Source organism: Microtus oregoni, unplaced genomic scaffold (genome assembly GCF_018167655.1).
Source record: "Microtus oregoni isolate MIOR12 unplaced genomic scaffold, Mior012 000022F_ref0000154, whole genome shotgun sequence".
Taxonomy (NCBI): Eukaryota; Metazoa; Chordata; class Mammalia; order Rodentia; family Cricetidae; genus Microtus; species Microtus oregoni.
Window position 1 is genome coordinate 12,146,811 of NW_024543081.1, and position 284,774 is coordinate 12,431,584.

Here is a 284,774-nt window from a genome sequence, read left to right on the forward strand (position 1 = left end):
CGATTGTGAGATCCTGCTTCAAAATCCTGAAACCCAAGCCTCAAATTGAAACCCAGTGCACTGAACAAGAATGAAAGGAAGAGGACTGGAATATCCAGGTCAGCCTCCTTGGGGTGAGTTACTTACCCGGTTAGGATACTGTGTGACTCTATGAAGAACAGAGACCTAGCTCCCCACGGTGTCGCAAACTCAGTAACTTGCATGGCAGGAGCTGCTTCATATTAAGAGGGCAGTGCTTGTGAGTTCGAGGCCATCCTGGTCTACAAGTGCCAGGACAGGCTCCAAAGCTACACAAGAGAAACAGTGCTTCTGGAGGCCTTGGGAATTCTGCCCACTTGGAATTTTTCATTTGCCCTTAGAAAGTGACACTTTTGTGATTGTCCTGGTGAAAGCACACCCAGGAATGCAGCTGTTTTCTTTACAGCCTGCACTAGAGCAAGAAAAGCCCCCTGGAGGTAGACACAGCTTTGTATGCTAGTCACTGTGGAGATCTCAGTCCACAGGAGCTTTAGTCTAGAGCTGTCCTGGCTAGACAAGGCACCTCACCAAAAATAAGGCAGAACGTGCTACTCTGGAGAGGATGGGTGGGCACCGGAGGAGGAAACTAGAACCTGAAGGTTGGTTTGGTGACGGAAATGATGCTGGCCAAGACCCACCCCCAAGCCAGACTGAGGCCACAGAGAATTAGTTCCCCACGACCAGGGCACAGCCAGGGGAGCTTCTGATGAACACACAGGGACTCTAGCTGGTGGCTCAGGCCAAGCACACACTACTTTCTTTGCACCCCACATTAAAAACTTGTCGCCAGGGATGGTGCAAATGAGAGACTTCCCTGGGCTACAGCAAAACTTCCGGAAATGCCCAGAATGATAAAGCCCAACATCCTCTGCTAGATTCTTAAGGTTCAATCATGTTGATGTAGCCTGCATCTCCAGGAAGGCAATCCCAACCCCAAAGCTCTGCTTCCACCCACATTCCAGTTCTGAAGGGGCAGGTGAGGCATTCATGGAAAGCTTGGGGGCAATTACTAAAGCGATCCTAACAGCACTCTCGGGGAAGTCATGCAGTTCTTATGTGACACATGGCTTTGTGCAGGCTGGTTTGAGACTCTTTCTCCAGCCCAAGCCAGCCTTGTAAACCATTAGGATTGCCACCAAGCAGACTTTGAAGCTGTCTTCTTCAAGAAGGGTTGGGCCACCACCCCACCCCACCCTGCTCTTGGAGACAGTAAGCCATGGCAAAATGAGGCCTTCATCTTCCAGCACTGATGCAAACTAACGGAAGCCAGGAAGCTCCAGAAACTGCTGGTCCTGGTCTCCCTCTCCCAGGGGCTGCTGGGAGAAGGAAGACCTACAGATAACAATGGAAGCAGAGGACGAAGGAAAGAAACCAAACACTTATTATTCTTTATTCTATCTGCCTCAGAGAGCAGGAATCACAGACACGCTGCCCTGCTGGGTGGAACACACACGGGCACCAAGACGACTCATTTAAGTTTCTTCCTCTGAAAGAAAAAAACGTTAAGAGAAGTGAGCCCCACCATGTGATGCAGTGTCCTTCCCACTGGACCTCTGAGGAACCTGAGTGTTAAAGGCATCCTTTTTGCTGAGCCCTCCTGATCATTCTAGGGTCGAGCAATGTTCTGTAGCCACCAGTGAGGCTTTGCAGTCATGTAACTGACCCACGGCCTGCCTCTCCACAGCTGCCCAGGGCCTCCTCCAGATGTTCTCCTCAATCTCCTTTGGTGACTGGGAGTATCAACCCACATGAAGTGCCAGAAAACTCTCAATGTGCTGCCAAGGTGAAATTGGCACTAGCTTGGCTCCCTCACCAACCCTCAGATGACCCAGGCTTCAAAGGCCTGCTCTGCCCACCTTCTTCTTCCTCCTCTTCCTCTTCCTCATCTTCTTCGTCCTCCTCAGAGCTGAAGGTGCCATCAGGCAAGCTGTAGACTCGGATGACCTGCTTGTTGGGGTCCTTGAGGATGAGGTACTTGCCCTCCTCCAGCTTCATGCAGATGTCAATGACGCAGCGTAGGATGCCCCAGGCGTTCTCTACGCTCAGGTTGATCTGGCTGGCAAACTCATTGGGCTTAAACTGCTGGGTGCCCAGGATGACATGGCGTGAGGAGTCTTTTACATGGTACCGGGACACATACCTGTGGGAGAGGAGGATGGGTGCTCACACTGGGCAGAACAGAGATGGCAATGCCTGGGGTAAAGTGTCAGTACCATGTTAATGCCAGGCCTGCTGCTTTTCCCAGTGAGCAGCCTTTGCCCCAGCACTGGCACAAGAGTCTCACCCGAGCTTCAAGTACTCAGATCCGGCCAGCAGAGCACAGCAGGTCCAGCGGGCCAACTTGTAACTGTTGTTCTTCAGCTCAGTGGCGATGACAGCTCCGCGCTGAGAGTCCAACTTCTGCCGCCAGTCAACGCCATTACAATGCTGCAGAAGGAAAGCTGGTTATTGGGTGAGGGGACACCCCCACACCAGGCCCCAGGGCCTCCTCTGGAAGACAGGGACCCACTAGGGAGCAAAGAATAAGCCTGAGTTAGAAGTAGACTGATTATCATTCAAGAGAGAAATCTTTGTGTGTAGCCACTCAACCAGAGGGTGATGACAGACATGGTAAACCACAGTGACAAGGGGCTTCACACTGTGTCACGGTGAACATGCAGAGAAGGGAGGGTGGGATCGGAGGGGCAAGTAAGTGGGAGAGCCTCTGGTGGGGCTGAGGGCAGGAGCCCAGCACCTGATGCTTAATATGTGAAGATATCCAGATGTGGGGAGTGGGGCAGTCCAAGGTCATAGGGCAGGGAGGTTCCCATTAAACTTTCTTGGTCCATTCCAAGATTAGTATCTGACAGATTCTGTGTTTCCCTTGAAATTTGAAAACGTGAGCTGTAGAGATGGCTCAGCATTAAGAGCACTGCCTGCTGTAGATGTTCTGAGTTCTATTATTACCAGCAACCACATGGTGGCTCACAACCTTCTGTAATGAGATCTGGCGCCCTCTTCAGGCTTGCAGGTATACATGCAGGCATAGCACTATACATAATAAATTTATAAATCTTTAAAAAAACAAACAAAAACTTGGAAACATTGCTATAGCCCTGAGAGAGCTCAATGACACTGAAGAGCCCTGGGGAACAAAGAGTGCCTTAGAAGATTCCCGAATGGAGTAAGATAATGGACTCTGGGGGAAGGAGTATCTGAGCGCTGACAAGGAACCTCTCAGCTCTACACTACAAGGACTTCTGAACACCCAGAGTGAGCTTCAGGCAGACATTCTTCTGGAACACTCAGTTCTAGGGACGTCACTGCCACCAATGACCCCTGAACAGAGAATGAATCTACAACCTGCTGGATGTCTGCCTACAAACTCCAGTTGTAGGTGAGGTTCTTCCCATGTGTTTGGACATGGGGGATTTACCCTAAGGCTCTACTGGGGTAAGTGTCACTTGTGAGCAGGGCAGGGATGTTTCAGAACAGTACAAACACGAGGAAAGACAGATGCCACAGTAGAAGTCTAGGAGAAGGCCACTGGCCCCAGAAGAGAATGGCTCTCAGAGTCACATTTTGATGGCAGCTAATCATCACAGGCTGGCTCAACCCCAGAGTTGTCCTTACCAGTATTCTCCTGTACAGAAGCAACAGCCCTGCCCTTCACTCAACAGAGGGCCACACATAAAGGCAGGGAGAAAGAATGACGCCTGACCTGACTGTCCTGGTGGACAATGCAGAGAGGAAAGAGTGTGTGCACTAACGTTTTGTCCAGCTCCAGCTCTTAGAGCAGAGGTTCTCAATCTTCCTAATGCTGTGACCCTTAAATACAGTTCCTCATGCTGTGATGACCCCAACCACAAAATTACTACTTCACTACTATCATGAATTGTTATGCAGATACCTGATATATGACACCCCCCCCCCCAGGTGTCATGAGGCACAGGTTGAGAACTGCCATCTTTTGAGGTAAGCAGTGACAGAGCTGGACAAAGGGATCACAGGATGGCAGTGAGGCTGAGTATAGAGAGAGGTCAGAGAGAGAGTGACTGGGCTTCCCAAGACAAGGTCAAGATGCACAGAGAGCAGGAGCCGATGGGTGGCCAGAATGAACAGACAAAAGTACCCGAAGACAGAAGGTGTGAGAAGCAGAAACCTTCTTAGACTGTTCTCTCTGTTGGCAGGGACTTAATGGGGATGAAGAAACTCAAGATATCCCTGTGCCCCCCACCCCTCCAATAGCTCTGTGAACACTTAAAGGATGGTCAGCTTACTCCAGCCAACCCCACTACAGACAGGGAACAGCTGTGATGTGCCTCACCCTGGAGTCCCACTCATTGAGAGTCTTGATGTTGATGAAGGACACTTCCCCATTGGCTCCAGTCATGACGCCATCATGTTCACAGCGGACGATAAGGTCGATGTCCTCTCCAAGTTTCCACCTGCGGTAACTACAAAAAAACCAAGATTCGTTCTCTTTTAAGATCTGCTGCTTTGGGCTGGAGAGATGGCTCAGTGGTTAAGAGCATCGCCTGCTCTTCCAAAGGTTCTGAGTTCAATTCCCAGCAACCACATGGTGGCTTACAACCATCTGTAAAGAGGTCTGGTGCCCTCTTCTGGCCTGCAGGCATACACACAACAGAATATTGTATACATAATAAATAAATAAATAAATATTTAAAAAAAAAAAAAAAAGATCTGCTGCTTTGGATGGACCACCCCAGATAGCACAGGCCAGGTCTGTGCTCCAATGTGGCCATACCCCCATCAGAGCTGACATACCGGTAAGCAACGGAGGCGATCTCATTCTTATCCATGTCGTCCTCCACAAATGGGTTTGGGTTGGGGAAATTGTATCTTTCTCTCCCCTGCGGAAGTGACAAAGCTTTCAGGAGACATGTTGATTTCAAGTCAGCAGACCCAGCACTGCTTTATGTCCTTCAGAGTCCGGGCTCACTTTTACTAAGGACTAAGCCCAGCACATCCCACTGAGTGCGCTTCCCCGCCCCCTCCTTCTTCATCACAGGCAGGTGGCTAACAGGACGGTAATGCCCTTCCTACTTCCTCCTTCATCACAGTAAAAGGTGGACAACTGGTTCAATATCACATTCTCAAGGCAAAAATGGCATTTTAGTCAAAGGCATTTCCACAGCTCACCTGTGTGAGACAAGCATTATTAATATTGTAACTTTGTAGGAAGAAAATATGCATAAGCACATAGACCTGTTAGTGGTTTGGGTGCTCTGCTACCAGGAGAGGCCATGCCTGGCCAGCCTCACACCACAGTCTACTGCAAAGTAAAGGCTCAGTAGCAGCCTCCTAAACCACCTAAACTAGCAAGCTGGGGCCACTGGCTTCTGTGTGCTCACCATTCTCAGGCATTGCTGGGAGAAGTTGTGGTTGATGTAGGTGGCCTCCATGGCCAGGTTGCGGGGTGAGTTGAAGGAATTGCCTTCATCTTGAGGGGGTTCATTGGCTGTCTCACTCACAGTCAGGAGGTCTGTAAAATCCCAAGCATGGATGGTCACCTGTTCACGCAGCTAAGAGTTACTGGCAGTGTGCAAAGAGCATGGGGAGATGTAGAGACCTGGATCACAGGAGCCCATCTGCAAAGAACTGTGTTCTGCTGATAGGGGTCTCTCCCTTCCCAGTGTATGTGTGGCATGTGCGGGAAGGGAGGGTGGCTCTTGAATAACCTTCCATCCGACCTAACACCACCAGTCACAGTAGTAAGAAAGCCATTCCTTCTCATTCTTTCTGGATTCCTCAAGAGATGTGTCTGTTGGCATTTTAACAAACGAGGCTCAAGACTCAAACAGAATCAGATGGCTTTGTTTCCATATTGTCAGTTTGAGAGTGATTCATTAATGGTGTGTGTGTATATATATGTGTGTGTATGTCACAAATATATGCTTACATACTTTCTTTATAGCATATAAATGCAGAAGTGAAAAAAAAAAAAGCCAGGAAAGTTCTATGCAAGTGAACAGCCACAGCGGCCATGTGAGGACTCAGACAGTCGAAGCCCACGGAGCACTGAGCTGAAGTGGTCTCTTTCCTGGACTCCAGGAGCATGGGAAGGACTGACACACAACCCATCCTCAGGACTAAGCAATTATAAGGGACCAATAATACCCATGCCCCTGAGCTGCTCTCCAGACAGGCTGCTCACCGAAATCAGAGTTGTCCCTCTTGTCAAAGAAGAGTTTAGACCCAACTCTCTGCACAACAATGTCCCAGGAGTACACAGAGCGGGTGCAGCTCATCAGCGTGGCCAGGATGGCGTCAGTGGCAAACACATTGCCCTGCGTTTTTGCCAGCTGCAAGGAGGGAGAGAGACAGAGAGTGAAGTGAGGACGCTGAGGTCACAAGGAAGGGAAAAGACTCCCTAGTCACCCAAGAAGGCTGCAGCAAACTGGCGGCATGGCTGCTCAGGCACTGTGGTGGGCTGTGGTGGGAGCACACACCATGCTCTGCTCACTACCAGCTTCCAGGTGAGAAAGCTAAGGCTCCAGTGTAATAAAGAGTACCTGGTAGAGCTGGGGTCAGAACATGCCTCTGCTCAACACAGTTAAGTCTACCCAGCAACAAGCCTCCCCTCCCACCAAATTCTAAGTCAGCTCCAGAATGACCTTGTCTAAGGGCCGGACTGTGAACATACAGTCAGTTATATTTGTAAGGTCTTCACCAGTTAACCCACCACGTTTGGGGTGGGGATGGAGATTGTGCCTATCAATACGTGCACCTCTCTCTGTCAGGTTCCCGAACAACGGTGTGACACCTGCTTATACAGTAGTAGCCAGTGTCTTAGGGGTTTGAGAAGGAAGACTGCTATGTCACATCATTCATTTTGAAGCAGCCATGAGTTTTGGTATCCACGGGGTTGTCCTGAATCACGTTCTGTGACTACCGAGGGACACCTGCTTATCTCACAGACTGTTCTTTCTGGGGTCTCAGCAACATTCCTAAAAGTGGGCAGAGGGTGCACACCTTCCGGATGACAGGGTCATCTGTGGTGGTGACGGTGTGGAAGATGCGCTTGATGCTCCGCAGAGGCTTCTCACTCCGCGTGGTGATGCGGTCAAAGGCTTTGTCATAGTACTCCAGCGCGCCACAGCACTCTCTGAGGGAAGAGGGAAAATTGGAGATCTTCCCCATTCCTCTTTTATGTTGTAGAATCAGAAATCCTATCTGCAGGGCACAGTCGTGCACACCTGTAATCTGAGCATTAGGGAGGCAGAGGCAGGAGGATGGCAAGTTTGTGTTAAGACTCAGTTACTCATGAGTGCCCTGTCTTAGAAAGAAACGTCACCCAGAAGTCTACCATGTATGAAAGAGATGGAAGTACTCTTGGAAAGGAGGCAGATTGTCAATGGCAGCGCTTCCCGTCCTCCTAGCTCCCTAGGAGAAGCACACCTTTCCTAGCTACCCTCCTCTGGGAAGGTGCCTGTTAGTGGACCTCCTGCCTGAAGCTCTGGCTCCCCACCGCCTTAGCTCCATGCCTCTGCACAAAATGGAGTCTCCTGGATATCTGTCATGCTTCTTCTGCCCAAAGAGCTTAGAGACTAGCCTGTGCAGATACCAAGAGTCAAGAGAAACTGGGACTTTTAATAAACTTCATGCGTGTTTTTGTGGGCCTTGATTTTTCAAAAACACACCCACTAGTCTTATGTAGATCTGGAGCTGCTAGGGCTTAAGGAGACATCAATTCCAGCTGATCCATATGCGTGAATGTGGGGGGGCGACAGTGAAGAAGCTACTCACATGTCTTGAGGCTCGGACACTTCCAAGTAGCGCATCTTCATCAGCTGAGGGAAGTCCATCTCCTCTTTCACCTCCCAGTCACTGCGAACTTCAACTGAAGAGTCTCGGGGTTTCTGGAGAGAAAACAAAGGGAAAGACATTCATACCCAACACAAGAAGCAAGAGAGGTCAACAAAGGAAGAGCAATGATTGACTGAGGCAGGGTTTCTCTCTGTAACAGCTCTGGCTGTCCTGGAACTAGCTCTGTATCGGGCTGGCCTTGAACTCATAGAGATCCACCTGCCTCTGCCTCCTGAGAGTGCTGGAATTAAAGGTGTGCACTACCACTGCCCGGTGGAAGGGCTTTTATTTAATCATTACGGTCCTGGCTGGGGTTTTTCTGGTTGTTGTTTTGAGAGGCAGGGTTTCTCTGCGTAGTCTTGGCTGTCCTGGAACTCATTCTGTAGACCAGGCTGGCCTCAAATTCAGAGATTTGCTTGCCTCTGCCTCCTGAGTGCTGGGATTAAAGGCGTGTGTAGTCCTGGCTGTTTTTTTTTTTTTTTTTTTTTTTTAAGACGGTATCTGTGAGTGTGGAAGCTCACTGAAGGGATCAGGACTCAACATGGACTTCTCAGGGTATCAACTACATATTTCAGATACAAGTACCAAATCCACCAAAGTAATAACTTCCATAATTTTAACATCATTTCTCCCCTTGCAACACTGGGGACTGAACCCAAATTTTTGTGAATGCAAGGCAGCCACTTCACTGCTGGGCTATACTCCTAGCCCGGCCTCCACTGTTGCTCATGTCTCCTCATCTCCTACAAAGGTGGTAATGTTATTCCTAATGGTGCCAAAGTGGAACAGCGAGTGGCTGACAGAAATGTGGCAATCCACACAAAGAAATGCTATGTGGCAATAAGGAATAGATACAGTCAGTTCTCCATATCTGCAGGTTTTATACCCATGGGTTCTATATCCCAGAGTCACGTGTGAACTGAAAACATTCCAAACATGCTCAGCATGCTTAAAGTCCCAACTACTGGGCAGTTGAGGCAGGAGGATCACTTGAGATCAAAAGATTTCAACTGGTACAAATAACTCAGAGGTGAGTTAAAGTCCACGAGAGGATGCACATAAGATATATGCATTGCTACAACATTTTATGCAAGAGGAAGTCAACATCCACAAATCTTGGTCTCTTTGAGGGTGCCTGGAATCCTAAACAGATGCAAAGGAAAAATGAAAAGACTGTACAGCAGGGGACAGATGTTAAAAATGCCACACTAAATAAAAGGCACAGATTTTGATTCCATTTACATGAAATACACAGATCAGAGAAAAGAGAGCAAAAAGCAGTGCTGGCGGGGACTGGGGAGGACGGGACATGCCTAAGGGCACAAAGACTCTTTGTAAGAGTGATGCAGGTCTAAAGCTGCCAGGAGAAACTGAGTACACTAGGGACCTCGCAACTACACCGCATGACTTTTGTTTCTAAGGATAAGAAGAAAAAGAAACCCACCCAAGTCCCAACAGAATTCTGGCACAAACACACTACCTGTGACTTCTGGTCCCACTTCTGCCGCACTCCAAATTGCTTCTGGAATTTTTTCTGCAAGCGAATTCGTTCTCTGAAAAGACAAACAGAATGCCATGCTTTCAACAGCTTCTTCTGGCTGAATCGCTGTGTCCTTCCTGGCTGCTACCAGGATTGAAAATGGTGGCTTAGAGACAAAGAGATCGTGTTGGTGCACACTGGGGATGAGAGCAGGGGCACAGTACACCCCCTCCCCCAGCAACTGTAGGGGCGCATTTAGCCCAGTTATTGGCAATCCTGGCTAGGGTGTGGTGACTGCTGTGCTCAGCCCCAAGAACCCACAGGACACTGTGCGTGTACACGGTGCTGCCTGGAACTAGGCACCCAGAACCTACAGAGGCCAGAGTCACTTCAATTCTACCTGTTGTTTGTTTTAGCATAAATGTCTACCTCAGTCACCTCCCGCCTGCCTGCCATGACCCTGCCTTGGACAGCAACAGGCTAAGAGGTTTTGGTTTCTTTTTCCAATAGTGAAAGACAGCCAATCCCTGCCCAGGCTCTGTAATTTTTGAATACAACCCATTTGGGAACACAACTTTATCCTGGTAGGAAGGGCTGCTCACCTCTCTTTCTGCTTGGCACTCTTGGGCAGTGTCTGTAGATTGAACTGTACCATGTTCCGGCGGTCTTTGTCTCTGCGGAGGTTCCGCTGGGGAGCAGGAAGAGACCCATATTAACCTCTTAGAGTCATAGCTTATTAATATCTTGAGAGCAAGTTTGGTGTGTGAAGTCCCATGTTCCACGTCTCTATAACATCTACAGTATTTGCATTAGCTTGAACTCATTTCCAGCAATGTGGGTTTACTTGTTTTCCTACAGTTGCTAAGTTTGCATCTTTATGTAGCACCCAACCAAACCATCTAATTAACAAAGCCTGCATGCTGCAATTAAGCAAGGAAATAGGTTCCCAGCATGGCTGTGTGATGTCTGACCCACTGTAAGCAGAAATCTAAATTCCTTCAACATATCCTTGGACAACTCATCCTGATACAATTGGTCACTATACTGCCACTTGGGCTAGGCCAGAGGCCTGCAAGCCTTTCCTGTCTCATTGGTATTCCCAAGATAAGGTTGCTGAACAGCAGAAATTCTCACAGTAGGAGATCCAAGGTGCTCAGGCCTGTGGCCTACCTGTGCGAATCGCATCCGGTTCCGTTGGTAGGCAGTCTTCTGTGTGCGTGCCGTGTCCACCAGCTGGAAGCTTGTCTCGTCCTCCTCATGGAAATATGCATACTGACTCCCCCCACCAAACTGAGAGGAGTACTTGTCTGCAGGTAAAGGTGACAGCGTGTGCTTAGTGCTCCCTACAGACCGCTCATGTGCATGACAGTCCTGAGCCTGCTCTCAGAAGTGTGGTTTTGGGACCCGTAGCACTGGTCAGGCGCTTGTGAGGTGTGCAGACTCACGGGCCCTGCCCAGACCTGACAGATGAGAACCTGTATTTAAATACAATCCCAGGTGATTCATACACACATTTAAGTTTTAAGAGCTTGAGTCTAAAGAAGTTACCAAGAGAGCCCAAGATCTCAAGCTGACCCAGTTCACCTCTGCCTGGTCATGTAAGACTCTGAGCTGCACCATTTCCATCACCCAGAGCCATGGACACTGCCATCGACCATGATATATTTTCTTTCTGACCTCATCCACCTTAACTTAGTATTCCAGGCTGCCACTCCCAACCATCTAACTGGCCCCATGAAAAGCTCGTTCCTTTACCAAAACCTTAAAATCAGGGCCCAAAACCTAGAGTCCACTGAATGATTGCTTCAGGAAGTCCCAAGCAATAGAATGCAAATGGCAGGGCTGGAGAGATGGCTCAGTGGTTAAGAGCATTGCCTGCTCTTCCAAAGGTCCTGAGTTCAATTCCCAGCAACCACATGGTGGCTCACAACCATCTGTAATGAGGTCTGGTGCCCTCTTCTGGCCTGCAGACATACACGCAGACAGAATATGTATACATAATAAATAAATTAAAAAAAAAAAAAGAATGCAAATGGCAGCACACTTAACATATTTTTAGAGGAGTCTGGTTTGTCACCCCACAATAATTTTAACAATTTACTTTCAGGGACTATTTCCAAAACCATGGTTAATGCACACACTCCAGAATATATCCCCAATAACTACCATCACCATTAGCATTTCTGTGCCTTTCTAAAAAGCTTTCGTGTGCAGCTTACTGAACAAAGCAACAATCTTCCCAAGGCCTAGATGTGGGTAGCCCACTGAGGAACACTTACTTGTGTACCTCTTGTCCTGGTATGTGGCCCCTGTCCAGTCGGCAACCTGTGCAATAAAAGAAAAGGAAGAGAACAGGTCAGGTGAGCAGGCTTCTGCTGAGCCACAGACCCCAGATAGTAAGGGAGACTGAGGGAAAAAGGCATCAGCACTGCCTCAGACTCACTCTGGAGTCGAGGCCTTCCTTAGCCAGTGTCCCCAAAGGAAGCACAGCCACAAAGAGAGTAAAAAGGAAATGGGAGCTCTGGAGCAGCTGTCCCAGCTGAAGGGACCCAATACCTTCCCCAGCCGATCTCCTTTGCTGAAGGGCTGATAGGGCATATCCCGAAACTGCTCAGGAACGGCACAGGGACCCCAGCCTGAGGGGTTGTCCTGGATCACAGGAGTCATGAATTTCGCCATCTTCTAAAACCTTAAAAAACAAGCACCGTGAGCAGCTTTACGAAGAAAGGCCACCAAGTCCCAAACATCCTACCTGCCACTGGAGCTGCGTCACAGAGGTACACATGAAGCAGAGTCCTGGGCTCTGGAGCAGCAGGGACAGGGTTTTCTTGTAAACTGACCTAAGAACACTTAAAACTCAGAACATTCCCGACACCAGTGACATTTCATGTCGCATTAATTCCTGGACATGCTCTTTTTTGGCGAATATCATTGAAATGACGCCGAGCCTTATACTCGATGGGATGTCACATCTTTTTTCTCAGTATAACATAAGATATAGGTGTCTTAGATTCATGACATATGGTAAAAGTTCCCTCAAACACCTTCACCGAAGCACTCAACTTCTCTTAAGTCCAGGCTCTAAAGTAAAGGGCAGTCTGTATCATAGGACCATTGCCATTGTATTAGTGACCATGCCACACAGTTACTAGTCAGACACACAAATACACTGACCAGCAGAGAAGGTAAAGGTGGAGCCAAAGAGGAAGGAGAGAGCTGACTCCTCCCAAATGTGCTCCTCTGAATGCCAAGGTATGCATGTGCCTGCACACACACACACACACACACACATACACACACACTCTCTCACTCTCTCTCTCACACACACACAGCAACAAAATTAAAAAAAAAAAAAAAAGGACTAAAACCACCGAATCTCGAGCCCCTTGAGTAGACCCGGAATTTGACTTTCCTTTCTGTTTCTTCCCATTTTCCACCAGCACAAACCCTGTACCATGTGTGCAGACAGTCAGGAGCAGTGCTAGGTGATGGAGTTCACCATAAACTTCAGAGCAAAACCAGCAGGGCAAGGGCCGGTGGGATGAATGCAAAATTTGCCAAGGGTCAATTGCAAACACGAGTACCAGGGCACCATTCTCGCTTCTTACAGCACGCAAGCTCATTAAACCCTTCTAACCACCCCGTGGGGCCAAGCCAGCTCTGTCCCCACTTTCTGGGTAAAGATAGAAAGGTACAGTGAAATAAACGCTGTAATGCTGGATGATTCAAAATTGGAACCCAGGCAGTGTAGCTTTGGAATCTCAGTCTGTAGAATGCAACAGGTCATTTTAGAAAAGTAAAAACCAATAGCTATATAATTCAGGGGTTTTCTGGACACTTCCCACCAAAAACCAAACCAAACCAAACAAACCATACATGGATCACCCACAAGAACTGTCTGACATAGCCAGGCAGTGGTGGTGCACGCCTTTAACCCTAGCACTCGGGAGGCAGAGGCAGGCGGACCTCTGTGAGTTCCAGGCCAGCCTAGTTTACAGAGTGAGTTCCAGGACAGCCAGGGCTACACAGAGAAACCCTGTCTTGGGGGAGGAAAGAAAAAGAACTGTAACAATGTCCAGAGAGGTTAGTAATCTCTTCCCCTTGCTCTGCTTCAGGGAAGCTCAAGATATTTAGGTGACAGCAACAAGGAATAAACTCGGGGGTGTCATTCCCATATGTGAACTTATGCTAAGCTGTAGGAAGAGGACATGGGGAAGGGGGGCGGCTTTCTAACTGTTCACATGAAATAAGAGCCCCCAGCATGTGTCGGTTCTGTGCTCCCTCATACCGCCACTTGGAGAAACACAGATGGCTCTTACTTAAGTAGTCCATCTTCCCGTCATCTCTAAACAGTTTCCAGGGCTGTCTGCCTCAGCCCGGCCCTCTTTAGGCTATGCTGTCGTCAGGTGACAGCCTGACAGTCGGATGCTCTAAGCCATACCCACAATACTGTCTCAAAAGCAACTGGAAGTTTTAGTTGTCACAAGTTCAAGGCTTGACATGCATCGTCTCCCTGGACGGGCAGGGACTTGGAGTCCTCTGGCTTCTGCACATGTGAACCACAAAGTAATTGGAACGGGAAAACTGGAACGAGGTAACAGCTGTATTGGCCACAGCACGGTGCGGATCACCGTGGACATTACAGACGGAGCCATGAGCTAACTCCAGGTTCCGTTTCAGACCGGGTTGTGAGCCTACTCCTCTCAGTCGTCCATGTCGGAGCAGAAAAAAAAATCGTTTAACTCCCCACGGCTCTGGGCCGATCACCGGCTGAGGGAGCCCACACCGCGTCCGCTGTCCTACACTAACGGGGTCGCGTCCGGGACCACCCCAGACCGGTTCCCGCCCCGCCCAGCGGAGGGGCAGCGACGGCAGGAGAGGTCGTAAAGGCAGGCTCTTCCGGGAGGCCCCCCAGAGCCTGGCCTAGGCCAGGCTGGCCCGCGAGGTCCGCGGAGCTCTACGAAACAAGGCGCTCACCTGCAATGGGCTCTGCGGGCCCGGATGGCGACAGATGGCACGGGAAGAGACTCCGAGATCCTCGGGACTCGGAGGAACCAAGACAGGAGGCCAGTGGCGCGCGCAGGGGCCGGCGCCGTAAAGCGCGACCAGTGCGGTCGTAAACGGCTCCACCACTTCCTTCTTAGCGGAAAAACGTCGAGCCGTAAAGCGAAGACCCAACCGGAAGTGTGTCACGGTTCTTCGCTTAATTTCCTTGTCATCCTCTGAGATGCCCGACACGGAGTGCGGGTGATTACGTCAGCGGCATCTGGGGACGCCCAGAACGACTCAGAACTGAAACGTGGCCGCGCGCCGTGCGAGAGGAAGCTGGGGCAGGGAGCCGGAGTCAGCCCCGCGGTGTCCCACAATGCTTCGCGGAGTCTCGCCCTTTTGCCTCCCACAATACCTCGCGGCTCCCGCCGGCTCCGGTCTGGTTGTTGGTCGGGTTGGACTTGACCAGGAGGGCGGCCCAGCGCGTTATCTGTGCTGTTTTCCTGTGGCACCAACCCCGGGTGAGGGGCGGCAAGTGACCGGCGTGGTCCAGGCTCCCAGAATTTCTGGGTGGCCGCCAGAGCTCAGACCTCCGTTGCACAGATCTCAAACCTCATTATTCAACGGAGATTTCTGGTTGCTAATTAAAAGTAAAACAAAAGCAGGTTTAGGTTTTCCCACTTCCGTAAATTGATATTCGAGCCGGGACTATCCAAACTGCAGCCCAGGAGTCTGCGTTTTAATTGATAATTACGATTCAGAGGGCGCGACTCAGTGCGTCCTCTTGGCTTCTGCCCTGTGCAGCTGTAGAGTGCTAGGCAATTACGAAACCTGAACAGAGACACAAAGGATGAGCTTTTAGTTAAAGCCGGTCCGTCTGCCTAGCTGTCCAGGTTTCCTTTTAGCTTCCCAGCAGATCTCCTTTATTAGAGACCACATCTGTTCTTAGACACATGTGTCCAGGTTCATCCATGTCTGGCTGTACAGTCTTCGCATCTTAGGGCCTGTTTTCCTTTTATGTAAACTGAAAATGGTAGCTAATAAGACAAAATAAATAGTTGTCTGAAGTCCGTTCCACTTTCTAGTCATACCGTGGACGCTACTTGGATGAACTGGGTCAGGTGATTTGTCCTCTAAATGTGCTGAAAATGAGCATGTTGGGGAGGGGACCCATTTCCTTAAATTACCAATGAGTTTCTCTTCCAGTTTTCCCAATTTTTTATTCCCGGGATTTGGTGAATCCTGCTGGGTCCTTTTGTTTTCCCACCGTTCGTGACTAGCCTGTCTATTCTAATTTCAGCCACATCTTTTGTGCTAACTCCCCTCATTGTACCATCTCCCCTCATAGCTTGATCTGTTCATTCCCTGCCCGCCAGTGGATTGCTCCTCAACATGGTCAAAGGTTTTCCCACACAGCTAGCACCTTTCTGGGGAAGCATACCATAAAGTAGACTACCTTCCCGTGGCCTGACATTCTGGCTGCCTTCTCACTTGGTTGTCTACTGTTCTGTACCCACTCTGCTCTGGCCACCATGGCCTTCTCTCATTTCCCTCTCAGCAGGTTCTACACTTGCTGTTCTTTCTGCCCTGAAGGGTCACTGTCACTGCCTTGGGCCTGTCCTGTGTCTATGTCTTTAAGAGGTGGTTCCTGGCCAGGAGTGGTAGCATATCCTGGGACCCCTCTACTAAAATGGAGGCAGGAGGATCATGATGCCAGAGAGGAGCTGGTGAAGCTGGAGAGGGTTCTGAGAAAAGGCACTTGCTTTGAAAACTGATGCATCTCACCGACAATAAAACCTTTTGAAAAAATTTGAAACGGGGTCTCACTAAATTCCCTGGGCTGACCTTGAACTCCCTGCACCTGAGAACCTGAGGCAGGATTGTTGCAAATCTGATGCCTGCCTGGACTCTATAGCAAGCCCCCAAATCAATAGAAAATTGATATGTGCCCTAAGATATAAGGAGACATGTATATTCTGGCCCAGATGTTCTGCTCTCCAGATGGAGGATGTGGAGGTTCCTGCCTCCTCAGCTTACCCTGGAGCATGTTCTCTTACAAGTGGCCCTGCCTCCCCCTCCAGACTCTGTGGCTGCAGTTTTGTATCCCTCTTGTGCAGTGGCACTGTTTTACAGTGTGCCCAAGAAGTGCTTTGTAGACCTAAGACCTTTAGAACTGCTTTTAGAGACAGGAAGTAAGACAAAACAAATAAGCCCCCACGTTCTTCGCTGGGGGTGTGGTTCTGTTGGTAGAGAGCTTGCTTGTCATGCTCAAGGCCCTGGGTTCAATCCCCAGTTCTGTGTAAGCCAGGCACGTAGGCACATACCTGTAATCTCAGCATCTGGGGAAGTAGGAGGACCAGATGACTAAGGTCTCAGAAAAAAAAAAAAAAAACAAAAAAAGCCCAAGATCAAGTAATTTTCAGCCTGAAGTTCAAGGCCAAATTGGACTATATGAGACCCAGTCTCAAAATGAAGTTTGCATTTTTTTTTAAGACAGTTTCTCTGTGCTGTCCTGGAACTCACTTTGTAGAACAGGATGGCATCGAACTCAGAGATCTGAGTGCCTCTGAGTGCTGGGAGTAAAGACATGTGTCACCATTACCCTGCCCAAAGTTTACATTCTTGTCAGAAAGTGTGAAGTTGGGAACTGGAGCCTTTTTCTCTAAGGATTTTCACAGTCTCTAGTTTGGAAAGGCACAGAGTCTCCTTGGATAATTGAGTATGGCCCATAATGGCTAAGGATAGCACAGTGATTTATGTGACAAAGTCCCACATTTTCAATTCTCAAGATTACAGTATTTATTTATTTATTTTAGGCAGAGTCTCCATGTATCTCTGGCTAGCCCAGAATTTGCTATGTAGACCAATATAGTCTCCTACTCACAGAGATCCACCTGCCTCAGCCTCCCCAGTGCTGGCTTCAAAGGCGTGTGCCGCCACATCCAGCATTGATTACAGTATTTTAATATAAATTTTACTCATGACCAAAAGAAGTTTAGAGAGGGGCATTAACCCAAGTTCACATGGCTGGCGAGAGACCTCCACCTACTCCATCAGGGTTTCTTCCAGCAACTGAGAGGTGTGTGCTCCATCCCCTTGGGGTGTTCCGCTTGATGTGAGAGGGCGGCTGAGGTAGAAGGAAAGGTGTCTCCTAAGAAGGGACATTTGGGGCTGGTGAGATGGCTCAGCAGTTGGAGCCCTGGCTTGGTTCCTAGTGTCTGCATGGTGGCTCACAACCATCTGTAACACTAGTTCTAGGGATCCAATGCTCTTTCTGGTTTTTGTAGGTACCAGACATGCAAGTGGAGCATGGACACATTTGACCAAGAGCTGAACACAGGCAAGCAAGGTGGGTACCTTCTCTCGACACTCTCATCTCCATGGGTCTTGTCTTTTTGACTTTTGTATTATGTGGTGGTTTGAAAGAAAATGATCCCCAAAGGGAGTGGCGCTATTAAGAGGTGTGGTCTTGTTGGAGAAAATGTGTCGCCGTGGAGGCGGCTTTAAGGTCTCATATATGCTCTCCTATATGTCCCCACAAGTCACATCTGGGAGCAAGAGGCCCCATCCTGTGCCACACTGTTCTGATAAAACATCTGTCTAGATAAGATAAGTGCGTGTTCTAGTGAACCTACAGTCCTTCAGGAGAGATATACCGTTTACTGAGTGCTGCTGTGCCAGGCGAGGTGCTACGTGCTTTCTACAAGTGAGAGTGATGCTTTTTAAATGACAGTTCTATAAGAAGGGCAAGTTTCCTATTAGTGTTAGGGGAAGGAGGCTCTGGGTATTTGGGTAGATGGCTCACAGAGCAGAGGTGGGATTAGATGGCAGTTTTTTTGTTTTGTTTTTTTGAGATAGTGTTTCTCTGTGTAGCCTTGGCTGTCTTGGAACTCACTCTATAGACCAGGCTGGCCTCAAACTCACAGAGATCCGCCTGCCTTTGCCTCCCAAGTGCTGGAATTAAAAGCATGTGCCACCATGCCCATATTAGATGGTAGTTTTATGGACTCTAAGGCTCCCCTACCAGGTGGTTTGGTGGAGGATGCCATCCCTGGGTGGCATTGTTCTCTTGTCTGTGTCTTCTGTCTCTCCCTCTCACATACACACACTTTATTGTGAGTGTCTGCAGCAATTCCAGTGTTTTTCTATGGGCTAGGCTCAGGTACTGCAATTCAAAGGGAAGAGGACTCTGGGTTTATGTGCGAGTGTTCTGTTGGTCATGCATGTGTGGTGGTGAGTGGAAGAAGACCTTTTTTTTATTTTTTGGTTTTTCAAGACAGGGTTTCTCTGTGGCTTTTGGAGCCTGTCCTGGAACTAGTTCTGTAGACCTGGCTGGTCTCGAACTCACAGAGATCCGCCTGCCTCTGCCTCCCGAGTGCTGGGATTAAAGGCGTGCGCCACCATCGCCCGGCTAAGAAGACCTTTTTTTAGAGACTGAGTCAACTCTTATAGTTCAGTGCTGTGAGGTAATGCTCTTGTACACTGTAAAGTTTTGTCACTCATACTGATTTAATAAAACACTGATTGGCCAGTAGCTAGGCAGGAAGTATAAGCATGGTGACCAGACTAGGAGAATTCTGGGAAGAGGAAAGGCAGAGATGCAGTTGTAAGCCAGAGGCAGAGGAAGCAAGATAGGATGCTTTACTGAGAAAAGGTACTAAGCCATGTGGCTAAACATAGAGAAGAATTATGGCTTGATTTAAGTTATAAGAGCTAGTTAGTAATAAGCCTGAGCAACAGGCAAAACAGTTATAACAGCTTCTGTGTGTTTATTTGGGACTGAATGGCTGTGGGACCAGACAGGACCCAAACTTCCATCTACAGTCCAGGCTGGCCTTGAACTTGTAACTTTCTTGCCTCAGACTTCAGAGTCTGGAGGTGACAGATGTGAGCAGTCATGTCTGGCTTTTGCTTTGAAATTTTTATTTAAACTTTATGAGTGCATATTGCTTGCCTAATTGTGTTTTCTATTATGGCATTTCTACACATGCACACAAGCATGCATGGATCATATTCATTCCCATTGCCCTTTCTCATCACCCTCTTCCCTTTTGCCCCCTCCTGCCTCACACCCAGAGTTCAAGGAATCAGAGCTCATTTTTGGAATAGCAGAATGCTGAAAGACATCTGAGGTTGCATGGTGGAGACTGGGTGATACATTTTCCAGCTCTGAAGTTGCCAGTACCTACAGGAGTGATCTATGAGGGAGCCTAGGCTCCCCATGTGGACTCACCACATAGGCAGACCCGAGAACATCAACATTTTGGACTCTGTGTTCAAGGTGTGTCTTGTATTCTATCATTCTGGGTTGTGAGGGGAATGGCTTAGCCTGATGACAAGTGACCATGTAATTTATCACCCAAATTAGAACGTGTTGAGGAGAGAAAGAGATCCCTATGAATAACTGACTTGGAAAAAAGATGTTAGTGGTCAGGTGTGGTATGGAGAGTGCTGTTTTCTGAGTGTCAGAGCAGTTGTGACTCCTTGCAAGGGACCCCTGATATCCTGCCCGTTAACTGTGGAGGAGGAGGTTGGGAGGTCATTGGACCTTCTTCACCTGGGAGTCCAGCTGCTCTCTCTTATACCTGGACAGTAGGTGACTTGGGTGACATGGACTTGGGTGATGCTAGATGATATAGATGCTAGATGGAGTGGGCCCCGTCTGTGCAGCTATAGGGAAGTTGTCCTCCCTGTTGGTGGGGTTGCCACTTTGGGGTTGCCCATGCTTCTGTAAGTAGCCTGATTGCCATGCTCTGTAAGTAAGCCCACTAAACTTAGTGGGTCCTCATGGTGGGGGCTTGATGGTTTATACTCTGTTATTGAGGCATTATAAGAAGATGATGGATCTTTGTGTATGTCTTCCCATGGAAGATATTCTCATGACACGTGGTCACCCTATGCTCTTCTGTGTGTTGTGTGTGAGTGTGTAAACCTGAACCATCTTCCAGAGGCTCATGTCTTGGATGCTTTCTTCAACTGGTGAACCTTTAGGAGGTGGGATCTGATTGGGAGATGTTGGTCACAGAGGGTGGACCTTTGAAGATCATATCCTCCCCTATCTCTGGCTGGCTGCTCTGCCTCCTGGTCTGCCATCATGTGGATAGACACTGACCCACCCTCCTGTCTTCACGTGAGGATGAGGCTGTTCCATCAAACCTCCTAACCAGACCCCAGATAAGCCCTTCTTTTCATTGTTTCTTTGAGGATTTTGGTCACAGAATGGAGACAGTTACACATGCAACATACCATTCCAAAATCTAACCACAAAACAGCAGCAAGCCCATCCTGGTCTTTCAATTCCTGTGGGTTGGGATCTGGGGAAGGCTGACTGGTAGGCTCTGGCCTAGGGTCTCTGGGGTCTGGGGAAGGCTGACTAGTAGGATCTGGCCTGGGGTCTCTGGAGTCTGGGGAAGGCTGACTGGTAGGGTCTGGCTGGGGTCTCTGGTGCTGTGGGTTAGATTTGGGGTAGCTGGCAGATGAGCAGGTAGCTTGTATCTTCTCTAGAGAAATTGTGTATTATGGTTCCTGCTGGTCGTCAATTTGACAGGGTCTAGGATCTCAGGGTGCTCTGGGTGTATCTGTGGGGAGTTACTAGATTGGGGTAACTGAGATGGGAAGACACACTCTACTGTGCATGGCGCCTCCGTTAGGCTGGAGGCCTAGTGTCAATACAAAGGAGAAAGTGAGCTGAATGTCACCATTTATCTCTCAGACTCCTGCCACCATGACCCTCCCCACCCCACGGTGGCCTGTAACCAGGAACTGTGGACCAAACCCAAACCCTTCCTTCCTTAAGTCACCTTTGTTAGGTATTTCATTATAGCAATGAGAAAAGTAACACAGTGTGAATGGAGGTGACCCCCAGTAGCAGGACTATAGGAGGGGACAGTCATGGAGCCAGTGCCATTATCTAGGATGTGGGCTTTGATGGCTCTAGCATCACTGTTTTCTGGGTAGGGCTGTGCCTCTGCAGGGTTTGAGGGCACATGCTGGTCTGTAGACAACCGTTTCCTAGGCTAAGCTAGCACTCTCTGACCCCGCTACCCCAACAGGCTTGTGAGTCTGGGGAACCTCCTAGCACTTCCATGGTTCTTGTCGGGGTGAGTGTCTCGGGTGGCCAACAGATGTTCTGTGTATGTGCCAGCCTTCTATGCTTGTCTCAAATGCAGACAGACACCAGGCTCTACAACAGAGTCACCAACGTGCTGTGGGACTGTTGATGTGGGCAATCCCACTTCCAGTGAGCCACCCCGCATCTCCCCTTCACGTCTTAAAACCACAGGGCCATTTTTCAAAGAACAAACTGAGACTCAGAGAGGACGTCCTTGCTCAAGGCCAGCTAGTCAGAGTCCAGCAGGGACAGGCGCCAGGCATGCTAGGACTGCGGCTGTTACTCCTCTGCAGTGTTTAAGTTCCCAGATTCTGAAGCTCGGCATTCTTTACAAGGCTGGGCAAGCATTTGGCTGCCGCCCTGAGGTGAAGTGAACAGTGGTTAGCATCCTTGTCAAAGCCCAGTGCAAATGTTTATATAGTTTGCTGAAGACAAGACCCAAGGCTTACGGAGTTCTGCATGGTGCTCACTGAGCATTCCCCTGTGGTGTGGTCAGCCCACTGGAAAATGTTTACTCTCCGAAGAACTGAGCCCTCTAGGACTGACTATAAGACTCATTTGGTTAAAATGTTTGCTGCCAAGCCTGATGCCCTGAGTTTGATCCCCAGAATCCACATGGTAGAAGAAGAGATCTGAATCCTGACAAGTTGTCCTCTAACCTCCACATCTATACTGTGCGTGCGCGCGCACACACCCCACCCCCAAGAATGAATTTAAATCTTTAAAGAAAATTGGGCCCCAAGGACTTCAGTTGAGCAACTCTGACCCCTCCTCCTTCAGCACACTTCTGTCCCTCTGAGGCAAAGTTCAGTACACTGTCCTTTCAGATGCTGAAGACTCGGTTGAGGACACAGTGCCCAGGCAGACACTCCAGAGAGCTGCTGTGTTTAGCCTTTCTGTGGGAGGATGCATCCACGCTAGGGGAAGCTTCCAGCTCAACAGCCCACCTCAGTTTCAAGGGGGGGGGGCTCTGAATGCCACAGCAAAACTACCCAAGTAGCCGAGCCGAAAGGGTTCAAGTCTGGGAGCACGCTCCTTGTCCTCAGAAGAAAGGGAGGCCATCGGCTGTTTGCGCCGGTGATGGGTATTGAAAGTTATTTTTTATTTCAGCTGGATGTACACTCACCCATCACAGGACCGTGCTCAGAATAGAGAGACACCTGTTGAGCCATCCTCCCCATTTCCTGCCTTGTGGGCATTTCTCCAAGTGCTGAGCCATCCACTTCTCTGCTATGCCCAAGATATATCAGGATGTGCAGCCCTGACAACAGGGGACAAAATAGAACCCCTTTTCTTTCAGAACCATTTAGCTAGTTTATAGAGAGTTTGTTTCAGTGGAATGGCAATAACCAGGCCTCCCCGTGGCTCCTTCCTCCACTCCATATTTTTTGCTGTTGGAAACAGGGTTCAGGGTCCTGAGTCCAAAGGCAAACCATTGTTGGCTTTATTTGGGTTGGGTTTGGTTGAGAGGGGTCCTTCCCTGAGTGCAGCCCTGCTTTGAGGAGCACCGTGCTGGTCTTATGTCTGCTGTGGAACCTGGTTCCCACTGTCCTGACCGGTGTGTGCAGAACCTTTTCATTGGGGCCAGGTGACCACAAGGCCTTGTTTAAGGGTCTTCTCAGGCAGTGCAGGTGGATGCCTGACACGTCAGACTGACTTTGACTCAGTTTCCCGTAGACATATGACCTTGGGCAGATGGCATGTTCCTCAGAATCTTGTCTGTAGAACACATGAAATCACAGTTCTTCTTGCTTAGGGAGGGGTGGAGAATCGCTTCAGACGATGGTTACTACTCAAGATGGTGCTTGGTAAGCACTGAGTTCAGTTTGATGGGCTGACAGGAGCCTGAGCAGAGCTTTGCCCGGAGCTGAATTCTAAAAGCAGTCACTGGTCATCCGTGACTGGCATCTTAGTTCAAGCTTCCGAGCAGCCCAGAGTCTATGAAGGAGACGTGGTTATGCTGGGGATGTAATACTCACAAGGTATTTCATGAAACATGTCTTAAATTTTTTTGTTTGTTTATTTTGTGGTACAGGAGATTGAACCCAGGGTCTCATGCATGGGAGGCAAGTGCTCTACTGCCAAGCCATGTTCCCAGCTATGAAATATACGTTGAATTTGCATTTAAATTATGTAATTCTGAATCAGAAAGCCAGTAGGGTCTCTCTCTCTTTCTCTCTCTCCCTCCCTCTTTCCCTCCATCTCTCTCTCTCTCTCTCTCTCTCTCTCTCTCTCTCTCACACACACACACACACACACACACACACACACACACACATCACACCCTGTTTTGGAGACAGGGTCTCTCCATAGCCCTGGATGTCTTGGAACTCACGCTCAGGGAGGGACCCCTGTCAATCCAATACCAATTGGCCTTGTCTCACAGAGATCCACGTGCCTCTGCCTCATTAGTGCTGGGACTAAAAGAGTGTGCCACCGTGCCCGATAGGGATTCCCTTAAGACCTGGCCAGACTTCTCTGCTCTTCCTGACATCCGAAGAGGACTTGTCTCCTCAGCCTGGGGCTTACAAATTTGCTGCAGTCCCCACCCCTGCCATCACTCCAGGGCCAGTCTTTCTCATATCCCTGCATGCTCTCCCCGGGCCCTCTGGGGGATTAGTAGATAAATTGCAGTGCTGTGCTGTGGGTGCCGTGAGAGAGATGGTAACTCAGCCAGGGCGGTCAGGAAAAGCTCCTCAAGGGAGAAAAGCCACAGCTGCTGCTCCACAAAACCTGCAGATGTGGCTGAATACCCTCCTCTCTATGGCTCAAGGAGAGGGACCAAGGACACAAAGTCAGAGATGGACAGATCTCTGCGTGGAGAGCTGAGGCCGGTGGCTTGCTTGTGGCTGCACAACCTTCTGTGCACAGGCTAGTGCGGTCTAGGGGACTGGACTTGAGGCTTGTGCCTGTCAGTCACTTGCAGCGTGACCTCTGGTTTGTCATTTCCTCTCCTTGAACTGGTGTCTTCCTGTGCCACTAGGTCTTGGGATTCAATGGTCGGCTAGGACAAGGGCCAAATACCGAGAAAGTGGCCTAGGGTCACTATGACAGTTGGAAAGGATCCACCTTCTCTAGCAGACTTGACACCATCTGTTTAACAGAGGCCTTGAAAGGGTCCCATCTGCACATCTGCCTGCCTGACTGGTCCCTCTTTGGGCACACATGGCCTTTTGTTAGGCTTGGGCCTTTGAAAGCATGTTTGATCCTCTGAGCTTGGCTGTGAGTAGGGCTCTGGGTGCAGAGGCCAAGGGCTCCTTCTTGTAGGAGGTGCCAAGGTCAAAAGCTGTGCTGGGAGAGATGGGAAGAAGCAAGGCTCTGTGCACAAGGGAAGTGAAACTGTGGGACTCTCTGGTTTGTGTATTCAGATAGGATCTCACTATGTAGTTCATACCAGCTTTGAGCTTGAATTGATCCTCCTGTCTCAACCTCGCACGTGTCAGGCACGTTCTATGTGCGTCATGCTCCCGTCAAGTCCCTCTTCAGTGGGGCTTGAAGTAAGAGCTGGAGGCCAAGTGCAGTGATGCCCACTTATAATTCTGGCACTTGGGGGGTGGGCACGGATGCAGGGGGATCAGAAGATCAAGATAATCACATACTGAGTTCAAGGCCAGCCTGGGTTAAATGAGACCCTGTCTCAAAAAGAAAACAAACAAAACAACAAAAATCAAGAGTCAAGTATCGTGGTATTCAAGGTCACACAGTGTCCAAGTGCCAGAGACAAGTTCAAGTCTTCTTAGGTGGAGAATGAGCAGCACTTTCTGCAGTGTCTGGCAAGACCTGAGCATGTGGTTGGGCTGCCCCAGGGTGCTGATTTCTCCCTAAACTAAGTAGAGAAATGGCTTCAATATTGTTTCAAACTCCACGACACCTGCTTATAACCAGATAAAAACCATCTCTATGGTGTCAGACTGGCTTTTCTTTGTATTTGTTCCAATGGAACCTCGGTAGCCTCCTCCCCACTTGCTACCTCAGCGCTGACCATCAGAAGGTCCTTGTATTCTGCACTGTGGCCACAGGATGGTGCTGCTGCTCAAGTCAGGAAAACAGCCAGCTCCAGGGCTGCAATTCAGTGCATCAGATCCCCTTTCAAAGTGAGTCACTGGCTGTTTATGACTGCTGTGTTAACACATATAAATAATCTCAGTATGAGCAATAGCATTAGCATCGATACAGGGCCTCTTGCTTTATCAGCTTGCCTGCTTAGCTGGTCCCATCTGCCATGTAGTCCGAGTCTATTAGACTCGGCTCTTTTCACTGACTGCTCTTTGAGGAGGAAACTGAGGCCCAGAGAGGTGACAGGATAGCTCAGAGAGGAGGGCACATGGTCCTCAGCAGATGAATCAGGCTGGCAGAGTGCTTCCACACCTCTGCCCATGTATGCCTCAGGACACGGGACAAGGACTGTCCCCACTCTGAATCCAGTTCATGGTCAAGGGCTTTGGAGGACCTCTGTGGCTGGGGTGGGAAGGTTTGGGCTCCCTGCCAGGTGCTCAGCCTCTCTGAGCTGCAGTGTGGTGTGTAGGTGCAGCCGCTGCCAGCCTGGAAGGCTCTTTGGGTGCGCTGGCTGGGACGTAGCCTCTGGGCTGCAGCTGGTGGAAGAGACTGCAGAGAGGAGGTCATTCTGTTCTCCATGTGGCATTTATAGGGCACCGGTGACTCACCGGAATTTGGTCCCTGAAGGGTGCCAGTGGCGAAGTGGCCAGAAATGAATGAATGAATCATTCACTCACTCATTCATTCATTCATTCATTCATGCAACCAGCATTCTTTCAGGGCCTGCTCCATACTATAAACAGTAGGAAAACAGTAGTCTAAACAGAGCCCAGTGCTCTGTAGTTTCCTGGACAAAGGGCAAGTAGCTGACAGTACAGTTTGGGACAAACTTCTCACAAGCTGGTCTAAGTCCCTGAGCAGGAGGAGACCCTACAGAGAAATGGTGAGGCAAGTTCGCAAGCCCTCAAGTGAAGAAAGGCGCCTGAGGGTGGTAGAGAGGAAAGCGTGTGTGTTCAGGAAAGAGCTGTCAGAGCGTGTCCATCACCCATCTGAGGGCCAGTAAGCAGATGCTGATCCCACCTCCCCTTTATTGATTGGCCAGATGATAGATAATGATAGATAGATGATAGATAGATGTTGGGGATGGAGCCTAACAGATGGAAAATGTTAGGCAAGGGCTCTGCCATTTACCTATCTACCTGTTCCTTTTTTCTTCTTTGGTTTTATTTTTCTGGTGTGTGTGTGTGTCTGTGTCCCTGGGTATGTCCACCCTGTCCCCCTCCCCTCACACTAGGACCCTTCCTTGTGTTTTCTTCTAGCAGTTTTCCTGGGAGAAGAGCAGGAGGTAACAGGAGAGCAGTGTGTTGAGTCCGGACAAGCCTTGGGGAAGAGCCTGGAGGATTTCCACCTTGGCTTTTTAGAGAGTGTTATTGCAAAATTCTGGTTGGAGCGTGCCTAGGAGCGAGGTGGGGTCGGGGTAAGGGTTGGCTGTGCATGTTTGGAGATCCATATGCGTGCATTTGATAGTAGGCTGGCACCGGTGGCTGACAGGGTAGAGATGTGGGAATGGATGCTGATGGGGCCTGGTGATACTGAGTGGGGACGAGACAGAGATGAGGCCTCTGTGGAGTTCCCAGGCCAGCTGGGTGTGTTGTGGGTCTAACAGGGACACCTGGAACAGTTGTAGTCCGGGGGCTATATTCTGGAGCTCTGAGCTCAGGAGCCAGGAGGACTGCCTTAAAGCATGATGGGAAGTCTTTGCAGGTCATTTCCCCCTCCAGGCTTCTGTGTAGGTCAGGGCCGTGCAGAAGCCTGTGGCCCTTCTCCTGTACCATGCATAGTGGTGGGGACTGGGGGCTGAGGGACAGAACAGGGGAACTTGGGATATAGAATTGTGAGCTGGAAAGGGCTGCAGTCAAGGACTGCTTTCTACAGACTTCCCGGGCTCCCCAAGCACCACACACACACACCACACATCCAAACACACACAACACATCTAAACACACATGTACACACAATATCACATGTTGTGTGCTGCCACAACCACAATGTAACGTGTTTTATTTCACTTGATTCTCACCTCTCTTTTTGATAAAATTGCTTTCCCAATGTTCCCCTGTCTTTCTGACACACGGGGGATGTGGCCCATCACTTGCCCAATGGTTCTCTGGTCTCCAGTGAGTCCTAGGTTTTATCCATGAGCAATACAGCTTGTGGGCCCATCTGGTGGCAGAAGAGAAGGATGCCAGGGTGGAAGAAAAACCCTGATCTAGGCAGTCCCTGGGGTCCAGTGACCTTGAGCCAGTCCCTTTGCTTACCTTGGGTATGGAGGCATAGAAGACCCGTTAAGTCCTTTCTGGAAAGATCTGAGGCTGAGAAGATGATATGGGTGGGCTGTAGCCCGGTTGGTAACATGGTTGTCTAATGTGCAAATGGCCATCCCCTGCAGCACATAAAGCTGAGTGTGCAGGTGTAACCTGTAACCGCAACACTCTGCAACGGAAGGCAGAACTGTTGGCTTAAAGCCGTCTCTGATACTGGGGGACTCTGAGTAAATTGTTTAACATCTCTGAGCCCTAGCTCACCATCTACCAGAGGGGGGAGCACAGCCCCTTAAGGGATGTTCATGAGGAATTAGGCAGGCAGGAGCTCAGAGGGCGTAGCTTCGCTGCTCTGGCTCAGTTACCTGCCTCAACACAAAGAAGTGAGGCCCAGGTTACTGGATGGTTAGGAGTGGGATGAGGAAAAGATTGGGAAGCAGAAGATCAAGGATAAACAAAAGAGATGGAATTAAGTCAAAATGGTGATTTAAACCAGCAGCTCTGGCTTCTGGGCATGTGTGTGTGTGTGTGGTGTGTGTGTGTGTGTGCAAGGTCCTCCTGGGTTAGAGAGTTGTGGACCTGAGACCAGAGAGACAGGTGCCATGCAGACAACCCTGTGAGGTCTCTGCGTCAGTCAGGAGGTCGGCTCTTTCATCCAGCGAACTTTTGGAGAGGATGTCCTTGCTGAGCACTGTGATGACACCACAAGGCAAATGGGACAGAGCTCTGGACCCAAGGAACACCAGTTCCAGGCAAGGAGCTGATCCTCAAGTCCCTCCCTTCTGCATCCACCGGCTCTTGGTATTGATCCTCTGGGGTTGGAGCTGGCTGGAGCGGCAGGAGGAGGATGCCGCAGTGCTATTAGTGCGAAGACACGCTGTAATCTGTCAGTGTCTCCCTGAGCACAGCTGGCTGGGGAGCCGTCCTGCTGTTAACCCATCTTGTCCCTCAGCTTCCGACTGAGCATACAACAGGAAGCACCCCTCGCTGCCTTTCTCCAGAGGGGCTGTGAGTACATCTCCCAGTCACAAGCCCTGGTTTCCAAATGTCTCAGGCCGTCTTGCCTCTGTACCTGCAGTCACCAAATTCCATACCAAATGTGGCCACACCAAATATGCCCTCAGACATCTGTGTGTCCATCTGTTTCTCTCACAGTCTCTCATGTTCTGTCTATCTATCTATCCATCCATCTATCCATCCATCCATTCATCCATCCTGCAATTAAACATTGTTTGATTAGACTCAATACAGTTCAGCCCAACTAATTCATTTTGCCTTTATTGACTTCTTAAGATTAGTGACTTTGCCATGCGCTGAGCAGGGGCCAATGGTCAGAGACCGCGCCATCCTTCATGGCCATCTCTGACTGTCACCCTGCTAACCCATTTGCTGGTCCCTTTAGCAGAAGTCATTGGTTCTAAAGGACTCTCCTGTGGAAGATTTGTTGGCCTTCGTGAGCCCCAGAGGAGATAACTGAGGCAGGAGAGGGGCCAGCCAGGAGCACAGGAGTTGGGCTCCAGGCAGGGAAGGGCTGTGGGCTGAGATCAAGCAGAGATGAGCGGGCATGACTTGAGAGATGAAGGCAAGCGAAGGGGCAAGGAGACCACTCCTGGAGATGTGTGGTCTCCTGTGGTCCACGAAGGCTGGTGTCCTGTGAAGATGTAATCTCCAGAGACACTGACCTGCCTGGTTTATTATTACAGAGCCACCACTCTCTTGCTGTATGACCTGGACATGTAGCCTAGCCTCTCTGAACTCCATTTTAAAAATGGGAGCAATATTAAGAGCTATTGTGTAACATTGCTATTAGGACAAACACTGGCTGTGGTGAAATCTGTGCCTGGCACAGGGGGCAGTGCAGCAGTCTTATGCTATCCTCCTTCCCTCACTCCTGCTCACCCTCCCTCCCTCTTCCCCCATAGGGTCTTATATGAAAATAAACTTGAACGTCTGGTTATTGGTATCACAGATATGTGGTATCATGTCCTGTTTATACAGTCCAGGGCCTCATGCATGTTGGGTAAGGTCTCTACATACTGAGCCATGTTCCCAGTGCCAAGCACTGAGGTGGCAACTTTCTTTCCCTTTTGGTGTCCCCTCTAAGCATCTCAGCTCCTAATGTTCTGTGAGGATTGTTAAACCACGGGAAAGGAAGGCTCAGAGAGGCTGTCCTGTGAGGACATCACACAGGGTGTGTGCGCTCTCTTCCTCTGTCTTCCTCACTCTCTCTCTGTATGTGTTTGTGTGTTAGATCACAGACAGACATTTTTTCTCCACTTCCCACTCTTTTCTGCATTTTCAAAAGCCAAGAAATTGCTGCTTCTCAAGGACTCAGATCTCTGAGATGCAAAGACTCTGAGGTGTCCACCCCAATGGCTGTCTGGGGCCCTCTTTGACTTCCTTTGTTTTGTTTTTTGTTACTGTGAATAGTTTCCTCTTGACTTTTATATAAACGGTTGTGTGTGTGTGGGGGGTGTGTGTTATTTTCTGTGTTTTCTCTCTTTACCAGAAAGCTCAACCAAACCTCTGAAATGTCAACTTTGACAGCGAATGCTTCAGAGTCGTAGTGCTTCTTCCCTGCTCGTCTCTCATATTAGGAAGCGTGTACCCTTTGTCATGTTGCTTCCTTTCTCCTTCTCTACGGCTTGTTTTCTACCTTATGATTTATGTGTCTTTTGCTGTGAGCTGTTCTACCCACAGCAGAGAGAAGCGAGCAGAGGTTGAATTGAAGATGGACGATTATAAATCACAAGGAAATACTTTAAATGAAACTGTGAGCTGCAGGGATGGGATGTGAGCATGTCTGCCCCTCTCTCTCATCATCTGGCTTTGCCTATGGCTTGGTGAGTTTGCATAGAAGCTGCGTGGTGTTTTTCTCTGTTGTGGTGTGAGCAATGGCTCTCTGAGCCACCATCTGGGTGCTTGGAATTGAACTCAGGACCTCTGGAAGAGCAGCCAGTGCTCTTAACCATTGAGCCATCTCTTCAGCCCGAGCAATGGCTCTTTTAAGTTTAGCTCTATTATTTACTTATTGTGCATGAATATGTGTGTGTGGTATATGTGTATGGCATATATGCATGTGTGTGAGGGATGGTGCGCACTCTTGTGCATGCAAGGAGGTCAGAGGAGGGCTTCGGGTGTCCCGCTCTTTTGCTCTCTGCCTCATTTCCTAGAGACAGGATCTCTCACCAAACCTGGAGCTAGACTGGCCACCCACAAACCTCAAGCAATCCTCTTGTCTCGACATCCCTGCCAGTGATAGGGTTTATAGGTGCATGGGAGGTTCTTGACTCGACACCCCTCCCAGTGATAGGGTTTTTAGGTGCGTGGGCGGTCACCTCATGTGGGTACTGGGGATGGAACTCTGGGCCTCTGTGAGAGCAGTGCCCTTAGCGGTTGAACCACTTCTCTTGTCCTTTCACCCAGGCTTTTGTGTGGATGCTGAGGTTTCAGGTCCTAATGCTTGCACAGCTATCACTCTTACTGCCCATGCCCTCTTCTGCCTTGAGCCCTCCATGCCACCCACACCCTGCTTTGATCTGGATTGTCTTCCTTCAACTCCCATTGGGTGGCCAGAGGTTTAGAGCACACCACAGTTTCTCCCCAACCCCACTGACTGCTCTGCCTATGGCGCTGTGGCGATGACCCTTTGAAGCTGCTGCTCACTCTCTCTGTGTCTCACATTCAGGCGGCTCCTCCCATCCAAAGAAGGGTTCTTTTTCTCACTCTCATGGAGCCAGGCCAGGCAGCAACATACTCTTAATCCCCCTGCTTCGGCTTCCTGAGTGCTGGGATTGCACATGCATGCCACCATGTTGTTTGAATATGGAGCGGCTGGGTCTGAACTTTGACAAAGGTTCTAGAATCACCTTTAACCATCCTGTCACTGGGCCTCTTTAGCCTCAGTTTTTGTCTCTGTAGAGGGGGCACTAATGTCCACTTCCCGGAACTATGGCAATAGATAGTTTGACAATGCTTGGCCTGTTCTAGCTTCCCAAGAAATCCCAGTTTACTAAGACAAAACAGGCAACAGGGCTGGACATGGGGTCACATGATTGCAATCTCAACATGTGGGAAAGCAAGGCAGGTCCAAAGTCAGTCTGAGCTACATAGGAAGATCCTGTTGTGTTAAAAATAAAACCAGAACAAACCAAACATGGGCTGAGAACATAGTGCTTGCCTAGCATGTATGAGGCTCTGGGTTTGATCTGCAACACCGACATGAAAAAAAGAGGTAGAACAACGGGGCGGGGAGGGGGAGCTTTGGAGGCTGCACTGCTAGGGCACCAGGGAGCTGCTGAATGCCTTTGGGTGAGAGAGAAACTATGGTTTAATTCAAGTCCTACCCTGTTCACTCCCTCCTGATCACCACTTCCGTCTGCCCAGTACTGCTGTGTGTATCACACCCTCATGCCCATCTCTCAACTCCAGTGCTAGTCACTGGAGACTCCAGTGTGTCGGGCAGGATAGCTGATCTTGGTTGTCCACTTGACTGCATCTGGAATCAACTAAGAAATCCGCTGCCGGTCCATCTCTGAGGGGTTTTCTCTGTAGGGTTATTTGAGTAGAGAGACCCACCCTAAATGCAGCAGCCCAGATACAGGAGGGAAGCAGCTTTGTTTTTTTCTCCTTGCCTTTGCATTTTGCTGTGAGTTTGAATTTCTTTATGGTGTCACAGCTGCCTCCACCACTGCTCTACATCTGTTTGCTGAGACCAGAACCAGCTTCCTCCCACTTCTATTATGGGCTGAATGAGAAGTGGGTTTCGTTTTGTTTTTAGACAGAGTCTCAATGTATAGCTCTGACTGGAACCAGAACTGTCTTAGCAGACCAGGCTGACCTTGAAGCCACAGAGCTCCGCCTGCCTCTGCCCCTGGAGTGCTGGGATTAAAGGCATATGTGTCCTAATACCCAGCCCAGTATAGACTGAAGACCAGCAGCTCTCCAGGAATTCTCCAAGCCTTCGTCATCAGCTTGGGACTACTGAGGCACCAAGCCTCGTGAACTGGTCTTTTACTGGCTTCTCAGCCTTTCCGGTGTGAAGATAGTCATTGTTGAACTACATAGACTGTGCCGTGTAAGCTGGTCTAATAAATCCTCTTTCGATGTGTGTTACTGTATCTGTTCTGTCCTTCTGGGTAATACTGGGTAACACAGGAGAGGGAGGCTGAGAAAGAGGAGGAATGACACATAGACACACACACACACACACACACACAGAGACAGATAGGGACAGACAGACAGAGAGAGAGAGAGAGAGAGGAGAAACTAAGAGACAGGTTCCAGCCATCTACCTTCATGCTGCGCATCTCTGTCCTGACAGATTTTAGGAGCACTACACACATAGACATGTACCTTTGATGCAAAGTGTGTGTGTGTCTGTCTGTCTGTCTTGTGATCCTGACCTCTGTGACATAGTGAGGTCTCTATGCCTGCTCCCACACATCAGTGTATAGGTGACCTGGGCCACAGAGATGAGGAGCACAGGGAATCATGAGTAGGGGCCAGGCACACCCTCTGTCTCATACCAGTCTTCCCTCCTCCCCTTGCCACAGCAAGTTTCTGCTATTATGGGAGCAAGATCAAGTCTTGCAGACTGAGCAAACATGCTTCTATGAATGGGTCAAATTCCGGAAGTGTGTGTTTGTGTGTGTAGGTGTAGGATGTACATGCGCAGTTTATACATGGATGCACATACATGAACACATGCTTTGGGGTATAGTTGTGTCTCTAAGGTATATACACCTGAGCCCATATGCAAACATACCCCTATGGATTTTGGCAGTGATATTTAGTTAAATGTTTAGCAACTGGTTTTTCATTAAAAAAAATCTCTACTCCCTGGCCTTTGTTTATGGTGTGAACATTTCCACAGGGGCCCACATTAAGCTGCCAAGGGGGTGTGGCACCTTCTGAGGGGGAAGGAGATGCACGTTTGGACTGCAGGAGCTGCGTAAGTCTGCTGAATACCCGAGGACTGGATTTGCATCTGTGACTGCCAGTGGTAGGCAGGGCCAAATCCTGTCTGTGACTGGCAGAGAGAAGTCTGCATGCTGGCCAGGAGATGCAGAACCTCTGTGCTAGTGGAGCAGGAGGGAGGGGGCTGGGCACCAGCCAGCTTTTTACCTGTCTCTTGGAAGCTGCTCCAAATGGATGCTCCTTGTTAGGCTGGCCTTGATGCTCTTTGAGACAGCACACTCTGCCCTACTGTATGGATGCACTCAGAGATGCTGTCTGGTAGCTGGAAGGGTGCAGCAAAGGAACCAGTCCGGTGTGGAGATGAAGGAGGAGGGAGGTGTCCCTCAGACCTCTTTTCCATGGGATAGTGGGTAGGTTGAGGAGACAAGAAGCTGGGGCCCTTGGCTGATAAAAGCCAGTTTGCTAGAATATGACTTTCTCTCTCGGGCCTCCAATGGGGGCTTCATCAACAAGAGACAAGTTTTCCCAGAAATTTCTATAGCTCTTGACTGGATCTACTGGATCCAGAGTCCTGAGGCTGGGTTTGTAGTGTTGGGATCTCTGTTCAAAAGCCATAGGGAGGCTGGGGATATAGTTTGCATCAGTAGAGCACCTGATTAGCATACATGAAGCCCCTGCACCAGCTTGCAAACCACACAAACGTGGTGGTATACTTGGGAGGTAGGCAGAAAGATCAAAAGTTCAAGATGATCCTTGGTTACATAGGGTGTTCAAGGCCAGCCTGGGCTGCAGGAGAATCTGTCTTACAAAACAGGAAAATCTGTCTTATAAAACAAACAAGCAAACAAACAAACAAGAAAACATAGGCTCAGCTACCACTAGCTAGTCAGGGGCCCTTCTGGGGCCTTGGCTGGCCCTCAGGGTCTTTGCGTTAGCCCTGTCTAGAGCAGAAGAGGACAAACTTCTGGCCAAGGAGATGCTCTTGCCCGGAGGCCCCACCATGTTGTAGGATCCTCTTTGGAGTCTAGTTCTCTGAATTGCTGACTGAAAGATCCTGTAGAACCAGCTTCCATCTGTGCTCCAAAAGGTGAGCTTTCAGAAGTGGCTGTTCTGAGGAGGTCATGTGTGTGTCCCACAGTGAGAGGTTTCCTGCTTCTGTTGAGTGGAGATGGGAGCTGGAGGGAGGGGAAGACTGGGGGTGGAGAAGCCATGGTCAGGACTACGTTGGCTGCTATTGAGGTACAGGACCTGGCAGGGTAAGACTTCTCCCAGTGAACCTTACCACAAAGTTGTATGGTCAGGACGGGAGAGGACATGTTACCAGGTTCTCAGTTTGATTTGTAGCTGTTGGCATTTGGTTTATAATCCCTGAGCCGCTTTCGGTGAGCTTGCCTTGGGGTCCCATGCTCATTTAGGGTGAACCCCAAAGAGCCTGGAATTTATGGGGGTGGGGCTTGACAGTATATCCCCTATGGGCTAAATTGAGCAGGCCATTCTGAATGGTGGATCTTCCCATGGACCTTTCTGGGCCTCTCAATGTGGGACCTTGCTCTTCTTGGGTTGGTGTGGCTCTCACTTCATCCTTTTCCTCACCAGTCCCGGGAGCAGGAGCGGGATGCTGGCTCAGCTCCCTCCTCTAACACTGGACCATAGTTTGCTTCACAAAGGCCTCCTGGTGGTCTCAGCCACGGCTATTCACTATTTCGCTATGTGTCAGCACTGGGACCATAGCAGCTGGAGCCCAATAGTCCCCAGAGCTGGGTGACAGACTGTGGCTTGTTTACAGTGACTTCTTTCCCCTTTCCCTGCTTTGTCTTAGCTTTCTAAAGGCAAATATTAAAATAACCTGGTAGGGCTTGAGAGATGGCTCAGTGGGTGAAACCCTGGCCGTGCAAACATGAAGACCTGAGTTTGAATCCCCAGAACCATGTAAAAACTGGGCTTATGGTGTGTCTGTGCCTCCTTCCAATAATACTAATAAAACAGGCCAGCAAATGCCACCCATTTTAACAAAGGAGTGTTCATGTGTCTGTGGTGATAATGGCTGTCAGTGAGTGAGGTAGCTGGAGCTCCAGCCGGCAAGCTAATGACTCCACTATAAACCAGCTCGGCTCTGTTTTCCGCTGCACAGCCATCTACCCTCTAGGTCAAGGGCAACAGATTCAGAAAGGTGACAGGCAGGTGGGTCAAACTGGTGGTCAGGTTGGGAGGTGGCTTAGTTGCTAGAGTGCTTGCTGGCATGCATGGGGCAATGCGTTTGGTCCCCAGCAGTGGGCAAAAGGGATATGGTTAAAGAATGCCCCCAAACTTCAGATGTGCACCAGATGAGTGTTTTTGGTTTGCTTTCTAAGTCTTGATTTGATATGACACTCTTGCTTTCCTCTAAACCTGTCTAGCATCACAGATTTTGATGTTAGAGGTGTTCCCAATGAAACAGATTCTATTCACATGTAGAGGTGTTAAAGGCCCTCCTTCCGTGAGCAGACCAGCCAGGGCTAAATGCTGGCTTTGGCCTTCACCAGCTGCCCTTTGGGGCCTCTTTCCAAGGTCAAGATCAAACCTTCTTATCTCTTCCACTTTGTCAAGTGAGAGTCTCCTATAAGACCCTCCCCATTCTTGTGGCAGCTCCTGGCGCCCTCTGAAGATTCTAGCCTGTAGGAAGCCTTCAGAGCCCAGCATCCTGTCTGTCTATTGCTCAGACAAGGAAAGGGGCAGTGGGCTAGTGAGTGGGGGGCTGGCTTGTTGAGAGGGGAGAGAGCTCAAGGATGGTATAAGCTCTGCTTTCAAAAATGGGGGCGCAGTCATGTGAGGAGGGACCAGAGTTGCTGGAGCGTGAAGGGAAAGGACGGACAGTGACAGCAGGGACTTGCCAGAGAGCTGCTTGGCACTGGCCTCCGCCACCTTTTGAAGGGGCAAGCTCCCGGTCACAGGAGGCCTGAAATTGTCACGAAGGAATGCTGACGAGAGGGATTCCTGACTTTTCCTGACTTTGGAAGTTGGGACGCTTTACTGCATGTCGTCCGTGTCTACTTTTGCTCAACTCTGAGAGTTCTCTGCAACTCTGAGAACCTGCTTTAAATGGGATGCCAGAGTTGGGAAAGCAATGAAAGGAATTCATGGAAGTGAGGACCAAGCTATAAAAAAAAAATCTTTATTTCATGTACCAGGATTTTGTTTTTTTGTCGTTTTGTTTTGTTTTTAGGTTTCTTCTTTTTAAAATTTTTTTCTGTTAACAGTCTGGAAAAAAAAAAGGACCCACCAAGAAAATAAAATGGAAATTGGTTTCTTGAATTGACCAGAGCTGGGTATGAGCTGTCAGTCATCACGGGAAGCATTGCCCCTTCCCTCCAGGCCCTCTAGCCCTTTCTTGGTCAGTCATGCTGATATTACCTCTCACCCACAAGTCCTTGGGTGGCCTGACCCCAGGTCTCACTGCCTGGGAAGAAGTTTGATTGCTGCTCAAATACTTGGCCAGAGCTCAGGGAGCTGGGACCACAGTTCCTCCGCAGAGAGGAGCAAACGTGTATGGCCCTTTCCTGTGTCTCTAGGCCTTGATCTGGGGTGGTCTGGATCAGCTGGGTCTTGGGCAGGGCTGAGCGAGGAAGGATAAGGTACTATTTTTGCCCAGTTTGGAAGGTGTTCTGACCTCCCTGCATATTAACTAGCCTGCAGATCTGAGCCATGGGGCCAAAGGCCTTCCCTGAATCTGGACTGGACTAGCAGATAATCTGCCTTGTGCGGACCTGGGAGGAGAATGTTCCTCTTCCAGACACAAGACAGGAAGCCATAGAAGCCTTCCTCAGCATGCCTCCCAATTCCAGAGAGTTTCAGCAGAGAACACTCAGAGCAGGCTGCTGCCAGCATAGCAAAGCCAAGCAGGAGTCTGGTTGATGCGAGAGGAGCAGAGCTCACACTCGGGGTAGGTGGTAGCCTCTCCCCTAGGCTACTAGGAAATGGTTAGCCTGTTCTCGTTGTCCTGGCCCTTACCTCTTTGGGGAAGGAGAAGGGGAAACCTGAGTGCTCCCCCAATTCACTCTGGGGTGCAAGCTGACATTTGCCTGGGAGAGTGTCCTGCAAGCAATTTCCACACAGGGAGATCTTTTACCCCAGAAGACCTGCTTTTCCACTGACCCCAAAGACAGCAGGGGACCCGTCTTTCAAAGAAGCCTCCCCACTCATTATGACTGGGGTTATAGCATTCAAAAAGGGAAGGTAAATGAGTTTTGGGGACAGTGTGTCTCCCTGTCTTCATGGCAGGATAGTTGCTCCCATAACATACATCAATTTTTGCTTTGACACTGGATGTGGGGTTGGGGGCTGGGGAACACAGTGAGGAGGCACATGGTGTGTGTGTGTGTGTGTGTGTGTGTGTGTGTGAGAGAGAGAGAGAGAGAGAGAGAGAGAGAGAGAGAGATTGATTTAGGAATGCTCTCAATGTCATCAGAACTGCATTGATTGCTCCTGGCCATTTTCCACTGGATTGGGCTGGTGGCAGATCTTAAAAGTCACATGCAAATTAAGAATGGACCTTTGGAGTTAAAGCCAGTCTGTCCATGAATTGACAGTGAGACACCAAGGCCCAGAGAGGCCACACAGCAATGAAGTCTAGAATACAGATGGGAGCCCTTCCAGGTACGAGAATGTGGGTGCTCATGTGTTCGAGTGTGTTCACGTGTATGCAAGGTATAGTGGGGGGCACACAGGAGCACAAAGGCCAGTGATGGAGTTGTTGGGCTGGTTTCCATGGCTTTGGAGGGCATAGGTCAGCTGCCTCCAGCCACACCCCCGGCTGTGTGTTGGATGGGAAGAGTTGTCGTGGGAACACGAGTGGTGGCTGCAGCACTGAGCCTAGGGGACAGGGGTTGTGGGTGTGACTGTGGGTGGGATGGGGGCAGGTGTGCCTCCCCTCTCCGTCAGCAGCACCTCCCTGCAGGCAAGAAGAGACCTCTTCTGTAGTCCCCAGGAAGATGGTAGGCCCTTTCTCCCTTCTCTCTGGCTCTGTGCCCGGCTCACATTTCTCCCAATGGGTTTTATTTGTTTGTTTTTAATGGATTTCTATATTTGTTTTCTGTTTTGACTTTACAAGTTCCCTGCTAAATTTTAAGTCCCCCTCCCCATCCCGATTTTTGTTTTCACAGTTTAAAGCTGGAAAAGAATTAAAAGAAAAAAATACTACTTGATTTTTCTTGCAAGTAAATTCACTTATTATATATTTACATTTATTTATAGTCTGTGGTTTTTTTATTAAAAAAAATCACCACTTGTTTTCCTTTTTCTTTTGTAAAAAGAAACCTTTTTGCAATGTCGTTGTTGGACTCACTGAGTCCCCAGAGGGGCATCAGTGAGTCCACAGACCCCCAAAGGGTCAAAGAGCTCCCTTTCCAGGGGGCTGGGGGCCTGTGAGTGTGGGGGTCCACCATCGCCCCAGGGTCATCTAGTGGCCCTGAGGTGAGGGGTGAGGAGGGACGGCTGCTCTATATCCCCTGGGGGTGGGTGTCTCCTGCCTCCAAGGACAGGAGCTCAGGTTACTGACCCCCCAAAAGCTCCCCCTGAGGATCCCAGGGATCTGGCTTCTCTGTGAGCCGCCAGCAGTCATCCCTTCTCCTTCCCTTTCCCCAAGGCCTAGGAAGTCATCACAGTGGGTTAAGGACCATTAAGGACTGGGAACCTGGGGCTGGGTGGCCCCAAGTGCACCACCTCCAGGCACCTAACGGACAGGGGCGGACCAAGGGCTTGGGTCACCTGGAGGCCTGCAACTGTCCCATTGATGCTGAGTAGAGCTGGCTGCAGAGCCATTGAACTTCCCCAGCATCCCAGGGCCCAGCCAGGGATCCAGGGGCTTGGCAGTGACCATTGCTCCCCTGGCCCCGGGGGCCCTGAGTCTCTACCCTTACTCTCCCCGGGAGGCAGGGCCCTCTGGGGTTAAAGGGAAAAGAATGTGGTTTTATTTTAAAACTCTCCCTGCAGTTAAAACAAAACAGAAACAAAAACAAAGGCAACATAAACCCTAATAAATACTCTCTTGCTTTCTTCATTTTTTTTTGTTTTTTTGTCTTTTTTTTCTTTACATTATCTTGGTTCCCTTTTATTTTTCATTTAAATTGGTTTTTATTAAATGTTAAAATAATGGTACATGGGAAATCATGCATTTTCTTTTAGATTTATTTTCTATTTTAATTTTATCCCTCTTGCTTTGTTTAAAGTTTGTCTTCCCTCGGTTATATTTTTCCCGCATAGCCTGTGGTTTTGATTTTGTTCCTCTTGTATTTTGTTCTTTTTTTTAAAATTTACTTGCTATGTTTTTCTCTTTTTTTGTTGTTTTTTTGTTTTTTGTTTGTTTGCTTGTTTGTTTGTTTGCTTTTTTGCGTGTGGAAGGTTTCCCCGTGGCTGCTGCGGCCCCTCCCCCGCCCGCGGGCCAAGCCTCCCAGGTCCCCCGGTTCCACGGTCTTCATACGGGTGTGGTCCGGCGGTTGGCTGTGTTGGCGTGGAGAGAGTCCTTGCTGTCCTTCTGGATACAGTTGTGGACCTGGAGAAAGCTGTTATCCCTGTCCGAGTTGTAGGTGGCGGTGGGCGTGGTGGCAGCCTTCAGGGGGTCCCTACTGAGGGTATACATGGAGATCTCCGTGGACGGCAGGGTGTTGAAGCCCTTCACGCCCACGGGCGAGGCGTCCCTGGAGTGAGAGGGCTCGGTGGAGCGCGAGCTGGAGCGGCTGCGGCGCTGGTAGCGGTAGCGGTAGCTGGGGATGCGGGTGATGGCGGAGGCCTGGAGGTAGTCGGTGGCGCGGGCCGTGGCCCGCAGCTGTTTGTGGCGGTCGATAAACATGTGCACGGCCAGCACCCCGACCATCTCGGCGATGATGAAGGACAGGGCCCCGAAGTAGAAGGACCAGCCGTAGGAGTAGCTGTTCTTTTTTGAGTCACTCTTGGAGGGGTCTCCAGCATTGGCTGATATATACACGATGATCCCGATGATGTTACTCAGACCTGCGGGGGGGGGGGGGGGGGGGGGGAAGTGGTCAGAAAGGAGAGATGCTAGGGGGATGAGAGGCAAGGGCAGGGCTTGATCTTTCGTTTCTATGAATACGATGAACCTGAGGAGGGTAGACCTGGAAGCTCCCTATTACGATTTTGAGTTTTAAACTTTGTTTCTTTCTTTATCTGGGTATGAGTGGACCATGACCTGGGTGTGGAGGTCAGATACCTTTTGGGAGTTGGTTCTCTCCTACTATTGAGTTGAGTCCCAGGAATGAAACTCATGTCATAAGGCTTGGTGGAATGCTTCTTTCCCCACTGAGCCATCTTGCTGGCCCCGCCTCAATATCTCATCATGCTGACTGTTCATAAAGCCCAGAGGGGAGGGACCAGTGTTGGCAAATATGGGCAGGCAGAGGGATCTTATGAAGCATGAGGTAGTGGCAGCAATTTATACAGTTAGCTGAGTACTCACAACGGCTTTCCCTATCCAGTGCTCCGCAAACAGGCTGCAGATGGGGACATAGGGTATGGGGGGGGGTGTTAAACACCTTGCTCAGTCCACAACTGGAATGGCAAGGGGGGCCGAAGTCTTTAGACACAGTGGCCACAGTCTGAGTTTTCCAATCAGCAAACTGGGGCTAAGGCAAGACCTTACTCCTACAAGACCCCGGAGAGGACTGGATGAAGGAACACAGGTGAATATTCTTGAAAGAGAATGACCCGGGACAAGGTCAGCACTCTTAGGGGCCAGGCAGATTTATTAAATGGTGTATGATACAATTTTTGTTGTTCCTTGGACATCTGAAGTCCTTGTGATAGGTCATGTGACATCATGGAACAGCTAAGATGTGGGGCCTGCCTGCTCCACTGGCTGGGACGGTGTAGGGCAGTCTTCCTTGGCTTCCATTGTGCAGCTGGGCATCATGCAGGATAGAATGGGAAAGGGTGGGTCCCTTGGTACTTCTTCCTCTGCCTCTTCCTCAGTTTGCTTGTGCTGGGAGGTCAGAGGGCAAAAGAAGCGGGCCTGATGTTACCAGGGTGTCAGCCTTTTCCTCAAGCGGTCGGAGGAAGATAGGACATTGGGCATAGAGACGGGGGTCTGTGCACTCGAGTCCTAGCTCATTGCCCTGGGACACAGCCTGTAGCCCGAGCAGGAGATACCATACCCCCATCCTCTCAGTGCACGTCCCTGCCTTACCTGCAGACACGAAGAAGATGCCAGCGCTCAGGATGATGTTGTGGCGTGTCTTGTAAAACTCGCTTGCTGCGATGCAGAGGCCACCCATGAAGAGCAGGATCACACTCAGGATCGGGAAGATACTCGAGGCCCTGACGGCCCCTGCAGAACACAGAGCACAGAGGCTCAGTGAGGGGGAAGGGATGGAGATGGAAGGATGCAGGGAAGCTGGGTGGGGGGACCAGCACACAGGGTGCAGGGCTTCACGAATGTAGCCCTGGTGTCCAGGTGGCTTAGCAGCATGAGGAAGGGAAGGAAGTGGGGGGTCCCTGCCCAGCTCAAAGTCCCCTAAGAGCTCTCCATGACTTTAGGACCAGACTCCAGAACCCTGCCAGATAGACAGGGCCTTGTGTCACTCGGCCTTCACCAGGTCCAGCATCCTGCCTCTTGGCCTCCATGTTTTTTTGCCCTGGCAAGTCGGCCTCCTGGGATGTATCATCTCATGCCATACTTAGCTTCCTTACTAGCATGTCTTTCCTGTTCTTTCTCTCAGCAAACTTCTACTCATTTCTCAAAAACCCAGTTCAAAGTCTCCTCCTCCGTATCACCTTCTTTCTATAAAAACCATTAGTTCCCTCCTCCATGGTGCTTGGAGGTACTTGAGGCTATTAGGAGGCAGGTGGAGACACGGGGCTTGGACTGGAATCTGGCTGTAGCATTTATTAGCTATCTAAGTTTGGGGATGCCATCTTTGAGGTGTCCACACCTCAGTAAGACAGGAATGGTCTGTCTCCAAGGAGCGTTGTGAAGGTTAAATGAGTCACTTTGGGTACTGGATTTATAAAATACGTCCACATATGTCATAGTCAGTGCTTGCTTGTATGTAGATTTTCATCATAAGTCATAGAGCTCAAAGGGCTGTCTATGCCTCTTTTTATAGCTTCCTTCTTCATTTGCTCTTTTCAGAGACACAGGAGACCCCCAGTGCGTACCCGTGGAGTGAACAAAGTGGTTCAGAAAGGGTAGCAGGCAGGCTCATTGCAAAGAGATAGTGGAAAAGAGATACTCAGGGCCTTGGGATGAGGGAGCAAGGAAGGCTTTAGACGCTTAGACTTTCTGAGGATACTTAGAAAGGCTATAGAGGGGAGGGTAGCTGCAGGGCAGCGAGAGGGCATGGACACACAGGGGAGTGCAGCTGGGTGTGTCTGTTTAGGGGCGTCAGCATTTAAGGAATGCCAGTCAGCAGAGGCTCCTTGGGTCCCTGTAAAACCATACTCCTTATCCAGGGCCAACTGCATAGCAAGTGACATCATGACCCAGTTGATGCCAGGTTCCTGGAGCTGTGACCAGGCAGGGGATGGAACTGAAGGTCGGGGGGCCTGCTTAGATGTTATGGTTGCCTCTGTGGCTACCTCCCCCTGGGTGCTGTAGATTAAACCCAAGGTCCCCCATATCCTAAGAAAGTACCCTACCACTGATCCGCACCCTCAGCTCTCCTTTTACCTTTCTAGACAGGGTCTAAATTGTCCGGGTTGTCCTTGAACTCCCTCTGTAGTCCACTGAAGTTAGGATCTGTCTGCCTCAGCTTTCTGAGTGCTAGGACGAGAAATCTCTATCACCATGGCCTGGTGCCTCTATGGCTCCCTCAGTGGCTTCTAGTCAAGTTGGGGCTTGTAATTCATGGGTCCTTTGAGCCAAACCCAGGGACTGGTTATGATATAGTTTGGGGATGAAGATGCCAGGTATGTCTTTATCTTTGATCTTTTGTGTGGCCAAAGGCTGAGGATCTGTGAGAGAAAATCCCCTCTCTCTCAATCTCTCTTTCTCCCTCCCTTCCCCCCTCTCTCTTTCTGTCTGTCTTTCTTTCTTGACAAGTTCTCACTATGTAGCCCTGGCTGGTCTTGAACCAGGGATCCTCTCACCTCAAGTGCAGGGATTATAGGTATGCATTGCCATGCTAGCTAGGGAACAGCTCCTCTTCCTGTTCTTTCTTCAAATTCCCAGAGATCTGCCTGCTTCTGCAGTACTGATGATATTAAAGGGACAGATCTGGACTTCTAAACAGAATTTTAGGGAGTTCCTTGTAACCCCACCCCTTACCTATGATAGCGTCTAGATGCTCACTACTGCTCTTTGGTGAGTAGACAGTTTTATGGTGGGAGCAGAGGACCTGATGGCATGCAGAGTTCTATATCCAGGCAGGTCCCAGATGGAGGTTGGGCCAGAGGCTTACTCTGAAGTCTTAGCACCCTGCAGGAGGGCTGCTTTCCTCCCCAGGCCTTTGGGAGATGTGTTCTCTTGTAAACTAATTCTTAGAAAATACATTGTTTCTAACTGGACCCCAACCCAAGCCCTCATGTGCATAAACATGGAGACAGGCAGACACACACGCACATGTGCGCACATAGTTCATAGCTTCCTTAATTCCCATCAGTACTAGCACATAGGGGTGGTGAGTGCTCCCTGACAGCCTGAAGAAGCGAGATGCTCCTTTGTGCTGGATCTTAACACACTTACAATGTTGCTGTAATTTAGAGAGGAGAAAACTGAATTCAGAAAGATGGGGCAACTTGTTTAAAGCTACCTAGCTAGTGAGCAACCAACCTTCCTTCCTTCCTTCCTTCCTTCCTTCCTTCCTTCCTTCTTTTCCCAAGATAGGGTTTCTCTGTATGACTGTCCTGGCTGCCCTGAAACACTCTGTAGACCAGGCTGACCTTGAGCTCACAGAGATTCCCCTGCCTCTGCTGGGATTAAAGGAGTGGCTCACCACTGCCCCAGTGAGCAGGGTTTCTAATCTGGAACAGCACCAGGGCTCTCCCAGGAGTTTAGGAGGGAGCTGGGAGGTGGGAGGAGCTGGACTCTGGTTCCATCTGCACTGTGGACTGTTACATAGATGATTCTGCCTTTTCCCTATGGACACAGCGGGAGGACTCTGTCCACCTTCTCTGAGGATGTGGCTCTCTGCCCGCAGCATGCCTGTGTTCATCAGAGGAGACTGCCCTAATGCAAAGGGACTCAAGACAATCAGATACCCAGCTCTCCTCTTCTGCTGTGAGAATTTTGTGCCTTTCAGTGTCTGCCTTTAAAAAAAATTTATTATATATATATATATTTTATTATATATTTTTAAAAATACCAATCCAAATTCCCACTCCTTTCCCTCCCCCCATTCCCTTCACACACTCTCCCAATATGAACAAAGAGGTCAAGACCATGATGGGTTCATCCACTGAAACAGTCTACCTGAGCTAATGGGAGCTCACCAACTTCAGCTGGACTGGGAAGGAACAAGCACAGGACCAAACTAGTCTCTCTGAATGTGGCTGACAGGGTCTGCCTTTTAAAAGCTCACACCAGCCGGAAGGCAGTGGGATTCACACCAGCCTTGGTGGGATTCTGTCTGGTGGCTGTGGCTGGGTCCTTCTAATTGACAGTGCACACTGCACTGGGACAGGGATGGCTGTCTGAGATGGAGGGTTCTTTGCTCTTGCCTGGTGGGAGTGCCACCCCTGTGCCTGGTTCCTGGGTGTATGAAAACAAGCCTTGCCCTATCTTTATGGAACTATGTCCTGGTGAGGGACATACAAGTCATCAGACAGCAACAGAGCCAGGATGAAGTGTTCTGACTGAAAGTCCCTGTGGGGTATGTGTGTGCTGGGCTCTGAGAACTGAGAGTGGGGGCATTGTAGGTCAGGGTAAGGAGTGTGCCTTAGTTTTCAGGGCATGGGGACACACTGGGAAACTAATAGGGAGGGCTGGAGAAGCAAAGTCAAGAGTGACTTAGAGCCTAGAGGAAGGCTGCTGGCCATGGCAGTGGGACTTGCTCCAGTGTGGGCACACTCCTGGATCTGGGCAGAGGGGGGCAGGACTGAGAGACTCTTGGGAAGTGGCTAGAAGTGGTGAAAGACAATGCTTTCCTGTGGGTTCAGCCTTGTGGGCTGGCTGGAAAAATACACATGGAGGCAAGGAGAGAACAAACTTTGTAGAGACAGACCAGGCCAGGCCAGAGGGTGAGGAGGGGAGGAGGAGGGGAGGAAGGAAGAGGAGGAAAGGAGGAGAGGGAAGAGGGAGAACTCCAGGTTCAGACATCCCTAGTCTGAGGTTTTCCAGGACTATATCTGTGTACTGTGGACCAGGCAGCTGCCTCCCAGGAGATATGTGTGTTAGGTTGTTTATGTGGGATCCATAGACACAGATGAGATCTCCCTGCCCTTAGCCCTAAGGCCTGAGGATTGGGGTCCCCAGCATGTGGTGACTGCCCAGAGAAGATGAAAATCCAAACAGGTTTTCTCCCAAGCTGCAGTGACCAGAAGAAATGAAGGGGTTTTTGTAAGTGAAGTGTTTGTGTATGGGGCACTTTATGGTTCTATTTCCTTGCCTTCTCCCCTCCCCGGCTTTTGACAGGGTCTTTATAGCTTAGCCTGGCCAGAACGAGTTGTATAGCCCAGGCTGGCCTCAGTCTTCTGGGTGTTGGGATTATAGGCGCACACTGCCATAATCAAGCTCAACTCCTATTTTCTGTGTTGGTGGCAGAAGTGACAAATATCCTAAGCACTGGGGAAGAACCATGCTTAGGAAGTGGCCTCTTGCCTCTGCCAAGGGTGGGAGTAGGGGTAAGTTGGGTTGGATGGTTGGGGAATAGGGACACTGAATCAACATTCTCTGTTGGTCCTCTTTGCCAGATTCTCTTGGTAGATCATGTTTGTGATCTCGGGCCTCAGGGAATCAACTCCTAAGGCCATCACACTGTGAAATTGCTCTTCGGGGTGGGCTCATCCGGTGGACAGCAGCACACAGAGGCCATGCTGTTCCTTTTCTCCATCTGGCAGAGTGGGCGGGTGGCGCTTGGTGACCGGGAGTGGGGTTGGGGAGTGGCGTTAGAAGATCCGGCCTGCTGCTGGCTCTTCTGTTTGTCTTTCTTTTTTCTGGCCTCAGGTCTGCACTCTGTGGGCGCTGCACTAGTGGACCCATCAGGCCCCCCTCGTTGTGACTATCCTGTGTCCCTGGGATCCTTCCTCTAGGATTTTAACCATTTTAACCATTGACCTGTCTTGTACCCTAGTAGTCACCATGGCTAGCACACTGAGGGTAACTCCCCAGTTTCTGCACAGTGTTGAACTCTGTGAATGTTAGCCCACTGGGACTTGATCCATTTTAATGGGATTGGGTGTTAGATATGCTAGACTGAAAGAACATTTTAGACTCTTGTTTCCTGCCTGAACCCCCTGTTGGTTCCAATTGATTGGTGTAGCAAACCAGCCAATTGGAACAAAAATGAAACTAAATGTGAATAGAAGGTGTGTGAGTGTACTTGTGTGTGTGTGTTGGCAAGAGGTGTAGAGAGATTGGCAGGGAGAGAGGAAGGGCATGAGGGGGGGGAGAGAGAGAGGGAGGAAGAGAGAGAGCGCGCTTAGGTGCAGGCGCAGGCTGCCTCACTGACTATGTGGTCTCTGCCTGGCTTTCCCATCTATATGACGGGGAAGCAGCCATAGCTACCCTCAGGGTGGCTGTGAAGATGAATCAGGTTACTGTCAGGTTGGGGACCCAGTTGAGTGCTCAGCACCCATTTGTTCTCTGTGATGCCTCATGGAAGATGTGCTGAGGCTACTTGGGGGGAGCATTGGCTGTGTTGGGAGATAGCTGTATGAGCATCTCTGCTGGTCATGCTGTCTGGCCCTGTGTCTCAGTTTCCCCTGCTCTCTGTGTAGAGATCAGGAAGGAGTACAGCCAGCTTCTCAACTGCTGTGGGGAGGAGCCTGGGCAAAATGTTCAGGGCCGCCGGGCGGTGGTGGCGCACGCCTTTAATCCCAGCACTCGGGAGGCAGAGGCAGGCGGATCTCTGTGAGTTCGAGACCAGCCTGGTCTACAGAGCTAGTTCCAGGACAGGCTCCAAAGCCACAGAGAAACCCTGTCTCGAAAAACCAAAAAAAAAAAAAAAAAAAAAAAAAAAAAAAAAATGTTCAGGGCCTGTCCCCACTGGGTCAGGAGATGTGACTGTTATGACAACAGAGTGGGTGTGGCTATTGTTTCTCTTAGGCTTTAAAAATAATAAAAGATCTATATTATCTATCTTCTTTCTATCCATCCATTCACCCATCTACTTAGACATCTATCTATCTATCTATCTATCTATCTATCTATCTATCTATCTATGGTGTAGGGGTGGGGAGAGCCTGTGTGAATTGTGGTCTATGAGTGGAGGTCAGAAAACAAGTCGTGGGAGTCTCCTTCCATGTGGTTCCCAGGCATTGAACTTGGGCTGTCAGTTTTGGCGACAGGCTGCAGGATGCTGCTGGCTCTCTCTTGGGATTTAGGTTCCTGAGATGGGTGTTGGTTAAGTGCAGGCTGTGATTCAGCAGCCACTAAACCAAGGAGCACTGAAATGAGCGTGAGGGCCGAGTGGAACTGGCCTGGGCCAGGGCAGGGACGCTGGTGCTGCCCTGCACTGTTTGGCTGCTAGCCAGGCCCTGGACAGACTTCCTTGCTGTAGGACTTGACAACTCCCTGACTGCTCTGACTTCTGGGGGAAGGTCCCTGTCCCTTAGTCCCTGCTGAAGGCTTGGGCAAGGAATTTGTGGTGGAGATTGCACCTGGATCCTGGTCCCAGAAAGGTCCTGAACAGCATCTCTTTTTCTGGGTCTCAGTTTCCCCCATATCTGTGAAATGGAGGCACGGGGCCGGTGGCCCTCCTGGAGGCCTGAATTCAAGAGCTTTGAGTACGTTCTTTCCCTCCAAAACCTGTAGGGGGCAAACCTCAACTCAGGGACTCCCTCATGTGTTCCCCATGGTGGCTGGGGAGTGTGAACTAAGCACTCCTTTTTCACTGGAGGTTCAGAGAGATTGAGGACTTGCTTAAGGCTGCAGCTCGCAGCTCTTATAGACTATTATTTTAAGGTGTGTTGCTTTTGTCTGTGCTGCATTTGTTTAACTCCGTGAAGCTGTGATTCTTTGCCTGTCTAAAACACCTGACGGTCTAATAAACACTCAATAGCAAGGCAGGGGAAGGGATAGGTGGGGCTGGCAGGCAGAGAGAATAAATAGAATGGGAAATCTGGAAGAGAAGAAGGAGCAAGAGGCTGGGAGGTGGTGCACACCTTTCATCCTAGCACTTGGGAGGCAGAGGCAGGCGGATCTCTGTGAGTTCGAGGCCAGCCTGGTTTACAAGAGCTAGTTCAGGACAGGCTCCAAAAAGCTACAGAGAAACCTTGTCTCAAAAAACAAACAAAAAAGAAGGAGCAAAAGAACAAGGAGAGGAAGGAAATCAGGGGCCACCCAGTCACCCAGCCAGCCACGAAGTAAGAGTGAAAGTCAGATATACAAAAGTAAGAAAAGGAAAAAGCCCAGAGGAAAAAGGTAGTTGGGATAATTTAAGAAAAGCTGGCAAGTTTCTCAGGAGATCTTGTCTATTTCCCCTTCCCAGGGGGATCCTTGTATGTTTCTCTTAAGGTTCTCCTTGTTACCTTGCTTCTCTGGGGTCGTGGACTGTAGGTTGGTTGTCCTTTGCTTTACGTCTAATATCCACTTATGAGTGAGTACATATCATGTTTGTCTTTCTGGGTCTGGGTTACCTCACTCAGGGGGTGGGGGGTAGAAGGAAGAGTGGCAGGAAGGGGGAGGGGAGAAAAGGAGGGGGGAGAATAACATGAGGGAATGGGATGGTTGAGATGGGGAAGGATAGAGAGGAAGAGCAAGAAAAGATATATCTTGATTGAGGGAGCCATTATGGGGCTAGTGAGAAACCTGGCACTAGGGAAATTCCCAGGAATCCACAAGGATGACCCCAGCTAAGACCCCAAACAACAGTGGAGAGGGTGCCTGAACTGGCCTTCCCCTGTAGTCAGGTTGATGACCACCTTAATTATCATCACAGAATCTTTTTTTTAAAATATTTATTTATTTATTTTATATACAACATTCTTTCCATGTATGCTTGCATGCCAGAAGAGGGCACCAAATCTCATTATAGATGGCTGTGAGCCACCATGTGGTTGTTGGGAATTGAACTCAGGACCTCTGGAAGAGCAGTCAGTTCTCTTAATCTCTGAGCCATTTCTCCAACCTCATCACAGAATCTTTGTCTAGCAACTGATGGAAGCAGATGCAGAGATTCACATCAAAGCACTGGGCTGAGCTCCCAAAGTCCAGTGAAAGAGAGGGAGGAGCAATAATATGAGCAAAGGGGTCAAGACCATGATGGGGATACCCACTGAAACAGCTTACTTGAGCTAATGGGAGCTCACTGACTCCAGAATGACAGCAGGGGAACCAGCGCAGGACCAAACTAGGCCCTCAGAATGCGGGTGACAGTTGTATGGCTGGGGCAGTCTGGGTCACTGGGAGTGGGACCAAAATTTATCCCTGCTGCTTGAACTGGCGTTTTGGAGCCCATTCTCTTTGAAGGGATACCTTGCTCAGCCTAGATATAGTGGGGAGGGCCTTGGACCTGCCGTAAAGTAATGTTCTAGACTTTGTTGACTCCCCATGGGAAGCCTTACGCTTACACTCTCTGAGGAGTGGATGGAGGGTGGGGTGGGGGGAAGGTGGAGAGAGCAGGAGGAGGGGAGGGAGTGGGAACTGGGATTGGTATGTAAAATGAGAAAAGATTGCTTTAAAAAATTAATTAATTAATTAATTAAAAAAAGAAAAGCTGGCAAGAAACAAGCCACACTAAGGCAGGGTATTTACAAGAAAGTATAAGCTTCTGTGTGATTTATTTGGGAGCTGGGTGGCGGGCCCCTTGAAGAACAAAAGATCAAAAGAGCAAAGAGCCCCAAATAATAAAAAGAATAGAAGTTAAAAAAAAAAAACCCTACACACAGCCATCTGGAATTTAGGCCCTTTTGTTCCAATTCCCAACTTAGACCTTGGCACCTCATTTTCCTGTTTACTGCAAGCTCAGCGTCCTAGGAAACCCTTGAATGCCTGGTAGGGTAAGTGGAGGTAGGGACAGAAGGAAGGAAGGGCGGGGACATCCTCCAAGGTGGGAGGGTGACCTTGTGTGGCCTGAAACCTAGTTTCATCTCTGCCCTCATTACAGACAAGCAGTCCCTGGGCCTGAGCTGAGAGCGTCTGTGAGCTGGATGGGGTAGGAGGACACTATGTGTAGCTCTCCCTCTTGGGGTCCCCAAGTTCTTCACATTCCAGCAAGGAGAAGAATCTTAACTGAAACCAAGACCAGGACCTGGGTGGTAGCTCAGAGGTAGAGAGCTTGTCTAGTGCACGTTTGATTCCCAGTGCCATAGAGCAAAGAGGAAAATGGAAAAAACAAAACAAAGACCAAATAGGATTGTAGCCTGTTCCCACCCTAGAGGAGAGCAGCATCACTTACCCTTTATCCCAGGTGGGGCTCTCATGGCCTATCGCCTTCCAGCTGGCTTCTCCTCCCCTGGCTGAGCCCAGCACACTCAGGAGTCAGCCAGGCCTTGAGTCTGAGCATCCAACCATGTTCTCTGTTTCAAATCCTCACACACAAGGTGGGTAGTGTCCTCCCTCAGCGTAAAACTGATGCTGTCTCTGAGCCTGCCAGTGTCAGAGATGCCTGCCGTGGCTGCTCTTGGACCAGAGATGCCCCCCACCTCCAGCAGTGTGTGTGTGTGTGTGTGTGTGTGTGTCTGTCTGTCTGCAATGGCTCCAGCTCCCCTAGGTCTCTTCTCAAAGGCTGCTTTTGGCTTGAGAAACCCACGGGAAAGGGAAGAAGGGAAGCTCTGTTCCCATCCCAGCCCCTCCTCGGCACACCGTGGTCATCACACACACCGCCACACTAAACAACCACACTGGCTAATGCCTTCTGAGTGCTTCCTGTGCTCCTGCTGCACAGAAGCGATGTCTTAAGCCAGCTCACTCCATCCTCAGCACAACCTTGAGAGAGAACATGGAAGACGAGGCCAGGGAGGCAGCTGAAGAGGCTGTTGGATTTGAACCTCCGCAGCCATCTCTCTCCTGATGGCCCAGCTCAGTGTGTTACTTTATCCTCCCTGTCAGTATCCTTCCTACCTAGTGGGATGACTATCCTTGAGGAGGGCCTGCTGCTTCAGTTGCCTTCTGAGCTGAGGTGAGGGGCCTATAACTCAGGTGTGACTCTGTATGTTGAGCAGAGGTGGTAGGTAGCCGTGTCTGGATTCCTCAGCTCCTGCTCCCTCACCCCCTTCTTGTGGTCCGTGTGTGTGAGGTACCCAGCTCTGCTGTGTATGAGAAAGTATGTGCAGGCATGTCTGTCTGTCTGTCTGTCTGTCTGTCTCTGTATGTTTGTGTATGTGTGAGATCTAGCATATTAATCCTGGCCCTTCCCCTCAAGTTCTAGCTCCAGATGCTGTTGAGTAGGGGACCTAATCCTACCTGTTGGTCCCGTGCTATGAAAGTCTACAATATTATAGATTTCGGTGTCTGACATACAGTAGATGCTTAAAATTTGATTGTGGACAGGGACTTATTGCACTGATTCTTTTTCCCTCACCCCAAGCCACATGGGGGAGACTAAAACCACAATTTTCCATCTTATGGACATAGCAGGTGTACCCTAGCACACAGAGATCTGCCCCGACACAGAAAGATGTGCAGATACCTACCTACCTACCTACCTACCTACATACAGACACTTAGATGTGTGGACACCGAGGTGCCAGACACAGAACACGGCACAGATGTAGACTCTAGCAGAGACATATGTTGGCATTCACAGGGGGGTGGTGGCCACTAGCCAACACCTCCTTTTCCTTACTCAGACTAAAGAAGAGGCAGGGGCCACCAGGACAGGCACATCCACAGGACAGTTCTGGGTAGAACAGTGTGACCTCTCATCTCTAGTGGGGGCAGTGGTAGGCGAGGAGAGTCCCAGACCATCCCACTTAGCAAAGGTATTGGGAACGAGGAGTGGGGTGAGGGGTCCCACATTACTGGGGCCCTGGACTCTGACCCAGGATTGATGGTGGGCCAGATACCAAGACCGTACATGCATGCATCCATCCATCTCTCCCCTTATGGAGACCCTTCCATGCACTAGGCCCTCAGGAAGGCTGGATCGTGGCCTGTGAGCAAGTGCACCCCGTTTCTCCTGCTGACCAGGAGCCGAGCTTTAGACTCCTGTCCAGTCACCCTCTTTTAGAACCCCCTGTACTCCTCCTCTGTCCCAAGTCACCCTGGGTGAGCAAGGAGGGCAGAGGTGGCACCCTGGCTCCTTCTGCTTTGCTTGCTCTGTTTTGTTCTTCAGATTATTGCTCACACTCCCCACGAGTGCTGTTAGCCCCACCCTGACCCTGGCAGCAGGGCTTGATTCCCTGTGTCGCAGCACACACAGCACAGCAGTCTAACATGCTTTGCGATGAACTTGCTAATTTCGTTGATTGCAAATCTTAGGCACCTGAGGCCAGGCCTCCGCGGCTGTCAGCTTTCACATCCTTAGCACCTGGAGGAGGGTCTAGCCTACAGGAAGGAGGCAGCTGCTGGAGGATTGGAAGGCTGTGAGGCGTTCACACTTGGAAGGGAAGGAGGAAGATACACTTGTCTCTAGGGTGACGGCTTTGGAGGCTTAAGGCCCCAGGAAGAAGGAGGCACAGGTTTGGCAGGGCTAAGTTCATCCTGTCATGGTTCATCTTACCATGGTCTTGGGCTTGGGAAGAGCCTAAAGGTCAGAGACAAAAGGGCCAGGCAGAGCCACACTTCGCCCCCACTTCTGCTCATATCTCTGTTTTCTTTGGAGTGAGTTCAGAACACTGAAAATGGGCTCAGCTGCCACTGTGTGGATTGGGCAGAGATGCTGGGGGAAAGCCCTCTTTGCTGGCTCTGCCCCTTTCCTCATGCCTCTATCATTTTAGTGAAACCTGAAAAGCCTGGGCACGGCACTTGGCCGAGAGGGAACCTCATACCCACCTGAAGGCTAGGTCCTCTTAGAAGCCTTCCCTAGTCACACTGTATGGAAACACCCACCTCCCCCACACTCTGGCTCTGGCTCCTCGGTGCTGTAGTCCTCATGCCCTCAGGGATCTTATGCTTGCTTCTCTCCTCAGTGTCTCCTTTCATCAGGGCCAGGGTTTGCTCTGCAGTGTTCTCTCTGGCATCCCAGCCCTTAGCATAGTGCCTGGACACAGCGAGGCTCTGTGAAGCTATGCTGACTGAATGCCTGGATGGAAGAAGCTCATAGCTTTGTTTTCTTTTTTCCTTTCCTTTTCCTTCCTTCCTTCCTTCCTTCTTATCTTTGGAGGAGGTGGAGCCAGAGCTAGGCTGGCCTTGAACTTGTGATTTTCCTTCCTTCACCTCCTGAGAGCTGGGATTACAGATGTGTACCACCACTCCTGGATCTTTATAGAGTTTCGTTTGTTTGTTTGTTGTTTTTTGTTTTAGAAAAATATGCATGATCTCTGTTCAAATTATATTTCAAACCTGAAGTCAGAAACAAAATGAGGAGGCCTGGGTGAGGACAGAGAAATAGATGTTTCAGTGTAGTCCCTGACCCTCACTATGTTGCTATTTGGTAGGTAATATCCTATTTTTATAGCTAGGTGACTTTGGTCAGAGAGGCGAAGGTACTGGCTAGGTCAGCGCTGAGCTGGTACTTGAACTGGGTGCCAGACCAGGCCTTGAGCAGCTTGGCCCTCACCTCTCTTGAGCATGGAGCCCCAAGGAGCCCCCTTGGTGGCTCCTGTGACCTAGGACTTGTCTGGCTGGCTAGGCTCAAACTCTACTCTGCTCACACTTGTATATCTTCAGAGCTTGCCTCATTTTTGAGAAGAATGCTTCAGCCGGCCCTGGACTGGGTGGGTGCGGGGAGCCGGAGCCAGCACAGGTCTGACCCTGCCTGAGTGGTATCATGGTCAGTGTTGTCAACTTGATGGAGGTGAGTCTCTGAGTATGCCTGTCTGGGTCATCTTGATTTTATTGAGGTGCAAAGACCTGCCCACGATGGGTGGCACCATTCCCTGGCTGGGATCCTGAATTGTGTAAGTGGAGAAGGGGAGCTGAGTGGCAGCCTGCGCTGTCACTCTCACTCTCTGCTCTGGATGTGACAGGGCCAGCGGCTTCAAGTTCCTGCTGCCTGACTCTCCTGCCACGATGGGCTGTCTTCTTCAACCGTGAGCCAGCATAAGCCCTTTCTCCCTTGCGGTGCTCCTGTTAGGTATTTTACCACAGCAACAGGAACAGTAAGACAGGCAGGCTGCATGTGATCTTGTAACCACTGGGGCACTCACTACCTTTCTGAAACCCACCTTGCATGGCCACTGTCCCCTCAAGTCCAGAGGTCTAATGGCAGAGCTGCCTTCAGGGGGAAGTCTCTGGTGTCTCCATTGGTTGAACCCTTTCCCTGCCTTTCACTCTGTCCCATTCAGAGTTCTCCATTTGGGGCTCAGTGTCAAGCGGTCTATCAGCTGCCTGGCCTTCAGCCACCCCTGTCTCTGGCTGCCCCAGCTTTGTTGGCTTCACCTTGTTTCACCTCTCTCTGGTCTGCACCGTGTCTGCCTCTCAAAGCTGGAACTGGCCTCGCTGCCTCCATTACTGCCTTTAGTCCCCTGCCCATGATGGCCAGCTGCCCTTTCCAGACCAGGCCCCATCTCACTCAGAAGGACACTTACCCTCTCCCCAGATCTACAAGGCTGGGACCCTTCTGTGTCTCTGCCATCTTAGGCTGCAGGCGGGACTCTAGCTAGGCTGACCTTGTTGTGTTGACCAAAGATGGGCGCTGTTCTTGCTCCAAAGCCTTTGCTTAGTGGTTCCCTTCACTAGGTTGTCTCCTCCCGAGAAATCCTCTCACTGTTTTCCCTTCCCTCACTGAGAAAGGATGTCTTGGTCCCTCATCTAGGTGACACCCTTCTCCTGTCTTTCCCCATCACACTCCGTTTTTTGAGGCCATCTCAGGCAGGGCTCTTGCTCATTCCTTCTTGCCTCCACTAGGGCACAGCCTTCCCAAAGGCCCCGTAGTCAGGCACACCCTGAGTACTGACAATAGTACCTACCCGCAGTCTGGCACACCAGTGGGCGCTTAGTAAATACGTCATAGTGGATGAATGATCCTTTTAGAACCGAAATTTACACTTTGGTACCATCTTTAGGAAACACTTGGGAACACCTTTTTTGACGAACATTCCAGGGAGAGCAGGCTCCCTCGACTCCCCAGGCTGCCTTCTACTTCTGTATGAGACGTACACTTTAGGTTCCTAGTCTTTCCCTAGGTAGCTAGCCCTCAGGGCTAATTCTTTCTCTCTCCCAGCTTCTCAAGGGAGAGGCGTAGCCGTGTGAACTAAGGTGGTGGGTTTAACTAACCTGGGCTCTGGACTGACTCAGGCTCTACCTACCTCCAGGTAAGCCCCACCTACCTAAGCAATTCTAATAGAAGGCCCGGCTGCTTGCTTTATCCCTGAAGATATTTCACCATGACTTTCTCCACACCCATTCACCTATCCGGTCACTTCTTTGGTCTGTCAGGAAAGCACATCACCAGACCCCGTCTCCCTGTCAGGCGCTGTACTGGATGGGGGTGAAAACATGCCTGGGGCAGAGACTAGGAAGCTTCTATCTTGCCAAGATATTGGGTGCAAACCAGCAAAATTGCAGTGTGGGGTGATAAAGCATGAGATGGGGATACAGTCAGGGGTGAGGGGGGCCCAAGAGGGGCTTTTGAACCAGAAAAGATGTATAAGGGCAAGGTCGCTTCTAGAGAAGTCATCCCTGCCTCCCATTTCTTACGGCTCCACATAACAACAGGAGCAGTGACTTCGACCTTCCCCCAAACCAAACTGTCTCGCTCAGACTACCCCATTACACAGCTCAGGGCCAGCACACCCTAGGCTGGCTGCTGCAAGCTTTTGGGAATGGACCTTCATGGGAAGTGCCACTAAGAATCCTGTGTCAATTTTTCCTTAACAAGTGACATCCAATAAAAATTAGGCATAAGTGGCTCTTGCCTGTAATCCCAGCACTGGGGAGGGGGAAGAAAGGGAATTGGAAGTTTAAGGTCATTCCTGGCTCTATAGTAACTTTAAGGTCATTCCTGGCTCTATGGTAACTTTAAGGTCATCTTTGGCTCTATGGTAACTTTAAGGTCATTCCTGGCTCTATGGTAACTTTAAGGTCATCTTTGGCTCTATGGTAACTTTAAGGTCATCTTTGGCTCTATAGTAACTTTAAGGTCATTCCTGGCTCTATGGTAACTTTAAGGTCATTCCTGGCTCTATGGTAACTTTAAGGTTAGCCTGGGATACACGAGACCCTGGCTTTAAGAAAAGGGGCATTTATTCAAAGGCTTCCAATATCTGTAGCTAGGATGGCACCACTGTGGCTTGAACAGCTGAAAACATTTCCTAGCTCACCCTTTGCAGAAAATGCCTGTTCATTCGTTATACACACGCTAGAACCCCTGCCTTGCTCAGTGAACTCAAGTCAGACCTCGGGACCCATGTCGCTGACACAGACCCCAGCCTCAGTATAGGGACAAGATGAGCCAGTGCCCTGGCACACTTCTCTCTTTGCCCTAAGGAAGCAGAGATACAGCATGACAGAGGGTGTCCACGAGGAATCCTGTATTCCATGAGAGCCATTTATTGAGCAACTATCGTATTCTGGGTACAATACCTCAAGGTGCTTTCTGTCGGGCTGATGAAGTGTTTTGCCCTCACTGTGCTTGTCCAGGTGAGACTCTGGGCCCAGGTGTGTATAGGGCCCAATCCCTATCCTCCCACTTCTGTATCCAGGTCTTGTTTCTATCAGACTATCCTGGGATCAGCTGTCTCCGAGGGCCCTCCCCCTCAAGCCTGCTCTTATTGGTACCAGAGACTGTCTCACCTGTCTATTCAGGCTTCTCTACTGCTTAGCAGAGGCCCCAGTACATAGCAGGCACCCAATCCATGTTTGTTGTATTGTCTGATTCCAGATACAGTCACAGGTAATGACAACCAGATGGCCCCGAGGGAATTCTACTTAACAAATTTCAAGGCAATTCAGAAAAGGAAATGATGACACTCATATTTTCCTTGCCCTGATCCCCTTAAAAAACTGCCCAGGCATGGTGGCGCACACCTTTAATCGCAGCACTCAGGAAGCAGAAGCAGACAGATCCCTGAGTTCGAGGCCAGTATGGTCTACAGAGCGAGTTCCAGGACAGCCAGGACTACACAGAGCAACCCCACCTCAGAAAACCAATAAGTAATCTATAGATTGTGTCCTGATCTCTTCCTGGCTGCCTCACCAGTGCCGCTTCCCATAGGCTTTTCAGGGAAACTGGACCCCCTGGCGACCTGCACGCTGTTGCCTCTGACGCGAGTAGTAATTATTGAGAGAGACAGGGCGAGCCATATAATAAAGTGTCTCCTGCATTGCCTTTTTTTCAAGAGGATCCCGGGTGGTGTAAACTGGGATGCTGTCTGGGAGGGGAAGAGGAGAGGCACCCTGGAGCAGAGGCGGGGACCTCCTGGACTCTGTGAGTAAACCTTTCATCGAGCAGCCTGAGAGCCTTCAGCCTGGCTGTCCCAGACCTCAAGGACCCTCAGCTCCTCTCTGGGAAATCCCTTTTGATAGCTAACAAGGTCTGTGTTGGTTTCTGGGGATGGCTGAGAAATTTCCTCGGGGCTTCAAAAATGCTTTCTCTTGATAATATGTCTCAGGGGGATTTAAGATCACAGTGGCTACACTGGGTTTAACTTTGATTTGACTTGTGGCTGCGGGGGATGGGGGAGCGGGGAAAGGATAAATTTTCTCTCTCTATCTCTCTAGTACAAGTGTCCTGCCACTGCCTGCTGGTTTTGTAATATTTGAGAAATGTTCCCTGAATCCCTGTCTGTGCCATTCCCAGTGTTGGAAGAGAATGTCCTTTCTCTGCAGAACTGGGGGATGTTACCCAGCAGACAAGGACCCCCCCCCCCCCATGCCCCTCAGCATGATCAAGAGGGTGACTTCCCGGAGGATCTGAGGGTGTCAGCAGTTTCCTACCCTCTGTTGTAACCGGGGTTCTGAGTATGCCTGATTTTGGATTCTCAGAGTGGACAATTGGAGGGAGCCCTCAGCTAGGGAGGTTAAAACGCGGTGGCACTCACGGAGGAAGTACTCTGCGGTGTCTGCCTCGTAGTCTGCGTCCTCTGGAAAGTGGTCGATTTGCTTGCACAGACCTTTGAAGTTCCCTGCAAGGTAATGCAGAAGGAGTGAGTAAGTGCGTGGTTCGCGAGGCTCAGGACCCGCCTGCCCTTTCTGGTCGCTGTGGTCATCCGAGGGTCACCCCTGGAACCTTTGCCTGGTAGATGAAGGCACACTCTGCAGCCTGAGCACAGAGCTGAGGCTCCAGCATCAAACCCTGCCTTCTGTCCCCACCTCCTGTCCCCGACTCCCTGTCCTGGCTCCCTCACTTCAGCTGGAGACCAGGTTTGATTCTGGGCAGAAGGACTGTGCTTGTGAGCAGGGGATGGGCTCAGCAGCTCAGGGGGGTGGGTGATGGTGCTTGTCAGGGAGTCACCCAGTTCTTTGTAAGCTGTGAATTCTTTCCCAAGAAGGCAGACCCCAGACTGATTCAACAGACCACCTCTTAGAAGAGGCCAAGAGGTGGGTCCCATCTGAGCTGCAGGATAGTCCCCTTCCCAGTCTCAGAGTCCAGGCAGTTCTGAGTTGAAGGGCTGGCCCTCTACCACATTCCTTTTGGGACTCAAGGTTTCTCTGTGTAGCCTTAGACTGACTTCACATTCACCATGATCCTCCTGTCTTAGCCTTCCAAGTGCTGGACCACAGGCCTGGGCCACCATGCTAGATTTTAGTTTGTGAACTACAGCTCACCATAGCGACAAGAGGCCCATGAGAGTGGTGTTGTCACCCTGTTTCACAGAGAAACTGAAGCTCAAGCGCCCCAGTGCTAGAGCAGCAGGCTGAAGTGGGGTGCAAGGACTCAGATTTTGGCCTTGGTCTCTTTTGTTTGGTGAGAACTGGTCCCGGGCAAGTGCCAGCACAGGGCCCCAGCAGACTGTCAGCAGTGTTCCCCCAGAGAGTGAAGGAGTCATGGGAGGAAAGGGCCTGCAGACAGACTGATGGTGGGTTCAGCTCGCCATCACCAGAGTGGCAGCTTTGCCTCTGGCATGCGCTGTGCATTTCCCAGGACTGTGTCTCCAGCAGCTGTGGAGGCAAGACTGGTACCAGACCCTGCAGAAAGGATAGTCCCGGTTCAGCTGCCTGGTCCAGCTCGGCTCTCTTCACCAGTTTCTGTCTGAGCACACATGCATGTGTCCTGAATATTTAGTTTAGTGACTGAGGTGGGAGCAATGGACTGGAACCACCATCAGCTACTGCCTTTCTGTGGCAGTTGCTAGATTCACCTAATAAATACAGCCCCCAGGAACTCAGCAATTTAAAACCTTTACAATTTATTTTCTATTATTTATTTATTTCTAAGACAAGGCTTCACTTTGTGTATCTTAGGCTCGCTCGGAAGTCACTATTTAGTTCAGGTTGGCCTTTAGCTCATGGCAATCCTCCTGCCTCAGTCTCTCTAATGCTGAGATAGCATGAGTCACCATGTCCAACTTAGCAATTTGCTTGCTTATAGAGTCTGAAGATTGCACACACACATACACACACATACATATATGCATGTGCATGCACACACACATAGGCATGTGCACACACATGCACACAAGACACAATTCAATCATATGCACACAAACAGACACATGCACACATGCATGCACACCCATGCAAACATGTGCACATGCATACACATACCTACAGAGATATGTGCACACACAGACATTTGTATGCACAGACATGCATGGACACTCACACACATACACACATGTAGAACACAGTGCACACACAGACATTTGTATGTACAGACATGCATGGACATTCACACACACATACACACATGTAGAACACAGTGCACACACAGACATTTGTATGTACAGACATGCATGGACATTCACACACACATACACACATGTAGAACACACTGGATTTTTTTTTCCACTTAACCTCGCTTTGTAGTGTCAAAATGGATCTATAATCTTCTAGGGATTTTGATCTTTTCTTCAGCCTCAGTCTGTTGTCTCCTCTTAACCCTCCTGCATTTGAGGGTGCTAACAAGAGGTCTGTGCCACCCTGATACCTTATTCCCAGTATCCAGGCTCACGCTTTCTCTCCTTTCTCCAGCAGGAAGCGGCAGCTGCTTAGCTGCTCTCTCCTATTCAGTAACAAATCCCAGCCCTTCTGAAGCACTTTTCAAAGCACTTTCATTTTCTTCCCATTTGATCTGACAAATATTTCATCAGTGCAGCTCCCTGACAGGCAACTGTATGAGGACTATGCACAGGAGGCTCAGAGTCCCTGAGGCCAAGGCTCCAACAACATGGGGACAGAGTTGATCTGGAGCCCAGGGCTGGAGGTGGAACCTCCTGGTGTCCCATGCCAGGGCCCTACACTTCCTCCTGTGCCACATCCCCACTTGACCTGGTGGCTCCTAGCACAGTGCCAGGCATGGGAGAAGTGTCTGAAGGATGAGTGGAGGCTGTGGGGTGTGAGCAGCCAGTCCTCTCCTTCAAGGCCCACATCTGCATGTCCACTGCCCACCCATGTCCCAGGGGGTGCTCCGGAGAGCTGGAAGCTCAGACTTGCACTCCACTGCCTCCTTCCTGCCTGGGCCTCTAGAAGGAGCAGCAGGAGCAGCGAGAGCCTCTCCAAGGTGCCCTCTTTCCAGGGAGAGCAGGGTCATCACCTTCACCTCTCCTCATTGCCCATGTGCATGCTTCCGTGTCTTTCTCCCCATCTCCACCAGGCAAGCCCTCACTTGTGGGGTCACCGCAGTCACCCCACGTCTACATTTTGTGCCTTCCCTTTCCCAAACTTTGAAAATGCAAATGGCCTCATGCCTCTCCAATCTGTGCTCCACCCCAGCCTCACGAGAAAAGCTGTGCATCTTTAACACACCAGGGTCTGCTCTCCATCTCTGACCCCGCCTCCCACTTACTTTCTCCCTCTTGGTACACCTCTGCTTTCTCACCTGCTGTGTCCCTTACTACCCCAGGACCTTTGCACTTGCTTGTCTTGCTTCCTGAGCCCTCAGCGAACCCTTGCGACTTCCTCCTGCATATGCTACAGTGTTTGCCTCTGGCTGGCTACTCTGCTGTGTGTGTGTGTGTGTGTGTGTGTGTGTGTGTGTTAAGGCTTGCATGGGGGCACTAGAGAATGCTCTAGGAGAGAGGAAAGAGATGAAGGAAGACTTGGACGGGACAAGGCCCAGGACACAAAAGTAAGGTGTATGGGGGAGGGACAGCATACTGTGATGCAGGACAGCACTGAAGGCCGCAGCCTGGAACTACCCTCTTTTGGTTCCTTCTAATTTCCCGATGCCAACAACAGCAGGATCCGCTGGAAAGCAGGAGGGGAAAGACTTGGAGATTTGGGGTAGGACTCTTTTCCTTAGGAGCTGGGAGAGGGATGGACCAGGCTGCTGTGCATGCGTGTGACCTGGCCTATGAGCACTGGCTTAAAAGTTGCTTTTGAGGTTCTTTGATCTCTGGCACCATTCAGGATGCAGGTAGAATACAGTTGGGGGAGCTGCTATGAGATGAGTTCACTGTGTGTGTGTGTGTGTGTGTGTGTGTGTGTGTTTATGGAGCTGAGCTCCCAGAGGTACTAGGCAGCCTAGGATCAAGCTAGATGCTGAAAACCTCACCCTGCATCTCTCACACATGTGTGCACGTGTATGTGATTTCATTAGGATCTAGGAAGCCTTAGGTAGATGGGGGTGGGGTAAAGTACTTGTTGGGTTCAGGGGAAGGATCTAGAAGGTGAGGCACGCTGGTCAGAGAGTGGGGTGCAACAGAAAGAGTGTGGAGAGCTGGGGTGACTAGTAATGCCAAGGTCAAGGTGTCTCAGGGGGAGGAGGGGGCGCCCCTGAAAGTCTTGGCAACAGGAAAGATTATACAAAGGAATTTGAGACAAGACAATTGCATCCTTTTTAGTTTCCCCACATGCCAAGTGTGTGTTAGGAAACTGCCTACCCCGTGAAAAGTCGATGCACAGATGATACATCAAATTATGCTAATGGGCCCCAAATAATCGGTTGGTTTTTAGAAATTATTGGTGTGATCTTTGGTTGATGAGGCTGCTGCAGACTAAATGATGGCCCTGTCTAGCCACGCTTTGACACGAGAGGCCTCGGCAGATGCTTCCTGGCCTCCTCGTTGGAAGAAGAGAGAGCTTGGTCACAGTCAGTGTGGCTTCCTTCCTTATCTCAGGTTTTGTGAAACTAGCCCCAGGAGCCACAGTACCGGGAGGCCAGGCCTCAGGCTGGGTGATGGCACTAGAACCATGGGGAGCGGGGGTGTGTGGGGAGGGGAGCACTGCCAGACACTTGCATGGGGCACTAGGGACTGGAGGGGCTTCGGGGCCTGCAGAACTGAGGTCTTGTGAATGGAATGCAGCCTCTGGCCCATCTTTGGGAGGAAAGGGAGGAAGGATGGTGGCACCCAGCCCTCCCTCCTCTCTGCCTGCCCTATCCTAGAGGTCCCTCTAGCCACCCCCTTCAGTTATTGGAAATTGTTGGCACAGAAGCACAGTAGGATTTCAATGTTCAGCCACTAGGAAAGCAAACACCCTCACAGGCCGGGTTCAGGTTCTTGGAAGTGAGGTGGCCAGGGCCAGTCCCTGGAGGGACTGTCCAATGGATTCAGGATCTCCTAAAACAATTACAAGATGGCTCAGGAGGGGAAGACAGCAGGTTAGAGTGAGTGAGGGAGTGAGGGGAGCTAGAGAGAGAGGTGGGGAGTTACGTGAGTGAGTCTCAGAGGCTGAGGAGTTAGGGAGGAGGCTGGGGCATGGCCTGTGGATAGTTAATATCAACGAGGGGCAGAGGAGTGGTACCTCTGGGACTCAAAGAGAACAAGGATGAGAACCTTGGGAGTTCTGCCTACACAGGGATGATCTAGAGTGTGGAGGCTGGGAAGTTGAGGGCGGGGTCAGTTAAGGGAATAAAAGCCTGTACTAGCAAGCCAGGAGTGGCCAGGCCCAGGGAGGCAGAGGCCATGGTGCGCTCAAATCTGGTGGTTCTGAGGCCAGATGACGAGGCTGTGAGAGTCCAGGGACAGAGCCTGGGCTACCCAGAATCCCTAGCTTCTGTCCCAGTAGTGGCACATAGGCTTCCTGGGGGTGGGTACCTACATGGGTGTCATTCACACAGGAAATTAAAATGGACACATCATGACAGGGAATGGTATGTCCTGGCTTTCCTGAGGCAGGCCTCCAGTCCACCCCATCCCCTCCTGTTTGGGGGGGTCAGTGGCCTCACATGGATCAGGTGTTCAAAGAACCTACTCTCTTGGCCTGGCCATGACATTCCTTCAAGTTGGCTTCATCCTTTAGGGCTGGCCAACTGGTTGGTGCCAGCATGACTGAGGTAGACTTTGCCTGAACTCTGGCCTCTGTGGGCTCCCAGTGCAGGGAGCAAGGCAGAAAATACAGAGTGTGTAGAGGTTGGTGTCTCATGTACCAAGTTAGATGAGTGTGCAAGGCCTGGTGGGAGCACAACCCTTCAACTAACATTGCAGCACAAACTGTATACTATGTTCTTTGTAACTTCCTGAGGATGCAGGGATAAAAGAAATGCAGTTTTATTCTTAGGGCCTTGAAGTCGATGGTATGAGACGGAAAGCTTGTGGTGGAAGAGCAATCAGTGCTGGAATGCGGTGGGGGGAAGGGAGGGGTCGCAGGACTGGAGAAGGGTCTGAAGGCAGCGGTTTGTTAGAATCCACTTGCCCAGGCTCAAGGTGGGTGTTTGGTAGTATCTCTCCATAACTCTCAAGAGCTTAAAATCCACTATGATGCAGGAGTTTACACCAAGAATCTCCCAAATGCTACAGTCTTGTTCCCTTTCCCAGCTATCCTTTCCCCAGAGCCTGCAGTTAAACCACCTTCTGCAAACGTAGGACAAATAGAGGGGGTGAAGAAGATGGGATACCTCTAGAGGACTAGCAGAGAGTGATGAGGGTAGAAGCTGGCTGGACAAGGGACAAAGGCCAGTTCCCACCAGGGAGAAGACATCTCCACTGCAGCTCCTCCACCCTGCGCTTGGGGGAAGGTGTGGGGAGGGACTCCGGCTCCCAGCTCTGAAGGATAACTCCACCAAGGGGTTCAGCAGCCAGGCATCTCCATAGAGGGAATGTCCCCAGCCTTAAAGCCCTATGGCTTCTGGCCAAGTGGAGGAAGTAGGGTGCCAGGCTGGAGCCTGGGGCTGCCAGGACTCTGCCCTCAGGAACTTCGTGGGCACCCTGGAATTCAGGCTTGCAGGTATTAAGTGGGATAAATGGCAGTTTCAGCAGCTCCATAAAAACACCAACTGCTGCCTTGTTTCTGGAGGTACAATAAGCTCTGGTGAAGCCGGTCATTAGGGGCGGCTGGTGAGGCTTTATTTTCACATATGCGTGAGTGACTGAAGGAGCAGAGAAGGGAGGGCAGGGGCGAACAGGAGGAACCAGGGGGAGGCTGGCTAAGTAATTTTTTTAAGTGAAGTAAATGCAGGGTTTGGTGGGAACTGTTCGCTCTCTGCTTTCCAACCTCTCCTCCTGACTTTTTTTTTTCCCCTGGCAGGGACCTCCCTGGCAGTGGGATTTCGGGGAGACCTCATGAGATGGGAGATATGCATGACTAGTACTTCTTCAGGACAGCCTGGGTACCAGCTGGTATGTGATGATCTGTAGTGATAACTCATGTGGTAGCGTGTGAGCTTGCTCATTCAGTTGTTCATTCGTTCATTCATTCATTCACTCACTCATCCAGTGGGTACTTCCGAATGCTGGCTGCAGCGAGGTGCCGGACACTTTCTGGGTAGGGTCACTCTGGCCTGCCCTGCCTCCCTGCTTTCCTGGTGTTTGTTCTTTCTGTATGCTCTACAGGTTCAACTTTCTGCAGCTCTCAGCACTGACTGCGTGGGAATGATGGCTCGCACACTGTCCTGTTGTATCTGGTCTTGGTTTTTATTTCCATAACAACTTCTTTAGTGCTTTCCCTGAAATGTGTGGGAAGAGGTCGGAGTCCTGGACTCAGAATGATCTGGCCTTTAAGCCTGGCTCTGTCAGGGCTCTGCTGTGTGAATCTGAGAGGTTGTGTAACCAGTCCCTACCTCAGTCTCCTTTGTGTAAGGAAGGGGTATTACTCGTTGTGTAGTTCCGAGGGCCAATTCTTAAGACTTGCGATAGCACATGCCTTTAATCCCAGCACTCGGGAGGCAGAGGCAGGTGGATCTCTGTGAGTTCAAGGCCAGCTAGATCTACAAGAGCTAGTTCCAGGACAGCTAGGGCTGTTACACAGAGAAACTCTGTCTCAAAAAACAAAACAAAAGCAAAACAAAATAAAACAAACAAACAAACAAACAAAAGACTTGAGATAACAGAAGTGAGGGTCCCTGGTAGTTCCTAAGTATCCAGTAAATGTTGCCTCCTCCTCCTTTTGTTTTAGAGACAGGGTTTCTTTGTGTCACAGTTTCTGGCTGACCTGGAACTCCCTTTGTAGAACAGGCTGGCATACAGGGATCACAGAGACCTGCCTGCCTCTGACTCTGGAGAGTGCTGTAATTAAGGGATTAAAGACTTGCACCACTGTTCCCCAGCTCTTCTTTTCTTCCTTTTGTCTTCTTTGCCATCCTCATCTTCGCCACCTTCTTCTTTTTCTCCTCCTCCTCCACCTCCTCCTTTCCCTCTTATTTTTTCACCCTTTTTTGTCCTCCTTCTCTTCTTCCTTCTTTTCTCCTCCCCTTTCTTGAGACATTGTTGATATGTAGCCCAGACTAGCCTTGAACTTATTAAACTCCCTCCCCAGCCTTCTGAGTGCTGACATACAGACACGTACGTGTCTCCATGCCTAGGCCTAGCCTTCTTTGACACTTTTCCATTGTCCTCAGCTGAAAAGACTGTTTTCTTCTCTGTGCTCCTGAATAGTGATTAGATTACATAGGCTTAGAAATTCCTCAAAGTCCCCTAAGATGGATAGGGAGGGGCCAGAGGACTGTGTTTCTGTTAAGTTCCCAGGTGATGCCCACACTGCAAGGACCCTGGTGGACACATTTGGGCCTGACGGATGAGGCTGTGGGATATTTTGCACATGCTTTGATCTTGTTCTGTCTTGGTGTTATCAAAAAACGAGTCAAATCTGTAATCTCAAGAGCAGACTGCCTTCTAGACTTCCCCGAAGATACCATATTTTCCTTGATTCTAAGATGCTCATGTGTACATTTCATCACTGCTGGGTTCATTTAACACAACATGTGGCTTTTTTTCCTGAAAAATGTTGTCTCTGGGGCTGGAGAGCACTGGCTGCTCTTGTAGAGAAGCTGGGTTTAATTTCTAGCACCCACATGGGGGCTTACAACTACCCATAACTCCAGTCTCAGGAAAGCTGATACTCTCTTCTGACCGCTGAGGGCAACAGGCACCCCAAGGCTGCATGCGCACACACACACACACACACACACACACACACACACCATTTTTACACATAAAATAAAAATAAATAAATCTAAAAAATTTTAAAAAGTTTTCTCCTGGGAAAAGTTTATCAAACATGAAGAATTCATGAATCTCTGAGTGTGCCTACATGAAAAAGTGGGAAGACAGCACAGGACACATCTCCATCCTCCTAAACAAATGAGCATCATACCAAATACTAGATCCCTGGGGTGAGAGATGTTTCTGTGTGTCCCTCTTGAAAAGTCTACTTGAGAGAACTGAACTGTGTGTTCATGTCACACTCAGCGATTCTTCCAGAAGTGTGGCGTGGGGAAGCCCCTGCGTGAAGCTACAGGAAGACTCATGCAGTGTTTCTAGCAGCACTGCTTGTCACTGAGGCAAGCCAGGAAGGGACCACCTTTCCTGTCACCTTGTAGTTCAGGAGCAGGATGGGTTGCTAGGGAGCAAAGAACGTGGATGGGTTCTAGGTGTCCTACCTGTGAAGGCAGGTGAGTTCCACAAACAAGAGATTGACACCAATAAGCCAGGCTGCGTGTACAACCCATATACTCGTGCCTGTAATTGTACCATTCACAATAACCAGACTCCGGGTTCAGCCTAGATGCCCATCAGCGGATGACGGGTAAGTGCGGTATGAAATGTAAAAGGTGGTACATATGCATGCTGGAACTTTATTTGGGTATAAAAAGGAATGAAATGATGTGTTTTTCGGGATGAATGGCCCTGGAGATCATCAGGTTGACTAAAATAAGCCGGATACAGGGCGAAAGATATCGTGGATTTTATCTCATATGCGAAATCTAATGAAAAAAAAACGAGAAAGAGGTAGGCCTACATGGATGGAAAAGGAAGGAGACAAGTGGGAAGATGGAGGAGTGAGAAGAAGGTAATGGGGGTGGGTGTGAGTACAGTCCATGGTGCATGTGGAAACACCGTAATGAAACATGGTTTTTGTACCATTGCTTCTTACCAGTAACGAACAAACAAAAACAGAAAAATTAGGGGCTTAGATGGTAAAACGCCTATGGTGCAAGAGCGAGGACCCGAGCTTGGATCCCCAGGACCAGTGTGAAATCCAGGTGTAGGGACAGACACAGGCACGTCCCTGGAGTTTGCCAGTAGAGCCAGCTGGTGACCTCTGAGCTCAGTGAGAGAACCCATCTGAAAACTAAGGTTGGAGAATCAGGTGTGGTCGTGCATGCCCTTAATCCCAATACTTGGGAGGCAGAGGCAAGTGGATCTCTGTGAGTTAGAGGCCAGCCTGGTCTACAGAGCTAGTTCCAGGACAGCTAAGTTTATATAGTGAGACCTTATCTCTAAAAATAAAAATAAAACAAAAACAAAATAAACTAAACTAAGGTGGGAAACTGTTAAGGAAGTCACCTTTCTTTGACCTCTGACCTCCACATGCATGCACACATAGAGGCACATGCACTGCCCCCCAACACTGCTACACACACACTGCCTCCCTCTGCCCCTCCAGCTCTGGGTTACAAACATGTACCACCGTGCCTGGCTCTTCCCGGGTCCAGGGTCTCTGTGGAGCAGAGGTCGGAGTGCGACCACATCATTAGTCACTGTGGCACTCAGGGGTCACTATTTTATTCTCTAGTTCTATATGGGCAATCTTGTTGTTTGTATTTTAATTTTTAAGGATTTTACATGTAAGTGAGATCTTGCAATAATTTTCCCTTAGTGACTGGGTTATTTTCCTTAGCATATTATCCTCCAGTCTCATCTGCATTGTGTCTTTGCAAAGAGACAGCAGGGTCTCTTTCTAAAAGGCTGAAGATAGACCACTGTGTACAATCTCATGGTTTCCCTCCTGTATTCCTTCCTATCTCCTCTTTAGAGATAGTGTCTCACATAGCCCAGGTTGGCCTGAATTTGCTGTCTAGCTGAGACTTTTCTTCAACTCCGGAGCCTCCTGCTTCTACCTCCAGAGTAGATTATAGGCTTTTACAATCTCTCTCTCTCTCTCTCTCTCTCTCTCTCTCTCTTTCTCTCCCCCCCCCTTTTTTTGAGACAGGGTCTCACTGTGTAGCCCAGGTTAACCTCAAGCTTGCAGAGATCCACCTGCCTCAGCCTCCCAGGTACCGGGATTAAAGGCATGCATCACCATACCCGACTGCTTCATGGTCTCTGTAGGCAGCTGGTCACTGACAGATACCCTATGGTGTTTCATACCGTGGCTCCTGTCAATGATGCTCTTGAGAGCATGGGTGCAGACATCTTTACCAGCTGGTGATTTTATCTCCCTGAGTGCCTTCTGGGAAGGGTGTGCTGACTCATGTACTTTGCTTAGGAACCTCCATTCTGTCTTCCATGATGGTTGTCTGTCTCTACCATCCCCACTCAGCGCATGTGGGGTCACTTTTCTCCTCACCCTCGCCAACACCTGTTACCTTTGGTCCTTCTGCTAGCAGTCATCTTTACAAGCATGAGGTGGGACCTTCCAGTGTTTTCTATTTGCATTTCTTTGGTAGTTAGTAAAATTGAACACTTGGCATGGACCTACTGGCTACTTGTATAGTCTCTTTTCAGAAATGTCTACAGAAACCCATTGCTCATTTTAAAATTAGGCAACATTTTCTTGTTACTGAGTTATATCTGAATTCTTTATCTGATAGATACTTTGCAAATACTTATTCCCAGTTCCCAGGCGGTCTCTTCATTTTTGTTACTGGTTAAAGTAGTCTTTTATGAAATTTAATATTAAACACATTTAAAAATACATTTTACAGGAGAAAATCAGCTGGATTCTCAGGGTATGCAGTAGGTACTCATTAAATACTTACTGAGCAACTTACTGTTGGGTGAATCAAGTAAGGTCCCAGTGTCCCTGTCAACTTTTGTTTTGGATCAATTTTACTGTCATCCAGTGCTAGCTGCTGTCATGAGTGCTGGAAAGAAGTAGGAGGGATGGCTGGATATGGACCAAGTAAGCCAGCCTTGGATAAAGGAAGTTAGCAGGGGGCATAAGACTGTTGTGGATATGACCTCCAACAAGGGAAGAAGGCAGCAGACCCCAGGGAAGAGGTTTGGAGATCCGACAAGAGGCTCCTGGAGATGATAGAGCCCATGCTGGGGGATGGGCAGGGGTGGGGCTCCTGGGCACAAGGAGGGGAGGTCAGCTGGTGGCTTTCCATGATGCATGAGTTGGTAGGAGCCTGATCTCAGCAGAACTGAGAACTTGGAGGGTTCAAGAACCAGAACTTTGAGATCTCTAATCACAGCCCCATACACTGGGGGTGGAGCGGACTCCGAACTGGTCTCTGAGAGATGGAATGAACCCGTATCATGGGCAGCTGAACCCTAGACAACCCCAGGTCCCATTCCTAAGGAGGTAGAAGGGATTCACACAGGGTAGGAGACAGGCGAAAGCACCCCCATGAGGCCACTCGTATTTGACAAAGGCATGAAAGGACATCAGGTCGCTTCTCTCTAAATACAGTTCCATTCAATTCAGCGTCTGCCACCGGAGGGCAGCGATCATTGGTGCTTAGTCTTCAGGCTGCACAGTGGCACCTCTCTGGGCCTTCGCCTCCTGAGCTTTGAGACAGGCACACCTGTGGAAACTGCACAAAACCTGGCATTGCAAGGGCTCCACCAGAGCTTCTCAGCTTGCAGAAACTCCACAGTGGCAGGATGGACACATGGAGCCCTTCTCCTCAACAACCTTATGGTGGGCAGGGGAAGGCCAGAGATCACATTGTTAGGTGCCTAGAGTATTCTCCAGGTTGTCACAGGACCTGTGGACACTGACAACATATGAACAGGCCTATTCAGATGACGCTGTCATTTCCAGAGTCCTGAGAGCAGGACGTTAGTAGGTAGACGCTGCTCTGTATCACCAGCCGTAGTTCTATCATGGGAGGCTGTGTGTTTGGCAGCTGTGACCTCGCAGGAGAGCCAGAGTCTTGGTCACCTCTCTGTCTGTCCTCTTTCTTTTTTTCATTTTAACAAGCTTTCTCCTTTAAAGCATGAAGCTTTATCTCAGAACACTTCAGTGACAGGTGATTTGGTCTACTAAGGAATCCAGCTCGACAGCGAAACACTTCAGACCATGGAGTTAACAGCAGGTTACATCACCTCTTATGACAAATGTTCTACCAACTTCTTGACATGCCCCTTGTCCTTTAGAACTATTACTCTTGGGTAGGCCGTCCATCTTTTAATTCAACATTTCAGATGGTTCTCAGAAAGAATTGTTTTTGAGACAGTGTGTTACTACATAGCCCAGACTAGCCTTAAACTCATAAACTACCTGCCTCAGGCTCATGAGTACTGTGATTCCAGGTGCCACCATTTTGGCTGAGTCTCTCTCTCTCTCTCTCTCTCTCTCTCTCTTTCTCTCTCTCTCTCTCTCTCTCTCTCTCTCTCTCTCTCTCTGTGTGTGTGTGTGTGTGTGTGTGTGTGTGTTGTATCCTAACTGAGAGGGAATAGCAGAGGTTGGATTATTTAGGACCTAATGAGTTATTACCTATGAATTTTGGCCCAATTGGGAATCTCTGAGTTAACATGACCTGAACAGTGACCGGGGGTGATGTGCTGTTGCTTGAATTGGGAATGGATTTGGGAAGCAAGATTTAGAATAATGACTTTAGATTTCTCCATGGATAGAGAAAATGCAAGATGCCTCCCTCTGCTTAGTCTAGCCGAAGCTGCTGACCACAGACTCCCTTCAGTTCATCTTCATGGTTCAGCATATTTATCAGAGAGCTGGGCCATGGCCAGACACTGCGTATACTATTGGTGTTTATGGGGGAAACAGCTTATACAACGAGGCCCCAAAGTTTGGGATGCCCATCTGACACAGGCCATTCTAAAGGCAAGTGAACCATTCCATCCCATAGGAAAGCTCCTTAAACCCAGGAATAAGACAACACAAAGACTTCAGGAAGTCCCTGAAACTGATCAGATTCGTTGGACTGCTTTCCCCAAGTGTTATATAAGCAGCAAGGACTGCTGAGAGACACTCTCAGACAAACTGAGCTGTCTGGAAACAGCAGAGACCAGCCCAGCTCCCTAAAAGAGGCTCAGACCCTCTCCCACCTGGTGAGCTGCCTGGAGGCTGTGCACTGTGCTCATTTCCAGAGGGATGCAGCTGTCTTTAGGTCATTTATGCTCCTGTAAGTAACCCCTCACCTATACTCTGGCAACCCCAACAAAACTCATTGGCTCTCCAAGCTGGATTCTGCTGTTGGTTTCCTATCTGGTGGAAGCAGACATATTTTCTTCCCAGGAATAATGTCAACCAATGCTCCCAAGCCAAGGACACCCACCCGCTCACAACCTCCAGACTTCACGTGGCTTCCTGCACAGTGCTACATTTAGCCAGACCCAGAGCTTTCCGTCTCTTCGTCCCTAATGCTTTCTTTCCCAAACAAGGGAAACTCTCTCCTCTTTTCCATCTAAAACAGTTGTTTTCCTTCTGGAGAGCAGAGTTGGGAGTCACAGGTGGCATGCACAGGGCAGGGCTGCAACCAGGTGAGGAGCCCAGGGTACAGACTTTAAGAAGCAAAACGAACACCCATTTTTCCCTCCATTGGCTCCTCTTAGCCTGGCCATGGGGCAAGGAGATGTTAGGTCAGTTTGTGGGTAGGTGTTAGGGTCTCTGGAGTGGCCTCCCTAGGAGGTGAGTTACCCATTCCTAGAGGTATTTAAGCAGAAGTTGGCTGCCTGCCTCTTAGAGAAGTGGAAGGGAAGGTTTCACAGTGGCTGGAAATCTGTATTTTTCTCCATCCATGAGCCTGATTCTGAGAAGCCCTCGATGAGCCTTACAGCCTGGGGTTGCATTCTTCCTTTTATCTCTGCCTTTGCCTTCAAGATTACTGATCTAGTGATTAATCCCTAGGCCGCCTTGGGACACTTTGGGTTGCTGCCTTGTCTTGTTATTTCAGAGTTCATGCGCTGCTTGCCTAATGCAACTGCATCAAGGACGGGGATTGGACTCCATACTCTGTCCCTCCTCCATGGGTTGGGAGTTTTTAATGCTTTTAATCCTTCGCCAGCCCCCACCCCAGGTCTGGCCAGTACTTCATATAGAACCTGAGTTGAGGGTCATATCAGTCCCTCAGATTTTGAATGTGCCTACTCTTCAAGTGATGAGGCTGGCAAATTTTCTCTGTTGATAGACTCAGGACCCACACTATGGGAAACACCAGGGCTGGTAGACTCAGGACCCTCCCCCGCCCCGGTTTTGGGAAACACTAGGGCTGGTAGACTCAGGACCCCCCCGCTGTGGGAAACACTAGGGCTGGTAGACTCAGGACCCACGCTATGGGTAATACCAGGGCTGATAAACTCAGGACCCACGCTATGGGAAACACCAGGGCTGATAGACTCAGGACCCACACTATGGGTAACACCAAGGCATAGAGCCATGGGCAAGGTGCTTACCCTGAGAGGCTTTCCTTCATTATTGTAAAGCAGGATATTAATATGATTTGCTTTATGGTTTCTTGTGTGGGTTAAAGATGGGAATATACATGCAAATTGATCTCTGAGCAGATGCAAATAATAGTTTCTATGCCAACATGGTGGACCCTGCTGAATCTAGAAAAAAAATGACAGGAGTGTAAGTCACAGGGTTTCTAGCCAATTAAAAAAATCCAGACTGATCATCTTGGTGAAAGACTGTCTTCCTCCAGAGAGCTCATGATGTCTTCAATGTTAATGCTCCCCTTTGCTCCCATAGCTGTTTATACCATGAAAAGATGGATCTTTTATGAGTCTCTCTGGTAGGAACTAGCCCCTCCCCCCCAGGACCTGGCTCTCCATGGGGGAAGAGAAAGAGAATAGAAGCAGGGGGCAAGGCTTTCTCTCTCATTGTTGATTCACAAATTGGTTAAATGCACATCGGCCATCCTCTCCAAACCAGGCTTCAGGCTAGGGATGGAGTAAGATAAGAAAGAGAGATTCTCAGCTCTGCAGGCTTCACTATCTGTGGGGCAATGAGAAAGTGGAGGACTTAAAGACTTTTGGTCCCAGAAGCAGCCCTTGTACAGACAGGAGCAGGACTGACCTTGCAGAAGAAAGGGGTTTCTGAGACATAAAACACACTGCTGAGGAAGTATGCTGCTGATCCAAAGAGCCCAGGGAAGCTGAGCTGCTTGTTGATTGTGTGTGTGTGTGTGTGTGTGTGTGTGTGTGTGTGTGTGCATGTGTGCGTGCGTGATAGATGCAGGTCCTCAGGGAGGCACCACCTGGGCCTCTGCCATCTTTTCTGAGGAAGGATGGTCTCTAGGAAGGGGTGTCCCGCCACTGCCTTTGGCCTGCACTTTGCTGGCGGTAAAGACTGTTTACATTTCTGTCACTAAAAACAATGTGGTGTTGTGAACCTCTGGAATCTGAAGATAAATGTTTAATAAAAGAATTTAATTTGATACTATGTTGGAACTTAATTAGATCCACAATGCACAGAGGGCTTGGCAAGCCCTTCAATTAGGAGCGACTTAAGGGTCTTGTGTGTGGGGATCTGCATTGCTGTCAAGGGGTTATGGGGGATGGGATGGTGCCTCTCAGTCGGAGGTCTGCCCTCTGCTGATTCTAGATCAAGGGCACTGCTGTTTGATCATCCCGCCCATAGGGAGGGAGGTCCTGGCCCATTCTGTACTTGGAAATCTGCAGTTCTAGCTTTGGGCTGCGGTATGTGATCACAGAACAGTGCACATGAACTTGACCCACTTGAGACTCAAGACCGTGACCCTAGGTCAGGTAAAGACTCCTCCGAGTCCAACTTTGAACAGAAGAACAGTGTTTAAGTTTGCTTGGTCCTGAGTCCAGGGACGCTGAAGGTCAAAGCTCTGGAAACAGGTCAACAGATACATCCGTGACTTTAGCTAGGACTGACACTCCTCAGATATGCACTGATATTACTCCAACTGATGAATATGAATTAGCAAAATGCTTACTGTTATCCACGCATTCTCAAGATTCCCTTCTCTCTGCTCCAGCCAAGATTGCCCCTCTTTGGGGATCCTTTGGACTTCTCCATTAGCCAAAAGAGGCAGGATGGAATTTCAGCACTATGGTCAGTACCCACCGCCTCTGATAGCAGTTGTATGGACATTTGCCTAGGATGTAACTGGGAAATTTGTCAACTTCTACTCTAATTTGTAAAATTGACAGCAGACTGAGTACCAAGAGATCACACATCTGGGAGAATGAACTTAGGGGTGAGAACCCCTGGATTCAGGCATCTCCAGCAGCTCTCTACAAATCAGCATTGTTTTCTGCACCCATGCCAACAAGCTGTGAAAACTAAAGTACATATATAATATTGGAGGTCCCAGGGTGACATCATTAACGCTGTGGATCCAGAATGAAGCAATCCAAGATCAAGTACTAGTAGGATATTTTTAATGGTCAAAGAATACAGCATTTAAAACAGTCATAGCTGGGGGAATCAGGCTATCTGGGGCCAGAACTGAACCCTGCGGTTTGCTAGCTATGGCCGTGTACAAGAAATGTCATCTTTCAGTGCCTTGCTTTTCTTATCATGGGAATGAGATGTTTGGCTTAATCTGCTTGGCGATACTTCCTGAATTTAGGGCTTACAGGCACACATCACCATGTCTGGCATGTGGTACGGATCTTAAATATGCTTCACACTCCATGTGTCAAAGGCTTGGTTATAGCCTAAAGTGATTGGACCTTTAGGAGATGGGGTATAGTAGGAGGAAGTGAGGTCATCAAGGGTGTCCCTTAAAGGAGATATTGAAGTGAAAACCTGCCCGAAATCTGTATCCCTGCCTAGAAGACATTAGGCCACGACTCTTCCTTTCTCTCTCTTTGCTTCTTGGTCATCATGACGTGAACCACTTCTACTCCACAGAATGCTATAAATGATGTTCTGCCTCACCCTGGACCAAGGAATAATGTATCCAAGCAACCATGGAGTGAAGCCTCTAAAGCAACGAACCAATCCTCTTCTCCTTTTTAACAGTCTATTTTTGTCCCAGCTGTGGAAATCAGATGAATGTAAGTACCTCCTGGGTTGCTGGGAGGCCATATGAGTCAGAACTTTGCAGGTGGAAGCAACTGAGAAGAGTGGTTGTGTGTAGTAGGAGCTCAAGAGTTAGCGATTACTACACTGTTGTTATATAAAGTGCCCGGCACACAGTAAGCGCTTAATAAATGGTAGCAGTTATAACCACACTGGGATGGGATTCCACTGTTTGCAGGAAGAACTCTCACTCTCATAGGACCCTCACTAGGACTCACCTGATATTTCACATACTGCCAAGAGTCTCCTGAGCCCCATAACCTTTTGGAGGGTAGAGGCCTGACTCACAGTGACCCTTCCTTCCTCATCCCTGCAAAGAGGTCAGCGACTGGCTGATGACTAGAGTAACTGTATTCTCTATGACAAGAGTACACACAGGCAGAGTGTCTTCCTGGTCCTCTTCAACCCTCGTTTCCCAAACAAACCACCCTTGCCACCTGCTGGTCTGCACTACCGCACAGTAGGTATCTCATAGTTTAAATCAGTGAACAAACAAGGGAACACAGACCAAAGTAGGTTTTTTTTTTGTCTCAAGGCTGGGTGAGGAAGCCTTTTCCCTGTGGCTTGCCAGATGCAGGCATCTCACCAGTTAGATGCCCTCCCTTCTCCCCCAACATTGAGGTTTCCAGAGAGCACTTTGTAGATGCCAATCTTGGGGAGGCCAGCAGGGGATGCAAAGGGATCCCACATTTAGGTGATGATGAGGTTAAACATGTCCTTACAGTGGACTTTCCTGGGGCATAACTGTGCTAACTGCATTGTAAATTCTAACATGGGAATGAGAAGCGCAGTTCCTCCAAAGACTCATTCCATCGTAGACTCTTTGTGTATGGACGTGTGCTGTACGGTTGGATGGAGGTGTGTGCATGAGTGTGTGTGTGTGTGTGTGTGTGTGTGTGCACATGCATATTCCATCTCATGGGCTCTATTCCTTGGATTATCCATTGATAAGCACTGCACTGAGTGACTCTTGGGATTTACGTCTGTGCCTTCACCCAGAGCAGAGGGAACTGCAATGATGGGTACAAAGGTTTGCGACACCTGTTTTTTTGTCTGTTTGTTTTGCCTTAGGTATCAGTGATAGACATTTCTACATGTGTCTCTGCTTCCAGTCTCTGCCTGCCTCTGCCATCGATTGGCCCATCTGACTAACTGGCATCTTCTCCTGCCCTCTCCACTGGGTTCCCAGGACCCGGTGTTGCCTGGTTTCTTTCTGTTCATTCTCAAACTCCTGTGCAAACTCCTCATTCTCCTGCCCATGGCATTCTCCGTCAATCACCATGCACTCCCCAGAGAATTCCTCTACAGGCTCTAACTATCACCCGTGTATGGAGGACCGTGATATCATAATGTCCAGCTTTGTCTGGCCTCTCCCTGATCTCATGTTGCTCTGATTGTCTCCTGTAGCTTCCTACAGACGCGTCTCCTTCTTCTGTGGGTCTGCTTCCCGTTTTCTCTGAACAAACCCTGCCTCTGTCTGATCTGTTTCCCAGTCTGCAGACCTGGGAGTTGCCCTTGGTTTCCACCTTGTTGGCCCTGCTCTCTCTGCTCCCCAGGTCTTCAGCACATCCTGCACTTATCACACCATGGTCCAGACCATGGTTAAGTTTCTTTGCCTTGCTGCAGTATCCTCCTGCTTCAGCCAACTTTTCTCTTGCCCACAGCGATCATGAATTACAAAAGGGGACCTCTGAGCTACTGCCACTCAAATGACACCTGGGTTCATGAATTACAAAAGGGGATCTCTGAGCTACTGCCCTCCCCCAGATTCCACTAGGATTCCTTCATGTCAGTTTGGCAAAGCCCCCAGTGCCCATCACAGTCTGAACACCACTTTGCTCTTCAGAGTTAGAGTGTAACTATTATACGACGGGCCCTTGCTTTGTTCTTCCGAAGCCACAAGCTGCTCTGAGCCCCAGAGTTCACCCCTTTTTCTTCTATCTCTGGACTTTCCCTTGCGCTTCTCATGTGACCTTCCTCCCACGCCTTTCTGCTCACCCTCCAGATGTCCCCACTGGTGCCTTCATGTTCATCTGTTACACGCTTTCCTCCAGGGAGACTTCCTCAAAGATCACGCCCCCATCATCCCAAAGGCTGGTTAGCCCCACTCTTTCCCACAACATCCCCATTTTCCCTCTGGATGAAACTTCTTTGGTTGCACTGCAACGTCCTGTCCCCCTGTTGCCTTGTCCAGCCCTCCACTGAGCTCACACCCCTGGAGAGCTGCTGTCAGTCATTAGGCAGAGGCAGCCAGGCCACTCTCTCCTGCTTCCCTTTCAATCATTGTTAGCCCATTCAAAGAGCTAAAGCAGGGCTGGGAAAGCAGCAAGTGGTGGCAACTGCTGGATTTTGTGTAGCTAGTGGGTGGAAGAGGTCACCCCATTGGCTGAATACAGCTGGGGCTTTGCAGTGACCCATTTGTCTATGGCCAGCTGCAAGCTGGCGCTGGCTGCCCCCAGTCACAGCCTGAGCTGGAAGAAGCAATCTGGAGGCTGAGCCACCTTCTTCTCCAGCATCCCTTGTCCTTGTCCCACCTCTTGATTAGTGCTAAATGGTCAAGGGTATGACACCGGCATGTTGACTCAGTTTATTTCCCGTCTTCCTCTGGGTCTAGGGGAATGCCTGCCTTTGGATTGGGGGCCACATGAGTTCTGTTTGCAAGGCAGCCCCATCTCCTGACCAGGTGCTTTGTAGCTATCTGGGGTATTAGCAACTTGGAGGAATGCACTCACAAGCTAGGTCCACTGTGGCCTGTAAAACTATATCTGTTTGCCCAGGAAGAAAAGTGTATGCATGAGGTTTACAGAGGTTCCTAGACTCATGTAGAGAAGACCTGTGAGCTAATTTATGAATTGCTGTCTGGTATAGATGCCTTGGGTATCTAACAACACTGTGCCTCCAGGGATGTGTTTATTTCAGTCTGCAATGGCTGACATACTCGAGCCCCAACCCCCATGCAATCTGCTCCATCCACGCTGGCTCTTCCCTTAAAATACCAAATAGACTTCAGCCACTGGGTATTGACACTTGCCTTATACCCACACACTTGCACCAACTCCCCTGCCTTGTACCCACACACAGTTGTCTCCATTTCTTCATTCAGATCTCTGATCAAATAATGTATGGTTGACTGATGAGATGGTTCAGTAGCTAACATTACCTGCTGCAAAGACCCACATGTTGGAAAGAGAGAACAGATTCCTACAATTTGTCCTCTGATCTGCATATGCACAGTCATCTCATGTAGGAGCTCACACTCAGAACACACAGACAAACAACTGTAAAAACAATCCTGGCCATCAGTAGGATTATATCCGCTCTTGGTATTTTTATTTAAATTAGTTGATCAAATGAAGACTCACACTGAAAATATCCCCTCTCTTCCTATGCTCCCTCATTTGGGCTTATCATTATTATCATCTCCCACTTCCTTCTCTTCCTATTTCTATTGTTGAGACAAAGTATCACTCTATTGCCCAGGCTGGTCCAGAATTCACTATGTAGCACAGGCTAACCTTGAACTCATGGCAATCTTCCTGCCTCAGCCTCCGGAGTGCTGGGATTAAGGACTCATTTTCTACTAGACACTCATTATTTGCTGAGGACCATTTTTTGTTGATGTATTTGCTGTTATCCACACCCGCCCCTTAGGATGGAGACGCTCAAGGGAGGGACTGTCACAGCCTCCATGTCCATGCAGTGCTGGGCTCATAGCAGACTCAGGAAATACTGGTGGAGCACCGAAGTTAATTCTGGACATTCTTTCTGTCTTAGCCTTTTTGTGTTCCAAAGAAAAAAATGTCATGATCATTAGTTAAAACAAGGAGTCCCTCTCTTCATCAGGATTCCTCGAGCTCAGCTAATGTTTGCATCTGTTTCCATCAGTTACTGGATGAAGGTTCTCTGATGACAATTGGGGTAGTCACTCATCTCAAGGGATGGCTAGTTCAGGCTACGTATTTACTATTGCTAGGTGTCTTAGCTGGGGCCATCCTTATAGATTCATGGGAGTTTCCTTTGCTTCTACCTGACCCAGAAAAACCTTCTTTCTAGTAATTTCTTTTAGTACCACCCCTCCCTCTCCCCTAGTGCAATCCCTCATGTTCCCATGCCTACATGACCCCAGTCCACCCAAGAGATCTCTTTGATTTCTCCTTCTTGGGGAGATCCATGTATTCTCCCCTTGGGCCCTCCTTCTTACCTACCCTCTCTGGGTCTGTGGACTGTAGAATGCCGGTGGGGGGGTCAACGACATCACACACACACACACACACACACACACACACACACACACACAGAGAGAGAGAGAGAGAGAGAGAGAGAGAGAGAGAGAGAGAGAGAGAGAGAGAGAACGAACTAACCTGGCTCATAAAAACTCACAGAATCTGAACCAACAACCAGGAAGCCTGCATGGGACAGATTTAAGCCCTCTCTATATATGTGATAGTTGTGTAGCTTGGTTTATTTGTGGGCCTTTACCAATTTGGCTGTCCCTAATGTACTGGCTGACTCCTGGGAACATATTTCTCATAACAGGCGGCCTTCCCCACCCTAAATACAAGGGAGGTGCTTAGTCTTACTGCAAGTTGACAGGCCATGCTTTGCTGATACCCATGGGAGGCCTGCCCCTTTCTGAACAGAAACAGAGGAGGAGTGGATGAGGGGATGTTGGAAGGAGGTGGGAGAAGGGAACGGGGGGAAAGGATGGAGGGGATTAGAAAAAAAAGTCAAGCAAAGAAACAAAGATTCCCCTGAGGTGCTGCAGGGTTGAATTTTATGCTATGGAACTCTTTATAAACATTCCTTTGTTTGTTCTGCCCAACTTCATATACTGTAGGTGGAGCACCCACCCAACTTCAGACACTGTAGGTGGAGCACCCACCTAACTTCATACGCTGTAGGTGGAGCACCCATCCAACTTCATACGCTGTAGGTGGAGCACCCACTCAACTTCATACGCTGTAGGTGGAGCACCCACCCAACTTCATATGCTGTAGGTGGACCATCCACCCAACTTCATATGCTGTAGGTGGAACACCCACCCAACTTCATACTCTGTAGGTGGAGCACCCACCCAACTTCGTACTCTGTAGGTAGAGCATCCTTCCAACTTCAGATGCTGTAGGTGGAGAATCCACACTCCATTTTTTTCAAGTTCAGGACTTAGAAAAATAAAAGACATCCATGTTTGGTTTCCCTGGAGTGGCAGTGTCCCCGATTGATGTAACCTCTTGTTGCCTTGACTGTCTCAGCAAGCATGAAGAGGGAGGAAAGGGGCTCTTCTATAATGGAGTGGAGATCAGGGGAGATCGACAGACACACTTCAAAGGTATCTGGCCCACAGGAGAGCCGTATCCATGTTGGCTGCTCTTGGGTCTGTTCAGTGTGGAGTTTCATGGAAATCCTCTACCCTGCATGGCAGGTGCCTTTTTCAGGCTGCTGGTTTTAGGTAAGACTACGTTCCATATCTACCTTTCTCAGCTCAGATTATCTCAGAAAGCCTGCAGCATTACTTTGAGGCTGGCCATGTACTAGATTCTACCATCTCCACTTAATTTGGTGAGAGTCTTGCTAGCAGGGGTCAGAACACATTTTTGCCTTTTGTGCTTTCTTGCTGACATCTGTGATCCCCCAATGAATTCTTATTCATGTCTTCTACCACATTCCCTTTCTGTTATGTGTCAGGTACTGTGTGAGGCACCAGGGATGTCAGGTGATGAGGAGAACATAAAGAGGGCATCAGAGGCCACTCCTTTCTTCAACAAGGATACACAGACCAGTGGGATACAGCCATAGATACACAGACAAGTGGGATACAGCCATAGAAGAAGAAGTCAGAGACTCCTAGTGATGCGTAACTAGGCTGTAACCAATTCTAGTATTAACAGAATCCTTAATCCATGTGGTACTAGGAACCTCAGGGGTTCCTAAGAACTTGGTAAACAGAGCACATGGGGCCAGGAAGCTTGTCATTTCTCCATCACCTCCCTACCTTTGCAGGGTCCTGGTATATTTGATACACTTTTGTAGTGATATTTTGTTTGTAATCTAACAAATAAAGCTTGCCTGAAGATCAGAGTAAGGAGATAAGCTCCTAGTTAGTCATAGAAGTCAGGCAGTGGTGGCACACACCTTTAATCCCAGCACTTGGGAGACAGAGGCAGACAGATCTCTGTGAGTTCAAGGCCAGCCTGGACTACATGAGATTGAATCAGTCTAAAAGAGAAGCAGAGCTCATGCCTTTGATCCCAGCATTTGGGATCACACTCCTTTAATTCCAGCACTGGGGAGGTGGAGACAGGAGTGATATGGCTGGGCAGAGAGAGGAATATAAAGCAGGAGGAGACAGGAGCTCACTGCAGTCTGTTTATTTGTAGAGATGGATACAGTCTGAGCATTCAGTCTGAACAGGAGTCTGAGGTCTTTCAGTCTGTGGATTCATAGGAACAGGATCACCCCTTTGGTCTGAGCATTGGTAGCGGTAAGAACCTTGGCTTTGTCCCGTGCCAGCTAGTTCCCATTGAACCTGTTTCCAAGGCTTTTTGAGATTCACTTTCCTCATCCAGAAAGGATGTATCAAAACCTACTTCATGGTTTTGCTTAGAAGCCAAAAGGAAGAAATCACAAAAAACCCCTGCTCCCTGTAGCCAGTAAGCGTTCATCAAGATTTTGGTTTCCTTAGCCCACTGGAACTTTGAAAGTCATCCTGGCATGATGGGGTAGCTAGCTATGGGGTGGCACAACATCCAGACTGAATATGAACACCATCACCTCTGCACTTTGATTCTCTGAGTCTGTGTGCTCGTCTGCAAAGTGGGGCGATTGCTCCCGCTTTTGAGGAGTTCGGGGAAGATTCATGGAGATCATTTCTGTCACACACCTGCCACGTTTTAGGAGCTGGTAATGGCCGCTATCAATCTCAAGGTCCACCTGGCCATAGTAGCTGATCGATAAGCAGGCAGCGAGTGACTATCTGACTTTGTGTGGCCACATGTCATTGGAGGCGGAGGCGGAGGCCAGGCAGGGAGGGACAGCAAATGACTTGTGAGCTGTTTGCTGGTGACACGAGTGGCTCTTGAATAGATTCCAGGACTCTGGGTCCTAGATGCTGCCAGCCTCTCCCCCGTGACTTTGCCCCCTGAGTCATGATGAGACCTGCCTCCCCTTCTTCCTCAACAAGGAGCATCTGCCATATGGCCATGTCTTCAGCTGGACCGGAACTGGGTGAAGCCCAGAGGCAGGTGGCCAAGTGTGCCTGTGGGGGCCTTTGGAGACAGCTGCTCCTGTGCCACAGCCTGGCTGCAGAGGCTGCCCCAAGCCGCTGCCAGGACCTCCTGCTGTCTCCTTACCAAAGACTGGTTCCCCCCTTCCCAGAGAGACAGGTGGCTGCTGAAGGTACTGAGGCCCCCTAACCCTCCCTTTCCTGCTGGCCATGCAGGCTTGTCCAGTCCCAGTTCCGACATATCAGAGAGAGAAAAAACAGACTCAGGAAAGAGCTCCTTATCCAATGAGGCAGGAGAGATCACAGGGGTGTGCAGATGGATAACATTAGAGAAAGGGGTGGAAATGGAATACAGTGATGCCCAGAACCTTCCTGTTTCTTTTCTAGAACTCATTTTCTTAAAAATTTATTTGCTTTTATTGTACATGTATGAGTGTTTCACCTGCACATACATATGGGCATCATGTGCATATAGTGCCTGCAAAGGCCAGAAAATGGTTCAGATTTCCTAGAACTAGAGTTACAGATGGTTATGAGCCACCATGTGGGTGCTGGGAATCGAACTTGGGTCTTAACTATTGAGCTCTCTCTCCACTCCCTAAAAGACCTTCTGAAGTCCACAGTCAATGTGTGAGGCCTGGTTGTCTCTTCTATTCAGATGAGGCAAACAAGGACCAGAACAAAGAAGGGATGACCCCAAATTACTAGGTGTGTAAGTGGCAGAGGGGGCCTACACGCCACTGTGCTGGGGCCCCAATATCATCTCCTTCCTCCGACTTAGATTCTCAATCTGGAGTCATGGTGTGTGTGTGTGTGTGTGTGTGTGTGTGTGTGTGTGTGTGTGTAAAGTGAAGATAAATTCTCATGGCCCTGAAGGCTGACAGGTTCTTAAAATTTCTGATGCTGAAAATGTAGAGCCCAGGCTAGGTGCAAATTTCTCATGCTTGTACTTCCAGCTCTTACATGACTGTAACATATAAATGAAATTACCATGGAGATCCAGAGTCCCAACCCTACCAGAGTCCATATGTGAGGCACCGACTGGACTCAGTGGGGGATGCTGCTGGCCCGGAGTGGCTTTGGAATTAGCCCAGCCGATGTGGACTCTCTGCTGGCGCTGTTTCTGGACCTGTGTTTTCATCCAAGACCCTCACTATGGAGGTCACCGTAAAGTCATGTGCCCTTCACAGATGATGGCCCATCGTGTTCGTAATCAGGCACATGCTCCGGTAAAAAGGCAGGCGTGTACTCACCCCAGGACACTTCTTTTGTGATTGTGACTTGAAGCCTCAGCTCATGTTATATTTCGAGTCTTGATTTTTCTTTTCTTTAGGAAAAATTATTATTATTATTATTATTATTATTATTATTATTATTTGGTTTTTCGAGACAGGGTTTCTCTGTGGTTTTGGAGCCTGTCCTGGAAGTAGCTCTTGTAGACCAGGCTGGTCTCGAACGAAAAATTATTTTTTTAAATTGTATTTAAGTAAGCATGTGTGTCTGTCAGTGGGAATGTGCATGCTAGTGCGGAGTCCATGGAAGCCAGAAGAGGGCCTTGGATCCCCTGGAGCAGGTGTCAAAGGTGGTTGTGTGCCACCCAGTTTGGGTGCTGGGTGCAGTACACACCCTTGCCCACTGAGTCTGACTTCTCAGTGACACAGACTTTAAGGGAAGTTTGTGCTCTCTCTCAGCGTGTATGTGTACACATGATCGTGTATGTGAGGGTGTGCATGCACATGTGTGCACTTGTGGGGTGGAGGCCGGAGAAAGACATCAGCTGTTGTTTCTCAGGCACCAACCACTACTTTTTGATATAGGACTTCTCACTGCCTAGAGCTCATCAAGTAGGCTAAGCTGGCTGGCAAGTGTGCCCCGGGGACCTGTCTGTCTCTGCCCCCACCCCAGCACTGGAATTTTGAGCATTCACCATGATGCCCCCGTTTTCACATGGGTTCTGGGGACTAAGCTCCATCCGTGCTAAGCCTGCAGGACTTTACCGAATGAGCTGTCTCTCTGATTCTAACTTTAGTTTTCCAAAGGAGATTTCAATCTGAGTGCCGACTGGATGTACATGCCACTTGCGTGGCAGCCAGACACGCTTATCAATTAAATGCTGTCACTTGGGGTCAATGGTTTGTGTGAACACGAAGACACACTTTACACCACAGTGGCATGTTGGTGTGGGATTGGGTGGCCCCTTTGCGGTTTTTGCTTATGCTATGTGGGTTTTTAAAAGATTTTCTTCAGATAGAGAAATCAGGATATGCTCAGCCACAGTCCCCAGGCTGCAGGGTCAGAGGACAAATCAGAGACTGGGCTGCTTTTGTGACTTTCCTGGGATGTAGGCTGAGCTGGCCAGCGGAGCCTGTAATTGCGCTCTCAACATAGCTCTTTCCAGTCTGCAGCGGGGTGGCTCTGCGAAGCTTTCCTCGACTGCCACAGGAACTTAGGACAGCTTGTCCTTTAGGCCGGAACTGAATAACTCCTAGACAAGCGACAGCAAAGCTGCACACTAGAGTGGATCTTGCAGCAGGGACAGAATCCCTTTACTGGATGCATTTTGAGAGAGAAAAAAAAAGAGGAATCCAGGGTTTCTTCCTTTTCTTTCAAATAAAGTTGCTGTATAGGAAGTCACTTCAGCCCTGGTCATAATGGAGTTAAGTGTTTGGGAGCACAGATTTAGAAGTAAGGCTCCCCAGATCAGGAGGATGCTCATTGGCTGTGTGGTCTTGAGTGAGTTACTTAACCTCTCTGCACCTCTTTTAAAAATGTTTCTTACTATGAACTCACTTTAAATATACATAATAATGGATTTCACTGATATCTTCATACATGTACATGATGTATTTTGATCATACATGTACATGATGTATTTTGATTATGTATGTACATGATGTATTTTGATCATAGTCCCCTTCAACCTTATTATTCTCTCTTGTTTCCCTCTTACTCGTGTTATCCTTCCGCTGTCCTCAACTAGATCCCCTTCTGTTTTCATGACTTTACTCCTTTTCCTCCCTCCTCCTTCTTTTCTCCCTCCCCTATCTACAGTAATTGCATACAGAACCGCAGGGAAGGATGGGGTCTCATAAGCCTGTACTTCTTCCCTTTCAGAGCTTTGAGAGGTCCAGTCTCACACACCTCCTTTTGCTCAATTGTAAGGTGATGATGTGTGTCCACACAGGAGAAAGGTATTGGACATATGCACATGACATGGCTGGGTTGCGTCTCATTGGTTAAAGCCCCTATCTGTGTCCTGAGACCATCAGGGCTCTGGATGGGTGACAGACCCCCCTTTACAGCTCTTCCCTGCATCTAGATAGCTGGAGTGGCTGTGACCGCCAGCTAGGCAGCCTTTTCCCAGCTGTTGGCTCTGCCTTCCAGCCACTCCTCTCTATTCTGGTTTGTATTTTGTCTTTAGGACGCTTCTACTTCTTTACGATAGGAGCAAGCTGAGGCCAAAGATAACCTGTTTGAAATTTGATGTGGCGCCCCTCGGAATGACTGATAGCCATCTTTAATTATTGATTGAAATACATCAAAAAGTTGAGAGAACAGAATGAATTTCCACTCAAGCATCTACCAAGGCTTCATAATACGGTCCAAGATTAAATAGGGTGTGTGTGTGTGTGTGTGTGTGTGTGTGTGTGTGTGAGAGAGAGAGAGAGAGAGAGAGAGACACGTGAGCAAGTGTATCACTAGAGTAGCACCTTCCTGTGTGGCACACGAAGGTACGAAGGTTGTGGGACACAGGCCCTCAGTCTGTGCCCCCACAAGTGGGCTGCGTGTGTCTCCTGGGAGAGTGTTTGATTCATCTGGGTGACACGGAACTAACAGTGCTGGCCAATGGTAGACGCTTAGGAAGGATTTCTTGATTGGAAATTAAATTTGAATTAAAGAGACACCTGGAGCTCCAGCCATGTCAGACACTGCTCAAGGTGGCTTGTGGATTTGCCAGCCACAACAACAATTAGAGAACAGGTAACATTTACTGAGTGTTCGCTGTCTAGTGCTCGCTCTGTTCAACCCTGAAGGCCCTCCAAGCACAACTGTAAAGTCCACAGGGTTCCCATTTCCCTTGGCAGAGGAAGACTCCTAGCACAGGAAGGCTAACTGTCCTGACCCAGGCTGCTCAGCTAACCAGTGGTGGAGCAGATTTAGAAGCAGCTGGCTAGTTCAGCCAACAGTGTCTGTGTGCTAGCACACATTGGGTGTGTGCGTGGTGTGGTATGGCATGTGAAATGGGCAGTTCTCAGTGGGGAGCTCCTCAAGGGCTTGAGACTACTGGACTCACCCTGGAGTTTCTGCCTCAGGAGGTAAAGACTGGATCACGTCTGACAAGTTTCCAAGAGCTGATGGCCTTGGAAAGCTAAGAGGAAGGTAGTTCAGCCGTGCTTGTGAGCACACAAGGTTTACAGATAGGCATGGAAGTCAAACTACATCCAGTCGTAGGGCTGATTGGACTCTGAAATTCTGTGGCGGGGGAGGACATTTTTGGTCTGTCTTGTCACCCTTCTCTGACACTGAGCCTAAAACCATCTTCCTTGCCCAGTCCGGGAAGCCCTTTCTTTGAAACAGCGTTGAAGACGGTTCTGACAGGAGACCGGCTAGTGGCATTCCCAGAAGTGAATTAGATTCCTCTATAGAGGCGTTAGCGGGATAGTCACTGTGCAGTGTCCCACCAGGCATCTCATGGGTGAGGAAATCGAGGTTCTTCCTGGTGATTCCAGGAAATCTCTATAACCTTGGCAAGCTGCTTGCCTCCTTGGGCCTCCAGTGTGGGGCTGTCTCAGTGTCCTGTGAGGATCTTCCTGCTCAGGTTTGTTTTCTTTATTTTTGAGGCTTGGTGACCTCAGTTTGGGAGCTTCTCAACTCTGAGCTTCAGGGGTTAAGGGTCAGCACTGGAAATCCACTGGGTTAATGAATCTCTGAACCAGAAAAGTTCAGCCGTGTGTGTGTGTGTGTGTGTGTGTGTGTGTGTGGTGTTTGTATACATGTTATTTACAGGTGTCCTTGGGAGCGGCATATTTTCAGTGATGACACACAACTAGAACACAACTAGAACCTGCAATTCTAGGTGACCTGGGAGTCACCGCGAATGGTGTGGTGGCTGAACATGTGCTTTGTCTGTGTGAGATGGCGCCAAGTGACATCTGAAGGCTTACATGCCTTCTTAAACATGTGTGTTTCAGGGCCCCGAGTCTTCCAGGCCTCATAGCAAACCAGGGGAGGATGAACAGCCTTCCCTCCACAGTTGAGGCTGACTTCTCGCCTTCAGCCATCCAGTCAGAGGCTGAGAACAGAGCCCAAAGGGAAGGCCACTTGAAACCGCCTCCCCTCCCCTGTCTACACTGGGTTCCCAGCCATCTCTCCATCTTGCCCAGTCCTGCTCTAAACCTGCTGCTGGGGCTACAGATATAATAGTCTATCGGCTATCTTCAAGGTGGCTGAGAAGCCATTCAGAGACAGACCCAGAGACCATGGTACTAGGGAAGTAGCATTGGATTGGCTGGCCCATGGTCCCCTGCTAGGTCCCTAGAATGTACCACAAGGAACCACATAGTGCCTCTAGGCTTGGCACCTCCCCAGGCGCGGGTCAATGGTGGATTTCAAAATTCAAGCGCATGTCCATTATTGTGTGTACACATGTGTGTTCATGTGTATGCAGGTGTGAATGTAGACATGTGTGTGGAATTCAGACTGCAGCCTTGTGGGTCATTCCTCAGGCACTACCACTATTTTTCTTTAAGAAAGAGTCTCTTACTGGCCCGGAAATCACCAGCCTGCGAGTGTGAGCCACCACGTCCATAAATGCTGGGGAGTGTAACTCTTAACCGCTATATCACCTTTCCAGCCCCTCAAATCCATTCTTGATACAGAACAAAGTTCCCTAGATATGGAATCTAAAAACTCGTTCTGACTCTCCCACTCATTGCTGTGTGACTTTGGGCAAGCGCCACTCCCATTCTGAGCTGCATTTGGAACGAGAAGAAGGCGGCACACCCTTCCGCTTTGAGGCTGCTCTTGTGCCTGCCTCTCTGCCTGCTGGAGGGGCAGTGGGCTCTGGGGTGGTGGGCTCTGACTCTTGCCCTCCGCCGATGTCTAGGGTCTAGACAGACTTCACACACTCTGATTCTGTGAGCACTGTCCTATGGAATGAATGAGCTTCAGCAGTGCCGTGGGCGGCTCCGCGCTGCACAGGGTAATGCATCACACCCTGGTGATCACCGGTGGCAGACGCTCTTCTGAATCTTAAAAAAGGAACTGTGCTAGGTTTTGTCTGATTTGATGAGAGAGCTCAGATTCAGAGAAACCATGTTTATCTTTAACCGCAGTTAATTTTTTTTTTTTTTTTTTTAGTAAAACCTTCCGACAGTAATTTGACTACATGGGTTTTCTATCTCTAGTCATTTTCTTGGAAAAAAAAAAAGAGAGAAGAGTGCTCCCAGCAGCAGGAGATGCTGCCTGGGAATTTAAAGGTACAGGCGCGGAAACAGCAGCCCAGCTGGCTACCTTCGCTGGGCTAGAGACAGGCACAGCCTCTGGCCACTTAGCCGTCAGCTCTGCTGCTGATGCTGGTACTGAAGCTCCTGCTGAACCCATGCTCTGCAGCTCTGGCCGGGCAAGCAGGATACCAGTGACCTAATTCATTGCTGACTAACTCGCTCACTCCTCTCTTTCTTTTCTTCCAGCCACCTTCTCCTTCTCTTTCTTTCTCCCTTCTTCTATCTTTCCTCTCCCCTCCTTTCCTCTCTCTCTTTTCCTCTCTCCTTCCCTCCCCACCCCTTCCCTTCCTCCTTTCCTCCTCTTCCTGCCCTCCCCCTTCCTTCTTTGCCTTCCCTCCCTCCACCTCCCCCCCATAGACTCTTCTACACCTGTGTCCTCTCCCACCTCCATCCTCTTTCTCCCTTCCCCCCAAGCCCTCTTAGGTTTTTACTGGCTGAAATGTGGGTTCGGGATGGAACTGTAGGATTTCATTGGTGCGCTTTTGCTCTGTCTCAGTGAAGACACTATTTATGGAAGGTCTTTGTGCTTTCAGAGGCAAGCCAGGCCTCAGACGAGCAGGGGAGCGCCCTTCACAGGAGCTCAGTCATGTTTGGGTCTTGTCTACTTAGTGATTTGCTTTCAAAATCTGGTTTAGCAGCTCTGTCCAGCAAAGACTCTGAGTCCGGCATTAAAAGTCATCACTTTAGCCAAGCAGTAAAGTCATCTGACGAAGAGTCTCTAGCTACAGCTGAGGAGAACTTGGTCTTGGCCAGAAGAAGAAGACGGAGAGATGGCTTCAGAGTAAACCAAAAGCCCCGAGCGGTTCATGAACTCATGGTGATCGGTGTGTATTTGGCATAAGCTGACTATGTTGACCCTGGCATCACCCCACAAGCAGGCCACCCTCATCCTCATCCTACAAACAAGGGAACTGAGGTTCAGAGAGGTTACAAAGCTTGGCCGGGGCCACACAGAGAGGAAGTGACACAGCTGACGTCACAGCCCAGCGTTTTTTCTACTCCTTTCTGCTGAGCAATGCTGCCTGAAGGCGTCAGGCTGGAGACCAATGGGACTAGAGCCAGACAGGGCAATCAGAGGTCAAGAGAGAGCCCTGTAAACCCGGCTGTGGTGGCACATGCATTTAATCCCAGCACACGGGAGACAGAGACAGTCAAATCTTTGTGAGTTCGAGGCCAGCCTGGTCTACAGAGTGAGTTCCAGGACAGGCTTCAGAACTACACAGAGAAACCCTGTCTTGAAAATCAAAGAGAGGGAGAGGGAGAGGGAAAAGGAAAGGGAGAGAGAGAGAGAGAGAGAGAGAGAGAGAGAGCGCGTGCATGCGCGCGAGCGAGCGAGAGCCCCTTACCTGCCCCTGTTGGTGCTGCTGGTATGTCTGAGGTGGGAAATGGGCTTACATGGGGACTTGTGTTTATGTGTGTGCACACTCAAGGAGTGGGGGAGAGCACCAGCGTAATACATAAAGCTTACTTTGGATTTTAAGAGTAAGGCCTGCTCATGGCAGTACAGACAGTGGTACAGAAAAGAGTGGTCTACCTCTAGGAAGGGGCCTGCTCTAAGCCCACACTCAGTGGGCAGGAGACCTAGCTGGGCTAGGAGTTCCCATCCTAGGCTCACTTGTTCCTGCCTATTGGCAAGTTGTCAAGGAGACAATCAGAGGGCAGTATACGGGATCTTCCTGGTCACGAGTTGGAGTGCTTGGGGGTAACTGGACTGTTGGTATCTTTTGTTTTTATGGTAGATTTAATTTAATTTTGTTTCGTTTTTAAAGACAGGATTTCTATGTGTAGCCCTGGCTGTCCTGGAATTCACTCTGTAGACCAGACTGGCCTTGAACTCAGATATCTGCCTGCTTCTGCCTCCCGAGTGCTGGGATTAAAGGTGTATGCCACCACCATGTGGCTCTAAAATGGATTTTAAGGCTACCAAAATAGGATTAAGTTTTCCTAGCCATCCTATTCCAGATTAAGGGCTTGGAAAATTTTTGACATGATGCTGAGAAAAAAGAAAACATAAAGTTACATGTTCAACACGATCTGAGTCTTAAAATGTGAGCCCGCACCTGCCAAAAAATGTCAGAGAACCTTCTGCCTTTTTCCTGCTTTCCTGCTTCCAGATGAGGATGTCGAGTTACTGTGCTTATTTTCTTGGTGCTGTTCTGCATTCACGATAGTTTTTTTTTTTTTATGCAATGGTGTGTTTTGCTTATATGGTTGGAGAATAAGGCATGCTTTTTATAAGAGTAAATATGAATTGGAGAAAGGAGCATAGTGACTGGCGTGTACAGAGACAAAATAAAGCGACAATTTCCTGCTGTCCTTGGTCAACACTCCAGTCCACATGGATGCTACAGGTAGGGGGCCGAGGAAGATGTTTTTCTTGTGTTTCTTTTCTCAAGATGCCTCAGCTCAGCAGCAACCTTTTTAATGGAGCACCAGCTGTGCACAGGGCACTCGCTCTCTCTAGGAACAACTGAAGTTACCTCGTGTGATGTGGGAGTGATTTCTTATTAATAAAGAAACTGCCTAGACCCATTTGATAGGCCAACCCTTAGGTAGGTGGAGTAAACAGAACGGAATGCTGGGAGAAAGAAGCTGAGTCAGGGAGTCGCCATGATTCTCCCACTCCAGACAGACGCAGGTTAAGATCATTCCTGGTAAGCCAGCTCGTGGGCTACACAGATTAATAGAAATGGGTTAGATCAATATGTAAAAGCTAGCCAATAAGAAACCGAAACTAATGGGTCAGGCAGTGTTTAAAAGAATACAGTTTCCGTGTAATTATTTCGGGTAAAGTTAGCCGGGTGGCGGGACACAGCCCGCCGCTCCGTACCACAACAGAATGGCGCCCGACGTGATGGACTAAATCCACTTAAAAACCTGAAAAGGCTTAAAAATAAGGGAGAGAGACTTTAACACAGATTTTTGCTGTTTGTTGGTGGCGTGCTGTAGAGAGATTTCCTGATTCGGCAACAGCAACAGAAAAAAAAGCTGCGTCATTTTAAAGTGTGGCTTCTTGGGACTGTGCCGCCAGTGCAAACTCTTGCTTTAAAGCATTTCAATGGATTTTATGGGACTGGATGTTTGTGTTCCCGCTTGGGATCGGAAGGAGAGTGCTCTCAGCGCTCCCCGCCTGCACCTGGGCAGATGGCAGAATCAGGCTTAGGCAGGCGGAAGAGCATGGTGAAAGAGACGTGTTTTCAGACTGCGCAGTGCTCTGCGTGTCAGATTTGGTTGTAACTTGGATAAAAAGAGTTTCTGTGCTGCATGCTCAGTCTCAAAATTAAACTACTGAGTGCAGCTCCAATGAGGACTTGCTGTGTGCCTGGAACTGTGCACAGCTCAGGGGCACCAAATGGATCTGAGGCAGGAGCGGCTGCTCCTTGCTGAACTGTGCTGGTTGGCAGGAACTACCGTAATTACCATAATAACAGCACAGTTAAGGTTTAGACTGGGCAGGACACAGGTGGTACCGTATTACCTGTACATGGTGCAACTTAAGTTTTTAAGAAGTGCTTAACATTTTAAGAAATGCTCCTGGATAGTAAAAATATTACAGATTCACAATAAAACAGATTCAGACATAACAGACCTCAGTGGATCACAGAGTTGGATAAATGTACATAGGCTTGAGAGAGAGAAGAATAAGAATATAGAGAATAAAGCAAATGTCTTAAAAAAAGGGTAAAGTCTTTAAAAAGACAGAGTACAGATAGTTAAGAGATTAAAAGAAATAAAAAAAAAATAAGCCACGTAAAAATGAAAAATTCACAGAGAGTCTGGATTATGTACATTGTGTTTTCTTTAAAATTTTTGACTGTAAAGGAGCTAAGTACAGACAGACATTTCATTACATGGGCTGCCAAGCTAAACCATAATGGATATAAAGGTATTACGATTTCAAAATTTGGGTCTAAGGATATGATACTTTGGAAAGGGTCTTCTTTTGTTTTCACAGAGGACCAGACCCTGTGGATTTCTTCTATCCCAATTTGGTATGATAGACCACGACCTCCTGAAAAGTTGCTGTGAACATCTTCACAAAATTACTTCACTCAACTGCCAACTGAGATGAACCTGACACACAGGTTACACCCTAAACGATCTGATTAACAGCGCCCCCATTCAGCAGGAAGCAGTTTGGAGAGAAAAAACTGCGCCCATGTTCCCAAAATATTGTTTATAAATGTTCTTTTACATTTAAAGGGGGATATGATATAGGTATGAATAATTTGCATTGGTATGGATTTTAAGGTCAATTTTGTTATATGTATATGTATTTTTGATCTTGAATAAGGTGTGATTGTGTAGTTCATTTTTAAAATGTAATGTATAATTAGGAAATATAGGTTGTTGATGGATAATCATAATAGTCAAGTTTGTAGTCATGTTACTTAGATTTTCTAGATATATAGAGATATATTTCAGATAGGCATTCTTCATATCTCTCAAAGGCTACAGAATATGCCATTTAAAATATTTTAATAACTTAGGACTTTTCATGACAATGAGACACGTCTGCTCCTGGCAGCACCAATCTACTTCGAGAGGAAGATGGGCATCGAAGAGGATCCTTATGGAGTTTGATAGCCATTTGGGCAAGAAACTGCTCTTGCCTGGACTGTTGCATAAAATGGACACAGAGAACCCGCAGAGAGAGGACTGCTAAACTTGCCTAAAGGTGAGATGGTCTTTCGGGGTTCATGACTCATGAAAGAGTCTGCGAGACATTCTGCAGGACACAGCAGAAAGTGACTGAACTGTCTTTGGAATTTCCTGCTTCATGGAAATATCTGCTGGATACTTTGGGCCTGAAGGCTGAAGATGGATGCCCCAAAGGTACAAAAGAACTTTGGGTGACTGTCCAGGCAGCAAGATGTCTCTGTCATTTCTAGAGTTTTCTTATTTCTTGTTTACTTAGGTAGTATTATATCCTTCTGGAGTCTTTGATGGAGTTGAAGAATGAATAGATAGTTATAGTTTTCCTTAGTTATGATAAAAGATAAAATAGATATAAATATTGTAACTGTAATTCTTGCTTGATAACTGTTTTGCTATATGTAATTTTACTATGTTAAAGTTAAAGCCTTTCTTTTTTGTTTAAACAGAAAAAGGGGAAATGATGTGGGAGTGATTTCTTATTAATAAAGAAACTGCCTAGACCCATTTGATAGGCCAACCCTTAGGTAGGTGGAGTAAACAGAACGGAATGCTGGGAGAAAGAAGCTGAGTCAGGGAGTCGCCATGATTCTCCCACTCCAGACAGACGCAGGTTAAGATCATTCCTGGTAAGCCAGCTCGTGGGCTACACAGATTAATAGAAATGGGTTAGATCAATATGTAAAAGCTAGCCAATAAGAAACCGAAACTAATGGGTCAGGCAGTGTTTAAAAGAATACAGTTTCCGTGTAATTATTTCGGGTAAAGTTAGCCGGGTGGCGGGACACAGCCCGCCGCTCCGTACCACAACACTCGTGTGTGTGTGTGTGTGTGTGTGTGTGTGTGTGTGTGTGTGTTTACACGCCCATGTGTGTGCGCGTGTGGGCGACGGCCACAGGACAAGCTTCAATGTTGGTATTTGGGTGCCATCTACCTTTCTCCTGAGACAGGGTCTCTCATTGACCAGGAAACCCCAGTAAATCCCCTACCCCGCCTAGACCCGCCTCTGTCTTTCCATCCCTGGATGTTTTTCTTGGATTTTAGATACAGGGTTTTGCTGTAGCTTTAGACCCTGTCCTGGAGCTTACTCTAGATCAGGCCATCCTCGAATTCACAGGAATATGCCTGCCTCTGCTTCCTGAGTGTTGGGATTAAAGGTGTGCGCCACCACCACCTGGCTTGGCTTTTTTTTTTTAAACATAGGTGGTGGGGCTCATGCTTTATTGATTAAACTATCTCCTGAGCCCCTCAAAGTCTTCTCTTATTTCTATATTGCCTTTTTAGTGAAACTTTTGGGTTTTATCCATGGGCGTCTGCCAGAAATCAAACGGAAGATGCAGGTAGGGGAAATTACCTGCAGTTTAAGCTGTATGGGGGGGGGGGTGCCGGAAACTAAATGCCCTCTGCTTATCATGTGCTTCAGGGATAAAACAGTCAAGAGTGCCATTGAAATCTGTGTGGGCTAGCAGGAGGGTATGGGTCTTGGGAATCCTCCTGGGCCAGCAATTCTCAGCCTGTGGATCACAACTGATTTGGGGAGTTGAATGACCCTTTCACAGGGGTTGCCTAAAACCACTGGACAACAGAGATATTTACATTACAATTCATAACAGTAGCAAATTATAATTATGAAGTAGCAACAAAAGTAATTTTATGATTGGAGTCACCACACACGAGGAACTGAATTAAAGGGACACAGCATCAGGGAGGTTGAGAACCACTGCCTTAGGCAGAACTCTGAGGCCTCCAGATCCTCACGGAGAGGAGAGGTAAAGGCATAGACAAAAAGCCAGAATCCTTCAATTCCAGGGGAGCATGAGGAGGTGAGGGCAGATTGGCTTTATGATGCACCTTCAATAAAAACGATTTACAGGTAAGTCATTTTTCTATCTAGGTGAGAAAGTGAAAGATTCCAGTAAACCAGACCCCACAGGAACTTGGTGTAAATAAAAAATCCGACAACTATCAAAACAAATAGTAATGGATCGGAAACACATTGCAGAGGAAGGCTCTGGTTTCACAGTTGTTTGGAGCAGTGCTAGCCTGTCACCTTGAGGGCTGTGCTTGCAGGGAATGGACAGGAGCTAGTACGTTGTCTTCTCCTTGGACCCATTCCCAGATATGGGATTGATTGAGAGAATGAAGTAGCCCAGGTCTAATTTTAACAGCTAAGAGATAACTAAAGCCTTGGGCCTTAGCAAAGAATATATTAATCCATCCATCTCTCTGTCTGTCCATCTGCTCATTATCTGTTCATTCATTCATTCACCATCTATCTGTCCATTCATCCATATATCCATCCGTCCATCCATCTGTATATCCATCCATTTGTCCATCTTTCAGTACATTTGTCCATACACTCTCTTGTCTGCCTATCTACTCATTCATATAGCATTAGTCTTTCTCCAGCCAGCCAGCCAGCCAGCCAGCCATCCCTCCCTCCATTCATCCATCCCTCCATTCATCTACCCATGCAACTATCCATCCATATAGCAGTTGCCTGATGCTATGGCTGGGCTAGAGATAGCTGCTTAGAACATAGGGGAGGGACCATTGCAGTAACATAGTGTCACAGCAAGGATAGTAGTAAGTGCTAGGCATCAATGTGGGAGGTAGAGAGACAATTTGTGCCTTATACATGGATGTGTGTATGCTGTGTATGTATAAGCTGATGACTGGTAGAACTGAGAACATGAAGGAGTTATATAGGTAAGGAGGCCAGGGCACATGGAGCACACAAACCAGATGAACATCCTTTATCTAGTTATCACACGTACTAAGTTTCAACAGCTTACAACACCTAAGCTCCAAGGTTTGCCTGGACATAATGAGTGGTGGAGAAGGTCCCTGGCTTCAGAGCAGATGGTGACTGAAGCTTACATTCCAACGGGGAAGAGACCATAGGAAATATCATGTGAATGGAGGCCCTGGGGGCATGGAGAGGGTTTGGGGGCAAACTCAGAGGGCTGAAACATTCTGAATCAGTGGTACAGTAATCTTGGAAAGAACATCCCAGAGGGGATCAGCAAAAGTGAGCACTTTTAGGTAGGAGATAAATTGTTGTCTATGAGGGCCAGGAGGTGGCAGTAAAGTCTGGGGACAGAGGGTAGGGTTTGACAGGATGAGATAGATAAGCTCCTGTCAGATTGTGTGTATCTGTTGGCCCTAGTAAGTTATTAAGAATTGTCTGGAAGTGGACCAGAGTAGGAGGTAGACCAGTTGTAGCTATCTCTACAACCCAATGGGAAGGCAAGAAGGGCTGGGCCATTGTGGGAGCCACGAACCGGTTGAAGAATGGCAATTTGGAATTGTGTTCTGAAGGTAGAGCCAATATTACCTGTGGGAGGTCTGGGTGTGCTGAGAGAAGGGAAGGAAGGAACCAAAGAGAATGCCTTGAGATGTCTGCACACATAGCAGGGCAATGGTGACTATTCACAAGATATAAAGTTTTGTTTACAACGGGAGACAAGCTTCTAGGTGATTCATTATGGCATCAGTTTGGGTGTAGGAAATGGTGGGTAGGGCAGGCCAAAGTCAGGATGGCTCTTCTCATGGCGTAAGAGAGCTGTGCATAAACACAGAGCTCCAGGAGCTCCAGGAGGCTTTTCAGGGCTCAGAGTGAAGCTGTCAGGGTCTGTCTTCTGAGACGCGAGATCTCACTATGGACATCGGGACAGGGATGTCAGGAAGAAGAATGATGGATCAAGTGTGGTAAAGTGGTGAGAACCTCAGGCAGGTGGGTGTAGCGGTGGACAGGTGCCTGAGCTGCTTCCTGCCTGGGAGGTGCAGGATGGATGCTGGGTTAGCACGAAAGAGATGGCACTGTCCTATCTGCTCCTAGGGGGCACTTGCACTTCCTACCGAGCAGTGTGGGGTGGAGCAGAGCATGGCAGGACCCAGCCCACAGTGTCGGTGTCAGAGCACGAGATAGGATGTGTTAGGGTAGCCATATCCCTCAGGGGGAAGCTGACCCATCTGGGCTCCACACACTCCTAGCCAGATAACAGACCTTGGCCCATAGTGAGTAGGAGTGGTCATGTGATCAAAGTGTCTGGAAAAGCAACTTCCTTGCTCCCATTTGAGAACATCCAGAGTGGCTCTTTCTGATCCTGTGGATATTGTCCTTGTGAGTGCACAGCCCCCAAACTCTGTACCTGGTCCTCCGCCAGCCTTGACGACAATGAGGAAAACAGACCAACAGGCTATATAGCTGGCCTGTTCTGTGAGTGACCCACTTCTTTATAGGGAATCCAGCTGGTGGGGTGTTTTTCTACTTCTAGCTCCCTGCATTTCAGGAGAGACACGGAACAATGGGAGCTTCAGTGTGGACATGAGCGCAACCACACCGGTTTCTATTCCAGGGTCTAAGATGGAAAAGAGTCATGGCTCAGATGCACTCAGGAATTGGTATCAATTGGATCCATTTCCTGTGAGTGCTTTTCTTTCTTTAAAAAACGAGGAAGCAGAGTAGCGGAAGGCAGCTCTCCCTTGCAGAACACGCTGCACTGTGCAGTCGTGTGCAGAGGTGGGCTATGGAGCTTCTGCAATTAGAAACCCACGGGAGAGACACTCGTTGCTGGAATGATTCAGACGCTGTTCCGACAGAAGCAGGGTGACCTATTTTTCGAGATTCTTTTAAAAGTAGAAATTCGTTTTGTGTCAGTTGCCCTAGGTGACCTCTATGAGACATAGACTAGCCCTGTAGTGACAGTTGGGAGCTTTGGGGGGCTGGCACTTATAGTGAAGTCCAGTTTCCATGTTTTCACTGGTTGGGGGTCCCCAGGACTCATCGGCCCATCAACCTATGCTAGGCCTGAGGATGAGAGAGTCAGGGTACTTTTCTCTCCTCCCATTCTCTGTGCATCTTTCCCAAGCTCTGTTTCCTCGGTCTTTCATCTTTGGTATTCGTGGCTCAGTTGCAAATACTAGAGACTCCTGCTTGCCCCCATCCAATGACCAGTTCCTTGTCCTTATCTGAATAACTGGCGACATCACATGTCCCGCTGACTTCCTCTTTGGTTTTTCCTCTCCCTTCCTTTGGACTCCTCCCACCTCTCTGGCTCAGCTTCCTCAGCCCCTTCATCCTCTCCCTCATATCCTCCACATCTTCAAGGACCAACTGATTTTCGCTCTTCTCAAGTTGTCCTCATCCCTCAGGTCTCCTGATAGGAGCCAACCTCCTTCTTGGAAGCTGGAAGCCCTAGTCCAGCCGGTTCTCAGTTCCAGCCTGTCCTTTCCCTCACTCCCTGAGTCGTGTTTTCTGTTTTTCAAAGTGCCAAGCACACTCTTGGTTCAAATCTCTCCTAGAAGCCTTCCTCCTACTCACAGTCCACTTGCTCCATCTTCTAGTCTTTGCTCAGCATCACAGTGACTGTCCCTGGCACCCAAGGACCCAGCATCTCCCTGCGTCACCTCTATGCATGTTCATGTCTCCTTTTTCTATGAGAGCACACGTCATGGGTTACATTATATGTCTGTTTGTGCATTCGTTCTTTGCCCCTAGTGAACCATGCTTTGTAAGCTTAGGAAACTTGGTTTATGCATTGACACCTTCAACTTCCATCATGGGTGACTGCCACCATGATTACCAAAAGCCATTGCTTTCCCCAACTCAGGGTTGAACCAGGTGAGATGGCTCAGCTGGTAAAGTGCCTGCTGCCAAGCCGGATGACTTCAATTCAGTTCCTGGGAACCATATGACGGAAAGAGAACTGACTGCTGTGAGCTGTCCTCTGGCCAGCTACCTCAAACTGCACGGAAAATGAATAAATAAGATGCAATAAGAGTATTCCAGGGTCTGTGCTGACAAAGCAATAGAAACTGATAGTGACTCCCCAAGATCCCTTGGAGATTCCAGTTAACCAATCTGTAGCATAGGGAAGGGATGTCAAATGTTTATAAGGGAATAGATTCAGCCAGAATGACTGATGTTGACAGGTCTCAGATTGGTACACACCCGTGCCTCCCAAACTTCCTGAAACACCTTTCTGAGCGATAAGGATAGACAGCCGTTTAGACACATCTGTTTCAGAGGAAGTTTGACCTATGGTGAGAATGTCAAATGAATTGAAAACATTCTGACATTTTAAGAGCTTTAATTTACTCCAGATAAAAGCCATAGCATCCGAATATGTCAAGTTCATAAGGCATAGGCTTTAGAACGGAAACATGCGCCGGTGTAGTGCAAGGGCATGTCAATGAGCTGATGGACTTGAAGGCGAGCTCCCCAGAAATGGAGGACACACCTGTAAACCACAGCCGGGGCTCAGCGGGGGAGCACCTGACATGCTCACCGAGTCTGAAGATGGGTTAAACATGGAATTAATCAACAGCTGGGGCAATTTAAATCAGGGCAAGGCTGATGAGGGTCACCAGCTAGCAATGTGTACAGCAGGCAGAACGAAGACTCTGGCTTAGATGAGCCAGGGATCGAGTCCCAGCTCTGGATTACAGGCTAAGCACCATCAGGCTACTATCCAACACCTTGTCTTTGGCTTAAGAGAGAGACTGGGTCACTCAAACCTCCTTCCCTTACTGTGGATTACCCAAACTTGCTTCCCTCCTAGCCTCATGTCCAGCCTGACTGTTCCCCATAGTCCCTTACAGTGATGCATACAGAACTGAATGCTGGCTAGTGGGATATGGAAATTGTGTGCCACCTCCAGGCCTGGCCCCTAAGGGCCATTCTAGTGTGGCAAGCCATCTCTTTCCCCTCTGGCTTGAGAAAGAGGGTTGTAGCAATTTCTGAAGCTGTGTGCCGAAGGCAGTGGAGCCACAGGCCTAAATGACACATGTGTCTGGATCAATGATGGCAGAGTTTCCTGCTTGGACTTAAAGTGAATAAAAACTAAATGTGTCTGTACTGAGATGCAGGGGGCGGGGCAGGGGATGTTGGTTGTTGTCCTCACCCTGATATCTGTGAAGAACAAGGCATGAAACCCTTTGTGTCTGAAGCTCCCAGGCAGACCTAGGTTTATAGCAGGGGTCTCAGAATACTAATGCTTCCAAGCCTCTTGCTTAACTACTCTAAGTAGTCAGTACACATAAACCTTGTCAGGGTTTTACTGATCTCTGAAGGGGATTCCAGAAATGCAGGGAAGGGGCTGGGGAAATGGCTTCATTGGTAAAATGCTTGCCTTGCATGCAGAAGGATCTGAGTTAAATCCCCAGAAGCCACATTAAAAAATTCAGGGGAATGGAGAGATGGATCAGTGGTTAAGAGCACTGGTTGCTCTTCCAAAGGACTAAGATTCGATTCCCAGCACACACATGGTGACTCACAGGTCTCTAACTTCAGTTCTAGGGAATCTGAAACCTTTTTCCAGCCTCTGGGGTCACCAGGTAAACACATATAATATTACCCATACATATTAAAAAAAAGCCAGATGGTAGGCTGAGAAGATGGCTTACTGGTTAATACATCTGCCTCCCAAGTGTGAGAACCTAGTTCAGATCCCCAGAACCCAAGTAAAATGCTAAGTAGGTGTGGCAGCCTGCCTGTAATTCTCACTTTGGAAGGTGGAGGAGATAGGGGAGTCTTCAGAGACAGCTGGCTATCAAGAGTAGCCGTATTAGCAAGCTCTGGGTTTGATTGACAGACTCTTCCTCGATGAATAAGGTGGAAGAGCAACTGAAGGTGAATGAGACATTAACTTTGGGCCTTTACATGTACTCATGCATCCAAACACATGTGTGTTCAGACATGTGCAAAACATGTATACACACATATATACCATTTACACATGCACGCACGCGCGCGCGCACACACACACACACAAATAGACTAAAACAAAGCTGGGCATATGGTACACTTTTGTAATGCCAGGACTGGGGAGAAAGAAACAAATGGATCATTGGCCATGTTGACCTGCTAGCCTACCTGTGTTGTGAGTTCCAGGCCAAGGAGAGACCATCTTTAAAGCAAGAGGGTCATTGCTTGAGGAAAGATACCTGAAGTTGTCCTCTGGCTTCTACATCCATGCACACACATGAAACACAAAGCACAAAACTTGTTCCCAGTTCCGTGTCCTTATGAGAAGGCAAATATCCTTGTGTGTGTGTGTGTGTGTGTGTGTGTGTGTGTGTGCATGTGCGTGTGTGTATTCTAAGACACCAGGCTTCTGTAGGACAAGGTCAGAATGAGTGTCTCCAGCAATAACCATTAGAATTCCGAGGAAGGAGGTTCCTGTGGCCAGTTAGGGAAGACTTCATAAATCAGTCAGACAGCAGAAGACAGCAGCTACACGGGCCACCACGGATAATGGGCAATCTAGAAAGAATTTCTATTCCATTTTCAGAAGAATGAACATGATGTATTCAAGCTCCTAGCAGATATTCATTGCTAACCATGTTAGTGATGTAGACTCCTTAGAAAATTAACCTGGAATACGGAAAGGGCTATAAACGGGACAAAGATGCTCATTGTTGAGCTATTTTATAATGTCAAAAGACAGAAGTAACTCAGACAGCCAATGGCGAGAGGGTGTCTAAGTGAATTGCGGTCTCTCCCTTTGATGGGACATGCTCCTAACAAACCTCACTAGGCTGAGGCGGTTCCCCAGCTTCATCATGGTCGTACCAATGGCTGACCCTCTTATTCATAGCCATATCCCCGCCTTCTCCAACTCCACCCCATAGCTCTTTGTCCCTTAGGGTGTCTACCTGATGGTCACAGAGGCCTCTTGGCATCTTAAACCTAGGCTGGTATCCATATTGAGTGACCATGTTCCCCTCTGAATTCACTTTTAAGTTTTTCTCTTTGAGATAGAGTCTCACTGCTTAGCCCTGGCTATCTTGAAACTTCCTGTGTAAACCAGGTTGGTCTCCAGTTCACAGAGATCTGCCTGCCTCTGCCTCCCGGGTGCTATTAAAGGCATGTGCCACTACGTATCAATTACTTTTCTCACTGCTATGACTGCATAGTCTGACCAAGGCAACTTAAAGAAGGGTGAGTTCATTTTGGTTCACAGTCTGAGAGCACAGTCCATAATAGTGGGCAAGTTTGTCGTGTTACATCTGCTGTCAGGGAGTACAGTGATGACCGGATGCTCAGCTTCCTTCTGATTCAGTCCAGTCAATTGAAGGACACACCCACAGTTAAAGTGGGGCTTCCATGTCAGTTAATGCCATCTAGAACTCCCCTCGCAGGCATGCCCTGAGGTTTCTCTCCTAGGTGATCCTAGACAAGATGATAATATTGACTTCCATACTCTCCCTCATCCCTCAAAGTTCTCTCCTGACGTCTGCCTCCTCATTCCAGTGTCAGCCAGGACTGGGAGAGTCTTTCTCGATGCTCACTTTCCTTCTTTCCCATGTACAGCCCACCAGACCCCACACACCCTTACATTTCCCTCTTTATCCCAGGGACTACCTCCTTGGTCTTTGCTGCCACCTTCTTAAACTGCCACAGTAGCTAAACTTCCAGCTGGGACCCTCCTGTTCCTAGGATCCTCTCTAGGATGGTCAAGATCAAATCTGACTCCTTCACTCCCAATGCTCTTCCTGTCTCAGTCTCCCAGTGGCGGTTTCATGACTTTTAGATAAAAAGACCTGAACTTACAAGCTGGTTCCCTGCCCCAACCTCAATCTGCTCTCAACCCACGCTATCCCCCAACTCTCCCTTCCTCACGGTTCCCATGCTCCCGCTCCATAGACACCTCTGCCAGGTTCACACCCACCTCCTTTTCTCTATTAACTCTTCTGTTTCTCTATTAACTCAGCTGCCCCAGAGAAGCCCTCCACCGTCTGCAGGCCAGCCAGTCTCCTCGGGCCCCAGCTTACCCAGTCTGAGCAGAGGAGGAGAGGTAACTTGGGGTGTTTGGTACATGGAGGAGCCAGACATTAGCACACCTCGGTTCCCTGTTGTGCAAACTGGGCACCCCACCTTTGAACATGAGGTGTTGGGGTGCGGGTCACAGCTGGCATACGGGATTTGAACGGAGACCAATCATTTATGGCTGTGCTGACTCTCTGACTCTTGAGGAGCTTAGCGTGTACTTAATGAGACCCCAAGCTCCGAGTGCATTTGTATTCAATTGACTCCTGCTGATGTGTTTTAGTTCCTTGAGTAAGACATTTCATTTTCTGGGTTTCAGTTGTACCAGCAAGTCTTAGTGACAAGGGCAGGCATTCCCAGTGATGAAAGACTGGAAAAATCTCAGGTCTTGAATAGGTGTGGGGAGAAGTTGGGACTGGAATTTAAGACCCTTTCACAACCTCTCTAGAGGACCCATGCCATTAACAGCAGAGCACATAGCCAGTCCCTGCTGCCTGGAAAGGATCCAGGGATTAACGTCCAGGGTGTTACTGTCTTGATCTGGGCAGCGCTGAAGGTGGTAACATCTGTTGTGTGAGGCTCTGGTGCCAGGGCTCATGTGGCACCTCCTGGCTGTTGGAGCACCTGTCTCGGGAGGCAGCCTGGGTGGCCTTAAGGTTGAGCTCATCTCAGGCTCAGTGGCTTCTATCACGTGATAAGAAGTTCTTTTTAGGGCTAAGTAATTGACTTGTGTTTTCAGTGTCTCAAGAAAACAATAGTGACCCACTGATTTGGCTCTGTGCCCAAAGGTGCCCAGGGACTGGCAATTGAGATACTGCTAAAGTGACTAGAGCCTCTAGTAGGTGGCACGGGGTATCTGTGGCATAAGACTGGTAGGTGGTGGGGGCTATGCACACTTTTCCCTTGGCACACAGAACATGAGAGGAGTTTATTTCGTGTGTGCATGTGAGTGTGTTTGTGTGCACATGTGTGTTCATGCACGTGTGTCCAGAAGGCATGCATGCATAGGTATACCCATGCATGTAAAGGCCAAAGGTCAATGTTGAATGTCTTCCCTTGTTCTTTACGCTATTTTTTTTTTTTTTTGAGGTAGGGTCACCTATTGGCCTAGAGCTTCTGATTCAGCTTGACTGACTGACCAGCGAGCTCCAGGGATCCTCCCGTCCCCATCTCCTCAGCATTGTACCTTTCTGTGTGTGGGTGCTAGGGTTAGAACTCAGATTCTTATGCTTGCGTGGTAAGCACTTTATCAAGTGAGTCATCTTCCCAACCAAGTTCATTTTCTTGAAAGTGTTTCCTGACACCACAGAGGTCAGAAATCAGGAGGCAGAGGGAGGTCAGACTGTATCTGGAGGTGGCTGAGGGAGAGCGGCTTGCTTGGGAGAGTTTCAGCTCCGTGCATGGCCTGTGTGATAACCTCCTCTCTGGGGGGGGGGGGGCTCTACTGTATCTATGTTCCTGACGAGGGTGGGTGAGCTGCCTCAAATCATATTACCAGTAAAGGTGGGTGGGAGGTTAAGATCACACCCACCACACATCCACACAGTCTTTCCTCCCTGGGGGAACGATGCATTGCCTGTTCAATAGCCTGCTTGCAGGAGAGATCTCAGATCTCAGTGGCTCCATCTGGGAGACTTGAGAAGGCTGGAATCAGGAGGCTCTGCCTCCTCCAGCATCTGCCATGTCTTCTCATTGTCCACTCAACAGGAAGACTGAAATGGCTCATCTCCCTGCCTCCTATTTTTCAAAGACCTCCTGCTGAATTAGGCTTGAACCCCAAACACAACAATGCTCTGCGTTTGTTGGGCCCTAACCCCTCCTTTACTTCTTCCCATCTCCCCACTCTGCTCTGGCCACACTGTTTTTATAGTAGCCATTTGAAGGTGCCAAGCACTTGTTCCTCTTAAGGCTTCAACATAACACATGACAGTCCTCCTGCCCCAAATGCTTTCCCCCAACTTTATGCCTCGGTGACTTCTACTCAACTTAAGACAGTTTTTTATTTGAGGATCAGCGAGATGGCTTTGTGGGTAAAGGCACTTGTCTCATAGCCTGGTGACCTGAGTTCGATCCCTGGAACCCATGTAAACGTGGAAGGAGTTTGCTCACAGACTTTGTCTTTGACCTCTGCACACATGCTGTGGAGAGTGGAAGTGTGTACTCATGCACACGCACAGACACACACTGACACACACACAGACACAGACACACACACGTCCCTGGATCTTACCATCCAATCATACCTTTTCTCTCAAAGTCCATATTGTGCCTTCATCCCCTCCAATCCCTTCCTCTGCCTTTTCTTCCTCCTCCTTCACCTTCTTCCTGCTGTTTCCTCCTCTTCCTCCTCTCATCCATTCCCTTTCTCTCCCTCCTCCTCACCACCTCTTCCTCATCTTCCTCCTCTCCTTCCTCCTTTGGTACCGGAGGTGGATTCCAGGCCTTGGCACTTGCTGAGCAGTGCCGGCACTTTTGGGCTCTGCCCCCAGCCCTGGTCACTTTTTGATAATTTCTTGCTGTCTCTTTCTTTGCAGTCAATCTTGTTGCTGTTGGCTTTTGGTCTTCCTTTTCTGTAACTCCTCGAGGTCAGGAGGCAGCAAGGCTCTGCTCCTCATGCACCTCCAGCTCCTCACCCCCTGCTTGGCATGTGGCAGATTTTTCAATAAGCATTTAAAAAGTTTGTTGAATGAATGCTCAGTTCCCCAGGATTGTCAGCATCAGCCCTGGCAATGTGGTGCCCACGAGCATATTTATAGACTCCAGTTCCTCCTAATGCAGCTTTCCATTTATTCACCCCTGAGTCATTTCCATCAATATTTACTAAGCACCAACTGGGTGTTGTTGAAGATGTAAAAATTGGCTGAGAAAAACGTGCCAGCCCCCCGGCAGCTCAGTGTGGGTAGAGTAGATAGGGAAGCACCTAAGGTCAAGAGACTGAGTTTCTATTTCCAGGTCAAGAGTTTCCAAATTTGGCCCACAGACCTTGTGATTATAGAGCTGTGTGACAGTGGGCTAGTCACTTCCCTTCTCTGGTCATCTCATGCACAAAATGGGAATGATGACATCTGTCTTAGTCACTGTTCTAGTTCTTTGAAGAGACACCATGACCAAGACAGTTTATAGAAGAAAGCATTAAATTGGGGGCTGGCTTACAGTTTCAGAGGGTGAGTCCATGACTACCATGGTGGGGAGCATGGCAGCAGGCAGACATGGTGCTGGAGCAGTAGCTGAGAGCTCACTCACATCTTATCCGAAAGTTGGGAGGGAGGAGAGAGAAAGAGAGAGAGAGAGAGAGAGAGAGAGAGAGAGAGAAGGAAGACTGGGCCTTTGAAACTTTACCCAGCAAGGCCACACCTCCTAATCCTTCCCCAAACTGGGAACCAAACATTCAAATCAACAAGCCTATGGTGCCATCCTCATTCAAACCTCCTCAACATCAAGTTTGCATGGCCAACCTGATGTACTGTACAGAAAAGCACCTAAGGGCAGAGTTCACAGTAGAGAAGAGGCTACTGTGGCCGCTGCAGGATGCTTTGATCAGGCGGGGCACAGAGTGAAGCAGGACAAGCCTACTGAGGTGGGAAGGGTCACCAGCTCCTGCAACTGAGTACGCACTGCTGAGGCAGGCAGGTTAGGTGGGTGAGCCTGAGAACAGTGAAGGACTTGGGTCCTGATCCTGTAGCGTCTCTTAGCAGCCCTCGATTTTGCCTCTTCCTTAAGGGGTGCATTTCTATTTCCATTCATGTCTGGGTGACCATATCTTCCTCCACCTACTCCTCTTTCCTATTATCTACCTACCCTGTTTCCATCCTTGCCCTTTCTATATAGGCTTCTAGGGACCTCTTTCCCCTCAGGCTGGAGATGATGAAGGAGGGCTGGGAACATCTCTCATCCATCATGTGGGATTGGAGCTAGTGTTTTTTTTTTTTTTTTCTCCAGCCTGGTCAACCTCTCCCCATGCCCGGGGCACTTCCAGCACAGATAGACAAGGCTAAAGTCCATGGTGGGGTTTTGTTAGCTCCTCAGGGAGAGATGGGTAGCCTAAGGTCACCTCAGCTGACTTCCACCCTGTCTAGGAAGCCCCTTGCAGCACTCTTGAGAGAGGTGCAGTCCCTGCACGGACCCTCCCTGGTACCCTGCGGTACCACTGAGTTTATATAGGCGGTTTAAATAGGTGCCAATCATGTGAGCTTCAGTCTCCAGACTCCAGTTCCATCTTTCAGGTAAACAGATGGAGCAAACCCAAGAGGAAGGAGGAACTCTAGGAACTCAAAATGCTGGGGGCCACAACCCGGGCCCACACAGGGACCTGAACACACAGCTGCACCTGCTCTCACGTGTTGGACAGAATGCCAGCAGCAGCTTCCTCACCAGCTGATCTGAGAACAGGCACAGGTTGTGTGGGAGAAGGTAGAACATCATAGCACCCATGGAAGAGCTACCGAGGACTGGCTATTCTTATTCCCTCTTAGAGTACTCCCAATGGAAGGACCAAGAGATTTCCACCTCTGGAATCCAGCTGTTTCCTAGATGCAGAGCAGGGATTTTTATTATGTGGAGACACATAAGCCTGTGATATCTGAGACAGCCAGTGCTCTGCAGCAGGTAGCTTGTGCAGCCAGTGCTCTACAGCAGGTAGCTTGTGGGGCTCCATTACCCTCGGTAACCGTGTCTCCTTTCTTTGCCTCAGTTTCCCCATCTTCAGGGTAGGTTCATAAACACACCCCACAGAGTTACACCTACACAGGTGGCAGCACCAATGTGTCTGAATGCCAAACGGAGAAGCATGGCTTGTTTGCTCGGGCTTCCCAAAGCTTCCTCAGATGTTTAGTTTTATTTCCAGCGTGGCAACCCACCCAGTCCATGAGCCTCCCCTCTTTCGCTTTATGCATATCTCCATTTCTCTCCTACATCTTTTCCCTTTATTCTTCTCAAAACATACCAAGTTCCCAGGACCTTTGCGCTTGCTACTATTCTGCCGCCCTGCAATATCTTTCTTATCTTTCTCGTAGATATTTCCCAAGGCTTACTTATTTCCAAGTGCAGGAATTACAGTTGTACATCCCCACAGTAGACAATAAGTGCTTTTTGAAAGAATGAAAACTGCATTATTTGACTGACTATATTTATGAAGAAGTGCTGGTTCATGGTAGATGTTTGATACATGTGCGTTTTTCTTTTAAAAACTTATGTGTATGTGTGACGATTCACGTGGGTGTATGTGCATGTGTGTGCACATGGGTGCAGAGACCTGGAGTTGATAGTGGGTTTTGTTGTCCACCTATTTGTGAGACAAGATCTCTTACTGGCCTTGAACTTGCTAAGGAAGCTGGCCTGACTGGCCATCAAGCACAAGGTACCTGCCTGTCTCTGTCTCCCCAGCTCTGGGATTACAAGCACACACCACCACGCCCAAACTTGTTATGTTGGTCCTTGAGATCAGATTCAGGTCCTCATGCTTTTGGGGAAAGAGCCTTGTTGATGGAGCCATCTTACCAACTCTATATGTAAGTTTTTAATGCTTTCAGTATCAAACTTGGTATGTGTTTATAAAGCACCCTCCTTTGGGAAGGGTAGCATGCCAATTTAAATCCATACCAGAGGCTGTAGAGATAGCTTAGGGGCGATTAAGACTGCCTACTGCTTTGGTGGCAGATCCAAGTTCAATTTCCAGTTTCCACATTGGGTGGTTCATAGCAACCACCTTTGACTCCAATTTTAAGGGGTCTGATGCCTCGAGCCTCCAAAGGCTCCTGCCCCCACATGCACACAATAGCATACAGACACAGGCGCGCGCACACACACACATACACACACACACACACACACACACACACACACATACAATTTAAAACAAAACTTAAATTCACACCAGACTCCAGGAAAATGGCCTCGTTGAGAGCCTGAGCGAAGCAAACCAGGGGCCCTGTCTTCACTTGCTAAGCAATTTTGCCTCTGGCCAGCTCTGTTTATGTCTTGGTGTGTGCCGATTCTCCAGGCAATTGAATTACATTACCCTTTTCATTCTTATAATACGAACAGAATTCAGATGCGGTATTTGATGATGTCTTGTCTATCGCCCGGCTTTGGGACTGCCTGGCTCGCTGCGGCAAATTCCTGTCAACCAGAGGGCCGCTGCGCCTCTGCCACAGCGCCAGCATCTCCACGGAAAAGCCCGGCCATTTAGTTTATGTCTCAGAAATGAATTTTTATTTCATTGGCTTAATCTTTAGAGGCATTCAGAAAACGCCTGCTTATTCCCAGGGAGGCTTCCAAGGCAAGATTCTCATAAGAAGACGAGAACTGGAAAAGCTCCTGAAGAGGGAGAAATACAAGCGCCCCTGCCTGGCTGCGATTGCTGTTTGTACCACACCTGCTGAGACAAAGAAGAGCCCAGACTGGATTCCCTCCAGAAACCGGAAGGGAAGCTCAGTCCAAGTGGGGAGGGTGTTAAAGTCTTGAGTCCAAGGCTGACACACTCAGGGGGCCCAGAGAGACAGGAGCACCTGCCATCTCCAGGTATCTGTCCCTAAAATCAAAGGCCTGGGTTGGATGATTGAAATGCGTAAGTCTGCACTCAGCTGGTGAGGGTTGGGGGACTTGCTGCTCTGCCAGGGATGGGGGATTCGAACATGTCTCCCCCCATTCCCACCCAGCACATTTATATTGTCACAATTATAGTCATAATTGACTAGCAGTGTTGGAGCCTCTGCTGTGGCCCAGGGAAGGATCCAGTCTTCCCAGGGGAACCTCCTGTCAGATTGTGGCAGGCTGAGTTCCAGAGCTAGAAGGGGCGTGGCTTTTCAGGGACTAATCTTACGATTGTAGTTTGCACCGAACTGGCAAATGTCTGCTTGCTCTTTAGGGCTGTGATCCTACCCTGCTCTGTCTTCTGTACTCAGACAGAAGGAAAAGGCAGTGCACACTTCCAGGAGGATGGTCACAAGGTATCTTCAGGCTGATGGTCTGGCAGGGGCTCCTGTGATCCTGGATGACTAGCAGAGTGGTGGCCATTACTAGAGTCAAGCTGTGCAGTTCTCTCAACACAGGGCCCCTCTGAACACCAGTAAGAGACAGACATAAGTGAGAACAGATGTCTCCTGAGCTTTGAACAGCCACCTGGGAGATAGGAGAGTTGACAAGAGCAGACTTTCTCCTCTCTATTCTCCTATTCTCTTTCCCTCCCTCCCTCCCTCCCTCCCTCCCTCCCTCCCTCCCCTTCCTTCCTTCCTCCCTCCCTTCCTTCCTTCTTTCTTTCCTCCCTTGATCTTCTTCCTTCACCCTCTTCCATCCTCCTTCCTTCGTCTGCTTATTCCTTCTTTTTCACCTCCCATCCTTTCTTCCCTTGACGGTTATCATCTACCCATCCTTTATCTTTCTATCAGCTATCAATCATCTGTCTGTCTACCAATCTTTTAAGCATCACAACAACTATTTCATGAGCCCTTAGCTCACACTTTATGCTGTTCTAGTCTTTTGGGGCCACAGCAACAAACGAAATAGACAAAGCTCGCTCAGCTCGGCTTCCTAGGTTCTAATGATCTATATCTCGCCGTCCATCACACACAGTGATCTTTCGTGACATAAACAATAAAAATCACAGGGAGTCACAATCGAAGAGTGTCAATCAGAGAGGAAGGTCGAGACTAGAGGAGAAACAAACACCAGCAGGAGGCCAGTGGCCTGTACAGTTACTTTCGCTGTTTGGAAACTGGGTGGGAAGCATCCTGGGTAGTGTGTGTGTGTATGTGTGTCTGTGTGTGTGTGCATGCATGTACCGGGACAGCCCTGTATCCTATTTTCCTCCTCAGTAAAACATGTTCTCTAATCACATGGCCTTATTTAAGCTTCAGGATAATGTCACCATTTAGTTTCCATCCATTGCACAGACTAAAAGAATGAGGTGTTAAAAGACTTAAGAACCTCGCTCAAGATCCCCTGACCACACATTACCTCTCTTACAGGACAGTCAGAAAGGCACATAGTGGCCCTTGGCAAAGGCCTGATTGCCATGGAAGAGAATCTGGGGGAAGCTGATTAAAAGGGAGTGGCAGGCCCACATGCAATGGAGAAACTGAAGTCAAGTTTGGAATCCATTAGCTTTGAGGCCTGAGGCACCTGAAGTGCTCGCCTGAGAACAAGAAAAGTGGAACCAGCGGGCCCCAGGCTGGAGTTGACCTGGTCTCTTGGCCTGAAAGCCCTGCAGTTAGTTCTTGCCCACAAAAGCTTGATCCTAGGAAGGGAAGAAGGAACAAATACGTCGAGTTGACCCCTGCCTGCTCCTGGGCCCAGCCAGGTGGAAGCCAGTTGGAAGTTCCCGGTCTTCCAGAATCCCTGGGTTGCCTAAGTACGGCCCAGAGGACGCTGTCCAAGGTGCTGAAGCAGGCCTAGGCGCTGTCCCCTGGTGCACAGCTCCTGGGAAGCAGATGGAAAAACTTCTGTGGCCAGCTTGCAAGTGTTCAAGTTCACTGCCCTGCCCTGTAATGTCAACCCTAAGAGGTAGCCGGGTGACTCTGGGCACATTTATCTCTCTCTCTCTCTCTTTCTCTCTCTCTCTCTCTTTCTCCCTCCCTCCCTCCCTCCCTCCCTTCTTCTTCCTCCCTCCCCTGCCCTGTCTTTCTGGCAGAATCTCACTACGCAGTCTTAACTGACTTGGAACTCACTATGTAGACCAGCCTGGCCTTGAACTCACAGAGATCTGCCTATATCTGTCTTCTGGGTGCTGGGATTAAAGGACTGTGCCCTCATATCTGTCCTGAAAACATTTCTTAAACTTTCTATTCTCCCTCTCCTCACTTGTAATGATGGTGATGATGGTGGTGATAATGATACTATTAATTACAATAATAGTTTTGGTTCCCAAAAGAGTTGCTGCAAAGATAAACTGAGTTACCACCTCTTATAATCTTAGCAGTGCCTGGAAACTCTCTCTCTCTCTCTCTCTCTCTCTCTCTCTCTCTCTCGTGGTGTGTGTGTGTAAAAACTTCGCTACATTCCTTAAGGCAAAGATGCTTGGTAATGGGGTTATCTCTAGGATGACAACAAGCCCGGTGGAGCTAAGCCATGCCGTGGATAGATTGAGCCCTAGGGGAGCAGTGATGACTGATGACAGAAAAAAAATCTTTCTCTTCTCCCTTCCTATCACATCCACATGTCAAGACGGAAGCCTGCCCCACATCTAGTTTTCTCTTGCTTCCTAGAATCCTGAGGGCTTCCCTTGTGGTCTAAGGTCCCAGGTCCTCTGTGCTGTTTGGTTTCTAAACAGCTGTAAGGGAGCCCAGAGGTGAGCATGCGCCAGTGTTTCTGCATTTCTTGGCCTCCTTGGGGGATGTTAGGAGTCTAATTTACCATTGTTTACAAAACACCTGAGAATCTTCTAGTAAAAGTTTCTATGGGAACATGAGCCCTGTACTATTGTTACATGTGTTTATTATATTTGTCTTCAAAGTGTCTGTATTGGCTAGGGGTAGAGGGAACTCTGTTCTCTCCCTCGGTGGTGATGATGGGGATAAGGCTTTGATTTAAGAATGACCCTTTGTGAGTTTTAAGCTACTCTGTGGAGACACCATGTCTCCAGCAGAGCACGGAGCTCGTAAGGAAAGCTGTGGGTGGGGTTCCTTTCTCACCCTTGCTCTTTCTGAGGTCACAGAATTTCCATTTCCACAGACAAATGTGGAGAGAAGCATAAGAGCAACACCGTGTCCCCACTTAAAAAGGCCCAGAATGCATTTCAATACCGAACATCCTGCATAGAGGCAGCTCTTGTGAGTATAACTTCTCTCTCAATGTTTCCTAATATTTTAGCAACATTAGGCTAGAGAAATTCAAAGTTTGAGGCAGAAATAAAGGAAGGTGGGTTAGGATTAGGGTCTTAGGATTTCTATACTGCAAAGAAACACTATGATCAACAAGCAAATTGGGAGGAAAGGGTTTATTTGACTTACACTTCCACAGCGCTGTTTGTTATCAAAGGAAGTCAGGGCAGGAGCTCAAACAGGGCAATAACCTGGAGGCAGGCGCTGATGCAGAAACCATGGGGTGCTATTTACTGACTTCCTCCCCATGGCTTATATATATATATATATATATATATATATATATATATTCAAGAAATACATAGATCTCACTCAGGACCACCAGCCCAGGGATAGCACCACCCACAAAGGACTGGGCCCTCCCATATCTGTCACTAACTAAGGAAACACCTCACACTCTGTGTACGGCCTGATCTTATGGAGCATTTTCTCAGCTGAGGCTCCCTCTTCTCCGGTAACTCTAGCTTGTGTCAAGTTGACATAAACCCAGCCGGCCCAGTGGGGACGATGTAAACTCTACTGGGTAAAGTTACATGTTGGGCTGATGCATCTACCACATAACTCCTGCACCTCAGACCCCACTGCAGAAGAAGGGGAGGGAAGATCGGAAGAGCCAGAGGCACAGGGAGTTTGCTGGGAGACCGTGTGCTCTAGTGATGCTGCACCCGTGAAGTTTCACCAACACGACTGCCTACACATGAGCTGAATGAGGACCATGATAGGGCATGGACAGGACAGAGCTCACGAGGCCTCAAGCCCAGACAAAGAATGACAGGCAGCTAAGGAATCCCGAGAGAAGAAGAAACCATCTTCCCCAGGGAAGAGCACAACCAGCTATCCAGTACCAATGGTCAGCCCTGAAAACACACACACAAAGCAGCCTTATACAGACTGTGCTTATGTATATATAAACAACTGAAGAAAAAGAGGCCACAGTTGAAAGAGAGCCAGGGGGTCACATAGGAGGGTTTGGTGAGAGGAAAGGGAAATGGGAAATGATATAATTCCTTTATAATCACAAAAATATTATTTAAAAACTTTAAAGTTACATGTTGGGCTTCTCAGGAAAGAAAAGACCATCCAAAAAGCTGGCCACAGTGAGCTGCTTGCGATCCAGGCATCTAGAAGGCAGAGAGACAGGGTTTTCATGCACCTGAGGCCAGCCTGGGCTCCATAGTGAAACTGTCTCAAAAAGAGACAATTTTACTTGGCTTGATTTTGCGTGAAACGACTGTCACATCTGGGAGAGGTTTTGCCATGGTCACATAGTCACCTTCTTTTCACTGTCTGCCTTCACTTCACTATTTGTGTGTGTGTGAGATGTGTGTCTGTTTATAGAATATGTGTACATGTGTGCATCCAGACGAGTGAGTTTGTATGTGTGTGTGAACTAGCAGTTGGCATCGGCCATCTTCCCAACCACTCTCGATTTTGCTGTTTTCGGAAACAGACCTTGCTGAACCTGGAGCTCACCAACTTGGCTAGACTGGCTGGGCAGCAAGCTGCAGGAACCCTCCTGTCGCCGCGCCACAATGCTGAGGTCACAGGCACAATTGCCACGATTTCAGCTAGGGATACAAACACAGGACCTCATCTCTGCACACCAAGTACTTTCCCCACCAAGTCATCTTTTCCTGACCCCAGATTTAGCCATTTTCTAAAGTAGAGAATCTCTGTTTACCAGGTATGATTGACTGCAGCCAGTGTACACGACTTTTCCTTGCAAGTGTGTTTCCTGACTCAAATCTGAAATAAGGACATTGGGCGCAGCATGCTGAAGACAACATGCACTGGAATTCAACTTTCCAATGACAGAGGGAGACGTCAGGCTCATGAGCAGCCTGCACAATGAGTTGAATCCGAGTGAGCTAAGAACATGAGCCTCTGCCATCAGCAGTGCTGCGGCCACGTCTTAGCAATCATCTGCAGACAAATGGATTGGCAATCAGTAAATCAGTAGTGTGTGCACGTGCGCACACGTGTGTGCATTTTAGTAAATTAAAGAAGCCTATTTCAATCTGGAAAGTTGAGTAGATATTTGCTTGTTTTCTGTGAAAACCTGAAACACAGCCATTTTCTTATCTTCCACAGGTGCCCCGAGGCTCAGTCAGGCCATGCATTCCCAAACCACCTACTTTGCTGCCGGCCTTTCCCCTCACCCCTATTTCCGGCTGCAGCCCTGGATGTCCTGCTATGTCTGACACGTTGAGTTCTCTCAAATAATAAAGAACAAAGGAGGAGAGGCATGAGTGTGCTGGAGGGATGGGGCTTCTGGTTTTAGAGTTTTGCACAGGCTGGCTGCACTGGTCTGCTGCCAGGGGCAGGCAGGGGTTCTCTCAAATCCCCATCAGGTTTCAGTTGGCTCTGAGCTGCTGTGAAGGGCCTCTGTTCCTAGTGGGTGAACCACGCTGCCAGTGATGGGTCAGTGGACTGATTCTTGTGCGTCTTGGTGTTCGGTCCTCTGGATCTCACGTGTATGTGGCTGTGTTTGGGAGTATTGATTCCAAAGCCTTCTGCTTCCTGTTATCATCTTAGTGAAGCCACCTTTATCTCTCGTCTGGAGGGTGGTAGCGACTTCCTCAAAGACCCACTTTTAATCCCTCTTGCTTATTTCCATCCCATTATTGGCACCAGAGCCAAAAAGAACGCTTACAATGCAGATCTGATGGCATCCACTCCAGGTTTCTTTTCATCACTTTGCCTTCCTGCTTGGTCCTTACTGATCTCTGTTTGTTCTCCTGCCTCAGAACCTTTGCACACATGGTTCCCTCAATTTTGACCACTCTTTTCTTGCGCATCTGTGACTTAGTTACCATCCCTCTTCTTCTGGTATGGCTAACCCTCCAGCTGCACATCTTCCCAACTCTCTTTGTGTTTCATTGACATTGGTCAGCACCTGATGTAGTTGCATGTGTGTGTGTGTGTGTGTGTGTGTGTGTACATCTGTGTGCGCAGCATGCACGTAACTGGACCCACTGTGGCTTCCTGCTCTGTCCTCAGAACTGAGGCACACAGTGGAGATTGAGAACCACTAAGTGACTGGATGACTCTGAGATAAACATAAGATCCTCGTTGGATGAGGCGAGAGCCGGGAGAGCAGTCTCTGTGGCACACACCTCTCATTAGGCCGCACGTCAGCTGCACCGCATGACAGCTTCATCCAGCTCTCCTACCAGCACATCCCTGCTCTCAGCCTGAGAAATTCTGCAAGCCCTCGCCCGGCAGAAGTCCAGGCCTTTGTAAGACAACCCGCCTATTTGTGGCAAGTGTCCAACAAGCCTATCACAAAATGAAAAAGAAAATTTCCAAGTTGAGCAACTGAGAAAGTCAGCCTTGGTGCTGGTCATCTTTCCAGGCGGAAGGGGTCACTCAGAGTTGGGTGGCGTGGCCTGCACTAGGCAAAGGCTGCTCTCAGAACATGATATAAATGGCTGTTCTTCACCATGTTCCCCCTGAGAAGTCTGTTTGTCCTGAGACCATTCAGATTTCACCCCTTATTCAGAACACCCGACAAGCACACATGGAGGAGGTGTATGTCTCTCTGCCTTGAACCACAGGCTGCTTCCCACTTCTCGCCTCTCCCCTTCTCTCTGGGTCTCCTGGTGCACACTCCTCCATCTGCCCTTGCTGGACCTAACAGCATGACTTTTCTTTTGACTTGTCAGTGAACAGCACTACTGAAGTCCCTGAAGATTCAAATAGAAGATCATGGTTTCCCTTTTCTCTCTGATACCCACTGCATCTCACCCAACAAGTTTTGTCCCCAAACTGTCCCTTTTCTCCAACTCCTCTATCCCAATAATAACACTGTTTCCCATATGGGGTCCTCTCTGTCTTCAGGGTCCATGTAACTAGAAGATTCACTAAGAAGGACGATTCAAGGGTCCAGAGAGATGGCTTAGAGGGTAAGGGTGTCTACCACCAAGCCTGATGACCCAAGTTTGATCTCTGGGGCCCACCCCAGTGGAAGGAGAGAACCAACTTCTATACATATGCCAAGGCATGCCCACACGTGCAGACACACACAATGCTACACACACACACACACACACACACACACACACACACACACACGTGTGCATGGGAGCATTTATGCATGCACACACACGTAAAATAATAAATAAATGTAATTTTAAAAATTAAAAAAAGAAAAGCCGTTCAGACTTTCTTCCAATCCTACAGAGCCCCCCCAGAGGCTTGTCTCACACTCCCCACTTCAGCGATGCTTGGGGGACCTTCCTTCCCTTCCAACCTGACACCTCTCTGAGGGCATCTCAGATGGGCACCCTACTCCCACCCTCTGCTTCCTAGAAAACCCATATTTCCATTCCTCTCTGCAGATCAGGTTGAAAGACTTGGATCCTCATTTCCCTCCCCGTTCACGCCCAGATTCCCAGTAGTCAGCAGAGCCAGCCGTCTGCCCTTCTAGAAGGTGTCCCCCAGCCGGTACCACTATGATGGCTGCCCCCTGAGTCCTGCCTGGATGGTGGCAGCTGCCTGACTTGTCATTCTGTCTGAATTTATCCTCTTCCCATCGTCCCTCCTCCCCTACACTCCTTCATTCAGTTCTTAATTCATGACGTGACAGAGCAATGCTAAAACGTGAGTCAGGCAGGGCCACCTTTCTGGAAGTTCCTTTAGCAGGGGTGTCCAGCATTTTGACATTGTGACACAATGTTGTCATCTGCAAAGTTCGCGCTTGAGAATGGTGTGACTGGGTTACAAAAAGACCAATTTCATAGTATTTTGAGTAAGTTCACAGTTTGATGTTGAGTGTCTTTTATAGCCATCCTTAGCAGCATTCAGCCTGCAGGGAATGGGCTAGACACACGTGGCAGTGGCTGTCACCTCGTGTGGAGTCAAAGCTAACATCCTTCTCACACGACTATTCCTTGACACTGCTACCCCTGTAGTCTCATCCCTGCATTTCTGGCTTCGCTCTAGACACAGTGGCCTCTGTGCTGGTCTGAAACACTACCTCAGGACCTTTGTGCCTGCTGGTTCCTCTCCTCAGGCATCTTTCCTTACTATGTATCATTGATTTGTGATTTGCTAGATGACATTTCTTCCTTTCTCTCCTTCAGATGTATTTATTCAGTGTTACTAAGACCTTCCTCGTTTACCCTGTATAATAGCTAACTGCATTTCCCTGGAAAAAGGAGCCCATTAAATAAAGTGTTTGGTGTGTGTGTGTGCCTGCAGACTACAGAGGCCAGAATGGGGCACTGGATCCTGGAGCAGGACTTACAGGTAGTTGTGAGTCTCCAGATATGGGTTCTGGGAACTGAACCCAGTCCTCGGCAAGCTCTCTTAACTGTTGAGCCAGTTAAGACCCAGAAAGCCCACGTTTTACATTTATTTTCTTCCTGTGCATTTGTCTCTATGTGGCTTGCAAGGCTGGCTTCAATCAGCTTTGTGAGCTGGACAATTACATGGGCCTTGTGTCTAGAACCCTGTATTGGTTTGTTTCTGTCTTGAAACTCTTTATATGCATATAAACACATGTGCCATATATTTTGAACAATGCACTCTCAAATTCATTGACTGGGGCACCGCACATCATGTTCATGGCTTCTGGGAATAGGCTCTGCATTTTACGTATTATATTCCTTTGGTTCCCCTCCTCTACTTGAGTGTGAGTGAGCTCCTCCCATCCCAAAGCACAGCAGATGCTCAGGTTGGACTCGCAAAAGGAATGAATCTCCAAGTGAAGCTAGCAGGGACCAGGGGTGTGATAGCAAAACTTCCCCTTTCTTCAAATGAGCTAGTCAAGTCCTCCCTGGGCTTGTGTCTGTGTCCTCACTTTAATCTGTTCATGCTAAGAAGCCCGGCACGCTTTTAGCCCACAAATAGCCCTTTGTTCTTGAAGTTTTCAACCCTTGCTTCTGAGAACTCTACAATGACATCCTTTGCTGTGACATGTTCTTGGGGGATTCTAGGGGACTTTGAGGAATCAGAAGTCAAAATCTAGATAGTACCATCCAGGATGAAATGCCGTCAGAACCTCAGGCTGGTACAAGCGTCCCACCAAGGCAGCTCCACGATGACTCTGGTGATCGTTATTGATACGAATCCCTCAGGGTCATCTAGAATGTTCACATATTTGATTTCTTCCCAAGCTGGGCCATCTTGTTACAAGGGAAGAAACACACTTGGCATTTGGCTCGTCTATGGAGAGACCCAGCTGGCTGCACTCTGTCCTGGCTGAGCTCCTGCCACCCAAGAGTCTAAGTCTTCATTGTGGAGACTCAAAAAAAGGCCTTGAGGGGAGCAGGGAGGCAGAGTAGAAGGGAACCCAGATCCTCATCCCTGGGAGAGCTGTGATGGGGATGGGGGCAGAAGCTGGGTAGGGCTGAGGAATGGATAAGTTTAGTGAAGGAGACTCAGAAATGGGAACCATCATTTGGGGCTAATTTTCTTTTTAAATGAGAAATTGCTTTCTAAAAAATATCAAATGGGCCGGGCGATGGTGGCGCACGCCTTTAATCCCAGCACTCGGGAGGCAGAGGCAGGCGGATCTCTGTGAGTTCGAGACCAGCCTGGTCTACAAAGCTAGTTCCAGGACAGGCTCCAAAGCCACAGAGAAACCCTGTCTCGAAAAACCAAAAAAAAAAAAAAATCAAATGGGAAAAAAGCATATTTAACAAATGGTGCTGGCATAACTGGGTATCAACATGTAGAAGAATGAAAATAGACCCATATCTATCACCATGCACAAAACTCAAGTCCAAATGGATCGAAGAACTCAACATAAAGCCAGCCACACTGAACCTTATAGAAGAGAAAATGGGAAATACACTTGAACACATTGGCACAGGAGACCAGTTCCTAAATAGAACCCAAGTAACACAGACACTGAGAGAAACAATTAATAAATGGGACTCCTGAAACTGAAAAGCTCCTATAAAGCAAAGAACATGGTCAACAAGACAAAACAACAACCTACAGAATGGGAAAAGATATTCACTAAGCCCACATCAGACAGAGGTCTGATCCCCAAAATACACAAAGAACTCAAGAAATTGGTCATCAAAAGAATGATATAATAACCCAATAAAAAAAATGGAGTACAGACCTAAACAGAGAACTCTCAACAGAGGAATCTAAAATGGCTAAAAGACACTTAAGGAAATGTTCAACATCTTTAGTCATCAGAGAAAAGCAAATCAAAACAACTCTGAGATTCCATCTTACACCTGTAAGAATGGCCAAGATAATAAACACAGATGACAACTTATGCTGGAGAGATTGTGGGGAAAAGGGAACACTCCTGCATTGCTAGTGGGAATGCAAGCTGGTACAGCCCCCTTGAATGTCAGTGTGGCAATTTCTCAGAAAATTAGGAAACAACCTTCCTCAAGACAATACCACTTTTGGGTATATATCCAAAGGATGCTTAATCACCACAAGAACATGTGCTCAACTATTTTCATAGCAGCATTGTTTGTCCTAGCCAGAACCTGGAAACAACCTAAATGCCTCTCGACCAAAGAATGGATAAGGAAAATGTGGTACATTTACACAATGGAGTACTACACAGCAGAAAAAAATAATGACAGCTTGAATTTTGCAGGCAAATGGATGGAGCTAGAAAACATCATTTTGGGTGAGGTAACCCATACACAGAAAGACAATTATCACATGTACTCACTCATAGGTGGTTTTTAAACATAAAGCAAACCAGCCCACAAATCACAATCCCAGAGAACCTAGACAACAATGAGGACCCTAAGAGAGACTTACATAGATCTAATCTACATGGGAAGTAGAAAAAGACAAGATCTCCTAAGTAAATAGAGAGCATGGGGACCTTAGGAGAGGGTTGAAGGGAAGGGGAGGGGAGCAGAGAAAAATGTAGAACTCAATAAAAATCAATAAAAAATTTAAAAAAGAAATTGTTTTCTAATTACTCTTTGATTGGTTTTCTCTAACTCCCTGTATTTTATCTTATGTAGCCCAGGCTGGCCTTGAGCTCACTGTGTAGCTGATAATACCCTTGATCTCCTGATCACCCTCCTTCCACCTCCTGAGTGTTGACATTCTAGGTGAGCATCATGGTGTCTACAGATCTGATGGGCTTAATACACGGTTCTTTGCAGAGCCGAGCCACTCAGAGGCCCGCCATGTGTCTGGGCCACACAAGCTCAGCTTGCTGGGTTTGGGACACAGCAGCTCTGGTTCTGGAACCACCAACTCCTCCTGCAGAGGTCCTGGTGGGCTGAAGGAAGGCTGGGCCAAGAATCACCTTTCTTCTAAAGCTTCCCTGGACTCCTGAAGAAATGAGCCAGCGTGTAGGGGTCCACACAGTGGTTCTCACGCTCATGCTACGCCCTGTGGGAGCTAGTCACATAGCAGGTTATAGTTGTATAGATTCAACCCAGACCTAGGCCCACGGTGGTCAGAAAACAGAAGGCCCCCAGAAGAGCTGGAAAGTTAACTGCGGCTACACATTACTCAAGGCTCTCAAACCTTTTAAAACCAGGAACTTAAGAGAGTCAGGAAGTTCCCCAGCAGGTAAGCAGGGAAGTCCATGAAGGGAGAGACTAGGCCTTGACCAAGTTTGCAGGCGTTTTGGACTAAGCAGGACTCCAAACTTAAACAAACCTTTGGCTTCTGTTCTTTTCTAGTGACCCACATGGAAACCATAAGTGATCCCATTCTGTTTTCAGCACAAAGCCTGCATCCTACATTTCCTTCCCCCTCCTAATCTAAGCCAGCTCCTCTCGTGCCTGGGACACTGTGATGGCCCCTACTTGATTTCTCTGCTCCAGCTGGGGTCACATGACCTCCTGTCCACCCACCAGCCAATCATGAATGTCTTGTCCATGACATTTCTCCCACCACCCCCATGGCTCCCACTATGCTCAGAAACAGAGCCAAGTCTTTCTACCCTGCCCCCAACCTGTCCCTTCCCATGACCACCTTGCCTTTAGGGACAGTGACGTCTTTGTACTTCCTTCAGCAAACTACATTCATCTACGTAGTTTATCCTCTACACACAGGAGCGTTCTTTCCTTCCCTTTCTTTTGGAGTTCTTCTCATGAAAGCCCCTGCCCCAACCCCATCCAGTTCTTCTCTCCGCTGGCCTCTATGGGCTGGTTGGCTATCTCCTCTCTGAGAATGAGGACTTTCATGAGAGCCCAGGCTTTTGTTTGCTCTGTTTACTGTTGGATCCTGGTGTTGGGAGCAGAGATGGGCCCCATGAGATTGGAGGATCAGTATCACAGTCCTCCAGTGGTGAGAGCAGGTCTTCTCAGGCCACTTCTTTTGCTTTATGTCGTATGCTGTGGTGGTTTTGTGTAAAATGCCTGTGGCTCCATGGCTGGGGACTAATGCTGATTTCTTGCTTTTTTTGTTTTGTTTAGTTTTAAATCTTTTTCAGGGGAGGTCAATGGTCATGGAAGACCAATGGTACAAAATAGAGAGGGACCTGGCTGTGGTCAGCAGTAGACAGCAAACACAGGAACCTCAAAGGAAAAAAGCCACTAGCAAGAAAGGCACGGGCTGCTTGTGGGTTCAGTAGGGAAGAGGAGGATCCCGGCTCTGAAAGTCTCTGTCTGGGAGAAGGGCTGTGAGGGAGCCCTGGAAGCTGGGCTGGAGGTTATAGGGTCTGGAGTTGCTTCTGTTTGAGAATGTCTCATGGCTTCAGGGTTACCCCAAGATTTCATTTAAGAGTCACACTCTGTGGTTGTAATTTTTAAAACTTAGAATAATGGAGAGCAGTAAGTTTGCCTGGTGAATATGGACAGTCCTGTGACGAGGAGGAGAATGCTGAGGTTTATGTTTCCTCTGTCAGGACCAGCAAAGAGAAGCTTCTCTGGAATAACGGGTGAGTTCCTAGAACTCCGGGCCTCTGGGAAGCCAGCGAGTGGTAACATCTGATCTTGGTTCTCTGCTTCAAGTGTCTGCTGGCCTGAGAGGACTGTGCAGCCCAGAATACATAGGGACTGTGAGTCTGGGGGGGGGGGGGTCAGTCTTAGAGACTTGTCACACGCGAATGTGTCAGTGTTTACTGCTAGACAAGGTGTCATGGGGAGCATCCCTGCGACTCAGCCCCACCACTCTGCTGACTTTTCAGAGGCAGAGCCGCTCCCCAACCCTGGTTGTCTTACCCCTGCATTAGAAGCCCCTGGGCAGGCCCACGCTTGTGCCTTTAGCACAAGGCTTTGCATTAGTGCTGTAGAGAGGTTTGTGAGAGGCCGGAGGACACGGAACTGAAGACAGTTACGAGCAAGACCTCGAAAAGCTACCCGGGGGGCAGGGGAGGGTGAACAAATACTGGAGGGTGAGGTTGAGCATGAGGCAGGAAGGAAAAACTACGTGGAGGAAGATGGAACCCTAAATCCAAGGTCAGGGCAGATCACGTCTTAGTGTAACAGAAGGGGCAGGGAATGCCATGTACACTGTACAGAATTGGAGACAACTGTGGGGCCTCAGAGATGGAGGACATAGAGGATTCTCGTGGGCTTCTAACCAGGATCCTAAAATGATCACTACTGACTGCCATTGTTCCCAGTTTCCAGGAGACGAAGATCAAGGTCAGAGGTTGAACTGACAATGTGCAGGCCAGCTCCTGGCATCTGAACATTGGGCTAGGACTCAGATGCCAGCCCGCCTGGCACAGAGGTCTTTAAAAAAAATCCCTCCTTCCCTTTCTTCCTTCATCATGTCCCTCTCCAGACCCAGCTCAAATGCCAGGAGCTCACAGGGACCAGAACAGGACCCTTGATGTCCACTTGGAGTCTTCTGTGCTGGGTGTGTATAGAGAGGGAACAGTGGCATGCTTCTAGACTGAGCCCGTTCTTTGGGTGTAGTTTATAGGAGACATTGGAACCCCACATGGGAAAGGCAGGGAACAGCAGGCTTCGAGGAGGGCTCTGCAGGGAGTCAACCTGAGTTCTAACTTGGTGGAAAGAAGTGAGAGAAAGAGAGAGAGAGAGAGAGAGAGAGAGAGAGAGAGAGAGAGAGCGCTCAACAGGATCCCTTTCATCCCAGCATAAATCCAGCTCCACGGAGGGGTGATCAATTGAAAGGGGATACACATCCCACTACACAGTGGCAAGATGCTCAAGGCCTTGGGAATCTAAAGATTGGTCGGGGCATGCTGTTGTGTCCTGGTGGACACAGGTGTGGGCCTGTCCATGGACCTCCAATGCAAGATTAAGGCCACCAGACAGGAGCTCTCTACCACTGAGGACTCAGCAAAGGCCCTAGGGCGGTGTAGGTGGGTGTGGCCCCCAAGCCATCCTGCTGTCTTTTCTCTGGGAGAGGCTTTTGTACAGGAGACTTTGCCTTGGGTATAAGAAAGACCTGGGCTCAAATGCCAACTGGTACCAACTGCTAGGGCCCAGGAGCAGATGGGGCACCTTGTCTGTCCATGTACCTTCCCAGCTGTCCCCCAGAGGAGCCCCTGCCAGCCCATCTCCTCTTGCCACAGACTGCCTGAGTAAGCAGCCCCCAGAAGTGCCTGACTCAGTCATCTTGGCTCACTGCCAGTGGAGCTGCAGGGACGACAGTGGCCTGGTACCTCCCAGTTTGGTCTGACTGTCCAGCCTCTTCTGGGAAGCAGGGAGGACACACTCCCATCATGCCCCTGCTCTCGGACCCTGTACAAACTCCAGCCTCCTAGGTCAACCTCTTCACCCACAGCCCAGCCCCAGCAAGCTTTCTTGCATGGATTTGCATGTTTATGTGTCATTGTCCCTCACTAGGCTGTGAGCTCCTGCAGGGCAGGGACCGCCTGAGTCATCCCCTATTCCCAGTGCTCCTGGTAAGACTTGGCACAATGCAGGGGTTACTTGGCAAATATTTGGTGAAGTCCCTTCCAAATCAAACAGGAAGTCCCTGCACCCCTGCCTGAGGATCATCTCCAGCCGCCGCCCCGTGACCAGGCTTCTGTGGGTAGCACGTCTCTCGGATGTGCGGCACGCAGCGGCATCTGTCACCTTTCCTTACCATGCTTCCCATGGCTGGTTTTCTTCCAGCCCATTCTCACTTTCTGTCTTGGAAAATCACAAGGAAACTCCATGCTGCTCCTGGAACTCCTGCCAACGTGATTCAAGCGGAATTGAGCACATGGAGCCGTCCGTGTCCCTACACAAGCAAAGATGTTGCTACTTTCAGCTCAGTGGCCTCCTTTCTCTGCCAGCCTAGGTCCCTCCTTGCCTAGATGAGAGAGGACAACGTGTGTGTGTGTGTGTGTGTGTGTGTGTGTGTGTGTGTGTGTGAGTGCAGGTGACACGGGAGTCCAGAAGAGGGTGCTGGGTCCTCTGGAGCTGGAGATACGGGTGGTTGTGAAACACGGTGTGGGTGCTGGGACTTGAACTTGAGTCCCCCAAAGAGCCAGTGAGTGCATGCTCTTAACTGCTGAACTTCTCTCTAGCCCAGTTCAGTTTCTTAGAACTGTTTATCTGGCCTCAGTTTCCCCATCTAGGAAACAAAAGTGATATGAACACAGGGCCCTCAGGGTTTTGGATGAGATGGGCTCTAGGTGCCTAGCGCAGGGCATGGCACCCTGTGAGCCCCTGATGGACAGACGTGTGGTGGCTGCTGCCTCTGGTGCTTGGGGATGTTTGCAGCTTGGTGCTGTGACATCAGCTCCCCGGTGCTTGAAAGAGGGTTTCTTCTCAGCAATCATGTCTTCTGTGTGCCTCCCTCAGGGCAGGAAAGGGCATGGGCCAGGGTGGGTGCCTGTGGGTTCTGGAGGCCTTAATGACCTTGATGCCGCTCTCTTATTCCTCCTGCAGGCTAACACTGGGTTCCTGAGAATGTATTTGAGATGGAGGCCTATTACTTACTCTGTTGGCAAAGAGGAGGAGGAGTAGAACTGGCTGCCCACCTCTGCCGTGTCTAAGCAGAGTGGTTCGGAATACATCAGTCATCCTCGGGGCTGGTGTCCCACCTGTGAACGGGGCTGATCACTAGGCCTTCAAAGGTTTCAGGAGGAGGCACTGTGGGCTTCCGGGGGCTGTGGCGTACAGTGCCAGCCCTGTGAACAAATGCTGTTGAGGACATCCCTGCTCATCTCTAGTGTCTTATCATAGGCACGCTGTGTCATGGACCAACTTCCCAGGCAGACAGCAGAGATTGGTAGCTGACTCTACTGCTTGCCAGCACATGAAAGAGACACCTGAAGCTTATAGTTCCATGGCTGTGAGAGGACCTGGTTCAGAGCCTGTCACATGACAGGACCTCTGAGGTTAAAGATCAGGCAGCCTGATGAGCCTGGGCACACAATGAATGGATCCAAGCTGTGTTTCCACCCTAATCTTTTGGGATCTTGGCAAGATCCTTAATTTGTTCAAGCCTCAGCTTCTTCTCCTGGAGAATGGGGATAATGGAGTTCTTTGTGAGGCTGGGTCACATTAACATGTTCATTCTCTCATTGCATTACTCCCTGCTCCAACTCCCGTTTCCTTCCCTGGCTCAAACCTCCCTCACCCAAATCAATCTCCAAACTCGCCAGACTGATGTCCTCCTCTCCCTCCTCCTCTTCTTCTTCTTCCTCCTCCTCCTCTTCCTCCTTCTCCTCCTTCTTCTCTTTCTCCTCCTCCAGGATGCCTTCCCTCCTGGGCACCCTCTGGCCTGGCACCCTGGTACCCAGCAATTGCCCCAGTCAGCAGAATGAAGAAGGTGACTGCATGTCTGTGTCCTGGGCACTGGGCTGAGTCCTTTGCGGACAGTTCCCATGCTTAGAGAGCCTGAATTCAAATCCAGATAAGTCCCAGGCTTTCTGATGCTCCCTCGGGCATCGGTTATGCATCTCTGTTTTACTGGACCTTGATGTACTCAGCTCTGTGTCCCCAGGGTCCTGCATCGTCTAGGGAAGTGAATGAGAGTGGCTGCTGAGCACTCATAATGGATTGCTATAACAATTACAGTTGAAAGGGAAAAAAAGAGAAAAGCTGGGCCACACAAGGACCCCAGATTCCTATCTCCAGAACTTATTACCCCCCCCACCCCCAATTTTACTGGTAGCAAAAGCCCTGTGAGAGCCGAGTCCTACCCATCACGTCACGTGCCTGATCCAGCAGCTGTTATGGACAGCCTTTTCAGTGGATACAGTGTGGACCGGCAGGTGCCTTGCCCCGACCAGGCTGACAATTAGACCACGCTACTCCGTGAACCAAGATGACTCCAGGACTCCTAAGCTGAATGGCCTTTGATGTATACCAAGGGGGACTTAGAGGAAAGCTCCACCCCTGTCCCTGCACCCCCCCCCCCCCAGGACAGCGCATCTCTGTGACTGCTGTGCAGGAGTTTGGAATGAGCCGACAAGATGCTGCCGAGGTGACAGCAGTCCCAACGCTGTCTTCTCCGGGTACCCGAAGCTTTTCCTTTTTAGAGCAAACTCTGTAATATTAATAAACGGCAGAGAGAAGGCTAGAAAAGTGACTCTTTCCCTTTGACACAGCGAAGATCACAGGGACGAGAGAGACCTTTAATCTTTATTAATGTGTCTCGAGGGGGGCCTCTCCTGCAAGCTGTAGGAAGCAGACATCCAAAGAGCTCGCACGGCTCCCAGTCCTCAGTGTCCCCGGGTGCCTCAGATCACTGCCTGGTACTGTTCAGAGTTGAGCAGGGCCGCGTCATGGGGACCTGCTGTGTCCTGGGCAAGAACAAGGTAGTCCTAAGCCGGCTCCCATCTGTAGGGGGCTGGAAGACAAGGGAATTCAGGACACAGGGCTCAGTCACATGGCCCGGCTTCTAACCAAGGGCACCAATGCCCTGAAGAGGTTCAGAAGGAACCAGGCTGTTAGTGCCAGGAACAAGCACACGTTCTGCCCATAGGGCCACACCTGAGTTCATTAAGGAATGCCAGCTCCCTCGCTCATTTGTTCCCAGGTGTCCCAGCTCGCTTCTGCCCCACCTGGCTAAAAGCATCTTCCAATTGCCCATCCTCCTCTTAAGAGGCATGGCTGGAAAAATCAGGAACTTGAAGTTATTCAGGCCTCATTCCAATGGCCTCTGCACCACAGCTGGCAGGGTGAGATGGGGAGAGTAAGGGAGGAGGGGCCAAGGAGGGTCAGGGTTGCACATGCATAAGAGGCCATGAAACAGAGATGTGGGTGTCCATCCGTCCACCCAAGCATTCATTCATCCATCCATTCCAGCATTCATTCATTGAAAAGGGTTTATTGATTCCCCCTACTTGGTATTTCTCTGGGTGCCAGACCCTGGACAGGGTTAATGTCACCAAAATCACATCAGAATGCAATGTTAATTCTGGCGTTGTGGATGTCAAATGCCCTCTCCCTGCTGGGCACAGCGTTGGAGAGATCAGCCCATCCAGGGCTCCCACTGGGTTGTGGACTGACCAGGATTTAACTTCTGTTCCAGGCTGGCTTTCTGACTCTCTGTGAAGCCTCCTGACAGACCTGAGCCGGGAGGGCTGGCAGAGGAGGAAGGGAGAAGCAGCTGGAGTGTGCTCACCAAAGGCCTCACCTAATTCGATTACGTTTGCTAGACTGGAGTAGAATAAAGGGGGCCGTCTCTTATAGGCACCCACTCCTAATGTTTACAGAGCAAGAAAGGAAAATGTCAAGGCAGGAATTTCAGTCGGGGGGGGGGCACGTGTTTAAAGCAGAAGTGTAGAGATAACAGACCTGGAAACAGAGAGTTTCTGATTGACACTTAGTTCTGATGAAAGAGGCAGGATTCCTGGGAGTCAGGACCCTCAGAAGGTCAAGTCGGCACCTGGGAGCTGGTGGGGGCAGAAGACCCTTCCAGGAGGATATCAGGACACGGAAGGAAGGTGGGGACGGCAGGTGGCAGGGGCATGTGATTGGCCAGTTGGGTTTATTTCCCATAACTCCTCATTCTTCCCCAAGTCCTCTGCTTCCCTCCCGATATCTACCCTTCTGGGCAGCCACAAGGAGTTTGCTAGCACAGCAGAGCCCATGATTAGCGTCTAGACTCTGCCTAGGTTGAAGTCAGCCCGCTCCTGTGAGGAGTCCTGGATGCCCATGTCCTCATCTCTAAGTGAGGACTCACAGGGTTTGGATGATGACTGATGAGCCAGTGCACACAGAGCTCACGTGGTAGCTGTATGTTCCACAAATGAGAGCTGCTGCCAGTGTGTTTCCAGTGCTGAGGAACAAACCCAGGGCCTTGAGCCTAATAGGCAAGCACTCCCTCACTGTCACACACTAGCTTGTTTTTACTGTAGGTCTTCTCACGATACTTCCTTTTTAAATTCCACAAGTAAACTCACACACACACATGCACACACATGCATACACAGACACACATGCACACACCCCCACATATCTACACATACATGCTCATCTATGCACACACATGTGCATAAATGTAAATGCTTGTACATGCATACACACATGCACACACATATAAATGTGCACACATGTACATACATATACATTTGTATATGCCCAGCCACTTATATGCACACACATACATACATACACATGTATATGCACACACATGTAAAGGATGTTTTACACTTACACATAGACACACACACACATATATATATACATGCACACACATACAAGCATCTATCTATATATACATATACACATACACAGATGTGCATGCGCATGTTTGTATATACATATGCACATGCACACACATATAAATGCATACATACACTTGCACATATGCGCACACACATATACACATGTGCATATGCACACATACATGTACACATATGCATATGCACACACATAATTGCACACGTACATGTATATGAACACATACAGACATGCATGTGCATATATACACACATGTGCAAAACACACACACATATGTATGTATGTATGTATGTACCCACATACACTGCTCAGTTCAGAAATGAACCAAAGACTAAAATTAACATCTCCTCAGGATGAGTGGCCAAACACACACAGGAAGATGCTTGATGTCTCTAACCCCAGGAGCTAAAAGTCTAATCACAGTGAGAAGACACCTCACCCATTATTGTGGCTGCTTTTAAGAACCTGAGTAAAGAAAGAGTGTTGGTGGAGGTGGAGAAACTGGAATCCCGTACACTGTGTATAAGGTTTAATTAAATGGTGTGGAAATGGTATGGGTGCCCCTTCAGAAGTTAAGAATAGAATGACCATACAACTCAGCCATTGCACTTCTGGGTATGTAGCCAGAAGAACTGAAGGGGCAAGAGCTAGCTGCACATCCTTATTTACAGCTAAAGACCCAAAGCAGCTCATACCTCCCTTGGTGGTATATGTAGTGCATCCATCCTATGGCATATTAATCAGACTAAAAACAGAAAATTCTTTCACGGGTACAATTACGAGGCAGTGGAATGACACCAAGGTTCAGAACCTGGAGCACAATTTAGATAATTCAAAAAGATAAATACTGTGTAGTATATGAGATCCCTAGAAGAGTCAGAACTTGAGAGATGTAAAATAGAATGGGGTGGTCAAAGACTGGAGAAGAGAAGAATGTGAACTGGTGTTTAATGGGCACAGAGTTTCAGTTTTACAAGATAGTAAGCCTTCCAGAGGTGGATGGTAGAGATGATTGCATATAACCATGTCTGATAGTATTGGGTGTGTTTAACACCACTGACGGTGTCTCTCACCACCGACCGTGTCTCTCACCACCGACGGTGTCTCTCACCACCGACCGCGTCTCTCACCACCGACCGCGTCTCTCACCACCGACCGCGTCTCTCACCACCGACCGCGTCTCTCACCACCGACCGCGTCTCTCACCACTCACCGCGTCTCTCACCACTCACCGCGTCTCTCACCACTGACCATGTCTCTCACCACTCACCGCGTCTCTCACCACTGACCGCATCTCTCACCATTGACTGTGTCTCTCACCACTGACCGCGTCTCTCACCACTGACCGCGTCTCTCACCATTAACCGTGTCTCTCACCACTGACCGTATATAACACCATTGAATGAATCTCAACACTGGCTATTTCCAAAACTCAAAAAATGATTGAGGTGGCAAATTCTAAGTCATATGCACTTTATCACAAAGTTGGTAACTCTTTCCCCAAATGCCCCTAATGTGTGCGGGTTGGAGGCTCTTCCTTGCCTTCAGAGGAAACCACACTTTGAGACCAGCCTGGTCTACAAGAGCTAGTTCCAGGACAGGCTCCAAAACCACAGAGAAACCCTGTCTCGAAAAACCAAAAAAAAAAAAAAAAAGACCTGGAACTGGAGTTACAGATGGCTGTGAGTTGTCATGTGGTGTTGGGAGTTGAACGGGGGTCCTCTGGAAGAACATCGGGAAGAATACTGGCTGCTAGCACTCTCCAAAAAAGAAACCACACTTGAAGCCTGACTCTCAAGGGCATCGTTTTATCTGCTTCCCTTCCATGTCCTGGCTCTCTCCCATCACACTCTGTTCTCTTGATGGACCTGGTGTCCATGGCTCCAAACCCTCGGGGCACCGCTGGGCTTCTTCCCCTTCTTCTAAGGGAGCCGCCTTCCCATCCCAGGCCCAGATCCAACATGGAATCAATCATACTCAAGACTCACTCTTGTCTTGGAGAGATCCCTCCAAGTCTTTGTAGGCTCTAGATCTCCCACCCCTTCTTCGGTGCCTCCATCCAGCCCCTTTCTAGAGTGTCACCCTGTCTCCTGATCACTTTATTACTTTGAGCAGCTTCCATGACTGACCTGACCACTTTGGATGCTGATGGCACATGCCCAAGCCTTTGTAACCCCTTCCCTAGGCCAACTTCATGATTAGCATGAAGATTCAGTGGGTGGCTGCCTGATGGATTTGTCTTCAGAAAAGGAGAGCATTTGCTGGGCATGGCGGTACCTACTTCCTGTCTCAGCTACTTGGGAGACTGAGGAAGGAGGATGGTGTGAGCTTGGGAGTTTGGAGCAAGCCTGGGAAATCTAGAGATACCCTGCCTCTTAAATAAAAACAAAAGAGAACAAGAGCACACTGGCCTGAGGCACTCTCATGGCTCCCAAGTTGTAATAAAGCATGCCCCAGCCCAACTGTGGGGGCTGCTTCTCTCCTGGGAAGAAGCCCTTCGACAGATAGCCAGGGGAGGCCACTGCCTTCTCCTTGCCTCTGAAGCAGAAGGGTTTGTGTTTCTCCTTTGAGAAATCAGGTCACTGGGTGTTGCTGAGTGTGCCTCACAGAGCTATGCTAATCAGTTCTCTTCTGGCCTAAATATCTGGTAATTATCTTGGTTTTTTGCTCTGCTAGACTTGGCTTCCTGAAACAGTTCATCCATGCTGTTACTTCTCAACTCAAACTCCTTCAGGATATTAACCACCATCAAACAGAAAGCTTGCCTTGCCCTCACCTCGCACGCATGCTGTTCTGAGCCTTTAGCCCACGCGGTCTCCTCAGATCTCCCCACAGTTTCTGAGGCAGGTCATACTATTACCCCAGCTCAGAGGGGGAGGGCACCAGGCCCACTACTTCTGTAGCTATAGGCCCCTCTCCCTGCCCCCACCTAGTCCCGCACTCTCTGCTGCCTGGTCTTGGGCATACTCAGTGGGTGGATTCACAGGACAAGTGCCAGCTCCCAGGTGTTGTAAAGACCCTTAGTACTCTTGCACATTCACTCGGTTGTGTTAGGGTTCTTCAGGGAAACAGAATCAATGGGATGGAGAGAGGACAGGATGAGTGAGAGAGGGAAAGGGTGAGAGAGAGGAGGGGGGAGAGATGGGTAGATTGAAAAATCTTCACCTATTCATTTGCATCGGCACAGTTGGAATGGCAGAATCAGAAATGTCAAGGGTACAGCTGGGTCATTGTTTAGACGTGATCGGGCGCGTTCAGGGTGGTATGGCCGTAGACTGGGTCATTGTTTAAAGGCAAACTAGTGGCCTAAGCTTTGTTCTGAGTCCGAAGACCAAAGTACCAACAGCTCCTGTGTCCAAGGAAAGGTGAGTGGCCTGGTTAGCTCTGTCATCTCAACACAGCTCTGTCATCTCGGAAAAGCCTTAGTTGATGACTGGCTTGTGAGCACGTCTGTGGGGGTGTGTCTTGATTGTTAATTGATGGAGAAGTGCTAGCTCACTGTGGCATGTCCCATCCTGTGCATGTGATTCTGGGCTGTTAAAGAATGATAACTAAGGGCTGGATGGATGGCTCAGTGGGTAAAAGCACTTGTTTCTTTTGCGGAGGATCCAAGTTCAGTTCCTAGCACCCACATGCAGGCTAACAACTATCTGTAACTACAGTTCCAGAGGATCTGATATTTTCTCTAGCCTCTGTGGTGCCAGGCACACATGTAGTACACAGCTACATACAGGCAAAACACTTAAATACACAAAATATAAATCTTAAAATCAATCTTAAAGAAGAAAAAAGTAGCTGAGCATGCGGTCCTTGAGGGAGCCGGTGATTCAGCAAGCAGCATTCCTCCATGCTTCCCTTACTTTTCTTGACGATAGACCATCGTCTGGGAGTATAAGCCAGATAAACCTTTCCTTGCCTTTATCTGCTTTTGGTCAAAGTCTTTGTTCCAGAAATAGAGTGAAACCAGAATAGTGGGTATGCCCACTACACCCAAGAGGGCAAGGGAGTGGCTCCACCCCATAACCTTTTCTTCTTATTTGGTCTATCTATTATTGGTGGATGGTGCCACTTGCATTGATAAACCTGAGTCCAATGATTCAAATACCAATCTCTTCTAGAAACACACACACACACACACACACACACACACACACACTACATACACAGTTATACACACCACACACATATTCACATAAACCTGCACATATACACACACACTCACACACACATAGGTGTAGTTGTTTCATTGATGTGGGTATCCCTCAGCTCAGTTAAGTTAGCACATAAAACTCAACACCATTCTCCCCTCTCCCCCTTAAAGATGTGGTCAAGGTCTAGACTATGCCAGAAAATTCTCTTTTTGAGTTTGCACTCAAGAGCCCTAATCATGCCAAGCTGTGGTGGTGCACACCTTTAACCCCAGCACTTGGGAGGCAGAGGCAGGTGGATCTGAGTTTGAGGCCAGCCTGATCTATATAGCAAGTTCCAGGACAGTCAAGAGTACATAGTGAGACTCTGTCTCAAACACACACACACACACACACACACACACACCCCAAAACAAAAAGATCCCTAAGATCCCTAACCACCTGATTTAATGTTTGGCTGCCCAGTGGTTTTGTGCTCTGGAGTGTGTGTGTGTGTGTGTGTGTGTGTGTGTGTGTGTGTGTAGGGTGAACTATGTGTGCCATGTGTGCTCATGAGATTGCTTTTTTACCTTATTTAGACTACAGTTTGGAGTAGGGATCAAGTCTCCCCGACTGAGCTTCGACAGAATGTTTACCTAGCTGTAAGCACCTCTTTCCAGCCTTCATTCACTCAGACCACTCACAGCGGAAATTTATTAGCCATTCATCGTGCACCAGGTCCTGTGGCCAACCTGGGATGATGACTGGGCAGCAACCACGGAAAGAGAATTAAGGAGAAGTCAGACAGGAGTACCCTGATACAGCTGCACGTCTCTCTGTGTGTATGTGTGCCCCAGGTAGACCAGGCATAGTCTATCTTGTTGTATTTGGTATGATAAGGATAGCATTCAGGGTCTTGTTTGTGCTCTGCTTCTGCCCTGTTCCCCTAGCCCAGCACATCTTTTTTGGGGCTCCTGGAGTGTAGTTGGAATTAAATCTAGAGCCACACATGTCCTAGGCACCCTACCACTGAATCTCACGTGTGTGTGTGTGTTTGTGCATGTTGAAGGTGTGCACATGTGTGGAGGCCAGATGGGAATGTTGGCTGTCCTCCTCTATTGCTCTTTTCCTTGTTCCCTCGAGACAGGGTCTCTCACTGAACCTAGAGTTCACCAATTTTCCACCAGGCTGGTGGTTGGTAAGTCCCATCAGTATTCTGATCTCCAACCCCCACAATGTTGGGGTTACAGGTACACGTGGCCAGTCATACCTGGCTCTGGGGATATGAGCTCAGGTCCTCACGCTTGTGCCCACAGTATTCTTACTCACTGAGCCATCTCTACAGCCATCTGTGCCTTCAAAACCAAAACCAAACCCCGTTCTTTGTTTTGAGGCATGGTCTCACTAAGCTGCCCAGACAGTCCTTGAATGGGTGATCTTCCTGCTTCAGCCTCCTGAGTAGTTGGGTTTACAGATCTGTACCAGCAAGGCTAGTAATCTTTCAAAACCCAAGGCTTGACAGTTCCACTTCTGACCAAACAAATGACCATATCAGTAACTAATACAGCAGAATATAAGGATTGACATCACCATAGCATCTTCTGAGCTGGCTACTTTGGGGAGCTTTATATGGTGGTGCACACCTTTAGTCCCAGCACTCAGCAGGCCGAGGCAGGCAGATCTCTGTGAGTTTGAATCCAGCCTGCTCAACAGAGCAGTTTCAGGACAGTCCAGATTGTTATACAGAGAAACCCTGTCTTGAAAAACAAACAAAACAAAAAGCTATTGTCTTTATAGAATGGCAGCATAGCCAGGCTATTAGGAAAATGATGATTTCCAAACTGGGTTTGGTGGTGCCTGCCTGGAATCCCAGCACTCAGAGGCAGAGGCAGGAGAATTACTGGAAGTTTGAGGCCAACCTGGGTGACATAGAAAATTTCAGGCTGGCCTGGGCTATACAGCGAGACCATGAAGATAGGAGAGAGAGAGAGATACACACATACAGGGAAAGAGAGAGAGAGAGACAGAGAGACAGAGAGAGAGAGACAGAGAGAGAGGAGAAGAAAAGAAAAAGAAAGAGGGAGAAAAGAAGGGAGGGAGGAAAGGACAGAGAGAGGGAGGGATGGTGAGAGGGAGGGAGGGAGAGGGAGAGACACATACATAGAAAATGACCGTCTTGGTAATGGCAGAGAGGGGCTTTGTTGCCCGAATGTTCCTCAGAGCAGCTCCCCATATCTGCATCTCCAGGGGAACCCCGGTAAACTCTCAACTCTAATGCTTAATCTGTCTGCCCGCAGGGCAGGCAGCACAGCCAGGATTACAGCCTGGCCCACATCCGTGCTCTTTACTCAACTAGTTTCTGTCTCCCTATTTCTGAAGTTCTAAAATTATATATGGAGAGAAATGTTTTGACCTTGTGGTAATATGTTTTCTGTAAGGTCAGAAATAAATAAGTAAAAATTAATCTGACAGTCTCTGAGTAGGCTGAAAAATGCCACTCTGCGTTCCCCTTGGATGTGACCCCAGAACGGTTCCCCTTATTGACAGCTGATTGGTTTAAATAATTCATAGCCTTTTGCCAGGTCTGTGGCTTCCAAGTGGCACCTGCTTGATGAAGGCTGTGACTGACGGGTGATTACAGACTTAGACGTTCACAGTGCAGCAGAGTGTGAGGCCCAAACCCATCTTTCCAACGTCTTCAGGCAAGTCTGTGTTCTCTCTGTCTCTCATCATTTATGGGTTAGGGTGCTGTAGAGGTGGAGGCCACATTATTGTTCTCCTATTCCTCCTGTTCCTCCTCTGTTGATCTCCATTTCTTTTTAAAATTTACATTACCTTACATTGTGTGTGTGTGTGTGTGTGTGTGCGTGTGTATGTGCATGCGTGCGTGTGTGTGTGTGTGTGTGTGTGTGTGTGCGTGTGTGTGACAGTGTGCACGGACTTTCAGGAGTCTGTTTCCACCTTTTGTCATGCGGGTCCTGGGGATCATTTTTTTTGTCAGGCTTGGTGGTGTCTTTAGCCTCTAACCCATTTCACTGGTCCTTCCACCTTAGTTTTAGAGATGGGGGTTTCTCACCCAATCTGGAAGCAGCCATTTCTGCTAGACTGTCTAGCCAGCAAGTCCAAGATCAGTCTGTCTCCGTACTACCACCAGAAGTGGGCTTACAGGACCATTCTGCCATGCTTGCCTTTCACGTGGGGTGTGGAGTGAAAACATCTTCACGCTTGAGCAACAAGCACTTGACCCATCGAGCCATCTCCCCAGCCCTGAGTGTGGTCTTCTCCAGAGCACCAGCTCACCCACAGGCAGTTTGAAGGGTGCTCAAAACCTTCCTCTTGTCCAAAGGCTAGAGCTGGCAGCTTCCCAGGACACAGAGGGGGTAGCTGAGTTCTGAGTTGCATGCCTGGCCCTAGTGTCTGCAGGGAGCCTGGCCTCTTCTGTCTCTAAGATAGGGTTCCGTCAATTTCACAGGCCTGTCAAAGACCCAGATGGTCTGCTATCAAAGTGGGATCCTGGCTTCTTCCAGACCTTCCAGGACAAAGTGCTCTGCCTTTTTGAAGAGGAGAGAGAAACAGTGGGCACATGGGGCTGAGAGGTTAGAAACGGGACTGAAGGTGGACAGGGACATGTCAGTGACAACCTCAACAAAAGGCATCAAAGGGGAAATGAAAGGCAGGCACAAGTGACAAGTGACAGAGACGTGGCACATTCTTGGAGTGAATCACTTCCTCAGACTCAGGGCAAGAGAGAGCAAGTGAGCACAGGCCTCAGCTTGCATGGTTAGTCATCCTCTAGTCTCTGCAGTGTCGGTCATCTAATTCTCTCTCTCTCTCTCTCTCTCTCTCTCTCTCTCTCTCTCTCTTTCTCTCCCTCCCTCCCTCCCTCCCTCCCTCCCTCTGCCCTTCCTTCTCTCCTTTCCTCCTTCTCTCCTGGGACAGGGTCCTGCTGTTCAGCCCAGCCTCGTCTGGAACTCACTCTGTAGACCAGGCTGGCCTTGAACTCACAGAGATCTACCTGCTTCTGCCTCCTGAGTGCTGGGATTAAAGGCGTGTGCCAGCATGCCTGGCAAGGACTTCCTTCTAGGTATGGGGGCTCCCATAGTGATGCCTTATCCACACTTGCTAAACCCCAGTCTTCCATTGAGACCCTGCTAATGTGTGCACACTGAAGGTTAGAAAACAAATTCAAGGGCTGAAAGCTTCACTTCATAGGCTCAGGATGATAGCTAGTGTGCCGCGCCCCGCGCCCCCATGTCTGCGCTCTGTGCGCTGGCACCCAGTTCACAAGCTTCAGGCAAGGGGCAGGAGGTTAAAATACATAGACACACACAGACAGAGAGACAGCGACACAGGTCATCCTTGAATTCCCCAAGAATGCCCACTTTATTGTGTTCAGGGGCAGATTATATAGAGATAGCCATGGCCCAGCCAAACCCACCAGAAACCACTCTCCTGCCATCAGGAACTCCTGAAGGTCTCGTGCTCAGAGCAGCTGTAGGCACTCAGATTAGGGGATTACAAGAAATTCAGGATCTGGGGTCTCACTGCTCCCAACACTAGAGTTTGGTTTTAAATCCTAAACACAGGACTTCTGTGGTAGGATATTAAAAATGTGTATGGGATAAACTACAGAATCTCCCAGGCAGCTGAGACAACAAGGTAGGAGAGAGTGTGGAGGGGTTCGGCAAAAGGGAAGGAGGTGATTGATATAGCCGAGTAGGTAGCAAGGATTAGGAGGAGATGGAAAAGACTGGAAATCGAACCCTCTGAACTTTAATAATGTCAGAATTGTCCTTCAAACCTTTATGTCGTCAGGAGCCCGCTCACAGAAAGAATATCTCACGGAATATACTCATTGATCACAACTACAAATTCCTCAATGCTGTGGGATGGGTAGGTCCAACGAGGGCCCATCCTGGTGGAAAGGTGGATGGGAGTTACGCAGAGAGAAGCCAAGGGTAGGGCCACTTGCATCACAGGAGGCTGGCTTCCAGAGCAAAGGAGAACCACCACCGTCCTGCTGCAGGAGCCAGCAAAAGTGACCATCGGGTGGGGGGGGGGAGTGGTTCCGCCTCGCTCACCAGAGGTTGCACCCTCCCTTCTAATTCCTCTACAGTTTACAGAAAGACCCACTAGTCACTTCGAGACATCAAAGGCCAGGGACTCTTGGAGATCCAACTTCAGGAACTAGGAAAGCGTCCTTGAGTGAGGAAGGACAAGGCCACCCGGTCACCTAGCCCTTGTGCATCTTCCCTGTCGTATGTAATTATGGATGGGCCCAAGATAGCTGTCTGTTCTCTGACCTGGGAGTGACCGTGCTTGGACCTAGACCCCTGTACTGTAGCTTTCCCCTGTGGGATGACCTTGATCTGGCTGATGGTACCACGTGGTGACCTCAGGTCCAGACTGGCTTCTGGGCATGGGGAGGAGTGGCCATCTCTGAGAAGTGATCATGGGAAAATTACTGTACCTCACCCAGCTCCTACTTCATGGTGGCAGGATTCATTGGCTCCAAAAACCATGCTCATGAGGAGAATTGTTTTAAAGCCTAATTTGTCGACAGGAAAACTGAGACCTGATATAGACCACCACAAGAACTGGGTGGGACCCAGGCAGGATACTTCCTGAGGCAGAGATCCTGGCTTCTGTTCTACACTTACAGGGAGGAGGGCGATGGGGGCCAGAGTGAGTGATGACCTACACCTCAGTCCCTGTTCTCTGCCACTAGCTGTGTGGCCTTGACTAAGTGACTTGATCTCTCTGAGTCTCAGTTTCTTCATTATAAAATCAATCTTGAGCTGAGCGGTGGTGGCACTCAGGAGGCGGAAGCAGGTGGATCCCTGAGTTCAAGGCCAACCTGGCCTACAGAGCAAGTTCCAGGACAGTCAGAGCTATTTTATAGTGAAACTCTGTCTTGAACCTGCTGCCAAGGGCTTCTTTGAGGGTCAAAGTGACAAGGCCCAAATTAGTCATTTATGACAGTGTATGACTCCTAAGCATGTTCTGGGGCATTTTATTCTCAGGGTTGGAGAGAGGGTGGTCGGGTGACTTATGGGGGGGGGGTATCAATCGATCAAAAGATAGCAATCATGATTCTTATCTTCCACTATGATCAGTTTTTAGGGTCAAGGGATTGGTGTAAACGCCATCCTATGGGGTCACATGACCCTCACATATGAACCTCCAGGATGGAGCATCTCACTGTATGGAGAATGGGTTCATGAGTTTCATCTCATCAGACACCATGAAGCCTACTGGGAAGGACTGAATTTCAGTGTTACCTGCCAGAAAAACCCGGCCCATCAGTGTGTGGGCTCCAAAGGACCCAGCTCTCAGCTCCCTCAAGCTGTGACTCACTCCTGCCTGTATCCAGTTCCCTTGCTTTTGGAGCTCGATGCTCCTGACCCCAATTGTTTCCACAGGCAGATGTTTGAGAATGAGAATGAAAAAAAGGAGAGGCTGCGTTGACTGCTCTTCCTAGCCCTAAGAGTAGTGCTGATGCAATCCCCACTCTTCCTCACTCGGTGCCAGTGAGGGCAGGATGGTCCTGCCACTCACTGTCAGAGGGACAGAGGGGAAGGTTTGTGCCCCAAAAGTTGGTGTTCTCCTGGCTCAGGAGACACCTGAGGCCATGAAGGATTCTCATCTCAGCCTTCAAAGAGCAGACTCCTAGAGATTCTCTCTTAAGAAGGCTGCCCGTGGGCTACGTGCTGTCCTATGTAAGGTGTATGTGTGCATGCTATGGACATGTGTGTGGAGGCCAAAGGACGATTTCGGCATTATCCCTCGGGCACCATCCACTTTTTAAAATTCTGAGACAGGCTCTCTCACTTGTCTAGAACTTTCCAAGGATGCCCGGCTAGATGCCTGCTGAGCCTCAGATGTGCCTCTCTCTGCCTCCCCAGTGCCGGGATTACAAGTGTGCCGCCATGCTTGGGTCCAAGGTTCTGGGCACTGAACTCAGGTCCTGATGCTGGTGCGACAGGCACTTAGTTAACATCTCTCCTTATTTCTTGACGTGAGTTCCCACGGATACATTGTCTTGCCGTTCCTAGAACTATGACCACACACGCTCTACCCTTCCTTATCACTGTGGGCAATCGAACTTAATGGGTGGCCGAAGAGACAGCACTGGTTGAGACTAAGGGCCCTTGGTTAGGAGAATGGTGTCTGTTACCTGTTACATGCCAACTGGTACAAACCATGCCAACTGTTCCTCCTAGGCAGATAGTGCCACTGAGGCTCCCATTAAAATGGCAATATCATTCGCTTAGTAAATGCTCATTAGGCTTTGAGTGGGCTAAGCTGCTCCTCTGAGACCTTAGCAAACTCCTGCTGTAGCCCAGCATTGCTAGACCGCCGTGGGAAGCACTGGCCTCACGGTGTCTCGTTCACATTGGACATGGATGGCAAGGGGGCGTGGCCTGCACTGGCTGGCTGGCTTCCTAAGCTGTGTGTGGAAGGCATCATCTTCTTCTCTTTTACAGAAGAAGACACGGAGGCTGAAAGAGTAAGAGCTTTGGCCAAGGTCGCAATACTTAGAAGGGGAAGACAGAAAGCTTCTAGCCCAGATTCTCTGCCTTCATATCCGGTACTATTTCCAGCACCCCACTCACTGCCTGGGAACATCTGCTGGACAAATCTTAGTCAATGCCCTGGGAAAAAAATGGCAAGGACCTCATTTCCCTGAATGGAACTGTCTCTGCTGCTACTGATATAAAGTGTGTGTGTGTGTGTGTGTGTGTGTGTGAGAGAGAGAGAGAGAGAGAGAGAGAGAGAGAGAGTGCATGCCTGTGTGTATGTGTTTGTGTGTGTGAGAGAGAGACAGAGACAGAGACAGAGACAGAGAGAGAGAGAGAGAGAGTGCATGCCTGTGTGTATGTGTTTGTGTGTGTGAGAGAGAGACAGAGACAGAGAGAGAGAGAGAGAGAGAGAGAGTGCATGCCTGTGTGTATGTGTTTGTGTGTGTGAGAGAGAGACAGAGACAGAGAGAGAGAGAGAGAGAGAGAGAGAGAGAGAGAGCACTCGTGTGCCTGTGTGTATGTGTGTGTGTGCTTGTGTGAGATCTTTTGTCAGCACCAAATCCACCTGAAACTGAAAAGCCAGTGACTTCAGTGCTGTCCCCTTTTCTTTGGTGCTCCCATCACACCGAATCAAACGGCCTCTGCTTCAGAGGGAAAATAATGAATGACTCAAAATAACTCCCCTGAAGAAACATAGGTTTGATTTGAATCTCAGAGGGAACGATTCCTTTTTAGTTGTCCCTTTCTCTCTGCGCTTCCTGGAGGAGGCTTGCAGAATCTGCAAGATCTTCCCAAGTCAAGAACAGTTAGAGCCAAATGATTGCTCGGAAACTCTATTTAACCACCCTATCCATCCCTGTAAATCCAGAACACCACCAAAGACCATCTAAAGGATAGGATGCACGGAGTTTCCAGCATCCCGTTCTCTGAGGTCCACAGGAAAGGGTATGGTTTTCCTATCCCTGTTCCGTCCTGAGCATGTTGGTGGGGGTGAGTCAGGGTGGTCCAGATAACCATGCAAGCCCATTACAAGTTGACGCCATTCATCACTATGATGCATACCAATCAAGACAGTTCTTAGAAGCCAAGGAGCAGATTTAATCAACCTGCCCTGATCTCATTAGATTCAGTAGAGCTCCATACATGGATCCCCAAGGAGACTGAGGGACATGAGGGTGTATTTCTGTAGGAACCTCACTTGACCCACATGTTCTACAGGTGAAGCTGAAACCGCCAGAAAAACACACGCAGGCACCGGCCTCCCCACACTGCTCCCATTTTCTTGCAGTGCAGGTCTGTGAGCTTGACAATACCTCTGTGGAGAGCCACAGCCAAGTTGTGAATTGAACGTTCTCTTTCTGCTTGGAGAATTGTTCTATTCAGCCGAGCAGCCAATAGGAGTTGAGCTGATTAATAAAAGCCCGTTTCTTTTAAGTGTCATTTTTAAGTATTGTGGTTCTGACGGCTCTGTGACTGTGTGGATTTGGACAAAGCCAGTTTGGAAGCTGCTAAAATGAATGGACGACTCAGCCTTATCGACACAGCGTATTCTGAGGCTGCTAGTCAGGTAATGATGCCAACAGTCGGAGGGGGGAGAGTGGGTCGCCAACGTGGTGATGTACTGGGCTAAGGGGAGAGTGACTGTACCCAGGCTTGATGTCCTAGACAAAATAAGGCCATGGAAAGTTCTGGAATTTTTATTTCCTTACATCCAAATGTGGGTTGGCTAGCTAAGTGCCGAAGACTAAACGGTGCTCTGCTGTGACCAAGCCTCGTGATACCAGGTAAGAGTGAGCAAGGTTACTTAAGTCTAACGGTCCATGAGAGGAGCCAACACATCAATGGAGTTAGGAGGAAGTGACCGGAACCTCCTGGCTTCATCCTTTACCCGGGCTGCAGATCCAAGCTGCTTCCTCATCCTGCTTCCCTTCGGATCAGAGGGAACCAACCCACTTTCAATATCACCTTCTCCCTACCCTCTTTCCACATGCATTCACATTTGACCCACTTCCCCCTTCTATCCAAAGACTCGGCCCAATTCTCAAGCCTTCTCCCCCACCATTCTGACCCACTTCTCGTGCCATTTCCACAAAGACATGACCCAGTTTGCCTCCATCCTTCCCCATGCAATGCCATCACCCTCCCCACTCCCAACTCTCACGCTACAGCCCCAACCTCGCTTCCACCCCAGGCTCTTCATCACACCTGTTCCTCCTCCCTGTTTCCCCACAGAAACTGGAGCTGGACCAGTATTCTCCCTGAGGCCACACCACTCCCGACTCTATAGTTCAGGGAAGGCCCAGCCTCACATTGGCATGGCCTCCTCTCACCCAGGTGTGTTCCCAGAGAGCTGGCCCAATTCCCTCATTTCTCGAACCCTGCTCCCACCATGGGCTTGCCTGACAGGTCACTGCTGAAATGTCAAGGCCACTTGCAATGCCAGTGTTCCCAATTACAGTTCGCAGCCCAGCCCTATGCAACGCAGGCAATTACAGCCGCACCTGCTATGGCCAGAGGAAACAGGCAGCTGCCTATGCCTTCAACTGAGATTCCATTATTAGGTTATTTTTAAAGAAATCATTTTGTTGGCTGCCTATCTATCAGTGCTTGCATTTTTAAATAAAATGACCTGTGATTTGCTATGTGGCAGGCAGCAGTTCAATGGCTCAGGTTCCCTGTAGGAACTCATGGAAAGAACCCAATGCCCAACCCAAAGCACCTTCTCCTCCCATCCCCGCGTCAGTAGGACTCTTTAAGAGGTGACTGAAGATGGCTTTCCATGGCCTTTCCATGAAGTAAATGCATGCCACAAATGATTTTAACTTACCCACAGTTAGAAAAGCTACCAGTTTGCTAAACATTGTTACTTTTAGGGATGTAGATAAGCATGGAGTAGTGGAAACTGGCTGGAGGAAGACTGAGGGAGCTTTGTGGTACCCCTAACCTTGTGGTTTCCCCAACCTTGCTCATGAATTCCTCCCTCTTTAACTGCCTATTTAGGTGATGGAGACAGAGTAGCTGCCAGATCCCTTCTCACCTGGGATTATGATTAGGAATTGATGATGTTTGGGAAAACCCAGAGTTTTCCTCCAAAAATGAAGGGATCACCAATGAGAGGTTTTAGATATGGCAAAGAATTATTTTGAATATTCACTATTGTGATGACAGTAGTTCTAGTTGTAGAAGCCATCATCACCTTCTTCTCCTTGGCCTTCGCCCCAGTCATCATCATTATCATCAACCTCAGAGGTACCACCTTCATCATCACATCACACTCAGAGGTACCACCTTCATCACCATCATCACACTAGGAGGTACCACCTTCATCACCACATCATACTAAGAGGTCCACCTTCATCACCATCATCAATCACACTCAGAGGTCCACCTTCATCACCACATCACACTCAGAGGTCCACCTTCATCACCATCATCACACTCAGAGGTACCACCTTCATCATCACATCACACTCAGAGGTACCACCTTCATCACAATGACCACATCTGAAGCACCTTCATCCTCACCTTGCCTCCTCTTCATCTATCTACACCAGCTCCTTTATTTATGAATGAAGTCTTTGAAAATAATAAGAATAAAAAATAGAAATGTGTTCCCTATTTATTTCACTATATTTTTTGAGACAAGATACCTTGTATTCCAGACTGGACTCAAACAATACCTAGTCAAGGATGGCCCCAAACTTCTGATCTCCTGCCTCCACTGCTGAAGTGCTAGGATTACAGATTCATTTCACCATGTCTGGTTTCTAGGGGGACTCTGAGGATTGAACCCAGGGTTTCATGTTTGTTAGGCAAGCGCCCTACCCATTGAGCCACAATTCAGCCCCCTTGTTTTTACTTTTCAAATGTTTATCTGTCTTCTCTCTGGGTATATTAGCTGCAACTTTCCTCCCCTTCAATTTCCCTTGTCCTCCAGCTTTCTTCTCATTCCTCCATCTCCCTTGAGGCCGTCTTAACCCTGTGGCCTCTGAGGACACGCAGCATACTCCCAAAGGCCCAACAAGCCATGCAGACCTTGCTTGCTAGAAGCGACGTAGAGAACTGCAGCCAAACAAGGAGCATTTCTCTGTACAACCACGTTTCCATCTGAGCCGACAGTCATTCTGAACTGGTGTCAGGCCGTTCACAGACAGAGCTGCCCAGTGTCCACCCCTTCAGTGCTCACAAAGTTAATGTTGGTCCTCAGCTTGCAGGCAGTGAGGAATCACATCCACAGACTCCGGGCTGCTCCTTCCTGACACGACCCTGGCCCCGCCCACTGCTTCCTTTTGGTTGAGATCAAACTTGGACACTGATGGTCTTTCGTGCTGGGAATCCATCAGTGGCCCAGAGTTTAATACCCAGCCCCTCTGATGACTCATCGGGGAGAAAGAGAACTGTGCTAATGTCACCCAACTTCTTTGGGGGTTGCTTTCCCATCCAATCTGTGGGAATTACACCATACAGCATGGGTGGGAATCCAGTGGAACATGGTTTTTGTGTTAGCTCCTGGAGTCCAGCCCATGGTAGGAGGACGGTCACTGGGACCTTGCTTCCTCTGGCATGTCGTCCTCAAGGGGCATCTGAAGCCAGAGAACTGGCAGTACATGGATATCTGTGAAGGGCAGGTATTCCTGGGAGGTATTCTACATCCCTCTCTACAGTCTGCTCACTTCTACACAGACAAGGAATTCTGATTGTCCCCACGGTCTGTGTTAAATATATTTGGGGTGAAGTTCAACATCCCAAGTCCAGAGCTTCCTTTATGCATGATGTAAGTCTGAGTGAAGGGTGGGAAGGGAATGAAGGAAACGGTGCACCTCTCCGACCCTCCTGCACGATGGCACCCAGACAATCTTTGGGCAGGTGGGGAATATTGTCACCCCATCTCCTACAGGGTCCATCCCTGCTTTCACTGAAGGCTTCTGCAGCTGCCTGCACATGGGGCCTACCCTCTCTCTACTTTCTGCTCATCCCTCGCTCAGCCATCGAGGGCGGTTGATAATTGCATTCGGGACCTGTGACACAGGCAGGGGAGGAGGCAGAATTCCCGTGGGATTGGATGTCCTTTTAAAAACATCAAGAATGCTCAGAGACGATTCACTTGTCCCGACAGAGAGGGGGCAGTTCCTACAGCTTGGCTCATACCTGGGGATGATATGGGGCCCAGACTCTATGCTGGAGGCAGGGAAGTGGAGAGAGGATACCCCAAAGCCAGTCCCACCTCTACTTATGAGCTGCGTAAGGGGTTATATCTAGTCTCTTGGCTACTCAGTTCCCCCATCTGCAAAATGAGATTTTAAAACTGGGTCTGCATGGTTGTGGTGAGGATAAAATAACATAAAAATTTCAATATATACTAATATATATATACACTAAATATAAATACATATATATATATACATATATATACATACAAACACATATACTAAAATGTATGTGAAGCTTTTCCTTTTTTTTTGCATTTTCTCCTTTTCCCCAGGTTTCTTGATCTAGATCTTTGGAAAGGCTAGTATCTCAGAGGTAGGATACTGGAGCCCGGTGACCTTGAGAAGATGGGCAGGAAAAGAACCCTATGTAAGTTAGATTGCATGCACAGTGAGGGCCACTGAAAAACAAATGATATCAAAATAACAACAATTATATGGGAAGCCAGTGGGCATTTCTAACCTCTGATTGGTTTGTGACGACTGCCCTAGTTTATAATTGATGCTCAGTCGCGCAGTTATTCAGAAGAAGACACCCAACTTGACAGTACTGATGATGGTGATGCATCTTCCCAGCATGGTAGGTTCTTGTCTCGCTTTTAATTGAAGGAAAGCTATACAAGTGTTTTCCCTCATTTTTTCTGATTCTTTATCCCCCCTCCCAGCCATCTGTCCAGCTATTAAAATCTCATCAGCCTCATTGTGAGAGCACTTACTTCCCCTGGACTGTCATCCCAAAGTGGGGGCGCCTGGAGCCCGTGAGCTTGCGGCATTTGGGTCCCTCCGAAGGGCAGGCGTTTGCTCTGGGCTCTGGGTGAGAGGTATCCCATTTCCCTTCCTGATTCCTCCATGCTAAATCGACAAGGGACTCTGATTTATTTCCTAGCCCCACATTAATGCCCAGTAATTAGTTTATAGCCTTACTAATGTGTGGACACGTTCTGTGGCGAAGGAATCATAGTGGCTCTTGCCAGCGGGTTAGGGTCTAACAAGACAGTGCTTGATCTACGGAAGAAGCCCTCTTGGGGTGAAGTTCAATACTTCAAGTTCAGTGTCTTCTTTATGGATGATGCAGGAGGGGATGCTTGTGAATCTAAGTGGTCCAGCCAGAAGGAAGCATAGGGAGGGGACCAAAGCAATGGCCCGTGTTCTCTTAGATGCAAAACCTGCATTGCTAGCATGCCAGAAATGTCAACTTGAGAATCTAGAATTTCCTGAATGATGGGTCTGGGAATGCAGGGTATTCTCACATGTCACTGGATGTGGGGAGACCCATCTTAGTTGTGGCCAGGCCATCTCCTAGGTTGAGCAGAACGGAAAGCAAGCAGGGCACTATCATGCATACGTTCATTTCTCTTTGTTTCTTGATGGTGAGTGTGGTATACCTAGCAGCTCCCAGGTCCTGCCTTGACTTCCCTGTCACGATGGGCTAAACCTTGAACTGTGAGCTGAAATAAACCCTTCTTCTCTCAAGTTGGTTTCAACGAGGTACTTTTTATCACAGAATCAAGGAAAGAAACCAAGATGCCATCTTTAGGCCCGCAGGGGAAGCTATTCCAAGCCCTTCTTGTTTTCTCTGAATCCTTCTGCCACTGTGTGTTACAGAGAGGCTGTCACCTCGGTGACACAGCTACCCCCTTTCCCTCCCTGACCAGGAACTGTCACTTCTGAGACACCGGACACTTCTTCCAGAAGCAAGGACAGTCAGTTGTCTGGCTTTGTGGATTGAACACCCACAGATTCAACTAACCACAGGTCACATAGATTATAAAACCTTACATCTATACCCCCACAGATTCAACTAATCACAAGTCACATAAATTATAAAACCTTACATTTATGGTGAGCTCTCTCAAACATTTTCTTTGTTCTCACTCCCTAAATGACATCTTGAAATGACTTTTTACACATCATTTGAGTTGTATTTGAAGACAATGGTCATCTAGAGATGGTTTAAGTACACCAGGAGATGTGTGTTGACTACTTGCCTCTTCTTCCCCTTCTCCCTCTCCTCCATTTTCTTAAGAACTTAAGCTGCTTGGATTTTCGTACTGGTGAGTGCCTTGGGGAAGATCCTGGAACCATTCCCACGTAGATACAGAACAACTATGCTTCATACTAGGCAAGTGATGTCTAGGCTTGATAGACTGAGGGAGGGAGAGAAAGCCCTTCACCATGAACAGAGAGGAAGAGGTTAATTCCTCTCTCCAGTGGAAGCTTGGGGAACAGCCTCCCTTGACTCTCCATAGGAAATATGACAAGTCCTCAGCACACATCAGGGAGGTCACCCCATCTCTTTCCAGACTGTTGCCTATACCATGGTCTTGATGGGAGACAGACCCAGTCCTAAGAACCGAGTCATTCTGATATCCCAGAAAGGTTATTGGCGATTCAGAGACCTCCATGGGTTGACTTTTAACCTTTCTACTTTATTTTTCCCTGTTCCTTGGCTCACCTATGCAAAAAGTTGGGGTGTGCTGGGGAGGGAGGGCCCTTCTATCTGCTTCTTTAAAACTCAATAATGACCTATTGTCAGAGCATGGTTTCTGTAAAGTGGGCTAAGATTCTCTCTCTCTCTCTGTCTCTCTGTCTCTCTCTGTCTCTGTCTCTCTCTCTCTCTCTCTCATCATTCCTCAGGCACTATTAACCTTGCTTTTACTTTTGGAAACAGGCTCTGTCGTTGGCCTGGAGCCCTCTAGGAAGGCTAAGATATCTGGTCTGTGAGCCCCAAGGATCCTCTCATCCGTCTCCTCAACGCTGGAATTACAAGCGTGTGCCACCATGCCCGGAGTTTTACATCAGTTCTGGGGCTCAGACTGAGGTCTTCATGCTTGCGAGGCAAGCACTTTACTCGCTGAGCTGTCTCTCTAGCCCTAAGCTGGGTATTTGAAACAGTTGTTAAAATATAATGAGAGTCTTAAATCTGTGCGTCTGTAGACATGGCTCGGGATGACGCTGTTGCATGAGCATCACTTTAATCACTTAAAGATAAGTGTCTGGAAAATAGCAGAGTGGTCGGTGTCTGGATAATGCACACGGTCTCTGAATGATGGATGGCTGAGAGCTCACGCCTGGGAGCAGCACCCGCCAACTTTGGAGCTTCTGCATGTAGTGAGCCTTGAACTTTTGAATGTGAGCCGTCTAGTATGCTGCTGGTTGAGTGTCATCTCTACTTTGGCTGGCAGATGAGAAGGTGGTTTAGAGGGGCCAGCCTGAAGCCTTAGAGCCAGTCGGGATCCATAGCCAGGTCCACCTAATGCTCAGAGTCACCTCTTCCTGACGATGGAACTACTGGATTGCCAGCACGGGTAAAAAACTAGGGCAAGAAGCCCTTCGGGCTGAGGGGGACATCCACAAGATATTGTGATGTGTGGTCCTGTTGTTCAAGACTCCGGGTGTTATTCAAGCTGGGGTCCTAAGGCCACAAGCTACTCCACCAACAGTGGGGTGTTAGAGGGCTGTCCCTGAACAGACTGTCTGGAGGAGCAGAGGTCTCTCTATTGCCTGGGAGAGGCAGACCCTTCCTTGAACCATGTTGTCTCTTCTGGCCCCAACTGTCATGGGCTCTATCATCCCACTGTTGCCCGTGGAGATGTCCCTATGACTAGGAAGTCCCTATGACTACATGTCCCTATGATACCTTGTCATATGGTGTTCCTGCCTCCCACCAGCCCTGGCTCCCTTTCTCAGGTGGCAGTCTCTGTGTCCTGCTCTGTGTCATACACCAGCCATCTCACCTGCTCTGCCTCTCCCTATGTGCCTGGTGCCAGGGCACAGTGTTTCTGAGCTGCAGCCAGGCCCTTTGAAGCTGGTGTCCTTCCTCTGAATGCAGCCCTGGGAGAGGCTCTGCTATTCCAGGGCTCAGACCAAAGGGCAGCTGCCTGCTTCCTGCTTTTGTTGCTTCAGTGGGAAGACAGACTCAAGTCAATTCCTTCCTCTGTCTTTCCTCCCTGCCCAGATCTTCTGTCTTCCATTATAATTTTCTTTTGCAAGACTGTTACACATCAGGCCCTGTCTCTGACTTTACCCAACCCATTGGCTGGCCCCTTACTCACTGACCAAGCAGAAGCAAAACCAATGTTCGTAGCTTTACCTCTTGGTTGAAATGGTGGCTGTTTTAAAACAAGCACAAAAAGGTATATGGATCTTTGCTTGCACCTGAACTGGTGGGCACTAAATATCCGAGCTAGCTGGAGAGGGGCAAGTGCTGCCCACTCCGACTCCACTTGGGTACATCCATCATCTGTGTTACCATGAGTGTCACAGAACACCCAGACAATGGAAGCCTTCTCCTGCCACAAAGCCCTACCACCGAAAAGAGGCCCTGCCAGCGTACAAACCAGGAAGTCCTGCATTGCCAGGAATACGTGGGGCCCCTCTCTGGCCAACCCTGCTGGGCTTCTCTGCTTCAGGGAGTCATACCTTTGGAAGTGATGGCTTTGTGGAACATCACGAGAGCCTGGAGTTCACCAAGAAGAACAAGAGAGATGCAAGACCATGTGACAGCCAAGGGAGGCACTCAGGAGGACAAGTGGCTGGCCCTCCTGAAGGATGCATCATAAGGAAAAGACTATGGATGCTTCTGGAAACCCCAGATACCCGAGAGCTTCGAAAGGAACCCATTTCTACTGGGAAGCTGGCCCTAACCGTGAAACACCCTCAGACTTCCAGTTTGTGGAACTGTAAGAGAAGAAACGTGTGTCGTTTGAAGACCGCATACGCTCAGTATTTGTCACAGCTGCAGCAGGAATCAAGCACACAGCCTGCTTCCTGTGGGACCACCTGCATCACGGAGTACTGGGTAACTCATGGAAGGTGACCAGTGCGGTCCCCAGGACAGGGTCTGGCACCAGTCACCAGCTAGCTCTGAGAGTCTTCCCACCTTGTGTCCCTTTCACAAAGCCTGTTGGCTGGGCTCTGCACCTTGATTCTGAGAGTGTGATTCCACAGACAAGCAGCACCTGCAGGCTGGAAACACAGCTTGTCAGCATCCACCAGGATCTGGGACGAACATCAACATCCCAGCAGGATCTCTGGGGATTGTGGGAATATCTAGACCTCACTCTGCTCTCTCCTTGGTCTCACCCTTCTGAGATCAGCTGTGAGGAATTTTATTTCCTTGCTCTGCTTTGGACCTTTCCCCTGTTCTACTCAGCAAACTCCTCTTCATCCTGCAGAACCCAATGTAGAGAATTCTTCCCAGAAGACTCCCTACCTCAACCCCTGATATAGATCTGCTTTCTTCTCTGGCCCTTGTGTGTGCTGGGTTCATGATAATGACTTTGGCGCCTTCCCACAGCTTCCGCTAGGCCCCGGTCTCCTTCGGAGATGAGACAAGTCTGTCATCACAGATATTCACTCAATTCCCAGAACACACTGTCTTAAAGACTACATGGGTCCCTCTTTCTGTCACAGGGGTAATGGCACTGAGTAACAGAATATGACCCTGGCTAGGACAGGAGCAACGTGTACTGTGGAAATACATCCAGAATACGCTGGAAAACAATTCAAGATGTAAAGCAGGCAGGGAGTAGGGAATAGGAGGCAGTCTCTTCTCCCCAGGCTTTGGCTGGACTCCGTCATTGACAGAACACAGAGTCTGATACGGTTATCAATCAAGACAACTCAGAGTGGATTAAATCAGACTATTCTCCTAGATCGAACCACACGTCTTTAAAAAGTTTATCCATTTATTTTTGCCTAATTGATTCTTATGCACATGTGCAGTGTGTGTATGTACGTGGTGTGTGCGCATGTACTTGAGTGCGTTCTCCTGTGCGTGTGGAGGCCATAGGTCCACACTGTGTGTCTTTCTCTCTGCTCTTTGTTTTTTTGACACAGCGATCTCACTGAGCCCAGCTGGGCTGGTCATTTTGTATAGACTCACTGGCCAGCAAGCGCCCCAGGACCTGCCTTTTTCCACCTCCCCGCAACCCTAGTGCTAGGATTCTACACAGGTGCTGTTACATCTGGCTTTTCCACTGGAATAGGGGATCTGAACTCAGGTCCTATGATTGCAAAGCAAGCACTTGCCCTACTGAGTCATCAATGCAGCCCCCAAATTCCTTATTCACACTTCTGAGCAATCGTTGTTTGATTTTTTTTCCTAACGAGAGAACTCTTAAAGGTCCCCCCCCCCCGGTCTAGAAGGTCTTTAGAGATACAAACTGGAAATGGGGCACCCTCTGATCCACCAGAAATCCATCCACAGCATGCAACACCTGTCTCCCTAGCAACCGGTATTTAGTTATGAATGAAGCTCACTTTCGAGTGCAAGCTCAGCAGGGAAGTACTTCTTGACTTTGGGTCAAGGGTGGAGAGTGATACCCTTTAAAAAACGTAGCCATGGAGGTGTCATGGGCACAGATCTCTCTCTTTGGAACTACCAGCTCGTAGGAGATGCCCTGGAACTGGGAGGCAAAATCAGTCATGCGCCTGGCTCCCAACAGTGGCATTCAGAGAAGCAGACTGCTTTTGTTTCCAGGCGTGGTTATGTGGCTGCCCTCTCCTGCCTTGGTTGCTGCTCTACCCTGCCTCCCTTGTACAGTACTGATTGTGTTTCTAGCCACTGAAGGATGGGTCTGCGCCCACACTTTGGAGTCTGCAAACTCAAATGCTCACAGGACCCAGGCAAGGGCCACTCACAATCAAAGTGGCCGCTTGGGATCTTGGGGAGCTCTGGGACCTGGGACAAGGCACACACAGCACATGCCTCACCAAAGACATCTGTGCCTGAGTCCCACTGTTGTGACCAGGCAAGGATGAGGACCAGGGCCACAAATATCTGCCCGCCAAGGAAGCCAACACTATGGCTATTCACGGGACAGCTGTCAATGTGTAGAACCTTGAGACCCCATATGATCTCTAACAGATCTCTTCCCAGTGCTAGGGTGACAGTTGTCAGGCACACTGGTGGTTGTGGAGGTACCTGATGCCTGGTGGGTGCTTAATCTATACTACTCAGTGCCCTCATTGGATTAAGGGTAGGGCAAGGAGCAGATTCGGAGAAGGTCAGACACACAAGGCAGGTGCCATCATTTCTCACGACGTCTGTGGGAGGGATGGAGCTAGTGAGATTTGATTCCTTGTCCAAAGCCACATGGTTGGTAAGTGCACAAGGCTGGATTCGAACCCAGGCTTTTGGAAGCTAGAGATGACAGGAACACCAGGCCTGACTGGACCAGAATATAAACTTCGAAGGTGATGGAGTTGGGGAAATCCAAGACAAACGCTTATCTCAGTCTTCAATGCAAAATATGACCTGCTGGTCATTTTTCAACCAGATTCCTTTGTCCTTGCATTCCTCTAGGTGTGGCCCCTAAGCAAGCATGTCCGCTGGAATGAGGGCTCTTACTCGCCTTTCCCAACCATCACCCTACATCTTAGTCTTCCAGCAGCTGTCCACACTAGCTGTCTCCACCGGTGGGTCTCGACCCTTTCACCGGGGTCACATATCCTGCAGCTCAGATATTTACAATATGATTCATAGTGGTAGTAAAATTAGCTATGAAAATAATTTTATGTGTGTGGGGTCACTACATCGTGGGGAACTGTATTAAAGGGTCGTAGCGTTAGGAAGGCTGAGAACCCCTGCTCTAACCCTGGCGGTCCCCTTCACATTTTCTTTTCCTCACACCTTGTTCTGGGGCACAATGATAATTCAGAAAGTTCTTTTGTGCCAGGCGATGGTGGCTCATGCCTTTAATTCCAACACTCGGGAGGCAGAGGCAGACAGATCTCTGTGAGTTTGAGGTCAGCCTGGTCTACAGAGTGAGTTCCAGGGCAGCCAGGACTGACACAGAGAAATCCTGTCAAAAAAAAAAAAAACCAACCCAAAAAGTACTTTTGTAAATGCATGAGATGTCCATGGTCTAAAGATGAAAAAAACAAAACAGAAGATAGTTACGTAGAAGAGAACAGGTTTACCAGGCCTGGGGTGTAAGCTTGCTGCTGTCAATTTGATAGGATCTAGAATCATATAGCAGACAAGCCTCTGGCAATTCCCATAAGGGATTACTAGATTAGGGTGAGGTTGGAAGACCCGCCTTAAATGTGGGCGGCATCATCCCATGGACTGGTGTGGGAGTTTAAATGTAATTGGCTCCTATAAGCTCCTAGAGAGTAGCACTGTTAGGAGGAGGTGTGGCTTTGTTGGAGTGGGTATGGCCTTGCTGGAGGAAAGTATGTCACTGTGGGGGTAGGCTTTGAGGTCTCCTATGCTCAAGATATTCCCCAGTTCACTTCCTGTTGCCCGTGAATTAAAAAATAAATATAGAATCCTCAGCTCCTTCCCCAGCACCGGGTCTGCCTGCATGCCACCATGTCCCGTCATGATGATAATGGACTAAATAGCTGAAACTGTAAGCGAGTCACCCCAATAAATGTTTTCTTTTATAAGCTTTGCCTTGGTCACAGCGTCTCTTCACAGCCATAGGAACCCTTACTAAGATAGCGGGGTTCCCTGACAGGATGAAAAGGAGAAAACCAGTTGATCACCAGCATTCACCTCTCTCTGTTTCCCGAGTGCAGATGTAACGAGTTCAGCAGGCCTGTGGTTCCTTCTGTTGTGCCTTCCCTGCCACAGTGGATGGTGAGCCCAAATAAATACTCCCTTAAGTTGCATTGTCTGGTATTTTTCTTCTAGTTTTGATTTTTTGATTGTGTGTATGTGTGTAAATGTATATGGCTGTGTGCGTGTGAGTGCAGGTGCCACTGGATGCCAAAGAGCATGTCAGAGGCCCTGGATCTGGTGTTAGAGGTGGCGTGAGCTGCCTGGCATGGGTGCTTGGAGCCAAAGCAGGGTCCTCTGCAAGAGCATCAGATGCTCCCAAACAATGAATCGCCTCTTCAGCGCTGTGTCTCAGGGATTTGCTGCAGCAAAGCAACTAATGCACCTTCCAGCATCATCACACAGGAGGCCGAGACATGAGGACCAGGGGCCAACCTCAGCCACACAGAGAGTTCAAGGCTAGCCCTGGTTTCCGGAGACTCAGGAAATGAGACTATGGATGGCAGGTATTGTGCTGGGGCATGCACGGGAAAGTAAAGTGGAACACAGAGTCCAGGTTGGCCAAAACGGGAGGTGACAAAAAGCTGGGAAGAAAACAGAAGACAAGGGACAGGAAATTATTACTCTGTCCCCAACCACGAGAAGAATGGCCTGGGTTGAGCAGTATCTTCTGTTTTGAGAATCATGGGAGAATCTGATGAGTGACTTCTCCGGCTTCCCCACACTGCCCTGGGTAATGGGCATTAATCTAAGCTAAGCCTCGCATTGCTGAAGATGTCTCCCATCATGTGTGGGAGTACAGTCATCAACACCCAAAACATCTCAAAGAAAGGCTTAGGAAGGAGGCCCAGGGAAAATTGTGAACCCAATGAGGTGTTGGGGTCAGACGAGCCTGGGTTGGAATCCCAACTCTTGCACAGTGTGACCTCAGCAAGTTCTTAACCTTCCTGAGCTCCTTGGGATGGGGGTGATGGGGATCGTGGTTCATCTCTTCAGCTCTGTGAAGTTGGATGAGAGTTAACATCTGGGAAACATCAACAACGTGAGAAAAGAGGCACTCAAGAAATGTTAATGGTTGTGGGTAGGGAGGCTTTGTTGGTAAAAGAGCTTACTGTGCAAGCATCAGGACCTGAGTTTGATTTTCAGAGCCCACATTAAAGGCCTGACTGTGTGCTATGTGTTTGTTAATCCCCGGGAAGGGCTGGGAACTCAGAGATGATCGCTGGACTCTCTAGCCAGTTAGTTCAGCCTAATCCACAAGCTTCAGGCCAGAGAGGAACTATCATAAAAAAGGTAGATGAGGAACAGCTTACCCACTCCCACACAATGATTGTTATTCTGTAATAGAGGCAGATGTATATGCAAGAATATGCATGCACACACAATGCTATTATTCTCATGACCATCACTATGCATGCTACTATTGGGATACAGTAGAGGGTAAGGTTTGTTCTTTATCTGACCAAGATGAGACCAAACTTGGGAAGGGAAGCAGCAGAGAGTAAGTGACTAAGCAGAGAAAGAGAACAAGGAACACGGTGTAGAGGAACTGGGCTAAAGAGAGGGCTGAGTGGCTCCGGCTCCACCTCCAGAGAGCTTTGCTGGAGGAGGGGCAAGAGCAGGGAAAAGCTGGCACTGGGTGTTGAAGGTGTAGGGGGATGCAGAGGAAAAAGCTGACTCTGAGGAATGAGGTTATGACAACCTGCTCCCGGGAATTTCTCTCCAAGCCTGGGCATTCTTGTTAGCAGCTGGAAGCCTACCCAAGGACAAGGAGGTTCAGGGAGAACAAGTGTGGACGAGGGAAGGGGTGGAGGCTCCTTAGAGGCAAATGCAGGCTGCTAGGCACTCTCTGCTAGACAGTAGCTGCCCTGAATTTCTACCCCTTGCCAAGGTGCCCAGTACCCCGAGGCTGTGACTTATCACCTTCTCTGAGCCATATGGCAAAGTGGTAACCGGGACTCACACCAGGGGCCTCCTACATGAGGGTGCTAGGGAAACACCCTGCTTCCATCCATGTGCTTTTTGAGAATTTGGTTCCATTCAGGTCTGAAAGGAACGGCTTGCTGATTTGAAAACCTAGAGGAAAGGAGGGCAGCCCCCTGCATCATCTCCAGGCTCCTAGAATCCTCCCTATTCCTTGGTGTGTTACCACATTGGTCACTGGTGGGTCTTCCCTTTTAGGATGAACTCCTTGAGGGATCCTTTGAGCCTTTATGTCCTAAGCATGAGCTCTGGGCTAGGCAACGGGCCAGGCTCTGGGGAGAGGGGTGGAAGGCAGGCCCTGTCTCTGCTTACCGTCTGTGGTGGTTTGAATTTGAAATGACCCTCCGAGGCTCAAGTGTTTGAATATTTGGTCCCGAGTTGGTGGCACTGTTTGGGGGCGGTCATGGAATCTTTTGGAGGTATAGCCTTGATGGAGAAGTACCTCACTGGCAGGGGGAGGTTATCTTTGAGGGTCATCTTACTTCTTGCTCCCTTTCTCTGCTTCCTGAGTGGGGATACACTGTGATCAGCCAGCTTTCGGATCCTGTTGTCATGCCACGTCTATCCTCCTGGAGTCAAAAATAACCCCCTTCTTCTTCAAGTCGCTTCTGGTCATAGAGTTTTGTGATAGCAACAGAAAAGGAACAGAATCAAGCTCATTTTCTAGGTGTCTGGATGGAAGTATTCCCCACTGTATGCTGAACTTCATGTCTTCCCTTCAGCCCTTTACTCTGTCGCTGTGACTACCTTAGTGCCAGTCACCCACGTACAGCAGCCACCTTCTCTCCAGGCCTTGCACCTCCCAGTGAACCTCTAGCTTGTGCTGACTCCTCATACCACCCATTGGGCCTCCAGGATCCAGGGTCCAGAGCAGGTGGGAGGCCCGTGGGACCCTCCTGGCTCACACCCTATCCTAATAAATCCTGCTCTGTGACCTGATTCTGTCCCTATGGGCTCACATCTATGTGCCTTCAAGCTTTGTCCCACCCTGACTTCCAGGAACACCAGATCATCAGTGTCCCCTCAGGTACATGTGTTCTTCTGTCCACCATCCCCCCTGTCAGGAATATCCCCTTCAGTCTAGCTGCCCACTCAAGTGTCAAAGCTCCGTCTTCCCTGGGAGCTTTCTGCCCCATCTCCATGCTCCCAGAATCCCCAAGCATTTATACGTCACACCATTGTCTGTTCACCTGCTCACTTCTCTACCAGACTGGCCTCCTCTGGGCAGGGGCTGTACTCTCTGCTCTATCTCGAGATTCAGCAGAACCTGGCCAGGGTGGCATGGAGGACAGCGACTGAGAGCATCCCAGATCCATTCTTGCCAGGAAACTCATTGGTCAGACCACATTCTTATGTTGCCCTGAGTCAGGGTCTGGACACTAGCTAATGGCCGCAGAGGCCTCTTGGAGGCCACGGCACACCGCCTTCCATTCTTTTGACCAGCAAGGTAGCTTGCTTCCTCTGATTCCGAGGCACATATTTTAAGTGTCAAGGTCACAAAAATTAGAACAGTTTTCTCTTTCTTCCTCTCTCTTCAACTTGTATGTATGGGTGTATCCGTGTGTGTATACATATATGTGGACATCAGGGGTCAAGTTTAGGTGTTATTCTTCAGGTGACACTCAACTAATTTGGGGGGGGGGCAGTGTCTCTAAGTGGCCTGGAGCTTGTTGAGTGGCTATACTGGCTAGCCAACGAATTCCCAGGATCCACCCATCTCTATACCCCTTGTACAGGGATTCCAAGTACTCACCACTGTGCCTGACTTGTGTGTGTGTGTGTGTGTGTGTGTGTGTGTGTGTATGTGTGTATGATATGCATGCCTTGGTGCAGGTTTGGAAGTCAAAGGACATCCTCAATGTCAATCTTTGCTTTCTACCTTGTTTGAGGCAGGATCTCTCTCACTGTTTGATGCTGTGTAGATCAGTCTAACTGGCCTTGGAGCTTCCAGGGATTCTCCACTTTCTGCCTCACTGTAGGAGCCTTGGGATTACAGATATGCTGCTCTACCCAGCTTTACATGGGCTCCGGGAATTCGAACTCAGGCCTTCATGCTTGTATGACAAGCACTTTACCAGTCAAGCTATCTCTCTAGCACATACCCAATTTTTAGTATGGGACTGGAGGTTGCTTCTGTGGCAAGCACCGTACTGAGCCAAATTTCCAGATCCCCAATTCTATTTGATAAACACCACAGACCCTCAAATGAACATACTGAAGATCCAAGTCTCCTACACTCAGCCTGTGTGCCACCCTTTCGAGCCACTAATTCAGGTTCAACCAATACACACCCACAGGCTGGAGTTGTTGAATTCGACTCTAAGGACCCTGATTTCAGTGAATTTTAACGATACTGCTCCCTAGGAGGTCCCCAGATTCCTGGCCTTGTAGTTGGAATTTCATAAAGGGTCATCAAAGTTTGAACCAGCGAAGGGATTGCCCTATGTGTGGTTGCAAAGTAACCTGGATATTTAAAATGCAAGTTTCATTCAAATATGGGGTTCAGTCAAAAGAATTAGTGAAGATAAAAAAAGAGCCATTGGCCTTTTTAAATTTTAAAAGCATTATTTTTGTTTAGAGACAGGGTCTCACACTGTGGTTGAGGTCATCCTGGAACTCGCTATGTAGCCCAGGCTTATCTCAAACTTGTGACAATCCTCCTGCCTCGGCCTCCTGAATTCTGAGCTCACTGAGCTCACCACACCATGCCCTGATATTCTGATAACACTGGAAACTTCTCAGCAGCCTGGGTCGACGTTCCCAAGTTCTCCCTGATGCCGCAGCTCTTGCCACAGCATTCCATGACAGGCTCTGTAGGTGGCGGGGAAGTGGAAATGGAGTCTTTCTCCGGGGTGCCCATGCTCTGCTCCCTCCTCTGGTCCTTGTTTCTTCCCAAGTCCCACTTTGAGTACAGCTCTTCGCTGCCCTCCCTTTCATGGCAGCCCCGCCTCCCCTTCCCCCTCCTTTCACTCACTCCCTGTCTTCTGCTCATTATTTATTTTGGAGTGCCAAAAAGGACATTCCCCCTTTGCCACTCACTCAGAGACCCACCCCTGGGTGATCGGAAGGGGCTGCTGCTCTGTGCCCCCTTCCCTTATAGCTGGTGCTGGTTATTTATTTATTCACTGACAAGGATAGGTTGACATTCCGCACTGTTGCTATCACTGTGCGTACAGTGAGCAGACAAGATAAACACCTCTGCCCTCCTGGAGCTGGTGGTCTAGTGGCAGGAAAGAGATACGGTTGCAAGAAAAGGTGCCACAGCGGATGGGACAGCAGTAAGTACTCAGTCAGCACGAAACAAGTACGGGAGGGGGTTAGGTTTAGGAGGAAATAGGAATTGTTGACTGAAATTTCAAACAAGATGGTTGAGGACAAGGGGGACAGCTGTCCTCCCAGATGGCGTGTTCTTCCCTTCCTTACCCCACGGAGTCACTGAAACCCTAACCCCCAACCTTTCTTGCAATGGGGGTAATGATACATCCTGCTTTTGTAGGAAAGGAAAGAGAGATTGGGATGGGCTTGATGGCCCCAAATGCCACAGCTCATTAGGTTGAAATGAATCCATAAAGTGAACCTGTTTCACAGGGTTACAAACATTTCTCCTTCTAACACCAAGCGCCCTCTGAAAACTCCATGATGTACAGGGGCTGTAGAGTTGGGTATTTCCTGCAGCTTGCCATAAACCATGGAATGGCCATGCCAAGGACACCTCCGAAGTGAAAGGTCCCACAGAAGATTCCCGGTTGGCCAGGCTTGGAGTCCTCTGATGGGAATTGGTCATCACAATCCCCTAGGCTCAATCTAGCATTTAAGAAAGAGGGGGTGGATTACAGTTATGTCCTCCTGAAAGGGGCAGGGTAAGCACATTGGCAGAGAGTCAAATTGTCAGACCTCAGGCCTCCTTCTACTCATGCTGGCTCAACGAGTCTCCATCTGATGCAGATAAAATAGAGCGTGTTACAGGCAGTGACCATGCACCATAGCCAAAGTGCAGGCCCAGAGCTTTACGTGGTTCTCACAAGTGCATAAAGCATAAAAAAAGAGGAGAGCCCTATGGGTCACAGGGGCCTGAATGCAAGTTCTGGCTCAGCCACTTTCTGCCATGGGACCCTGGTACATGGTCCCCTTCTCCCATTCACCTGGGAAGCAGAAGCAAGTCAGAGAGCATGGGGGCAGGGAGCTGTGAGGTGCAGCCAGCAGAGTCAGGCTTGGCTAGTGCTAAGGATGCTAAACCACTGGGGCTCCTTTCTAGCAAGGCCTTTGGTGCGGCGGGTGTTGTTGTTGTTGCAGGGCCTTTAGATGAACTACATGGGAGTTTTCCCCAAAGAACAGAAGACTCTGAAGGTGCTAGGTAGGGATGGTATATTGTCATGCCCATGGTCTGCCCAGCGGTCCTTGCTCTTGAAATTGCCAAGAGACACTTGGATTGCGATCGTGGAAATGGAAGAAAGCCTGCTGCTCCCTTTCCCTTTCCTGTAGACCTTGTGTGGGCTATCTCCCCCTTCCCTTGACTTCCCTTGGCCCTCACTTTGGCCAATTAGAAACTGCACAACCCCGTAACAGAGTCCTTTGGCTTCTTTTATTTTATTATAGACTCATGACTCATTATTATTTTTTTTTAAAAAGAATTCCAGGAAGAAAAACCAAATCATTCTGATCTCTCTTGCACTCTCTCCATTCTAATAATGCTTGCATTCATTTTAATCATGTTAATAATCTCTGAATCAAGATGCTGATAAAGATTCTTATGCACCCACTGAGGGCAAAGTTCCTGGACTCTAGGAGCTAGAGAAAGTCAGGTTATCCCAGAAATAATACATTAATAGGGAGCAATGCACAGGCACCAAGAAGGCTCAGTTAAAGGCAAGAGTGTCCGGAAAGGCAGGCGGCCTCCCTTAGACCAAAAGCTCTATTCTTTCCCTCTGTAGAAACAGGAGTGCATGCTGAGAGGCCTGGAACATTTTGCCACCTTTAAGGCCAGCCGAGGACTATGCAGTTCTGAACTTAGAAAAGACAGTTAGGGACAGTGGAGGTGCTAGTCATTCCAAGAGAGTGAAGGTGCTAAAGAGACAGCAGAGGTGCCATGCACAAGCAGATGGGGGCACTACTGATGCTACAGGAGCTGGGAGGTTCGGCAGGGGGAAGGCACCAATTTGGACAGAGGGCAATAATTTTGTTCTTCCTTACAGTGACGTAAGGGGCAAGAAAAGAGGGACTGGGATGGGGGTGGTTTCTGCACCAACTCCTGGCTCCTCCTTTGCAGGGATGGAAGTCCTCTGGGGGAGACTGGAGTGGGGACAAAAGGGAGGCAGGAGCTAGAGAGGACCAACATGGTGAGTCTCTTGTCCCTGGAGATGATGCTTCCTCTGGGGTTACAGCTGAGGCTGACTCTCCAAGAGGGAAACCACTGTGGTCCAGAGATGCTGTACTTGGAGTAAACCATTCTTATGACCTTTTGCAGATTCGACTAAATTTTTTTTTCCCCTGAAAGAGTCAGTTCAGTTCCCCACTCCAGGACTCCTAAGAAAGCTTTCTGAACAATTTGAAGGCTTGTACCCAACACTCTGTATATGCCAATATCACACACAGCCCGCTCTCTTTCCCACCACAGGCTTGAATCCCGGTAAGGACACCCACCTGCCAGAGAGTTCAAGTTCACACAGAGAGAGTTTTCAGTTATCTGCTGAGGGGAAAATAAGGCCTGAGGTGTTTCCTTGATCTCCCTCCTTCCCCAGAGTGTGCCCTAACAGGTGGCCATGTCCCTTCTCATCCCTCCGCAGACTCATTAATTTCAAAAGCAGCCGCAGAGGCAAGGAACTATTTCCCAATTCTTTTCATGAAGAGGTAAAAGAAAATAACCAGCCCAGGAGACCACATACAAAACTCCTAATGGAAAGTAGAAAGCGAAAGAGACGAGAGGAGACCAGGCCCGCTTTGCAGCTGCGGTTATCGGCAGCCTCTCGGGGAGGAACTGAAAACCTGTTTGCCAGGTCTCCGGTGTGGGCACACAGCACAGTTCAAGATGGGACGGGGAAACCTATTTGAAGAGTCTACTTTCCCACCCCGGGTCCTGATTTGAAGAAGCAGAAGTACTGACGGCCCACTCCTCATCGAAGCTGACTCGGTTCTGACCACTCAGAGGCACAAACTTGTCAATACCAAAGAGCCATACACGCCAATTCACAGGAACCTGAGAACCTCAGTTTTTGAAAATACATGCAGTTTGAAAATCAGTACCTCCATCCACTTCCTGAGTGGCCAAGCTCTGGCTTCCTGAGGTAGTTCCAGGCCTGCGAAGTCCTAGGAAAAAAACTCCAGAAAGAGAAAGCCAGGCCAAACAAGGCCCCGAAACTCCCTAGCTCTTCCAAAGACATGTGTCTTGACTCCACGTGGGAAAAGGTTCTATTAACCCAGCCCTCCCATCACCGCCTGGAGGCAAGTGCCTGGTCTGGGCACCCGGGGAGGCCGCTGGGGACAGTGCCAAACCCACAGTTCCTGTGCGCATCACACAACTCTAGGGGAGTGTTGCAATTCTAACCCTTTATAGTCAATTGAGGAGGAAGAGAATGCAGTTGGGAGAGAAAGCTAAAGAGGGGTGCAGAGCTGCGGACACTGAACAGATGGGCTTCTAATGAAAATACTTAAGCTTTCTGATGCACAAGTGACCCAAAGCCGCCGCAAGTCTGCATGTCTACTGCAAATTATAAGATGTTTAACAGATCATAGTATTAAGGATCCGTCAATAAACCCCTGATTAAAAAAGTATATTTATACCAAGTCACCAATATCTGATTACATTTGCCCTAAAATAAAGACACAGATTGTTCTCTCATTTTTCTTGGCTGCAGATCTCTTATCCCTCTAACCAAAATCCAAGGAATGCAAACAACTGCCAGGATCGTGTCCCCAAAGCAGTCCTCATTCACTTCGCTCTCTTTCTCTTTCGGCATCAAAGCTTGCCATAAATGTTTAATTACATGGAAGCTGCCTTTCCACTGCAAATGACTGGCGCTGTGAAAGGCTTTTCATTTTTTAAGAGAGGCGGAATGCGTGTGTGTAAAACGGTCCCTATTAATTTCCTGATATTGACTCTCTGGCTGGGGACGAGCATGGAGTGCTCAGCAGAGAGCGTCTCTGCAGAATGTTAAAGGCAGGGCTTGGACTGAGAAAGGGTACCAAATGCAGTATGCGTCAAACAGACCATCGCTCAATGAAGTCACTTAGCTATTCAAAACATGTTCAGCCATCACTCAACCGTTTGCACCAAGAACACTGGGAGGGGGCATGTGATGTGAGCTCATTCCCAGGCTGGTGTTTGGCTCAGTATGGGTTAGGTCCCCAGGACCGCGTTAGTTTTACCCTCTCCCCCATTTGCTGGCCCCAACTCCCTGCAGCACCATCCCACGTTGAGCTTAACAAACAACCCTGCAGTGCTCACTTCCCGATGCTGCCTCCAAGGGCCTCCAGTCTTGATCCACATCAGTGGAACACACACGCGAGCCTCCTTCCACACAGGGGCATATGTGTCTCTCTGCTTGTCTTCCTATAGGTGGCTTGTGCACGCAGACAGATATAGCTATGCAAATGCATTCCTTCATATTAAAGTCTGTGGCTAAATTCAGCTTGTATGACCCGCAGAGTTTCCCTCCCTCCTCTTGTGTTTATTAATGTGTCCCAGAAGCACATGCCTCCTCCCTCATGCCCTAGACTCCCAGCCTTTACACCATGGGAGCCCCTTGGTCCATGGCACATGCAGCACACATGCCCCAATGACTCTGCAAGATCAAGGCCAACAGCTGGCACCCCCACCCCACGCTTTCCCATTCCCTCTCAACCTCTCCATGCCCTCGCCTCCTGCCTGCACAGTGCTGACTCGACTTGCTTTCGGATGACAGACATGTCACTCTGTGTGGAAGCAAATCGGCGCTCAGCCTAACCCGCAAGTGACCGCTGTTTATTAGAACTTGGGCTTGTTTCCTGGGAGAGACGCATGCATTTATAGACTTCGTAAATGTTAAACACACACATACACACAGAGCCAGCCACCTCGAATGATACGTGGGACTCATAGACATTACGAAATGCTCTTGAACTCGGTTTGAGCTCCTGGAATAATTAGAACCTACCAAATCAAGATTCTTAGAAACAACTAATTTCTTTTCAAAAAAAAAAAAAGATTTGCAGTTGGTGATGGGTCTGTAACTTTTGAGGAGTGAGGGGAAGAGGAAGAGCCTTTCCCAAATTCTTAATCGCAAAAAGCCAAGCCGCTCGCAGGGAAGGAATTGTTTTCCCTCCTCATAGGTGGCAAAGCTAGACTCAAAGGCAAACCTTAATGACTCCAAAGCAGCCGGAGCACATCTGACTCCACAGACAATCTCGTGTTTTCACCGTAGCATAGATCATTCCAACGAGGAGGTTTGGGAGGATGGGGGGGGGGGGAGCCAAAGAGTAGAGAGTGTGGGTTTTGCTTATTGATTTTCTTTCCTCTGAAACTAACCCAGCCAACCTTGATCTGCAGCGGCAGCGGCGGAGGGAGTGAAATGGGAAAATGGTGGAACGTGGAGGGGACTTATTTGGAGTCGGGTGGGGAGGGGGAGTGCGGAGGGGAGGGGCGGCGCGGAAAGGGGGAGGAGGTAAGAAATCAAATACCTTCGAGGCAGCAGGTCCTCCATAATCCGGAATGGGTCATAACTTCCTCGTTCTTTTTGCTGGTTTCATTCTCACTGACACTTTTGGTCTTGCAAACCCCTCTGGAGTACAGCCAATAGTCGGTTCCCACAGCGATGGTCATCAAGCTGAAGGCAGCGAAAGCACCAACGGTGGTTAAAAGCATTTGAACACCTCGATCAAACAGCCCCATAATTCTTCATTATATAAACACCCAACCGATTTCTGGTTCTCAGGAGCGTGTGTGTGAGGGTGCGAATGGTAATTCCACTACTAATATAATGGATATATGTGTGAATAGAGAATATGGAGAGATATAAAAAAAGGGAGATAAGAAAGCTCACGGAAAAGTGTGTAAATTATAAAGATCACACGGGAAGAGAGGCTTGCCTTTTGAGATCAAAAAACTGTTCCAGTTGCAGCGATATTTTTTTTAAAAAAGGAAAATAAATAAAAAGACACCCCCCACCCCCCCAAGTGAGATGCCTTAATCTCTTTTCCTAAAATTCTGGTCTCCAGTTTCCATATGTGATCGCTAATTTGGAGATGGCTTCCACAGCGCGCCAGGAAACAGTCGAATTCTCAACACCATCTCTCATGGTCCGGACCTAGACAGTTAGAGACTGGGAGAGCCGGGAAGCAACCTTCGGTCTTCGTTCGCGGCTCTGCGGCCTGCGCCATGAAAATCCGTGGCTTCGCCAGTTCTCTTCCTTGGGGAGGGAGGGGGTTCTCGGGGTGCCTCCGTTTCAGAGGAGACTGCCCAGTCTTCTGCAAGCCCTCGAGCTCAGCTGCACCGGTGCAGGGGTCTCGCCTCCCATGGTTGTGCCCCGGCGGCAGCGGCGGCGGCGGCGGCGGCGGCAGCAGGGCTGGCGGGCGCGGCGGCGGCGGCGGCAGGACGAGCAGCCGCGGTTATTGTTGTTGGCGGCTGGGGTAGTGTCGGCGAAGTGGGGGAGGGAGGGGGTTTCTCCCGGAGAATCGAGGCGGGGTTCCCTCCCCCGATCCGCAAAGCTCCTTGGAAGCCAGCGAGTGAGCGAGCGATGGGGCGCGCGAGCCGGCGTCTTGCAGCAGGCAGGCCCGCCCGCCTCCCCCGCTCGCCGCCGCGCAGCCCCGGGCCAGGCGCTCCTAGCTACAGCATCGCAGAGCTGCTGAAACGGACAGCTCTCCCCGGCCGGGCGCTCCCACCTACTGCATCGCCGTGGTGCTGAACTGGACAGCTCCCCGCGACCGGGCGCTCTCACCTACAGCATCTCCGCGGTGCTGGACTGGACAGCTCTCAGAGCAGGAGCGCCCACCTACTGCGTCGCCGTGGTGCTGAACTGGACAGCTCCCCACTCTGTGCGCTCCCTGAGCTCTGTAGCCCGCCAGGAGTGGGGCCTGGGCCAAGGGGCCTCTGTCCTCCAGGGACGGGCCAGGCCAGGGCTGAGCGCAGGGCTGCCTGGCCTCCCCCGACTCCTGTTCCACAGTTCCGGAATGAGCGCTGGCCGGGGCCTCCTGGAGCTGAGAGGAAGGCGTAGCTGGCGATCTCTCTCTCTCTCTCTCTCTCTCTCTCTCTCTCTCTCTCTCTCTCTCTCTCTCCCTCTCTCTTGCTCTCTCTCCCTTTCTCTCCTCTTCCCTCCCCCCCCCCTCGGTGTTTCTTCCAGATCAGCTTCCTTCTCATTCCATCTCTATGTGCCCAGAGCTTCAAATACAGCCCTTCCAGTCAGACTGCCACAAAACTTCAATCAGCTGCTTTTCCGCCTGGAAGAGATGGACATACAACCTAGATGGGTAATTACAAACATAATCTCTATGTTCTTTTTTCCCTCCAATCAGGGGTTGCACAATGCTTTTTGGGAAGGGGAGGTTGTTTTATTTTATTGGTTGGATAGATATATCTCTTTCCTCATTCCCTTCTTGATCTCTGTGTCTTCCTGGCTAACGGGGGTGTGCATAACTCTATCTGTTACTCTGTAGTTTTCCGTGAAATTCTACATCTTACTTCTACAAGTAGACATTTTGGAAAGATTATTTATGTGAAAGAACGAGGGAAGGGTGACTGGTAACTGGGGCTCGGGCCATGATTCTCATCCCAAGGATAAAAATGTTTTCAGGAGATGTAAGTGAGTGTGGATCTTTCCAAGTCTCCCCCCGCCCGCCATTCATAAATGAGATTAAAGAGATGTTTTAAAATCATTTCTGCTATGAACAGGGAAAGACAGAAGCCTCCTCTTGCTCACCAGAACTGTGAGCTTGGGTTAATTCCTGTGCCACCTCTCCACCAGACTGTGTGTGCAACTTTTAATGCAACCCTGGAAATCGAAGCACTTCAGCAATGCTTCCAGCTGAGGATGACATGTTTTCTCTGACCAGTTTTGTGACTAAGTAAAAGGAGAACATATAAGGCAGGCTCGAGGGTGTGTCTTTCCTTTGGGGGAGGGACTAGAGAAAGCTGTTTCTCGAATGAGTCAGTTGAAGGGCGTAGAGAGACGCTTTGATTTCACAATTTGCTAATGCCACCCCTCCCCATTTCCTATTGAGATGATTTGCTCGATAATTTATCAGTGATCCAGAAATTAGGGGTGTACACAGGGGAGGGTTGAAGTTGAAATAGTTTCTTAAGGTGTGAAGCCCACTGCCTAACTTCTTCCTTGCACCTTCCAAGTCACAGGTAGAAACTGTCTGCTTTGCTGCCCTGCATAAAACTTCCTTTTTCTCCCAGTCTCTGCTCCCTTTTAGACCAGAAGGACCCTTCTGAGGACTGATAGCTGTCTTTCTGTTTTGGGGCAAGGGTCTTGGCATCTGGAGAACAGGACTCAGAGCTCTGAAACTGTACTAAGGGTTTTAGTGGAAGCTGAAGCTGGCTTTCAGGGGAAGAGTTCTCAGGGCTTCGTTTCCTGTCCTAGGAGGATAAGATTAGCAGTGGGAAAGAGGGAGGGATGGTCTGCTCATCCCAGGGGCAGTTCAGTCGTGGCTTGTGTAGATGTTTTTCTTGGGCTGCTATCCTTATACTTCTTGGTTGTGAGCCTAACCTTTAATGGCTGAGCCATCCTCCAGCCCCACTGGTCTGTTATCCTTAAGAAAAATGTGAAACACAGGTGTCAAGGCTCCTGAGATCACCTACGTCTTTTGAGGAGAGCAGCTGGGGAGAGATGCTTGGGTGTCCTTATATGTGTTTGAGAAGTTTCCCTTCATTGGTGCCTGTAACCTTGACTGCCTTTGACCTGCCCATGCATGGGGGGGGGAACAAAACACTAATCCATTGCCCTCTTCATCATCAACCCCTGAGTTCCTGCTCAAAAGGTACCCACAGCAGAAGCTCTGAAGCCTGTTTGCCTGCAGACTGCTAACCTCAGAACTGCTGACAGTGGTTGTAACATTCACAGCATTTGATTCATCTTCTGGCCCGATCGTCACCAGGAAAACAACAGGGGTGGAGAGGGGGAAGGGAAGCAGTCTTCACAGCCAGCATGGAGATAGCAGAGACTGCTGCAGCCAGAATGGGTCTGGGTACACAGCTTCACTGAGACTTGGGCATTTGTCATATTCTGTCCAAGTTGGCTTCCTGAGGATGTAGTTTCAGTGTCTGGAAAATGGGTATCTTGGTACCCATCCACTCTTTTCAGAAGCGTCCCAGCTATTCTCTACTTTTTGCTACTTGCCATATCGCTATGACTTTGGTCACACTGATCATACTTAACTGTGCTGTGACCTCTCATGGCCTCATAAGCTCTTGAGTCGTGGATCACAGTTAAGGCTTCAGAATCCAAGGAAGTTCTAGATCCATAGCAGACACTTGGTGAAGGATGCCCAAGCAGCTACAGTGTGGACTTCCTATGGCAGAAGAGAGGCGGACAGCCTGGTACAGATGCTTCTCGTTTCTCTGCCCCATTTTACACCCAAAGCGCTCTGTCTTCATCTTCTGCATCCTTCTTGTCTCACAGCCTCCCTGCCTTTACAAATGAGGTATATGCCATAGGGTCCTTCTGTAGGCCAGGAAAGGCCACCTGGGAGAGCTGGCCCTGCTCAGGCCCTATTTGCTGCTTGGGACGCACCAGGTACCTGCACTTAGTGGCCGCTGAGTGGATGTCTAGGGAGCAGCTTTGTGTGCCTGCAGTTTGTTACTTGGGAAGGGCTTAGAGGAAATTAGCTGAAATGCCACGGGCCTATTTTGAGCTGCCTCTTTGATGGAGTGGAAACAACATGGGATTTGGGCACAGCAGACCTGGCCTTGAAGTGCAAAGCTGCTGTTTCCTCGCTGTTTGACCTTGGACAGTTACTTAATCTCCCTGGAAACTTGTGTTTTCATTGATCAAGAACTGGGGGCACAAGCCTTATGCCATGGTCACCAGAGTTATATGTTAACAGCTATGACAAAGGCTGGCATTTATTGGATACTGACCCATGCTGAATCCCACAAACCTCCTAGGAAGGGGCATCACCTCACTCCAATTTACAGGTGTGGAAACAGAGCTGCCCAAGGATGCAAGTATCTAGTATCATTTTTTCAGACTCAGGGCACAACAGACCCTGGAGTCTAGTCCATCTCTGAGCGTTCTGAGGAAGGGCCTTGAATCAGGACTGTCTGCTTCTCAGCTGCAGTTTACAGAGAAACTTCTGGGTGCCCAGTGTGTTCACAATGATACCACACTCAGGTCAAGTAATTCTCAACTATGTGCTAAGAGCCTTTCCTTTAGGTGAGGTCACATCCCAAGCCCAAGGTCATATGTCAAGTAAGTGGGTCAGCAGAGATGCAGACACTTTGAAATGATTGACTGCCACTAACAAGTCCAAAGCTGATTCATTCGGTTTTTTGTTGTTTGTTTGATTTTGTTTTTTTGAGACAGGGTTTCTCTGTAGCTTTGGAACCTGTCCTGAAACTGTCTCATAGACCAGGCTGGCAACGAACTCACAGAGATCTGCCTGCCTCTGCCTCCCGAGTGCCGGGATTACGCTGCCCGGTTTATTTGTTGTTTTATCTGAACTCAAGCATCTACTGTGTGTTAGCGACTGTGCTGACTCCGGGCAAGTGGGGCAGTCTCTGCAAAGGTAAAGGGAAGGAGTCAGGCATAGCAGCCATGCTTGTGACCCCAGCACTCGGGAGGCAGAGGCAGGAGGATCATGGTGATTTTGAAGCCAGCTAGAGTTAGATAGTGAGCATGACAGAGAGACAGACAGGCAGGGAGGCACGTGTGCATGCTTGTGCGCGCGCGCGCGCGCACACACACACACACACACACACACACACACAGAGAGAGAGAGAGAGAGAGAGAGAGAGAGAGAGAGAGAGAGAGAGAGACAGAGAGAGAGAGACAGAGAGAGCAGGGTCAGAAGTAGTTAGGGCAAGATGGGAGTGTGTGGGGAACTGAGAAGAGAGAAGATTCCAGGCTGGGGAAATGGTTTGGATGTGTGAGAAGGGATGACTGGACAGTTACAAGGAAACAAAACAATGATAATGTATGGCTGATGCTGACACAATAATGGGACTTGGAGAAGAGGTCAGTGAAGAAGAAATAAAGGCACCAACCAAGCCTGGGGCAAGGGATAGCAAGGATAAGGTGGTTGGTCCCCATGCTGGTGATGAGGCAATCTGGGCCAGCATAGGGGAACTCTGGATGGGAGTGTGGTGGTCAGGAGCATCCGGGGAGAGTCAGGTGAGCACAGGGACCCACACTGAGGTGGGCGAGCATGAGGAAGGAGCAAGTATACATGGGTGTGGGGAGTGGAAAGATGAGACCTCTGCCTCTGTCACGGAGCTGGTTGCCATGTTCTGAGACCTCTCCACTCCACGCTCTCATTTTCTCTCTTCTCTGCATGCTAATTAATTAATTAGGGATGCAAATCATTCATTTGATTCCATTCTATTCCCAGCAGAACACAAATCTCATGAAGGCAGAGATTTTTATCCACTGGGTTCATGCTATATTTCCAACCCATAGAACACAGTCTAGCACATAGTAGGTATACACTAAAAGGGAATTCTTTCGCTGATGTAAAAATCCAGTGTGTGCTGTCTCTGGGTTCCACAATATGCTGAGGGGCTAGGGATAATGCAGAGATAAAGAACAAATCAAAGAACTTGACAAGTGACCTGGTAATCCAGGACACTGTGTTTGCCCGGAACAGTCATCGGACATGCTGTGTTTTCCTACTGTGGGCATATTCTTGTGGCACTCAATTTTGTACCTGGAATTCCAAGATTGCCTGGCACATGTTAGGTCTGCAATATGGGTTTGATGAGTGAATGAACAAAAGACAGACATTGCAAGCCCAGGGAGCAAGCATTTAGTTTTATCCTAACAGGGCTCAGAAGGCTTCTTGGTGACCAGAAGGCCAGAAGAAAATGTTCTAAGTGGTCAAGGGTGGGGAGGGGGAATCTTCAAGCAAGGCAATATGAGCAGACATCACAGAGGACAAACCAGTAGAAAGTGAGGTGCCCTTTGTTACAGGTACCCACTGGATTTATTGTTCTTGCTCGGGAAGAAGCTGGGAGGTGGGGCACAAGAGGTTGTGGAGCCAACTGCATCTGGCCTGGAATCCAGCTCTGCTATTTGCTGTGTGGCCCCATGCAGGGATTTAACCTTTCTGGGCTCAGCCTCATCTGTGAGGATGGGAATCGTGCCACCCCATCCTTTGTTCTTGCCATTTCCTCCTGAATGTGCAGTTCAGGGCTTGGCGTTGCTCACTCTCACCTCCAGGAAGGTGTGATCACTCACATACACAAGTGGCCACAGATAAAGAGGCCTGTTTTGTCTCCACTGCCATGAGGTTTTGCAGCCTGACACATTCTCACTAATGATCTGAGGTATCTGCCCCTGCCTTTCTTCTTTGGGTGTCAAATCCTGTCTCTTATCTGTTGTGAAAGCCCCAGCACCTAGAACTTGCCAGAGTATGGAGTTGCTGGGTGACAACTTTCTGGATGCCTGCAGTGGGTTGTGGTCACTGAGCAGGGAGCATGAGGCATTCAGAGGTCAAGAGATGAAGGGCCTAGCTTTGGCCACTGGGGTGTGTTGGGGGTAGCTGGGAAAGCTGTCATTCGTGGGACTTTTGAGGTGGGAAGGCCCAAGCAGAGCAGTTATTCAAGGCCTGGGAAAAGGAGATGGGCTGGAGAAAGGAAGTTCTCCCCAGCAAGCCTTGGGGTGCTGGGGCAATGGGCTACCAAGCTTATGCACTGGGGGTGTGATTTGTTCTGAGTCGGGGGACAGCAGGAAGCCGAGTTCTATGGAGGTGTCCATGACAAGAATCTCTGTAGGGAAGTTGCTTCTCTCCCGGGGAATGCCACCCCCAGCCAGAGCTATGAATCACAGCCTGAGGGCGGGTGTGGGATTCCCCACGAGCTGAGCCACCCATGAAAATCATGAAAGAAAATTAATAGCATGGTTACAGAGGAGAAAATTTCAAATCAAAAGGGCACACGATAGGGCAGGGCATGGCAGGGAGAGTGAAGGACCGGCAGAGCAGAAGCATGAGGGAGAAGGAGGAGCCATGGTGAGCAGAAAGACGCTGCATAGGAGAGTGGCCACTCAATGTGAAAAGGCAGCTGCCGCCACACCTGAGCACCTCAGTTTGATCCCCAGGATCCACATAGGGGAAAGAGAAACTGCTCCCACAGGAGACGAATCTGGGTGAGCAGACAGGGTTGTGTGGGGGGGAGACAGGGCTGGTCCTGAATGGTCTACTGACTAGTCACCCACCTCACAGGCTGAATTCTTTCTCTATCCTTCCTTCTGGGGGTTTCTAGATCCCATGCCAACCTCAGAGCCTTGCATCAGCATCCTCTGCCAGAGAGCTTCATCTTCAGGAGCTGGTTTATTCCCTAGTTCCTACAGGTACAGAGAACAACCACACAGCAAAAGCTGACCCCACTGGCTCCTCATCCCCACTCGACTCCAGCCTTTTGCAGCACCTCACTTCCCGCAAGCGTTTATTTCCTTAGTTCTGGTGTTGGCTTCAGAGCTGAGCTGTGTGACTGCTAGGATCTCTGCCTTTTATAAAGTGTCTGGTACACAGTAGGTGCTCAATAAACACACACGGAATCAGTGGCAAAGCCCAAGGGTCTGTAAGGAGGGAAATGGAGGCTTGAACATCATGAGAGAAGGAAGGGGTGATGACCGGCGGGGCCGGTAGGTCTGCCTGAGGAAGGTGTCTCTGGAACTATCAGGAAGGCTTCAGCACTATTGGAGCAGTGTGAAGCTTACCTAGGGGCAAGGAAGAAAGACTTGAGATGATCTTGCCAATGAATCATGCCAGAAATCATGAAGATGGTGACTTCTAGGGAGGCAGGGCTGACTATCACGTGGGCTGGGGAGGGGTCCCTAAGAATCAGATCCCAGTCTTGATGCCCGCTAGCAATGAGGGCCCAGGAAGGTGACAACTTCTCACCCTGCCTGAAAATGAGGCAGCGACGCCTGCCTGGAGGTACTTGTTCTGATAATTAAATAAAATATCGCACAAACGCACTCACAGTCCTCCCGTGGTAAGCCCTGAATAAATATTAGCTTCATGTTAAGCTCCCATTGGCAGTGTGCGCTTTGAATAAAACGCAAAAGTGGGAAAGATGTGGTCCCTGCTCAGGAGGCGCACAGTCAAGCGTCACTCGGCATGATGTGGGAGACAGGATGTGGGTGAGGGAAAGAGGAGGGAGGCCTGGCCCCGCGTCCTCTCAGAGGGTGCGAAACTCCACTCGGGGCTCTATCCAGAAAGGATTTTGAGGAACTGGTAACCGCAAGCCAGATGACGGCGTAGGAAGCCGAAGGGGCCCCTACCAGAAGGATTTTTAGGCAAAGGGACCTGAGGTGAAGTGATAATGGGTCGAAAAAACCAAAGTTGGTGGAGCACATCCGTACATGAGGCAGTGGGTGTCTGCCTCCCGGACAGACCTTCCCAGAGGCGGATGCTAAGCAATCGACCACACACCCCGCAGCTGTGAGAGTGGCGAGTGGGTGGGAGCTACAGATCGTTTTATTTCCCCAATGTGCCAGGAGGGACTCGGGGTAGGAGGAGGGGAGAACAGGCAAGAGAGGCCGTGGATGCAGCCTGGTATCTACTGTGTGCCAAGCTCAAAGAGGCCCGAGAAGGAACAAGACTAACTGAGGTCCTCGGTGCACAGTGGGGAAGGCTTCCTGGAGGAGGTGTCCTTGACCCCACTTCCAAACGAATGGAAAATGCACAGCCTTGTTCTGCCTCTTGGAAGCCAGCTTCCCCGACTCTGCAGGCTTAAAGGGCCTAAATCACATGTGGGGTTGATGGGTCTCAGAGTGTGGCAGAGATCCTTCCGCGGGTGTGAGGACCGAGGTACTGATATCACGCAGAGATATAGATCTGCATCAGTCTGCATCCCTAGGGTTGAGCGCTTCCTGAATCCCTGCTGCTTGTGCGCTCCTCAGCCATGGGAGGCCTAGACACAGGCTCTGTGAGAGTCAGTCTTCACTGTCAGCTTGGTCAGAGTTAGAATCAGCGAGGTCAAGGCATACCTGTGAGCACACTGCGAGCAGCTGAGGGGGGAGGGGCCCACCGTGAATGTGGGCAGTTGCATTCCACGGGCTGAGGGCTTGGATAGAATAAGAGGGAAGCTGGGAAAGCCAAGGCAGGACCGACCTCCTTCTTTCCCTACTTCCTGATCCTTGGCATTTGAATAAGCCGTTGTTTCACCTCTTACGGCCAGGATGGAGAGGTTCAGTGGTCACATCTTTCCTCCTTGATGGACTGAAACTGTGAGCAAACAAACCTTTCTCCCCTTTGGCTGTTTTGGGTCATTTGGATACCGTGAAGAGAGAATAAAGAATGTGCATCATAGGGGAGGCATTCACGGCTTCTCCCTGCTGTGTGCTGGCTCATGCGGAGGGTTAATCCCTTGTCTGCGGCTGACACAGCTTTTTAGACGTGTGACCAAGGTCCCTGAGGGCTTTGGAGTACCTCGTGGCCTAGTGCAGGTTCTTATATCCCCCAGGTCAAGGTCAATGAATGGGCTTCAGAATGTCACTTCCTACAAACAACTCCCTCTGCTGTGACCGCAGGTCTCAGACCAGGGGGCGCTTGGGACACACCTAGGCTCATTCTACCACTTTCTCTTCTCATTGCATCCTAGGTGACCCAGCTCAGGCTCCTAGGTATCGAGTCCTTGTTTCTGGTATCATCTGGTATCATCATATGGCCTTTGTAGTTTTTTAAAACAGGATCTCATGTAGCCTAGGCTAGCCTCAAAGTTGCTATGCAGCCAAGGATAACCTTCACACACACACACACACACACACACACACACACACACACACAGTCAGACTTTATTTTATATGTATAGGTGTTCTGTCTGCATGTATGTCTGTCTGTGCACCCCATGTGTGTAAAGTCCTGAAGAGGGCTTAGAGCTCTTGGGATTGGAGTTACAGATAGATGTCAGCTGCCATATGGGTGCTAGGAATTGAACCCAGTTCCTCTGGAAGAGCAGCCAGTGCTCTTAAACACTGAGCCATCTCTCTAGCCTCTTAACCTTAAATTTATAATTCTAATTCTCCTGCCTTCATCTCCCAAGGACTGGGATTACAGGCGTGTACCACCACATCCAATTTTTGGAGGTGCTGGTGGTAAAACCCAGAGCTTTATGCACACCGGGCAAGCACTCTGCCCGAGACACATCCTTACCCCTGGCCTTGGCGTCTTTCAGGACTTCAGCAGAGCAGACCTCCATAGAGACAGCACTGGTCTTCAAAGGGCAGGGCAAGAGGAGGAGCAGAAAGGCATGTCACAGCAAACCCTCTTCCAGACAGAGCCCGTTGACAGTTCTTAGCAGATCACTTGCTGAGCATGGACTGTGCGCCAGGACTGCACCCTTCGCAATGCTTGAGCATCTTTAAACTTCACCACAAACCCTTCTGGGAAGTTCTGTCATGTTGTTCACTTTGCAGACGCACAGGTCAAAGCACAGAGATGTTAGGCAGTGTGCCCTAGGTCACACAGCTAGGATGAGAGAGTTAAGATTCCAGCCCTGAGCCAGGTGGTGCCTTTAATTGCAGCACTCAGGAAGAAGTAGAGGCAGGTGGATCTTTGTGAGTTTGAGGCCAGCTTGGACTACAGAGAGAGTTCCAGGACAGTCAGAGTTACACAGAGAAATCTTGCTTAGGAGTGGTGGTGTGGAGATTCCAGCCTCGAGTTTCTCCTGCTGTGGGACTCCATATTTGGGAATCACCTATTGCGTCCTGGGTATGTTCTTCTCTCCTGCTATGAAAACCTTGGGATGGGAGGGGATTGAGGCTCAGGGGAGGGAACATACCAAGCCAAATAAGCATCAAATGTTAGATCTCTAGTCTGCATATTGTTCTCTGCCTGTCTGGAAGTGTTGACCACTACACAGGGTTCCAGAGTGTGGAGAGGCTGTGTGAACCACCTGCCCTTCCTCTTCTGCCCTGTGAACTGAGCCCATGTCTTCCTCCCTGGGCTGGGCTCTGGTGCTTAGCCAAGGCTGGCCCTATTCTAAGGGCATTCTGTCAACCTTGATGGGGCGGGTAGTGGATGGAACTACTTTGGGACTGAGCCCCAAAGGCTTGTGGGAAGGTACTTCTTCATCCAAGAGTGCCACTTTCTTCATCAGGGCAATAGAAAGGTATGACTGTCTGGTTCAGTAGGGGTTAATTATAGAAAGCTCCAGGACTGTGATGTTGAGAGGGTCCTCCCGGGAGGACAGAGGGTGCTCCAGGGAGGACAGAGGCTGCAGTGTCCCCCTCCTCCCCCCAGCTCTTTAGACGTAGCTGTAGATTCTGATCTCATGCCATCACACCCAACCTGCTCTTCTCAGAAGCCAGCCCCTAACAGAGGTCAGGCACACCCTGCTTCCTCTGTGTCAGGAACCTTTCACAGACCCCTTGGTTTACCAACTGGCTCAAGCCTGCAGGCGTGTCCCTCTCCACCCTCTGCTGCCCTCTCTTCCTGCTCGTCACCTCCTCCCTGCAGTCACATCTCCCTCGTGTCTCTTTCATGTCCCTTCTGGTGACTGTGTTTCTACTCGTGCACAGTCACAAAGCACACTTCAGAGCGGCGGCCGTGGAGCCAACCTCACAGACCCACACTTGTCAATGGGGCTTCATCTCTCTCCCCCCATTCACGCAGCCACAGCAGGGGGCCCCTCTCCAGGCCTGCAGCATTCTCAGGCCCCGTCTTAAGATGGCAGTACTTCGCCTTTCCCAGGGATGAGTGCTCTGACTTCTCCATCGAATCTTTTCTCACCGACAGCCATTCGCTTTATCTCCAGCTGCTCTAAATATTCTTGTACACGCTTTCTCCAATGAGAGCTTTCATCCCTACCAACTACAGTTCCAGTAGTGGGGTTACTCAATGGAAGGGCACACACACACACACACACACACACACACACACACACACACACATATTCTTATGTTAGACCATGTTGTCAGAGTGCTCACTAGAAAACCTTGTAACACCTCCCTGCTCTCTCCAGCAATTTCAGGGCCACCTGTTCTCCTTCAGCCTCTACAGCATCAGGGTGTTCCCATCATTTCGGATTTCTACTGAGTGAGGCAGACCACGTGAAATCTCAGAATCCCTAAGATTCCAATTTCTGGTAAAAACGTGATCATCTTTAATAGGTTGACTGACCACTTAGCTGCATGCCATGTCCCGCCTAGCCTTGTCTTTGTCCAGCTCTAACCCTCCTTGTATGCCTTGAGTGAGTAGCTGCTCTTTACACGCGTAGGCATTAACTTTCTGTGTGACAACTGAGTTGCAAATAGTCTTAGGCGCAAAGCGCTTGTTTTTGTACTGATTTTACAGGTGACATCTATTGTCATAAAAATAATGCTTGTGTAATGAAATCTTTTTACTTTGAAAGTAATTAATTTATTGGGGGCGGTGACAAGGGGCAGAGGAGGGCGTGGGAGGACCTGCTCTATAGCTTTCCATCTTACTGACAAGAGACAGGTTCTGCTCTGAGTCAGAAACTGAACATTTTGGGCTAGGCTGGGTGGTCATTCAGCTCCAGGGATCCTCCTAGCTCTGATTGCCACCTCTGGGATTAGGAATATGTGTGGCCACACCCGGCTCTTATGTGGGTGCTGGGAATTTAACTCAGGTTCTCATGCCTGCACAATAAGCGCTCCTACCTGCTGAGTCAGCTCCCCAGCCCTGTGTCTTTCTTTTGAAACATGACTATTTTTTGATACCCGAGACTATATTTTTTTGCCATCTCCTACATTTTCTTTCAAGATATCTATTGCTTTTAAAAAAATGTTTTTGGCTGTTAGCTCTCCAGTCCTCTTGGGGCTTGCGTGTATAATGTAACATGAGGTTTAACTCGCTTCCGAAAGATAGCGGCTTGAACAGGCATCATTAATAAACAATGTCTCCTTTCCCACTGGATCGGAGCAGCGGCTCTGCTGTGTGTCTGAGGCTCCTGAGCGCTCAGCTCTAGCTCTGGGCTGTCTCCGTCCTGCTCTGTGAGCCACTTCCTCATTCACACCCCTCAGGCCGGATACAACAGGACTTCATTTGTCCTGGCGGCCAGCAAGCCATGCCGTCCATGGATATTTCTTTTCCGTGGGCTCTAGCTGCACCTGGTTATTCCTTCTTTGACACAAACCTGCAGTGATCATATTCAGCTGTGTCTGAGTTCTCACAGTCTTCTGGTGTCTAAGATGGATCGAGCTTTCTGTCAGGGAGCAAAGGTGTCTGGAATGTTCTTGCTGCTCGTTCCTCTCCTCAGTTCCTCTCATCCTCTACCCCAGAGCTGTAGCTGTTCAGCTAGTGCTTCTCACCCTTCCTAATGCTGTGACCCTTTAATACAGCTCTGATGTAGGTGGGTCTTCTATCTATCTGTTGTTTTCATTGGTTAATTAATAAAGAAAACTGCTTGGTCTGATAGGTCAGAACATAGGTAGGTGGGGAAGACAGAACAGAATGCTGGGAGGAAGAAGGCAGTGAGACAGATGATATAGCTCTCCTCTCCAAGATGAATGTACTTTGTGGGAGCCTAGGCAGTTTGGATGCTCAACTTACTAGACCTGGATGGAGGTGGGGGTTCCTTGGACTTCCCACAGGACAGGGAACCCTGATTGCTTTTCAGGCTGAGGGGGGGGGACTTAATTGGGGGAGGGGGAGGGAAATGGGAGGCGGTGGCGGGGAAGAGACAGAAATCTTTAATAAATAAATAAATTAAATAAAAAAGATCCTTCCTGGTAAGCCCACCTTGTGGTGCTACACAGATTATTAGAAATGGGTTAATCAAGTTGTGAGAATTAGCCAATAAGAGGCTAGAACTAATGGGCCAGGCAGTGTTTAAAAGAATGCAGTTTCCATGTAATTATTTTGGGTGTAAAGCTAGCCGGGTGGTGGGAAGTGGCCCGCCGCTCCTATTACTACATGTGGTGCTTAAAAGAATACAGTTTGTGTGTTGTTATTTCCAGGGCTAAGCTAGCCGTGCAGGAGCCAGGCGGCCGGGAGCAGAGCAAGATGAAAAGCAGGTCCACAGCTCCATCTACACAGCTCCTCGTGTTGTGGGGACCCCCAAGCGTAAAATTATTTCATTGCCACTTCATAACTGTAATTTTGCTACTGTTAGGAATCACAAATATCCAACAAGTTGTAATTATCTGATATGTGACCCCAAAGGGTCACGACCCACAAGTTGAGTGCCACGGTATGAAACAGCAGCCCAAAGTAGCCAGTGGGTAAATGGCCACAGGGTGGACCAGCCTACAAAACAGAGACGTCTGAGGTGCTGAGAGCTAGAAGCATGTCACTCCGGAGCTTCGAACTCCCCACATGGGCTAACCTGTCCCTAAGGTCCTTAGATACAGAGATGGCTCAGGCAGACATAGGTCAGGTTCAGGTTATGATGATGGTCCTGTGTTCTTTATTTTTTTTGGTGTGATAAAAATATTGTGGTTATGTTTTAAAAAGAGCCCCCAGCTGGGCATGGTTGTACACACCTGTGATTCCAGTACTGATGAGGCTGAGGCAGGAGGATCTCAAGTTCTAGGCTAGCCTGGGCTAAATAATGAGATTCTTCTCCCGAAATTCAAAGCAAATTAAGCCAACAGACAAAAATCCCTCTCTTTATTTTAGGGAAACTTAGCAGAATGTACAAATATATGATTACGGCCGGGTGGTGGTGGCACACACCTTTAATCCCAGCACTTGAGAGGCAGAGGCAGGTGGATCTCTGTGAGTTTGAGGCCAGCCTGGTCTACAAGAGCTAGTTCCAGGATAGGTACCAAAGCAACATAGAAATCCTGTCTCGAAAAACAAAAATAACAACAATAAACAAACAAAAAGATATGATTATGATACTTGAAATCTGTTTCTAGATCGCCTGAGTGACAAAAAAATGGGTGAAAGTCCAGATGAAGATCATCCTGGGGACTTGGTGGTGAGTTAGCAGGGGTCTATTGTGCCTTCCCTATCTTAGTGCATGCCAGAGATAGCCCATATTTAAAAAGCTTTAGGGCTGGGGATGTAGCTCAGTTGATAGAGTGCTTGCCTACTATGCACAAGGCTCCAGCTTCAATCCCTAGCAGCGTGTAAACCACGTGTGGTAAAACACACCTGCAATCTTAGCTCTGGATGGAGGCAGGAGGATCAAGAGTTCAAGGTCTTCCTTGGCTACGTGAGGAGTTTGAGGCCAGCCTGGGCTATGTGAGGCCCTGTCTCAAAAGCAAACAAAAAAGTTGACATATGCACACAGGGGCCAGTGAAATGACTCGGCAGCTCTAAAGATGCTTGGTGTCGAGCCTGTGAACCTGAGTTCAATCTCCCTGGAGCCCACATAGTGGAAGGAAAGAGCTGATTCCTCCACACTGTCTTCTTTTTTTTTTTAAATTTATTTATTTATTAAAGATTTCTGTCTCTTCCCTGCCACCGCCTCCCATTTCCCTCCCCCTCCCCCAATCAAGTCCCCCTCCCTCGTCAGCCCAAAGAGCAATCAGGGTTCCCTGTCCTGTGGGAAGTCCAAGGACCACTCACCTCCATCCAGGTCTAGTAAGGTGAGCATCCAAACTGCCTAGGCTCCCACAAAGCCAGTACGTGCAGTAAGATCAAAAACCCAGTGCCATTGTTCTTGACTTCTCATCAGTCCTCATTGTCCGCTATGTTCAGCGAGTCCGGTTTTATCCCAGGCTTTTTCAGACCCAGGCCAGCTGGCCTTGGTGAGTTCCCAATAGAACATCCCCATTGTCTCAGTCCACACTGTCTTCTGACCTTCACAAATAGGGTGTGGCACGCGCACGCGCACACACACACACACACACACACACACACACACACAGGACTGCAATATTTCTAGGCTTTGTTGGACTTGCCTTACTTCCAGTCATTTATCAGATCCTCAAAATTGGCCCCTGAGGGGGGCAATTTCACAGATGAGAAGAGCTAGGCCCATGGGGTCTGGTTCCCGCTCCGGGCCATGGTGAGTGAGTGGCACAGATTTCTGGCGCCTCAACCCTTGCCACTACCACTCATCACCACCCCATCCTATCCCTGAGCCTGGAACTGCAGCATTGCCCGTAGAGGGTCGTTTCTGATTGCAGGGTGGTGCCGGGATGAGAGCCAGATGCTGGAGTGAGAATGGACTCCCAGAAGTCCATAGGCTGGAAACAATGTGCAAAAAAAATGGTGGGGCTCAGAGGAAGGCATTAGAAGGTATGGGACTGAATGTTTTTCTCACAGGAGTGGGGAAGCTCTCTTGAGAGTTTGGCCCTTGTTTCTTCTGCCACTCCTGCACTGATAGGCTTTTCGAATGCCTCCCATGTGGGATATTGGCTCCCAAGCAGCCCAACCCTAAACAAGACCTCTCTCCTTTGTAAATGATCTCACCTCTCGTAGTGTGCCACAGTAGCTGGCAAGTAGACTGCGTCATGTAAGAAGTAGAAGGAGGGGAAGGTGAGAAGGCCATCTAGCTGAGACCGGAGGGAAGATGAGGAGGCAGTGTGGGGACCTGGGGCGATGCTCAGGTGTGTGTGTGTGAATCCCAGGTGCAGACTTGGAACCAGGAAGCAGTGAGTTTGTAGGGCAGAGCTGCGTGGAGTGCTGAGGGGTGGCACACAGCCCCGGCCACGCTGAGAACCGTGGGAAGATGTCACAGGTTAAAAATGTAAAAATGTGAACCAAGACATCTTAGTAAGATGCTGACGATTGATTGGATTTATAAGCCCAGAATTGTTTAAATACATTCCTCTTCATTTTGCCATGCTAAATTCATCTACAACAGGGAGTAATTTAATTCTGACACTAAATTAACTGCTCTTTGCCTCTTCGCAAGGCCACACGCTTTTGGTTTTTCTTTCTTTTTTTGCATAACTTAATTCAATTTTTCGGCTCTTGCCACATTTTCTTCAGCTCCTACGCACTTTTGAGGGCGGTTATAGCATTATTATCTTATTATTAGTCACTAACTGGGGATAATCCACTTTTCCAATTGATGTATGCCGCTTTAAAACTCCCGCCCCACAGGCAGTGATGGCAGGAGGGTTAGCAAGTTCTGAGAGCTGGCGGAGACACGACTGTGACCAGAGAGGCTGACCTCAGGGCTGCAGTGACCTGTAGCCAGGCTTCAGAGAAACATCAGGAGGCAGATTGTCAAGGTCGCTGGCCTGGTCAACCGCTTGCCTCAAACTCACGTTGTGTGTGCTTAACACGTGACACGGTTCCTGGTACTCTGTAGCTGTCACAAGTTTGCTTCTGCTGGTGTCGAGCTCAATGGTTGCATGGATAGACCCTCTGCATACAAGCTATGAGAATGCCTTGCAGGAAGGCTGCCCCAAGTGCCACAAATCTGGAGAGGTGGCAAGGCACTTAGCCTGCCACTTGGGATGGCCACTGAGGATGAGTGAGGCTTGGGCGGAAGCCGTTATTGAGTTCACTTAAGGAAGAATTGGCTCCGCACCTGCATGTCGGAATAAAGAGAGACGAGGTCAGAATACTCAATGGACTCAAAGGAGAATCAATGAAGTACAGTATGTTCCAGCAACTACCCGGGAAGGACAGGCTGTGTGTGGTCGAGCGTCTCTGGCCTCTTTGTCAGCTACTTTTCTCCTACTTGTTGACAGTGTTGGGCAAGCTTTGGGGACACAGCTCAGAATGAGAGGAGGGGAGGAAACAGACAAGAGTCCCCGCTTCTGGCTCAGGAGGAGTCTTGGGGTGTGGGGGCCCTGTGGGTGCTGTGGGAGGAGGAGGGACAGAAAGGTGGTTTATAAGGAGCACATGGCATTTGGGGAGTGTGGCTATGCAGCCTGAGTTGTTTGGGACCCAGAGGCTACTAGACTGTGATTCCTGAGTGACTGTCCCTCTCTTTGGCCTGCGTTACCTGGGTCCTGGCTTTCCAGAGTCAGGGGGACAGAGGAGCTGGAGGCTGGGTGCACTGTTTGGATAAGCTGGTAGATTGGCTAAAGACTTAGTGAAAAGTCAATAATTTAGATGTAAGAACCTGTTTTTGGGGTTCCGGCAATGCAGCTCGGTTGATAGAACACTCACCTAGCATGCATGAAGCCTTGGGTTCAACCCCTAACACTCCATCAACCAAGCATGATAGTGCCTGCCTGTGATCCCAGCACTCAGGAGACTGAGGCAGGACAACAAGAAGTTCATGACCATCTTTGCAGAGGGACTTAAGGGCTAGCTTGAGCTACATGAGACAATGCCTTTAAAGTTTTGTTGCTTTGCTTTTTGTTTTTGTTTGTTTTTTGGACTTAAGTCTTAGGTAAAAAGTCAGAAGTGATCAGTATTAGAGCCATTTGGACTGGCTCCTTCCTTCATTGGATGTATTAGGTCTGAGCTAGATGCCAGAATTCTAATGGTCACTTGTCCACCTCTCTGGGTCATTTTTGTGTGGGGACAGAAAATGGAAGGGAGGGCATTGGGGGCAGAGGTGGCTCTTTCTGTGAGTGACAACAGAAGCTTGAAAGCACCTGTCATCTAGAACCTTGGATTCTGTGGCTTCCTTACGCATGCAAACCTGTAATAAAGCTCAATTTATGTGTTGGGCACATAAGAGATTAACAACTAATAATAAAAGAGACAATGGCGTGTAATGAAAGTTATGGGAACATATCTTTCCCTCCCTCCCTCAAAATGTCTTACTGTACCACACTGATGAAATTGGTGTGGACAACAACAGGGTCCGGGACAAGGAGAGGCTGTGGGATGTGGAGACACTCAGAGGAGAGGCTTAAAACCCAAAGAGCGGTCTGTGGCAGAGAACAATTCAGTGGGCCTCAAATCTAGGGCATTCTGGTTAAAAGACCACGTGACTATTTCCTCGCTGCTTGTGTTCAGGGTGCAGCTGTTCTTCCTGATTGTCAGTGAGGCTGGGAGCACCTTACCACACAGGGTGGTCTGGGAATTTCTCTCTTCCTTTTGTGACCGGAGACTGAATCTAGAATCGTATTGACTCATGTTAAGCAAGTGCTCACCCGTTCCCAGGCATCTTTTTGCTTTTTATTCTGAGACAAGGTCTCACTAAGTTTCCCAAGCTGGCCTTCAGCTTGTCTGTTTGTTTGTTTTCCTGTGGGATATGGAATCTGTCTCCTTGCATTTGCTAGGGATCCCTCCACCCCAGAGCCACCTCCGTGGGCTCTAAGTGACGCAGGAAATCACTCAGGTACTTTATCTGGTGAAGCAGCATCCCTCTTACCTGGTGACTATTTGCTCAGCAGGGACGTTCAAGGGACATGTTCAAGGTCACAGAGTTTCCACCTCCTGGGACAACCGGGTCTGTAGGGCATGCTTTCATGGAAAGGCAAGAGGGAAGCTTCATATAAGGGCAAGAGGGCAGGGAGAGGCCCGGGGGGGGGGTGTTGAAATGTCATTTTCACTGTCCCAGAGGGTTATGAAGGCGAAATGGTTTAATGACTTTAAAGGGCTCATAATGGTCTTGACAAGTAGTAGACACTCAAGTGATGACATTAACACAGTAATAATATTAATGTGGGCATTTGATTAACATATGCATAACCCAGATGCTCTCATCAAAATATACATTCATACTACAGTGTAAATGTCTGAACTACCATAACACAGACCTCAAATATTGAACAACAGATGGTTAAACTAAAGACGCAAGATCCCGAGATTGGAGTTTTGAGAATCAGTAAAGGAATGACTAAGAAAGAGGATTCTGGAGTTAATTAAATTTTAGTCTAAATTCCAGCTCTGTACATTCTCCTGGAGTATATGGCAGATTCTTACCCTGCCGCACCTCACAGAACCACTGTGTGCCTTTGAGAAGCAAATTAAGGGGGAAAGTGCCTGGAGCGTAGTAGGTCTGATAAATGTCCCCGGTGAACAAGATCTGGAGTGAGACAGGCTGGAAAAAGCCTCTCTTGGGGTCCTGAACCTCACTCACCTGCAGAAGCCCTGGCTTCAGCTATGTTCGTCCTATAAATTCTCTGAATACCTACTATGTGCTGGTACAGACAGAGCCACCCCCTTGCTCTGCTCAGTCAGACCACTCCACATCCTTCATGGTGAGTTCCCTTCGCTGTTAGGTGTCTCATGAACACAAAAATGAAGAACCCATCTTACTCAGCACCCATAAATCCCTTGACTGTGGGATCTTGAGCCTTATAAAACTCAGGGCCATTGAGAGAAGGACACAGAGGTCAGGAATCCAGATTTGGTGACCACAGGACCCTCAAGGGTGGAGGTTGTTGGGGTCTGGAGGGGGCACCATCATTCACCTGCCCCAGGCAGCTTTGTGCCCCAGGTGCCACCTCCTGCCTTGTTGACCCCACAGTCCCTTTCCAGGGGGTAGAATCAGCAACCCAAATTTGTGTTCCTCAGTTGCTCCACACTCTGCCATAGTGTATAGAGTTTCTGGAGACATCCTCCTCCTCTTTCTGTCTCCGTTCCTCCAGCCTCCTACTAGCCCACTCTGTGACTGGGACCTGTCTTGGACACTCCTGGCCCTGCCACGTTCCTGTCTTCTACATAACTGCTGTCTGTTATGTGCATAAGGTAGGGGCCTCTGCAGTGGGCAGAGGGACCGCATTAGCACTAGTCAGACCACTGGGTTTATATAATGAGTCTGTGTCTCTGTCCTCCTGCGACACGGGAATAACAATGGTGGCCCTCATGGGTACCAACCACAGTGGGGAAGAAGTAGCCTTTGCTCCTCCCTCTACAACTTAAGAGGAAGGAGGCAAGGCCATGGAACAGCTCAGTCTAGAGCCAGGCTGAGAGGGGAATAGGGGATGGGCTCATTCCTTGGCATCTCAGCTTCCTGCACTACAAGATGTGCTACGCTAGTTCTGCATTGGAGGCTTGGGCTGCCCTCAGTCTGAAGCTGTGTGGACTCAGGAGGCAACTCAAGCACTGAGCATATGAGTCTTGCCCTCAGCTCATAGATCTGGGTCTGAGACTCACTGCGTGCCCTCAGTCCAGAGTGGCCAGACGCCTGGAGGCATAGGCAAGCTTCGAAATGAGAAAAGTGGGACCCGAGTTTACCCAAGAGTTCACAGCTAGGAGGCCCAGGTGCCAGATTTTCCAGTTCTCTATCTGGGAGTTTGCAGCTCCTCAGCAAGCCCCTGGACATCTTGGTCAGCTTGGAACGCCTGAGGGGACTGTCAACATGCATACCCAGGTATCAAGACGACATCCCACTGTGTATGGTGACACTAATAGGCTTTGGTCTTCAATTACCAAATAATGTATTTGTCAATGAGCTTTCATTGGAAAGAAAAGAGACTGAGGGCCAGAAAGATGGATCAGTGGGCAAAGGAACTTACTGCCAAACCTAATGACCCGAGTTTGATTCCCCAGAACCCATAGGTAAAAGGAAAAATTCAGACTACCCACAGGGAGGGAGGACAGCAGGGCTCTTCTTGATTCACAGAGGGGTCTAGGGGTATTGGTTACAAGGTTAACATTTTTTTCTTAATTTGAACCGGTCAAGTAATTATTTCTAACACACCAGGGGTTTCGACACCATATTTTGTCTGTGGTTGACGGTGTGAGGGACGCTGGCCTCTAGCTGCAGGTGGCTGGGCTGCTGGCCCTGGCTGACTCTAGGGTGGAAACCTGTTGGATCCCTGAGCTTGCTCCATGTGGCTCATGTGAGGGGGGGCGAGGAGAAGTTGAGCTCTCAGGGCCTCTGTGGGCCGTACCCTACCCGTGTACCCAAGTGGCCCACATCCTAGCTAGAGCTTGGAAGGAACTTTAAAAAGTTGCAGCTGGCATTCATTACCTGCTGTGTGACCACAGGAGAGTCACCTGGCCCCCTGGGCCTCTGGTGTTGCTTTGTCCAGTAGAAGAGACAATGGCATTTCACTGGGGAGGCGTGACAGGAATGGACTGAGATAAAGCTTAGAGGCCCTTACAGGAGTGATCAGGATTGTGACTACCACTATCATCAAGATCTCTAAAATGGACGTTTCAACAAGCCCCACACTAACCCTCAATGCCTTTAACTATCAAAGGAGGGTAGTCACACCACGCCTTTCTCATCTGGGACCCAGTGGCTCAGTTCTACTCATGAGTCCTCTCTTGGTGCCATGGAAGTAACTAGGTTTGTTGGTCTTCGCAGCAGGTCCCTTGCCGTCAGCACATCTAAGCATACAGTGTCCTTATCACACCCATGCTGTCCGACCCTCATAAGCCGTGTGTGTGTCCCAGGCTTCTCTTACACCTCTGCTATGGTTTAGGAACACAGATTCAGGACTCAGCAAAGTTGCACCAGGGTGGACGGAGCCCACTGGACCAAAAGCCCTGCCTGTGGGTGGCCAAGAAAAAAGGTGCTAACTTGAAGGCACTCAGGTCACCTGGCCCCACCCCCACCTCTGGGCTGTCCCTAGTGTTCGGAAAAAGATGGAGATTCCTGAATGAGGTTGGGAATGCTGCCACTGCTCAGTGAGCTAACGATGAAACTGGAGACTCATGGGCAGGAGGCTCGGTGAATGATGATCACAGAAGATGCTGAGAGGTGCGTCCTGGAGATGAGCCCAGCCCTCTTGGAAGGGCAGGATGAATGAGAGCTTAGTCTACTCTGCGGCATCTGGAAGTGAGGGTATTCCAGCTTCAGGACAGACAGAGGCTAGATTCCAGCAGTGCCCCCTTGTTTAATCCCCACTGAGAAGCGCTGGGTGATGGACTTGTTATCTCAGGGTTCCCTGGAGGCTGAGCACAAAGTAGGTGCTCGGAAAAGAGGTGGCTCTTCCTCCAAAGGGCAGAGTAAAGCGTTTCCTATCTCTCAGGGAGGGGTCCTGATCCTGCTGCTGTTTGCGTGGTCCAAAAGAGGAAGGGTGCCAGTGGCAGCAGAGGCTTTAATATGGGGGTTCATGGGGTCCCCAACAGTGCGTCTCAGGATGATCTATTGCAGGACCTTTCCCATTAGGTCCTTTGCCGTCTCCACACACAGAGATGGGGGTGGAGTCACATACACACAAAACCTGTTTGGTTTGGTTTGGTGGTGTTGGGGGTGGAACCAAGGGCCTGTTCTGTGCTACACGAGGAACCTGCCATTGAGCCGCACCACCAGATCTGCTCTCATCACTTCCCATTCTTAAATGGCAATCTCACAGGAAATCGTTTCCCTCTTTGGACCCAGTCTCTCAACACTGTTATTTGAGGGGACACGCCTGCTCTGAGGTACATGACCTAAACTCCACTTACAAGGGTCTCTGTCTTCTTGGATCTCAAGTCTGGAGTAGAAAGAGAACAAATTTGCTTCCTTAAAAGAGGGAGCAGTAGCAGGAGTATCACCCGGCCCTGGGAAGGTAGCTTGTGGGGAGTTGGTGGCTTTCTGTCCACCCGCCAGTTCCCAACTAACCATGCTGAGTTACAATTGTTTGACCAGTGGCTTAGGCCTCTTACTGACTAGTTCTAACTACAAATTAATCTATTCCTAATAGTTTTTATTTTTACCATGGGGCTCCTGGCTTTTCAATAATATTTGGTCCTCTTTCCTTTGGCGGCAACATGGAATCTCCTTGACTCCACACCCCCTCCCCCACTTCAGTTTCCTGCCTGGCTTTACTCTGTTAAGCCATTGACCGAAACAACTTTATCAACCAATAAAAGCAACACATATTGACAGCATATAGAAGGACATCCCACATCAGTAGCTGGTACCTCTGCCCTATGCTATACCCTAGACTCTCATTCTGTACCCTCATCAGCACCTTCTTGTAAATGCCCTGCCCTAGCCAGCCCCTGTGGCCACCCCTGGCTCATGATCCAATACCCAGGGCATTCGTCTCTGCAATAGGACTCCTCTGTTCCCTGCATGTGGTGTGCTATGACAGGTGCTGAGAACAGGTCTCATGCAGCAGCAGGTGGCCCTTTGTCTTCAATGCTTGTTCTCTAGGGGACAGTCCTGTGGCATCCAGGAAGGGTAGCCTGAGGCTGGGAGACCTGTGCTGTCCACAAACAGGCTCCCATTCTTACCTGACAGATACTTATGTTCTCTCAGAGCATGCTTACTACTAGTGCGAGCCAATCACAGATCAGTGGTAGCAGGCTGGGCTGGCTAGTGGCACGTAGGCCTTAAATGGAAGTCACGGTGGCATCTGTTGTCATAGCTCATTGGTCTCAGTGCTCTGAAAGGAGGCATGCGCCTGTTTTCAGGACCAAGAAATTGAAGCAGAGAAATGTAGCTGGGAAAATACAGAAGGGGCTTGGACTCTGCTTGGTACCTGCTATTCAAGAACAGCCCAGGAGTTTCTTCTGGGTCATTGCAGGCAGACACAGAATGATCGGATGCTTCAGGCCAATGTGATCTACACAGGGACTGCACCCTCATGTTGATATGGCTTTGCTCTTGTTCTGTAGGACAGACCACAGCTATTTACACCTGTGAGGTCTTCATCCCATTCCTATGTCATGTCAGGACCCTTGGAGACAATTGGGATAGCCACGTGAATGCTAGTCATATATTAACAACGCCAAATTCCAAACTGCAGACTTCCCTGACTGTATCATACAGATCAGCACCTCCAGCATCCTTTGCATGCTCCAGTGACTGGAAGACCCCCTGATTCTACCGCATGATCCCCCACGCTTGGGCTAATGCATGCAGAGCCTGTAAGATCTGAGCGGATAAAGGATGCCCATTCGCCAGCTCAGTCTATGGTTCCTACATCACTCAGATTGAGAGCCCCAGAATCACAGTGGCCTCCAGGCTCGGGATGCTGGTATGCTGGGGCTCTGCTTGGTGCCCACTGTGCCATCAGACTGTGAAGCTGTTTGAGGGTAGAGGCAGGGCTCCTGCCTGTGTGCTGAGCTGGGCCAGACTGTGTTGTTGAGTGGAACAAGAGTGACAAGAGAGAGAAGAGAACAAAGGCATTTTGAAGACCCTTTCAAGGTCACCGGCTGGCGGGGAATGAGCACTGTCATATTGTTTGATCATTTATTTATACTCTATTCTCAAGCAGGACTCGAGGCACCCAAGATGAAAGGCAGAGAAACAGCGGAAACAAAAGCTCATGTCTTAAACTCTGTCACCTCCTCCCAGCGCTTCCTTGAGCCCTGAAAGCCTGCTCGGGTCCGTCTTCTGAGTCAAGGTGCTGCGGTCTTCCTGTGGTTCCATCTTCCATGCAGCTGTGCCTCCCATGTGGGCCTCCATGAGACCAGAACATTCCCCCAAGTCCAAGCTTCTGACCTCTCCTTCTCACAACAGTAGCCCACAGTCCTGGCTATGCTTGGATCAGGAGGTATGATGTGTCTCTCCGATCTAACCACCTCCGCTTAGGGAGTCAGAACCAGGCCATCCAGAGGCTCTGAGTCCTTGATATGCTTTGACCACTTCCCAACCCACCAGGGCACACCAGCCTACATCTCAGGGCACCTCAGAGCATCATCTGATTCCAGGGGATCACACTATAATCAGGGCTGTTTGGCCATGTTGAGAGTTATGCAGCCTGGGCACCCATGGCACAGGTTGGCATACAGTCTACCATATTTTAGAGGGCTCAGGATGAACCTGTGGTTGGTTGGCTAAAGCAGGAGGTGGGGTGAAACTGGAAGGAGATGGGAACCTCTCCTAGGTCCCATCACTAGCCATATTCCTAAGGGCCTTGCATTGGGCACTGGGCAATAGCTGTATCAGACAGGGCTAGATCCTTCTCATCCCGAGAGTCACTTACTTTCTGTCTGCTCTTCTGGAAACCAAAACAGGGTGTAGCATGTGTCTATCAAACCTGTCACCTCTGCCAACTGTGAGATAGTGGGCATGGTGCTAGCATGGGAAGTCCCCTCTGATTTTATTCATATAAATACTGTGTGCTAACTGATTGCTTCTTTGGAGTCCCATTCCTCAAAGACAAACAAGACACTGAAGTCGCCAACCACCTTGGGATAGTTAGCTTTAATGTCAATGTGACATAACCCAGAATCACCTGGGAAGATAGTGAGGGACTGCCCCATGTTGGGCTGGTCTGTGGGCATGTCTGAGGAAGACTGTCTTAAATCAGTGTCTCCAGCCTTGTAGTCACAGGTCTCATTTCCTAGAGGGTGGCTGGTGCTGTGCTCTCTCTTGGTTAAAAGGCCAGATTTGGGGAGATGGCTTAGGTGGTAAAATGTTTTACCTTGCAAAGATGAGGAACTTCATTTACTCCCTAGAGCACATGATTAAGAATCTGGGCACTGGAGCTGTGGGGGTGGCTCAGCCTTAAAAGTTCTTGCCATGCAAGCTTGAGAACCGAAGCTCAGGTCCCCAGCACCCATGCAAAAAGTCAGATGTGGCAGCATCGTGCCTGTCACCCCAACACTATGAGGGATAGAGACAGGCAGGGTTCTGGAGCTCACTGGCCAGTTTGACCACCAGAAGAGTGAGCTACCAGTTCAGTGGGAGATCTTGTCTCAATGAATAAGGTGGAGAGTGATTGAGAAACACCCCTAATGTCAGTCCATGGCTTCTACACACGTGCATGCACACATGAACACAAAGCTAGGCAAGGGGCATGTGATTGTAAGCCCAGTGCTAGGGAGGTGGAAGCAGGAGGAGCTGGACTCTCTGCTCACCCACCTTAGACTAAAGAGTGATCGCTACACCCTGGGCTCAAGGCCAGCCTGGGCTACATGCGACCCTGTATCATAAAACAAACAGAAACCAAGAATTCATGAAACTTGAGGTTGATGATTCCTTAAGAACACAAGGAGAAAAGTCCAAAGACAGCGAACTCCTGCAGTCCAGTCTGTGTCCGAGCGACCGCTTGACCCACGTCCTCACCTCTCCTAAGGGTCATGTGATGGGCAATAAGTGAGACAGGAACCTCAAACAGAGCCAACCCTCACTGTTTGAGTCTTGTACAATGCCCTTCTGTTTCTGGAGGACACCCTTGACCCAGTTAAATGGGCGAGGTCGCTCAGGACTGGACAAGTTAGAAGGCCATGAAAACAGGGGAAGCCAGTGTTGTCTCCATTTTGGTTGCTGCCATCCTTAGCTGAGACACTCTTCTGGGGTCCCCTCCTGTTCACATCAGCCTCTTGACAGCAGCTGCAAGGATGTGGCTCAATACAAAAACCACATCACAACCCTTTCTTTGTAAAAACTCTTTGGGGTTCACATGCTTGGTACCCTGGGTGGCCTGGATCAGACCATCTTAGCCCCAAGCCTTTAGCACTCTCTCTTCAGCCCTCTGAAATGAGCCCATGTGTTTTCCTGCCCCAGGGCCTTTGTGTGAGCTCTGTCTTCTACATGGAGCCCAAACACACTCTTCTCTTTCCTTTTCCCTGGGCGGCATCTGTTTTCCTCCATGGGTGCCTCAGAAAAGTCATCCTTCCAGAGATGCATTTCCCTGCCTCCTGGACCCCCTGGATTTAAATTGGGTTCCCCGGTTTCATTCTCCCCGGCAGGCGGTAGGCCCGTTGCCTTCATTCTGTTCAGTTCATCCTTGTGTTTTCTCTGGTTTGTTTCTTTGTGTCCCATGTTCCAGAGACACAGGTGCCACATCTGCTCTGTTCTTGCTGCTCCTTCAAGCTCTGAGCCTGGCACAAAGACTGTTCTCAGCACCTTCAGCCGAGTAATAGTGGTGCTTACAGCTCTTTGTTGTTGAATGCAGCCCCAGGTCGGTCCTGAGCTAGACAGGCATCTGGGACTGTCCCCACCTTCCAGTACAGTGCTGGGCTATAGCAGTTAGGCTCTGCTCATATCCCAAGGTTCATTTAACCCTTGTGACATTTAAGCCTCTATTTTCTCTGCTGTGAGATGGGAATTCCTAACACTAGGAAGTTGATTAGCATAGCCATTCCTTTCTCTTTTACAGATGCCTTTGACCCTTCTCTGGGCAATAGTGCCATGCCTTTGACCCTCCTCTCTTTGGGCAATAGTGCCCTTCCTCCCTTTTTAAAACAAGGACTACAGAGGACCAAAGAAGTCAAGCAGTTTATCTAAGAACACAGAGCAGAGCTGGGTACAAGATGAGGGTCTTGGATTTTATAAGGAATGAGATTGTCTCTTCCACCTACCAGCTGTGACACAGCATCAGGGTCCTCAGACCCAGAGGTCAGGAGAAGGGAGTCCCCACCCCCGGCACCAGAAGAGTAGTTGATCCATTTCTCCTGCCCAATGCTTCCGCCTAGTCTTCTGTGAGCATCTTCCCCAAGGGCAACAGCAGCCGCCTCTACAGAGCTGAGCCCCAGACGACAGGCTTTCCCATACCAGCACCCTTGGGGGACATCACACAGAAACTGACCTAAATTAATTTCAAGTGCTATTTGCAGTCTTGGTCCCTTCCCACCCAGCACATAACCCCACCCTGCACAAACTCACAAACACGCTGATCAGCCCAAGGACGTTGTAAAAATAAAATGACCTGAACCTAGCCCTCTGGGAGCCTCCGCCCTCCGGTGCTGCAGCTCGGAGGCAAGGGGACGGCGATACAGCTCAGTTTGAGGAAGGGATGCCACCCTCCTGGGAGGGGATGAGAAGGAGGCAGAGGCTAAAACAGGTGCAGGGAGCCGATGGATGTGATGAGCTAGGGGCCAAGGAGAGGGCAACAGGGGGAGGAGAGAAATTAACGAAGCTCCCCCAGGGGTGGGTCATCAGGGAAGGAAGAAAAGTACTTGAATGAAGACAGAGAAGGGAAAATCCTGCGGAGAATATGCTGGAAACAGAGGCAGTGGCATGGGAAGTCACAGACCCCCCAAGAGAGCAGATGGAAGGACCCACAGCTAATATGATTAGTTTTTTGGGGGGGAGGATGGGGGCTAGTGTCCTAGAGAAGAGTTAGGTGGGGGATACAGCTGACAGGATAGAGAATGGAGGCCTGGTTCCAATGTGGCTTTCAAATCAAGTAGAAGTCAAAAACTGACAACTCAAGACTGCCCTCTGACCGTCCCGTGTTAGCTAGTGCGTGCACGTGTGTAGGCACAGAGACACACAAAGAAGACTAGGACATAGGCCTGCATGGAGGGAGGTCATGCAGAGATGTAGGAAGAGGACGCCACCACAAGTCAAGGAGAGAGACTCGGGAGAAACGATCCTGAGCTCACAGTTACCTGACTTCTGAACCCCAAGACTGCAAGGGAAGGAACCCCTGTTCTGAAGCCTGGCAGGTGGTGGAGTTTCTCGTGGGTGCCCCCACACACTGCCATCAGTCCCGCATGTGAAAAGCACACATCTCTTCCCCCAGGCCTGTCTTTATCTTGTCATCTAAGTCAGGTATAGGCACGGTCACACCACCGGGGAAGAGTTCCTGGGTAGACAAGGGACAGTTCTATTGTCTAACAGAAGGGGTCTTTAATACATGCTTAGACAGTTCTCTGTCTCTTTGGAAGCGTCTAGAAGGCACTGCCTTGAGTCTTGGTGAGGTCTTGACAAAAGGTTTCCTAGGCACACCCTTGGTTAAACCATCTTCCTGGTAGTGATCCTGGCCTTGAGCTTTGCCCAGAAGTCACTTCTCATTTTGAGAACCGTTGTCAAGTAGCGTCTAGAAGGGGGGATATCCAAACCCAGTTCATTAGGTTTGTTTATAGTCACTGATTTGTTCACTGGCTTCTCTTATTGGCAGCCAGGATCTGAACTCGAGACCGTCATCTCAAAGCTTCTGCTCTGGCTGAAAGGCCTATGGCCTCTGCATCACAGAGCAAGCAGGAGGTTTCTTCATTCCTGAAGGAAGGGTGGGGTTTAAGCAGGGGCACCAGGTTGACACCTGGCTGGAGGTCCAGAAATGGAGGGGAATACCAGGTGTTAGAAGCACCAGCCCACGGTGTCCCACCCTTCTCCCTTGCTCTGTCATTCAGAATTTAGTTTCCAGTTTCCATTTCCTGGTGACCACTTTTTATGTTCCCTATGAAAGGCAAACACGACACCCTATTTCCCTGCCAGCTGGAGCACACACTTCTGTCTTCCCTCAGGATGCCCTTTCTCATCTTGCCCACCAGCACGGTGATACATTTGTTGAGGTTGAATGTGAATGCCACCTCCTCTGTGAAGCCTTCCTTACCAGTTACTACCCCTGCTTGGCAGGGGCTGAACAGGATTTTCTCAGAGCACAATTGAGGGGAAGCCTGCTAGGTTGAGCCTGGTGAGTATCACTCAAAGAAGCCGTGTGGCCCCCGGGTTCCTCCCACCCTTGGTTCTGACAGCTTCTATGATGGAAGTTTGTAACCTGTGATTTTTTTTTTTGTAAATAAAGTTTTGTCGAGACACAGTCACGTCATTCCATTCCATTTTGTCAGCATCTGCTTTATCATGGCGCAGCCAAGTTGGCTGTCTGTGATAGAGACTGTGTGCTTCAGAAAGCTTAAAGAAAACATTTGCTGACCTCGCTGACCAGTGAAGAGAAAGTGTGGAAAACTGTGGGGAGGGGCCTATGGATTGGACAGGATGTGTTGTTCCTAACTTCCTCTCCTAGCCCATTGGCCATGGCTGGTCACACAACCCTAACAAATTGCAAGGATGTTGGGAAATGTAGTCTTTCCCTGGTGGATCAGGGAGCAGGCCAGCCTGGTGCACAGCCTAGTGTCTCCATACAGCCCTTCCTGCACCTTTCTTCTCTTGTCTATGTAAGGGGAGATGAAAATTGTTATATCCCACCCACCGGCAAGGCCCAGTCTAGAGTGTTGGTGGGGGGAGGGGCTCATGCTTCCCCAGTTCTCTTGTCGTGGACTGTCAGAGTTTGGTGACAAATTCTGCAGACCCCTTGCCCCTTGGTGACTCCTTCTGGTGTCCCCAGTGAGGAAGGCCCTGCTGCCTGCAGTGGTGACTCAGGCTCACTGCTTTCCTTCTCAATCTCGTACTGCCACACTGCTCTGAGGTCACCTCCCAGGACAAATACTGCCCCTGAGCACCTATTTGGGGGATGTCTCCAAAGAACTCAAGAGAACACACTGCTGACTGTATATTAACTAGGCAGGGAAACTGAGGCATGAAGAAATTAACACAAGGTATTGAAGAAAATGATAGCAAATGGTCTTTGAAACCAAAACATTGTGTGTGTGTGTGTGTGTGTGTGTGTGTGTGTGTAGACAAGATGGGGAAAGGCAGACAACTCTCTTGCTTATCAGCCCTGATTTCTCTAACCTCAAAGGGTTGCTTTTTAAAATTGAGATCTGGGATGTGAATATCTAGCCAGCTTTTGTTTAACTGGATCCTTGTTCATGAAACTTGGCCTCTGCATAACACCCCCTCCCTTTTATTTAAAAAAAACTGGTCTCAGTACATAGCCCAGGCTAGCCTCATACATGCTGGGATTATAGGCATGTGCCAGCATTGTAGGCTTGGATCCTTCCTTTTGTACCAGTATGAAGTTCCCATGATCTGAGCACTGCGTGCTTTTTAACTCATGCTTCTTCGTGCACTCGTTGCAGTACTGGGGGTGGAGCCCTGGGTCTTGCACACACTAGGCAAGTTTTCTACCCTTGAGCTGCAGTCCCAGGCTGCAGCACCAGAGACAACCTGCTCTCCATTTTCTGTGTGTGAAGCAAGGCCTCAAATATATCTTCCTTCATGCTTGAAATAGAGTTTGGTTTTTAAAGCTAGAGAGAAAAGGAGGAGGGGAAGGAGGAAAGGAAAAAGAAGGAGGAAGGCTAGGAGAAGGTGGCAGCAATGGCAGACAGGCATGCAGAGGCAGTGAGGAAAGGCAGGTATGTCCCTAGTGGGCACCTGCCATTTCTCTGCCCTTCACTGTGTCTCAGATCAGGAGACCTGGCCTGGGCTCTGGGGTCCTCTGTGGTCAGCTCCCTTAGCTCTCAGATCCACCTTCTAGGCTGTGGGGCAGCACAAAGGAACTGGGTAGCAACCAGGGCAGGGCTGTGGCAGTTTGGGTTTCGACCATGGCATCTGTGGCCGACTGCTCTCCATTCTGGAGAAGCAGCTAATTGGAACGGAGCGGAGAGTCTCCTCCACTCCGGCTTTGTTCTCAGTCTCCGCTGAACCTTCGCTTTAGGGTTTCATCAGTCACAGTTGCCAGGGGGCTGTGCCCCGGGGCTGTCCCTGCACTCTGCTACCTGGTCAGGTTGGCTTCTGTCTGGGGACTCCCCTGGGCTACTCAGCCCAGGCCCCTCTTTCTCTGCCTGTTCCTTCTCTTCAATTGTCATTAACAAGTGCACGCTGTCCAGGGTGCTGCTCCCTGCTGCTGGAGTGTGAATCAGTGCTGGTCCCCTGGAGGACAGCTTGTCACGTGCTATTAAGAGCTTCAAAAGCAGGCAGTCTTTGACCTGGAAAGTCCTCTTCTAGGAATCTGTCCTATAGACATCATCAGACAGGGGTCTTGCTGCTATGGGCAATGTATGGACATTGCCTGGGTGTGTTGTAAAAGCGACAATCTAGTGATGTAAGTGGAGGATTACTGGAAAAGGTCAAGTTAAGAGCAAACTGGGAGGGAACCTTGGAGGTCACAGGGAATGCGGACTTTGGGCAGATGCACTCAAGGAATCACGGCTGACTTCACTGGCGATGTTAATGACCATGTGCTGGCAGGGTTGGTATTCCGCTGAAACCTTGTAACAAGAGGAGCAAGGTAGTCTAGAGCTGCAGGCGGGGACTAGGAGTGCCCACTCAGCTGTAGGGCACTAGTAAACTCTGCGTGTCCTCTTGCTGTGTGTGTGTGTGTGTGTGTATGACTGCAAAAGGGCCAGGGGACATAACTCTCAGGAGTATAGGGCCTTCTAGTGTGTACCAGGCCCTGGGTTCAAACCTTAGTACTGGAGAAATCCATCTGTCTGTCTATCTATCTATCTATCTATCTATCTATCTATCTATCTATCTTCTGTCTATTGTTTATCCATTGTCTGTCTGTCTGTCTATCTATCTATCTTCTGTCTATCTATTGTTTATCCATTGTCTCTATCTATCTATCTATCTATCTATCTATCTATCTATCTATCTATCTTCTGTCTGTCTATCTGTCTGTCTGTCTATCATCTATCTTCTATTTGTCTATCTATCTATTGTCTATCTATCTATCTATCTATCTATCTATCTATCTATCTATCATCTGTCTGTCTATCTATTGTCTATCTATCTATCATCTATCTCTCTATCTATTGTCTATTTATCTATCTAATGTTTATCTATCATCTATCTGTCTATTGTCTATCTATCTATCTATCTATCCATCTATCTATCAAGTAAGTGATCAAGTGAGAGAGCAAACATGAAATCTGTGTATGTGTGCACACATGCGTGTGTGCCAAAGGTTACTTTCAGGCACCTTTCTCAGTAGTTGATTCTCCATCTTAGGTTTGGGGACAGGGTCTCTTGTTCATTGATTGGAACACAACTGATTGGCCAGTGAACTCATTGGTTGGCCAATGAGCTTCAGGGATCCATCTGTCTCCACCACTCTGCATTCCCTTGCTTCTGGGTGCACAATTGCTCCTGGCTGTTTACATGGGTGCTGGGGGTCTGAACTCGGGTCCTCGTGCTTGTAAGCACTCTACTGACAGAGCCATCTTTCAGCTTCTATCTTCTGACCTGAAATCATGCCTACGAGTTACTCTTAAGTCACCTGGGTATGGTACCACAGATCTGTAGTCCTAGAATTTGGGAGGTTGAGGCAAAAAGACCTTGAATGCAAGGCCAACCTGGGCTACACAGAGAAGAAAACAAATGAAAGATACTGCTAAGTGAAAAGAGCCAAGTTCCCAACAGCATACACAGCAGCGACACTGCTTCTTTTTAAATTGTTGTGGTTCCAAATCTGTACATATTTTACACAAAACACTGGCCTGTGTGTGTCTGTCTCTGAGTGGTGGGGTTTGAAAAACTTCCAGGTTTTTTTTCATCTATACCTTCAGTAGCTTCTGTCTCTCTTTTTACTTCTGACAGAGTCTTGCTATGGCTTGGTAGTCGCTATGTAGCTCAGGCTGGCTTCAAACTTAACAGCAATTCTCCTGTCTCAGCCTTCTGAGTACTGGGATTACAGACATACACTGTCACAGCTGGCTTCTTTTCTTCTTTTTCTAGTTACATGTGCACTCATGCTTATAAACAAACAATAAATATCACTGAAAATTTTAGCATTTCCTCTAAGATTGTACCGTCTAAATGGAGGCTGTATATATCCGGATAAACTCACAAACATTGGTGAAGCTGATGGTACTCTCGTCTGATTGACGGGGAAGCTAAGGATCAGAGAGGGTAAGTACCTTGTCTAAGAACACCCAGACACAATCCTAACCCCTCTGTAGGAAAAGTGGATGCTTTGTTCATCAACCCTCAGTGACCACGAGGGCAGAGTCCTGGCAGAGTAGACTTCCACAGGCTGTGCTGTCCTGGTCTCCGGCCCCAAGTTCCTCTCCAATCTCCCCCCACCGTCACCCGCAGCCACTTGACTAATGGCTTTGGTGAGAACGGGTTTTGCTCTCCAATCACAGGCAGGAGGCAAAAATTGCCTGTTCAATATTTTCTCCTAATGAGTCTCTGCACTCCTGTCGCCTTTTAGGATGGAGGCAAGCTCTCTGCCTCTGTCACCCTCATATCTATCAGCTCTGTTTACCTGCGGGGTGGCAGAGGTAAGGAACAGCGTTATACATAAATATCATGAAATCCACCGAGGGCAGCAGGCAGAGCGCTTAATCCCACCTCCGTCACTAACAACTTACAATCTGAGGAAGTCACTCTCCCTCTGTTTTCTCTGTCTCTAAAGTAAATAGAGGGTAACATGCTTAAGAAAAGAAATCAATCGGTGTTCTGAAGAAAAAGGGTGTGTGCGGGCAGGAGGGGCAGCTCCGTGTTAGACCCACATGTAATCCCTCAGTTCTGATGATGCTGGAGACAGTGAGACCTGTCCCATCTCCCCTGTCAGCCCCACAGGGCACCCTGCTCCGCCGCACCTGCTAGCTCTGTAGTGACACCTCCCACCGTACCTCCAAGCACCTCTGTCTGCTCTCCTGCTCTCCTGGGCTGGTGTTCCAAGGCATGTCCAGGTGAGTCATTTCTGTTGAAGCCTTCCTTCCGGAAAGACCCAAGGTTTCTGTTTTGGACAAAACGAGCTCCATGTTCCTGTTTTATCCTCCCCCAAAGTCCACGCTACAGGCAGGTCCTGGTCTCACACCCTAGGGCCTTTGCCTGTGCTGCAGTGTGTCTAGTATCAGCGATTTTCTGACCTCCAGACTTCGAGCTCCTTCAAGACCAGTCTTGGTTGTTCCTGATCCCCCACCGTGTGAAAGCGTCCACCCAGAGACAAACACGGGAACATGGGTACATGTGCAAGCTGAAGGCTTCTCGCCACACTATGGGTGGAAATCCCCCCACAGATGTGATTCCGCACGTTCAGCACGTCCCATCCTGGAAACAGCTCAATCTGTGCTGATGTCCATAGTGGGGCCAGGAAGTACTCACCTGCTTGCAGAAGACCATGTAAACTAGGTACCTCACCCAAGCCACAGAACCCAGGTTGCCCCCCAGCATGGAATGGGGGGGGTCATACTGAGACCCGGGTCTTGGGAGTCTCCACCTGAAAGGAGCAGGACAGTTTCTGGGGGTGGTGGGAGTGTCAACAATTTTTTTTAAATTGATTTTTATTGAACTCTACATTTTTCTCTGCTCCCCTCCCTGCCTCTCCTCTCACCCCTTCAACCCTCCCCCAAGGTCCCCATGCTCCCAATTTACTCAGGAGATCTTGTCTTTTTCTACTTTCTACTTCCCATGTAGATTAGATCTATGTAAGTCTCTCTTAGTGTCCTCATTGTTGTCTAAGTTCTCTGGGATTGTGATTTGTAGGCTGGTTTTCTTTGTTTTATATTTAAAAACCACTTATGAGTGAGTACATGTGATAATTGTCTTTCTGTGTCTGGGTTACCTCACTGTGTCAAGTATTTTTATACAGGGAAAAAGTTTTATGCTTTTGAACATTGGCTCCAAGACATGACTCCCACTTGTGTGGCCTCCCCAGCCCTCTCTGTGGAAGGAAAAGAAATAGCCGAAAGTCTTGGAATTTAGCCCAGCTGGTTGAGTGCTTACCTAGCATGCACACAGCCTTGAGTTTGACCTAATAGACTGGACATATTGGCACACACCTGTAATCCCAGCACCCTGGAGGTCAAGGCAGGAGGATCAGAAATTCAGAATCATTTTCAACTAGTTCGAGGCCAGCTTGGGTTACATGAACCCTTGTCTCAACAATAACATAAGGGGTAGCCAAGGGCATTGTTGCTGGCCAGCTTCATGGAGCCTCGGGCCATGTGCCATAGAACAGGAGGGCCACAGGCAGAGCCCTCTCCTCAGTCCCTGGGCTGTTGCACGTTCCTGGGGCTGTCTTAGGAGACTCCAGCTGGGTACTCCATGCATCCCTCAGAAGTTAGAAGCCCTGACTCTACAGCCTGCTGGCGACTGTAGGGCAGAAACTGCGCCCATGGACACGTCTCCTGCTCACCTGACTGAGTCCCTGTCCTGACCACTGCAGCAGGAAGGCTCCATCTCTGTGGGTGGCCCAGGACCTATGCTTCAAGGATGCCAGTGGCTTTATCCACTTTTAAATACAGCTTCAATGTCTCCTTGATGGTGAGGTCTTCTCTGACCTGCCCATTTCATATTACAGCCCTCACCCTGGCTCTGCATGGCCTCTGTTCTCCCTTGTTCTCCTGGGCTCTGACAGCAGGTACTATTAACCTACTTCATCCAACCCCTCTCCCATCCCACTGGAACATAAGCCCTGAGCACAGGCGTCACTCACTGGAGCGGGTTGGTATGCAGTAGGTGCTCACACATGTTCAGGACACAATTCCTGGAGCTGGGGGACAGTCCACTCAGCAAAATGCTTACTGTGCAAGTATGAGTTCAAGACCTGAGTTCATATCCCAGAACTGATGTAAAGATCAGGTATGAATGCACACATCTGTGACCACAGTGCTGCTGGGGCGGGGGTAGGTGAGACAAGTGAGACAGGCGGATATCCAAGCTTGCTGGCCAGGCAGTCTGGCTTAATCTGTGAGCTCCAGGTTCAGTGAGAGACCCCAGCCCAAAATAAGGCGGACAAGGACGTCTTTCCCCTCTGCCCCTACAATACACCCTACACGCACAGTTACAGCGTGAATGTCTGTCCACAGAGAACGCGTCTTCAAAGGGAATAAACCACTTGCCAGGCACTGGGAAGGTAGACGAGCCACACTGTTTCTTCTCACTGACTCTTGTTCTACAATCGGACCTGTATTCCTCTCACCACAAGTTCCTGCCAACCCGCCCCCCTCACTTCCTCAGTACCCCTAGACTAGCCTTCACTGGCCTGGGGTTCTTCCCCCCCTGGAAGGCTTTGGAGCCTTTGCACCTTCCATCCTTCACTGCCCATGACTGTACCCCAAGATAGGCTTATGCAGATTGACCTCAGTTCTAAAGCTCTTCTCCTTAGGGTCCCATCTAGCCTGGCCCACTCCCCTAATTTCCAGCTACCACAGTTTCCATGTTTCCAGTTTTTCATGTTTCCATCTGTACTGTCTGAAAAGGTCTTATTTACTGGTAGAACCAGTTTGCCAGGGAATCTAGCCCCATGGGCTCAATACCCAAGCCCTGAGCCTTCTCTATCCATTAAAGCCAGCCTGCTCTCACTTCCTGCTGCGTTCGCGAAGGCTCCTCCGCGTGGTCAGGCACGTTCACTCATTATGCCTTAGATCAGCCAATTTGAAGCTTGTGAGTCTGTTCAAATCTCTTCCCAGGAAGGGGAGGGAAATGTGCACTCTTTCTTTCTCTCTCTGGGGTGCCATGGAAGGAGTGGCACACTCCCCAAGGTCCCCTCTCGGTTTGGTTTTGTCTGCTGTATTCTCTGTGAATTTGGTGCATCTGTGCCCTTCAGTGGTGGGAGGCAGCCATGACCCTTCCAGCTGTTAGCTGAACAGCCCCCACCCCCCGCCCCTTTCCAGGTAGGACACAGCTTTTTCTCAGGGCCACCTGGCTTACACATAGCCTCTTTCCAAATGTCTCCATCAGGGCTCTCTGCAAGATCCCTGGTGCTCTTGGAAGCAGATGCCTCCCCCTGAGTCCCCAGAGAGGCAAACCAACTGCAGGGACACTTCCCAGGCTCCTGCAAGGGCACCAGCACTTAGCCTTCAGTTGGCACCAGCTCTGCAGCCTCTCTGGCCTCCAGCTGGGGAGCCCAGTGCCAGTACCTCTTACTGGCAGTGTTCTTAGCTGCAGCGCTCTCTGGGGGACTTCCCTCACTAGGTTCCGAGGATGAAGAGAGGTGGCATCATCAATTCCACTTTGGTCACCTTGATCTCACGGAAGGGTAGAGCGGGGAGCAGAGGGGTCAGAGGTGGTTGAGGGCAGCCACTGAGACAAGTGACCTTTAGGACATGGTTTCTGTGGCACAGGATCTCAGGGATAGATTCAGGGGCCCCACGAACCAGTTTTAGGATGATGGAAAATGCTTCCTGTTCTTTTTTTGGTTGTACACTGAGGATCTGCCGTAGCCTGGATTGCTAGTGTCTAGACATGTGCCTGGCCTACATCGACCCTCAGTGGTGGTGTTGCCAGCCTGTAGTGGTCATAGCTGGTGCATGCTAAGGAGTCAGGACATGAGGAATGGAGATGTGAGGGTTTGGTGCTGGCTGCTGCTCTGTGCCCGGATGCCCTGCACACAGTTCTCTCTCCTTCCTGTGACCTTGGCAAGCAGCCTGACCTTCACCCTCTGCAGGCAGTGTGGCCTCCACAGCTCCTGCCAAGCTCAGGGGTAGGGAGGAGGGGAATGGGGGAGCAGCTGGCTCTGGAGTTGAGCTTTCTGGCTCTGCTGCCCCTTGGCTGAGCTTAATTTTCTCCTTCCAGCTTGTCATTTATAAAAGTGGGGTATTAACAGACTCCATGCTGTAAGGACAGAATTGGTGGGTACATGTAATGCACTTAGCCCTGGAGAGACGTGGTAGGTCACCAGCCGTAACCAGAGCCATTCCACCATGGCCATTTTCACAAGGACACAGCAGGGGCTGTACGCCCCTAGTTGATATGATGCTCTCCCTAAACGTAGAGATCTGGAGACAGGGGGTGACCAAGTCCTATGGGTCAGGGGGTCACTGGGGAAGTGGGGGTCCCCAGGAAAGAGTGACAATTCTAGGAGGCCTCAGGGGCCAGACTGTAGCCATAGCCCTGGTGCAGACAGGCCTTCATCGGGGAGCGAGAGGGTGAAGTGGTATTTCAGAAGAATGAATGTGGACACTACCAGCGTGGAAAGTGGTCCAGCTCAATGCAGAGGGAGGCGCAGCTGCCCAGCTTCTGAGTGGAGAGGCGGCCATTACAGGAAGTGGCCAGCTCTCGGGTGTCTGTGCACTCGGTTCCCAGCAGCATAGCTGGGAGAGGTGGCTGAACCCCAAGCTGAGCAGTGGGCATGAGGAGGGGTCACTGCTTCCCTTGGAACAGTAGTCCTCCCAAGGAGGCGTGATACGGAGATCCTCCAGTCAGGGGTGCTTCTGTGTCCCAGTGCTGCGGTAGCTCACAGGTCCTGCCAAACCAGCCTAAGGTTTGCCTTCTCTACTGATGGCTTATCGGGGACCTGCAGAGCACGGAGGCCCTACACATGGAGGGCAGAAACGGGCCAGGGTTCCCTGTCACTGGCCAGTGCAGCAGCGGTTAGAGGCATAGCCCCAACTAAGAACAGAAGCAGCCGCTATTCATTTTCCTCATTTTATTGAAAGCTGTGGTGGATATTTGAGAAGTACCAGGCAAGTCCATCTTCTGTGTTCTGGAGAGATGAAGGTTTGCTGGGCTCACAGCAGCCCAGCCCAGCCATTCCTGTGGGACAGTCCACTCTACCCTCACACCAGGGTATGGAACATGTCCACCTTCTCCCGGTACAGCTGGTGGAACTGCTTGGCCAGACAGTGGAATGGGGCCTCATAATTGTCCATCTCCTTCTGTAAGAATTGAGAGGGGTGTGAATTTAGTCTGGAGAAGCTGGCCCCTACTCGAGGTATCTCTCCCTCCGCACTCCCGACACCTGGTGTCGAGGACAGCTGTTGTCACAGTGAAGATTTAAGGAGAAACAAAGCTAAAAGGAACACAGTGACAGCTGTGTGGCACATGAGCCGTGCAGCCAGGGTCGAGGCTGAGGTCTATCTGAAGAGCCTTCCTTGTGGCCACTAGGTTCTGTGTGGAGGACAAGAAGGTGAATCCACTTACTTAGCTCTGACAGAGGTTCAAAGGCCAAAGCAAAACAGCAGACAGATGTGCTCTAGGAGAGAGTCTGCCCACAGCCGCTCCAGGTGGGAAGAGGAGGACTACAAAGGCAACAGGGCACAGCCCAGACAGGAGAGGCACAGCACACACAAACCCCTCCCCGAGATGCCAGGCTGCAACAGGGACCTTCTACTCCAGGGTTACAGTGACAGGCCCTCCAAGGGGAGGTCAGAGGGGCCATCAGAAGGAAGGGCACTAAGCCGGGCAGTGGTGGCGCACACCTTTAATCCCAGCACTCGGGAGGCAGAGGCAGGCAGATCTCTGTGAGTTTGAGGCCAGCCTGGTCTACAAGAGCTAGTTCCAGGACAGGAACCAAAAGCTACGGAGAAACCCTGTCTCAAAAATCCAAAAAAAAAAAAAAAAAAGGAAGGGCACTGTCCTGACACCATGGCCACCAACCACCTGCAATGAGGGTGCCTGTTTGTTGTTTGCTTGCTTGCTTTTGTCTTTCCTGTCTCCCGAGTTGGTTTTACTTTTTTTTAAACTGGACCTAACATTGCAACACCAGGGGCTTCAACACAGGAACCTGTCTCTCAGATAACTTTTATATGTTTTGTGAGATAAAGTCTCCTGTAACTTTGGCTGGCCTCAAACTCACTATAGCTAAGGCTGACCTTGTATTTCTGATCTCCCTGATTCTACCTCTGGAGTTTTAGGATTATAGGGTGTTCAACAGTGCTAATTCAGAGTGCTATGCACTAGATAAGCACTTTCCTGAGTTACATCCCTAGCCACCACCACCATCATCATCACCACTACCATCACAATCACCACCACCATTACCACCATCGTCACCATCATCACTATCATTACTACCATCACCACCATCGTCACCATCATCTCTATCATCATCACCACCATCATCATCATCACCACCATTATCACCATAACCACCACCATCATCACCATCCTTACCATTATCATCACCACTATCACCACCACCATCATCACCACCATCATCATCATTATCATCACTATAATCATCACCATCACCATGATCACCATTATCATCATCACCACCACCAACATCATCACCACTATCAGCATCACCATCGGCATTATCATCAGTTTAAGATAGGGTCTTGCTATGTAGTCCATGCTGGCCTTAAATACTTTATCTTCCCACTTCAGTCTCCTGAGCGGTAGAATTACAGGTACACACCACCATACCATCTAGGTATTTTTAAAAACAAAGTGGCAGAGAACCCATCACACTGCAGACAGGAGATGCAGCCAAGAGTGTACAAGGGCCTGTTGGAAAGCTTTTCCGTGGCTGTCAAAGGCACAGCAGAGCGTAATACGAGGCCCTGAAGTGTCCCTGATGGAATGGGAGGAATATCACAGAAGCTGGCGTGTCTGCACTTTACAGAGGAGTGATGAAACCAGAGGGTGGAGTGGCCCAGCTGGACAGCGCATCCTGATCTCAGGCTGGAGAGAACCGTACCAGTCCTGGGGGGAGAGCTGCCTGGACCCCACAGCGAGGGAGAAGCAAGTGCAACCAGGGGGAGCTGCTGGCCAAGAAAAACCAGGGCTCAATGCCAAGAGTGCACTGGGAGCCCAGTGAGCACCTGCTAAGCTCCCCCACCCCCCCAGGCATGAGAGCCGAGTCAGCCTCACCTCTGCTTGTGTGGCCATCATGTCCCAGGCAGTCAATGTCACTGAATAACACCCCCAAAGTGTCCTTAAGCACCGAGTGGAGGGAGGGGGGGCTAGGAAATCTTAAGGGAGGGCTTCTAGCTGAAGTCAGAAGCTCTCCATAGCACAAGCCGGGAGAACCCATCATTAAACTTAAGGAATTCAATGCCCAGGAGCCTCGGCAGACACCATGGAGTGCTTGGAAGTAGATGGAAATTGAACTATTTTCCAAATGCATTAAGGGGGCTGCCAGCAACAGAAGCCCTGTTAGCCAATGACTGATTATCATCTTGCTCACTTTGGACACTGACAGAGCAGGCTGTTGAGAGATGACGTCTGGGGTAGGCCCACACTAGCCCTTGGTTTACTTAGAATTGTCACCAAGAGCCCGCAAGCAGGTCCCGTGAGGAGGTGAAGGGTGCATACTCCTTCTGGAAGACCTGAAGTGCTCACGTTTCCCTGGACAGGGCTGTGTCCTGGTCTTAGTGCTATTCTTCCTTAGCTGTGCAATGGGGAAGAGAAACACAACCTCTCTGGTCTGTCTGCTGACTGACCAACAGAGACAGGAGCAGCTGCCTTTGTTGGGCACCTCCAGAACACAAAAGGTAACTTACACAATCAAATGGCAGGCAGGCAGGCCCCCAGCTGCCTGGGAGGGTGCTCCCCCCAACAGAGCCGTGAACTTGGCCTTGCCCTTGCATTCTATGCACAATCTTGCCTCAGCAATAAACAATGGGTTTGATTTCGGTCTAGAAAATTCTTTAATCTTTGTTCAAAAAAGTTCTTTTTGACTTTTTGAGGGGGCTTGAAATGCCAGACATGGAGGGGTGTTTAAAAGGCAAAGGGCCATGGAGGTTCCTCCTCGAGGCTGCTGCACCTCGGGAGAAGCGAGGAGATGGGCTTGGCAGCATCTCAAACCACATTGGGTTATGTTCCTTTTTTAATTACAGCTTTCTTAACCGATCCGCCAGTGGCGCTCCTGTTAGCAGCAACTCAGGGGGGACTAGTTAACTCGCACAGTTAATACCAAGTGCCCAACCGCAGCCTCTTCAAGCAGGATTTATACGCATCCTTCTGACACCTGCACAGAGCTGACCAGTAGCCTTGGGTGACTGATGCGTTCGGACAGGTTTTAATTTCTGGGAAATATGGGTGTTGGGGGAGGAGATGGTGACTGATGAAGGCAGAGGGGGAGGGAACGGGGAGTTGTGGGTATGCAGCTCACTGCTCACTTAAAGGTGCATGACACGGCATAGCCAGGGAGACCTGTGCAGTGTGAGCTCTCATTTGAACGCCATTAATCTCAGATTGTGATAACTGGACTCAAGGCAGGGGTAACATCCATCTCTGTACCAGCCACTGGCTCTAGCGTTTCGTAAGTAGTAATAGCAAAAACACCATTTTAGGGAATCATTTCTGTTTTAAAAAGCTAGCAAGCATGCTGAGTGTCTACTCAGTTAGACTGGACATTGCGTTGAGTGTCTTACATTCCCGCATGTGACAATCAGCAAAGGGCAGGTTCTATCCCCATTTTACAGGTGAGGAGCCTGAGGCCCCACGGTGGACATCCCATTCCTGGAGGAGGGGGGTGCAGAGCCTGTTCAGCTCTAACACATGCCCTGAAGGCTATGCTTTGGCTGGGGAAGTGTGCCAGTGGGGGACACTAGAGGCACAGGCTGTTCTGTAGGTGTGACAGAGCCTGTGGCTGGAGGAGGTGACACCAGGGTACGCACTCCCCCACTGACTTCTTTGGGAAGCCAAAGCATTGGGCCTAGAGACCTCAAAGTTAGACCTCACACAACGGAGCCACTGCAGGTCTAACAGGACTCTTCAATGATGCTCCTGAGGGAGGGCTGTGGCTTCTGACGAGACACCGGTGTCCGGGCCATCTGCATGCCTGTGGTGGGAGGCTCAGGACAGGTATGTGGTGTGGCCAGAAGCACGTGTCCGGAAGCCCTAACTTTTAACGCTCCAAATGTAAGAAGGTGTGCCACTGTGCTGGACAGCCCTGATGATGCCAGGGAACCATCTCTCACTGCAGGAGGGCTCTCACATCAGAGAAGATGCTAGATGTTCCTGTAGGATGGGAAGCTGGGGGTCTGGGGGTTGGGTATACCCTGGTCATGTCGGTCTGGGCTAGTCAATTTTCACTCCAGTGCTGAACTGGGGACAAGACAACTCCTGTCTCACAGAGTTCTCAGGGAGGCTGCACTGAAACTGAGAGCCGACAGCGCTGTGTCCTTCAGCAGGCTCTCACCCAGTTCAAAGGTCAGGGAGATGGAACACCTTCCACTCCAAAGTCTTTCTGAAATGCGCACAGCCTTGCCTAGGGTGGGCTGTCTGCCCTGCTTCCTGGTGCCACGCAGAAGACTCTCACGATACACACTGACCATTCTGGGTGGAACGGCAGCATTCTGGGTGGAACGCAAGACTTAGATTTGCATCTGGGAGCAGAACCACTACACGCATCTGGGGTCATGAACAAATCGCCAGCAAAGAGCTCCCCCAGATTAGTGGCTCAGAGGGTGGGGGTACTCACCACAGACGTTTCAAAGAATTCCAGGCCTTGACCCAGTGCCCACGCCTGGGCCTGCGCAGTATCCACTGTTCGTCGGCCAGCCAGGTCTGTCTTAGTCCCCACTAAAACACCTGCTCAAAAGGAATAACCACAATATTGTGTTTTGAAAGGGCAGGATGGGAGGTCAGCTGCAGAGGGGGGTGTGTGACACATCAGGTGACAGAGCTGACCACTTGAGGGGGCATGCAGTAGGGAATGCCCCCAAGGGCCACAGAGGACAGGTTGGCTTCACTGTGCACAAGCAGCTCAGAGTTCTCTCATGGCTTCAACTATATCTACGTTTCTCATCTCCTTGGGGCTGTAAGCGCCAGGCAGGCCTGGACCAAGTTCAGAAGAGCATTTGTGACAATTCCCAGCACATGGAACCAACATCAGACATGGTCATTAATGCTAATCTTGGGCCTGGGCTCGGAGTCAGGGACTCAGGTAATTGAGCTCCGTTCCCAGCTGCCTCAGCTGCGCTAATTTCTCAGCCCGTCTCTGGAGGCTGCTTTCCCCGGCCTCTAATGAGGAGAATTTGTTGATCTCACACAGGGATGAGAAAGAAACTGATTTAAGGCATGCAGAAGTGACAACAGAGCTGGAATGTAACTTGTGCCCTGCGTCCTGGGCAAAATGAGAGATTCCTCCCCGGAGTTCGCGTTCTGGAAACATCAATTCAGAATGCAGCACCCTTCCTTCTTATTATCCAGACTCTCACAACACTTCCTGGTGGGTGGCACTGTCTCCCCACCCCAGGCTTAGGGAGGCAGAGCAAGGGCACAGTGAAGGACGTTGAGGTCAAAGATTCAGAGATTCAGGCCCCTGTCCTACTCCCACAGTGGTGTGTGCAGTGACCTGAAGCCCTTGGGCTGAAGGACAGAGGCACTGCTGGGCAGGGGGCCCTCCGCAGTTCCTACCTGGGAGGAAGGTACCCGGAGTCTGGGCCCGCACCTTCTCCAGCCACTTGGTGCAGCTGTTGAAGGACTGCTCATTGGTCACATCGTAGACGAGACACAGGACGTTGGGGTTTTCCCACTAAGCAGGGGACAGGAGAAGAACACTTCAGGGATGTAACAGGGATGCTTGGATGCAGGGAAACCCGGCATTCAGGGAAGTGGATGAGAGGGGGCTGTGAGCTGGGAAACTGTCACACTCACAGATAGCCACCATCCAGCACAGAACGAACGGAGGCCAGGCTCAGTGGCACTCATGTGGGAGAGGCAAGCTGGAACCTGGGTGAGCAGTGACTGCCAGGCACCTCTCACTGGGGCCGCAAGTGCATCATTGCACTGCCCAGGGTAGGGCTGTCTGGGAGAGTCTTTGCAGCTGAAGAAAACAGCTCAGAGAGGACGATAACTGGCCTTGGATGACAGGCTCAAGGGGCGGCCAGGAGTGGGGACAGGGCTGTTTTCCACCCAGAAGCCCACTCTTGTCCACTACGGTTCTACTAACTTACATATCATAGTTCTATGAGAGCCGCCAATACAAGGCTACGGTGTTCTCCCACACTGTGGACCACAAAGGGTGATGCCGGTATCCTCACTGTCTAGTCCCTGGATGTGTCTGCCCACATCTTTTTCATAATGGTGGGCTTTTCACTTGGGGACTAGTAAAAACTTGGGACCACTTCTGGCTTCTCCCAGGGTGTTGCCATCAGCCCTAATCACCCTACACTAACACCTGGGGGCTCTGTCACCCAGTGAAGAGTTGGGGTTCCACATGGACTGTCGGCCTAAGAGTCCTTAAATATCCTGCTGCCAGCCCATGATGGGGGTCACAGGATGCCCCTGCCTGGCTGTGGGTTCTCCCTCTGGTGCTCAGGCTCTGGTACCACCTCCCTATATAATTAGGCCCTGCTTTGACCGTGTGGGCCTGCAGAGTCCTCTGTTCTGGAGAACTTGGCAGAACAAGGCCAATGGGATAACCCTTCTTGGTGTGTGTATGGGGCAGAGCCTCTTTTCTGGCTGTAGGCGTTCCTAGAGGGGAAGGAATCAGTGGTCCTGTACTGGGAGGTAAGGGAGGGTTGTAAGACCCCCCAGAAGGGACTGTTCAGAAATAGCAGGCTGGAGAGACAGATTCGTTTCTGGCACATTCCAGAGCAGGGTGTGGCCATATTGAGCAAGCAGGAACACCTACTTGTCAAGGGCCCAAAGCCCCAGCTGGGAGGGATGCCCCTCAGAGGATCCTGCCTGGCTACTTCTGATGGCCCAGAGTATCCCTTCGGGGAGTGCCACTGGAGGAAGGGCTGGGGAGAAGGGGGTGGTGGAGGTGGGCAGGAAGAAAGAACACACTACTTGCCAATTTATCCAGCATTTCAGAGAACAGCTCCTTGCCGGCAGAGTCAAAAATGAAGAGTTCCTGGGACCAGAAAAGTGCATCTCAGAAGGGGACACGGCAAGAGTCAAGTCAAGGTTTCCCACCAGCTCTCTGTGGACATGGCTCAACAGCAGACAGAGGAAACACGCCATGTGCATGGGTGCTTTCACACATGCTCTGCCTTCTCCGAGTCCCAGAGAGACGGCGAGCACAGTCCAGAGTGCCCGAAGGGCAGAGGCATAGCTTCCACCCACCTGGCATGGTGACCTGGCTCACCTTTCCCAACCACAAGCACAAACATCGCAGGAGCAGCCTGACTGCCCACCTGGCGGCCCAGAACACTAAGCAGGCTGACAAGTGTTCCGGTGTCCAGAAGGCCACTCTGTACTCTGTTAACCAAATGGATTCTCAGATCACATAAGGATTCTTGATAAAGGAGGTCATGGAGGAAGCCTGGGGACGGTGTGTAAAGTAGGGCAGCCTGTCACCGCTCTGCGATGTGTGAGCGTGTATTCTGGACACAAGGCACCCAGCCTTCCCAGCCCAGGCAGAGACCATCCACAATGCTGCTGCTCGAGCCAGCGAGTCCTCCGAGTTCCCTGAGCCCCCTCCTGGTGCAATCCCCTCTGCCTGGCTCTGAACCCCCGGCAGGCAGCGCTGTCTGCTCCGTGACCTGCCCTGTACAGTGGCTCCGGTGTCAGCCTTTCTTGTGGTATCAGGGATGCCCGTGTCTTTCATTTTGCTCAGGGTTCTCCTTAAGGACCCGGTGAGTGCTACAGACCCTCTCTCTGGGAGCAGCTACATAAACATGGCATTGTGCCGTTCACCCTCAAGAGTTGTGGGGTCTCTGCAGGGATCCTGTTAAGAACTCAGACAAAAGATACCAAGTTCTTTTGGTAAGGCCTATATCCCAGTCCTCCTCTCCCTCCTCAGGCCCTCCCTCAAAGATGCCCTGTGTCATTGCTCCATGTCCCTTGCAGGGAGGGCCCCCTGGCCCACAGGAGCAGCCCCAAGCGCCCTGGCTTCAGGCCACCACTCACCACACTGTCATTTGTGTCAAGAACTGGCACTGTCTTCACCACCAAATCCACACCTGTTGTCTGCAGGGGACACCAAGATCATGGGCATTAGGGGGCCCCGCAGTGGGGTGGCCCAGAACAAGGCAAAACCCCACCTCCCTGCAGAGAAATCCCAGCCAAGCAGAAGTCAGAGGCCCTGGCAACCTCCCACTCCCAGACTTCCACTGTTCCTGGCAACTGTGGCATCCTGGGCAGTCCCCTCAGGACACAGTCCTTTACTGGTGGCCACTGGAAACTGGATCTCCATGTCACTATTTCCCCGTCCTTTCTTAGGCCTCTTAGGACATTGCTTGGGGTTTTTGCTAAGTCATTCTCTCATGGTTAACGGTCATGTTTCTTTACATTGTGACCAGGTGGGGACTCTCCAGCCCCAGCTTACCAGAGTGTAGTTCTTCTGGAAATGGGTCCCGTCGCTGCGGAACATCTGCACCAGGGCTGTCTTGCCTACGGCTGGATCTCCTGAAGCCAGAGCAGAGGGACAGATATCACTCGGGTCCCATCAGGCACCAGAGCCTCCTCCTACTCTAGAGGGCTTGACATGAAACCAGAAACTTCGCTGAGTTTTCAGAGCGTGTGTCTGCAGCTCTTGCGATAAGCAGGGAGGTAGCCAGCAGGGTAACTGGTCCAGGAGGCCCATCTTGAGAGCTTACCAAGGCCAGACTACATCTCTATACACCTCACAGCCCTGTCAACCAGAAGGACCTAGCAGGTAACAGGGGTTAAGGAGGGCTCCTGAGCCCTGGCAACAGAAGTGACACTCTTCCACCAAAGCACACCCCATGGGAAAACCTGTCACTTTCAAACTCCAATTTACTCTAGAGTCTGGCCAGCAAAAGGAGTGAGAAGCCAGCTTGTGACCTCACCTGGCCGAGCCACTGCCTGCGCTCTCATCTACACTGACGGTAAAGATGTCCAGAGGTTGCCTTCGCTCTGTGAAAACTCATTTTCTTCTGCTCATTTTTTATTAACATTTCTTCTTTTATTTTATATACTGATCAGTTTCCCCTCCTTCCTCTCCTTCTCCCCCCTCACTCTCACCTACCCCCTCCCTATCTACCAACTTCTCCTCTGTCTCCACTCAGAAAGGAGCAGGCCTCCCACGGCTTGAGCACAGCAAGGCACATCACGCTGAGATAGGACCGAGCTCCTCCCACAAGGTGATCCAGCATGGAGAACAGGTTCCTAAAATCCTGCTAAGCGCCAGGGACAGGCCCTGATCTCACTTCTAGGAGCCTGACAAACAGACCAAGCTACACAACTGTCACACACATGCAAAGGGTCTAGGTCGGCCCCATGCAGGCTCCCTAACTGTTGGTCCAGAGTCCATGAGCTCCCACAATCTTAGGTCAGCTGTCTCTGTTGCTTCCTCCATCATGACCTTAGTGAAAACTAATTTTTTTTCCAAGACAGGGTTTCTCTGTCTAGTCCTGGCTGCCCTGGAACTCACTTTGTAGGCCAGGCTGGCGTCGAACTCACTGAGATCTGCCTGTCTTTGCCTCCCAAGTACTGACATTAAAGGCATGCACCATCATCACCCAGCGAAAACCCATTTTCAAGTGACGTACTTCATTTCATTGTGCTAGGTGAATGCTGAGTCATGGGAACATCCCCCCCCCCCCCCCCCCCACACACACACATCCGCAGTCATATCCTATAGCCACTTGGCCCAGCTGGGCTGAGCCCTTCTCAGTCCTTGTTCAAGCAGCTCCAGGAACTCACACATCATAAAAGGTTCCTTGTCAGTTTTCAGGCCTAGGTCTGAGTCTTTTGCATGATAAAAGGGAGCGGTTTCATAGCGAGTTCTTCCGGTGCTGTCATAGGGATGGCTCAGGGTGCCTTGCCCCCTCCACTCTTCCACCTGTAGCCTTGACCCCTGCTGATCTGGCTGTTTTACCTGTGCAGGGTTATCATTCTCATTGCCCAGGTATTACCGGGCACCTGCTTTCTGCGTGCTCACGTCCCTGACCCTCATGGACATCACCAGCACCCAACCTCTGTCTTCAGTCCCTTTCACAATGGCTTCCTCCGTCTGCCTTCTCCAGTCTGCAGTTCTGGACACTGTTCCCTTGACTCCTCCCACCTGTCATTTTCTCTCGTGAGACAACTACATGACAACTGGTGTCTCGAGGTAGAGACTTCTGCTAGGGCCGAGTGAGCCATTCAGGACTTGATTTCCTGCCATGGGTAGTCCTCTCCTCACAGCCTCTTCCCTCTCATGCCTTCCCTCCCGTGTTGCACCCCCTACTGAAGTCACGGGTGAAGACAGATCGTAGAGGCGAGGTACCCCTCTAGGATTTTTAGGCTGCCTTGGTTTACTAGGCTGGTCTGGCTGAGCATCCCAAATGCTACCTCGAGGCTCTTTGCACCATGGCCTCTCAGGGTCTGTAGGTCCCACCTACCCCAGGGCAGATAGCCTAGCAATTCTTCCCCATGCCTTGTTGATAGCCCGGAAGGTAGTCAGTCACTAGCCTGACTCCCATTCTGTTCCTAAACCTGGGAGGAAATTGGCTCTTTCTCCCTGGGAAATTCCCCCACAGATTGGTTTTGGTTGATTTCGTGAGTCTTTCTGCTGACTGCCAGTCACCAGGGCTGGCAGCGAAGTTCCTGTGTGGGCTAGGAGGGATCGGAGCACAGGGAGGCGGGGGAGCTGATAAACACATTCTCAGAGCAACAGGATGACAAGTGAAAAGGCAGACAACGCAGCTGAGAAGCAGGGCATCCGAGGAAAGGAACATGAGAAACCTCGAGAGCCTGTGAGTCCACGTGGCTGCAGGGTACGGGGTTCCCCGAAGCCATGGCCATTGTGGGGCTTCCACTGTCTTCTGCATTTTGCTTGCCCACAGCCAAGCCCATATCTCACCACAGACCTGAGTTGACCTCTCCGTCTACCCCAGTCTTCCTGCTCACCACACCACCACGTATCCAGCCTCCTTGTCCCAGGTTATGAACACCACCACCTCCTGCATCCCACTGTCTTCTTCCTGGCTCTTCTATTCTGGGCTGTCTCTCAAGCCTACCCCCACCACCCACAGCCATCCCAGGAGCCCACACATCATCCGCAGGACTGGGAGCTCCCTCTTTGAGCTTTTCTCTGCTCAGCCCTGGGGACGATGATCCCCGCACCTGACTACCCCAGTGTCCTTGCCTCCGATAGGCTGCTTTGCCACCTACGTGACAGTCACCAGGACACAGGTCCCACATTTGGCTTGAACCTGCTGCGAGGTCTCAAAACACAGAAATGGGCTGGGGGCACCTGACTCTGAAGCTGAGCTGAGTTCCCTGCCAGGGGAAACAGGTCCTGGTGACAATGTGGCATGTGGTGACATTGCCCTCGGGTTGATGAAACTGAATGCTGTGCCAGCCAGGCAGTGTCCCTCCCCAGAGGCCTGCACCTAGCTCCGCGGGGTCCTTCCAACTCTGCACCACCGCTGTGTGTCGCAGAACTTCTGCTGGTTGGCAGTCTTCACATGTCCAGAGCTGATTCTGCGCCATTACTGTTCCCTGACTCTCCTTGCCGCCAACTGCATCCCAACCCCAGCAGGGTCACAGAACAGAACGGCCCCGAGTCCCTGCCTTCACCCACAGCAGGCATCCACAGCTCTCTTTGGTCAACTTCTAGCTGACCATCCAACCACCTCCAATGGTCCCTTATAGGAAATCTGGACATACGTACAATGCTTGTCCTGTTGTTCCCTAGACATGTTCCAGTCCCCTCTCCAATCCAAGTCCAAAATCCTGTCCTTTCTAGGCAGATCTCAATTGGCTTCTTGTGTGGCCTCTGAGGTCATCTGTCCCTCTGCTGTCTTTACCAGGGTGGCTATCCTACCAGATTCGCAGCAATAGAACAGATGCCTACACTCCAGGGAAGCATGCCTATTGTCCCACATCCCAAGAGATTCATCACCAAAGGGGCAAAGAAGTGGGGCCAGACCCCAGCTCCACACTAACTGTGTGATATCAGGTCAGATAGTTACGCTCTCTGTGCCTCCTTTGTTACATCTGTAAAATAGGCTAACTACGAACGGTACCTACTTCATAGAATTGCTACAGTGTTAATAAGCAAGTGTGTCCCCTGCCTGATACACAGTGTTGTTGGTTAAACAGATGAAACACAGGAGCCTGGCCACTGTGCCATTTTATCTCCTGCCATCTCAAGCCACAGAAGCTGTAGACTGAGGACCAGGTTGGGGTGGAGGCCAGGAGCCACTGCTGACTTTGGCTGGGCTGGAAGCATGTGGCAGGCACAGTACCTGGGTCTGGACCCAGGGTAAGCAGCTTCATAGTATGGGTCTTGCCTGCCTCATCTTACATGAGGATGACCGAGGGCTGGCTGGTGGTTGTGAGGACTCGCAAGAGACATGCACCGAGGGTGTGACATGGGGTCGGCACATAGCAAGTCTCAGGAGAGTGGCTTATGGCAAGAGCTTCTTGGTTTTTGAGAGCTCACCAGCTAAAGAGAAATGAGCAAAGAACAGCAGGCTGAGCCACCCCCACTTAAAAAAAGAAAGTTAACTTTAGAAAAATGAAGATGTCCCCAACTTACCCGTGCAGAAGCTGAACACTGTCCAAGGCAACAGAGCCGGGGAGAAGACTGACCAACATCCTTTTGTTACACAACACTGCCTCCTCTGGCTCTCTGAGAACTAGAGGTACTCTGGAGAGCCAGGGTTCCTTCTGCTGCAATAGGGCCTGAGTCAGGGCTGTCACTCATCTTTCTGTGTGACCCTTTTTATTTTCAAATTAGAAAATCATCAAGGGTACTATCCCCTACTCTCAGTCTGTAGGATAAAGATCCAAAGACACTCCCCCACCCCCATGTTAACTTCTTGATTACAGAGAAGAATCATGGGCTGGGTGTGTCAGGTTAATTAATTAAGGGAGAGGCCACCCCTAAAGGTGGGTGGCACCATTTTACATGCTGGAGCCCCCACTGGAGAAAAAGGGGACAGTGTACTGAGCAGCAGTGCTCATGGCTCTGCTTCCTGACTGGACGCAATGCGACCGGCCAGCCACTGGCCCTTGCCACTGTGCCTTCCTCACCATGATGGACTGTCCCCCGGAACCATGAGCCCCAATAAGCTCTTCGTCCTTTAAGATGCTGCCCATCAAGTCTGTTGTCAAAACAAGAAAAGTAGCCAACCCGACCAACCCAAGAACAGAGATCTGGAGTCAGGCGGATCTGGGAATTCTGTGTATGATCTTCACTAGGGGTTCACCCCAGTAACCCTAACACTCAGTGGTCATATCAGGACCACACGGAAACTACCCTGCTGTGCTGTGGTAGTGAATGAAATACAGGTGCCTGCGAGGTTGCTGTTAACCAGTCTACAAGCGAAGCAAACGGTCTTCTCAATGTTCGGACTGACCCGAGGCAAACCCACAGGTGTGGTACCACGGATCTAGTTAATACTCATCCATGCTCGAGGCAATGCGCAGGCTATTTCCATGCCAGTCAACAATAACAAGATTCTTACTTTTCTTACTTCCGGGGAAACTCCAAGTCCATATACTCTCAGCTTGGCAGCACTGTAACCCACTTCACTCCTGCCCACCCACCGTCTTCACCGTCTTCCTGGTCATGGGGGGAGGGGTCAGCGTAAATGATGGGAACTTTGTGAGGCCAGCGTCACTGACGCCTAGCTTTGGAGTACAGTCTGTGTTTGTACTATAAGTCTACTTGGTGATAGTGGCCTCAAAATATGAGAGGGAGACAGGGAACACAACAGCTACAAGTGTGTCGGAGGGGGAGAGGGAATAATCCCCCCCCCCCCCCCCCCCCCGCTTTCTGAATTCTGTCTGTTGGTCACTGCAGGCATTCCTATGGGAGACAGACATTGGACGCAATCGTGAATCAAAACTGGCTGAGTTAGGACGGCTCAGGCCCCCAGGAACACACGTTCGAGCATTTTTACTACTCACCTGCCAGGATGCATTTGGCTGCTAGCTTCACCATGGTAACCAGGCACTAGCAGGGATGGAGTTGGGGGTGAAAGAGGGTTTGGATTGGGGGCAACTGATCCCAGGGCCTGAGACCGTGATGGTTGAAGGCACGGGCGCTAGGGTTGGGTGGACATTGGGCCTCAAGGTCCCAGGCAGCCTGCAGAGGTGCTGGCGGGGCGGGGTGGAGCGGAACCCGCTCCTAGGCCAGCCTTCAAGTCCAGGCCCCTGCCGTAGAGTTGGGACACAAACGACTAGTCCCACTGGTCCCAAGAGTCGCGCCAAACAGACTCCAGGCAACCATCACCAATCCGCCTCCTCCCTCCGATTGGTTGCTGTTAAATGCTCGGCGGCTTCCGAGACCCAATAGAAGAAGGAGGTGGGGAAAACCGTCCTCCTTCGCCGTACGACGCGGACAGAGGTTTCTGCCTTTAACTGCTCTCGGCTTGGCTAATGGCTTCAGATGATGTCAATCACCGCTGCACGCCTCCGAGGATGCAGCTGGAGGCGGGTATTAGTGAAGCTTTCTGATTGGCCAGAGCATGGCTTGAACCATCACGAAGAGTTCAGGGTTCTCTTCACCCCTGTCTTCCTGGGAATGGGTTCGCCCACCTGGGGCGGGGCGACGCCGCTAGAGCGGCGCCTGAGCAGTGGAGGAAGTCGCAGTCTCGAGAGCCCGGGCCTGGTGGTTCCTATCTCCGACCCCAGGTTCAACGGAGCTTCCACAGATCTAGCCCCTGTCTTATGTCCAGAAACAAAATGTCATCTTTGAAGCCCAAGTGTGTTATGCGCCTTAAAACCCGAATTAGCGGGAAGGGCAAGATGCGGAGTGTTGAGGAAGAAGTTACAGTGTAGGTAAGAGTAGGAAGGCCCGCAGTGCTTTTAACGGGGCCACTGCGGACAGCACCTTTGCCTTTCACCTTCCAGAAGCCGGACAGGAGGAGGAATGTTCACAAAGAAATGATAAATGTTTGGGTAGAGACATTTACCCGGATGGAAAGGCATACTATGTATACATATGTAAATACAGATTTGTTATAATGTATCCGTTAAACTAAATTAAAATATAAAATCTAAATCAGGCGCGATTTGAAAGGACGGGAGAACTTGCCAACTTTACTGAGCGGATTTGTACTTCTCAGTCTGCTTGCTTCCTCTGTTGTGAATAAAAGGATGCCATCCCGATGTTGCCCGTCATGAGGGGAGGATTGGTAAAGCCATCTGGTTTTCCTGGGAGCCTCTCTTGCTTTGTCACCAAGAGTTAGGGTATGACTGGGCAAGTCACCTCACCTCCAGACCTCAGAAGTAGATAGAAACCAAGAAACAAGCAAGTGTCCGTGTATTGGGCTTTTGTTGCTAGGACAAAACACCAGAGAGAAACAATTTACACCAGGAAAGGTTTAGCCTGGTCGTTTGGTTGAACATCATAATCAGGGTAGCATATAAGCATATAGCCCCTCATGTTGAGAGAGGGAGAAAGTGATCCAACGATGTGCCCCAAAAACATGCTCTCTTGCAACTAGATTCCATTTTCCAGGACCCAGTCACCACCCAGTGGCCCATCACATTAGGTACCCACCAATGGATGGATCCCCTGATGAAGTCAGAGCTCGGGTCATCTAGTCACTTCCCCTAAAAGCCTTAGTTCCGATCCCTAGGCTCTCAACACACAAGTCTTTGTGGTGGTAGTGGTAGGGGAGGCGTGTATCCACGCATCCACCCCATCATGGCTCTGCACCCCACTGCTTTCTCATTTTCGCTGGGTCCCAGGGTGATGGCTAATACTTAGAAGGGGAAGATCTGTCTCTCTGGAAAGGAGCCTATGCCATGAGGAGCTCTTGGAGTTATCACTTCCTGAGAGCTACCCAGGCTCCCGTATGAAACTCCTATGAACTCATTGGTTTGTCGTGCTGGCTGTGGGTAGGGTTGTTGACTGGTCTGTCTGTCCTGTCTGGTGGAGACGTATGTCTCCTGGAAAAGTCACGTAGCACCTTCTTTGAGGAATTCATCCTACATATATTTAGAGAGTAGTTATGAAGCATGGAGTAGTGACTGGGGCGCAGTCACTTAGCCCAGCTGGGAGGCAGGCAATTAAGGAGATAACCCATAGTTATTTGGGGGATTTGGGGGAGGACCAGCAGGTCCCCCCATGTTGTGACCCATGTGACCACAGGGCGATTTCAATGTATATTTCTATTTGAGCCCCAACTCTTAGGCAGTGCCAGGGTTGTTTTATTTTTGTTTGGGCATTGAACTGTTCCTCCAATGCCTCGAGAACATTCCTACCTCAGGATCTTTGTGCTTAATATTTCTAGCATGGTTGTAGGACTCTGTCCCTCAGCGACCTTCAGATTGCTGTCCCAGTGGCATGTCCCTAGGTGTCCATACCTAGGCATTCATTTGAAAGACTCTTCTTCCATCTGGCTGCCTATCTCCTTCCTTACTGTACTGTCTTCCTGGCTCTGGCCACAGGTGGGAAGGAGGTGCCATGGGGCTTTATAGAATTTTCCACTTGAAGGTCATCTTCCTGAGAAAAGACAAAATATTTTTGGACTCTTGCCCCTAGGACAATCTCCAGCATGGTGAGATACTCAGTAGGGTTTTTTTTTTTTTGTGGGGGGTTTTGAGACAGGGTTTCTCTGTATCTTTGGAGCCTGCCCTGGAACTCACTCTGTAGACCAGGCTGGCCTTGAACTCACAGAGATCCACCTGCCTCTGCCTCCCGAGTGCTAGGATCAAAGGTGTGCCACCGCCACCACCTGGTTTCAGTGGGTGTTTTTAAGGAGATAGACCTCATAGGAATTACCCTTCTGGTAATTTGATGAGCACTGGTTGCTTATCTTAGTTATTCTTTATTGTTTGTGGTGTTGGGGCTTGAATCCACGGCTTCGTGCCTACTAGAAGGCCCCACCACTGAGCCACAGCCCTAGCCAACAAGCCCCCACTATGGGCACAGGTCCTCACCCAGATAATGTTGCCACTGGGAAGGGTAGAGCAATCACTCCCATGGGGGTAGTTTGGTCCTGGTTCCTCCCTCCCCCCTGACTGCACTCTAAGCTGGAGCTGAATTCTCTGCTAAACAGGAAGGGTTAACAGTGCTGCTCCCAAGGCTGGCTGCCGCTGCTGAAGTGGGGGCTTTGCATGGAGAGCTCTTCTTGAGAGTGGATCATAGAGGCAGCCGCTGGCACTTTGTTCCCAGGGACCTTCGGATCATTCTGGGGTCACTGAACTCCTGACAGCCTAGACAGCTGCATGCATGAGCTGCAGCATAAAGCCACTGACAGCTGCCATACTCTGTGCAAGAGGCCTGGGCTGATCAGGCCCACTGCATAGTCCAGGCTCCTCCATCAACACACTGTGAACAGCCCAGGGTCCTCCCTCAGTCTGGATGACACTGGAGCCTCATCGAATACATAATGTAGTAGCAAAATTGTTGGGCACAAGACAGATCCTTGTGTGGAGGGGATGCGTATGGAGGGGTACCTTGTACAGTTTAGACTGGGCCCTGGGAAGAATGACTTCTCTTTTACTCTGGTGCATGCATGTCTAGGGTAGTGCTGAGCAGAGAGTGCCAGGATTCTGTGTGTCTTGTGGGTGTAGATCAGGGCTTCCCCTGGGCACAGCTGATATTTTAATATGGGCAATTTTTGTTTGGCATGGGGAGCGACCATGCACTTTGTGAGATTATTTTTCTTTCCCCAGCATCTCTGGCCCACTAGCTGTCCAATCATCACTCTCTGCAGACAGCAGCAAAAAGTCCCCAGATATGGTCAAATATCCCCCTTGGGGTCAAGCTCTTCCATAAACAGGAACCACAGACTTAGGGTTTAAAATGGAAATCCAAGGTCTTGGGACCAGACTGCCCAGCTTTGATTTCTCCCTGCTTGCCTCTCAAGTCTTGGCAGCTCAGTTGTTATCCTACCTGCTCCCACAACAATACATACAACAGGGAAGCTCGTAAACACTAGCTCTGACACACAGCCTGGGATGTGGTGAGTCCCCCGGGGTGTTACATGAGGCTGCAGCCGTGCCCCGCTTTACAATTGGCTGTAAGGCAAGGCTCCACATCTGGTGTGAAACTTCCTGTGGCCGTGACCTTTGAGGTTTGTGTGCCTGCCACTCGAGCGGGCCTGCTTGTTTGTGTCTCTGCTGCTGCAATGCTTGGCTCGTGGACATCTCAATAAAGCGCAGAAACTGCGGGACTGACTCACCTCCCCTGTGTTCTGAATGCAGAGTGGAAGAGCCCAGAACTGTGTGCTGTGCCGGCCAGGCAGGCTGCCATGTGCTGATTTGGTCAGCAGGGGGAGGCAGTTGTTGGGGAAAATGCCAGCCACAGGCAGGTGCCAAGCGCTCTTGGCTTTTCATGGACTTCGGGGATTCTTTTATTCAAAGTTGAGCAAATCACCACTCCAGCGTCCCTCAAGGCCTTCTTTAACGGCCCTTTGGCAGCTCATCTGTGAACGCCGAGAGGTGCTCTTCCAGAACGGTCTATGTTCAGTGTGTCTTGTCCTTTCCTGGGTGGATGGGGCACTAGGAGGCTGGTGATGGGTGGATAACTCAATCGGCTCTCCCTGGAGGCTCATGGCTTAGAGCACACCCAGGGCTTGCCCTCTTTCTGTGCTCTGTACATGAAGCTTGTGTCGCTGTGTTCAGAAGGTTCGAATAGCACAGATGGCTTGGTTTGACAGAGACCAAATTCCACAAGAACAAGGTAAGCTGCTCTTTAGGGCTTTCCCCCATCTACATTTGTGATACCCTCACCTCCCATAATGCCTTGGGAATGGAGGACCCACCACCCTGCCCAGACTGGCCATTGCCCATTGCCTACAACTACTTGGACGCTATCTTAGCCTGTTCTTCTGTGCCCTAAAAACAGCACAAACCCCCGTTCTCTCAAGCTTTCTTAATCTCTGCTGTTGACTTCTTCTGTCCCATTTCCATTCAGTGGCCAGTGCCATCCTTAGACATTTTTAGGGCCAGCGAGATGGCTGGGAAGGTAAAGGCACTTGCTGCTAAGCCTGGTGATATTGAGTTTGATCTCTGGGATCCATATGGTGGGAGGAGAGAACCGCCTTCCTCCACAGACTGTCCTCTGTCCTCTCTGCAGGTGCGTCATGGTACATGTCTCAGTGTTTCGCTCTGGCCTTGTCAGCTTCCAGCTTCCTGGGACCAGCAGACTCGACCGTGCCTGTGCTGCTCCAGGGCCTTTACCCCCTCTGTCCTGGAGTTGGGTGAGGTAGGGGGATGACTGGAGCCTCCAGAAAATTCCAGAGCTCTTCATCTATGAGATCCCAGGATAACATCTGCCCCGTTCTGTACAAGGAACTAGTGAGACAGAAGGCCCTTCAAACCTCCCAGCTTACACCTTCTAAGTGAAGTGCCCCAAAGGGATGGCTCTGGCTCTCCCATTCTCTTACCCTTCACCTACCCACCTGCCTTTTTAGGAGGTTTAAAAACATCTAAGATCTGATCTGGTAGAAACAAAACATTTGGGCTCCTGCAAAGCTAATGAGCAGGTGCCAAACGGGGTGACATCTTGGCCTCATTTGAGTTCCTGCTATAGATAGGCACAGCCATTTGCCAGAGGACAAGGAGGTTCTGAGAAGCTTGTCAGCTGACACACAAACCAGAGGTCAGACATTAGTGTTCAGAACTGCCCCCAAGCCTGACTCTCTCAGCTTGGAGAGCCTCCTTCTCCTTCTCTGTAGGAAGGAAGCAATCACAGGGCCTACCCTGGAGAGATGCATGTCTAACTGCACAGAAACCACTTGTCACGGTGACACAGTCGACTCCAGACTGGTGCCACCTGTGACCATGACTCTAGAGGGCTCTGTTTTTTAAAATAATGAATAAGCAAACGGGTAAATTGATAACCTGAATGCTCTCTCCTCTCGAAAGACAGGAAGCTTCCTTTGCAAGAATCATGAGACCCATAGCAAGGCAATGTCTTTTAAGCCAAAATAAAGTACCAAAGGAAGTCATCTAGCGGAACTGGGTGTCTCTGTAGCATCTACATTCTGAAAGGATCCCTCTAAGAGTGGCCCCACACCATGACAATGATCTCTCTAGTCTGGTTGACAAAGTCGAGGCTTGTGACGATTGGGTGACAATTGGGCAACAGCCCTTCTGCAGCTGACCCCTGCTCCAGTGTGGGATTCTGCAAAGCTGCAGGGGCATAGCCAATTCTCTTCCAGCAGCGGCTCACCAGACAACTTTCACCAGAGCGATCTACCAAGCTGATCGCCCTCTGCTCATTCCTTGAGAGTTCACAGATGTGAGCCTTAGCAGAGAGAGTGACAAGTGGCTTGAGACCTGGAGAAGCCAGAGCAATAAGAGAGAGGAGCGAGCGGGCTTCTTGCTGGAGAGCAGCCAAGTTAGCACAACGGGTGTTGCGCTGAATACAGAATGTGATAGAATATTCTCTGTTTCCCAGCATGACTGTCAAGAGCCTGCAGAATCAGAACTGATGCCATGCTGGTCTGCTGGCTGCTGGGTCCCTCCTGTCTGGTAGCAGCTGCAAAGAGCTAACTGCTTTCCTGCAAGGACGCTGGACCTAAGTTTACATCTGGGCTGAGACACACCCAACCTCATAGACCAGACCACTTTAGCTAGGGCGATGGGGTGAGTCCTGAGGTCAACATCCTCTTGATCTGCCTCCCCAAGTTCACCCTCAAGAAGGACTTGAGCAGAAGATGTTTCTTGTAAGGGGTTTCCTTGCACCCTTAGTGCCCATTACACCATAGCACTCCCTAGGGAGTAGGTCAATAAGCCGGAGAGAGGAAGGAGGCAGAAGGGGACCCTCCAGCTCACCTCCATGCTGGTGGCATTTGCTCAGGAGCAGGTACTGGGACACACAGAGAGAGCTGGGAGGAAGTTAAAGCGTTCTGATCCAGCTCCCTGCCCAGTACCTGCTGCAGGCTTCTCCTCCACGGCGCGCCCTGGATCTTTGTTGGTCTGAGAGGGCTTCACAGTTAGAGATCAAGAGCCTTTGGACAGCAGGCTTGGGTCTTCAGGATGGGAGGTAAGGGAGCATCATCTCTGCATCTTCTGTGTCACCCTCTGGGATTGGGACAGAGGAGACAGAAAGTCCTTCACCAAGGAGCACGGAGAATGACTGTTACTGCCACCAGTCTGTCTGGAAGGTTCCTCTTTGTAGCCAAAGAACTCTTCATCCTTCCACATCCAGTGAGGATGCTGTGGCTTGCACGGCACTTTCCCCTTAGCTGTCAGTTTCTCAGGGTTTCTCTGAGAGATGGCCATAAATGTGGCCCCTTAAATGATAGAAATTGAAATTCTAGGTTCTGGAATTTAGATGTCTGAGATCAAGACATTGGGACCATGTTCCTTTAGAAGGCTCCCAGGGAGCCTCGGCTTTCCTCTGCAAGCTTCTTGTGACTGCTGGCCGTCCTTGGCTCATGGTTGGATCCCTTTGATTCTGACTCTGTATGCACATAGCCCTTTCCCATGTGGCTTGCATTTTTTGACTCTTTGTTAAGTGCTTGGATTCAGGGCCCACCCTGATCAAGATGCCTTCACCCCAAAGCCCTTACTTGGATGCCACCTGCAATTTACTTAGTCTTGTTTCTGTTGTGGTCACAGCCTGAGATTCTGGGGGACATGCTAGTTTGGGGAACATTGTTTAGCCCATTACTCTGTGTGTGTGTGGGGGGGGGGTAGGTAGGTAGGTATGCACCTGTGGAGGCCAGAGGTTGACATCATGTATCTTCCTCAATTGTTATCCATCTCAGAAAAGATTATTAGTTTTTATTTTACATATATGGATTTTTTTACCTGAAGGTACATAAGTGTACCATGTGCTTGCAGTGCCCATGAAGGCCAGAAGAGCCTATTGCATCCTCTGGGCTGGAGTTTCAGATGTTTGTGAGCTTCTGTGTAGGTGCTGGGACTGAATCCGGTGCTCTGCAAGAGCAGCCAGTGCTCTTAACCCCTGAACCATCCCTCTACCCGCTTTGTCTTAGTCAGGGCTCTGGTTGCCATGACAAATACCACTACCAAAAGCAAGCAGGAGAGGAAAGGGTTTATTTCGTCTTACAGCTTCTAGTCTAACATACAGGGAAGTCAAGGCAGAAACTGAACCTGGAGGCAGGAACTGAAGCAGAGGCCATGGAGGACTTCTGCTTACATGGCTTGCTCAGCCTTCTTTCTTACAGAACCCAGGAATACCTGCCTGGGGATGGCACCACCCACAATCAATCACTCGTTAAGAAAATGCCCCTTATAGGCTTGCCTACAAGTCAGTCTTGTGGAGGCATTTCCTTAATTGTGACTTTGGTTTCTTCTCCTCCTCCTATAATGAATTAGTTTGTGTCAAGTTGACACAACACTATCCAGCATACCTTTATTTATTTTTGAGACAGAGTATCTCTTGAGCCTAGATTAGCTTCTAGTTTAGCTCTCCGGGTTCTCCTGCCTCTGCCTCTCCCAACATCAGGATTGCAGACATAAGACAAGACACTTGGCTTTGGATGTGGGTCCTGTCCCCTGACCTCAGAACGTCGCGCTTGTGTGACAGCATTTTACCAACAGGGTCATCTCCAGCCCTTATACATTCTCTTTGATTGTTGTGGTATTGGCTAGACTCAAGTTTGCTTCCGGTGTTAACCACAGCCACTTAACCAGAGTCTGTGCCCTCTGTTTCACTAACCATCAAGGTCAGCAGCTTCCAGAAGTCACCAGAGATCTAAAATCTTTCTAACATAACTATGGTAGCTGTGCCGTCAGTCTCTCACAGTGAGGAGGGCAGCTTCACTTCTGGGACCCGAGGCTGCATTGTTGGGGGTGGGGTGGGGTGGGGCAGGAGGAAGGCCAAGTCCAAAAAGCTTTTTGCACTCCACTCAGGGGCTTGTTTGCTCTCATGGATAAAACTGTATCTACTCAGAAGTGTAGTCTCCCCTACCCCCAGGGCACATCACTGCCCTGTATCAAAGCAGAGTTCTTATAGAAAGACAAGAGGGAGCAGGATGTGTCAGTGGTAGGGGTGGGGGACCTGGGTATGGGGTACACAGTCATGATCCAGCAGTTGGGAGCAGAAACGGGATGCTCTCAAGTTCCAGGTCAACCTGGACCATGTAGCTAGACTTTGTCTCAAACAAAACAAAAATAAATAAAAAAAAAGAAAATTAGAAATTATGAATAAGCTGGTAGCTGTAATAGATAGTAGACGAGAACAGCATTGGCACCTATAAACTGTCTTTGATGCTCATAACTGCAGGGGAAGAAAAGATTAAAGTCATAGGTATACATTTCCTGTTAATGAACCTGTGACCTTCTGAAGGTCACGCCATGCACCCATGGTATTTTTTTCCTTCCCAGGATGCAGCAGTCTAGGAGTTACCTTTCTTCCACCCGAGCCTGGCCCTGTGGGGTCCCCTCACCGGGGAAGCTTACCAGATGCTGTTGGAAGCACTAGCTGGTGGTGAAGCCACCACAGGGCCCAGGGACAGAGGAGAAGCACACATGGAACCAGCTGCCCTGACAGAGAGACCCCAGGAAAGACATCATACACAGACTCTGTCCTCTTACTTTGATGACATCAGAACACCAGATTCTTTCCTGGATGGTGCTGTCCTCACTGTGTCAAATCAGGAAGGAAAAAATCCCAAGGAGGGCCTGGGCACTGTCCCTTAGCATGAGGTATCTTCTTTGGGTCCCTCCATGTGATGCCTGTGTTGTGTGATGGGTACCCAATGGATCAGTGGAGGCGGCAGTCAGCAGGAGGTGAACTGGATGTTTAAGGTCTCCAAGCCAGCTCAGATACAGCATCATGGGGCCAGGAGGAGCATGCTCTCGTGACAGCTCACCTGGGGCTAAGTCCCTTCAACGAGTGCCCGCATCTCCACGTGTGCATGCCTCTCCTGATAGGATGCTCACAACCTTGAGGGACAGCCGGGCTTCCAGGTCAGCAACCCTAGGGTGGACAGGGTTTCTCAAGCCCGATGAAGGGTTACAGCCTATAAACTTTATCACTAGTTCTGATTAGGTTCTTGTGGAATTACACAAAACATGCTTGCAGACCACACCGCTGTCCAAGATTATGAGAAAGGTTTAGCACATTGTCCTTGCTGGTCTGTGAGTGATGTCTTTGTTCTAAGAGTTGCTTTCTCAAAAAAGACCAACTAGATACTTCCTTGGCAGTAGTGATCGTCTTTGGTGCTTGGGTTCCAGTGACGAATGAGTCTCACTGTCTGGGGACCTAACCACCAAACATAAGAGGCTGATGGCCGAGGTGAAGTCAGGTGACAATCAGCTAATCATAGGCAAGTGGCGTCTAGTGTATTCATACTCACGTGTGACCCAAGCTTCTCTCTAATTTCGAAGCTTCTCGTGCCCCCCCCCCCAAGCACTCTGTCCAAGTCGCCACCTTCCCTTCTCTTCCCTCGTTGACCCGCAGTCTGTCTGTTGTAATTTGACTTTTCATAGAAAAGGAATTGTGCCGGGCGATGGTGGCGCACGCCTTTAATCCCAGCACTTGGGAGGCAGAGGCAGGTGGATCTCTGTGAGTTCGAGACCAGCCTGGTCTACAGAGCTAGTTCCAGGACAGGCTCCAAAGCCACAGAGAAACCCTGTCTCAAAAAAGAAAAAAAAAAAAAAAAAAAAAAAAAAAGAAAAGAAAAGGAATTGTGCAGTGTCATGGTTTGGATGTAAAGCATCATCCCAGGCTCCCGTGTCGAGTTCTTGGTCTCCAGATGGTGGCACTATTGAGACATGGTTGCAGTGTGAGGGCACCAACTTCCTCCTTGATGGGCTCCTAGCTTGCTCCTAGCTAGACAGATGATGACAAGGTGGGGGGACATGCACTATTTACGCTGTGCTCTTGAAGGCACACCTCATCTTCAGCATCCACTGCCTGCTTGGGTGAGCAGCCTCCTCAAGCACTCCTCTCCTGCCAGGCACTTTGGGCCCAAAGCAATGAAGCCACGGAAACACCACTAGTCTTTTTTATGTATAGATGCCCGGAATCAAACTCAGGTCCCCACACTTATACACTGAGTACTTTATCAACAACCCCCTCCCCAGACTCTGACCCTAGCCTGTTTATAAGGCAGGGCTCCCAGGACCCTATCTCTTAATCTACTGAGCTGCTAATTAGATCTCACCGGAACTCTGGAGGGATGTGGCATTAAGCCGATTTCTCTCGGATTCTCTGTTATGCAACGCGAAGCCAACAAACACAGTGTATGTATATTATATACATACACTTCATATATTATAATTTCTGATGCCGTTCGTGGTCCAGCAGGTTCCCAAACTGGCCTCTGCCAGGCAGTGCATAGGCATGCAAGTGGGCAGAGTGCCAGGCTTTTCTCCAAAGAGCCATAGTCCTGCCCAGAGAAGGGCTTTCTTGTGAAGGGCTGTGGCGGTCATCTCTACCAGCTGGTGAGGTGGCTCAGTGGGTAGAAGGACCGGCTGCTCCAGCTGGATGACCTGAGTTCAATTCCCAGAAACCACAACATGGTGGAAAGAGAACCAACAGCTTGAAGTTGTCCTCTGACTTTTCAAAGGACATCTGTCTATAGCTGTCTTCACCCTCTGCCTGACATTGCTTTCGTCTGCAATCACAGTGGCCGATGGTTACTGTTTCAGAAGATTTATGTGATTCTCTTCACTTTTGCCTTTCAAAGTGTCCCCTAGCCTCCCCTCAGCCCTAAGAGTCCACACCCACCTCGCTGTGGCTGTGTGCTCCCAGGGCAGCCTTGCAAAGCACCGTCTCCATCCGGGTTCTCCTCTGCCGTGTTTTTCTATTCAGTGGTTGAATGATAGAAAAAAAGCCTTGCTATTTTCAGTTGTATTAGCTGTGTGGTTTGGGAAAGTTACCCAACTTCCTGGAATCTTCCCTTACTCATGTAAAAAATAGACTCGCCCTTGGGTGCCTGCAGCATGGGTTGCGAGGTGACGTCTTGGTCCATCTCAGCTGCTTCAGCAAACACTCTACACTTGGCAGCTTGGGCATGGCAGAGATGGGCTGCTCACTGTCCTCAAGGCTGAAAATCCAAGGTCAGGATTCTGGTCGACTGGGAGTTGGCTGAGGTCTCTGCTCCATGCACGAGGCCCCTTCCATGTGGAGAAGGGACAGACAGGCTCCTGGACATCTCTTAAGTTTGATTTTACATTTATCTATTCAGGTGTGTGCAAATGTACTTGCACGTGACATGGTGCACATGTGGAGGTCAGAGGGCAACTATGGGGACTCAGTTCTCTCCTTTCACCATGTGGGTCCTGGGGATTAGACTCAGGTTGTCAGGCATGAGAGCAAGTGCCTTTACCCACTGAACCATCGTGCCAACCATGTTCTGCTATGTTGTGTTATGTGTATGGGCTCCTGTGTGCCTGTATGTGTTTAGGCACATCTGTATGTGTGTGCATGTGTGATGGGGGAGTCCAGATGTTGAATCTCTGTGTCTTCTTATTGCTTTCTACCTTATTATTTTTATGTTATGTGTTTGGGTGTTTTGCCCGCATGTATATCTGTGCACTACTTGCATGGCTGGTGCCTTCAGAGGTCAGAAGAAGGCATCAGATCCCCTGCAACTGGGGTTACAGGTGACTGGGTGGCACAGTGTGTGTGTTCGAATCCGGCCCAGGTCCTCTGGAAGAGCAACCAGTGCTCTTAAGCACAGAGCATCATCACCCCAGCCCTTCTCTTTCTTATTTTTTTTTTGGGGGGGATAGTCTCTCTCTGAATGGGGAGCTCATTTAGCTTCTGGACAGCCAGTGAACCAGCTGCAGAGATCCTCCTGTACCTGCCTCTCCAGCGTTGGGGTTGCTGGCATGGTAGCACCCCTGACATTTTTATAAAGGTGCCGGGAATCAAACTCAGGGCCTCATGCTTGCATACTGAGTATTTTGTCAACAACCACCTCCCCAGACTCTGTCCTTTGAACCTGTTTATTAGGGAGGGCTCCCAGGACTCCATCTCTTAATCTACTGAGCTGCTGAGTAGATTTCCACAGGAACTCTGGAGGGATGTGGCACTCAGATCATGATGGACGGCAACACAAAGCCTCTTGAGGCATGGTCGATGTGCGGAGGAAGAGGCAGGTCTGGAAGTCAACCTCTCCACCCTTAACAGTGCAGCTGTAGCCGCATCTCCAAGCCCATGGTGCGGGGAGCTCCGGCTACCTCAGCCAGCCCTTCTTGTCCTCCTCCGTTCTTCTTCCTGACCACCCTCACTTCTCTGTCCCCACTAACTGCCTCCTGTCCTGGGCCACTGTGTGCCAGGTGCCTGAGTCACTCCTTACTATCCATGTGTAGCGTGATTCTGCAAAAGCCACTTGGCTTGGTGACTCCTCCGAGGCCAGTAGCCTCCTACCTGCTCCCAGCTCAGTCTTGATGGAAGTGGGTGGAGGGGACCAGGAGACTCCCCCAAGCTTAGGAAAAGGAAATTAGGTCCTGTTCATCTGGGCGGGGGTCGGGGGGGAGGCAGATGCAGAGGCGGTGCAAATGGTGGTGACAGAGGGGTCCTAGCTGGGTGAGGGGAACCTCAGAGCCCAGTTACAGTCTCTACAAAGTACAGCTCCAAGTGCAAGCCTCCCTCTCCAGTCCCCTTTCCTTGCTGAGTCAGTAGATCTCTGAGGATGAGGCCCCATGGGAGGAGAGACAACAAGAGGCTTTAGGCGAGCTTCCTAGTAGGCTCTCTACCTTCAAAACTGTGTGCATGCGATCTGGATAGTTACATTAGGCAAGCCCTTGGCCTCTTCTGGTTGACTCAGTCAGAGATCGGGGAGCCCTCAAGGCACCCCCATACCCCAGAGGGTGACTCTCAGCATCTGAACAGGCTTAGTCTTGGGCTCTAATGGGAACCCACAGGCAATGCATGGCCTCTGCCAGGAAGGGAGGGGACACACTCTCCTACCCCCATTTCACTGGAGGGGGAAGGTCTATCTTCTGACTCTGGCTGGAGCAGCAGTCAGGGTGGTTGTTTTGAGCCAGGATGGGTGGTTGGGGAGTGGGTATCAGCAGGAGCAAAGGGGTCCAAAGAGGGGGCCATCTAGACTAACAGAAGTGTCAGGTGGAGCCCCTGCTGAGGGAGGTAGGTACAGGAGAGGCTGGGCCACCAGAGGCCAAAAGCTACAGTTTCTTCAACAGTCAGAGCAATCCCTTGATATCCAGCTGAACACTGTGACCCAACCTGTAATTTGGAAAATGCCTTCTACTCCAAGTGTGCAGCTGTAGGGGAAGGAGAGGAAAGGCAGGGGACAAGCCAGGCTACTGCAGTGGTCCAGGGACTGCCAGAGTTCCACCAGTGCCTCTCAGAGCCTGGGAGCAGCCAGCCCACCTCCACAGGGCAAAGTTGCCAGCAGATAAAAATGTCAACCTAAAGTCGCAGCAATGCCTGGGGGCACAACTTTGGGGCGACAATGTCCTTGTGGGGAGTTCCCTGCATTCCTTGTGGTCTAGCACAGGGTGACTCCTTGTCTTCATCCTTACTTCTACCTCAGTGTTCAAGGTAGAGAACTCTGAGAATGTCATGGAAACCTGGGTCTGCCCTGGACAGAACGTTGCCCCAGCTATCCCCACGTGTGCCTGTTGCTCGCACTCCCTGGTCCACACCCTGCTGTCTGGCACTGCCACACGCTCTGTGGCACTCCCATTCACTCTGCCTCTGGTTCACTTGCTGGCCATTGAGGCAGGACTGTGCCTGCACATCTGCACTGAGGCAGGACTGGACCATGGCACATCTGCACAGGATGGCGCTGGGTCTCCTTCCAGGTCTTATTCTGTTTGCTCTGCCTGGATGCTGCTCTGCAGCCTGCTCAGTCCCATCCCACAAAGCATAGAGAAAGACACAGGACACTTAAAGGAACCTCTCTCAGGGCCACCTGCCATTGTTGAGGGCTGCTGTGTTCCTGTATCTGCCTGTTCAGCTTCTTTCTACCCTAGCTTCAGATTCCTAAAAGGGTCCTTACCTCCGCTCTAACAAGAATGACCTGAGTAGCTGAACCTCATTTCTGAACCCTTCTGGCCTTTGGGATGTATTTGTAGAGGGACACAGGATTTGGGGGTGCCTTGGAGCATGGGGTCCTGGTTCTATTATCATGTGCTGTGTGACCTTAGGGAAACACTGAACGTCCCTGGATCTTAAGTCTCCAGGGGTGTTGTGGCAGTAGACACCTTACAGGGCTACTGCGGACGGCCTTCTGCAAAAGTCTCTGCAAGCGCATGCTCCTGAAACATTAGTTAGACTAACCGAGCAGCTGGGTCTGGGTCTTTAGGGTGGGTGACGGGAAGGGGGAGCCCATTTCTGCTGGCCTTGCTGTGCGCGTGAGTCTCTGGGGAGGTCTGCCTGCTGGAGGAGGGCCTGCCCCCATCACTACTTTAGCAGGAAGGGAGGCAGTTCTTAGAGATAAGTGACGAAGGGCTCACTTTTGTGGAGACTTATGACGGCTCATCTTGTCAACTTGGTGGAATCTAGATTCATCTAGGACAGTAATTCTCAACCTGTGGGTTGCAACCCTGATGGGGGCTGAACGACCCTTTTCCAGGGGTCACTAAGACCATCGGGGGGAAAAAAACAGATATTCACATTATGATCCATGACGGTAGCAAAACTATAGTTATGAAGTAGCAACAAAGATAATTTCATGGTTGGGGGTCACCACAACATGAGGAGCTGTATTCAAGGGTTGTAGCATTAGGAAAGTTGAGAACCACTGCTCTAGGAAATAAATCTATGGGTGTATCCATTAGGAAGTTTGTAGATTAGCCTGAAGTAGGAAGATTCCACCTTAAATGTGGGCAACATCACCTAATGGTGAATAAGAAGGAGAAAGCCAGCTGGGTACCAGCATTCATCTCTTTCTGCTTCCTGACTTGTGCATATGATGAGATCAATGTGGCCCGCGACCACATCATCCTGTCTCCGTGACTTCCCCGTGACGGACAGTACCCTCAGAGTGCACCAAAGTAAACTCTTTTTTCCCTAACTTCCCTCACCAGGTTGGCACCACAGCAGCATCCAAAACTATTCATAGAGCATCATTAGAGTCCTTCAATCCAGCTCTTCCTGAAGGTGACCATCCAGGTACATACAGTAATTGTGTGTGGGCTCAAACGCTTCACTTCTTCTCTTTAAAATGCAGTTTCTGTGTCTTTAAGATGGATGTCCCATCACTCCCTCCCCTCTCCCCACTGCTGTGGGACAGGTGCAAGGATTGAAGGAGGTGGCCCATGTGAACACTCAGTATCAAACAGGAAGGAAATATCAGGACACACCCATTCCGTCTTCCACACCTTTTCTAGACTACCCCCTCCACCTTTGAAAAACTTGCCAAACCAACACCCTACCAGGCCTGGGTCCTCCCTATAGGTGATGTCCGATTGGTACAGCCTTTATTGTTTCTCCAGCATTTTCCAGAAGAATGGTGTTCATTCAAGGGCCATAGAGGATGGGGGGAGTAAAAAATAACATAAACAAACCGAACAGAAACTCAGGAGGGCCGCAAGAAGGGCTGAGATGGGGCGTTGGGGGTGGAGGGGTGGGAGACCCGGGCAGTCAGCGCCATTTAGCTTTCAGCCACCAGGGAGGAGAACTCTGCAAAAGAAAGACAACCCTGTTACTGCCTGTGACGGTGTCTGCTGGCCATCCGCTGTTGTCAACACTTCACGCCCAGTATCTTCTTTGGCTCCGACTCCCACCTATTGTTTATCATGGTGCCTAATCTGTGGGGGAGGAAATGGAGGCTCTGAGCCCAGAGGTTTCTTTGCTCTTCTCTGTTGTTCGACACAAGAAGTCAGAATAGTTGTGAAATTTGCCATTCCTTGTCTCTGTGAGCCCCCTGGGATTCCGGTCTGCCTATTCCTATCGCCCCTAGAAAAGGCAGTGTTGTGATATGAGAACAGAGTGAGAGGTTTAGGCCCTTCCTGGAAAAGGTCCTAGGGTACGTCTGTCCCTTCTGCATCCATGGAGGGAGGCAAGGCCAGTTTCCTAGGAGGAATAAGCAATGGATGAAGAACCAGTGTGAAGCAGCTTCCAAAGGCCACCAAAGGAGCCTGGGAGTCCCCTGAAGTCCTCTCTGTCTGTCCAGTCTGTGTACAGGACATCTGTGTCTGTCACTCCTCACCTGTCTCCCTGCCCTGAGGTTACACAAGTGTTAACCCCAGGGAAGCTGGCAGAAGGGCAAAGGGACTCTTTCTGTTACTGTCACCAACTGCAAATATAAACAGTGTTTTAAAGTTTAAATTGATGACAACATCAGCGATCCCACGCAGTTGCCCTGGTCCCTGCTCAGTGAGGGGACCAACCCTGGGCTTCTCACTTCTCTGAGGTTTGACCTGCGAAATAGACACCACACCCTCTTGTCCCTAATGTCCCTGGTTGTGGCAGTCTGCATAGGTACTCAAGGCAAGAGACGATGAGCGTCTGTGCAGGTGAAGCTCCTGAAACCTCCAAAGGCTCTTGGGTTGAGTGATGAGAGGCGTGGATGGGAACTCAAGTAAACAAACATTGAACACTCAAAGAATTTCCCCTAGGCCAGGAGTCAATCTCCTGTCTTCTCAGCCAAGAACCCTGTGAGCCTGAAGGATCCGGGGGAAGGGTGGTGCTCTGTGAGCTGTCTTTATCTTCTTATTAGAATTCTTATTAATGTCGGTGCTGTCCACGCTGAGGATCTGTGAGGCTCTGTGAGGCATTCATCGTATGTCTACACGGGAAGAATCCAGGGAGTATTGCCTCACGGAATTCTTAGAACTACCACGGATAGATACATTCTTGCCTGCATTTTACTAACGGGGGAAACTGAGGCCCTAGAGTTTAGCTCTAACATGGTGACAGCAGCAGATGGGATCCCTGCCACAGTCACTCTCAGATTCCTCCTTTACTGGGGAGATTGTGACCTCCTTTAACCTAGGTGGAGCGTGACCCATGTCCTGGCTCAAATACCCTCGCAGCTGCTGCCATGTTAGCCCATTTTTATTGACTTCAGGATCTTAGCGCGCTAGGAAACGATCTTATTTATCATCTTGTTTATTTTTGTCTATCTCCCCCACTCTCTCCCTGGTTCACCCCTTTCCCTGTGACCAGTCTGGCCTAGTAGCCTGCAGGTGAGAATCATTGAAGACCAAATGAACGGATGAGGCGTGAAGGGTGATACTGCTCACGAGTTCTCCTTAGGGTTCAGCAAGCCCTGGGAGGTACACAGGTGATTCCCATTTTACAGAAGTAAAATGGCCGAAGTAGTCACAGTCAGATAGAAAGTAATTTGTCCTCTAGCCGCATAAAATTCCTGCGTGAGCCCTACTGACCAGGCTAGTGGCCCAGATCCTGTAAGGACACAAAATCCCCCAGCATTGCTCACATGGAGCAACCAGAGGGAAGCTGGCTTTTATAATCACGCTAGGGTTTATGGGCTCCTGACTATTCCTCTCACTTCCTGCACACGAGCTGAGACCAGATGTGATCTACACTGGATTGGGTGAAGTCTAGGCAAGATGGGGTACAGTAGACCAGGGGTGTTGATGGGGATCTATGCTTTGGGGAGCCCGGCAGCATGTTTTGAACCTGTGAGGTTTCCAAAAGCCCAATATGTCAGACCCCAGGATCTTCTGTGAATTAGCTAGGATGTCCTCAAGGCCACCGAGCCTGGCTTTTTGCAGGGAGCACAGAATTCTAATTTTATCTCCCCCAGAACCCTGACCAGGGCACTGTAGACAAATAAAGCAGGGTCACTGTGCCTCTTCAGGACTTTTGTGCCTTCCTCGGGGCAGCATTCTTAGGAACTACCAATTAACTAACAGCTTCCTGGCAAAGGTCGCCTCTAAAACGTCTCCTCTCACCCCAAAGAAAGACAAATGACAAACACACAGACTTTGGAAGTCTAGGTCAACAGATTTGGTGGTAGGGTCTCAGAAGCAACACGGGTGTGGGAAGGCAGGGCAGGGACCTGTACTCTGCCATTCTCTGAGTTCCCTGGACCAGATGTCTCACCCCTCCAGCCCCAGCTGAGAAATGTCCTTTCCAGGGACATTTTCAGAACCTTCAGGAAAACGTTCTAACTTGGCATTTGGAGCAAGCAGGGGCCGGGGGGACGGGGAACCAATAGTTCCTGTCCTTGTCAGCTTGACTAGACACTCCTGCCTCAGTTTCCACCTCTCCAAAGTGCAGCCTATGAGACTAGCGGCTTCTTGGAGTTGTCGAGCCTGTCTGATACCACAGCCCCCCTCCGCAGGTCTGCTGCAGAGAAAGCTCTCAGTTCTTGGCAGCTACTGCCATCAAGCCGCTTCTATACCTCCAGCCCCTCCAACCAAACCACAAAAGCCTAATTGCTACCTGGCACAGCGAAGGGGCCGACATCTTCATCTGTCACTGTCATTCCATTGCTAGTGTTGGTCTCCATCATCTGTCTCCACCAAGGCGTCTGCCCGTGACCTTGTAGCCACCCCGTATCAGGGCCTGTGCCTTGCTCCACTGTTACTGGCTAGGCGGCCGTGAGCCACTATGCTGCCTCTCTGAACCTCAGTGTTCTGCTTTGCAAAGTGGAGTAGCACCAGCTCACAACTTTCCTGAAGAGCAACCGAGGAAGAGCATGAGGATGCGCTTGGAGCACATAGGAGGAGGTTGCTGACAGCTAGCGCCACCTCCCTTGGATCTCTGCAGCACACCCCGCAGAGGAGCTGTGGAGTAGTAACTGCGGGAGTAACCTCCTACAAGCAATCCCCCAACCAAGGTCAAGCGCCATGGAAGCAGAGCATCCACGACATCCAAACAGCCAACAGCTAACCCAGTGCGAACTCCTGACATGATCCAAGTTGGAACCCCACCTCGACCTCCTCCTCTGTAAAAATGGGGACACTTCTAAGGTCACAAGAAAGACTGCATGAGATGCAGGTGAGAGGCTCCTGGCACATAGAATGGGCACAACTAAATCAGTCACTGATGAGGTACAGTGTTCCCTTAGGAAAATCTCTTGTAAGATAGGCAGAACAGCACTCCTCTGTGGTCTGAAGTCCATCCCCAACCCCTCTGAGGACAATTTCTGATGTCTTCCTTGTCCAATCAGAAAGAGAGGGAGACACAAGGGAATGTGGCCAGAGGGAGGCAGCAGGCAGAGGGCCGGCCCGGCCCGGGCCCGTTCTGCTCTTTCCCTTAGGAAACTGAAATTAGCCTAACTAGGGCCGCCCTCGTCCTGGGTGCTGTGGGGATCGGACAAATTTAGAAGCTCTTGACAGGTGAGCCCAGCAGAGGCTGACAGCCCCGAGTGAAATTGAGACTCATGGAGTCAGCGTCTGGAAGACCTGCCTTCCCTCTCTTCTGATGACCATAGCAAGGGCCGGCTCCTGGTTCATCACCTCACCCTGCCTCGAAATAGCTCCAGGGCTCAGTTTCTTATAGATAGGTGCCGCAAACAGGATCACTTTCTCCTGCTGCAGAACGAGGAGGCAGGGTCACTCGGGGTCAAGTCAGGCAGCCATAAGGAGATGGCATCAACAGTCCTGAGGACTCGCTCTTTGCCAAACACTGCCAACTACCTTATCCTGTTTCGTCCTCACTGGCTCTGATCCTCATGTTATTTATGGGGAAACTGAGGCTGGGTTCCAGTGGTGAGGATGCTGACTGAAACGTGGCTGGGTCCCAGCTGTGAGGATGCTAGCTGAAGCCTGGCTGGGGCCTGGCTGTGTCCCTGCTCAAAGACTGTTTGGAAGAGCCCCGCTCTGACTCCAGCTGCAGCCTCAGCAGCGGAAGGAGAGGGATAAGCGGAGAGAGGACATCTTGTTCCACCCTGACCGCTGCTCCATTTTTTAAGAGGCCGGTTACATAAGTAGCGCTGCATCCTCTCCTTGCTCCATCTTATCTAGCGCAGCATAAGGCCAGAGCTAGCGGAAGTCCACCTGGGAATAGAGGAGCAGATTGCTAAGCATGGAAACATTTATAACTCCGAAGGCCCAGCTCAGATTCGGAGAGGAAGCTGTGGAGAAGAGACCCAGGTCACATCCCACCAAGGGCATGCACGCCCTGTGACTCTGGCCCTCAACGTTCACTGTGCCTCCACTTCCACACCTCTCAGTGAGGATGTGACCCTGTCTCCTAGACATCCTGGATCTGCTGGGGGGTTGCAGTGGGATTATAAGCAGACGCTATTCACCTAAGGTCTGTGGGCTGACCCTCATAGGCACCCCCTATGAAGTCCTACAGGGACCGACAGATGAGAAAACCACAGTGAGGTAGGGGTCTCCTGTTCTCCCTGCCCTCCGGTCTCATACCCAATCCCATTTCTGTGTGGATTAGCATTTGATTCCTTCTAAAGGGAGGAGCAGAGTGGCGTAAAACCAAAGCAAGAAGGCTAAGGGCTGTGTATTTTACCCAGACTTCATGGATGAGGGAACGGTTGTCCAGAAGGTGGGACAGCCAGGACGTTCTCAGAGTTGGTGTCTATGCACAGGAAGGTTCTCATTCTTGCTGCCCATGACACCTGGCTATCATCACCTCCCTCCACTCCCAAGTAGGCTGCTAAGGATTTTGCCAGAAGGAAGTAAAAAGGCTCCTTTTCTACAATGATAACAGCTACATTTTCAACCGAAAGAAAAAAATATAGAACACAGGTGCTTGAGGTGCAACTGGCACAAAGCGCAGGTAAGCAGAGCCATCACTGGGTCCGGGTCACAGGGGGAGGATGCCCAACTGAGTGCACACACATACATCTAAGGATGCCCAACTGAGCACACACACATACAAGCTTAGATCATTCTAAGTCTTGGTGGGCAAGAGAAGTATGCTTGTCCTCACAGCCGAGCAAGCTTCTCTGCATCCAAGGCTAGGGTTCCTTGTCTGTGTAGAGAACAAAGCGATGCTGTTCTGTGAAGCTAAGTGAGGGCTGAGTGAGTTGGATCGGGAGGCCTGGCTGGAGGGCCCTGGCACACAGGAGGTAGGGTGGCTGCTGACCTCAGTCTGTCTTCCCTGTGTTCCTTGTGCATTAAGTGTGGAAAGCCAGGCTAGGGGCACTCGCTGTAGTGAGGAAGGCAGCACACGGTCCTGCCCAGCCCTCGTGAGGGACCTGCACTATGTCATCTCTTATGCTTCAGGCCTTGTGAAAGAGGGGAGTCACCGCCCTTTCCTCCTGGAATTACTGAAAATCCCTAGTTCTTTGTGATTCCCTGGACCACCAACATCACTACACAGCTTGTTAGATCTGGGGTACTTGGGTCTCACTCAGGCTGCAAACATCTCTGGGAGAGGGCTGAAGGGACCAGCCTCAGATCCATGCCTGGGAAGTGGAGGAGCCCCTGCGGCAGGTGAGGCTGTGTCTGGCCTTCATAGTGGGGCCCTTCCCCCCTCTTTACTGCCTCTCTCTCCGTTTCTGCTTCCCTTCTTCCCTGCAGGGTCCCAGCCTTTTACAGTGGCTGTTTGCCATTGATCACATCTATAAATGTCTTTAAACTTCCTGGAAGTTGTTGCCCCAGATACTAGAGTCTGAAGGAGCGATGCTATAACTGTGTCTTCCTTCTCCTTTTCTGCAACCGGGCACTTAAAGAACCACATAAGCATCCTCCTGCTCAGAGAGGCAAGAAGAGCTTGGGACAGAGGTCATTACTGGCTCTGCATTCCTGGTGTACATGTGGCTCCAAGCCCCAAGCCTGTACGCATGCAGAGTCTCTCTACGTGCTCGAGTTAGGCTTGCTCCCTCCTGCAGTCTTGCAGGACACAGTCATCTGTTCCCTCATTCCCTCACTGACTGATTTGTTTGTTCATTCCTCCACGCATTTATCCTCTCATTCATCCCTTTCTTCCTTCTCTTATTCATTCACTAGACAAATTTTTCTTGTTCTCCCACTGTGCACCAGGACCTATCCTGGTGAGAACAGAAGAAGCCAAAGTCCCTGCATCAGGGACACCCAAGAGTGTTGGAGAGAAGCAAGCCACAAAGTCAGCATCTAATACCACCTTATGCTGGGTGTTTGCTAAACTTCAACAGCATTCCAGGCATGGAGCAAGCAGCACAACCCATATGCTGCAAACAAACAGAGCTCAACACGCATCTCAACCATCTCTCTCTTCTTGGGCACAAAGGGTTAAACAAACCCTTGCCTTCGAGCCTCACTAGCCCTGGCTCTGAAGTTGGCATACAATAGAACCCCCGCTCACAGATAGATAAGAAGATGGCAGAGGACAGTGTTGGAGGCAGTGCCTGGCACATAGGAAGGGCTGTGCCAAGTTAAAAGCGACTGCTATGGAGGTTCACGGGTACAGCTGAACCTAAGTCCTGATTCATTGTCTTGTGCAGCAGAAGGACCCCCAGGGGCAGGATGGTGTTCTAGCCTCGGTCCTTAGGCCAGGGGGACACTGTGACTTTCCTGGGTCCTACAGAAATTGAAGCAACCTCAGGCTGATAGGTGGGGCTCAAGACTCTCTGGCCACAGGACATTCTGGACCTCAGAGAAAGTTTTACCTCCCATGCCCTTCTTGTTCGGCACTGGTAATTCTACTTCTCGAGTTGGCTTATACAAGAGGAAGGGGCACCTGCATCTTCCCTGGGGAAGCACAGGGTAGGGCACCCAATGCCACCTTAGTCCCATCTTCTGTCCCTGCTGTCAAGTTCCTCCAGAACCCTGGAGTGCTACTCAGGCTGCACAGCCTGGTCCAGACCGTCCCCATACTGTTAGATAGACTGGCATTTAAGCCTGAATCCTGAGCATAGTGTGACTTTGGCCTCCCTAAGCTGTCTTTTCTGCATGGATTTCCTTTGTCACCCCGGGAAAACCACAGTGCCCAGCTCCAGCCCGAGACGCACTACACACCTAGAGAGCAGCTCTTGTTCACTCCTGGCGAACTTGCCTCTGGGCTAATTTCTAAACCTGCCCTAACCATTCCAGCCTCGGTGCCGTTGCTGATGCCAGCACCATGCCTGGACCTGCTCCTGCTTGCTGAGTCCCGACCTGTAGCCTTCCAGCTTCTTGGCCTCCAAGCCTCAGCTCCCAGCACCTCCACTCTGCCTGGCACAGACCAGTGTCCCTAACCCAGAATCTGGAAATCTGAAACCCTTCCAGGGTCATGGCCACACTATCTGAATACTCCAAAATCCAAACTTGCCTGGAAATCAGCACACCTCGGGTCCCAAGCTTTTCAATGAAGACAACCTCAGCTTGCATGACCATTTGACAAAGCCATACTCAGACAGAATATAGCTAACATGGACAGTTCATGGCTGCCATTCATTGGGTACTTATTAAATGTCTTCAATACCCATGTTTTCGTGAGTGTTCTATCCATGAAGCTGTGGCTTGGGATTACAGGGTTGCTGCTCAAGGGCTCCTCACCAGGACACGGTGTTATACCATTGTCCTAATTATCTTTATTTTACCCAATGCTAGGCATCACATTGCTCCTTGGGAGCTGCCTCTGGGTCTTCTGGAAGAGTTTAATTGGCCCTTTAAGACCAAGTATGGCAGACAGCAGGGGTGGGAGGAGGGAACCAGGTCAAGGGCTGCCCTGGTTTTCTTCCTCATTTAGGTTGGCTGGGAGCAATCATCTTGAAGACCCTGCCTCTGGCTCAAAATGCATTTCAAAAATGGAGGGCAAGTTGGGTTGCAGAAGAAGCTAGGGCTTGGGGTGGAGCTGATGGGAAGGGGTGGGAAAGCCGCTCTTGCCAGAATCGCTAAAGAGAGGACAAGCCACTAGGCATCTCTTCCCCACTCTCTGCTCAGCCCCAAAGAACAGCAGGGTCCAATGGCCAGGGCGCCCCCTGCACTCTAACTCAGTAGAGTTTCTTTGTTTTTGCTTTCACTAAACATTCCTTAATATTTCCCATGTATTTACAGAATTTTATACTTCTCTCAGAGCAGTTTGTGTCCACACCACTTACAGGTCCCAGGATAAGCTTGTGCACCTCATGTGCCAGGCAAGAGAACCCAGGTATTGGAAGGGGATGCGCCCAAGGTCACAGGAGGTGAGGAGCAGCAGGGAAGTGGAGTGTAGGAGTCTGGGCTTTCCCCTCGGGCAGCAGATATTTACCAAGTACGTCCTTCACTTCTCGAACAGACGCTGGGGACTTAAAGTGCAGATTCAATCTGGCCCCTGTTTTCCTTTTCTTTAACTAACAGGCCCACAAAAGGCTCCTGGTCTGTGCTCCATGCCTGGTCCTGTTCTAAGCACTTTACACATGAGCACATCACATCCTCAGGGGTTCCCCATGAGAGAACCATCACTCCACTGGAGATGAACACCCCAAGTCCTGCCACAGTCGTGTGATCCTCCTAGAAATGTTGGGATCTGAATCCCAGAGGCACCTAAATACAGTTTTCTTTTATGTCATCGAAAAGGCTACCATACAGGCTAATGCTGGCAGACTATGTTGCTCAGACAGTCAGACTTGATCCGAGATCCCTGTCACACCCTGCATCCAAGCTTTCTGAACCAGGCTGAGACTGTGATCATCCCTTTTGCCATCTGCAGAGTTTCGTAAGAGAACTGACAGTTCTGGGATGTGCACCATAGATGCCAGGCAGGTTGACAGAATAAGAATGTGGGGTAGTGGGCCACCAGGCCTGTGCCTGGGCTCTAAGCGAAGCTACTGAAGCTTCTGGAGCATCCTAACTCCCAGATGAGTCTGGGTGGCTGTTCTTTCCTGGCTCCCCTACAAGGATGGGATGGTGTGTTTGAATGAAGCCAAAAACCTATCTGAGGTTACAGGACACCAGGATGAGATGCTGAGGAGGGCAGTAGATAAGGAATTTCCATCCTTGGAATCGGATACTACAAGAGCCTGAGGGTCCTTAGGGGATCAGTGGGCCTGTCTCCTCTGGTTACAGACATGAGCCTGGGGTTCAGAGGGACACTGACCAAGGTCACACAGCCAGTGTAGGCAGATCCTGAATCAGAACCTAGGCAAAAAAAAAAGCAGGGAATATCTCCAATTCTCCCTCCTACATTCCCTCACACAGCAGGAAAGGGGGAAAAGCCATTTCTCATGGGCTGCTCAAATTTCAATGTATACATATACTTATATAGGGAGAGGGGGTGGGAGAAAGCTAGCAAGCCGGGTTTCTCTGCTTGGTAGTGTAGTGGAGCTCTCTGGCCTATGGATTTTCTTTTTTTCTCATCTCTCCTTCCCTTCAACAGACCAAAACTTTAGCAGTCACACAGCCCAGCATCCAGGGTTCCCAGAGTCATGGTCACAGGTACCCACCTTCAACTCCAATCTTGCCGTCCCCATCCTTGTCCCCAGCGGCCAGCAGTGTCTTTGTTTCTTTAGCAGACAGGTCTCTGGCATCTGAGGAGAAGCCCTTCAGAATGAACCTGGAGGAGAAAAGGGGGGAAACAGGAGGGACTCAGGCCAAGGTCACCTTGCAGAACCTTGCAGGATGGTGGGCTGGCATCTGCGCAGGACAGGGGAAGCTGGGATAGGCAGAGGGTGGTGCTGGACACATGCAGCGAGGCTGGCCACGTGACCTGGTCTGACCCTTGGTGGGTCAGTGCAGGGTGGATGACTGGTCTCTGTACAGGGTTGTCACCAGTTTAGGGGACGCTTGCCTTTGCTTATTCAATAAATGTATAAAAGCTAGAGTCACCATAGTGATTGTAATAAGCCTCTTGCATAAATGAGGAAGAGAACAAGTCCTCACAGACAGACCTCATGTGTGATGGACTGATGAACACCCCGAGAGAGGAGGCAGAGGGGAGCATATTCCTCCTACCCAGGTGAGGGAGGAGTTAGGAGGCTCTCTAGAGATGGTGGTACCTGGAGGGTAGGGGGAGCACTTAGCATGCACCTGTGCGTGAATATGCATGTACTTGTCAGGTGGGAGAAGGTTCTAGAAGAAGGTGCCCTTGGGGTAAAGTTTGAAGGAGAGATAGGACGGGTCGAAGAAGTTCCTACTTAAAATGCATCTCTCAACACCTTCCTCCTCCTGTTTCTAACAAAATTCAAGGCAGTCTTGGCAGGAAAGTAACAGAAGGCACAGCTGGGTCATCAGATACGGACCAGGTGGCTGAGGCGGGCTGGAGCAGAGGGCTCTATGCTAATGTGGCTTTGCCTTCTCCTCTGCGCTTAGCTCCAAGGACCTTGGAGTTCCAGAGCTGGCTCTGCCTTCCTGGGTTGCCCAGAAGTTGCTTAGCTGCAGTTCTGGTCCAGAGGTATGGGGTCTGCAGACCAGATCAGGGAAGGTGCCTTTCAGACATGTGGAAATCAATGACACTCTAAGGAGAATGCTTCCTGCCTTGCCTGTGGCGGGAGGCAGCCAGAATAAGTGCCTCTTCATTGGTATTAAATTATTAAGTAACTCCATTCCATTAGCGATATTAAGTGGCTATAATTTAACCTAGTTAGCTGCTTTCTGAGCTGATGGTTTGACCCTTCTGGAAGCAGGAGGTATCTTTCCCTGGTGCCTGGGACATTGCCCTAGAGGGACAAAGAAAAGCCTGTTCCTATGAGACACACAGAGAAAAATGGTGACTTGGGGAGTTAACACCAAGTCCCTCCCCCCAGGCCTCAGTTTACCCCAGCTCATCCTCCTCGATAAAGCCACTTTTGTCTTTGTCCAGAATGTGGAACACCTTCTTCACATCATCCGGGCTCTTTTTCTTCAGACCCACCATCTGGAAGAACCTTTTGTGGTCGAAGGAGTCTGCAGCTGTTGGGGGGAGGAGGAGGTTAAAGAAGGTTGGGGGAGGGTATGGGGAAAATCAGGGAAGGGGGTGTTCTAGCATTTGTTAAAGGACACCTGCATAGTTGTGGGGACCAGGGGGGGCAGAGGGAGCCCAGCTAGGAAAGGATGCTACGCCCAAGGTCATACCTTCTTGGCTCCCCCACACATATACTGAGGAGCCACACGGAGACTGTCGGCCTCCAGAGAGTCGTATTTCTATGAAGCCCGTTTTGTGTGGTGGCTAGGTGAGCTGCACCTGGGCATGCAATGGATGCTAGGGTGGGCAGAAGAACAGCTTTCTCTCTTGGCCATATACTGGTGTCAGGAAAATCAACACATTTCTGTCAAGGTCACATTGTGGGAGGGAGAGGGGAGGGGAGGACCCAGAAGTCCTGCCCAGACTCAGAGACACATCTCAGTGACTGGGGCTGGGATGAAAGTTAAGTTTCATTCTCAAGGTGACAAAGTGGCTCAAGGCACAGTGAATGAGGTATCACAGTGCTCTGGGAGGGGAAGGGGGCTTCCTGGCGCTTCCTGTGTGTGCCTGGAGGAAAAGGACTATTAAAAAAAAAAAGCAGATGGATGTCCTCCCTCAGCCCAGGGACTCTTAAGAACCTTGGTCTCCCCTCAACCCAGAGCAGGAGGGAAGGAAAATGGCTTTGTCCATCTCTGACACATGAAGGTGGGGGCACTGAGATCTAAGGCCACCCCAGTTCTCATCCTTCTTGTGCTGGACTGGGTGACCTTCTACATCTTTCATTCTGTCCCAGCCTCAGTTTACCTACATGGGCAAGAGGAACAGCGTCTAAGCTAGAGTCTTTTCAGAGTAAAGAGGTCACACAGCTGAGTGGACCCCTCTCCTGGACTACCTGAAAGGATCGGAAGCTGGAGGCACTAAGGGGCGCTGTGCCCAGCTGGGCAGGGCTGGGTGCCTGCTACAGAAAGGTCACCGTGCCCTCGGGTCTGTCCTGGAAGGGGATCTCCACCAGTGGGCTATCTTCCAGGAAAAAAATCTTGTTGGGAATAGGGGTGGAGGAAAGGGGTCTCTTGGAGAAAAAAGTCTTGGTTTGCAGCCCCTCTACACTTCTCAGAGGAGAAGTCTGGGTCCTGCCCCAGAATCCCAGAGCTTCCTTCCCACCCTGGTCTTCATGCTTAGTCCTGGACCCCGGAGTCCTCCCAGAGAGGCCATCCTCCTGAGCCCACAACTTGTGTGGCTCAGGCAGGGCGCTCAGGCAGGGCGCACAGCCAGTGCAACTCTTGGAGGGTAGAGGACCAGGGAACCAACCCCGAGGATGGGGACCGATGTGTGGGCGGGAGAAACTGGGGAGGCTTTGCAGAGGGATGCGGGTGCCCCAGGCGCGGGAAGAGGGCAAGGGGACGGGGACAGGTAGGGGTGTGCACTGCTCACCAGCAAACGCTCCTATCGCCTTCTTGATGTCCTCAGCGCTGAGCAAGTCTGTCATCGACATCCTGCAACTGTTTGAGCGGGCAGAGCAAGTGCGAAAAGATTAAAAAGTGTTCTTCTCATCCTTTCTGCTCATATGACCAGCGCTGCAGTGTCGCACGCCAGTCGCACGCCCGCCTGGCCTGGCTCCGCGCCAGGGGGCGCCCGGCTCTGCGCGCAGCTCGGAAGCTCAGTCCCGCCGTGCTGCTAAACCGAGCGGGTTGCACGCCCGAGGGGTCCTCGGCATCCCAGGGGCTTGGATCAGGACCCTTCCACCAGGGGCCACTTCTTGATCTCAGGGGCCACCAGCAAGGACTGGACAATTATTCTGCCATCTAGGGCATACGGGAGGAGAGAGGTTCCAATCTGGGCATCTCAGATAATGTCCATCCGCGGGGGGAAATGATGCTATCCAGCCTTCACTCCAGGGGCCCTCCTGGCCTGGTACTCATTCTCTCCCCATGCCTCCTGTAGTCTCCTCTCCTCTGTCCTGGATGCAAATTTATGCCGGGAAAAATCTAAATGCTGAGGTCTTGAAACCTGAGCCTCGGGACCCGGGAAGGAGGTAGCCTGGACCGGACAGACCTCTGTGCAGAGGCTCCGGCTGCACTCAGTCCCTCACCTGACCAGGGCAGCACGTTCTGAAACTTGATTTGGTTTCGGAGGGGAAGGTGCCAGCTTAACTGTCAGAAGACCCCTTTCTCAGACTTCCTGGTCTCCAGAGCCACCACACCTGTGCCGTCCTCCCTCTAATTCCTGAAAACCTTCCTAAGGAGTCTAAGCTGGGGGAAGCTCCATGGAGTAACTATCCACCTTTCTAGTTGGCCAAACATTTGGTGTAAGGAGTGGCACCATCACACCACAATTTCTAGACTACCCGGGTTTTGCGATCAGAACATCCTATCTGGGAACCAGGACACTCCATCTCATGAGACCACACCTCAACACCATCTCCCCTCAGGTCTCCAAAAGATTCAGGCTGTGACTAGAAGCCTTTGAAGTATATGAGAACTGGCCTGGGAGTCCGGAGGTCTGGGTTCTAGTTGTGAGCTACACTGAATGCCTTCACGACTTTGAGTTATGACTTTTATCTTTGGGCTTTGGTCTACACGGGTCGTGTTGGGGGTGGATGGACCCCTGGGTGGGTCCTGAGGCAGTGGACCTTGTCTGGGATGGTGATGATATTGGGGATCAAGGGACAGCTGCCCAGCTGCCCAGTAGCTCAAGTTGCCTGCCACTCGCTGTCAACACTGTCTCCCGTGGCTGAGCCCTGGAAGGCTGCCCTTCCTGGAAACCTTAGGAGTAGCTGGCTCCAGCTGCCCCCTCCTGGTGAGTCAGCATCCTGGGGCCAGAGCTGGCCAGCTGACTTTCAGGGGACTTAGGCTTCAGCCCCTGACTTCATAGCTCTGGGCACGAGGCCTGCCCTAGACCCCTCAGCTGTCCCGGACCCTTGAGCTGCCTTAGCTCCGATGGCTCCTGAGTCAGTTGGCTCCGTGGCCTCAGCCTCTGCATCTTGTTCCGATGTGCCAGGCTCTTGTGTTGTCATTTCAGCATCCAGGCTCGCTTACCCTGTGGCCTAGTTACCACATCTGTTTCCCCAGCTGGAGGAATCCGTGGGCTATACTGAGCCCGGAGTTTCTAAGTGTCTAAAGACCCCTATCAAGGCAGTGGCAGAGCAGAGTTAGCTCTGTTCCATTGACTGGGTGTGCTATCAACTTCTTAGATATCCTTCCTCAAGCCCTAGTCTCAGCCCTACCAAATCAGCGCATCTGAGCCCCAGGCTGAATGCTATGGTAAACTCTCACACCATTTCCACCTTCTCTTTCCTCTGCTGTTGCAGAGTCCTCAGTATCTGGACCGCCCTCTCTGGGCCGGAGACCTCGTCAGTGAAGCGTGGGTGTTGTCAGCTCAGCCAATCAACTTCCCATCCATGGGTTTACCTCCCACCCCTCGGCCCTTTGACCCTTTCAATGGAGCCCCTAGAGTACACAGAGGTATGGCTCTACCTCTCAGGGCAGGAGATGGAGAGCTGAGGTCTAGCCTTGGGAGAAGGATTTGCCCAGGCTACCTAAGAGGTAGGTAGAGAATCCAGGAGTCCCAAACTCGGCAAACCTCCCCTTTGAATCTAGAGAAATGGTAGCACGGCCATCCCTTCTAGTTAGCCCGATTCACCTTTCTCCATCCTCTGTTCTCAGGGGCTATCACTTACCTGGGATGGGCAGAGGCTGGAGCCTGAACAGAAAAACTGGGCTGGTGGGGGATCCTGTTGGGAAATGAGACTAGGGGTAGGACAGCCACTTAAATAGTCTTCAGTCCTGTCTATTTTGGGAGGTGGCGCTCCCCCGGCCCCTGGCCCCCTCCTCTTCCGGTGTCAGGTCCTCCCCAGGCACGGTGCTGGGTGTCTGTATCACATTCACCCCCATCCAGCCCTATTGAGCCAGGCCTATTAATAATCCTTGGCCCCTACCTCCCTGCAGCACCCAGCACCGAGGCCCAAACAGGGCACACCTCTTGCATGAAGTCTTCCGTGATCACCTCGGGTGGTAGATACGCTTTGTTCCAAGGTGTGCAAGCAAAGGAAGAGGTAGAGAAAGGAAACGGAGCTTGCTTGCACGTACCATATTCTCACTACACCCTCAAGCATTGATAGCGGTGGTAGCAATGTGGGGTGCTAAGGGCCTATAGCTCACGGCTTTGGCCCTGTAGCCGGAACCAGAGCTGGTACTTCCATGTAGTGGGCCAGTGTCTGGCAGAAGGTTATACATTGCCCACCTTTGGACAAACTTCTTCCTCTGTGCCTCAGTTTCCCATATGAGAAGCATAGCTATGCTTGAGCTTGAGGAAAGCTAGAAAGCCCTGACAATGTATGTCCAGTGTCCCTGGCAAGGGCAGCTTGGGGTAGAAAAGTCCACCACCTTCCTGGTTTTCAAAGGGTCTCTGATCTAGATGCTGTCCAAGGCCTAAGTTTGGAGACACGTGACTGAGTGGTTGAGTGCAACAAGAATTTACTGAGTGTCTAATAGGAACACTGCAAAATACTTGTCTCCTTCCCCTTACTCTGAAGTGAACCTCCAGACGCTGGTATGGTCAGCCACGGAGTCCCATTCTTGGCAGTGGCCTCAGAGTTCCGGTGTTCCACAGAAGATACGTGGCAAGGAAGCACCACTCCTCCTTCGCCATCGCAACTCCTGGGATGAAAGAGTGGAGGGTGAGCCACGTGGTGAAGCCTAGCGTGAGCCTGAATAGGCAGTGAGAAAAAAAACAAGAACAAACCCATCTCTAGTGCACCAGGGCACACACGCTGGTGTGTTCACCTTCTGCCCCTGAGGTGCCAGAGAAAGCCGTCTATAAGATGAGGATTTATCTCAGCTCCTGGTTTCAGAGCCATTGGTCCCAGTTCGTCCATTGCTCCATTGTTTTGGACCTGGAGCAGGCAGAGCTTGGTGGAGCAGCCTGGCTCACCCCAGGGAGGCTGAGAACCACTGAGGAGTGAAACAGAGAGGCCCTGTGTAAGATGCCCTTTGAAGTCCCCCCTCTAGCCTGGCACCTCCTCTGCAGTCTGCCCCTCCCCCGACAGTCCATTCACACTCTGGATCCTTGTATTAAGGCAAGGGTCAGGCAAGAGCCTCATGAGTTAATCTCTGGAAGTGGGCTTTCCAAGCCTGGTTCACAGAGCAAGGCGGCACTGTCTAAGATGGTTCTACGTTCAAAAGGAGATGGCTCCAGACCCAGGGCGGAGACATCAGGGCTGAGAATTCCAGGCTCTTGATTGTAACTTCAATCGTGTTCAGACACATCTCACAAGAGATGGAGGTCAGGGTGGCAGACCCAATCCTGACCATGAGGACATGGCAGCCAGGACTTTGTGCTGACGTAGAACACCTGGAAGGCTCTCAGGACATACGGCGGGAGGTCAGGGCTGGACACACAGCTTCGATGTCATCAGGGTGGACTGGAAGTTGGAGACATGGAGTCATGGGTGAGGCTGAGCCAGGGGGGCTGGGCTCCAGCTCAATTTTGAGGAAGATCAGGAAGATCCTTAAGAAGGCTGGTAAGTAGTCTCGTGACCTGCAAAACGCTGTGCTGGAGACATCCTTGTGTCTCCCTAAGAGGTAGGCAATGCCTTTCCCACTTAACTGATAGAAGAAAAAGGCTCAGAGAGGTTGACCAATTTGCTTAATGTCACAGAACAGAAGTATGATTTAAATCCAGGTCCCCTTGACTTCGAAGTACTGTTTCTTTTCTTTCTTGGATGAAAGCAATAGACTGGGAGGGAGGTCCTGGTGACTGACACATCCTTCTGTTCTGCAAGCTCTGTTAGGTGAGCCACATTGTTGGGGTACATTCATTTAGCTCCTACTGTGTGCCTGGTGCTTTAGGCAATCACCTTACTGCATCTTGACATTGATCTCAGAAACCTGAAGATAAGCATCTCAGAGAGGTTTAGAGACTTGTCCGAGGTCACACAGCTAGAAAGCAGGTGGTGTCCTAAAACCCAAGGAGATGATCTTAAAATGTTATCCAGCCTTTCTGCTCTGAGTCCATGTTAATCCTGGCAGCCTTGACTTTGTTTTAAAAGCCTAGTTAGTTTTACAAGGGTGTTAAACAGAAATTTAAGTTTATCAGTGAAGACATTTTGACTGGGCAAAGTGACAGGACAATGCATTCACCCTGTCTTAAGATGAGGGGAGATTTATTAAATCCGTGAAGGTTCAGGTACGGCTTGATCCAGGACTCTCAAGAATGCTCTTCCTCTCTATTTCTTGACTATATCCAGGGCCGCACTGGCTGTGTTCTCAGACTGGCATCGCCAGAGGGCTACAAAAAGGCAGTCCCCTGCTACACTGGGAATGCTCCTGTCCAAGTCCTGTGGGAAAGAGGGAACTGGTGCTGTGCTGGGCTGGGTTGGTCTCATGGGGAAGGCTGGGCTTGGGTTTCACTGGCTGTGAGGAGCTAGGCTCAGTTCTCCATCTCTGTGCAAAGCAGGAGAGGTCTGGGCCTGGACCCCAAGGGACACTGCAAGAGGGACACTTAGAGGGTGACTTGTGTCAACACTGTGAAACTGGCATGGTGAGGGACTGGCTCTGGGAGGATGGGTGTGATCTCGGCATTCGGAGCACAGGAAGCAGTCACTGAGGTGGGTGCTGGGGTGACCTTTGAGTGAACAGTGTGCTTGAGGGCATCACACTTCTAGAGGACATTCTCTCTGAGACCCAAGACGGCTCCTCTGGACTTGACATCCCACCTCCCAGTCCCCTACTCCGACAGGCATCTTAAAGACAGCAAGCACTTGTGGTGGAACTGCCTCATAACGGGTGTGCATGCGTGTGTGTGCGTGCATGTGTGTGTACGCGCGTGTGTGTACGTGCATGTGTGCGTGTGTGTGTGTGTGTGTGTGTGTGTGTGTATGTGTATGGAAGTTGACATTGGGTGTCTTGACAATGGCTGTCCACTTCAGTTTTTGAGACCCTGAACCTGAGGCTCTCTGACTCCACCAGAATGGCTGGCCTGTGATCTGCCTGTCCCAGCCTGTTCCAGAGTGCTGAGGCCACCAGCTTTTTATGTGGGTGCTGGAGATCTGAGCTCAAGTTCTTGCGCTTGTGTCTAACACTTTACTGACTGGGCCATATCTTCAGAACTTGTCTTTCGTTTTCTTTCTTTCTTTTTTTAAAACTGTGACACTGACCAGCTGCCTGGTGCCTGGTACAGAGACTAATGATGAAACCCCACACTTCCCTGTCACTTCTATGCCCCGAATTTTAATATTGCTTACAACCTCCAGCTAGACACGGCTATGCGTGTTACACATATGCTTCCAAAATGAATGGTCTATTCTCTTTTCCCAGATGAACACAACTGAGGTTCAGAGATGACGAATCACTCATCCAAGGCCATGAGCCTGGTCTAGCATGTGCATTCATGCTCAAAGCCAGCCCGTGGAGGGGGGCAGAGACCGGTGTGTGTGGGTCAGCATTCTCTTAAGTACGGTCTGCCAGGAGACAAGTGTTCAGCTGTTATCTTTGCTGGTGAGATTCCCTTAGTTCACACTATTTCCACCTGCTGTGACAGGGAACAGGATACAGAGCTGCTACGGTCCAGGGTGCTGGCTCCAGGTGAGCCTGCAGATGCAGTGATATTTATGAGATCAGTTGTGTGGGGTGATGTGTATTAACTCAAGAAATCTCTGCTCCATTCCCAACAGGCAGATCCTGAGCTGAGTGGCCCAACTTCCCCTTCCCCCACAGAGGTTAAAGCCCAGGATAGAAAGACGATAGCCCAGCTCTGCCACTATCTCTGAGTGACCTTGGGCCAGTCAGTCAGTTGGCCTCAGTGTTTTCAGATATAAAATGGAGCTGGTTGGGGGAACTGTGAGAGGCAGTGATCAGAAGGGCTGGAGTGGTCACAAACTCCTAACATAGGACTCAGGAGGCTGAGACAGGAGGACCAAAATTTCAAGACCATCCTGAGATACAGAGGAAGTTCAAGATAAGCTTGACCTACTTTACAAGACCCTGTCTCAAAATGAAAAGCTTAAGAAAAGGGGACAGAGGTGTGGCTCAGAGGTAGAGTACTTGCCTTGCATGTGCGAGGTCTGGGGTCCAAACCCCAAAATAACAAACAAATGAATGAGCACACATCATCCCTGTTGGGAAGTGAGGACCCACACAGGAGGTGGGTCTCAGAGTCACTAGGGTTTGGAAGGGATGGTGGCTTAGGCCAGAGACATGAGCTAAGGGCCATGAGAGCCAAGGTGACAGTGACTCTTGGTTCTGTGACCCCTTCCTGAAAGGCCACCTGTCTCAGAGGAGATAAGGGAGGGGTTGTCCATGTCATGTGTGGGCTGGAGCTATGAAGGGGACTGGGCATGAACTTGGAAGGCCTGGTACAACTTGAATCCAGGTGGTGTCTGGACTTCTGCCTGCAATAGGGTATCCTCAGTTGGAAAGGCTGTGTCCTCACCTGAGAACATTTTCTCATCCACCACCTCATTTCCTAATTCATTCATGCCAATAAACCACATCATGAGGCAAGATGAAGGGGGATCACCGAGAGCGTGGGTTCACGTGTGTTCACATGTTCGCCTATGTCTCTATGGGTGAACGGAGCAGCAAAGTGAGTTTGCTTTCTTTGGGGGGGACTCAGGGCTGGCTTCCAGGATGCCCAGCACCTCTTCTCCCTCACAAGCAGCCAAGCCCCTCACCCCAACAGGAGCATGTGTGTTCTGTCTAGGGAGAGCACTCTTGTGAATCAGCATCAGGATGGGCAGGCGTCCCCACCTCCCACAGCAAAGAGGACAATCCAAGAGTCTCACCACCATTGTGTTTCCTATGCTCAGGATACTGCCCAGTGTATCAGTTAGCTTCCTGTTACCAGAAAGATGCAGGACTCTCAGCTTCAGCACCACATCTGCTTGCATGCTGCCATGCTCCCTATCAAGATGATAATGGACTGGACCTTTGAAACTAAGCAAGCCACCTCAATTAAATGCTTTCTTTATAAGAGTTTCCATGGTCATGGTGTCTCTTCAACGTAATAAAAATCCTACCAGGAGTGGGGTACTGCTGAGCATGACCTTAAGCAGCACAATTTGTAATAGCCAGAACCTGGAAACAAACTAGGTGCCCCTCAATAGAAGAATGGATAAAGAAGGTGTGGCACATATACACTTTAGAGTTCTACTCAGTGGTAAAAAACAATGACATCTTGAATTTTGCATGCAAATGGATGGAAATAGAAAACACTATCCGGAGTGAGGTAACCCCGACCCAAAAAGATGAATATGGTATGTACTCACTCATAAGTGGATTCTAGCCATTAATAAAGGACATTGAGCCTATAATTCGTGATTCTAGAGAAGCTAAATAAGAAGGTGAACCCAAAGAATAACATATAGTTATCCTCCTGGATATTGGAAGTAGGCAAGATTGCCAGACAGGGGTTGGGAGCACGGGGGGTGGGGGGTGGGGTGGGGATAAGGGGAGATGGGGAGAGAGAAGGGAGAAGGGGAGGATGGGGAGAGCTTGAGGGAATGCGATGGTTAGGATGGAGGAGGGGTGGATGAGGGAGCAGGGAAGTAGATATCTTAATTAAGGGAGCCATTTTAATGTTGGCAAGAGACTTGACTCTGGAGGGGTTCCCAGGTGTTCCTTGGGCAGCAGAGGAGAGGGTGCCTGAACTGGCCTTATCCTATAGCCACAGTGATGAATATCTTGCATATCACCATAGAACCTTCATCTGACGATAGATGGAGATAGAGACAGAGACCCACATTGGAGCACTGGACTGAGCTCCCAAGGTCCATATGAAGAGCAGAAGGAGGGAGAACATGAGCAAGGAAGTCAGGACCGCGAGGGGTGCGTCCACCCACTGAGACGGCAGGACTGATCTAATGGGAGATCACCAAGGCCAGTTGGACTGGAACTGATGGAGCATGTGATCAAACCAGACTCTTTGAATGTGGCTGATGGTGGAGGCTGATGGAGAAGCCAAGGACAATGGTGCTGGGTTTTGATTCTACTGCATGGACGGGCTTTGTGGGGGCCTAGTCTGTTTGGATGCTCACCTTCCTGGACCTGGGGGAAACAGGGAGGACCTTGGACTTCCTATAGGGAAGGGAACCCTGACTGCTCCTTGGACTAGAGAGGAAGGGGGAAGGAGGGGGACTGGGGGGAGGGGAGGGAAGTGGGAGGAAGGAAGGAGGTGGAAACTTTCAATTAAAAAAAAAAAACCAAAAAACTGTGGCTCCAGAAAATTGAATGGGATGAATTCCTTCTGGAAAATAGAAAGAGATGGAGGAAAACATGGGAAGAAAAGACAGGAGGATAGAGATAGAGAGGAAGGGAGGAAAGGAAGGAAGAGGTGGAAGAGGGAAGGAGGGAAGGAAAGGAGAAAGGAAGTGGGGTAGGCAGGGGATGGAGAAAGAAAGGGAAGGAAGCAGCTCCTGCAGTGATAGCCCTTTTCCCTGTTGCGTGAGACTTTCCAGTGAGGGTGCTTGGGGTTCACTCATGCTCTGGCAGGCAAACCACTGCGCATGCTCTGTGGGAAAACCTAACACACTCATTGTTCTGACTGGTTGAATTTTAGTGGGTTCATATCTCTATTTGTTATTAGGACTTGGTAAGGAGGAGGCCGATGATGCTAGGCATCCCAGGAAAGCACTCTCACAACAACAAAGTATCAGTGAACATGGAAGGCTGACCAGTCAGGAAGGAGAGCTGGAGGGAGTCCAGAGGCAAGTGGGCATGTTTTCATCAGGGTTTGATCAACTTGATGCAAGCTGGAGTCATCTGAGAAGCGGAACTGCAATTGAGGAAATGCATATTAGACTGGAGTAGAGGTTCTTTCTTGATTAGTAGTTGATAAGTGAGGGTCCACTGTGGGTGGTGCCACCCCTGGGCAGGTGGTCCTGGGTTGTATAAGAAAGCAAACCATGGGAAGTAAGCCAGTTAGCAGTGTCCCTCCACGTCTTCTACGTTCTTGCCTCCAGGCTTCTGCCTTGAACTCCTGCCGTGTTTTCCCTTGGTGGATTGTAAACTGCAGAATGAAATTTCTTGTCCAAGTTGCTTTGGGCTGTGGTGTTTCACCGCAGCAATAGAAATTAAACCGAGACAGGAGATGAATATGATCATAATACATTATGTGCATTATGAGAATGTCAAGATGAAACTAATTGTGTATAATTTTTATATGTTAATTAAAACTCACAAAGTTAACCCCCAACTAAGTATAGCAATCATTCTTTTATTATTCATGGATTAAGAAAACATTTGTGAACAAAAATTTACCATGGATACAATCACTTTTCTGAGACTAGCAGAGGAGTTGCTGGCTGCGGGGGGAGGGGGGGTACACCGGGTTTTATCTGCCTATGGCACAGGCAGGATTCAGGGTTTGATTCTAGGGAGGCTTGTAATACAACCTGGGCCAGAAAGCATCAGTACCCAGCTTGGAAGCCGTTCTCTTCCCTCAGTCTGTCAGAGCACGTTTGAACATGTTGCTCTTCTGTCCTAGAGTGACCGTCTCTCAGGCCTGGCCAGCCTACTGGGGAAGTCCACTGACTCATCAACCACTATTGCCCAGCACGTGGCCCTGCCTGTCACCTCAGAACCACAGCAGGGCTTCCCTCATCGTCGGATCACTCTGTGTCACTGTTCGATTGAAATACCATTGTGTAATCCAGACATTTGGAAGAGGAGCCTGGTTGGCATCTGGGAGACCAGAGAGAGCCCTTGTCACCCTGTCTCATATGGACCAGGTGCTCCCTGACTATGCTGAGGGACTGATTCTTCTCATCTGAAATGAGGATGGCAAGTGCCAGCTCTCTGTTAACTGGCTTAACCTTGGTTGGCAGCTGAACCCACTTTTCCTTCATTCTCTCTCTCCCTCCCTCCTTCCTTCCCTTTCTTTCTCTATCCCCTGCCTCCCCCACTTCCTTTCTCCTTTTCTTCCCTCCTTCCCTCTTCCACTTCTTCCTTCCTTTCCCCCCTTCCACTCTATCTCTATCCTCCTGTCTTTTCTTCCCATAATGTTTTCATCCTTCTCTTTTTATTTTCCAGAAGGAATTCATCCCATTCAATTTTCTGGAGTCACAGTTTTGAGTGGGGTTCTAGACCTGGTTGATAAGAGCACTCCACCTGCTACTCACAGGGATGGTTTAAAGGCAGGCACGTAAGCCCACTTCCTACAGCCAGCAAGTCCCAAAGAAAATCACACAGAGTGCCACTCTTTATGAGTCTGTGGGGCCACTTTCATTGAGACCTCCACAGTAACTAAGACAGAAAGCCTTGCATACAAATGGTGGGGAGGTGCAGACCCTCCCCAACCCCTCCCTCCATGAGGGGATGCCAATGTCAGTAAGTCTTGCTGTGATGACCTTTTTGCAAGTAGGCATAGCTGATTTATCTGGTAAAAAAAAATAACTTTTGTTGCACTTGGAGAGTTGCATTCAGCAACAGTGGTCCGAAGGCATTCTGGCAAGAGGAGGGGAGGGACTGATAAGGCCCCACCCCTTCCTGAGGATCTGCAGGCTATTAGTGGTTGCTGGGGGTGGGGGAGAGTAATTTTCTTTGCCCATATTTCTGTAAGTATCTCTTTATCCATGCTCTTGTGATTAACCCTAATTAAACTTTGTTGAGTTATTTAGATATTCTGAAGGAGACTTGGTAACACAAAGTGTAGAGAGACATTGTTCACAAATACAATGCCAAGGGGTCATTTTGAAACCGAGGGGAGTGAGGGCACAGAGTAGAAATAAAAATGCGAAGACAGTTTTTATTTTCTGGCATTCTACCTTAATGCTACTATGTAAATATCAATATGTTCTTTTATAGTCTATGGAACCTCACCCTTAATCTCAAAAGCTGTGATAATTTAAAACAGCTGGGCACTAAAACTTGATGGCTCTTCATATTCTCACAAGAGAAACTAGAGAGATGACTCAACAGTTAAGAGCACATACTGCTTTTTTTCGGAGAACTAGACCCCAGCTTCCAGTGCCCACAGCAGGCGGTTTACAATTATCTGTAATTCCAGCTCTAGAGCATCCGACACCTTCTTCTGGCCTCCACAGAAAACTGTCTTTGTGTGCATATGCCCACCCACAGACACACATGCATACACAAATGTAAAATAAACCTTTTAAAAAACATTCTCACAAAGGGAAGTTATGCTATGTGCATAGCAGATGATGAAAACAATGTGTTCTCATCTTCTGAGATTTGCACACACACAAATTAAATCTCCACCAGATTCTGCCTTAAGTTTAATGATTTACTAACATTGTGGTTACATCATGATAAAGAAGTTCTGCTGTTTGGGGGGCTTATCTTGGTCCCTAAAAGTCTAGAGGAATTCCCCAGGCTACTGTGGATGACCGTGGGGAGCTGTGCCTTCTACTACATGCTTTGCTGTGTATATACGATTTGATGTCTCCAGCAACGACGCTGTCTCTCTCAGATTCTTCTTTGAGAAACCCACATCCACTCTGTCAGATGTCTGTCTTTCCTTCTGAATGCTTCTCTTTCCCTTAACCCTCATGCTTAAGCCTATATCAAAATGTCTTTATTCAGTCCCAACTCTACTTTACAAGCTAGATATTCCTAAAATGGTTTTCTGTATCAAAGCCTCAGAGTCTATGTTGCCTAAAATTGAGGTTCCTAACAATGTAGAGAATTCCTCCAGATTATTTTGGATGACAATGGGGAGCTGTGCCTTCTGCTTGGCCCACAAAACATGATATCCTGGGGGCTCGCCTGGGATCCCTCTGAAACATGGTTGCTGGGTTTCCTTCTTCGCTGATTAGCATTTGTGCTCAACTCTTGCATGATACTCTTGGTTTCTCTGCTTCTGTTTTGCTGGCCAGAGACCTATGGAATGCTAATGAATTCCACTAGCATTAAAACCAGGAATCCCTTAGGCCCATCCATATTTTATACCTGAGTTAGAAGGAACTCCACCAGCTCAGCCAGGCAGACATGCAAGACATGGTTAATTATCCAGTGTCTTGAATCCCTTATCAAGTTCCCAAGAACATGCAGAACAAGTTGTGCCTCCTGTCTCTGTCTCCAAATTTTGACATTTAATCCTGGTGTCTCTCTGCTGTTACTTTTCTGGGGCTTATTTTGCCAGCACTGAATCTCAGGCTTCCCCTGTAACATGAGGTGGTTGACACCATTGGCTATACTCGACTCTACTGAATTCTTAAGTTCTAAATGATCACGATGGTAAATTCTATTCTATGAGGGCATGAATTCAAAATTCAACACTTATGAGAATTTTTTTAAATTGGGCATGGCTATAGGCGCCCCTGTCACCCCAGTGCTGTAGAAAGTGGAAACAGAAAAATTGCTGAGGCATGATGCTTTCCAGACCAGCTCCAGGTTAAAGGAGAGACCTTGTCTCAAAGGAACAATGCCAAGTGTGATAGAGCAGAATGTCTGCTGTCCTCCTGTGAACCTCATATGTATCCACACACTCGTTTATAAAATACCATACACGCAGGTTGTTTTGCTTTGCTTTTCTGTTGCTGGGATCAAATACTATAACCAAATACAATGTGGGAGAAAAATGAGTTATTTGGCTTACAGGTTAAAGTCCATCACTGGAGGAATCCAAAGCAGGAAGTCAGGGCAGGAACCTGGAGGCAGGAGCTCAAGCAGAGGCTACAGAGGAATGCTGCTTACTGTCTTACTTCCATGACTTGCTCAACTACCTTTCTTATACAGCACAGACCACTTGCCCAGGAAAGGCACAGATCACAGCAAGTCCTCCCACATCAATTAGCAATCAAAAATGCCCTACTGGCATGTTCATGGGCCAATCTGATGGAGGCAATTCCTCAACTGAGGTTCCTTCTTTCAAGGTGTGTTGACTTTCAAGTTGACAACTGAAAGTCTCTCTCTCTCTCTCTCTCTCTCTCACACACACACACACACACAGAGAGAGAGAGAGAGAGAGAGAGAGAGAGAGAGAGAGAGAGAGAGGGATGGAGAGGGAGGGAGGGAGAGAGATCAGGATTGATCTAGTTTTTTAACTGCCTCAACTTCTGCAGGTGATAAAGGGAAGAAATATTTGATGAGAAACCAACACCTGCATGAGTGACATCCCTGGAGCACACAGATAGTGCCTCCTGGGGCTCTCCAGTGGGTCCCAACATGAAGTCCAGCCCCAGTGACCAAAGAGACTCAAATACATAAGGACCACATGAGCCTGGTCTCAGATCTTTAGTTCTCAGTCCCCTGTGTCATGTGCCCTTGTGGATTCTATGGATTGAACTCATGACCTCATGGTTGCCAGGCAAACTCTTTACTGACTGAGCTATCTCCCAACCTCTGTAACAGATCATACATGACTGTGAGTGCTGTACTCTCCTGTGACAGCCTGTTCAGCTGCTGTGCTCATGATTCATGTTGCACCACCATGGTAACAACGCTGTTAGGTGACAGGGTAGGGTATAATTTTCACTGTACTTTATATGCTAGCCTCGAAGGCATGGTCCCCCTGCCTCAGCCATCTGAACGCTAGGATTGCAGGCATCTGCCACCAGACCCAGCTCACTTATGACCCTGTGGCACTACCATCATTTATGAAATCTGTCATTAAGCAAACTGTCATTGCATGGTGCCTGGCTGTCATTATTTTTCCTAGCCAGAGTTTTTTTGGCAGTTGCCTCAGGCCACTTCAATACATCAGATGTCAGTCTACTGGGCCAAGTGTATCTGGACCAACTGTTCTCACGGGTCTGCTTAGAGCATCAAAGCTATCATGATGGGTTAATCCATAAAGATGTCCACAGTGTCTCTCCACTGGACATGTATATCAAGCTTGTGTCTCCTCCTCGGCTCCTCTGATGGGCAGAGATGCCTTGTGGCTCACTCTGATGGACAGGAATGGTGAAAAGTGGACTGTGCCTGTCTGGAACCCAGAGTGCGGCACGTGATGCAGTTCCCACCTGTCTTCTACCAGACGTCGAGTGCAGAAGTGGAGACAGACCGCTAAGTGACGAGAGTCTATGGCCCAGCCAGCTACCCACTGTTCCAACCTCCACGGCTGGATGCAGCCCCCGTCAGTGACAACCTCTCTAGTGACATCATGTGGAGAACAGTCCACCTTTAACCCAGTTCGTCCACAGAACCACGAGTTAAGGTTGGTATTTTAGCCACAAATTACCTCAGTGGAAAACTGAAAGAGAAACTGGTTCCAAATTTGGAAACAGTGCTATGGACTTCCACAGGCAGGTGGAGTTAGGTGGGCTGGGTGTAGAATATCATCCCAGACTGGGGAGTCAGGAACCATGGGCAGCAGAAGTTGCAGAAAGGGCTTCCCTTTGTGTGGACACTACACTCTCGAGGCTGAACTTTGATTTTACTTTTTCTTTGTCTGAGAGGATCTCTTGCAGCCCAAACTGATTTTGAACTTAGTCTATGGCAAAAGAGTGTCCCTGAACATCTAATCCTCCCCATGCCCAGAGTTCTGGGATTACAGGTAGGCACAACACCCAGGTCTATACAGTGATGGAGATGGAGCCCAGGACTTCATGCAGCAGAGCAATGGAGGGGATAGCAGTTCAACTTCCAGGCAGAGTCGAAGCAAATCAAAGCAGGACTCTTGACAGTTCTTTCAGAGAGTAGGAGCCCATCAAAGTAAGCGATCCTTTCTAGACCAAGACAAAACCCTGGGCAAACAAACAAACAAATGAAACAGATCCATCGTCATGAAAACTGGTAAAGAAACAGAACAACCTTTACCCAGCCCTTTCTGTACCTGCGCAGGTAGACTCCTGCCATCCCAGCAGGTCACAGCTTTGGCACTGTGGGCTCAGGGTGACACCTCACACACAGAGGCTGGAAGTGCTCACAAATCCTCCCAGCTAGAATGAAAGGAGCTTCTAAACCCTGAGAGTGTTTTCTTAGTTAGTCCACTGTGATCCTCACAGCCAGCTTAACTAGAATTGGAGACAGAGGAGGCTCACTTCTGGATGTGTCTAGAGATATTTCCAAAGATGATTAACTGAGTATGAAGACCCATTCTGAAGACAGGAAAAAACTTTCCCATGGTCTGGGTGGAGAGACCGACCCTGAGTATAGGCAGCATCTCTCATGGGCTGGGTGGAGAGACTGACCCTGGAAATGGGTAGCACCCTCCCATGGGCTGGGGGAGAGGCTGGAGGAAATAAAAGGGGAACAAGGAGGAAGACAGGCAGACTCCTGGATCCTCTTCTCCTCTGCTTCCTGGTCATCTATGGAGGAAACAGTCTTCCTCCCCCACACTCCTGTTGCCATGATGGTCTACCCAAGTGCGTGGGTGCCCGGACCGGAACCTCAGAAACTGTGAGCCAAAGCTGATCTTTAAAGTTGTTTTTATCTGCTACTTCATCTCAGAGGTATGAAAATAGCTAATCTATTTGACACGTTCAAAATTGTCTGTCGTGGAATGAATATATTTGGGGGTTCACATGAATTCTGAGTATCTCTGAGGGTACACAGGAATCCAACAAGAGTCATGGAAAACCCACATTGTTTCAAGGCAAGAGGATGGTAAAAGGATATTTCACAAGGAGACAGAGACTATTCATATTTTGAAAAAGGAAGAGGAGAGCCATTCACCTAGGAAAGAATTTTTCCCTTGTGGACAGCTGAGCTATATCCCAACAATTTCTCCTTGGGGTTGGGATCATGCCTGGCCCTTTAAAACCTCTTCTAAGGAACCATCTTCAGCTTTCACGTTCTCAGCTTCTCCCATTTACCTTTTCCATGCATTGCAGTGGGGGAGAAGCCAAGGAGACACAAAGTTTCACTGACACCGTCAGCTAAGTGCTCCAGAGCAGGGCTTGGAGAACCCCAGCCTGAGGCCCATCCAGCTGGTCTCCCTTCACCGCTGTTCAAGCAGTTTGTGGATGCTGACCATGAAACCCGATGCGTGCAGATACTTGCAGAAACCAATGCATCCAGACTCTCATATGGGAAGACAGGAGCACTTGGCAGCTCCTGGCTTACACCGTTAGCTCACATTCAGGTGTAAACAGCTCCTTGCCAGAGTATAGGTACTGAAGGACACAACATCAAGGCCAAAGAAACGCACAATGCATCGTGGGAAAATAAAAGGCAAGGAAGCTTCCCCAACCCCAAGATTCTCTCCAAGGGAAGAGAAGAGCTGGAAAATTCAGTTTTACTAATCTCCTAGATCTCTTTCTGCTGAGGCATCTTCTGTGACTCACCCTGGCACCTGCTGTTACCAGACACAACAACTGGCCCTGGAGGAGGGCAGCATGGAGCAGTGGAGCAAAGGGGACAGGGTTGTTCAGGGCCTGCCAGGCAGGCCAGGCTGGCAGGTGAGCCCCCAGACAACCTGCCTGTCTCTGCCTCCCCATGCAGGCATCACAGGTGCATGCAGACACAGCTGGCTTACCGTCCCCCTCATGTGTGTAGTACGTGTCTGTGATGCACGTGAGTGTGCACATCTGTATGGAGGGATTTCCCTCAGTCACTCTCTACCTTGTTCAGTGAGGCGAGGTATCTTAGCTGAGCTGGCTAGCCGGCTTCCTCTAGATATCCCAGCCTCTTCCTTCTGAGTGCTGGGGTCACAGGCACGCACTACCTTACACACACAGTTTACTCTATATTTTATTGATATATAATGAATGTGCAATTTTCTGGAGTATGAGTGATGCTTTGGTTTGTGTTGATCATCTGTAGCTGTCAGTAAGGGCGTGTAATATTTCCCTCTGTGGTTGTTTGAACTAAAATCAGCACTCCCTGGTAGGACTATCTGTTTAAATACTCGGTTCCCAGGTGGTGGGACTATTTGGGAAGGATTAGGAGGTGTGGCCTTATTAGAGGTGTGTCACTGCGGTGGGCTTTAAGGTTTCAAAAGTCACATGCCATTCCCAGCATGCTCTCTGCCTTATGCTTGTGGTTCATGATATGAGCTCTCAGTTGTTCCTTCCACCATGCCTTCACCCCACCATCACAAATTCTCACCCTTTGGAACCATAAGCCCAATTTTAGAAGTTGCCTTGGTCATGGCGGCATTTTCTGGCAGCAGTAGAAAAGTAAGTATTAAATACATCCTCCTACACTCATCTCTTTGAGATGAAAAGGAAAATTCCTCTCTTCTAACTAATTTGAAAGCCATGTCGCAGTGGTGTTAGTCACAGCCAGCCTGCTGTGAGATACACACCGGAGGACTTTCCTTTGCCACCTTGTACTTAGCCACTTCCAGCCTGTTAGCCCATCCATCTTCAGTAACCACCCTTCTTGCTAGTCTCAACAGGCTGGCCCCCACTCTGTGTCTGGAACATGTGTTCTTCATCCATGACTCAGGTTGGTGCTGTATCCCGGCACTTGTGGCCAATGGAGCCATGGGCGTGAGAATGCAAATATCCCCTCAAAGCACTGATTCCTTCCTCTGCTGTGTACTCACTAGCGGGCAGGCTCCTCATATGGCAGTTCCTGTTTTAAATGGTTGAGAGGCCTCAGTACTGTTTTTGTGATGACCATACTTCCCAACGGTGCTTAAGGGGTCGCCCTGCTCCCTTCAGCTGTGTCTTTTCTTTCTTCCCTGGGTTTCTCTGGCTATTTGGTCAAAAAGTCTTTTAGATGAGAAACTCAAAGTTCTCAGATGGAAATTACGGGGCAGGGTATTAGCTTTAAAAGGACAGGAGGAAAGGGTACAGCTGAACCCTGCAATGTTTACCTTTCCTCTCTGTTACCATCAAAGCTGCTGCTGGCCATTGTGCTCCTCTCCTGTACCAGGTCCACAGTTTGCAAGTGTTACTTCTGAGCATGTGTGAGTGTGTGCATGTGTGCGTGTGTGCATGTTGTCAGAAAGAATATATCTGAGGACATCCGTGTGCTTAGCCTGATGTCTGTTCCCCATCAGCCAGGCTCCTCTGCCGGGGGATGTTCCGCACCCCTCCCCTTGCCCATCCATGCTTCCTTCCCCCTTTGATGTGCTCGGAAGCCTCACAGCTCAGCTCCTGCCCTCTATCAGCTGCGGGCTCTACTCACTTATCCACTCTTAGGAATGAACACAATGAACTTGCTGAGCAAGCAGTACAGGGATGCTCTGCTCTCTCTGGAAATGCATTTGGGTTTAGAGGAAGATTTTTGCAGCTCTGTGAGCAGAAGCAGTGGCAGCCTTTTCTTTTCCACTTGACCTCAGGACTCACTGGTACCTGTGACCGTCACAAACGTCCCCACCCCCAAGCTTTAGCGGTTTACATTCCAAGGCCAACTTTCTGATTCACATTCTTTTTTTGCCTCTAATTTCTTGGACCAGAGGAGGAGAGGGGGTGTTTGGGGGTAGCACCCATTACTCTGTGTGTACTGCCTAACTGACCCGGACAGGCCTGGGCTATGCATTTGATTCAATTCTGGCAAAGTGGGATGCTCTACTGTAGAGCCTTGCTTGGGGGGGGGGGGGGGCAGATCTGGTGTGTGGCATCTGCATGGGCTGGTCTTTAGAAGCCAGACCAGGCTGCTGTGACCTGGCACAAGACACTGGGTCATAGGTGGGTGCTGCAAAGGGCTTACTGAGCCTGTGTGTCTAGATGTGACAGAGGAGCTCCCTCCCTTCAGATAAAAGGGACAAATGTTGGAACTTGCTGCAAGGTGACACTGGGTCCAGAGCAGGCAGGACCCTGAGCATCCCTCTAAAAGGTGATAGTAACAGCACATGTATATGGCTCTGCTAACTCAGACAGTTTCCAGGAGCTGGTCCAGAACCTGAAACAGCCTCATCGTCCCTCTTGTCTCTCTCGTCCCTCTAGTTCACGGCTGACTTTTCTGTGTCTGGTTGCTGCTGAGGTCAGTATGCAGGGAAGTCGCTTACCATGGAAATGAGATGTCTTGTTGTTGGGAGCAGTGAGACCCCAGATCCTGAATTTCTTGTAATCCCCTGATCTGAGTGCCTACAGCTGCTCTGAGCACGAGACCTTCAGGAGTTCCTGATGGCAGGAGAGTGGTTTCTGGTGGGTTTGGCTGGGCCATGGCTATCTCTATATAATCTGCCCCTGAACACAATAAAGGGGGCATTCTTGGGGAATTCAAGGATGACCCGTGTCGCTGTCTCTCTGTCTATGTATTTTTTTTTTTTTTTTTTTGGTTTTTCGAGACAGGGTTTCTCTGTAGCTTTGGTGCCCGTCCCGGAACTAGCTCTTGTAGACCAGGCTGGCCTCGAACTCCCAGAGATCCGCCTGCCTCTGCCTCCCGAGTGCTGGGATTAGAGGCGTGCGCCACCACCGCCCGGCTGTGTCTGTGTATTTTAACCTCCAGCCCCCTTGCCCGAAGCTCAGTATCTGGGTGCCAGCACACAGAGCACAGACACGGGGGCGCGGTGAGTGGCACTCGTCTCTCGGATCTCAACCCTCCTCTCATTTCCCACTATTTGTGAAAGAGAATCCTAACTCCCCTGGGCACCAGCAGGCTCACATCACAGAACAGGTGGGGAGGTCCTGCTGGCCTGTAACACACACACTGAATATATGGCTATTTATGTTCCTCACTAGGACCACAGAAACCCCACTGCTTTCTCCACTTGGAGCCTTCTTTCAAACACCCATAGCTCCTGCTGCACACAAGTTACTTCACCAGAGGGACATCTCTGAGCCACATCAACGAATCGTGGCCTCCACCACCTCCTCCTTCCTCCCCCTCTGCTCAAGGTCCTCCTGCTATTGAGTATGGGATTCCCACTCACTTGTGTGTCACTGAGACAAGATCACAGCCGTTCTTGCACCCCCAGGAAGCCGCCTGGAAACTGAGGGCGTCCATTAAGAGTTATTGAATTTGAGATGGAAGAATGGCTCAGCAGTTAAGAGTACTTGAAGCTCTTTAGAGTCAGAAGACCCAAGGTCAGTTCCCAGCACCTATGTCAGGTGACTTACAACCAACTTCAATCTGAGGGGATCCGACACCTTCTTCTGGCCTCTGGTACACAGGTAGACACTGTAGGCACTTAAGCGATTACACAAAATAAAAATAAATCTTTAAAAAAAATAAGTCAAAAATGTTTTGGATAAATGGATGAGACTTTGTGATTAAAGAAGTTTCTCGATAGAAACTGTGACCTGCGTGGCTCCAAGAGTGACAGAAAGATTGTAAGGGCCAGAGGGAAGGGAGGGCCAGACTGAAGGAGTGGCTTCAGGATGTGACAGGCCCACTGTGCTCTTGACCTCACAGTAGCTGTGGGTGCCCACACAAGATCAAGTCAGTCAGCACTCCAGTGTGGAGGGAGGGAGGGACCTTGAGGCCTACCCCTAGATGAGTTAATGACAGTTAAAGGCTTCTTTGTGTGTGGGTGTCAGTTTTTCTTAAGAGTGTGGCCTCCCAGAGCTTAGCCATGATCCAGGGGATGCCCACACACCCATGAGCTTATGGGCAGCACAAGCATGGGTCATTTAAATAATAGAGACAGAATGTGAAGTTGGGAGGAAGTGGGAGGTGGAGGCGTGGATGTGGGAGCTGTAGTTAGTGCCTTGGGGGGGGGGATGAATATGATCAAAGTTCATTGTATGAAGGAATTAGTAAAACTATTATATTTAAAAAAGAAAAGAAGGAACGGCATCCTGGTAGCTAGTGGGACACCGTACATTGGAGGGGAGAGGCCCCCTTAGGCGCTTTGACCTCCAGGCCTCAGGACAGGCAAGGGGGGTGGCTGCACCCGTCACAGCTTACAGAGCTGCATCTGATACACCGTGTCCACCACTGTGGAGTTTAATTTAGCCAATGCCTTGGCTGCAAGAGACAGCTGGTAAATTTAGTCGGGGGATTAGGGAACGTATAAGATGCATAACTCCTTAAAAGGAACTGGTTGTCCAGGGAGAACCAAAGCCGGAGCACCCCGGGGTTGGCCGTGAAAGGCGAGGCAGTATCCCTCTTGGTGGAGTCCGCAGGCCAAAGAGCAGGTTTGCTGAGTCTTCTGAGGAGCAGCACAGGGGTGGCGCAGGGTGCGGGGCATAGCCAGTGGCTGAGCGAGCACCCGCCTCTAACCTGCTGACAAGGAGCCTCTTCAGCCACCAGGCTTGCCTAGAAACCCGAAATGAATAGGTGGACCAGTTACTGTGGGAAAATGAGAACATTCTGCATGGGGAAATTAAGGATGACAATCGCAATCAACCAGGAGGATGAGAATACACTTCTTCACCACGGGCCATGAAGAAATAGCCAGCACACAGCTCAACACTGAGCCCCCAGGGAAGGAGATTAAAGAGCTGGCAGGAAAGGGTCCCAGGACACAGACAGGGTGGTGTCAGGAGGGAGGACCAGGCAGGAAATACTTCAGACTCCGCTCAGCCTCGTCTCCTTCCAGAGAAGCACAAAAGCGAAGACAGACCCTGAACCTATCCTATTTCAAAATGTTTTAGGTGATGACCGGAAGCGACAGTGAGGAGGGGCAGCCAAGAAAGTTCACTTAAGGAGCAAACATCGGTGACTCGTATCTAATTAAACACACTTGCCCTTTGACCTAACGACAACTCAGCTATGCTTACCCTAAGAATATTCTTCCTTTTTTTTCTTTCTTTTTCCTATTTTGGGATAGGATCTTATTGTGTGCCTCACACTGGCCTTGAACTTACCATTGAGCTGAGAATGACCTTGAACTCGTGATCTTCCCTAGTGCTGGGTTGGCAGCTAAACGCCTCTACACTCAGCCCGGAGAATCCTGGGGTAATAGCACAAAGAAGCTGAACGCTTCCAGTTTCCACCAGCGAAAGACTAGATCACTCCAACAATGTCCTCTTTTGAAGCCAGAAAAAGCCAGACATGGTGTGAGGGTCCTGAAATTTCTGCTCTAGAAGGCTGAGGCTAGCCTGGGATCCCGAGGAGGACACAAATTCATCCCAGACTGACAAAATGATAAATGTTATATGACAAAATGGCAAAAATATAAAGTGTTATAAGGTAACTCAAGGCTTTTCTACTTCATTTAAACTCATTATTTTGGTCAATTGCCCTGAAGTTCAAATTACACCCCCAATACATTTTCTTTTTCATGACTTTTTAGTTTTTGTTTCATTTTGTGTTTTATGTGGTTTTGTTTTGTTTTGTTTGTTTGTTCTGTTTTGTTGAGATAGCACATCTTTCCCAAGACTGACTGGCCAGTAAAGCCCTCAGGGGATCTGCCTGCCTCTGCACTCTGCCCAGTACAATTACATCTAGCTTTTATATGTGGTGTTGAGGTCCTGAACCCAGGTCCTCAAGGTTATGTGGCAGGTACTTTACCTTCTGAGCCGTCTCCCATCTCTCACTACCCTCTTCCAATTTTACAACATAGAAACAAGATCACAGGGCCTTAGTATCACACAACCCCTGCTTCTCTCGCCCCCACCCCAAGATAGAGCTCAGACTCCCCAGTGTGACTTAGAAGGCCTTCCTGAACCGTCTCAAAGTGACCTGGTGCCCTTTCTCTCCTGTTTCCCCTCTCCTGTTTTATTTTAAACAGTGTACAACATCCCCTAGGCCCTGATTTGGAGTTGTACTTACTGCTTGTTTGACCCAGGGCCTGCCTCAGAGTGAGGCCACACCAGGCTCTGCAGAGCTTGGTCAGGTATTTATCAACGAGGCCATGTACAGAAACGAATGCTCTTTGAGCCACGCTGGAGTTCATGCCTGCCAAAGACACGACTCTCGCCATGAGTCACATTCAGAATCCTCAAGCACAACTGTGTGGTCAGCAGTTGTAAGCAGGTGCCTGCTGATGTGCCAGACATTAACCCCTGCAGTGCTAGAGAGGACCCTTGGGGTCTGGGAGGAGCCTGTGTCAGTATGTCATCCAGAGGTGAGAGTGCTTTAACCAACCAATACAGCCTAACCTTCCTCCCCAAAGAGCCCCTTCTCATCCCAGGCCTCAGCCTCCTCCCTCTCCACATTCTTATGGCCCACCCTGCCCCCATGCAGGTCACCTCCATCTCTAGTCTATTGCTTTTGGAGGCTTTTATTTTGAAACTTTTGCAGGGTTCAGAAAAATATGTGACCCGTTTTCGTTTTCCCCCCAGAGTTTGTCCGCAGGGCTTGGAGAGCTTCCCTTACCACATGGCACCGTGGACACCCATCTGGCCCATGCTTTTGCCTAAAGATCTTTTGCTCCCATGACCCTAACCCTCAGAATGGGGACACTGAGCTTGGGACCTAAACAAAGGTCAAGGCAAGGACTGGGAGTTCAGGTCTGGAATCACGGAGAGACTGAGACAGGAGAATTGTAATCTAGGGCCTGCTTTGGGTTAAAAAGATAGAGATCTTATCTTAAAAAAAATAAAAAGTCAAAAAGAAGGCTGAAGCTGTAATTCCAGGGCAGAAAGTTCCCCTGACAGGCGAAGGGCCCCAGTTGAATTTTTAGTATGGCAATCAAAACACAAACAGGCAAACCCCAAACCCCCAAACAACAGCAAGAAAGGGCAGAGGAGGGGCCTACAAATCCACCAGACACTTCTAAATCAGCTTGCAGATTGGGCCTGCCTTTGGGACAGCAGCCTAGTGATGCTGAGAATACTTCAGAGCGCACTGATGGTCACAGGTGCTTGTAAGGCTGAGGCAGGGGGATTATTTGAGCCCAGCAGCCCAAGACTAGCTTGAGCAACCTAGGGAGACTCTTCCATGAAAATGCTGACTCCGAGGCAGTTGAAGCAGAAGCTCCAGGTTGTGTGGAACTTTGAACGGAGAATATTGCTTCTCTGGGACTATGCCTCATCTGTCAGGTAGGCGACAGTCTTCACGGGGAAAGGCTCTCTGTGTGGTCTGTGTGTGTCTGTTTCTCCACATTCCTCCAGGTGTCCATCTCTGAAAGTGTGGCACAGTCTGAGATGTGGCACGGGGTGGTAGGTGGGTCTTCCACAGAGAGGGGCGGCTGGGGGAGGGTAACGCTGCATCGCTCCGGCCATCCTGAACCTCCATCTACTTGTAAATAGTCCACTCCGTCTATTCTGCCCACAGTTGTACTGGGAGAGTGAAAGCAAAGTCCCTGGGACCTTTGTGTCTGCACCTGATGTCTGCACCTCACTCTTCCCTTAGATGAGACGCTAGGGACCAGGCCAGAAGTACCCAGGAAGCAGAAGGTATTCTGAAATGAAGAGAGTTTGAGTTCTTTATCTTGATTCATGTCACCTCCGTGACTGTTTTAGTCACTGTTCTTTTGCTATGAGGAGACACCATGACCAAGGAAGCTTAGGAAAGAAAGCATTTAACTGGGGGGGTTCATGGTTCTGAGGTGGGGAGTAGTAGTGACCATTGTGATGGTTTGAGTGAGGATGGCCCCCATTTGAATGCTTGATCCTTACTTGGAGGAACTGTTTTGGGAAGGATTAGGAGGTGTGGCCTTGTTGAAGGAGGTGTGCCACTGGTAAGTGAGCTCTAAAGTTCAAAATCCCACTCCAGACTCAGTCTTGCTGTCTGCTTCCAACCTGGGGATAGGATCCAAGTTTTCAACTACTGCTTCAGTGCCCTCCCTGCCGCCTGCTGCCTGTCTGCCTGCTGCCTGTCTGCCTGTCTGCCTGTCTGCCTGCTGCCTGTCTGCCTGTCTGCCTGCTGCCTGTCTGCCTGCTGCCTGTCTGCCTGTCTGCCTGTCTGCCTGCTGCCTGTCTGCCTGCTGCCTGTCTGCCTGTCTGCCTGCTGCCTGTCTGCCTGCTGCCTGCTGCCTGTCTGCCTGCTGCCTGTCTGCCTGTCTGCCTGTCTGCCTGCTGCCTGTCTGCCTGCTGCCTGTCTGCCTGTCTGACTGTCTGCCTGCCTGTCTGTCTGCCTGTGTGTTGTCTGCTACCATGCTTCCCACCATGTTGGTCACAAACGACCCTCTGAAACCATAAGCAAGCCCCTAATTAAATGTTCTCTTTTATAAGTTGCCTTGGTCATGGTGTCCCTATGCAGCAACAGAAATGGAACTAAGATGCTGTTACGACCGGGAGCATGGCAGCAAGCAGGCAGACACGGTGCTGGAGCAATAACTGAGAGCTCGGATATTGAAGCAACAAGCACGAGGCAGACAAGGAAGGAGCTGTCAATTAAAAAGTCAGAGCAATACTTGACTCATGAAAAACAAAAGTTGCTCAGGAGCGGGAAAATCACCTTAACACGCACAATGACATTTAAATAAAAAATTTATGTGGTTGTACAAATGAACACCTGACCACTGTTGTAAGCAAAGGCCATGATATAAACATCTTGGGGTCATGGGAAGGAGTGTGTAAGGAGTGGGAGAGCACTGGATTCTCATTTATATAAAGAGGAGACTGACATATAATTTAAATGAATGAATAATATATAAAACGACAGTGTCGGCTTCTGTTCAGAAACAAAGAATCACACAGAGGAACTTACAGCAAAACCCACTGAAGAATGTGGGAAACACCTTCCCAGCAGGAGTTAGGGTCACCCTCTGACTTCGTTTCCTTTTCTTTTCTTGCTTAGTTAACCTTCACGTCCAGGAAGCTAAAAGCTCATTCCACGTCACCGCCTCTCACTGGTCTCAATGATACCAGAAAGCTCACACCTGGAGTGACAGCCAGAGAAATAGGGAGCAAAAATTGGTATAACAAAAAGCAGGCATGAATCAAAGGCTAATTGTTATTACCGTCGATCGTTTATAATTTCTTTCTTAGTCACAGGGCCAGGGTGCTCCCTGATCTTCACAAAAGCAAGATTAATAAACCGTTCCAGGGTCCACCCTATAGGACCCTCACCCCTTCACGCATGGAAGTCCACCAGAAGGCTAGTGTCAGGTAAAAAGATGGGGGCCTCAGGGTCTAGCCCACCACCTTCCACTCTGTCCAGTTACTAATAGAGTGTTTTCTTTCTCCTGCCACTACTTTGGAGTCTTTGCCTTGTGTAACTGTAGCCAGGCTTTACGATGGTAGGAGGTTGGCTATCTTTGGCTGTGCAAAGGGAGGAGAGAGCTTATCAATATGCTCTGTGTTGGTATAAATTGAGCACCCGTATTTCTGGTGCAAATATTGATAAATCAATGGAAAGAAATCACAGGAGCAGAAGCAAAGGCACTGCCTCGGGAGGGAGCAAACGGCTGTGGAGAGGGGACATAGGAAGAGTCAGAATCATCTTGGCCATCCTCTAAAGATAAATATTACGTGTATTTAATGATGTTGGTGTGTGCGTGTGTGTATGCCTGTGTGTGTGTCTGTGTGTGTCTGTGTGCGTCACTGCCTGAGCATGGAGGTCAGAGGACGAATTGAGGGAGTCGGTTCTCTCCTTCCACCATGTGAACTCTATAAACTCAGCTCAGGTCATCAGGCCTTGAAACAAGGTCTGCCCGCTAAGCCATCTCACCAGCCCTTTCTGCAGCCACTTTTAGTAGCTGCTGCCCATCTGCCTCAGCTCTATGTCTGACTTAACACTCCTTTTTCTTTTCTCTCTCTCTCTTTTTCTTTTTTTCTTTTTTTAAAATAGGGTATCATGTAGCCATGACTAGCCTAGAACTCACTATGTAGCTGAGGTTTCTGATCTTCCTGCCTCTACTTCCTGGGTCCGGAGGTTAACAGGAAGACCTGACAGTGTTTTTTTCTCTTTTTCTTTTCTTTCTTTTTTTTTTTTTTTTTACAACTCAGAATGTAGATAAGTGTGACATACCTCTCTAGCTTCCACCAACGCTAAAACTGAGGCTGTGGACTAAAACCTGTAGACCCCTGGCCCTCGCTGCTGCAGCTGTCTATCTGCCGGCCTCTGCATTTTATAAACATATTGATTTATGACTTTCTTTCCAGTGACTATCAAAGCCCATGTGACCTTTTCTAGTCAGAGCATGTCATTCAGGGTAACTCGGATCTATGTCCCCTGCCACAGTCGTTCCTCTCTGGCTGAGAATAAATTATTAGCTTATTTCCTTAGGGCAGAGTTGGTGTTTTTCCATGCACAGCATGGAAGCACTCCGGGAAGGGAGGGGAGCCTAGTTCCCTCCCTCAGCTCAGCTGGAACAGGGTTGATTCTTCCCCCTGCTCAAGGAGGGATGGGAATGGAAGGGGCAGTAGAATTTGGGGGCCAGTATGGATAGCAGGCCTGGGACAGGAAGCCCCTGAGGGGCAGCCCTTGACATAATCACAGATGGAGGAGGGCAGTGTGATCTAGGACAGGGCTGTGGGGCCCTAAAGGAGGCCAGGTGCACTCCTAACAGACTGTGTGTGTGTGTGGGGGGAGCCAAGATGATGCGTGGAGTGCAGGGAATTCATGAAGGGGAGATGCTATTTAGAGAGAGAATGTTGGACAACTGGGATAAGCGAGGGTCCAGGGACAGCGACACATGGGTCTGGCTTAGGGAGAGACTGCAGACCCATGAGAGGTGATACACACACATGCCCAGAGAGAGCTAGTGGCAAGAAGACAGCCAAGGAAGGGTTGTAGCGAGCCCTGGGAAGGAGCCCCAGCCATGGGGCAGGCAGGGCAAAAGCTGTGTCCCCAGCAGAGAGCTTAGTTGGGACAGGGGCTTTAGGGACAGCAGGTCACTGTTGAAAGTAGTTTACCCTCGAGCAAGGGACTTGGAGGCCAGTAAAGAAAAATCTGGCCCTCGTGATGCAGAAGATCAACTATAAGCTAGGGCTACAGTTTCAGGATGCTGGGGGCAGGGAGGCAGGGAGAGGCATGCTGGTCCAGCAGTCACTGCCACAGCATGGGCCTGACAAGGGACATATTTTTCCCCAAGACCCAAGGTGGAGCCCATCAAGAGGTAGAAATGGCCTTGGTCCCAGCAGGAGGCACTGTTGGGGCAAGAAGCGCAGTACCCTGTTTGTCTGGCATCTGATTGCCTCCCCTCTGTCTCCCTTCCCTCTTTCCTTTTCTTTCTCCCCAACACGTGTGGACCCTGTTTGGACACTAAAGATTTAAAGATCAGTGGTACACATGACTTGCCCTAAATGTGCTGTCCTGCATCCTAGTCCACAGGAGGGATGGGCACCCCTGGGTTGCAATCTTAGGGGACAGAAGCAGTAAAATGGTGGTAGGAAACAGCTTTGATCACATCCAGGCAAGAAGTGTCCCTGGGGCAGCACTCTGCCTCCTCACACTGAGGACAAATCTTCCAGCTCCTTACCCAGAAGACCTGGCTCTTGCCCTGGCTCCTCTGCACCCAGAAGCACTCGTTGGCTCTTCCCTCTTGACTCTGGAACGGGTTCCGTAAATACAGAGCAAAGACTTCACTGGGGCTGCGGGAGAACTGTCAGGGATCTATTGTTTACAACTGTTTTCATGCCATGACAACAGAACCCAGCAATCGTGACAGAATGGCACCCCGCAAAGTCTGGAGTGTTTACTATCTAGTCTTTCCTGAAAATGGCTGCCAGCCCTGTGCTGTCACTGAGCAGAGCACTGTGACAATTCTCTCTCCCATGCTGACAATCTGAAGGGAACGGGGTCATAAACTGGAGTTCGCTGTGGCTGGGCCATTTTCTAGTAGGTGGCGGGGAGAGAAGGGAGATGGAGGGGTGCTATGTTCCTTTAACAAATATGTACCCCTGGCTTCCCTTTCCAGGGCACTGGCCAGAATATGCTACCCTGTTCCACGTAGCTTTGAGGCAGGTTGGTGACGTGCTTTGGATGTGGTTTGTCACCCAAGGAGTCCTGTGTTGGAACATGAGATGCGGTAGCAGAACTTTTTCTTAGTGACCCAGTACAGGGCCTCTGAAATTCCTCCCTCAGAGCCTCTTCACACCTAATAAGTTTATACAGGACCCTGGGTAAACAGGTACACAAACCAAATGTTTGCTGACAATAAAACTGTATTTTAAAAAAATTCCTTGGCATACATATACATTTACAATTTATTAAATATGAAAACAAATTAGCATATTAATGAGCGGGACGTACTTGCTGTTTTTAAATAAATAACCAGATCTTGGGTAAAGATATCCTGCAGGATGTGGAATGTCTTCAGTGTTTGGCAGAGCTGGTAGATAAATACGATTTTAGAATTGTCAACAATGAGACCACCAGAGGCAGGGACAGTGCATTGAGAACCATCTCAGACGTGGCCGGAGATTCCGCACTAACTCCTAGCTAAAATCCACCAAATGGCACACTTACAAAGCAAAACTCAAGCCAGCAACTTGAAAAGCAGTTTTCAACAATCAAACATTTTAACACCATACAACCCAAAGGTACCTCAACCTGGAGCTTAAACCTTGAAGGGGGATGAAGGAATATTGGAGTTCTTCCGCTACATTTCTATGAGAAGGAAATGCCATATAGTGAAAACATTGCAGTTCAGTGTACGAACAATCGGAATCTGAACCTTTGTGTTTCAGGCGATGCTCATCAGCCTTGGGAGATACGACGTCACATCCTGTGCAGAGCGCGAACTGCAGTGATGTTACATGACAAAACTGCCAGAAACATAAGGCTCCTTACACACCTGATTTTGAGTTAATTTGTGATCAAGTGTGGTTCTTAAACTTTTTACTGGGGATCTCTCTCTCTCTCTCTCTCTCTCTCTCTCTCTCTCTCTGTGTGTGTGTGTGTGTGTGTGTATGTGTGATATTTCCACGTTTAATTAGGTGGCCCCCACAGGGGGTTACGACCCACAGCTTAAGAAGCTGGGCTCAGGTGGGTGATGCAGCCAGGTGGTACCTCCACAGTGCCAGCATTATGTTATTTGGATTTTCAGCTCCCTCCAAATGGTAAGTTAAACAGGCATCTTTTCTTCATCCATTCTCCAGCCCCTGGTATTTCATTACAGTAGAAGCCAACTCACCTGGGAAATATCACTTTCAAGGGGTGGCCACGGGTCCTCTTGCTGCGCCCAGCATTTCTGAGTAAAGGAGGCGGGAAAGAGTGAGTTGTAGGGGACAGCATTCGCTGCCACGTAAGTCAAGAACTCAGGTGCAATTTGTAAATGCTCAGATTGTGCCGAGGTCAGCAACAGATAAGAAATCCCTGCTTCCTCCATGTCTCTCCTCAAATATTTGTGGAGCCCTCAGTTATATGAGGGTCTAGCCAAGTGCCCTTTATAGACAAGCAAATTAGAGAATAGGAGGTGGGGTTAGAGCTGAGAGGAGACAGTTTTATCACCAACCTGGAGCTCTGACCCTTGAGACGCTTGTTCTCCGCCCCTGTAGAGCAGGGACCCGAATGGAGCCAGTGAGACCTGGTGCCTTGGAGCAGCCATCTCTGAGAAGCACAACCTGAAGCCAGGTTCAAATTGGGGATCTGTGGGAGGTCAGTGCCAGCAGGTGAGGGCATCAAGGGCCAGGTGCCAGCCTGTCTTCTTCAGCCCTCATCTTTCCCAGACTCTCTCTGAAATGGCAAGGCTACTTGCCACTTCCCTGTGACAGGCATTGCACTGGAAACGGGACCAGAGAAGCTAAATGGTAAACATGAGTTTCCTAGTCTCTCCGTCTTGGTGCATGTATGAGAGAATGCATGTGGCATGTGTGTATATGTTTATAGCCTGTGCATGAGTGCATGTGTGTATGCATAGGCAAACACATGTGAACGTATGCATGCATTCATTCATGCATGCAGGCTTGATTTGTGTACCTTAACAGTGTTTGGAGATGCTCAGCAACAATGTGCTGGATTTGTATCTATCTACTACGGCTCGGCAACAATGTGCTGGATTTGTTTCTATCTATTACTGCTTGGCAACAATGTGCTGGATTTGTTTCTATCTACTCTTACCTGCTTCAGAGTGGAGGTCAACTGAATGCTTGTGTAGCAAACCAGAGCAAATGGTGGATGGATGGATGGATGGATGGATGGATGGATGGATGGATGGATGGACGGTTGGATGGATAAATGGGTGGGTGGGTGGATGGGTGGGTGGGTGGATGGATGGATGGGCGGATGGGTGGGCGGGTGGGTGGATGGATGGGCGGGTGGGTGGGTGGGTGGGTGGATGAGGGGCATTATGAGACAGCAACAGCGAGAGCTTTGGAGTAAGCCACAGTGGAGCCCCACACATCACTCTGCCGCTCACCAAGGCACTTTAGTCTCCTAATCTCACAGCGTCTCAGTTTTCTCATCTCCAGAACAGGTATGAAAACATTACCCATCCTATGCACACAGAGTCACTCCATCCCAAGTTGGCCCGTGGCGCTGTCCTAAGGGCTGCCGCACAGCTGCTCCCCACCGTTCGTGGGCTGCGTGCCAACACAAACACTTAACAGTGCGCTGCTTTCGTATTTATGGCCAGTGGAGGGGGACTACGTAGCAAACCCTTGTCCCAAACAAACAACAATCCATCTAATTCAGTATCCTCAGTCCAGGAACTCAGAGCTTAATTTAGGAGTCCAGTCTCCAGACTCTAGGTGGTGCTGCAGAGAGGAAGCCTGACAGCTGAGTCATAGCGCCCCCTGGTGTTCATTCCCTTCAAAATTTAATAAATGGGAAACTGTTCTCCCAAGTGAGAGGAATTAAATTTCTTTCTTTTTTTTTTTATTGAGAAAAGGAAAAAAAAAAGTTTCCCCCTCCTCCCATTCCCCTCCCCCTCCTCCCATCCTTCTCCCCCTCCCCCCACTCCTCTCCCCCTCCCTCTCCAGTCCAAAGAGCAGTCAGGGTTCCCTGCCCTGTGGAAAGCCAGGTTGGATGTTCACCTTCCTAGACATGGACGGAGGGGGAGAGGAATTAAATTTCAATGCGATAAGTTGTATCATAGAAAGGAGCAAGACAAATGGGAGATAGACTTGCCAGGGAGAGAGAGAAAGGAAGAGTCAAGTCATACTAAGGAAATTATCACGGATAGTTAGCGTTAACGCCTATAATTCCCTCCCCGCCTATTTGATGTTGGACTCAGCATTCATCTCCTTGGTTAGCACAGGCTCACAAGGTACAGTTAGAGCCGTGCGCATGGTCGGTGCCCTATACAGAAGTATACATGGCTGCTATACGTCTTTCAATTTTTTTTATTGCATTTTTATTTATTTTGTGGGAGTGCGTGGACCAACCGCATGCGTGTGGAGGTCAAATGACAACATTCATAAGTCAGTACTCTCCTTCCACCATGTGCATCCTGGGAAAGAGACTCAGATGAGCAGGCAGCGAACACCTCTCACAGGCCCAGATGGCTAACATACGTCTATGAGGCAAATATTATCTCAGTTTGGAAAACTGGATGCACAAACTCATGGCCAAGAAGGTGGCAGGGCTAGGGCATGGGATGCTTGTGAACTCATACCAGTTCTGCTTCCGGAGAGGGCGGGGCCCTACCTTCAGGGAGTTTGCCGTCTCGATGGTCTCCCGGCAGCCTCCGGTGTTCAGCTCAGCCTGGGCCCTGCCCTGGATGGCTATTTATGGCTCCGGGAGGCGTCCAGTGAAGCTCCCCTCATAAATTATGAAGGAAGACACATGTGGGTCAGGACGGGGGAACTCAGGGCATGAGGGAACCCCAGGAATCTCTCTCTCTCTAATCAGGGAGTTTCCTACTGTTCCTAAGGCAACAGCTGATGCAGACAGCAGAACTGTCAGTCTCACGAGGGGTTCCGAGGTCCCCTCAGGTCCTGTTGTTGGGCTCCTAGCCCTGACTGCTGACAGCTCTCTGCCTTGTCCTTCTAAATGGGGGCTGTCTGCTGTTTCCTGTGCCCTGTGCTCACACATACAGGGCTTGAACAGCGCTGGGTGTTTTGTGACCTCCACATTCTCTCTCTATTCAGACTCTGGGGACCCCCAGCTGTTTCCCTGAGCATGGTTGTTCTCCTCCTGGGGGTATCAGAAAGTGTGGGTCATGTGGAGGTGCTCCTTTCTGAATTGTCCTTGGCACCTGCTTTTGAGTTTGTTGTGTGTTTTTAATCCTTCAGTCTCTTGGTCATTGTTAGTCTTTTGTTTAAATCCTGCACACCCCTAACTTCCTCAGATAGTTCGTGCATCACTCTGGCTTGCTCATTTCAAGTCTCTAATCTGGCCACTGGGTTGTTAGTTTGGGGGTGTCTGGAAGGAACCTGACAGAAAGTAAGAAGTTGAGAATTTTCTTCTGTGAATAAAACATGCCAGTCTTCATGTGGCCTTTAAGCTTCAAATTAAATGGATTTTTGTTTGTTTGGGACAAAGGTTTGCTATGTGACCCAGGCTAACCTCCACCCCAAGATTCCATGTTGCCTTTGCTTGTTTGTTTACTGTTAGGCTGCTGAGGATGGAGGCCATCAGGATGTCAGGCTGGAGTTGAATTGTGCCAAGGTTTTATTGTTCTTATGCAGAGCAGTGGAGGCTTACATCTCAGGAACTTCAGGAGCCCGGATGACTACTGTCTCCCTGGGACAGGTGGTATCATGAAATGAAGAGGGCCAGGGAGGAAGCATGGCAGCTCAGGACTGGAGCCCACTGCTGACAGGGTGTCTGGCTTCCAATTACACTGCCTCAGAGCTGCGCACAAAATTAGCAGCAACATTCGCCGTAAAAGGAGCCAGAGAAATAGCTTCATTCAGCAGAACCCCAGGCAGGGGCAGAAGACAGAGGAGGAAGAAAAGGTTCTGGCCCAACACTGCAGACACAAGTTCCAGACTCCTCCTAGGACACCCCTGGCTCCTGCTGCCCAGGTGGCTCCCAGGCTGAGTCAGGAACACAGGATGATCCCTTGTGGGGAGGGAGGGCTGAAGGTGGGAAGGTGAAAACTCAGAAAACCTGGGGAAGGTGGCCTAGAAGCTCAACACACACACACACACACACACACACACACACACACACATGCATGCACGCACACAAACACACACAGACAAATAAAAATTTAGTTGACTGGTTGTGGTAAACCCAGCGTGTGGGAGGCCTAGACAGAAGAATGCCAAATTTGAGAGATCTTGGGCTACATAGTAAGACCTTGTCTCAAAACCAAAAGACAACCAAAAAGAAAATGTCCTGCCTTGTGGGGTGGCTCACTCCTGTAATCCTAACATTACTCCAGGATGGGGGTAAAAGATTACTTAAAAAATAAGATTACTTCAAATTATAGGCCAGCCTGGGCTGTATGATGCATAATGCGCTCCAATTTAGTCTGGCTTATAGAGTGAGACCCTAACATACACACACACACACACACACACACACACACACACACACACACACAGAGCCAAAAAGAAAATAAATGAGAAATGGTGTAGAGAGTGTGTGTTGGCTTGTAGGAGGACAAACTGCCACTGTGTATGTGTGTGTGTGTGTCTGTTCGTCCATTTGTCTGTCTGTTGACATAGGCCACCACCAAGACTCTTAGAGAAGAGTATTATCTTCTGTTTGTGATGCCACCACTCTCCGAGTTAGAGGGTCTTTTAGAGACCCCGAAGGAACCCTAATCCTTGCCCACACAGTTGCTCTGTCTCTGCACAAACTGGCCTTGGACTTGAGATGTAACTAAGGGAGCCCCAAACTTCAGCCCTGCTCAGGGCTGGGCTTCCAGTATTCACTCTTGCTTTATTTGGTGCTGGGATTGAACCCAGCCCATGCAGGGCCAGGGCTCTCCATCCAAGCCCCAAACAAACACATTTTAAGGCAGGGTGTGTAGGCTGTGACACAGTCTTTCACTAGTGCTGTGTGGTGTTGTCTTGTGGAAGCAGTGTCACCATTTCCTGCTTTGTGACCGCCTG

The 284,774-nt window shown here is 49.7% G+C and overlaps 4 protein-coding genes and 3 long non-coding RNA genes across 10 annotated transcripts; 3 read left to right on the top strand and 4 right to left on the bottom strand.

The window, feature by feature from the left end:
• Nucleotides 1-1,385: 1,385 nt before the first annotated feature.
• On the bottom strand, nucleotides 1,386-14,438 carry Eif3d (eukaryotic translation initiation factor 3 subunit D). Its single transcript, XM_041672256.1, has 15 exons — nucleotides 14,285-14,438; nucleotides 11,864-11,996; nucleotides 11,587-11,632; nucleotides 10,478-10,614; nucleotides 9,910-9,995; nucleotides 9,308-9,380; nucleotides 7,768-7,880; nucleotides 6,994-7,126; nucleotides 6,176-6,323; nucleotides 5,373-5,503; nucleotides 4,786-4,871; nucleotides 4,325-4,454; nucleotides 2,303-2,445; nucleotides 1,875-2,158; nucleotides 1,386-1,504 (listed from the first exon to the last, which is right to left on the bottom strand). The coding sequence occupies exons 2-15, from the start codon at nucleotides 11,984-11,986 to the stop codon at nucleotides 1,491-1,493; spliced, it is 1,647 nt and encodes a 548-aa protein (XP_041528190.1). The 5' UTR covers nucleotides 11,987-11,996; nucleotides 14,285-14,438; the 3' UTR covers nucleotides 1,386-1,490.
• A 206-nt stretch (nucleotides 14,439-14,644) lies between these two features.
• LOC121461074 lies at nucleotides 14,645-76,153 on the top strand. The gene is made up of 3 exons (XR_005976152.1): nucleotides 14,645-14,817; nucleotides 17,584-17,645; nucleotides 76,050-76,153. It is a non-coding gene; the product is annotated as an uncharacterized LOC121461074 (long non-coding RNA).
• Cacng2 (calcium voltage-gated channel auxiliary subunit gamma 2) lies at nucleotides 39,832-168,263 on the bottom strand. Of its 2 annotated transcripts, XM_041671824.1 has the most exons (5): nucleotides 167,097-168,263; nucleotides 166,689-166,834; nucleotides 58,811-58,894; nucleotides 41,817-41,957; nucleotides 39,832-40,627 (listed from the first exon to the last, which is right to left on the bottom strand). In XM_041671824.1, exons 2-5 carry the CDS (start codon nucleotides 166,828-166,830, stop codon nucleotides 40,092-40,094), a joined length of 903 nt encoding a protein of 300 aa, XP_041527758.1. In that variant the 5' UTR covers nucleotides 166,831-166,834; nucleotides 167,097-168,263; the 3' UTR covers nucleotides 39,832-40,091. The 2 variants fall into 2 exon arrangements, with proteins under 2 accessions (XP_041527758.1, XP_041527757.1); XM_041671823.1 differs by having other exon boundaries at nucleotides 166,689-168,263.
• On the top strand, nucleotides 110,657-116,175 carry LOC121461075. Its single transcript, XR_005976153.1, has 3 exons — nucleotides 110,657-110,898; nucleotides 114,046-114,143; nucleotides 115,645-116,175. It is a non-coding gene; the product is annotated as an uncharacterized LOC121461075 (long non-coding RNA).
• Nucleotides 168,264-168,338: 75 nt separating the features above from the next.
• Nucleotides 168,339-201,251, top strand: LOC121461073. Its single transcript, XR_005976151.1, has 4 exons — nucleotides 168,339-168,473; nucleotides 181,994-182,055; nucleotides 192,047-192,325; nucleotides 201,025-201,251. It is a non-coding gene; the product is annotated as an uncharacterized LOC121461073 (long non-coding RNA).
• A 5,402-nt stretch (nucleotides 201,252-206,653) lies between these two features.
• On the bottom strand, nucleotides 206,654-221,108 carry Ift27 (intraflagellar transport 27). Of its 2 annotated transcripts, XM_041671825.1 has the most exons (7): nucleotides 220,729-221,101; nucleotides 215,189-215,268; nucleotides 214,771-214,830; nucleotides 213,713-213,772; nucleotides 212,332-212,449; nucleotides 211,394-211,503; nucleotides 206,654-206,897 (listed from the first exon to the last, which is right to left on the bottom strand). In XM_041671825.1, exons 1-7 carry the CDS (start codon nucleotides 220,760-220,762, stop codon nucleotides 206,799-206,801), a joined length of 561 nt encoding a protein of 186 aa, XP_041527759.1. In that variant the 5' UTR covers nucleotides 220,763-221,101; the 3' UTR covers nucleotides 206,654-206,798. The 2 variants fall into 2 exon arrangements, with proteins under 2 accessions (XP_041527759.1, XP_041527760.1); XM_041671826.1 differs by lacking the exon at nucleotides 214,771-214,830 and having other exon boundaries at nucleotides 220,729-221,108.
• Nucleotides 221,109-237,079: 15,971 nt separating this feature from the next.
• Pvalb (parvalbumin) lies at nucleotides 237,080-252,042 on the bottom strand. 2 transcript variants are annotated; one of them, XM_041672420.1, is made up of 5 exons: nucleotides 251,994-252,042; nucleotides 249,749-249,816; nucleotides 248,193-248,325; nucleotides 246,882-246,991; nucleotides 237,080-237,298 (listed from the first exon to the last, which is right to left on the bottom strand). In XM_041672420.1, exons 2-5 carry the CDS (start codon nucleotides 249,807-249,809, stop codon nucleotides 237,270-237,272), a joined length of 333 nt encoding a protein of 110 aa, XP_041528354.1. In that variant the 5' UTR covers nucleotides 249,810-249,816; nucleotides 251,994-252,042; the 3' UTR covers nucleotides 237,080-237,269. The 2 variants fall into 2 exon arrangements, with proteins under 2 accessions (XP_041528354.1, XP_041528353.1); XM_041672419.1 differs by lacking the exon at nucleotides 251,994-252,042 and having other exon boundaries at nucleotides 249,749-250,066.
• Nucleotides 252,043-284,774: the final 32,732 nt, after the last annotated feature.

Excerpts from the sequence above, each read along its gene's own strand:
- Eif3d (XM_041672256.1), bottom strand. The coding sequence starts at position 11,986 with ATGGCGAAATTCATGACTCCTGTGATCCAGGACAACCCCTCAGGCTGG. Across the intron at positions 10,615-11,586 it reads CCAGGACAAGAGGTACACAA|ACAAGTACTCCTCTCAGTTT; the intron begins GTAAGTGTTCCT and ends CTTTACCTGCAG. Across the intron at positions 7,127-7,767 it reads GTGTCCGAGCCTCAAGACAT|AGAGTGCTGTGGCGCGCTGG; the intron begins GTGAGTAGCTTC and ends CTCTTCCCTCAG.
- Pvalb (XM_041672420.1), bottom strand. The coding sequence starts at position 249,809 with ATGTCGATGACAGACTTGCTCAGCGCTGAGGACATCAAGAAGGCGATA. Across the intron at positions 248,326-249,748 it reads GGCGATAGGAGCGTTTGCTG|CTGCAGACTCCTTCGACCAC; the intron begins GTGAGCAGTGCA and ends TCCCCCCAACAG. Across the intron at positions 246,992-248,192 it reads ATCGAGGAGGATGAGCTGGG|GTTCATTCTGAAGGGCTTCT; the intron begins GTAAACTGAGGC and ends TTTCTCCTCCAG.
- Cacng2 (XM_041671823.1), bottom strand. The coding sequence starts at position 166,899 with ATGGGGCTGTTTGATCGAGGTGTTCAAATGCTTTTAACCACCGTTGGT. Across the intron at positions 58,895-166,688 it reads GAGGACCTGCTGCCTCGAAG|GGAACTTCAAAGGTCTGTGC; the intron begins GTATTTGATTTC and ends ATTACCTTGCAG. Across the intron at positions 41,958-58,810 it reads CACCGCAGAGTACTTCCTCC|GGGCCGTCAGGGCCTCGAGT; the intron begins GTGAGTGCCACC and ends TGTGTTCTGCAG.
- Ift27 (XM_041671825.1), bottom strand. The coding sequence starts at position 220,762 with ATGGTGAAGCTAGCAGCCAAATGCATCCTGGCAG. Across the intron at positions 213,773-214,770 it reads TTGACACAAATGACAGTGTG|GAACTCTTCATTTTTGACTC; the intron begins GTGAGTGGTGGC and ends TTCTGGTCCCAG. Across the intron at positions 212,450-213,712 it reads CTGAAATGCTGGATAAATTG|TGGGAAAACCCCAACGTCCT; the intron begins GCAAGTAGTGTG and ends TCCCCTGCTTAG.